This window comes from Heptranchias perlo, chromosome 11 (genome assembly GCF_035084215.1).
Source record: "Heptranchias perlo isolate sHepPer1 chromosome 11, sHepPer1.hap1, whole genome shotgun sequence".
NCBI classification, from domain to species: Eukaryota; Metazoa; Chordata; class Chondrichthyes; order Hexanchiformes; family Hexanchidae; genus Heptranchias; species Heptranchias perlo.
In genome coordinates, this window is record NC_090335.1 from 55,500,814 (window position 1) to 55,789,171 (window position 288,358).

At 46.0% G+C, this 288,358-nt stretch overlaps 4 protein-coding genes and 1 long non-coding RNA gene across 13 annotated transcripts; all 5 read right to left on the reverse strand.

The window, feature by feature from the left end:
* Positions 1-13,059: 13,059 nt before the first annotated feature.
* On the reverse strand, positions 13,060-15,700 carry LOC137326977 (uncharacterized). The gene is made up of 2 exons (XR_010964317.1): positions 15,656-15,700; positions 13,060-14,133 (listed from the first exon to the last, which is right to left on the reverse strand). It is a non-coding gene; the product is annotated as an uncharacterized lncRNA (long non-coding RNA).
* Positions 15,701-34,277: 18,577 nt separating this feature from the next.
* Positions 34,278-94,366, reverse strand: LOC137327361 (NXPE family member 3-like). Of its 5 annotated transcripts, XM_067993075.1 has the most exons (8): positions 94,279-94,366; positions 90,220-90,901; positions 61,109-61,289; positions 55,154-55,941; positions 52,917-52,990; positions 49,844-49,951; positions 46,787-46,996; positions 34,278-36,844 (listed from the first exon to the last, which is right to left on the reverse strand). In XM_067993075.1, the coding sequence occupies exons 3-8, from the start codon at positions 61,223-61,225 to the stop codon at positions 36,291-36,293; spliced, it is 1,851 nt and encodes a 616-aa protein (XP_067849176.1). In that variant the 5' UTR covers positions 61,226-61,289; positions 90,220-90,901; positions 94,279-94,366; the 3' UTR covers positions 34,278-36,290. The 5 variants fall into 5 exon arrangements, with proteins under 5 accessions (XP_067849176.1, XP_067849177.1, XP_067849175.1 ...); XM_067993076.1 differs by lacking the exons at positions 90,220-90,901; positions 94,279-94,366 and adding an exon at positions 67,649-67,772; XM_067993074.1 differs by lacking the exons at positions 90,220-90,901; positions 94,279-94,366 and adding an exon at positions 67,185-67,637.
* On the reverse strand, positions 94,292-130,892 carry LOC137327364 (NXPE family member 3-like). Of its 2 annotated transcripts, XM_067993083.1 has the most exons (4): positions 124,524-124,610; positions 122,310-122,431; positions 106,955-107,028; positions 94,292-94,930 (listed from the first exon to the last, which is right to left on the reverse strand). In XM_067993083.1, exons 1-4 carry the CDS (start codon positions 124,530-124,532, stop codon positions 94,377-94,379), a joined length of 759 nt encoding a protein of 252 aa, XP_067849184.1. In that variant the 5' UTR covers positions 124,533-124,610; the 3' UTR covers positions 94,292-94,376. The 2 variants fall into 2 exon arrangements, with proteins under 2 accessions (XP_067849184.1, XP_067849186.1); XM_067993085.1 differs by lacking the exons at positions 106,955-107,028; positions 122,310-122,431 and adding an exon at positions 130,814-130,892 and having other exon boundaries at positions 124,524-124,717.
* LOC137327362 (NXPE family member 3-like) lies at positions 130,096-175,959 on the reverse strand. Of its 4 annotated transcripts, none has more exons than XM_067993080.1 (8): positions 175,906-175,959; positions 152,600-152,621; positions 149,433-149,600; positions 147,089-147,876; positions 142,354-142,427; positions 137,997-138,206; positions 132,803-134,002; positions 130,096-131,022 (listed from the first exon to the last, which is right to left on the reverse strand). In XM_067993080.1, the coding sequence occupies exons 3-7, from the start codon at positions 149,547-149,549 to the stop codon at positions 133,449-133,451; spliced, it is 1,743 nt and encodes a 580-aa protein (XP_067849181.1). In that variant the 5' UTR covers positions 149,550-149,600; positions 152,600-152,621; positions 175,906-175,959; the 3' UTR covers positions 130,096-131,022; positions 132,803-133,448. The 4 variants fall into 4 exon arrangements, with proteins under 4 accessions (XP_067849181.1, XP_067849183.1, XP_067849180.1 ...); XM_067993082.1 differs by lacking the exon at positions 175,906-175,959 and having other exon boundaries at positions 132,803-133,140; positions 133,656-134,002; positions 152,600-152,734; XM_067993079.1 differs by lacking the exon at positions 175,906-175,959 and having other exon boundaries at positions 152,600-152,729.
* LOC137327360 (uncharacterized) lies at positions 165,363-175,999 on the reverse strand. The gene is made up of 2 exons (XM_067993073.1): positions 175,920-175,999; positions 165,363-167,712 (listed from the first exon to the last, which is right to left on the reverse strand). The coding sequence occupies exon 2, from the start codon at positions 167,603-167,605 to the stop codon at positions 165,641-165,643; it is 1,965 nt and encodes a 654-aa protein (XP_067849174.1). The 5' UTR covers positions 167,606-167,712; positions 175,920-175,999; the 3' UTR covers positions 165,363-165,640.
* Between the last annotated feature and the right edge of the window lie 112,359 nt (positions 176,000-288,358).

The following is a 288,358-nucleotide window of genomic DNA, read 5'->3' on the forward strand; positions in this document are numbered from 1 at the left end:
TAATGCACCCGCTACTTCACTGGAAAATCGAGCCCTGGGTCTCAATCAGGATGTCCCCATTCCTCTGGTGACAGTGTTTACTTCTGAAATTTCTATAACCAGTTTTGATTAATTAAAAATTCTTGACAGCAGGCCTTGTTACAATTATCCATTATTTTGTATATTTGTTCTGTCTGTTATACACCCTGAATGATGTTTTCTAAAAAGATGTTCTATTCAAAGTTGTGATTTTTTTTTACCATGCGCACACAGCCTTTCTGTCGGTGCACAAACCCAAATTCATTCCGCGCATGTTCGAAAAACTTAGAGGGAACATTGCCTACAACCCTTTGAGATCTCTGCGCTCTTCCAATTCTTGCCTCTTGCACATGCCCGATTTTAATCGCTACACCATTAGCGGCCGTGCCTTCAGCTGCCTAGGCCTTAAGCTCTGGAATTCCCTCCCTAAACCTCTTCACCTCTCTCTACCTCTCTTTCCTCCTTTTAAGATGCTCCTTAAAACCTATCTCTTTGACCAAGCTATTGGTCACCTGTCCTAATATCTCCTTATGTGGCTCGGTGTCAAATTTTGTTTGATAATCGCCCCGTGAAGTGACTTGAGACGTTTTACTACGTTAAAGGTGCTATATAAATGAAAGTTGTTGTTGTTGCTAGCATCACAGTGGCCCTCAGGTAAGGGGGTCCTGTTGGGGATGGGGGGGTGAGAGAAAGCGGGGCTCTGGCTCAGACTGAGGGTTTCAATTGGGTCAGGAGTTGCGGGGGTCGGGGAGCCTGGGAGGGAAATCGGGGCTCGGGACTGGTGGGGAGCGGACAGTTTGGAGATTGGGAGTAAGTCGCTGGAGGCCGGGGGTGTGGAAATTGTGTATTGAGGATCTCGGGGCCGTTGGGGTGGGGGAGCGATCGGGTCCTTTAATGCGGGGTCGGGAGGAGCACTCTTACTCCTCCAGGCTCCACATTCAGGTAAGTTACTCACCTTATCAGTTGGCAGGTGATCCCTAGGGCTGGTTTCCCTAAGTGCAGCCCACAATGGGGGCCTCAAGCAGACGTTAGGCCCCTTCTTTGCATATGCGAAGGGACAAATGCCTGCTTCAGGCATAGGTAACGGACGCCTCTTCTTACCACCCCGTCCCCAGTTAGATCCATCGGCCTTATGTCCTACCAAACCGTAAGAATTTCATGGCCATACAGTTTACCATATCACAGCACAGATCGCGGGGGGGACAGGGAGAGATCAGATCACGGGGGGGAGAGATCGGATTGCAGAGGGGGCAGGGAGAGATCGGATCGCGGAACGGGAGAGATCGGATCACGGAGGGGGAGAGATCGGATCGCGGGGGAAGAGATCGCGGGGAGAGATCAGATCGTGTGGGGGAGATCGGATCGCGGGGAGGGAGAGATCACGGTGGGGAGATTGGATTGCGGGGAGGGAGAGATCACGGTGGGGAGATTGGATTGCGGGGAGGGAGAGATCACGGTGGGGGAGATTGGATTGCGGGGAGGGAGAGATCACGGTGGGGAGATTGGATTGCGGGGAGGGAGAGATGACGGGGGGGGAGATCATGGCGGGGGAGATTGGATTGCGGGGAGGGAGAGATGACGGTGGGGGGGAGGGAGATTGGATTGCGGGGAGGGAGAGATCACGGTGGGGGGAGATTGGATTGCGGGGAGGGAGAGATGACGAGGTGGGGGGGAGATTGGATTGCGGGGAGGGAGAGATCATGGTGGGGGGAGATTGGATTGCAGGGAGGGAGAGATCACGGTGGGGGGAGATTGGATTGCGGGGAGGGAGAGATCACGGTGGGGGGAGATTGGATCGTGGGGAGGGAGAGATCACCGTGGGGGAGAGATCGGATCGTGGGGAGGGAGAGATCGGATCGTGGGGAGGGAGAGATTGTGGGGGGGAGAGATCGCTAGGGGGGAGATTGGATCACGGGGAGGGAGAGATCGGATCGTGGGGAGGGAGAGATCGGATCGTGGGGAGGGAGAGATTGCAGTGAGGGGTGATCAGATTGCAGGGAGGGAGAATTTGGATCGCAGGGAGGGAGAGATTGGATCGTGGGGAGGGAGAGATCGTGGGGAGGGAGAGATCGTGGGGAGGGAGAGATCGTGCGGGAGAGAGATCGCGGCAGGTTTGTTTGGGGGTCCGGGGATGAAGCAGCCCTGCTCCTCCTGGCCCACAGACAGTGCTGAGAAAGCAATTATCTGCTGGATCCAGCAGCTCCCGCCTCCCTATAGCTGCAGGGAAACCCATGCTGGAGGTGTTAAATTCAAATCGCTGACAAAATCTGAGGCACGGAGGCACGTTTAAACGTTCTAATCACTGACCAGCCTCTCCAGAGCGGGTTACTCGGCTGGGCCCAAGTCCGCCATGGTTAAACCGGAAGTAGGTGCATTCGGGTCAGGTTTCTGATTTTAACAATTTAACTCTCCCACCTTCCCCCCCCCCCCACCCATGACTGCCCATCCTGGGAGGGGGGGCTTAAAATATCCCCCCCCCGCCATAGTCTTGGAGTCAACTACACTACAAACAAACCTCACTTATACCTCTACAGTAATAACTATTATTTTGCATTTCAGATGCAAATATTAGGAATGAGTAAACTGGGCAGTAGCTAGTTCCAGCAACGTTTTCATGAGGATGTTACCTGCTGTACAGTGGCTACTGTTGCACTGTGTATAGATGACAAACAGATATAATGGCCCAGAAATTGCTCTGAGTGGCGAACCAACAGTACTATTGAGCTCACTGTTCTTTTGAAGGCAATTTCTGGCCCATTATTCAAATGCGTACATGTTCATAGAAGTGTAAATATAAGAACTGGTTCTAGACTGGGGTATACGTAATACTTAAAACAGATTAGACCACAATACCAAAGTACAAATGGCTGAGCCTAACCTGGCACAAATTGAGTCAAATATTCAAACCACTGGCGTATAGTGGAATCTCCAAAAATGTAAACTTTTTTCCCACGAAGACAGTCTGTAATACTTGCAGGAGTGTCAAAGTGCCGAATGTTACAGATTGTTGACACCCACTGGTCATTATAATAAAATCCAGATGGTGAAAGCAGAGACTTGCCAGGGACACAGTCTCCGAGACCTGTGCCTGATAATAAAAAGAACAGAGACTGAAAAGGAAGTCAGGTAGACATATTTCAATGCACTTTACCATTAGTATATGTCGTCAATACATTTTCCAATTGACTAATCATAATTTCCTTGACAATGACAAATCACATCTGTGCTTTTTATTGTTAGCGCCGAAAGTTTACATACACAAAAAGCAACATTGTGAATGATGGTACTGAGCCATACAAATATGTTCAATCCTTGGTCAAAGCTGAATAAACACAAGAATGTAAAGAACCAGAAAATAGAATTATAGTCCAATATGCCTGTCCCATACTCAGGCAAATGTCATACACCTTTGTCTCTTATAATTCATGATCACCTACTTTGTTCATAAGCAATCTCATCATAGCAATAGTAATAATCCATTCAGTCCATCAAACCTGTTCCATCATTCAATTTGATCACGGTTGATCTGTACCTCAACTCCATTTACCCATCCTGTTCACTATATCCCCTGATATCCTTACCTCACAAAAATCTATCGATTGCAACCATGAATATTTCAATTGACCTAGCTTCCACAGCCTTTTCGGGGCAGTGAGTTCCAGATTTCCATGACCTTTTAAGTGAAAATGTGCTTCCTGATTTCACTCCTAAATGGCCTAGCTCAAATTTTAAGATTATTCCTTCTTGTTCAGAATTGCCCACCAGAGAAAATAGTTTCTCTGCATCTACCCTATCGAAATCCCTTAATCATTTTAAATACCTCGATTAGATCACCTCTCAACCTTCTAAGCTCAAGGGAATACAAGCCAAGTCTCTGGTCCTCTATTTTAAACATGGAAAACAAACAACCTGCATTTTAATTTAGTTTACTATGGCTTTTAAAAAATATACCAGTTGATCTCTTGTGTTGGAAATGGAGGAAAGCTGAAAACAACATCGTCTCTCTCTTGTTGCAACTGTTTCTCTCATTCTATCCGACTTTCTAATTCTTTCCCTATCATACTTTGTGTCTTCCTCTGTCTTCCATGCTTTATTTTTCCTTTCCCCTGTATGGTTCACACATTTTTCTGATTATGGTATCTATCTTTCTATTTGTCTCCAACTTTTTCTCTTAATCTTTGTGTAAGTCTTTCCATCTCCATGTCCCCTCTCTTCTCTCACAAATGTTCCTTTACCAATGTACTCGATTTCTATCTTTGACCTTTTTTAAACCCAAGCTAGATAGTACAATAGTACCCAACACAAACTGGATTGGAGGTGGGTTCTAGTAGTTACTGCAGTACTTGTAGTTAAGAGGTTGGAGGCAGTGGGAGGGCAGGAGGAAATTTGGTGATGGAGGCATATGGGAGGCAGCATGTGGAGGGGGTTGAGGCCACTCCTGGTGGATGAGGTCTGGGCCTTGGAAGTATGCAGGGTTGGATGGGCTCTGGGAGCACCCTGAAGAATAGGAGTCTCAGACCATTCAGTAGGGTAAAGGTTGGAATGTGGGGTCTGAAAGTACTTAGACACAGGTGTCTGGGAGCATTGGGTAAGTGGATTTGGGAGCACTGGGGTTGGGGGAACAGTGAGTATTCAAGGAGCAGGGTCCTGTAAACAGTTAGGAAGCTGTGGCTTGGAAGCACCAAAGGGGAGCCAGGGCAAATCTAAATTGCCGGAGCAGAACAGCAACCAGGAGCAAAGTGTATGCACAGAGACCTGAAAGGTGATGCAAGTACATGGAGGAGCCATGGCCTCACGCGCTGGGAGAGGCTGCAGAGGGTTGTTGGGTTGTTGGGAGGTGAGAATTCTTGTATAGAAACCTGAATTAGAGTACAGGAAGAAGATGCTGCCAAAATCACAGTAATTGAAGAGGTAGTTGAGATACTGGATGGGCTAAAAATTGATAAAGAGGAGGTACTAGAAAGGCTGCGCTGTCCTGACTGCGTATCTGACATCAACCTGTCAATTAGAGTAACTAGGGAGAGAGTAGGGCCTCTCAAGGATCAACAAGGACATCTATGTGCGGAACCACAAGAGATGGGTGAGATCCTTAATGAATATTTCACATCGGTATTTACGGTTGAGAAAGGCATGGATGTTAGGGAACTTGGGGAAATAAATAGTGATGTCTTGAGGAGTGTACATATTACAGAGAGGGAGGTGCTGGAAGTCTTAACGCGCATCAAGGTAGATAAATCTCCGGGACCTGATGAAATGTATCCCAGGACGTTATGGGAGGTTAGGGAGGAAATTGCGGGTCCCCTAGCAGAGATATTTGAATCATCGACAGCTACAGGTGAGGTGCCTGAAGATTGGAGGGTAGCAAATGTTGTGCCTTTGTTTAAGAAGGGCGGCAGGGAAAAGCCTTGGAACTACAGACTGGTGAGCCTGACATCTGTAGTGGGTAAGTTGTTAGAGGGTATTCTGAGAGACAGGATCTACAGGCATTTGGAGAGGCAGGGACTGATTAGGAACAGTCAGCATGGTTTTGTGAGAGGAAAATCATGTCTCACGAATTTGATTGAGTTTTTTGAAGGGGTAACCAAGAAGATAGATGAGGGCTGTGCAGTAGACGTGGTCTACATGGACTTCAGCAAAGCTTTTGACAAGGTACCGCATGGTAGGCTGTTACGTAAGGTTAAATCTCATGGGATCCAAGGTGAGGTAGCCAATTGGATACAAAATTGGCTTGATGACAGAAGACAGAGGGTGGTTGTAGAGGGTTGTTTTTCAGACTGGAGGCCTGTGACCAGCGGTGTGCCTCAGGGATCGGTGCTGGGTCCGCTGTTATTTGTTATTTATATTAATGATTTGGATGAGAATTTAGGAGGCATGGTTAGTAAGTTTGCAGATGACACCAAGATTGGTGGCATTGTGGACAGTGAAGAAGGTTATCTAGGATTGCAACGGGATCTTGATAAATTGGGCCAGTGGGCCGATGAATGGCAGATGGAGTTTAATTTAGATAAATGTGAGGTGATGCATTTTGATAGATCGAATCAGACCAGGACCTACTCCGTTAATGGTGGGGCGTTGGGGAGAGATATAGAACAAAGAGATCTAGGAGTACAAGTTCATAGCTCCTTGAAAGTGGAGTCACAGGTGGATAGGGTGGTGAAGAAGGCATTCGGCATGCTTGGTTTCATTGGTCAGAACATTGAATACAGGAGTTGGGATGTCTTGTTGAAGTTGTACAAGACATTAGTAAGGCCACACTTGGAATACTGTGTACAGTTCTGGTCACCCTATTATAGAAAGGATATTATTAAACTAGAAAGAGTGCAGAAAAGATTTACTAGGATGCTACCGGGACTTGATGGTTTGACTTATAGGGAGAGGTTGGATAGACTGAGACTTTTTTCCCTGGAGAGTAGGAGGTTAAGGGGTGATCTTATAGAAGTCTATAAAATAATGAGGGGCATAGATAAGGTAGATAGTCAAAATCTTTTCCCAAAGGTAGGGGAGTCTATAACGAGGGGGCATAGATTTAAGGTGAGAGGGGAGAGATACGAAAGGGTCCAGAGGGGCAATTTTTTCACTCAAAGGGTGGTGAGTGTCTGGAACGAGCTGCTGGAGGCAGTAGTAGAGGCGGGTACAATTTTGTCTTTTAAAAAGCATTTGGACAGTTACATGGGTAAGATGGGTATAGAGGGATATGGGCCAAGTGCAGGCAACTGGGACTAGCTTAGTGGTATAAACTGGGCGACATGGACATGTTGGGCCGAAGGGCCTGTTTCCATGTTGTAAACTTCTATGATTCTATGATTCTAATTAGGCCAGAACTTCCTCCAGGAAATGATTGGTAAGAATTAAACCATTCTATTTGGTCCACATCAGAAACTCCACTATTCTACCAATTTTGCCAAATGTGGTAAATGTGTGATCAAAATTAAATAATGACAGCCTGCAATTACTGTCAGCGATGAATGTGCAACTCATACACATCAAATTTCTCTGTCCTCTCTTTTAAGAGGAGTTAGTCCAGTTATTTTAAATGGATTAACACTTTAGTTAAAATAGTGGAGAGAAGAATTTGACATAACACATTTGTGCAGTAATTTCCAAACTAATGTGCATGTTGGGTAACCCAAGGCTCAACATTGGCACTTACCGACATAGTGGTCAACAGCATTTGTGAACAACTGAAACTGTGGGAATACTTATCAATCAGCTTAATGCTCTGTTGGACTGTGCTTTGACAGTCAAGATCTGCACTAAGACTGATATATGTTCCTATGTTTCTATATGTAATATCTCACAAAGTGTCAACTGAGGAAAAAGGGATTTTTAAAAAATCATACTTTTGAAACCACAAAAAAAATGTGTTTAAATGGTTAAAAGGCACAAAAGTGCCCAAATCTCAAGTCTTGTGAGAAATGTCAAATGGTTTGTACAGAAACAATAGGTGGATTGTAACTGGATCAGTATTAATCACATGGATGTAAACTCATGAAAATACAAGTTTTGTTGGAGAAAGCTTACTTGTTTTAAGTACAAATACTGTTCTGAAAATGTTAATTAACTCAGTAAATAAATACATGAAACACTGGGCCAGAAATTCCCTGAATCGGTGATCCAACAGCACTTGCCGCTCCATAGATTCACTAATGTCCTTTCGGGAAGGAAACCTGCCGTCCTTACCCCTCTGGCCTATATGTGACTCCAGACCCACAGCAATGTGGTTGATTCTTAATTGCCCTCTGAAATGGCCTAGCAAGCCACTCAGTTGTAAAATCTCGCTACGAAAAGTCACAATAAGAATAAAACCGTACGGACCACCCAGGCATCGGACCATTAGGCACCGGACACGACAAAGGCAAACCAAGCTCAGAAGACCCTGCAAAGTCCTCCTCACTAGCATCTGGGGACTTGTGCCAAAATTGGAAGAGCTGTCCCACAGACTAGTCAAGCAACAGCCTGACATAGCCATACTCATAGAATCATACCTTTCAGCCAATGTTCCAGACTCTTCCATCACCATCCCTGGGTATGTCCTGTCCCACCGGCAGGACAGACCCACCAGAGGTGGCGGTACAGTGATATACAGTCAGGAAGGAGTGGCCCTAGGAGTCCTCAACATTGACTCTGGACCCCATGAAATCTCATGGCATCAGGTCAAACATGGGCAAGGAAACCTCCTGTTGATTATCACCTACCGCCCTCCCTCAGCTGATGAATCAGTCCTCCTCCATGTTGAGCACCACTTGGAGGAAGCACTGAGGGTAGCAAGGGCACAGAATTTACTCTGGGTGGGGGACTTCAATGTCCATGACCAAGAGTGGCTTGGTAGCACCACGACTGACTGAGCTGGCCGAATCCTGAAGGACATAGCTGCCAGACTGGGCCTGCGGCAGGTGGTGAGCGAACCAACACGAGGGAAAAACTTACTTGACCTCGTCCTCACCAATTTACCTGTCGCAAATGCATCTGTCCATGACAGTATTGGTAGGGGTGACCACCGCACAGTCCTCGTGGAGACGAAGTCCCATCTTCGTACTGAGGATACCATTCAACGTGTTGTGTGGCACTACCACTGTGCTAAATGGGATAGATTCAGAACAGATCTAGCAGCTCAAAACTGGGCATCCATGAGGCGCTGTGGGCCATCAGCAGCAGCAGAATTGTATTCCAGCACAATCTGTAACCTCATGGCCCGGCATATTCCTCACTCTACCATTACCAACAAGCCAGGGGATCAACCCTGGTTCAACGAGTAGTGTGGAAGAGCATGCCAAGAGCAGCACCAGGCGTACCTAAAAATGAGGTGCCAACCTGGTGAAGCTACAACTCAGGACTACATGCATGCTAAACAGCGGAAGCAACATGCTATAGACAGAGCTAAGCGATTCCACAACCAACGGATCAGATCAAAGCTCTGCAGTCCTGCCACATCCAGTCGTGAATGGTGGTGGACAATTAAACAACTAACGGGAGGAGGAGGCTCTGCAAACATCCCCATCCTCAATGATGGCAGAGCCCAGCACGTGAGTGCAAAAGTCAAGGCTGAAGCGTTTGCAACCATCTTCAGCCAGAAGTGCCGAGTGGATGATCCATCTCGGCCTCCTCGCGATATCCCCACCATCACAGAAGCCAGTCTTCAGCCAATTCGATTCACTCCACGTGATATCAAGAAATGGCTGATTGCACTGGATACAGCAAAGGCTATGGGCCCCGACAACATCCCGGCTGTAGTGCTGAAGGCTTGGGCTCCAGAACTAGCTGCGGCTCTAGCCAAGCTGTTCCAGTACAGCTACAACACTGGAATCTACCCGACAATGTGGAAAATTGCCCAGGTATGTCCTGCCCACAAAAAGCAGGACAAATCATATCCGGCCAATTACCGCCCCATCAGTCTACTCTCAATCATCAGTAAAGTGATGGAAGGTTTCATCCACAGTGCTATCAAGCGGCACTCACCAATAACCTGCACACCGATGCTCAGTTTGGGTTCCACCAGGACCACTCAGCTCTAGACCTCATTACAGCCTTGGTCCAAACATGGACAAAAGAGCTGAATTCCAGAAGTGAGGTGAGAGTGACAGCATTTGACCGAGTGTGGCACCAAGGAGCCCTAGTAAAATTGAAGTCAATGGGAATCAGGGGGAAAACTCTCCAGTGGCTGGAGTCATACCTAGCACAAAGGAAGATGGTAGTGGTTGTTGGAGGCCAATCATCTCAGCGTCAAGACATTGCTGCAGGAGTTCCTCAGGGCAGTGTCCTAGGTCCAACCATCTTCAGCTGCTTCATCAATGAACTTCCCTCCATCATAAGGTCAGAAATGGGGATGTTCGCTGATGATTGCACAGTGTTCAGTTCCATTCGCAACCCCTCAGATAATGAAGCAGTCCGAGCCCGCATGCAGCATGACCTGGACAACATCCAGGCTTGGGCTGATAAGTGGCAAGTAACATTTGCGCCAGACAAGTGCCAGGCAATGACCATCTCCAACAAGAGAGAGTCTAACCACCTCCCCTTGACATTCAACGGCATTACCATCGCCAAATCTCTCACCATCAACATCCTGGGGGTCACCATTGACCAGATCTTAACTGGACCAGCCATATGAATACTGTGGCTACAAGAGCAGGTCAGAGGCTGGGTATTCTGCGGCGAGTGACTCACCTCCTGATTCCCCGAAGCCTTTCCACCATCTACAAGGCACAAGGAGGGAAGGTCATTGATGAAGCAGCTGAAGAAGGTTTTGCATAGGACACTGCCCTGAGGAACTCCTGCAAACAATGTCCTGGGGCTGAGATGATTGGCCTCCAACAACCACTACCATCTTCCATTGTGCTAGGTATGACTCCAGCCACTGGAGAGTTTTCCCCCTGATTCCCATTGACTTCAATTTTACTAGGGCACCTTGGTGCCACACTAGGTCAAATGCTGCCTTGATGTCAAGGGCAGTCACTCTCACCTCACCTCTGGAATTCAGCTCTTTTGTCCATGTTTGGACCAAGGCTGTAATGAGGTCTGGAGCTGAGTGGTCCTGGCGGAACCCAAACTGAGCATCAGTGAGCAGGTTATTGGTGAGTAAGTGCCGCTTGACAGCACTGTCGACGACACCTTCCATCACTTTGCTGATGATTGAGAGTGGACTGATGGGGCAGTAATTGGCCGGATTGGATTTGTCCTGCTTTTTGTGGATGCCCTGGCAAACAAGCCATCCATGGCCTGTCATTTTCATTTATGTGCAGATGACTGAAGAGATCCTGGTGATGTCACCGGTGGCGCCCTGGAAGGATCCAGAGGTGAAGAAATTGAGGGCAGTGGCTACTTTGAGTGCGACAGGCAATGCGTGGACACCAGGCCCAGCCGGGAGCAGCTCTTCATGAAGGAGCGTGCAGATGTCTGCGACCAACTGCCGACTCAATCTGAGCCTGCGTAGGTACTGCTCCTCAGAGAGGTCCAGGAAGCTCAGCTTCTGCCTGTACACCCTCTCACGTGGGTAGTGCTTCCTACGAAGTCGGCCCCTCCGTTGGTCCCCTCTCTGCTCTTCTGCAGGTCCTTGTGGCGCACCTCTGTCTTGTGCATCTGCAGATCCCAGAACTGCACACGGTGCCTGGCGCGGATGCTGATGTGCCTCCTCCTCAGATGTAGTGCTGAATACATCCATTGCGCCCCCCCCATTCTGATGTTGTCAGTTTGAGGGGGTCCAAAATGTATGTGAATATGTCTGACCACAAGAATTCTGAGTGTGAACAAAGAAATCTCTGTCTAAACACAAAGAACTCCCAGTCAAAGGTTTGTCTGAGAGAGCTGAGTGCCCTGCTGCAAAAACTCATATTTTATTCACACGTTTCAATTATTGGTTTAAAGGTCAAATGAAGTTCGGCTGCAACTCACCTCCATTTCCATGGCGTGTTTCAGAGGCTACGGGAGATATGTTCAGGAGACGTTAAAATGGTTTGTGTAACTCAATACAGAACTCTAAAGACCTAAATTGACCCTTTAAATATCATCCCGCTCTGAAAACAGAGTATTTTTACTGCCCATCCACCCCCAACCTACCGTTCTTGGGAGTTAAAATTTACCCTCAGGTCTCAGTCTGAGGGTAAGGCCACACTGTCCTGTATGTCAGATTTAAATTATTCCCATTTAAAGTCATGCAGAGACTGGATTTCCACCTCTTAGATTATATAAGGCTAAAATTACATCCCACTGTATCTTTTGATGTTGTGACTCAAACTGTTCATTCGCATTGTTTTCAAATTTTATTCGGTGTTTGATTAAAATCATTTTGTTGAAATTCACCCTGTAATACAATTATCTGCCTGATTAAGATCACCAGGTTATTTGCAGAGATGATTGATTGTAAATCCATATTTTTAGAATTTTGTGCATTAAACATCTTAATCTGAATTTTCTGTCTGCCCCACTGATTTTTTGGTAGATCTGGGCTGGGTGAGGACGGAAAATTGCTCGGGAATGTACTCTGTCGCGCCCCACCTTGTCCTGCATCCTTCCCACCCATTTCCTGCTCTTGGGGCTCAGAGAACTACAATGCAGCCACAATTTGCTTGTTTCCAACACCGGATGCAAGGGACATCCATTAGTCCCAGATTCGCAGGATTGTAATGATGGTGAAGGGGATGGGAGGGGGGGTCAGAATTTTTTTTTGCTGCCAGTTGTTCACAGATTGATGGATTGCACAAGCTGAAAAGGAAACCTGAAATTTAAAAAAATGTGGCCCTTTCGCAGGCAGTACGGCAACAAAGCTCTGCCTCTAATCCAGCATGACTCCTTGGCATTCCCAGCAAGTGCCTCTTTATCCTGAAGTTGCAGCCATGCAGCACCTCTTCATTGACATCCAATTCTTACAGCTACCCTCAGTGCCGTTCCTACCTGAATGCTGTTGCTAATGGAAGGGATCCTATCACTGCATACTGTAGGCCTGTTCTTGCAAGAATACTGGCCTGCAGTGTGCTTTAGTTGGAACCAATTTCCTTACCATTAGAAGTGGTGCTGACACGCAGGCCAGGCCCTCTAAGTGCCTCCTGTCAGTGTAACATGGATGGTTGATATGTATGCAGATTGTCATATATGTATCTTGCAACCGGGAATGGGTTTGCCTGATACCCCTTCTGTATTTGCGAGCCTAAATCCACTGGGGCCTCCATGAGAAGACCTCTTTGGAAAGCAAAGCTGTGCCACATACAACACACCATCACTAAGCTTGAGGCCTTAGCTGGACTGTATTGCAGAGCACCCCTGGACTGATCCAGGTACCTGAATCGTGCCTTCAGAATGACAGCAGTGTGCTCTATGACTTTGCTAACAGCTTTATAGTAGCACTGACGTCCTGGGAAAGCACACAGGTGTCATGGACCATGACGATAGAGGGTAGCCCTGATCTCTCAGCAGCTACCAACACTCTTGCCTTTCTGGTGGAGAGTGGGCTGGAATACTGCCTTAAATGAAGTTGTTTGAAATATGTTATTATTAATGCTACCAAGGGTTGTTAATCCTTCTTAATAATAACTTCCACAATGATTCAGGCCCGAGTGTGACCAAACATGCAAGCTTTATTATAGACACAAGAACAACGTTCTAATGCGGTTATACCAAACAACAAGTATTTATATAACAACGTTCTAATACAGTTATATTAAATAAACAAGGATCGTACAACCTATCCCGAGGAAGTTTCAAGCTGATCAGGCCTGCTATTGTATGGTGTGTGGGCCTCCGCCGTCCCGAGAAACTGCTATTAACTTTAGTGGGACATCGTTCCAGTTTATATATCTTTCTGAAGCATATTTAAGGAATCTTACAACACCAGGTTATAGTCCAACAGTTTTATTTGAAAATCACAAGCTTTCGGAGTTTACCTCCTTCGACGAAGGAGGTAAACTCCGAAACTCCATATTCTCACAGACGCAAGGCCTACGCTTCGCTTTTCAGCCAAATGTCTGAAGCTTTGCAGGATGGGATACATGACTATGATTTGGTCTAGAAATCATATTTCTTACAGAAGTCATCACAGCAGCTGTCAGGAATGTGAGCATAATGTGGTCATAAACCATTCAGAGTGTGGAATCCTTTCCTGTTGATGTAGGTGATGGGATTAAGGGAGTATGTGCGACCATGTTGCTTCCATCCATGGCTCCTTATACTTTGGGGAATCTTGCACTGGCCTGTGATACTAACACTGGTTGTCCATGAATAACATAATGAAATGAGCAAACAATGCTTCTGTGACTAGTTTGATGCATCTGTACGCAGTTGATTGTCAATTATGTCTCCAGAGGCAACCCGGAATAATCCGCAACAATCCAACCTAGTGGTGACCTTCACAGCCTCTGGCAGTGTGGTCCCAATGTTGGAGGTGGGCTGCAGCTTAGATTGCAGTATGTGGCACAGTTCATTGGTGACTTCTTTTGTGAACCACAGTCTCTGCAACCACTGCTCCTGGGTCAGCTGGTAAAAGCTCCTCAGTCTGCCTCCCTTTGTTCCTCCTCTTTTCTTGATCCAAAAAACACAGAGACAGGAGTGTTCCCAAAGCAAAAAGCCATTGTGGCCTCTTTCGAATAGGGAAGGGGCAGAGCTGGTAAAGATAGATGTTGAAATAATAGTCTGCAGTGAAACACAAAAAAAAATGAAAATGGCTCAGGAGTAAAGGTTTAAGAAGTCTTTTTGCTATACTTGCTGTGCCCCTTTAAATTAACTTTCACCTTTAACATGGCAACACTTGACATCCATTTACATGGGCATGATTAATGGCCAGTGTAAATGAGGCAATAATGACAGAAAATGTGATGCATGGTTTCACCATGGGGTTGATTTTAACCCTGAGCGGGTTTCAGGCAAGTGAAGGGCGGTGAGAGTGTGAAAAGCATTCGCTGTCCTAAGTTTCAAGCCAGGGGTATTTTAACTCCCGGGCCTCATCTACATGCTGCTGGTCAGCTGCCCGACCGAAATGGGCGGAAAGCGGTGGCTGGCTGGTGGGTTTGAGAGGAAGGTCGAGTCTGCCAGCCGATACTGAGGGAAGGCTCGCCAGCAAGCAGGTCATTTCCGGGGATTGTCTTGCGGGAAGGAAGGCGGTGAGTCTAGGGCAGGAGAGGCTTCACCATTCCTTGTGGGGCCCGGAGGACCACTCCTGTTCCTCCTGGCCCCACCAAGGTAAGTATTATACTTACCTTGGAGGGCCACTTCAGTTTGCAGACCAGCCTCAGACTTGTTCAGCCTGGCAGGCAAGCTGAGGCGACTTCCCCGCTTAGGTCCCGGTTGAAATGCAATCGGGAACCTTCTGGTATAATAGGACTCAGATTTGCATAAATCCATGAGGCCCTTGCCTACTTTAGGCGAGGGCTTCATCCACCTGCAGAATCTTGGAGATTAAAATGGGGGAAATGGCCAATTTTCAAGTCGGTAAATGACCTACTCATTTTTAACTGCCCACTCATCCAGGATCCGCCAGGCAAGTAGGGTTAAAATCGACCTCCAGGGTCTTTTGCCGATAGTGTAAAACGGGGGATATTAGATCAGCCATCTGTTATACATTCATCCCGATTTTCATATCCATTGAAGCAGTATAATGGGCCTTTGAATGTGCAAATATGGGGCATTGTGCCTGTTTGATGTCCCCTGCCTGAAATTGGGTTGCCCTGAATGCAGGCGACACCGGGCTGGCTGTGTTCAGGATAACCACATCTATGTGAGGCCTAACCACCGGTCCTTAAAGGGACCTTAGAGGCAGCCACCAAATGGTAAGTTTAAAAAATGTTTTTACCTGAATGTGGCGTGCAAATGGAATTTCTAACAAGAGCTCTTGGCAAGTGAGGCCCCTCATGCATGTGCAAAGTTATTTACACCTCATGGGCTCGATTTTCAAATGGAAGTGTGGGTGCGTTGGGGGTGGGGGGGTGCAGAGCAAAAATCGGGATTTTTCTGGAGCGGGCGGGATTCTCGGCTCCAACCCGCTGAGGAATGTGCACGATCCAGAGTCATCTGGGTGTGTGCGGCGTTCCCGAACCTGGAAGTCCCGCCGGCAATTAAAGCCGGTGGGACGATATTTAAAGAAGCAAATGTACCTCATTGAGGTATTTAAGGTACTTTATTTCTGACATATTTGGTAGTTAAATGATTTTGAACTTACCTGGGCAGCTTTCCCACGGCTTCCGATTCACGCCTGGTGAAACCAAGGGGGAAGGGCCGGATCAGTAAAAAATAAACAAAATAAATTAAATAAAATTACATTTCAGAACATCAAAAATTAAATACACCTAACTTTCCAACGATGTCACCTGCACCCCCCTGCTCCGATGCCTCTTCTCCAATCTCTCGCCCCCGATGTCTCTTCTCCGATCTCTCACCCCCCCCCCCCCGATGTCTCACCCCCTGCGATGTCCAATGTCCCCCCCCCCGATCTTTGTCCACCCCCGTCCGATCTTTGCCCCCTTCCCCCTCCACCCCCTGTCCAATGCCGGATGACATTTCTCTCTCTCTCTCTTTCTCCCCATCCACCTCGGTGTTGCAGCTCCTGTCGGCAGACAGCCTGTCAATCAGGCTGGTTGCCGGGCGCGAAACCTGTAACCAAGATCAATGAGCATCAGCTAAGTTGCGATCGCGCGGGGAAAGGTAAGTTTTTTTTATTCGGTTTTGCCGCGCGCACCTTGACCCTCCCCCCTCTGCCATCCCGCCACCATTACAAAATTGAGGCCCATGTGTCAACTCAAGATGTATGTGCAAGCATATCAACCACCTACTTCAAAAATCACAGCAATAATATGATTGACAGCATAATGGTTAACTGAGCGATGCTGTGGGGCCAGAAAGACACAGCCAGAAAGCACACACAGTAATATAGTAATTGTGACTGGTTAAGAAACAACTAAGATTTTGGAATACTTTGATACCCTTACAATGTACCTCATTAAATTGAACGGCACACAAAGTTCCTGATTTACACAAAGTAACCCAAACAGCAAGATTAATTGCAGATAAAAAGATCAGGAACATTGTGAACCAGAACATTATGAATCTGTTTCAAGCTGCTAGTTCAGCAGTCATAATTTAGTCAAAAGTTGCTCACCATGGGCTTTGGTGGACTGTTACACTGCCTCGTTTAACAGTGAGTTATGCAATTCACCAAGTGGTGAGAAAATTTCCTCCTTACACCTTTGTATTGTTTTGGTGGATCCCTGAGACCTTAAGGTGTGAGCACAAAGTTGACTACTCACACAAGAAGAGGGGGAAGCACTTTTATTTTTCCATACAAAGTTGAGTGCTTAACATTTGACGTAGGTATTCTGCTCCTCTCTCTCTCGTTTTTTTAATTAGGCATGTGAGCCAGCTAACAATGGTTAAAACAACTGCCTTCATTGAGCCTACTCTGGTTGGAGGCATCCCTGGAGGTTTGATCATGTGACATTCTAACTACATGACACCTGACCATGTGACGCCTGATTATGTGACATTCAATCACGTGGCATTTGATCACGTGACTTCTACGAATGTTGTTGTATTTACCGTATAAAGGTTGAGTCCTCTGTAGTTGACTATCTTTGCTCATGGTTTCGCACCAGCAGCTGTTGTGCGACAGGTTCCAAAAACCAGGAGGCCACCCGTGAGCAGGCAAAGAGGGGAAACTGAGGAACCACCCCCATTTCAGAGGCCCCCATCTCAGAGACCCCGCCGATTGCCAAGACCCCCTGATTGCTGAGACCCCCCTGATTGCCGAGACTCCTCGATTCCTGACTCTTCAGCCCTCTCCCGACTCCACTTCACGCAGTTGCTGATCTCTGCGGGTGACGTCACCGAGCCGGAGGCTTTTCCAACAGCAGCCGATGACTGTTAGCCACTAACTAACTAATGGACCCCTGTTCAATCCTCTTTGAATGGGTGAGCTAAAATTTCTTACTTGGAAAATGGCTTTATTATTAGCATTACTTTCACAGAGTTTTTGAACTGAAGGTCTTAATTGTAGATCAACCTTATTTGATTGAGAGTAGTTAGGACGTATCGGTGTTTTTTTCAGTTTCACTTAAATCAGGAAATTGTTGTTCATTCATTTGCTCTACCACTGCATCAGTCAGGCAGTCACGGTAGGTTCCACTCTGCTGATGTTCAGAGCTCTCCATTTTTACGTTTACCCAAACTCTGGAATTCAGGAACTCAGACAGTTATTGCTGTTCATGAGGACCTTAGGTAATTCAGTGAATAAGCAATAAATAGGAAAATGGGCGGTACAGTGTATCCTTTGGTATTACAGTCTGGATTGTAGGATTCTACAGCCCAGGAAAAGGCCATTCGACTTGTTCCCAGGCCACTTCCTTGGCATGCCTTAGACATTATTCTATTTACAGTGTCTGTAAGGTAGCTCCATGGTATGCTCCTCACATATTTACCAAACAATACTGTATAAATTTATCAGATACACAAGATAATGTTTTTCATTGATCTGTTTGGCAGCGAGGGTTGGGCTGCTCAACTAGGGCCTTCGTCCTTCTAAATTAATTTGGATGGCTCCTACAAAGTGCTAAGGATTCCTGAATGAAGAAGAAAGAAAGATGGAAGCATCTTCTTAATTGTTTGAATGAGGCGTCTTTTGCATGCCAAAATTCTTCCAGGACTTGGTTTGTTCTGGGTTGGTTTATAACTTTAGGGACAAGTTGGCGGAGATTAGCTTCAGGTCAAAAATAAACTGATGTCATTGTGCAAGTTCCCAGACTTTATACAGGAGGAAAAAGTCATCTGTCCAACTTAGTAGTTGACTTTCCTAAAACCAATCAAACTTGACCAAGTTCCTGTGGTAAAAAGGATGTCTATCACTTGACGAATGAAGATATTGATTTTTAAATTTAGAATATTTTTTTTTGGCAGCATCAGATTATGTCAATGGTGCAAGTTTGACACATTAAACAGCAGGCCTCCTGTGTTGTTGCTCATGGCAAGTGAGCTATTATATAACAATAGAAGAGTGTTATCAACAAAGTGTGACAGGTAAAGCATGACGGTTAGAGGTGTCATGAATGAAATGGGGAGGTATGAAAGGAATGTGATAGAGGAAGTAAATGTGACAATCGCAGGAAGTGTGTGCCATACGCAAGGGGGTCAAAACTCTATGGATGAACAAGCCACTGACACCACCATAGTATCTGTGGCAGGGGAAGGTTCCCTAATCTGAATATAGTTGGTGGGCACCCGTGCCACTATGGGTGTTCTTTTGGGTGCCCACCATTCCAGGGAGGCCGCAAAATGCATTGCAGGCTGGCCGCTTATGGGGAGTTCTGCTGAAATTGGTCACCGATGAGTGGGGCAGGTGTTGGGCCTGGCCTGCTCAGGGACCTTCAGTGAAGTTGGTGGCTGCCAATGAAAGGTAAGTTTAAAACTTATTTTTTAAAAAAACATTCTTGTGGAGCCAGGAGGAGTAGGAGTGCTCCTCTCATTTAATAGGAATTGCGTTTGCCTCCTCCCTCACCCTCCCACCTCTCCTGGGATGTACCTGAGGGCCATTGCCAGCGAGGCAGGCGGCCCGATATTCATGTCTTCGCTTGGGCGAGCTGCCGGTGGAGGCACAACCAGCTTGTGCCGAGTATGTCGATGAGGCTCGAGGAACAATTTTCATCGATCCTCGGGCCGTTCGGTTCGGGTGAGTGCTGGTGGCGCAGTGCTGAGTCCGAGCCTGAAACGGGTCCAGACCAAAATCTGCCCCAAGGTTTTTAATAAGATATAGACAGGTAGATTCCTAAATAGATGAAGGATTAGCAGAGAAATCCAGCAAGATAATATACAAGCATATTCAGACTGAATATGGAGATTCAATGTACAGATTTTGGAAGTGCTCTGAAGGTTTTGTGGGAAAATGCATCACCCAGTGTGTTGTTCAGCTATACAGCCCATGAAGGTTCTAGGTTCAATCCTCAGACTGTTGCAGGGCCAGGGAAACTAGGGTATGTTATAATGCGTGTTCCCTCCGAACAACTTTGTCATATTTACAGCAAAAAGGCAATTTCCACAAGCTCCCCTATAAGCTGAAACTTGTTCTTTCCGCATGCTGTGAATGGGATACCCTCCATTCATTAGTCCCTTCTGGAACACATGTCACTTGTGTACCTACTTTGGGGATTTGTTCTGTGGATGTGATAGCTCTGCCATGTGTTTCTTGATCACTGACATTACCACTGTCCAGCCCTTGATCTACCTCAGTCTGTACCTCAGGAACCTCATCAAAAAAGTCATGAGCGTCGGAGGCACAAGGTGCCTCGTTTACTTCTATCAACTGAGCAGAGTCCGAGATTTTAATTCCAATTAATCATGAGGAATGAACCTTAACAGTTTGATTGCCATGTTGGACAATTGCTGTCTTACCATCACGGCCTATTACCTTACCAGGGCCTTTCCATTCCCTATGACCCTCTCTTTTATAGTATACCAAATCTCCTGAATTGAACTCTGTCTCAGATGGTCTAATACGATGCCTCAGTGCTCTATGAATTTTCTCTGATACCTCAGCCTTGATAAAAGCCTTTCTCCCTGCATGCATAGCATTTAAATGCTCAGAAAAAATGGCACTATTTGTAGTACCTTCTAGAGCAGGAGGATCATCACAAAGAGCAAAAGGTAATTTGGGATTGTGCCCATAGACTAGTTGGTAAGGACTGTATCCTCCAACCATCTGAAGAGAATTCTTTGCATGAACTGTTCATGCTAGGGTAGTTGACAATTTATATCCCTGTGGGATCAACCAAAATTTTATGCACCATTCTATCAATCACAGCATGATTCCTTTCACAAAGACCATTGCTAAAAGGGCTCTCAGCTGCCGTATTCATGAAAATTATATTCATATTCTCACACATATCTCTGAACTCCACGTTAGTGAATTCACCTCCTTTATCGGTCAAAAACTTTGCTGGTGTCCCAAGTCCAGTCCCTATCCATTTTTCCATAATTTTATCTAGAATAACCACCTTCTCCTTACTATATATTCATATAGAAATACTAAATCTCGTAGCCAGGTCAATAAAATGTAAGATAAAAACATTTCTGTCTTTGTCCCATACCTTTAGATCCATGGCAACTACCTCATTAAAGTCACGTGCTAATGGAACATTTACAATAGAACGTGAGGGTATCCGCCTATACTTCTTACAGATTTCACAGTTCTTACTAATCTCTTCTATGAGCCTTGTATATTCCTCATCAACTACCCCTGCATCTTTTAGCAGGATCTTTAAACGTTGGCCGGTAGGATGGGCAGATTGTCTATGTAGCTTTAAGACAATTTTTTTTTCTCACTTATCCTCATCGCCTGACACCATTAATATTTGCCTAACACGCTGATGAGAAACATTAGGTTTTATTAAGGGGATACAATAATGCCCTGACTGGGTAAACTGCAAATCAACCGATTTCCTAAAAATGATTGCCTCATCGTGTTCCATGTCAAGTTTCATTTTTGCCTTTTTCATGGAAGGTTTACCCAAAAGCATAGGTATCTCACTAGAGACTACATCCGTACTGACAAAATGGCTTACTCCAGCTATCTTACACGGAGTTACCACTCTCTTGAGTGACCTCAAGGTATTGTCATCTCCAAACCTAAAATATATAGAACCTTTATATTCCTTAACCTTGCATCGATCTGTCACAGCAGTAGTCCTCATTTGTTCCATGAAAGCTGAAGGGAATGATTGTTTCCCCAGGAATTTTTTTTAAGGCAGCAGACATTTGATCCAACAGAGTCTCCTTTTCCGAGAACTGGACGCCAGTTAGGACCAGTTGCCTGTCCATATGAGACACCTTAGCACAATCTAATAATTTAAACGCTAGTACAAATCCAGGGATTTCCAATTTGAACTTTGTCATTCCATTCAGCTTTCATGGAACAAATGAGGCCTATTGCTGTGAGAAAAGAATAGAGGATTTGATGGTTACCAGGTTTCATAATATTTCAGATATTAAACGTAGACACCAGACCAAGATTCAAATTTTGTACAATTTGTTAAAGTCCATGATATACTATTTCACTAAATGGCTGTTCGTTTTCCGAAATCTATTAAATGCTAACCAGGCCTCATAGGCACTTTACAGGTCATCTCTCTTATAGATTTGATCCAGAAGTTCTTTAGGCAGGTAAAACCTTCATCAGTATCCAAAAGATCTGCATCCATCTCAGAAAATACCTTACTTCTGATGTTACTTCATTCGGGAAGCGACAACACTAAGGCCATGCCTTGTTTTCCCTTTGGCAGATTAGTAACCTGTGTTGTACCTCGACGATTTAAACTTGCTTTCTGCCATTTTCCACAATGGCCACTAGGCTTTCAAGTTTTGTTTTAAATCCAAAAAAATCACAGTTTCCACCCTTCACCTTTAGGCAACCATTCTCTGCTACCATGTTAAAATTGGATAGCCATGTGGTGAAGGATAGAATACCAGAGCCTGGTCTTTAGTTGTTTCCAAGCCTTTATTCAGATAGATTCCCCTTACACGTGCAACACACCATAGATAAGCTCTCCTATAAAAAGGATACAGGAGAGTGCAAATTGATACCCACCTCCTGAATACAATTAACACTCATTGATATAAATGATACAATTAACAGGGGGTTGGGGGTCATCAGGGGGTCGGGGTCGAGAGTCATCGAGGTCATAGGGGGGTTGGGGTCGGGAGTCATAGGGGTGACGAGGATCATCGGGATGCTCAGTCATCGGGGGGCTCAGACATTGGGGGGTTGGAGGTTCAGTCATTGGGGGCTTAGTCATTGGGGGGCTCAGTCATCGGGGGTCATCAGAGTGCTCAGTCAATGGGGGACTGGATCATCAGGCAGCTGGGTGATCAGGAGACTCAGTCATCGGGGGGCTCAGTTCCAGGGGTGGGGGGGTTGGGGGGGTCAGTCATCAAGGATCATCGGGGGGGCCAGTCATTGGGGGGTGGTGGTGTGTGTCAGCTTCACCTCTGACTTCTGAGCGGTTCGAATCGCTCCCACTCCCTGGGTTCTAGACCTTGGACTTATTTGGGGGTTGTGACAAAGTGCAGCAGCCAACCGGTTTTGGTGCAAGAAACTTCGATCTTTATTCAAGAGAGAAAATACAACACAACAATCTTAACACTCTAATAAAATGGAGAACACTTCGGTACACACGAGGGAAATTACAGTAGGAAGATACCTCACCCTTCCCAATCCCACTTTGCTAGCTAAGTTGGACTCTAAAGGATCAGAGATAATGCTCACCAAACGAATCCTTGACAGTAATTCACCCAGAGGTAAGTCAGGAATAGATTGTAGAGTGGAAACTTTGCGGATCTTCGGTTTTCTCCCGAGTTGGTTTTCTTTGGTCATGGTGGCCCAATATTACCCGGTTGGTTGGTGACAATATTCGGTTGGTTGATTGGAAAACTGCTAATGTAACACCCTTATTTAAAAAGGGTAGTAGGCAGAAGGCTGGAAATTATAGACCAGTTAGCCTAACATCTGTGGTGGGTAAAATTTTGGAGTCTATTATTAAGGAGACAGTAGCGGAACATTTGGATAAACATAATTTAATAGGACAAAGTCAGCATGGCTTTACGAAGGGGAAGTCATGTCTGACAAATTTGCTTGAGTTCTTTGAGGATATAACGTACAGGGTGGATAAAGGGGAACCAGTGGATGTAGTGTATTTAGACTTCCAGAAGGCATTCGACAAGGTGCCACATAAAAGATTATTGCTCAAGATAAAGAATCACTGGATTGGAGGTAATATTCTGGCATGGGTGGAGGATTGGTTATCTGACAGGAAGCAGAGAGTTGGGATAAATGGTACATTCTCGGACTGGCAACCAGTAGCCAGTGGTGTTCCGCAGGGGTCGGTGCTGGGTCCCCAACTCTTTACAATCTATATTAACGATTTGGAGGAGGGGACCGAGTGTAACATATCAAAGTTTGCAGATGATACAAAGATGGGAGGGAAAGTAGAGAGTGAGGAGGACATAAAAAACCTACAGGGGGATATAGACAGGCTGGGTGAGTGGGCGGAGATTTGGCAGATGCAATACAATATTGGAAAATGTGAGGTTATGCACTTTGGCAGGAAAAATCGGAGAGCAAGTTATTATCTTAATGGCAAGAAACTGGAAAGTACTGCAGTACAAAGGGATCTGGGGGTCCTAGTGCAAGAAAATCAAAAGGTTAGTATGCAGGTGCAGCAGGTGATCAAGAAGGCCAACGGAATGTTGGCTTTTATTGCTAGGGGGATAGAACATAAAAACAGGGAGGTATTGCTGCAGTTATATAAGGTATTGGTGAGACCGCACCTGGAATACTGCATGCAGTTTTGGTCTCCATACTTAAGAAAAGACATACTTGCTCTCGAGGCAATACAAAGAAGGTTCACTCGGTTAATCCCGGGGATGAGGGGGCGGACATATGAGGAGAGGTTGAGTAGATTGGGACTCTACTCATTGGAGTTCAGAAGAATGAGAGGCGATCTTATTGAAACATATAAGATTGTGAAGGGGCTTGATCGGGTGGATGCGGTAAGGATGTTCCCAAGGATGGGTGAAACTAGAACGAGGGGGCATAATCTTAGAATAAGGGGCTGCTCTTTCAAAACTGAGATGAGGAGAAACTTCTTCACTCAGAGGGTAGAAGTAAAGGGAATTAGGGGTTACGGGGAGCGGGCAGGAAATTGGACATGAATTTAGATTTGAGGTTAGGATCAGATCAGCCATGATCTTATTGAATGGCGGAGCAGGCTCGAGGGGCCGATTGGCCTACTCCTGCTCCTATTTCTTATGTTCTTATGGTTGTTTCGTAAGGCCCTTGTTGCCGCGAGGTGTCTGTTGGTCACTGGGGCTGTTGCTCTGGTTTCTTCTTGTGTGTCAGTCTGCTTCTAGAGCTGCTGACCTTCTCTGTTGAACTGCTTTCCTGTTGCCCCCTCGCCTTGTTGAACTGTCGTCTCCCGAGCTGTCGAACCCCTGGCTGAACTGAACTGCTTTGCCCTTGCAGGTCTGGCTGACCGGTTCTCTCACGTAGGGTTCGTTGGTTTCAATGGAAGCTGCTCTCCTTCCAGAGACAGGCAGAACAAGAGAAGCAGAACACCAGAGCCAGAGAGAGAGAGAGAGAGAGGTTTCGAGTTTCCACTTCTATATCCCTCTCTTACAATGGTCTTCGTCACTTAATAAAAAAGCACTTCATGTCTGTTTAAACAGTTCTTACAAAGTCCTTAAGAATCTTTGATGGCTTTTGATGGTCCCTCATCATGTTTTTTTTTTATTCGTTCACGGGATGTGGGCGTCGCTGGCAAGGCCGGCATTTATTGCCCATCCCTAATTGCCCTCGAGAAGGTGGTGGTGAGCCGCCTTCTTGAACCGCTGCAGTCCGTGTGGTGACGGTTCTCCCACAGTGCTGTTAGGAAGGGAGTTCCAGGATTTTGACCCAGCGACAATGAAGGAATGGCGATATATTTCCAAGTCGGGATGGTGTGTGACTTGGAGGGGAACGTGCAGGTGGTGTTGTTCCCATGCGCCTGCTGCCCTTGTCCTTCTAGGTGGTAGAGGTCGCGGGTTTGGGAGGTGCTGTCGAAGAAGCCTTGGCGAGTTGCTGCAGTGCATCCTGTGGATGGTACACACTGCAGCCACAGTGCGCCGGTGGTGAAGGGAGTGAATGTTTAGGGTGGTGGATGGGGTGCCAATCAAGCGGGCTGCTTTATCTTGGATGGTGTCGAGCTTCTTGAGTGTTGTTGGAGCTGCACTCATCCAGGCAAGTGGAGAGTATTCCATCACACTCCTGACTTGTGCCTTGTAGATGGTGGAAAGGCTTTGGGGAGTCAGGAGGTGAGTCACTCGCCGCAGAATACCCAGCCTCTGACCTGCTCTCGTAGCCACAGTATTTATATGGCTGGTCAATGGTGACCCCCAGGATGTTGATGGTGGGGGATTCGGCGATGGTAATGCCGTTGAATGTCAAGGGGAGGTGGTTAGACTCTCTCTTGTTGGAGATGGTCATTGCCTGGCACTTATCTGGCGCGAATGTTACTTGCCACTTATCAGCCCAAGCTGGATGTTGTCCAGGTCTTGCTGCTTGCAGGCTTGGACTGCTTCATTATCTGAGGGGTTGCGAATGGAACTGAACACTGTGCAGTCATCAGCGAACATCCCCATTTCTGACCTTATGATGGAGGGAAGGTCATTGATGAAGCAGCTGAAGATGGTTGGGCCTAGGACACTGCCCTGAGGAACTCCTGCATCAATGCCCTGGGGCTGAGATGATTGGCCTCCAACAACCACTACCATCTTCCTTTGTGCTAGGTATGACTCCAGCCACTGGAGAGTTTTCCCCCTGATTCCCATTGACTTCAATTTTACTAGGGCTCCTTGGTGCCACACTCGGTCAAATGCTGCCTTGATGTCAAGGGCAGTCACTCTCACCTCACCTCTGGAATTCAGCTCTTTTGTCCATGTTTGGACTAAGGCTGTAATGAGGTCTGGAGCCGAGTGGTCCTGGCGGAACCCAAACTGAGCATCGGTGAGCAGGTTATTGGTGAGTAAGTGCCGCTTGATAGCACTGTCGACGACACCTTCCATCACTTTGCTGATGATTGAGAGTAGACTGATGGGGCGGTAATTGGCCGGATTGGATTTGTCCTGCTTTTTGTGGACAGGACATACCTGGGCAATTTTCCACATTGTCGGGTGGATGCCAGTGTTGTAGCTGTACTGGAACAGCTTGGCCTTGAGGCGCAGCTAGTTCTGGAGCACAAGTCTTCAGCACTACAGCTGGGATGTTGTCGGGGCCCATAGCCTTTGCTGTATCCAGTGCACTCAGCCGTTTCTTGATATCACGTGGAGTGAATCGAATTGGCCGAAGACTGGCTTCCGTGATGGTGGGGATATCGGGAGGAGGCTGAGATGGATTATCCACTTGGCACTTCTGGCTGAAGATGGTTGCAAACGCTTCAGCCTTGTCTTTTGCACTCACGTGCTGGACTCCGCCATCATTGAGAATGGGGATGTTTGCAGAGCCTCCTCCTCCCGTTAGTTGTTTAATTGTCCACCACCATTCACGACTGGATGTGGCAGGACTGCAGAGCTTTGATCTGATCCGTTGGTTGTGGAATCGCTTAGCTCTGTCTATAGCATGTTGCTTCCGCTGTTTAGCATGCATGTAATCCTGAGTTGTAGCTTCACCAGGTTGGCACCTCATTTTTCGGTACGCCTGGTGCTGCTCCTGGCATGCTCTTCTACACTCCTCATTGAACCAGGGTTGATCCCCTGGCTTGTTGGTAATGGTAGAGTGAGGAATATGCCGGGCCATGAGGTTACAGATTGTGCTGGAATACAATTCTGCTGCTGCTGATGGCCCACAGCGCCTCATGGATGCCCAGTTTTGAGCTGCTAGATCTGTTCTGAATCTATCCCATTTAGCACGGTGGTAGTGCCACACAACACGTTGGATGGTGTCCTCAGTGCGAAGACGGGATTTCATCTCCACGAGGACTGTGCGGTGGTCACTCCTACCAATACTGTCATGGACAGATGCATTTGCGACAGGTAGATTGGTGAGGACGAGGTCAAGTAAGTTTTTCCCTCGTGTTGGTTCGCTCACCACCTGCCGCAGGCCCAGTCTGGCAGCTATGTCCTTCAGGACTCGGCCAGCTCGGTCAGTAGTGGTGCTACCGAGCCACTCTTGGTGATGGACATTGAAGTCCCCCACCCAGAGTACATTTTGTGCCCTTGCTGCCCTCAGTGCTTCCTCCAAGTGGTGATCAACATGGAGGAGGACTGATTCATCAGCTGAGGGAGGACAGTAGGTGGTAATCAGCAGGAGGTTTCCTTGCCCATGTTTGACCTGATGCCATGAGATTTCATGGGGTCCAGAGTCAATGTTGAGGACTCCCAGGGCCACTCCCTCCTGACTGTATATCACTGTACCGCCACCTCTGGTGGGTCTGTCCTGCCGGTGGGACAGGACATACCCAGAGATGTTGCAATTGCTTCTCCCGATGGGTCATTGTTTTAATTCCGATTTGCTGATCACCTGGTATACAGGCTTCCTTTTGTATCCAACATCCTAGGTGTTGATCGGTTTTGCTTTAAAACAAAGACATGGCCCCACCATGTCTGGAGCAGTTGCCTCTTTCAATGACCTACTGCCTTTCGAATTAGTGCTGAGTGTTGACCACCTGCTGTAGGTTTTGCATTAAAACAGGGACATGTCTGAAGCAGTAATTCTCCCACATTCCACTGTGTGTGTTGTTGATTCGTCTGGTGACCTCTCACCTATCTTTCCATCTTAGGATTTTAGTCAATGGCCAAAGTTTTCCATACTCAGTAAAAAGGTGAATTCCCAGAATTCTTACAGTCGCCCCTATGAGGAAGCGAGTCCCTTAAAGGACGTGGATTCCTCGAAAAGTACTTTTCCCTGGTTGATGCTTCCTGGTGCGGCGCGTGTGTGAGTCGGCCCAATATTTCATCACCCTGAAATGGTTAGAAAAGAGTCCAAAGTCCTTTTCTTTAGGGTTTTTCTCTGAGTTCTGGGGGATCTGTGAATTTTGAGAATCTTATGCCAGTCATTGGGGGGTCGGGGCCGGGGGTCAACGTGGCGGTCATAGATCGTGGGGGGGGGGGTGTCGTAGATCATGGGTGGGGGTCCGCTGCAGATAGGCTTGTCGGGCCTGGGGAAAACACTCCTGCTCCTCCAGGCCCACAAGCTGTGCTCTAAAGGCACTTACCTGCTGTTTCGGGCCTTCTCGCCTCCTCTGACATGGCGTGAAGCAGAAGGCCCAGGAATCCCGGCCCCAAGGGATTAAAAACAAAAAATCTGTTAAAATGGAGGCCCGCAGCCTCCATGAAAGCTTTCACTGACTGACCCACCCCCTGAGAGCGGGTTGGTCGCCCGCCCATTATCTCGCCTCCATTAAAACCGGAACTGGGCGGGTTGGAGGCGGGTTTTAGATTTTAAAAATGTTTCCTGACCTCCCCTGGCCCCAACCCACCCTTTATTCCGAGTTAAAATCATGTCCCAAGTGTCTAAGCAGTAGTTAACAGTACAGAACAAGAATTATATTACCCATCCTGTTCTGGGTAGAGACCGTGTATGCTTTTCGCTTCCTCTCGCTCCTACTTCCGTTCTCTTCTCTACTTCTCTGAATTGATTCGGAGTTGCCTCCTTATACCCTGAACAGTCGCGATCTCTTTGTTCTCTCACACCCACTTCCTTCCCCCGTTTCTTTGGTTCATGATGAACGTTGTAGAACACCACCCCAGTACACACGACACTGACTAATAAAACATCTTTGTTGACAGCTTCCTGTCTCAGCATGTTTCCCTTCATGACCCACAAGATCTGATAACAGGATATGCTTCAGCACTATTTCCAGAGAGTTTCCCTAATTCTGAGGAGCATGTGCTTTACAGACCCATTCAGGATAGTCTGTTTAGATTTTAAAAATGTTTACTGACCTCCCCCGGCCCCAACCCACCCTTTTCTCCGAGTTAAAATCATGTCCCAAGTGTCTAAGCAGTAGTTAACAGTTTACCTGTGGTCTCGATGCTGGACCTCAGACACTCATGTTTAGGGGATTTTTCTTTATCACTGTTAACCCCTCGCTATCGTTGCACACAGCATTTTGGTCAAAGAGCAGTATATTTTACAGGAAAGCAGTTCCAACAGAAGTTTTAGCTATTTCATTCTTTTGAGTCTAACTCTTCTAAGTTTCCTCGAAACAATATTTCCTTACACCGCTGCCAGAATTTTGTCCCGTAGAAGTTCGATGCTGATATCTTTTCAGTTCTTGTGTACCTGTCAGTGCTTTTAAACAATAAACAACCTAAGGGTTCAGACATTAGAGATAAGGAACAAAAAAACAATTGCAGGTACAGGAAATCTGAAACAAAGCAGAAAATGCTGGAAGCACTCAGGGCTCGATTTTAAAACAGAGGTCTGGGTGCTTTGGGGGCGGACAGAAAATCATGTTTTTGAGGAGCGGGCAGAAATCCTGGCTCCAACATGCCAAAGAATGCGGCGTTCCCGAACCCGGAAGTTCCGCCGGCAATTAAAGCCAGCGTGACGATATTTAAAGCAGTAAATCACCTGTATAAAGTCGTTAAAAAATCCATAAATGCAATTAACTATGAAGGCAAGTGATTTCACGCTGCCTCAATGTGTTTCCCGTGCTGTGTGAAACACGCCATGGGAAACGAGTCATGTTTCAGCCAGCAGCCATTTAGACATTTAAATCCCTGTTTGACAGATGGGGATGAAAGGTGAGTTATTGCAGCAGGGGACTCAGTTCTCTCAGACAAACTTTTGGCTGTGACATCTTTGTGTTTAGACTGAAAATTCTTGGTTTCTATTCAGAATTGTTCTGTTTACACTTATTTACCAACTTTTCGGACCCCCTCAAACTGACACCATCAGGATGGGGGGCGCCATGGCTGCATTCACCACTTCTTCCGAGGATGAGCAACATCACCTGCCTCGCCAGGCACGGTGTGCACCTCCGCCACTTGTAGCTCCAAAACACAGTGCTGCACCACAGGCACCTGCAAAAGAGCACAGAGGGGAACAACAGAGAGAGTGACGTCGCAGGAGGCACTACCCTCGTCAGAGGGTCTACAGACCGAGGCTCAGCTTTCTGGACCTCACTGAGGAGCAGTGCAGACGGAGGCTGAGAGGGAGTGGCCAGGAGGTTGCAGACATCTGCGGCCTCCTTCACGCTGAGCTGCTCCCGGCTGGGCCTGGCAGCATCTCATTACCCATCACTGTTAAAGTGATCACTGCCCTCAACTTCTTCACCTCCAGATCATTCCAGGGTGCCATTCGTGACATCACCGGGGTATGCCCAAAAGTGCAAAAGGCAGGTCACTGACGGTTTGTTTTGCAGGGTCTCGCAGTACGTCAACGTCCCCGTGGACGACCTCAGCCAGACGGAGAGAGCAGTGGGATTCCACTCCGTGGCTGGCTTCCCAAGGGTACAGGGTGCAAAAGATTGCACGCTTATAGCAATCGGAGCACCTCCACGTGAGCCAGGACTGTTCATCAACAGAAAAGGTTATCACTCCATCAAAGCTCAGCTCGTTTGTGACCACCGCAAAAGATTTCTTCACGTGTGTGCAATATTCCCTGGCAGCTGCCATGATTTGTTCCTTCTGAGGGAATCCAACATCCCGGGCCTCTTCCATGCAACAAACAGCCTTAAGGGCTGGCTCCTTGGGGACAAGGGATACCCCCTGTACACGTGGATGATGACACCTCTGAGGAACCCCATCAGCGAGCAACAGCGTCGATACAACGACAGCCACATTGCCACCAGGTCTATAATTGAATGTGCGATAGGGCTGCTGAAGATGTGATTTCGGTGCCTCAATCATTCTGGGGGAGCAATTCAATATGGACCAGCGAGAGTGGGTCGTATTATAGTAGTGTGTTGCGTCCTGCACAACATGGCGCAACAGAGAGGGGTACCAGTTGATGAGGCCTCATGACTTCATCCAGCATCCACATCTGCAATGAACACTGAGAAGCAGCAGGAGGAGGAGGAAGAGGAGAGGAGGAGGAGGACGAACCCATGGGCAGAGCAGCGGCTCACCTGGCTGCTTGTGAGGCCAGGGAGTCACTCATATGTGAACGGTTCTTATAAGATCGCAAAGTGAGAATAGTCCAGTCTTCACGCCACCTGGAAAGAGCAGTGCCAACACCAGCCCCCAACCTCAACCCCCTGCACAAAACAGTTCTGCAACTACAAATACACCCACTGTAAAGTCACCCACTGGGTGGCATCAAGTGTAGCCTTTCATCATGAAGCATATGAAAGGGCGCTATTACAAAAGGCAGTCAAGAATGGGCAAGACGTGGCAGTAGTGGTAAGAATGATAATATTTAATGTGACTTTAACAAAAGCCAAATATAAATGAAAAACATGACAGTCTGTCAAACACCCTTGTGCTTACCCTTCGTGATCACAAATCCTTAGCCTTTCTTTTCCTACTACTTCTACGTGGTGCATCCCCTGTGGCTGCAGCAGAGGTAGTGGCAGGTTGCTCATGTCCATGCCCAGACTGCTTAGATGCTTTCGGCCTTCGCCCTCTGGGTTTTGGAGCCCGTGAGGGCCCCTCCAAAGAATGCTCCACCTGCTCCTATGCAGGGGCAGACTCGGCCACCTGGAGAGGAGGCAGCATTGTGGATACTGATTGAGAGGGGGGTGGCGGGTGAGACTCGGGAGCACTTTAAGTGGTGTCCCCACTTCCATGTCTCCCTTCACCACCATCCCTCTCCTGGACCAGGCTCACATCACTCCTACCGCCCTGCTGGAGAACAGTTTGGAGGACATGTATGATGCCTTGGAAGCCCAGTCGTAAAATTTCTGCCTGCCTGTTTAAGGTGGCAGAACGTTGTCCACCATGAGTCCGAACAGCCGTTGTCAGGGCCTGAATGGACTCATTTGTGAGCCGTGCTTGAAGCTCAATGGAGGCTAGCCTTCTCTCCATCGCAGACATTCCCGCACTTACCTGTGACACTATCACAGACATTTCAGCAGTTACGTGTGACACCATCCCAGAGATTCCCTCATGTCCCTGTGACATTATCTCAGAGATTCTCTCATGTACCTGTGCCACCATTCCACTAATGCAGGAGTTGGACTCCTCCATCCTCTGCGCTATTGTGGAGAATGTGCGTGGCACCTGTTCCAGCACCTTGCAAATGTGCTGCTGTCCCTCGATCATTCTCCTTTTAAAGAATGGCCCCCGGGGTTCAGCATCTGCGTCCAGCTGAGCAGAGCCTGGAGAGGAGTGCGCCCACCGCCGCGGACTCTCCGCAGCTGCGCCTGCCACCAGTGTCTGCTCGTGCTCACTTGTGTGTGGTGACTCACCAGGTGCCAACCAACTACTAGGACCCACCGAGGTGTGAGTATCTGCGCTGGTGGATGGCTCGCTAAGATGTGACGGTGTGCCCTCAGAGGCCGGGAACTCCTCTGAGGAATTGCCCTCTGCCGTCACTGCGGTCGTTGAACGGCCTGTAAGAGAACAGAGGCAATATTAATCATCATCACAGATGTGTCATGTTGCGACGATGATCATACTGAGGTGTTCAACATGCCAATTATTGTTAACATCAATTCATGGTGTGTGATAAATGTTAAAGTTGTGTCACCAGACATTGGTCAGGACATCCCCGACGGACAGGCACTCGAGAGTGCGGCAGATCTCGAGCGCCTCCTCCTCTACCTCTATGAGGACCACTATTTGTTGTGGCCCCCCTCGAGTCCTCACCCTCTCCTGTGCATTTTGCGCTCTTTTCTCCTAGAAGGGGAGAAAGTACAGACGTGTGAGTGAGTGATGGTGAAGTGGCCAACCGATGAATGCATTGCATTGGGTGAGGCTGACCGTGAAAGAGGTGCATCAGAGGGTGAGTATCCGACAGAGACATCACATTGGATCAGGTTTGGGGTGAGTGGTTGTGGTGGGGTCACAAATGGGGAGGTGAGGAAGTGCTCAGGAAGTGAAGGTAAGTTGAGGATGAGCCTTAAGTGGGTGTGAGGAGTGATGTGATGGAGTAGTCTTGGCAGTGCAGAATGATGTGAGGGAGGTGGGGATGATGTGCAACATGGAATGTAGGAGAATCAGTAAGTGTACTCACTTTGCTGACCCAGTTAGGTCATTGAAGCGCTTCCTGCACTGGACCCAAGTGCGGGATATGTTGCTCCTGCTGGTGACCTCCTCTGCCACCTCGAGCCAGGCCTTCTTAGTGGCAGAAGCAGGGCGCTTCCTCCTGTTGGCCGGGTAAAGTAGTTCCCTCCTCCTCACCCCAGCCAGCAGCACCTCAAGTGAGGCATCACTAAGTCTTGGAGCAACCATGCCCCTATGCTGCTCCATTGGGTCTTCTTGGTCTTTGCTCCAGCAAAATCCATTGGAGCAATGGCACTTTAAATCTAGACGCTGCAGCTGACAGCCCGTCATGTGGGTGTGCAGTCCGCCCACTGCGCAACTTTCGTACGGCAAACCCGGAAACAAGGTTAATGGCCACCAATTAAGTCGCGATTACATGGAGAACGTTAAGTTTTTATTATTTGCTTTTGCCGTGCACCCACTGACCGCCCCCCCCCCCACCGCTGCCTTCCTGCCGCCTTATTAAAATCGTGCACTCAGTATCTGTAGAGAGAACATATAAGTTAAAGTTTCAGAACCTGTGATGAATGATCTACGCCTGAAATGTTAACTTAGTCTCATCTCTCTACAGATGCTGAGTGCTTCCAGCATTTTCTGTTTCGTTGTTAGAGATAATGGGTATTAATTTCCGCAGGGATTCTCCTGTTTGTTTACTGTAACTGCAGCTGTATACATTGCTTTTCTGGGTTCTCCATGGCTCTACCACCAAAGTTGTGTTGGACGAGTGGGAGGACCCCCAAGGAGATTCATCCCAAATGTATTTTGTCTACTTCCTACAGTCTGCAAACAACATACTTTAACATCTCATAAAGCCTGACCCAAATATCACATGACATAAAAACAAAAAGAAAAACTGTTATATGTACAGCTGCACAAAGCCAGCTTTTAAAACACATCTACCCTGAATAGCCAAAGTCATACAAAAATTGATGTAAAGAAAATAAATTCCTTACTTGAAACACGCAGGAGCTCTGCTTCCATTATCTTTGCATTCCCAATTGTTCTTCAGTGACCTGTTCTGCAAAAAGCACCTGGGCATTTTGGATGAGGAACAGGATCAAGCTTGACTGTTGTGAGCTATCTATTTTACGGGTTTAGTCTTTAAGCAAAAAGGCTGCTCGGTGTCTTGTTCCAAAGTATAATAGTTTTATTAAGAAGTTATAATAAGTAACAATAATGTTAAAATACAAGAGTACAATTAAAGATGCTAGTAAGATGAATACAACCTGACAAAATTTATCACTGTATAAGACCTTGAAGTGCACTTTCGAAGGTCTTCATTAGCATCACTCCGAGAACAGTCTAATCAATACGAAGAGGTACCGAACTTTATATACCTTTTAGACACAATTAGCTGTAGATGGGCCTCCCATCAATCATCCTCTCTATCTCATGGGGCTGCTATCAGTCCTACTCCCTTATACACACAACATCTGACTTACCACCTCCCTCATCCGAGACGTCAAGAACTCTTATCTTTACCCAAAGCATAATAAAGCTAGAGACAACTCCCCTTTCCTAACTTATAAACAGGAGATGGGGGTGTCAGAAATGCTCATTACTTAGAGGCCTGCTCTTGCACAAGGTCATAAAAAGCTTGTTTTGGATAAACAGAAAGCCTTTGTTCACAGCAAAAATGACATAATGCTTTTCCCTAACAAAGTTAACAATATTGTAGAAAGCTTGTATAATGCTTTTGTTACAGCTGCGAAGATTTACATAGTTAAATACTCACCATCTAGGCTCACATACGCATAATGACCTCTAGGGTTCAGTCCCAGAGGGCAACTGTCACCAGTGGAACTGTATCCCAGCAAGGATTCAAGATGGTAGATGTTAATTTTCAGGCAGCAGGAGGCCCGAGCTATTTTGAAGCGGGGGCCACATTTCCAAGCCAGCAGTGAGCTGCACACATCCCAGACGGGTGTCCTACAACGGCTCACCGACTTTGGGACGGCATCCCACAGATAGGTCCATAGAGGGCGGGAGGTGAAGCGGAGGTGGGGAGGAGGGTGAACTTGTGTATGTTTGTGGAGCCCGAAGGAGCACTTCTACTCCTGCTGACTCCATAAAATTATAACTTCAAAAACGTTTTGGGGCCACCTTTGCAGCGGCCAGCAGCGGTCCCTTTACGGGCTGCTAGTTAGGCTGCTCAATGCCAGGACGCATGGGCAGACCACATATGATGTACATTCTACCCACACGTACCTTAAAATTTCAGTTGGGGTCTTAGCTGTGTCATAGGAGTCCGATTTGCACAGTAAAGAGCCTGAACTGCCTGAAACAGGCGGGCGCTCCAGCCGCCCATGGGAAAGACCCTAAATAAATATCCACAGCTGGAACATCAGCAGTAACAGGGCGGAAAGTTTACAAACTCCATTTTGAGGCTGTTACTGTACCATTAACGCCAATTTCAGCTAGTTAAAATGGGCCCCAATCATTCACAACAGGGGGATAAAGACAAAGGGGGTGATTTTGAACCCCAAGAACGGGTGGGAGTTGAAACTAGTGTTTTTTTGGGTTGCGACCGCAACCCGGCTTTATTTCCGGGTTTAATGTCGGCAGGTAAAAGTACAAGCTTCCCACTGGGAATGCAAAGTCCAAAAATTTTGCGGTTGTGACCCAAAAAAACCAACTATTTTCAACTCCCACCCGCCCCCAACCCACCCGTTCTTGGGGTGTAAAATCGCCCCCAAAATGTTAGTGGTAAGAATTTGCAAAAAAGTAAATACAACCACATGATATCCTTCCTCCCATCTTAACCGATCATTTGTATACAACAAAAGGCAGCAGCCTACACTTGGTTATGTCACAGTGGATATTCCCACACTTGAAGCATTTAAAAATGTTCACTTGTTTTAAAAACCTTTAAAGAATGTTGGGTTGTGTCTCCCCTCTAGTTGTGGTATTGCTCCAGGGCGGATCTTCCGCCGGCCCTTCCGACATTGCTGGGTCAGGATTCAGGGGATCCCTGCCACCAAGAGAGACCCCCTGTGGAAATAACTGATGCGCATATTAATTTAAGGCAGTTCCATAAACCTTAGAGTTCTGATAGCATTGTTAGTTTTTGTAGTATTTGAAATCATTTGGCATCTAACAATTGCCGAAAACTGGTTGGAACAGATCTAATATGGTATTTAACCGTTTTTCAAGGGACACACGTATGAGAGAAACACATCTACTTCGTTCTTTATAATGATTCGCTTGGGGTGTAGCTCATGTGGCAGGTAATGTGCTATTGTCATCTCCCATGCATCCACAAATGCCACATTGATGCCCTCAAACATCTTTCTGAGCACTAAATCAAGCTGATAGGAGTACCAGTCACTGTTGTAGAGACTGACCTCCCGTGGAAGGGCCTGGACATTGGCCGTCTTTATTACAATCACTGTATCCGGACTCCTGTCCAGCAATCGTAGAATTGACCTCCGGATGTTCTGTAGCCTTCGGATGTATGGTTCTACTGGAAAAGTGTTGAAATGGCACCATATGGTGAAGGCGATAACTGTGCTCTTTCCTCCTTTAATGTCATCCAGTTTATTTGCAATGAATGGCAGATGCTGACTCGAAATGGGTAAGATTCGAATTGGTTTGCCATGGGGATAATATTCCACCTTGATCTTGTTGTTCATATCCAAAGCGAGATGAGGGCCGGTATTTTTAGAATTGCCAAGATCAAACTTTCTGAGACCTAAAACAGAAGATGTCACATTATTTATGATACTGAGTCATATTTTTTGCAGATAATAATTAACAGGAACAAAGTAGGAAGACATATCGTTTGAAATCTCAGAACATCAAAATGGAGCCACATCTCCCATCCTACTGCACCCAAACCAAACCAGCTTCATACAGGATGGTGATGCCACACATCGTGCTATATGATTATATCAGCACAAACACACACACACCCTGGTGCTCTCGCTGGACACAGAAATGACTTTCCAGCGGGCAGAGTAGAACTTTCTACTCACCCTGCTCAAACAAATGACCTTTTGCGATACATTCATATGATGGAACAAAATCCTCTGCTCCTGTCCATCATCTCCAGTGAACAATAATGCCTTCATCTCCCCACATTTCCCCTTTACTGAGGGATTTAGCAGTGATGCGGTTCGACCTCAGTCTGTTCCCTAAAGGCATGCATATAACATCCTTTTTTAAAATGCCAATTTTATGCATTTAGTACAGCCTAAAGGAGAGATATTGGTTTCCATCGCTCCTGATTACCTGATTTAACATTGCCTATCAAGAACTCATCTCCACATTTATTTGTGATATACACAGGGTGAGCAATAGTCATCGTCCCTATTTTAACTTTAATCCAAACCATTCCATGTGGCTTTTGAGAGTTCTCTAAATAATCTATCACAAAGAAAGATTCTAAGATTCGTCTTATGATCAATGGCCTTGACCAATTTATCAAACATGCTCATAATTAAAATTACTTCTGAAGCTGTGTCCATTAAAGACTCACAATTATATCTTTTCTGTAAGTCAACTTTTACATAATACCTCTTACTGTGCATCTATTTTGGGAGGAAGAATGAGGAAAGGTAATATAAACTAAATGGTGCAATTTTAAAGAGGGTGGTTCACATACACAAATCTTTGAAGGTGATAGGACAAGTTGATAAAACTTTTAAAAAAGCATATGGGATTCTTGGCTTTATAAATAGAAGCATAGGATATAAAAGCAAGGAAGTTATGCTAAACTTTTATAAAACACTGGTTAGGCCTCAGCTAAAGTATTGTGACAATTCTGGGAACCACACTTTAGGAAGGATGTTCAGGCCTTGGAGAGGATGTAGAGGAGATTTACTTCAAGAGGATATAGGTGGAATGGGCGGACATATGGCAGATGAAATTTAACACAGAGAAGTGCGAAGTGATATATTTTGGCAGGAAGAATGAAGAGAGATAATATAAACTAAATGTTACAATTCTAAAGGAGGTGCAGGAACAGAGAGACCTGTGAGTATATGTGCACAAATCTTTGAAGGTGGCAGGACAGGTTGAGAAAGCAGTTACAAAAGCATATGGGATCCTGGGCTTTATAAATAGAAGCATAGAGGACAAAAGCAAGGAAGTTATGTTGAACCTTTATAAAACACTGGTTTAGCTACAACTGGAGTATTGTGTCCAATTCTAGGAACCACACTTTAGGAGGGATCTGAAGGCCTTAGGGAGGTGCAGAAAAGGTTTACTAGAATGGTTCCAGGGATGAGGGACTTCAGTTACGTGGATAGAATGGAGAAGCTGGAATTGTGAAGGTGAAGAGAAGATTTGATAGAAATGTTCAAAATCATGAGGGGTTTCACATCATGCAGGTTTCACATTAAGGTTTTCAAATCATACAGTAATCATGGGGGGCTTTAATCTACATATAGATTGGGCAAACCAAATTAGCACTAATACTGTGGAGGACGAATTCCTGGAATGTATACGAGATGGTTTTCTAGATCAGTATGTTGAGGAACCAACAAGGGAACAGGCTATTTCAGATCTAGTATTGTGCAATGAGAAAGGGTTAATTAATAATCTTGTTGTAAAGGAGCCCTTAGGGAAGAGTGACCATAATATGATAGAATTCTTCATTAAGTTTGAAAGTGATGTAGTTCAATCCGAAACTAAGGTCTTAAATCTAAACAAAGGAAACTACGAAGGTATGAGGTGCAAGTTGGCTGTGGTTGATTGGGGTACTACATTAAAAGATATGATGGTAGACAGGCAATGGCTAGCATTTAAAGAATCAATACATAATTTGAAACAAATATATATTCCTTTAAGGCACAAAAACCCATCAGAAAAAGTGGTCAAACCGTGGCTAACAATAGGAATTAAAGACAGTATTAAATCAAAGGAAGAGGCATATAAAGTTGCCAGAAAAAGCAGTAAGCCTGATTGGGAGCATTTTAGAATTCAGCAAAAGAGGACCAAGAAATTGATAAAAAAAGGGAAAATAGAATGAGAGTAAACTAGCGAGAAACATAAAAACAGACTGTAAAAGCTTCTATAGGTATGTAAAAAGGAAAAGAGTGGCGAAGGCAAATGTGGGTCCCTTACAGACAGAGACGGGAGAATTTATAATGGGGAATAAGGAAATAGCAGAGAAATTAAACAAATACTTTGGGGCCGATTTTCGGGTTACGGAGCGGGTGCGTTGGGGGCGGGGGTGCTCCGAAAATCGCTAAAATGCCGAGCGGGTTCAGAGCCTGGCTCCAACCGGCTGACTTCCGGATTCCCCAGTGACGCTTCCGGGAGCGCCGGCCTCCCGAATGCGGGAGTTTCACTGGCAATTAAAATCAGTGGGATGATAATTTGCATAGTTTCTCCGATAGTTGAGGTACTTGAACTACTTGATTGACTAGACATTTTGGCAGCGGTGCAATTTTGAAGGATCCTCAACGTGTTTCCCGTGCTGTGGGAAACACTCCCTGTTGCAACAGACGTGTTTCAGCCAGCAGCCAGTGGGAGATGCAAATGCTTATTTGACAGGTGGGGAGAAAACGTCATTTATTGCAGCAGGGCACTCTGTCACTTCAGACAAAGTTTTGGCTGCAAGACCTTTGTGTTACCACTCAAAATTCTTACTTTCCACCCAAAACTCTGCTGTGCAAACATATTTAACTACTTTGCAGACCCTCTCAAACTCACACTGTCAGGATGGTGGGGAGGGTCCATGGCTGCATTCACCATTTCATCCGAGGACGAGCAACATCACCAGTCTAGCCAGGCACGGCGTCCACCTCCGCCATGTGGAGCTCCACAACACAGTGCTGCGCCATAGGCACCTGCACAAGAGCACGGAGGGCAACAACAGAGAGAGCAACGTCGCAGGAGGCACTACCCTCGCAACAGGGTCTACAGACCAAGGCTCAGCTTCCTGGACCTCTCTGAGGAGCAGTGCGTACCGAGGCTCAGAGTGAATCGCCAGGTAATCACAGACATCTGCAGCCTCCTTCATGTGGAGTTGCTCCCGGCTGGACCGAGCAGCATCTCCTTACCTGTCGCTGTCAAAGCCACCACTGCCCTCAAATTCTTCGCCTCCGGATCATTTCAGGGTGCCACCGGGGACATCGCCGGGGTCTCTCAGTCGTCTGCACACAAGCGCATAAGGCAGGTCACCGACGGCTTGTTTCGCAGGGCCTCACACTACGTCAACTTCCCCATGGACAACCTCAGCCAGACGGAGAGGGCAGTGGGCCTCCACGCTGTGGCTGGCTTCCCACGGATGCAGGGTGTAATCGATTGCACCCATATAGCAATACGAGCACCTCCACACGAGCCAGGACTGTTCATCAACAGAAAGGGCTATTACTCCATCAACACTCAGCTCATTTGTGACCACCGCAAGAGATTCCTTCAAGTGTGTGCCAGATACCCTGGCAGCTGCCACGATTCCTTCATCCTCCGGGAGTCAAACATCCCGCCCCTCTTCCACGCACCAAACACCTGTAAGGGCTGGCTCCTCGGGGACAAGGGATACCCCCTGCAAACGTGGCCCATGACACCTCTGAGGAACCCCATCACTGAGCAACAGCGTCAATATAACGACAGCCACATCGCCACCGGGTCTACAATTGAGCAGGCTATAGGGCTGCTCAAGATGCGCTTCAGGTGCCTTGATCGTTCTGGGGGTGCCGCTTGAGGAGGCCCCATCCACATCCGCCACCCACATTGAGGAGGAGGAGGAGGAGGAGCAGGAGGAGCAACCCATGGGCAGAACAGCAGTTCACCTGGCTGCTCGTGAGGACAGGGAGTCACTATTATGTGAACGGTTCTCCTAACATCAGACAGTGAAGAGTAGAGTCCTCACACCACCTCGATAGAGCAGCGCCCACGCCAGCGCCCCCCCGCCCCGCCTACCTGCACAAAACAGTCCTGCAACTACACATACACCCACTGTAGAGTGACCCAATGGGTGGCATCAAGTGTCGGCGTTGATGGTGAACCTCATGAAAGGGCCTTATTACAGAGGCCAGTCAAGCATGGCCAAGATGTGGCAGTAGTGGTGACAATAATAATTTTTAATGTGAGTTTAACAAAAAGCAAATATAAATAAAAAACATGACCAGCCGTCAAATAATCTTGTGCATCCCCTTCGTGCTTACAAAACCTTCACCTTTCGCTTCCGACTACTTCTACGTGGTGCATCCCCTATGGCTGCAGCAGAGGTAGTGGTAGGTTGCTCTTGTTCATGCCCTGACCAATTAGATGCTTTGGACCTGTGCCCTCTGGGTTTTGGTGCCCGTGAGGGCCCCTCCATAGGCTGCTCCACTTGCACCTGTGCAGGGGCAGACTCGGCCACCTGGAGAGGAGGCAGCATTATGGGTACTGGTTGAGAGGGGGCAACGGGTGAGATGTGGGAGAGCTTTGAGTGGAGTCCCCACTTCCATGTCCCCTTTTGCCATCATCCCTCCCCTGGGCCAGGCCCACACCACTCCTACCACTCTGCTGGACGACCGTTTGGAGGACATGTATGAAGCCTTGTAAGGCCAGTGCTAGTGTATCTGCCTGCCTGTTTAAGACGAAAGAGTGTTGTTCACCCTGAATCCGAACTCCCAGAAATACTAGAGAACCAAGGGTCTGGCGAGAATGAGGAACTGAAAGAAATTAGTATCAATAAAAAAATAGTACTAGAGAAATTAATGGGACTGAAAGTCAATAAATCCCAAGGACCTGATGATCTACATCCCAGGGTTTTGAAAGAGGTGGCTATAGAGATAATGGATGCATTGGTTGTTATCTTCCAAAATTCTATAGATTCGGAACGGTTCCTGCAGATTGGAGGGTAGCAAATGTAACCCCACTATTTAAGAAAGGAGGAAGAGAGAAAACAGGGAAGTACAGACCTGTTAGCCTGACATCAGTAGTAGGGAAAATGCTAGAATCTATTATAAAGGATGTGAAAACAGGACACTTAGAAAATAATAATAGGATTTGGCAGAGTCAGCATGGATTTATGAAAGGGAAATCATGTTTGACAAACCTATCGGAGTTCTTTGAGGATGTAACTGGTAGAATAGATAAGGGGGAACCAGTGGGTGTGGTGTATTTAGATTTTCAGAAGGCTTTCGATAAGGTCCCCCACAGGAGCTTGGTGAACAAAATGAGAGCACATGGAATTGGGGGAAATATACTGGCATGGATTGAAAATTGGTTAACAGACAGAAAACAGAGAGTAGGAATAAACAGGTCTTTTTCAGGTTGGCAGACTGTGACTAGTGGGGTACCTCAGGGATTGGTGCTTGGGCCCCAGTTATTCACATTCTATATCAATGATTTGGATAAGGGGACCAAATGTAATAGTTCCAAGTTTGCTGATGACACAAAACTAGGCGGGAATGTGAGTTCTGAGAAGGATGCAAAGAGGCTTCAAGGGGATATAGGCAGGCTAAGTGAATGGGCAAGAAGATGGCAGATGGAATATATGGTGGGAAAAAGTGAAGTTATCCACTTTGGTAGGAAAAACAGAAATATAGAGTATTTTTTAAATGGTAAGAGATGGGGAAATGTTAATGTTCAAAGGGGCCTGGGTGTTCTTGTACACAAGTCACTGAAAGCTAACATGCAGGTGCAGCAAGCAATTAGGAAGGCAAATGGTATGTTGGCCTTTACTACAAGAAGATTTGAGTACAGGAGTAAAGATGAATTACTGCAATTATATAGGGCCTTGGTGAGACCACACCTGGAGTATTGTGTACAATTTTGGTCTCCTTACCTAAGAAAGGATATGCTTGCCATAGAAGGAGTGCAATGTAGGTTCACCAGACTGATTCCTGGATGGTGGGATTGTCGTATGGGGAGAGATTGAGTAGACTGGGCCTGTATTCTCTAGAGTTTAGAAGAATGAGAGGTAATCTCATTGAAACATACAAAATTCTTACAGGCTCGACAGGGTAGATGCAAGGAGGGATGTTTCCCCTGGCTGGGGAGTCTAGGACCAGGGGTCACAGTCTCAGAATAAGGGGTAGGCCATTTAGGACTGAGATGAGGAGAAACTTCTTCACTCAGAGTGTGGTGAATCTTTGGAATTCTCTACCCCAGAGGGCTGTAGAGGCTCAGTCACTGAGTACATTCAAAACAGAGATCGATAGATTTCTAGATATTAAAGGCATCAAGGGATATGGGGATAGTGCAGGAAAATGGCATTGAGGTAAAAGGTCAGCCATGATCTTGTTGAGTGGTGGAGCAGACTTGAGGGGGCAGATGGCCTACTCCTGCTCCTATTTCTTATGTTCTTATGTTCTTATGTTTAGATAAAGTAAATAAAGAGAAACTGTTCCATTGGCGGACGGGTCGAAAAGATTGGCAAAAGAACCAAAGGCGATATGAGGGAAAACATTTTTACGCAGCGAGTAGTTATGATCCTAGCCTTCATTGCAAGAGGATTTGAGTACAGGAGCAAGAATGTCTTACTGCAGTTATACAGGGGGCCCAGAATGAGGGGTCACAGATGAGGAGAAATTTCTTCACTCAGGCGGTGGTGAACCTGTGGAATGCTCTACCACAGAAGGCTGTGGAGACCAAGTCACTGAATATATTTAAGAAGGAGCTAGATAGATTTCTAGACACAAAAGGCATCAAGGGGTATGGGGAGAGCACGGGAATATGGTACTGAGATAGAGGATCAGCCATGATCATATTGAATGGCGGAGCAGGCTCGAAGGGTCGATTGGCCTACTCCTGCTCCTATTTTCTATGTTTCCATGTTTCTATGGAATGCGCTGCCTGAAAGGGTGGTGGAAGCAAATTCAAATGTGGCTTTCAAAAAGGAATTGGATAAATACTTGAAGGAAAAAAATTTGAAGGGCAATGGGGAAAGAGCAGGGGAATGGCACTAACAGGATTGCTCTTACAAAGAGCTGGCACAGGCTCGATGGGCAGAATGACCTCCTTCTGTGCTGTAGCATTCTATGACTGGAGAAGCTGGGATTATTCTCCTTCGAGCAGAGAGGTAAAGGGGTAATTTAGTAAAGGTGTTCAAAATTATGACCGGTTTTGATAGAGTAAATCGGGGGAAACGGTTTCCACTGGAAGGAGGGTCGGTAACCAAAGGACACAGATTAAAAATAATTGGCAAAAGAACCAACGGGGAGAAAAGGAGAATTTTTTTTTATGCAGCAAGTTGTTATGATCTAGAATGCACTGCCTGAAAGTATGGTGGAAGCGGAGTCAATAGTAACTTTCAAAAGTGAATTGGACATAAACTTGAAAACGAAAAAATTGCAGAACTATGAGGAAAGAGTGGGGGACTAATTGAATAGATCTTTCAAAGTACCGACACAGGCACGACAGGCCGAATGACCTCCTCCTGTGCTGTAAGATTCTATGATTCTCTGATAAAACTATGACAAAAAATCATGGCAACAGGAAGTGGTTTAGTCAGACAGGGAGTGCATACATACACAAGATCTTTATAAGATATTAGTTGACCTTCTGTGGCATTGCCAGTGGTAAACTGATGCGATCAAATCGGTCACCCGTTTTACATGCTGCCCGACTTCACTTTCCAGTGAAGTCAATTTCCCAGCCGGGTGGGCCATGTTAAAGTTATCCCTAATGTGTTGCCTTCAGGTAAAGCGGGGTTAGAAGGTGAGAGGGGTTAATTGGACCAGGCTGTGAAGAGCTAATTCCACCTCCATTTTAAAGTCCCAAAACCTACAGCATTTTGGGAAGCGTAGAAGCAGAGTTGTTGGAGCATAAGACTTTCTCGACAGTCCAGGATGAGTTGCTGAGAGATGCAAAACTAAGGCTCTACAGCAGCACTATTGGTCGGAGGGTGTAATTACAGCATGACAAGTTTACACAGTTTACATTGGAATAAGGGGGAAAACTCTCCAGTGGCTGGAGTCATACCTAGCACAAAGGAAGATGGTAGTGGCTGTTGGAGGCCAATCATCTCAGCCCCAGGACATTGCTGCAGGAGTTCCTCAGGGCAGTGTCCTAGGTCCAACCATCTTCAGCTGCTTCATCAATGACCTTCCCTCCATCATAAGATCAGAAATGGGGATGTTCGCTGATGATTGCACAGTGTTCAGTACCATTCACAACCCATCAGATAATGAAGCAGTCCGTGCCCGCATGCAGCAAGACCTGGACAACATTCAGGCTTGGGCTGATAAGTGGCAAGTAACATTCACGCCAGATAAGTGCCAGGCAATGACCATCTCCAACAAGAGAGAATCCAACCACCTCCCTTTGACATTCAACGGCATTACCATTGCTGAATCCCCCACCATCAACATCCTGGGGGTCACCATTGACCAGAAACTTAACTGGACCAGCCATATAAATACTGTAGCTACAAGAGCACGTCAGAGGCTCGGTATTCTGTGGCGAGTGACTCACCTCCTGACTCCCCAAAACCTTTTCACCATCTACAAGGCACAAGTCAGGAGTGTGATGGAATACTCTCCACTTGCCTGGATGAGTGCAGCTCCAACAACACTCAAGAAGCTCGACACCATCCAGGACAAAACAGCCCACTTGATTGGCACCCCATCCACCACCTTAAACATTCACTCCCTTCACCACTAGCGCACGGTGGCTGCAGTGTGTACCATCCACAGGATGCACTGCAGCAACTCGCCAAGGCTTCTTCGACAGCACCTCCCAAACCCACGACCTCTACCACCTAGAAAGACAAGGGCAGCAGGCACATGGGAACAACACCACCTGCACGTTCCCCTCCAAGTCACACATCGTCCTGACTTGGAAATATATTGCCGTTCCTTCATCGTCGCTGGTTCAAAATCCTGGAACTCCCTACCTAACAGCACTGTGGGAGAACCTTCACCACACGGCCTGCAGCAGTTCAAGAAGGCGGCTCACCACCACCTTCTCAAGGGCATTTAGGGATGGGCAATAAATGCTGGCCTTGCCAGCGATGCCCACATCCCATGAACGAATATTATAACTGTGAACATAGGAATTTATAATGGATAAAAGTTGACACAAAAGTGTAACAAAATGTAATAGCACGAAGTAAGGTTTTATAGACAGGAAGTGAACAGAGACTGTAAGATTTTTAATATATTATAGATAGTTGCAGATTCACAGAAACTTCAGCACAGAAGGATACCATTTCACCCATCATGCCAGTGCTAGCTCCACATCAAAAAGATCAACTCTAATCCCATTTCCCAGCATTTACTCTGTATCTTTACTATTTTCCTTTTCATACAATCATTGAAATGACGGCACAGAAGCAAGGCATTGTGCTGATCACATTTGTGCTGCTACTACCTCTTCAACTAGAGATACCTGTCAGAAATTTCCTCACGGATTCCCCAATTAAAGTCAATGGAAATAAAAATCGGGAGAGATGTACAATGGGCTGCTGATTCGTTATCAGCTGTTTTGCACTATCGCACAAAGTCAAAGTTAGCTCCATTGTGTTTAAACATTATTCTGCTTGACCCAAAAGCATTTTACTTGTACACAGCCTATTCACTAATTGTGGCACATGGATTCTGGCTGTCAAGATTCATAAATGTACAGTATATGTTCAAGCAAGCAGATACTGAATGAGCAGTTGATGAGAACTAGTTCTAGACTGAGATTTATTTAACACTTAAAGCAGATTAGAGCACAATACCAAAACGGATAAGAAATGGCTGAACCTAACCTGGCACAAATTCCGTCAAATATTCAAACCACTGGCGTATAGTGGAATCTCCAAAAATATAAATTTTTTTCCCACGAAAACAGTCTGTAATACTTGCAGGAGTGTCGAAGCGCTGAATGTTACAGGTTGTTGACATCCACTGGTCATTATAATAAAATCCAGATGGTGAATGCAGAGGCTTGCCAGGGACACATTCTCCGAGACCTGTGCCTGATAATAAGGAGAAGTCAAGGCTGAAAAGTAAACTAAATATGTAAACACTGAGGCAAAGTACCTTAAGTATATGTTAGTGCACAGAACATAGATACAGAAAAAGAGAAAAATGCAGCATTTAGGGGAAAAAAAATTAAATGGAAACTCTCTCATGTTTCACTATTGTACATTTAAAGTGATAACTACCAACTATTAATCAGCATTAATATGCTTTAAAAAGTGCGGGCATGAGCTTTCTAAACTCTTCCATGTTTTAATAAAAGCTCTAAGAAGGTTTAATCAATACAAAATAATCTTGGCCGTCTGGCATGAGGAGGCTTCACAGGGAAAATCAGAAGATTGGAATTGGACGGAGTAATTTTTGCTCACTTCTTAGGGACAGTTTGAATAAAACATATCAAGATGTACGTGCTAAAATGAATGCTTATTGGAAAATCAGGTATGCACTTCACACAAAGGGGCCAATTTTTTTGTGATTTCTTCACTCTTCTGCTTGACCTGCTGGCTCTGTCTTCAGTGGCTTGCCAACACCCACAGAGGGCACCCCAGCTGCACTGATACTGGTGTAGGCATATACCCATTGCAAGTAAATTGCCTGACTAAAGGAATTCCGATGGGATCAGGTGCATAATTGAGCAGCGTTGAAGAAGTCCTGGTCCCCCCTTGTTACATTGGCTGAGTGGGATCGTGGATTTTTGGCTTCATTGTGTTTTATATAAACAACAAAAACTTGCATTTGCATTGATATCATGAGTCCTCTCTGGTTAGCTCTGCACAAGCTTGTCCTCAGTGTCAGCAGGTGTAAGTAGGTGAGATTTTTGTAACTAGACAAGTACAATGTTGTACTGTTATGCATGCCTGCCCAAAATGAGGGCCACTGAACCTTTGAAGTAAATGTGGCCCTTATTACTGCAGACACCTACATTTTTAATTAGGTCATATTTGTGTGAGCTAATCACATTAATTCAGGATATTCTATTATTGTCTAGGCACAGGGTTGTTAATTGGGTTGTGCCTTGATAAACTACAACAACTTGCATTTATATAACACCTTCAACATAGGAAAATCTCCAAAGGTGCTTCACAGAAGCATAATCAGACAAAAACTGACACTAAGCCAAAGAAGGAGATATTAGGAGGGCTGATTAAAAGCTTGGTCAAAGAGATAGATTTTAAGGAGGATTTTAAAGAAAGAGAGAGAGGTAGAGGTGGAGATGTTTAGGGAGGAAATTCCAGAGTTTAGGGCCTAGATGGTTTAAGGCACCATCGCTAATGGTGGGGTGAAGGAAGAGGGGGATGCGTAAGAGGCCAGAGTTGGACAATCGCAGAGTTCTGGAGGGTTGTAAGGCTGGAGGAGATTACAGAGCTAAAGAGGGGTGAGGCCATGAAAGGAATTGAACACAAGGATGAGAATTTAAAATTGCAGAGCACAAGGGTGATGGGTGAACGGGACTTGGTTCAAGTTAAGATACAGGTAGCAGAGTTTTGGATGAGCCCAACCTTATGGAGTGCCAGAGGATGGGAGGTCGGCAAGGAGAGCATTTTAATATTCAAATGTGGAGGTGACAAAAGCATGAATGAGGGTTTCAGCAGCATATCAATTGAGGCAGGGGCGGAGATGGATGACCCGCATCCTACCTGCACACAGTGCAATTAGTGCAAGGACAGCTGAATAATTACTTAAACAAGTGGACTCTGGAAAATCCTGCGAGGTTTGCACTTGGGATGTGTGCGCATACTTCTAGTCCTGCCGCCATTGCGTCCCGACTGAACAATTAGCCCTTAGGAGTCAACATTACCCCCATCCTTCCATTTACTTTCTCTAATACGCCCTGCAAACAGGACACCACCACCCCATCACTAGTGCCTTTAAGAGTATATACAATGATCCATTAGCAATCAACAACAAACATAATACACAGTCATTACACAGCATCCACCACATTTCAAACTTTAGCAATGTATAAAAGAATTAAGAGCCATGAGAAAACATAATAAAGGTATTCAAATCACTGCTGTTCATTTTGCAAAAGCTGCTCAATAAACAGAGGACTAGATTTTCCATGTTAGTGAAATTGAGGCACATCTTTGGTATGGAAAGTCTTCCACCTGCTACAAAGATGCGCTCCTGACCCCAGCCAATCTTCTGGACTTGGGCCATTAAGGTGTGCTCCCTGATCTCTGCACAGGAGTTTGGACGGATTGGGGAGGGGGTTGGGGGGACGTTTTCCTGCAACAGGCATAACAGTGCTGGCAGCCTCCACCCTACCGTAAAAGCAGAATTTTATAAAATGGAATCCCTGTTCTTCTTCGAATAGCACTGTGAAATCTTTTACATCCATCTGAGAAGGCAGCTGGGGCCTCGGTTTAACATCATGTCTGAAAGATGGCACCTCCAACAGTGCAGCACTCCCTCAGTACTGCGCAGGAGTGTCAGCCTAGATTTTGTGCTCAAGTCTCTGAAGTGGGACTTGAACCCACAACCTCCTGACTCAGAGAGTGCTCCACTGAGCCACGGCTGACACCTAGAATCATTGTGACTTGCTGGCTCCTACATAATTTCGTTATGCAGAAAGGGTTGCTACTTCCTGAAGCTGAGGGTGTCACGAAAAGTTAGAAGAAGAAGAGGATCCTCCATCTCCACATCAAGAGGAGGGTGCACAGGAAGGAGAGGAGAGCCATCACCCTTGGCTAGGGAAAGGAGGAAGCAACGTATAGATGAGTGCTTTCAGTAAATAAAACTTGAGAAATAAAATAAAAGTTTCCCTCTGCCTGTTCCTCCCCCTATCTGTAAGAATATTGGAAATAGGGAAAAATTGACATATTTTTCTTAATGCTACTAACCATCATGCTCTGCAGGCTGTGCTGCGTATTTTGCTGAATTGTAATTTGTTAATCTTTGCCTGTTAATCTTTGACTGACCCGTGTCACCCTCCTTGCTAGACATGACAGCTGCGTGATAAAAGAGGAACAATGACCCAAAAAGCAGAACAATAATCCAAAGATAACAATGAGACCAGAACCATGAGACAATGCAATCAAACAAACTGGCCATCTTGAAAAGGACCTTGTGGTTAGATGAGTCATGTTAAAACAAGCTGCCGATCTTGAATTTTTTGAAAAACAACTTTGTTAATCTATAAGTGCCTTGTGAGTGTTGTTCCATATTTGGTGTGAGTTTCCTGCCGTGGGGACATAAAAATCCAATGTCTTTTGAGCTCAGGGCAGAGGAATCAACAAAGACCATCCAACTGTCGAAAGAACTCTTAGCTGTCTGAGGACAACACCGCAGTGTGAAGAACACCTGACTATCAGAAGACCACCTCACTGTTGGAAAATGTGAAACGACCATGTCGCCAACTTAATTACGACCTTTGCCCAGAGATCAAACGGGGTAAAATTGCTTTGATCTTTGATGTCTAAATATTTGATGCTTTTATATGTTTGATTTGATTATTAATAAATGAGACATTGATTACCAATTGATGTCACATCTGAATCTGTTACTATCCCCCTCTGCATGCATCTCGCACCATCCACAACTGCCTCACAAAGACCTGAATTCCCAAGGCTTCTGTACTTTGGTTGGATAATACAAAAGTCACAAACAGTGTGTTTGGAATTGACTGTAAGTATTGAGGAAAAAGGGAATTTCCTAAATCGTAATTTTCAAACCACAAAAGACGAATGGGTTTAAATGGTTAAAAACACACATTATTGCCCAAATCTCAAGTATTGTGTGTGATGTTGCATGGCTTTCACAGTAACAATAGACATATTGGCCCCAATATTAGCGGGGAGGTGGGAAATGGCAGCGGGGGTGGGGGGGGGGCAATTGGGCACGTGGCAAATCCGCATGAACCAAACTTACCATTTCCAACGCGATCGCACGTTGATTGATAGTGGTTAATGTCCTCTCCGGGTTTTGCGCCCGGCAGCTACCTGATTGACAGCTGGCTGCCATCAGGAGCTGCAACACGAGGTGGGGGGGGGGGGGGGCAAGAAAGAGAGGGAGCCAGACGTCATCTGGCGCTGGAACGGGAGACCAGGGTTGTGGGGGGGGGGAGAATGGAAGATCCGGCACTGGACTGGAAGACAGGGGTTGGGGGGGAGAATGGAAGATCCGGCACTGGACTAGAAGACAGGGGTTGGGGGGGAGAATGGAAGATCCGGCACTGGACTGGAAGACAGGGGGTGGGGGGGAGAATGGAAGATCCGGCGCTGGACTAGAAGACCGGGGGTGGAGAGGGGAAGATCGGTGGGGGGGAGAGGGGAAGATCGGGGGGAGAAGGGAAGATCGGGGGGAGAAGGGAAGATCGTGGGGACATCGGGGGAAGATCGGGGGGACATTGGGGGATGATCGGGAGGGTGAAGAGGGTGACATTGGGGGAAGATTGGGAGAGTGAAGAGGGGACATCAGGGGGACATCAGGTGGGTGAAGAGGGGGACGTCGGGGGAACATTGGGAAGGTGAAGAGGGTGACATCGGAGTGGGAGATATCAGACATCGGAGCAGGTTTCAAAGGTAGGTCCATTTAGTGTTTTCACTTCCTTGCATGGCTTTTTATTTAATTTATTTAGTTTCTTTTTCCCTGATCCGGCCCTTCACGCCTGGGCGTGAATCAGAAGCGGTGGGCAAGCCACCCAGGTAAGTTAAAAATCTTTCTAATTCCTTCATCTGTCACAGGTAAAGTGCCTTAAGTACCACAATGAGGCACATTTGGCTCTTTAACTGTCATCCGACCGGCTTCAATTGCCAGCGGGACTTCCGTTATCGGATCGTCCGCGCGCACGCAGGTGGGTACCCGGGAAACTCGGAAGTTGGCGGGTTGGAGCTGGCTTCCGAACCCGAACGGGATCTGCACAATTTTCAGAGCCCCCCGCCCCCAACGCACCTGCATTTGCCTCCTAAAATCACCCCCATTGTATTTGGATCGATATTAATAAATGTGAACTCGTAAAATTAGAAAGTTTTTGTTGTAGAGAAATCCTACTCATTCTAAACATGAATGCAGGGCAGAGTTTCCGCTTTGGGTGCAATCGGGTAATTGCGACCAAAATGCGTTCGAAATTGTACTGGTTAGGTGACAGTTCAAGTTTCTGATAAAATTCATTTCCATAATCACAAACATAAAATCTTCCATGAACCAGCGCAATCAGGCAGTGGAATAGAACATAATCGTTTGGTTTTTTTCCTTCCCATTAAAAAATATTCCTTGATGTATTTAAGAGTGGTAACTTGGTGCATTTTATTAATACAACTGTAAATATTTATCAGCAAAAATAAGCATTTTTAATAAGGGTGTCCAGTCCGCTACCTGTAAGCAATCTGATTTAAAATCACTGAAAATGACTTTAAAAAACTATACTGAACCATTTAATAGTTCCATTGGTGTACACCAGTTTCTTAGTAAATTAAATATTTCTTGATTTGAAAAAACTTTTAAAATGTGCCTGCTAGTGCCTGTGCGCCTAAGAAAATTAACGCAATTTGAAAAGCCTTCCCGAACCAGCGCAAATGGGCGGAATCTCGCAATGTCGACCGGGGGTGTGGCCAGTTTTGTGGGCAGGTCCTGATTTGGGCGAATTCAATCTTAAACCAGTGTAAAAGATCGCGGAAAACACCAACGTAAGTGGCTTTGGGCGTAACTCACTCACGTTTAAAATTCCCTGATCTTTAGCGCTGGTTCAGCAGATTTCACTGATATTACTAACAGAAACGAACGGAAACGAACAGAAACTCTACCCCGAAGACTGTACTCGAAATGTTATTATGTTCTGTAAATAACTAATAAGGCAATTAATTACACTTCATTCAAAAAACGAGTGTTGGCAGCATCAAAGAATTACTCCATACTCCCTCTAATATATGAAATCTCTAATCTACTAGTCATTGCAACAATTTGTATTTCTCTTACCTGTACGAGGTGAAGGCTCTACAGTTACATAACCCGGACCACTGGGTAATATGGGCTTCTTGATGTTGACTTCACTGAAAATGTATTATTATTGTTGCATGTTAAGTCACTGTATTGTTTTCATGGGAGGAGTGAATAGCTCATACAGTTGGAAGTTTAGAAGTACAATTTCACTTGTTCTATTCCTCAAGATTCTAATACCTAAAGCTTTGGTTTAAAGTTAATTCAGTAGAATGATTTTAGATATCACTCACATTCTTGCTGGTCAGCTGCAATAACAAGACTATCAAGCCGACAATTCCCATCCCTCCATTAGTTGGACGCATCTTCTTGGTAGGGTGTGGGGTGTGCCTTAGGCCCACCAAGGAGATGTGCCCTTGACCTTAGCTGACTTTCTCAGGGTCATTAGCACATTGGAGCTGGCTACCCAGTCTGTGGCAGGGAATCCTGCCAAAAAGATGAAGTTCTGGCACAGCAGGTCTCAGGTGCCCATAACATTGTGGGGTTGTAGGTAGCCTCTGTGCTGCCTGTAAAATGGGATTTTTTTCTTCAAAAATTGTGCTTTTCCTTCTTTGGCCTGTACCAGGTTGTGCTAATTTGGTGATTACAGTGCAGTAGCTGTCAGCTTTGGCTTGGTGGTAGCAATCTTGCCTCTGAATCAGGAAGTGGTGAGTTCTAAGCCCCACTCCAGGACTTGAGCACATATGTTAGGCTGAGATTGCTGCTTTTTAGATGAGACCTTAAACTGAGGTCCAACTACTCTCTCAAGTGAACTAAAAGATCCCATGGCACTATTCGAAGATGAGCAGGGGAGTTCTCCCTGTGCCCTGGCCAACATTTATCCCTCAATCAACATTACTAAAACATATTATCTGGTCATTTACCTCACTGTTGCTTGTGGAGCCTTGATGTGCCCATATTTGGCTACCACATTTCCCTACGTTACAACAGTGACTTAATTTCAAAAGTACTTCATTGGCTGTGAAGCTCTTTGGGATGTGCTGAGGATGTGAAAGGTGCTATATAAATACAAGTTCTTTTCTTTCTAGTGATTATGGTACTGGACTAGGAAGATTTGAGTTCAAACTCCATGACGGCAACTTGCAAAATTGCATTCAATAAATCTAGTGATTTATGAGATAGCCCCAGAAAAATGACTATGAGAGCTACTGATTCTTATAAAGACCCAACTGGTAGACTAATGCCCTTCGAGAGAAGGAAACCTGCTACTCCTGCCTCCACATGACACCATTCATACTCTTTGTGATTGATTCTTAATGCCTTCTGAAGTGCCCTAGCAAGCTAATCAGATGTTAACAAAACTATTGCTAGAAGAAGCCCTACAACTGCATTCTCAGGGCAACCAGGATGGATAATAAATGTGCCCTTGCCAGCATCACCCACATTCTGAGAACAAATAGATAAAAAGAACTGGGAGGAGGAGGAGAAGAATGTCAATGTGAACTGGGCCAGGAAGTTAGAGGGCAGAAGACTCTTTGAGTGGAGGAGGGAGATGGTTAGAGGGGAGAGTGCCTCTGTGAATTTGGGGAAGATGATTAGAAAGAGAAATGGATAAGCATTTTTGTTCAATTTTCATTGTGTGATCAACTCGGTGAAATGACTTCAGTGTCAAATAAAAGTTCTTTGTAATCACTGTTGTCTAACTCCTGCATCTAACCTTGTTAGAAGGAAAGGGACCATAAATGCTTAGACGGAATACATAATATACATTAGAATTGACCAGATTTGTACTGGACAGTCAAAGTGCTTTATCCTGTCTGTGACACATGACTTTGTATCTTCCTAGAAATGTATGCACTAGTGAGTATGTGTGCAGAGCAGGGGACACTATTTCGAAGAAGGGTGAAGAATTTTAAATTTGCTGCCAACGCATTGTTAGCAAAAAGGATTGGTTGCAAAACATGACTAAGGCTTGCAGGTGCAATTTTCTGATTCCCTCTCACCCATACTTCGCCTATGGATGTGTGAGAGTGGTCTATGGTGACTTGCCCATTGATATCCCTTCCCTCACTTTGAGGAAATACTTTCCTGTCTCTTAAATTAATGAAAGTTCCAATTGAATGCCATGAAAATGGTTCAAATACTCTAATATTCTAGGATTTCCCATGTTCAGATTTTTGAACTGATATTCCAGTCTCTAGTTCTACGTCTCATATAAAGATCACAATCTGCGGACAGAAAGGAAGATATAAATAAGAAAATGTTAAGTGACGTACCTTTGGAAATAATGACTTTCTTCTCCAATTAAGAGCTTCTGCTCATAACCTCCCATCTCATGGTTGATACGAGCAGAGCAGGGGAGCTTCTTTGGTTTATTACAGAACCAGGGCTCCCCAGTCCTGACATCAGTAAAGTTACAGAGCGGTTTCGTTTGAGGCAAACAAAGATTACACACAGTGGTCTCTGAAGCAGCCCCTAATTTGAAGGTACTTTTAAAATACACTCTATCTGGCCAATCTTCACGTAGCCTTTCAAGTACTTGGATCCCTTCACTGGGATGAACCAAGGAAACAGACACTTCAACTTTCCCTGGCCAAGATAAATTAAAATTGATATAGTAAAATCCATTTTGGTTATCTATGACAGTTCCTGCTGAACCAGCTTTTAAAGCTGGGGTGTGGATCCGGCCTTGGAGATAGTCACCCCCATATTGCTTTGGGTGTCCTTCAAAATCAAACATACGCAGCATCACTTGTAACTGATCTCCAACATAGAAAGTCTTTGCAGAATTTAAAATAACAAAGTGAACATGTGATGGGTCGCTGCTTTTCAGAAAGGGCACAGCAGGGTTGGGTGGCTTTGACCATTCAATCATTTTCATAAGGAATGTTCCCTCTAACCTCTCTTCAGGGGTGAAGCTCTGATTCTGGTAGCCACACTGCAACAGTCTGTGTGTCCATGGAATCCTCTCTGGCTCCATTTGCTGCTTCTTTGTGGAATAAAACTTTAGATCTGGGTAAATCTTCCAATTTATTTCTGTTCCATAGTTTGAATAGTTATTATACTGTGAAAAAGAACAACTTTTTTAATACAGTAAATATATTTTTCTATTTACAGTTCTTAGTGGCTACTTTTCAATATACCACGTCCTTCAGTCAAGAACCCCCCACCCCACCTTCAGCCAAGAAAGAAACAAGAAACAGTGCTTCAGAATAAAGATTTCCTCAGGGTTGAAGACAATTCCATTCCATGATTAAAAGGTGTACACTTAAATACAGCAGTCTGTATTTAAGGTGTTATATTCTCAATGGACAGAAAGTCATAGGTAGTGACCTCTGATTTTCTGATATTTGCTGCTGTTGTGGAAGTTCCCTGTCATCAGCACTGATTTGGAAGATCAACCCCACACTGTCCACCTCAATAGCCTTCCCTAGTATTTTACTTCACAAGTTTATCACCCTCTCATTCCACTTGACCCTCTTAGTTTTTATTTTAAAAATGCGTGCCCCTTCGTATTTGAACCCATAGTCATTGTGAACAATTTGCCCAGCACAACTTTTCAATTTTCTTCAGAATCTTAAAGGGCCTGAAATTATCTCATGGGATGGAAACATCTGAACACTTAATGTTTTTTTAAAAAACTTACTGCTGGAGCATAAAACCAGCATTGCAGATCAGCGCCCCTCATAGAAACCATCCAATTTTCCTTTCTATTCAAATAATTTCAAACAAATGCATTTGGTGATCATATTTTATATCCCATGGTGTAACATCAGGGCTGAAAACTTCAACTAGTAGAGCACTGTAAGGATCAAGGACTTTGCTGCCAGCACTGTGTGTTAACTCAGCCTACATCACCAGTACAGTTATTAGAAAAATTAAATAGAATTTTAAAATGTACGAGTAGGTGTGACTGAATAACAGCAATGTTATTGGCCCAGAATTTACACTGTAAATCAAGCTGTTTCATGCACCGATCTTCCTGTGATGAACTTACTCCAAAATTTCCTGAAAAAGTAAATTGAATGTGTGCAGTGAGCATAATGGTGACCTCAGAAACGGCGCAGCCAATAGCTACCCTATCAGCATCATTTAACCAGATCAATATTGGCATAATCTGAGTCATAGAATTCTGAATTTTAAATCCTTTTACTATAATGAACATGATCACTGTCAGAAAATTGTTTGAGTTTTGGACACACTCAACTGTTGTATTCAGTAGTCAGGAACATTGTAAGTTACAGATGTATTTTTTTTTACCATTTATTTAGAATATGACATTAGTAATTTAAGTTACCTAAAAAGTCTCTGATCGGACAAATGGGGGAGGGCAAAATTGGGCCTCATTTGGCAAGAAGGTCCAATTTGGCGGCTATGTCCCGTGCCCCAAGGACATCTGAAATTCGTCCAACGCCATATTGGCTCGGGCAATATTCACGCTTCCCTAGCGGTTTCCTTAAACGGGCGTTATGCCCCTTGTATATGGTTGTGAGGGGACAAACGCCTGTTTAAGGACACCTCTCTGAAATTGGTCAGAAACTGAGTGGACCATGCGCCAGCATGCTCTGCTCAGTTTTTTCAGTTCCTTATGCGGCCTAACCAGCGGTAATTAAAGGTAAGCTTTTTCTTTTTAACTTACCTCAATGTGGAGCCAGGAGGAGCAGGACCGCTCCTCCCAGGACCTACCCGGGGGCCACCGCCAGCATCACAATGGTCCAAATTGGTCCAGAGAAAACCGGTGAGCTGCCTCAGGAGACTCAACAGATGCTCACTGGAATTATTCCGATAACGTCCAAGGCCCAATTTCGACCGAGCCTTGGGCCTCTGGCTTCTGGTGTGCGCTGCCCGTCCAAAAATGAACCCAAAGAAATTTCTCCCCCCTATCACTTTTATTAATGGTATGAACACACTGGGCACACAATATACACTGAGCCTAACACACAATGAGGTGTTTTGATGGGTTTAGTTAAGAACTAAAAATATCAAGAAAGAGCGGAGATTTTAATTTACTTTAATCAATTATTTTGAACTCACAAAATTTAAATACATTCACCTGTGCTGTTATTTTTCAGTCTAAGTGGTTGTGGTGAGAAAACTGGTGTAAATCCAGGAAATTTGCATTCGCCACTGATTTAACTGGGGGACAGAGCTATGATAATCAATTTTGCACGGTTTCGGCCAGGGTATTGGTGGAACGGTGCAAAGTTCCAGGAAATTATGGCGCGGAGCAAATAATGGCGTAACTCACTTACACCATAATTTCCTGGGGCTTTTATGGCATAAAACAAACCCAGTGCCACAGATGCGCCATTCCAATGGCACAAGTCTCCAAGAAATTCTGGGCCATATGTAGTGCACTCATTGTAGCCAAAAACAGAAGGTGACAAGCAGACTGAAGGATTAGACCTTTGGTTGGCTATCCACATACAATGCGCATGTGTACATTACTGTTTAATTATATACTAGGAAATAAACTGGAAAGAACATTCACAATTCAAAAGGTTTCAATTTAGGTAGTTTTATCTTTTTTAACAAGCAGTTCAGTTGCTGTTTGAACTGCAACACTGAAGTAAATATAGATCGAGGGTAGTGAAGTGAAACTGCATGTGAGAACACTAGTAAGTGGTGCCACGAAGTGAGAGGACACAGATTCAAAACTCTGCTCAAATCCCAATCTAAACCTTACAGTGGTGCTAGCAGAGGCCGCAGAGCCTACTTGCAGAGCAGAATGCGAAAAGAAAACAGACAAATCAATAGAAAAGAAAATCGGGCGAGGTGTAAAACGGGCTGCCGACGCGCTATGAGCCCATTTCATGCTACTGGCAAAGACCAATTTCATCCCCAAGGTGCCCTTGTTCGACCACTATTGAGCATCACTTAACAATTGGCCAAAGTGGGCACTGGCAGAAATCTCTGCACACACTGCATTGCACATATGCAATAACAGGAAGAAAATATGACCCTCACTTAAAGAGACAAAAACATGGTTCCACTGATGTCTTAGCGTTAAATACATGGATGGGAATATTACCTCCTCCCACCCAGCCGGAACCAGGGAGTTAAAATGGATTGGGTGAAATAGCCTTTCCTGCTCGTCTGGAATTTCAATATCCCTGATTTTTCAAATGCAGGAGTCTAATACATTTATGAAAATCAGGGTCCTATTATGTCACTAGGACCCAGATGCCATTTCAAGTACGGTGCCCACAGCAGCTGCCCCGACAAATGACATCTGGTCAGAGGACTGAAGATGCCATTCCGGGTAAGTTTAAAACGTTCTTTTCTGGGGCCAGGAGGAGCAGGGTGCTTCTCCAGGCCACACAAGGAACGTGTAGACCTCCCCTGCCTGGATTCCCCGCCCCCCCCCACACCCCCTTTGTGAACTGCTGACTGCCCCAGAACCCTTGTCGCAATTACCCCGTATTTATTTTGGGCCCGGCGGGGGGGGGGGGCGGGGGGGCCTCCACGCTGCTCAATTTACTGCCTCCTCCCAACAAATTCCCAGCTGTTTTAGGTCAGTAAGTTGGCCAACAGCATGTCAATGAGGCGCAGTGTTTAAAATGGGCTGGGCCTTCCGCTGCCGCTCTAGGATCAGCTGGCCACTTATTGGGCTGCTTCCCCCATCCAGGAGTTAAAATTCCCACCACTGGCTCTGGAAATCCACAGCTGTTGCGGCACACTCTCACCATGGGGTCTGCGGGAAATAAGGCGGCAGGGCTGGCCTTAAGTTGGGACCTAATGTAGTATTGGCACAGGTATGTCTTGTCTCACCAGGTGTACCTTGCTGATATCTGGAAGAAGTAGGACCCACCAGGACTGGACCCCCGCAGATCAGGAGAAACAACTGTCTTTATTTTTAAAGCATTCCCCTGACGCAGGAGGCCAATGGGAGCAGGTTCATTGGTTGTCCATGGGGGTGGGGGGAGCGGTGGGGACCTGACACCCTGCGTCCAGGCCAGCAAGTTTCTGGCATTTTTGGATGACATGGTCCCACCAGATGCATGCCCTTTGAATATACCCTCCCATAGTTAAGTGGGTGTATTCTACATCCCCTGTCACATTCAATGGGATATACTGGAAGTGCTAAGGGAGATCAGGGAGCTGGTCGAACAGCTCCTGAAGAATCTCCCATTCTGGTCTGCCAGAGTTGTGGATGAGAGCCTGCATAACTGAAATGGTAAATCCTATGGACTGCATCTGAGACAACCCTCGTCATTACTTTTTATATCTCCAGACTTGATTTCTCCAGAGCCCTCCTCATTGCCCTCCTGAGTCTACCCTACACATACCCTCCAACTTGTTCAAAACTCTGCTGCCCACAACCTGTCCTGCAATAAGTGCTCTCACCCATTACTCCCTTCCTTGCCAGCCTCTGCTAACTTTCTGTCCCCATTACATTAAATTCAAAATCTTCATCCTTGTTTGCAAGTCCACTTTGACCTCTAACTCTGGCCTCCTATGCATTCTTTAGACCCTCCAACCACCATCAATGGCAGAACCATCAGCTCTCTGGAACTCTCTCCCTAAACTCCTCCACCTTGCTAATCCTCCCCTCACCTTTAAAAGCCTCATCAAAACGCATCTTTTCAACCTTGCCTCTGGTCATCTCTCCATACTCATTTGCTACTGCTTGCTCGTGTTTCTCCTCTATGAAGCACCTTGGGATGTTATCTATGTTAAAGGCACTACAAAAAATGTTGTTCACTTTTCAGTGTTTGCTGGATTCGTTGATTTCTTCCAGGGCAGCAGTTTTTCCAGGCTATGAAAGGAGAAAAGAAATCAGCCAGGCCTCCCACTCTTGATTGCTATGCAGTGAACGCTGTTGGAAGTGTATGGGTGGGATATCCAATGAGGAAAAGATCAGGTTCAGTTGTGATGCTCTACTCCCTTATTCCCTGTCAAATAGTTTGATGACAAACACTGTCAAGACTCACACATGGAAAACGGTCACTTGGGTAAGGCACTGGATGGAGACTGCTGCCCATGGAACAGGATCCCAGCAGAGGAAAGGAGGATAGAAAATTAGAGGAGAAAATTGAAGAGAAAATGAAAGGAAGAGGAGCATATACCAGGGGGAAAAAAACAAAAACAAAACATGAAGACCTTACTGATGCTTATCATTTGGAATGCATGTTCAGCGCACATATTACATTTTTAATCACTGCCACTTCACGCCTTGTTTGACATACTGGTTTCCTCTGAACACCACCCATAATTCTTACTCTACACACCTTTATGTGATGAATGACTATAATCAGCAACAGCAATGACATCAGCACCAACAGCACGAAAAGGAACAAGGGTATGGAGCAGGGAAGGAATGATTCTTTTGTGGGTTTTTCATCCATACTTGGAGCTCACAGTGCACCAGTATTATCAATCAGTTTGGTCAGCACTTTCTGCTTCATAATTCTGGAAAAAAAGCACAACCAAGAAAGTTAAGCACTGAATAAACCTGAGGGCATTCTTGCCATCTGATCTTCCATATTGTTTTATATTTTACTTATACAGCAACATGTCAGCAAGCAGCATTCAAGCAGCAATGTGTCCATTAATGTCAGGCTGCCAAAGCAAGAAATAGAGGAGATGGTGAGGGGAAAATTTCCTGAGAACATTGAAAGCAGAAAGTTTGACCATTTTTTGTAGTAAAGTAGTGGCCACAGTGAAGATGGGGGTAATCTGTATTTGTTCTCATGCATGACCGAGAAATTAAGAACATAAGAAATAGGTGCAGGAGTAGGCCATACGGTCCCTCGAGCCTGCTCCCCCATTCAATAAGATGATGGCTAATCTTCGACCTCAACTCCACTTTCCCGCCGGATCCCCATATCCCTTGATTCCCTTAGAGTGAAAAAATCTATGATTTTGAATATACTCAATGACTGGACATCCACAGCCCTCTGAGGTAGAGAATTCCAAAGATTCACAACCCTCTGAGTGAAGAAATTCCTCCTCATCTCAGTCTTAAATGGTCGACCCCTTATCCTGAGACTATGCCCCTAGTTCTAGACATTCCAGCCAGGGAAAACAGCCTCTCAGCATCTACCCTGTCAAGCCCTCTCAGAATCTTATATGTTTCAATGAGATCACCTCTCATTCTTCTAAACACCAGAGAGTATAAGCCCATTTTACCCAATCTCTCCTCATAGGACAACCCTCTCATCCCATGAATCAATCTAGAGAACCTATGTTGCACTGCCTCTAAGGCAAGTATATCCTTCCTTAGGTAAGGAGACCTACTGTACACAGTACTCCAGGTGTGGTCTCACCAAAGCCCTGTACAATTGCAGCAAAACTTCCTTACTCTTGTACTCCAACCGCCTTGCAATAAAGGCCAACATACAATTTGCCTTCCTAATTGCTTGCTGTATCTGCATGTTAACTTTCTGTGCTTCATGTACAAGGACACCCAAATCTCTCTGAACAAGAAGCGGCAAATCAGAAGCAAATGCAACAATGAACACTTCACACTATTCAAGAAGATTAAAAACAAATTAAATTGGTTAAAAGACAAATAAAAAGTCATTCTAACTGTGGAGTGTGCGAATGGTAGCATGATAGCCTTACATCCAAGTCACAAGACTAATTTCACTCATGAGGCCATGCAGATAATGGCCACATGCAATCGTTTCATACTTTGACCACCTAGTAAGGACACTGAGGGGTAGATCTTGACTTTATGCAATAGTGTAATATGGGTGATAGTGAATTGGCATCCCTTTTTACACCTCTCCCCATTTTTATTTCCGTTGAAGTCAATAGAAATAAAAATCAGGAGAGATGTAAAACCGGCTGCTGATTCGCTGTGTCCACAATGTACTGTGTCCACAATGTACTGCGCCCACAATGTACTGCGTCCACAATGTACTGCGTCCACAATGTACTGCGTCCACAATTACTGCGTCCACAATGTACTGCGTCCACAATGTACTGCGCCCACAATGTACTGCGCCCACAATGTACTGTGTCCACAATGTACTGGCTTTTGCCCCATTCAAATGGGTGCCCAGCTCAAAACTGGGCATCCATGAGGCGCTGTGGGCCATCAGCAGCAGCAGAATTGTATTCCAGCACAATCTGTAACCTCATGGCCCGGCATATTCCTCACTCTACCATTACCAACAAGCCAGGGGATCAACCCTGGTTCAATGAGGAGTGTAGAAGAGCATGCCAGGAGCAGCACCAGGCGTACCTAAAAATGAGGTGCCAACCTGGTGAAGCTACAACTCAGGACTACATGCATGCTAAACAGCGGAAGCAACATGCTATAGACAGAGCTAAGCGATTCCACAACCAACGGATCAGATCAAAGCTCTGCAGTCCTGCCACATCCAGTCGTGAATGGTGGTGGACAATTAAACAACTAACGGGAGGAGGAGGCTCTGCAAACATCCCCATTCTCAATGATGGCGGAGTCCAGCACGTGAGTGCAAAAGACAAGGCTGAAGCGTTTGCAACCATCTTCAGCCAGAAGTGCCGAGTGGATAATCCATCTCAGCCTCCTCCCGATATCCCCACCATCACGGAAGCCAGTCTTCGGCCAATTCGATTCACTCCACGTGATATCAAGAAACGGCTGAGTGCACTGGATACAGCAAAGGCTATGGGCCCCGACAACATCCCAGCTGTAGTGCTGAAGACTTGTGCTCCAGAACTAGCTGCGCCTCTAGCCAAGCTGTTCCAGTCCAGCTACAACACTGGCATCCAGCCGACAATGTGGAAAATTGCCCAGGTATGTCCTGTCCACAAAAAGCAGGACAAATCCAATCCGGCCAATTACCGCCCCATCAGTCTACTGTCAATCATCAGCAAAGTGATGGAAGGTGTCGTCGACAGTGCTATCAAGCGGCACTTACTCACCAATAACCTGCTCACCGATGCTCAGTTTGGGTTCCGCCAGGACCACTCGTCTCCAGACCTCATTACAGCCTTGGTCCAAACATGGACAAAAGAGCTGAATTCCAGAGGTGAGGTGAGAGTGACTGCCCTTGACATCAAGGCAGCATTTGACCGAGTGTGGCACCAAGGAGCCCTAGTAAAATTGAAGTCAATGGGAATCAGGGGGAAAACTCTCCAGTGGCTGGAGTCATACCTAGCACAAAGGAAGATGGTAGTGGTTGTTGGAGGCCAAGCATCTCAGCCCCAGGGCATTGCTGCAGGAGTTCCTCAGGGCAGTGTCCTAGGCCCAACCATCTTCAGCTGCTTCATCAATGACCTTCCCTCCATCATAAGGTCAGAAATGGGGATGTTCGCTGATGACTGCACAGTGTTCAGTTCCATTCGCAACCCCTCAGATAATGAAGCAGTCCGAGCCCGCATGCAGCAAGACCTGGACAACATCCAGGCTTGGGCTGATAAGTGGCAAGTAACATTCGCGCCAGATAAGTGCCAGGCAATGACCATCTCCAGCAAGAGAGAGTCTAACCACCTCCCCTTGACATTCAACGGCATTACCATCGCCGAATCCCCCACCATCAACATCCTGGGGGTCACCATTGACCAGAAACTTAACTGGACCAACCATATAAATACTGTGGCTACGAGAGCAGGTCAGAGGCTGGGTATTCTGCGGCGAGTGACTCACCTCCTGACTCCCCAAAGCCTTTCCACCATCTACAAGGCACAAGTCAGGAGTGTGATGGAATACTCTCCACTTGCCTGGATGAGTGCAGCTCAAACAACACTCAAGAAGCTCGACACCATCCAAGATAAAGCAGCCCGCTTGATTGGCACCCCATCCACCACCCTAAACATTCACTCCCTTCACCACCGGCGCACTGTGGCTGCAGTGTGCACCATCCACAGGATGCACTGCAGCAACTCGCCAAGGCTTCTTCGACAGCACCTCCCAAACCCGCGACCTCTACTACCTAGAAGGACAAGGGCAGCAGGGGCATGGGAACAACACCATCTGCACGTTCCCCTCCAAGTCACACACCATCCCGACTTGGAAATATATCGCCATTCCTTCATTGTCGCTGGGTCAAAATCCTGGAACTCCCTTCCTAACAGCACTGTGGGAGAACCGTCACCACACGGACTGCAGCGGTTCAAGAAGGCGGCTCACTACCACCTTCTCAAGGGCAATTAGGGATGGGCAATAAATGCCGGCCTTGCCAGCGACGCCCACATCCCGTGAACGAATAAAAAAAATAAAAAAAATTCAAATAGTAGCGAGTTTTCTGCCTGTTTCCCATCTGTCTTCTGGAGACTCTAGGGAGTGTGTCTGGGGGTGTTGCTTGGCTGGCCCAGGATTTGCAGCCAGTATGCCCTCCGAGAGGCCTAGGGAAACTCACACTTGCTTAGAGGGTTCCCTACTGGGCCTTAAGAAGGCCGCAAACAGCTGAGGGAGTGAAAGTAATTGATCCCAGAAGGGATTGATTAACTAATAATGGCCAGAATATTCCTGCTGTGGCCATAAAATATGTTTTTAAAAAGTTCCTTTTTAGCTTGTAAAGAGCATCTGCCTCCCCCAATCTAGCCGTCCAGCTCAAGTATGAAAATGACTCTGTCCCCGCAATTTGCGACAGGGTCTAGGGTGTTGGCTCCAGATGGACAAGACTGCCACTCATCACACTTCTGAAATCTTGGGGCCTCACAAAAAAAGGATAGTTGGCAACAATGTTATTGAACTTCATGTTTCACCAAAGAACAAAGCATACTCCCCCAATTTGAAATAAAATGATTCATATAAATAAATGAAACTCTGTACATCTTTGCTAGAAATAAATGTAGCACATCATAAGCTTTGAAGACAAAAGGGCTGGTTCTACTATTTACTATGAAAAGATGAAGCTATGGGCTCGATTTTAACTCCCGGGCGGGAATGTGGTATTGCAAACGGCATGCCCGTTTGGGAGACGCAGCGGTCGGGGCTCATTAGCAAGCCACTTGCTAACTTCCCTACCAAAACGGTGGGAAGTGGCTGCTCGGCCGTTAAAAATTGGACAGCAGGAAGCCGCCGCCAAATAGTATTTGTTTGATAAGGTTGCTCACATCTCTAATTATTAACCTTGTACAATATTTTGCAAAAAATATCTGCCCACAAATACCGTGCTGCTCTTATATCTCATTTTATTTCTGGAAGTAATTGTTGTAACTCTTCCTTCCTTTTTGCTGAAATTTACCGTTATTTCTTAAGAAGTCTTGTTTTCTTACCAATTTTATTTGTCCATTCTTCTGGGGTGCAGTTTCTGGCACAAAGTAAGTGAGGGGAATCCCAGTTGAGGGAGTAGGGAGGAAGCCCAGGGCAGGGGAGACCCATCACTGCTCCCCCACTTAGGCCTCGGGTTAAAATCGCAGATATGATGTTATCGGAGCCCGCTCTGCCTATTTAAAGAGGACCCAGCCAGCAAGGGGCAGGTGTCATTGCTGCCTGAAATTTAGAATTGCATTCGGCTGGATCGGGGCAAGAAAGCAATGGGTAGGTCCCTCTCTCCATTTTAACTCCCGCCCTGCCTTGTTTCTGCCCAATAGCTCGGCTCCTACCTGTTATTTATATTTGCAATACATATTTTGCAGACTTATGAAAAGAAAGTCTTTCTTAACTTGACCTATGCTCATCTCCATGCTTGCTTTTGCACCTCAGCTGCTGGCGATTGCAAGTCACCACTGAGTTTCTCATTAGGTATGGCTTTCTGGAGAAGAGAAAGCTCAGGCGACATATTATTCAATAGTTGAGATGCTTAAGGGAATAACTAAATTGAACTCCAATAATATGTTCAAGATTGCTACAAACTCTAGATTATGGGGACATAGGGTCAAGCTTAAAGAGGGATAGTTTGGTTGTGACTGTTTTACATAAAGGGTGCTCTAGGATCATAATTCAGTCTGGTTGATACTTTCTGCTTCTTAAATCTGCAGAAAAAAAAGCACAATAAAGAAATCTAAGCACAAAGTAAACCTAGGAACATCAGAGTTCACATACTTGTACAGCTTGTACAGCAACACGAAAGCAAATAAGCATTCAAGCAGCAAACTGTCTGTTTACGTCAAACTGTGACTATCTGCCGTCATATTTTTACCTTTTTAAACAGTGAATATCTTTACAAAAGATTTTAAAAATTGACATAACCATAACAGGACAAGATTTGACTCCAACTTATTCAGCCTTGTACTTTCATTCAACCATCACTAAAGCTGAAAACTTAAATAGTATTTGTTTGGTAAAGTTACTCACATCTCTAATTATTAACTTTGTACAATATTTTGCAAAAAATGTCTGCCCACAAACACCGTGCTGCTCTTATATCTCATTTTATTTTTGGAAGTAATTGTAACTCTTCCTTCCTTTTTACTGAAACTTACCGTTATTTCTTTCTTAAGAAGTCTTGTTTTCTTTCCAATTTTATTTGTCCATTCTCCTTTTGCACTCCTTCAAACTTCAGTGAATGAATGCCCCCAAATGGTTGATTTAAAATATTTGTTTCCTATTTCTGGGTCTTACAGGAGAAATATCTGGTTTCGTGTTTATTACGTTCAGTTAACTGTCACACTGCCCTCTGAGCTCTAAGTACTGCTATCAGTTTCCCCAAAACTTTCCATTACGGTGGCCTCGCTGGCTGTTTTATGGTTTACTGATACTTGAGCAAAACAAGTAAAGGAACTGGATATCATAACTTGTAGCAGTTAAAGATAAAAATAAAAGCATCTGAATTGACCTCAACATCAAAAGAATAGTAACACCAAGAAAGTTAATCTGTTAACTGAACAATCTTGCACACAAAGCCAGAAACCACATTCTCCTTGCGATGTGAACACTAAAACCTTACCCATTACAGTTCAAAATTGTAATATGCAGTATTGCCACCACTGACAGGATATTTCTAGCATCTTCATTCCAGGCCAAAGCTAGCCACAGGAAGAGGACCAGCATGAGCAGCATGCCAGTTATAATGAAACAGCAGTGCAGAAAGTTCGGGGGTAAGTCACTAACATCCTTGAAAAATGTGAATGTTTACAATCATGCGATCTTATCCATTTAAGGTCATTAACATCCCAGTTGAAATGGCTTCCACATTCCAGTTAGAATGAAGTATATGTGGTGCAACACTGCCAACCAGCTGGTGCAGTAGCATATAGCACACAAGGATCACAAGACAATAATCTCAGAATTAATAGGTTCAGAGAAAGCCATCTGATGTTGAGATGTGCTGTCTTTGAGATATATAAATATGCACTGTTTTCAGTAGTTTTAGGAAGGTGCACTCACACTTGTGCTTTCGAAGAAGTGACTGAGCAATAATAGGAGGACATACAATTAATCAGAATGTCTGAAGACTGTAACCACTCATACTACTGTAGATGATCCATCCCATTACAACTTCTTCATCTCCCACTGCTTTTCTGGTGTGCCTGCCCAAGAGTTGTAGAGCTTCCTCCTTGTGCCTACATAAGGGCCAGAGAGAGGTCATAGAGTCACAGACACATCAAACATGCTGGGGTCAATTTTCATCCCCTCCGCTGGGTTGGAATGGATGGTGGTACACTGAAGGTCACAGAATAGCTTACTGCCCCATTTCTGCCAATGTCTGAGCAATTATCAGTTTAGTGGGGCCATTCATATGAGCAGCCCAGGAGCCCATCGAAAACAAACAGGTGCCTCCTTAGCGTATGCAAATCAGGATCCTGTGGTGTACGTAGGACCCTTATGCAATTTTATAAGACCATAAGAAATAGAAGCAGGAGTTGGCCATACGGCCCCTCAGGCCTGCTCCGCCATTCAATCAGATCATGGTTAATCTTCAACCTCAACTCCACTTTCCTGCCCAATCCCCATATCCCTTGATTCCCTTCGAGTCCAAAAATCTATCTCAGCCGTGAATATACTCAACGACTCAGCTTCCACAGTCCTCTGGGGTAGAGAATTCCAAAGATTCACAACCCTCTGAGTGAAGAAATTCCTCCTCATCTCAGTCTTAAATGGCCGACCCCTATCCTGCAACTATGCCCTTTAGTTCTAGACTCTCCAGCCAGGGGAACAACCTCTCAGCATCTACCCTGTCAAGCCCCCTCAGAATCTTAGATGTTTCAATGAGATCACCTCTCATTCTTCTAAACTCCAGAGAGTATAGACCCATTCTCCTCATAGGATAACCCTCTCATCCCAGGAATTAATCTAGTGAACCTCTGTTGCACCACCTCTAAGGCAAGTATATCCTTCCTTAGATAAAGAGACCAAAACTGTACACTGTACTCCAGGTGAGGTAAATAGCTGAGGCCCAAGCACCAATCCTTGCGATACCCCAATAGTTACAGCCTTGCAACTTGAAAATGACCCATTTATCCCTTCTGTCTGTTTTCTGTCCGTTAACCAATCCTCTATCCATGCTAATATGTTACCCCCAATCCCATGAGCCCTTATCTTGCATATGTGGCACCTTATCAAAATATATAACATAAGAACATAAGAAATAGGAGCAGGAGTAGGCTGAGTCGGCTCTGCCATTCAATCAGATCATGGCAGATCTTCGACCTCAACTCCACTTTCCTGCTCGATCCCCATATCCCTTGATTCCCCTAGAGACCAGAAATCTGTCTATCTCAGCATCCACAGCCCTCTGGGGTAGAGAATTCCAAAGATTCACAAACCTCTGAGTGAAGAAATTCCTCCTCATCTCTGTCTTAAATGGTCGACCCCTTATCCTGAGACTATGCCCCTAGTTGTAGACTCTCCAGCCATGGGAAATAACCTCTCAGCATCTACCCTGTCAAGTCCCCTCAGTATATTATATGTTTCAATGAGATCACCTCTCATTCTTCTAAACTCCAGAGAGTTTAGGCCCATTCTCCTCAACCTCTTCTCATAGGACAACCCTCTCATCCCAGGAATTAATCTAGTGAACCTTCGCTGCACCGCCTCTAAGGCAAGTATATCCTTCCTTAGATAAGGAGACCAAAACTGTACACTGTACTCCAGGTGAGGTCTCACCAAAGCCCTGCACAATTGTAGTGAGACTCCCTTACTTTTGTACTCCAAACCCCTTACAATAAAGGCCAACATTCCATTTGCTTTCCTAATTGCTTGCTGTACCTGCATGCTGACTTTTTGTGTTTCTTGTACAAGGACACCCAAGTCTCTCTGGACACCAACATTTAATAGATTCTTATTATTTAAAAAATACTCTATTCTACATCCACTGGTTCCCCTTTATCTACCCTGCTAGTTACATAGAATCATAGAATCATAGAATCATAGAAGTTACAACATGGAAACAGGCCCTTCGGCCCAACATGTCCATGTCGCCCAGTTTATACCACTAAGCTAGTCCCAATTGCCTGCACTTGGCCCATATCCCTCTATACCCATCTTACCCATGTAACTGTCCAAATGCTTTTTAAAAGACAAAATTGTACCCGCCTCTACTACTGCCTCTGGCAGCTCGTTCCAGACACTCACCACCCTTTGAGTGAAAAAATTGCCCCTCTGGACCCTTTTGTATCTCTCCCCTCTCACCTTAAATCTATGCCCCCTCGTTATAGATTCCCCTACCTTTGGGAAAAGATTTTGACTATCTACCTTATCTATGCCCCTCATTATTTTATAGACTTCTATAAGATCACCCCTTAACCTCCTACTCTCCAGGGAAAAAAGTCCCAGTCTGTCTAACCTCTCCCTGTAAGTCAAACCATCAAGTCCTGGTAGCATCCTAGTAAATCTTTTCTGCACTCTTTCTAGTTTAATAATATCCTTTCTATAATAGGGTGACCAGAACTGTACACAGTACTCCAAGTGTGGCCTCACCAATGCCCTGTACAACTTCAACAATACATCCCAACTCCTGCATTCAATGTTCTGACCAATGAAACCAAGCATGCCGAATGCCTTCTTCACCACCCTATCCACCTGTGACTCCACTTTCAAGGAGCTATGAACCTGTACTCCTAGATCTCTTTGTTCTATAACTCTCCCCAACGCCCTACCATTAACGGAGTAGGTCCTGGCCCGATTCGATCTACCAAAATGCATCACCTCACATTTATCTAAATTAAACTCCATCTGCCATTCATCGGCCCACTGGCCCAATTTATCAAGATCCCGTTGCAATCCTAGATAACCTTCTTCACTGTCCACAATGCCACCAATCTTGGTGTCATCTGCAAACTTACTAACCATGCCTCCTAAATTCTCATCCAAATCATTAATATAAATAACAAATAACAGCGGACCCAGCACCGATCCCTGAGGCACACCGCTGGACACAGGCATCCAGTTTGAAAAACAACCCTCTACAACCACCCTCTGTCTTCTGTCGTCAAGCCAATTTTGTATCCAATTGGCTACCTCATCTTGGATCCCATGAGATTTAACCTTATGTAACAACCTACCATGCGGTACCTTGTCAAAGGCTTTGCTGAAGTCCATGTAGACCACGTCTACTGCACAGCCCTCATCTATCTTCTTGGTTACCCCTTCAAAAAACTCAATCAAATTCTTGAGACATGATTTTCCTCTCACAAAACCATGCTGACTGTTCCTAATTAGTCCCTGCCTCTCCAAATGCCTGTAGATCCTGTCCCTCAGAATACCCTCTAACAACTTACCCACTACAGATGTCAGGCTCACCGGTCTGTAGTTCCCAGGCTTTTCCCTGCCGCCCTTCTTAAACAAAGGCACAACATTTGCTACCCTCCAATCTTCAGGCACCTCACCTGTCGCGGTGGATGATTCAAATATCTCTGCTAGGGGACCCGCAATTTCCTCCCTAACCTCCCATAACGTCCTGGGATACATTTCATCAGGTCCCGGAGATTTATCTACCTTGATGCGCGTCAAAAAACTCTAATAAATTTGTCAAACACGATTTCCCTTTCATAAAACCATGTTGACTCTGCCTAATGGGCTTTCACTGGGTGGGAGTGCGTGCTGCACAAGCCAGGCCCCGTGGAACTATACATAGAGAGGCCTAACCAGTCGTCCTTAAAGGGATTGCTGGAGGCTGCTCTGAAAACTGTGAAGGTAAGGATTTTGAGTGATTTTTGTGGGACCATTCTAGCCCCAAAAAAATCATCCGCCTGCTGCTGGTCTCTCCTCCCCCGGCTATCATCTGCCTCCCATTAACAGAATTTAACCACTGGAGCGTGACACCCAGGAGACGGGAGATTTTAACTCCGGGGCCTTAATTTCATGCCCCGATACTAACTCACGAAGCCATTGGAAATTACGTCACCACCAGTGGGCAGGAGTCGAAATTAATGGAGGGGTCAGGCTGCTGCTGGCGACCCATGAAAACAGTCCCCGTCAAGATAAATCCGGAATGGTGGGAGAATTGGGAAAGTCCACGATCGAGGGTGGGGGGGGTGCCAAGGTACTTCTGCTCCTCCTGGCCTATGAAGAACCATTAAAAAGGCTTTTGAAAATTAACTTTCCTGAACGTCCTGTGGCCAGTATCCTGCCTACTGCCGGCTTTTGATGGCAGGTCCGACTCAGTCCAGAATGCAATGCCACGCAAACCTTCCCACCCCAGCCATCTAACCCCCCGCACTCACCATTCCCTCCAGGTGTGTGGTGGGGGAGGAATGGTTAGAATACCCCCAACACACTGGGAGACAGAAACAAAGAGAGTCCCATTGCACAAATGGCCCTGTTATCTGCTGCGGCTCAGCACTCCCACTGATCTGTGGGAGAACAGACTGTAGGGTATCCGTGTACCCAACTGAAGCCCCTCTCCATTCAGTTTTCCAACCTATCCAAGGGTATAGTTGGGCTCAGAGCCCAGGTGGCCCCAGTATGAGTGTCCCTGAGAGATGCTATTACTAGTGCCACAGACTCTTGCAAGGAGGGTCCAACTGCAGTGGCCTTTGATTGACTGCAGAAGGTTGATGCCATGCGTCGGAACCTCCCCACACAAATTGGTACTGATCGCCACACTCTCTAACATGTTGAAGTAGCTCTCTGGCGCGCAGTCCAATACTTTCAGTAATTACTGGTGCGCAGGAAGGATTTTTCTTTTGAAGGCTGGGCCCCTAAAATTTACATCTCTGTCCTCTTCAGCAGAGCTAGTGCCCAAGTTTGCCCTCAGGTGAGCCATTTCCTGGGCTGTCCTTTCCAATTGCATCTGCCACTTGTGCTCTGTGAATCATCTTGTGCAGACCCCTCTAGCTCAATAGATATACACCACCCAGGGTGTCAGTTTCTGTGCTGGTGCTTGGAAAGGTAAGAGTGAGTTGTGGAACATCTTCAGGAGGGTTGTCCCCTTCCATCTGTGTGGTTGCAGGTCCCAAGACATCTGAATAGCCTAGATAAAGGACAGAGGGACAAGGATAAGCATCATATTGGCAAGAATAAGCAGTAGCAGATGAGTGGCAGTGCAATGCAGCACCAGGCTGTCACGCTGTGTATGTGTATGTCTGTGTGTGTGTGAGCAAGAGAGTTAAGTAGAAAGAGAAAAGGAAGGAAAAATGCCAAAATACCCTGCTGTGCACGGCCTTCAGTGTCATCATCTCCAATGCTGATTGCCCTCTCTCTGCCAACAATGTTGATGGCCACATCCTCCATTGGAGTTAGAGTTTGCAACAATGAAGGGCCTCCTCCTGTTGTATGCTCAAAGTTGCTGAGTGGGAAATGGATCTGAGGGTTATAGAGCATGGCTCATTGAAGGTCCATTACTCGAGTTGCGAGGTCATTGTGAAAGTGAATGGGCAATCAATATAAAACAAAGAAGTACAGATCACATCTAGAATACTGTGTTCCCTTTTCGTTCTCTCGCATGGTCGGGTATAATGAGACCCTGGAAAAGGTACAGAGGAGAGCCACTAGTTTAAGCACACTTAGTTATCAGGACAAGCTTTTTTGAAAAAGCATAGATTTTGAGGAGATATGATTGAGATCTTTAAAATAATGAAAGAATTAGACTCCATCCATGTGCACAGGCTATTTGACCTAAATAGGTTAGGAAGGACCAGGGGATGTAATTATAAGTTACGAAAGCATAGAACTAGGTTAGACGCTAGGAGACATTTCTTTTCACAGAGGGTCACCAGATAAGTTGCCAGCACATGCCCTTTAATGTATGTTTGTATATGGCGTAGAAGCATTATGGGTGCTAAGCATCATATTGTTGGACTCAAAATGTGCTGTAAACCTTGTCGACATTCCATCAGGGATCCTTTCTAATTCTTCACTTTTTTTTCCTTACAAATGCTTCCCAAGATGATGATGGAAGACAAAGAGACATCACAGTCCTTGGCACAGTACAGCAGCTTGCATCAAACACTCCGCCTGTCCCAAGTTCCAGCACAGATCCTAGCAGCCTATGGAATCCCAAGTGAGATGGCAGAAGAGGAACAGGAAGGTACAGGAAAAGAGAATCTCTGAATGCTACGTACTCCACTGGAACTACCTTCAGATCAGGTTTAATGAAGGTGCAAAAAGGCTCCATGACATCCTGAGAGATTTAGGTAAATGCAGATCATCATGGAGCGAGTGGCGTCTTAACAGCCATCTGAAGGGGAGCCACAAAGTTCAGAGGGATCAGGCACAGACTCAATTTTTCTCACCAACGCTGTGACAACTCAGTGATTGGCACCTTTTGTATCCATTTAAAGGAGCCTATGACTGCTCAGTTTATATGGGTTGGGGGAAGAGCTTGGCAAAAGTGCGTCAAATTCACCTAAGATCATACTTAATATGATTATTCAATTTAAATGAGGCTTGCGCCTGTTTGAAGTGCAGGCTCTGAATTCCCTGCAAATCCCAAGGACACTAAATTCAGAACGGTGTAAATCGATCACATAAAGTCACATCCCGTGCCCACGTACTGGGCATGATTTTGGGAAGAGAGCGGGTGGCTAGATTTTCGGGTGGGAATGAGTGCGTCGGAATCTGCGATGGCAACCCAACTGAAGCCAATTATTTTTGCTTCTGGGTTTCCCGCACGACAGCCAGCCAGACTGACAGGCTAGCTGGCTGATGGGTGGCAAGTCCGGGGATCGGAGAGGAGGCTAGAAGGGAGAGATTGTGGGCCGTGGAGGGCGTCGGCGAGTGGTGGGGGGCCATGGAGGAGTTAACAACTGAAGTGTGGCTGCATCCCAGCATCTTCCATAGGTCTACTACTGTGTTCTATTTGTTCAAGTTTTGGCACCCTGCGTATCCTCAGCATTACTTACAGGTGTGCTGTGAGTAAATAGTTAAACTTTCTTTAATACGCAAGCCAAGGAACTTTCTGTGTTTCTAAGCAGAATAGTCCTAAACAAGGCATGGTTTTCTTTGCCTCACTTCCTGTAACACCTAAGCACAGGATACAAAATGTAGGCATTGCTTAATAGCGAAAGAATGGTTCATTTCTAACTCGGAGCTCTCCTCATCCATTCACTCATGTCCAGATGTCTGTTAAAGTTAGTGCGGAGAAGCACATGTGCACCATTGTTGTAGCCTGTGGGAAAATCTTTGTGCGTGAACATAGACCGCAACACGTTTTGGGCAAAATTCTATAATCATTTCATTTGTAAGTACAAATCACAAATGTCCGTGTTCTTATAGCATTCCTCAATTTCTACTCCTTGTTTTACCTTTGTGCATTAGTGGTATATAAATAGTGTGTGCTGGACTCCTTGTTTTTTTGTCTTATGCAGTGGGCCCACTCTGTAGGGCTGATAATGTGACAGCAAACACCCCTTATTATTGGACACAGTGGCTCGAGGCCCTTGATCTGTCTGAGGTGCTCAGCATACCCGATGCAGCCAGTCAGCATATAGTGCATTCAGTGCCTGCAGACCAACTGTGTGCAAGGCTCAATAAGGCGCCATGTAATCTGCATTTCAGATACACAGCGCCTGTGGGGCTGTGGATGACATCGGGGGGGGAACCATGGAGGAGATCACCAGCCGGAAAGTAATCGGGTTGGCAGAAGAGTCGGAGATCAGGAGGATAGTAGAAGAGTCGGAGATCAGGAGGATAGTAGAAGAGTCGGAGATCAGGAGGATAGTAGAAGAGTCAGAGATCAGGAGGATAGTAGAAGAGTCAGAGATCAGGAGGATAGTAGAAGAGTCGGAGATCAGGAGGATAGTAGAAGAGTCAGAGATCAGGAGGATAGTAGAAGAGTCGGAGATCAGGAGGATAGTAGAAGAGTCGGAGATCAGGAGGATAGTAGAAGAGTCGGAGATCAGGAGGATAGTAGAAGAGTCAGAGATCAGGAGGATAGTAGAAGAGTCGGAGATCAGGAGGATAGTAGAAGAGTCGGAGATCAGGAGGATAGTAGAAGAGTCAGAGATCAGGAGGATAGTAGAAGAGTCGGAGATCAGGAGGATAGTAGAAGAGTCGGAGATCAGGAGGATAGTAGAAGAGTCGGAGATCAGGAGGATAGTAGAAGAGTCGGAGATCAGGAGGATAGTAGAAGAGTCGGAGATCAGGAGGATAGTAGAAGAGTCGGAGATCAGGAGGATAGTAGAAGAGTCGGAGATCAGGAGGATAGTAGAAGAGTCGGAGATCAGGAGGATAGTAGAAGAGTCGGAGATCAGGAGGATAGTAGAAGAGTCAGAGATCAGGAGGATAGTAGAAGAGTCGGAGATCAGGAGGATAGTAGAAGAGTCGGAGATCGGCAGCACAGCAGAAGAGTACTCTGGTACTGTCCCCCTCCCCTTCAAATCCAGCTTCATCACACCCCTCCTCAAAATACCCACTCTTGACCCCTCTGTCCTTAAAAATTACCGCTCTAGCTCCAACCTCCCTTTCCTCTCCAAAGTCCTTAAAGTGTTGTCGCCTCCCAAATCTGTGCCCATCTTTCCTGCAGCTCCATGTTTGAATTCTTCCAATCAGGTCTCCGTTCCTGCCACAGTATGGAAACGGCACTTATGAAATGACATCCTATGTGACTGTGACTGTGGTAAACTATCCCTCCTCATCCTTCTCGACCTGTCTGCAGCCTTTGACACGGTTGACCACACTATCCTCCTCCAATTCCAAGACTATTCCAATGCTCTCCTGGCCGGCCTCCCATCTTCCACCCTCCATAAACTTGAGCTCATCCAAAACTCTGCTGCCCATATCCTAACTCACACCAAGTCCCATTCACTCATCACCCCTGTGCTCGCTGACCTACTTTGGCTCCTGGTTCGGGAACACCTCGATTTTAAAATTCTCATCCTTGTTTTCAAATCCCTCCATGGCCTCGTCCCTCCTTATCTCTGTGACCTCCTCCAGCCCTACAACCCTCCGGGATCTCTGCGCTCCTTCAATTCTTGCGTCTTACACATCCCCGATTTTAATCACTCCACCACTGGCGCCTGTGCCTTCAGCTGCCTAGGCCCTAAGATCTGGAATTCTCTCCCTAAACCTCTCCACCTCTCTACCTCTTTCTCCTCCTTTAAGGCGCTCCTTAAATCCTACTTTGACCTAGCTTTTGGTCACCTGTCCTAATATCTCCTTATGTGGCTCGGTGTCAAATTTTGGTTGAAAATCGCTCCTGTGAAGCAACTTGGTACGTTTTACTAGTTAAAGGTGCTATATAAATGCAAATTGTTGTTGTTGTTGGAACTAGTAGCCAAACAAGGCAGCAGACATTGCAACCAGGCACAGAAGAAGAATCCAGAATTTCGCAGACTCAGACCTGAAAGCCCTCCTCAAGGAAATTAAACAAAGGAGACCATAGGAACATAGCAATTGCTAGATGAAAATAGACCAAGGTCCATCTAGTTTTCCTTCTACCATCCTGGTAGTTGCATGATACAACAATAATGGTGCTGTTGACTAATCATAATGTTAGAAAACCTAAAATTTCCTTCACCCTGTGTTCTTATTTGTGCTTGTTTTCAGTTAATGTGGAAGATACATGTCAAATATTCTAATGGGTGAGAGTTGCCTGGATTCACAAAGTACAGATTCACAAAGCTATTATAAGAGAACAGATTCAGGGGCCCTCTCTTCAAATGATGAAAGAACTTTCAGGTAAAGCACAAAAAACATGTTCCATGCTGTAAGGAAAAGTACTTAAAACAAAAGATTTGACCAATAGTTTGTCATAACATAGGCCACTGATTTATGGTTTCCATGGAAAAAATTATTGGCATTCGTGCCTTCAGCTACCTAGGCTTTAAGCTCTGGAATTCCCTCCCTAAGCCTCTCCAGCTCCCTACCTCTCTCCTCCTTTAAGATCCCTCTTAAAACCTACCTCTTTGACCTGTCCTAATATCTCCTTATGTGGCTCGGTGTCAAATTTTGTTTGATAATTGCTCCTGTGAAGCGCCTTGGGACATTTTACTGTGTTAAAGGCACTATACAAGTGCAAGTTGTTGTTGTTGTAAATACAATGCCTCCAAAAATCCTGGTGTCCAAATAACCAAATAAAATTTAGTTCATTTTGCCACAATGACCTGCATTTATAAATGCTTTTAATGTAAACAAGCATTCAGCATTGCCCAAGAGTTAATAAAAAAAACTGCATAGCTAGAATTGGTGGTTAATGAATAACAAGCTCTGCACCATTTAACTAGTCAGTTCTACTCCATATCGGTACCAATGACATAGGTAAAAAGAGGGATGAGGTCCTGCAAGCAGAAATAAGTTAAAAAGCAGGACTTCAAAGGTAGTGATCTCAGGATTACTACCAGTGCCACGTGCTAGTGAGTATAGGAACAGGAGAATAGATCAGATGAATGCGTGGCTGGAGGATTGGTGCAGGAGGGAGGGATTTAGATTCCTGAGGAATTGGGACTGATTCTGGAGAAGGTGGGACCTGTACAAGCCGGACGGGTTGCACCTCAACAGATCCAGGACTAATATCCTTGCAGGGGGGTTTGCTACTGCTGTTGGGGAGGGTTTAAACTATAGTGGCAGGGGGTGAGAACCTGAGCGGGGAGTCAGAAGAGAGTAAAGTTGAGAGCAGCAAGAGAGGGGAGGACCCAGGGGAAATTTACAATACAAATAGTACAAATAGTTGTTTAAGAACAAGTGAAAGGGAAAAGCGTAGAGCAGCAGAAAGAAAGTGTACTTTAGGCACGAGAGATAAAGTGAAAACTAGAAGGTGTAAAGCGATTAACCCAGCATCAAAGCTGAAGGTCAGGCTATGGTGTGTGGCCCAACTAAGAGTTCTATATACAAATGCATGGAGTATAAGGAATTAATTAAATGAACTACAGGTTCAAATTCAAATTGGAGGGTATGACATGATAGCTATTACTGAGACATGGCTGCAGGATGGTCAGGATTGGGAACTAAATATACCGGGTTATAAGGTCTACAGGAGAGACAGGGAAAATGGAAGAGGGGGAGGAGTAGCCTTAGTGATTAGAGATGAAATCACTTCAATGATAAAGGAGGATATAACGAGTGGTAAGCAGCCAACAGAGACCTTATGGGTTGAATTGAGAAATAGGAAAGGATCTAAGAATATAGTGGGAGTTGTGTATAGGACCCCTGGCAGCAGCTCTGAAGTGCTAGATTGTATAAATGCAGAGATTAGACAAGCGTGTAAGAAATGCATAGTAGTCTTAATGGGGGACTTTAACCTTTACATAGATTGGGAAAAGCAGACTGGAAACTGTCAGAAAGGTAGTGAATTTCTTGAGTGTGCCCGGGATAGTTTTCTACAGCAGTATGTCCTAGAGGCAACAAGGGGGCAAGCCATACTAGATTTATTAATGAGTAATGAACCAGATTTAGTTAACAGCTTAACTGTGCGTGAACATCTATCCAATAGCGATCATAACATGATCGAGTTCAAGGTAGTGTTTGAAAGGGAAAAAAGTGAACCAGCTGCTAAGATTCTAGACTTGGGTAAGGCCGACTTCAATGGGATGAGACAGAGACTGTCCACAGTAAACTGGGCAAATCTGTTAATGGGTAAAACGCCTGATGATCAGTGGGAAATGTTTAAAGAAACATTTAACGTGATACAGAATCGGTTTATACCCCTGAGGGGCAAGAACTCTACTTGCCAAAAAAAACAGCCACTAAAGAGGTAAGGGACAGTATAAGTCATAAGGAAAGGGCATACAAAAAGGCAAAAAATGGCACAGATTCTGGCGAATGGGAAAGATACAAAGATCAACAAAGGGTCACAAAACAGATAGTAAGAGTTCCAAAAAGAGAGTATGAAAAGAAACTTGCAAGGGATATCAAAACCAATACGAAGAACTTTTATAGTTATATTAGGAAAAAGAGGGTGGTCAGGAGCAGTGTTGGCCCCTTAAAAACTGAAAGTGGGGATATTGTCATTGACAATGGAGAAATGGCGGACATGTTGAATAATTACTTTGCATCAGTATTTACAGTGGAAAAAGAGGATAGCATGCCGGAAATCCCAAGAAAACTAATATTGAATCGGGGACAGGGACTCAATAAAATTAACATAAGTAAAGCAACAGTAATGAAGAAAATAATAGCACTAAAGAGTGACAAATCCCCAGGACCAGATGGTTTCCATCCCAGGGTTTTAAAGGAAGTAGGTGAGCACATTGCAGATGCCCTATGATCTTTCAAAGTTCTCTAGATTCAGTAACTGTCCCTCTAGATTGGAAAATTGCACATGTCACTCCGGTTTTTAAGAAAGGAAAGGGAAACCAGGGAATTATAGACTTGTTAGCCTAACATCTGTTGTGGGGAAAATGCTGGAGTCTATAATTAAGGATAGGGTGACTGAACACCTCGAGAATTTTCAGTTAATCAGAGAGAGCCAGCATAGATTTGTGAAAGGTAGGTCGTGCCTGACAAACCTAATTGAATTTTTTGAAGAGGTGACTAAAGTAGTGGACAGTGTCAATGGATGTTATTTATATGGACTTCCAGAAGGCATTTGATAAGGTCCCACATAAGAGGCTGTTCGCTAAGATAGAAGCCCATGGAATCGAGGGAAAAGTACGGACTTGGTTAGGAAGTTGGCTGAGCGAAAGGCAACAGAGAGTAGGGATAATGGGTAGGTACTCACATTGGCAGGATGTGACTAGTGGAGTCCCGCAGGGATCTGTCTTGGGGCCTCAATTATTTACAATATTTATTAACGACTTAGATGAAGGCATAGAAAGTCTCATATCTAAGTTTGCCAATGACACAAAGATTGGTGGCATCGTAAGCAGTGTAGATGAAAACATAAAATTACAAAGCGATATTGATAGTTTAGGTGAATGGGCAAAACTGTGGCAAATGGAATTCAATGTAGACAAATGTGAGGTCATCCACTTTGGATCAAAAAAGGATAGAACAGTGTACTTTCTAAATGGTAAAAAGTTAAAAACAGTGGATGTCCAAAGGGACTTAGGGGTTCAGGTACATAGATCATTGAAGTGTCATGAACAAGTGCAGAAAATAATCAATCAGGCTAATGGAATGCTGGCCTTTATATCTAAAGGACTAGAGTACAAGGGGGCGGAAGTTATGCTGCAGCTATACAAAGTCCTGGTTAGACCGCACCTGGAGTACTGTGTGCAGTTCTGGGCACTGCACCTTCGGAAGGACATATTGGCCTTGGAGGGAGTGCAGCGTAGGTTTACTAGAATGATACCCGGACTTCAAGGGTTAAGTTACGAGGAGAGATTACACAAATTGGGGTTGTAATTTCTAGAGTTTAGAAGGTTAAGGGGTGATCTGATCGAAGTTTATAAGATATTAAGGGGAACAGATATGGTGGATAGAGAGAAACTATTTCCGCTGGTTGGGGATTTTAGGAGTAGGGGGCACAGTCTAAATATTAGAGCCAGACCTTTCAGGAGTGAGATTAGAAACATTTCTACACACAAAGGGTGGTAGAAGTTTGGAACTCTCTTCCGCAAATGGCAATTGATGCTAGCTCAATTGCTAAATTTAAATCTGAGATAGATAGCTTTTTGGCAACCAAAGGTATTAAGGGATATGGGCCAAAGGCAGGTACATGGAGTTAGATCACAGATCAGCCATGACCTTATCAAATGGCGGAGCAGGCTCGAGGGGCTAAATGGCCTACTCCTGTTCCTACATACCTATGTTCCTACTGTGCTGTTTAATCATTTATAAATCACTGGTCCTTGACGTGTATCATTTAATTTTTTCTCTCTTCTGTGTCCTTTCAATAGCTGCAATATCCCTTTTGTACTGCGGCATCTAGAATTGTACATAGTATTCTAAGCATGGTCACAACAATAAATTATAAAGCAGCAGAATTACCTCACTATTTTGGCTCGATATTGCCCTTTTAATATATCCCAATATCTGAGTTGTTTTACTCACTGCCACCGAGCATTGTTGTGGTAGCTTCAATTTATTGTTAATCAGGACCTCTTTCATTTTCCATGCACATTATTTTCTTTCCATTTAAATAATAGTGCCTTCCTGGATATTTTGTACCCTTGTGAAGCACTTTGTATTTCTCTACATTGAATTTTATCTGCCACCTGTCTGCCCAATTTTGAAATATGTTCAAATTCTCCTGTAGCGTATCCTGGTCAGCTTTGGAGTCAACAACAACTTGCATTTTTATAGCGCATTTAACGTAGTAAAACACTCAAGGTGCTTCACAGGAGCGTTATCAAACAAAATTTGACACCAAGCCACATAAGGAGATATTAGGACAGGTGACCAAAAGCTTGGTCAAAGAGATAGGTTTTAAGGAGCATCTTAAAGGAGGAAAGAGAGGTAGAGAGCTGGAGAAGTATAGGGAAGGAATTCCAGAGCTTAGAGCTTAGGCAGCTGAAGGCATGGCCGCCAATGGTGGAGCAATTAAAATCGGGGATGCGCAAGAGGCCAGAATTAGAGGAGCGGTGTGATCTCGGAGGGTTGTAAGGCTGGAGGACGTGACAGAGATAGGGAGGGGAGAGGCCATGGAGGGATTTGAAAACATGGATGAGAATTTTAAAATCGAGGCATTGCTTGACCAGGAGTCAATGTAGGTCAGCGAGCACAGGGGTGCTGGGTGAACGGGACTTGGTGCGAGTTAGGATATGGGCAACAGACCTCAGGAGGACATAGACATACTGGTGAAATGGGCAGACACATGGCACATGAAATTTAACGCAGAGAAGTGTGAAGTGATGCATTTTGGTAGGAAGAGTGAGGAGAGGCAATATAAACTAAATGATACAATTTTAAAGGGGGTGCAGGAACAGAGAGACCTGGGGGTGTACGTACACAAGTCTTTAAAGGTGGCAGGACAAGTTGAGAAGGCTGTTAAAGAGGTATATGGGATCCTTGGCTTTATAAATAAAGGCATAGAGTATAAAAGCAAGGAAGTTATGCTAAACCTTTATAAAACACTGGTTAAGCCTTAGCAGGAGTATTGTGGCCAATCTTGGGCACTACCACACATTAGGAAAGATGTCAAGGCCTTAGAGAGGGTGCAGAGGAGATTTACTAGAATGGTACGAGGAATGAGGGACTTCAGTTACGTGGAGAGACTAGAGAAACTGGGGTTGTTCTCCTTACAGCAGGGAAGGTTAATGGGAGATTTGATAGAGGTGTTCAAAATCATGAAGGGTTTTGATAGAGTAAATAAGGAGAAATTGTTTCCAGTGGCAGAAGGGTCGGTAACCAGAGGATACAGATTTAAGGTAATTGGCAAAAAAATGAGGCGACATGAGGAAGAAAGATTTTACGCAGCAAGTTGTTATGATCTGGAATACACTGCCTGAAAGATTCAATATTAACTGTCAAAAGGGAATTGGATAAATACTTTAAAGGAAAAAAATTACAGGGCTAGGGGGAAAGAGCAGGGGAGTGGGGCTAATTGGATAACTCTTTCAAAGAGCCAGCACAGGCACGATGGGATGAATGGCTTCCTTCCTTGCTGTATCATTCTATGATTCCATTATTCTATGATTTCTGCAGATGTACCATAACAACGGAGGCTCACAAGTAGGATACTAATTATGATAAGGAGCAGGAAGAACATCACAGACACAACTATGTCCTTGTCAACTATGTTGATGATGATGAGGAGGATGATGATGAAGAGGGCAATGAAGGCAGACTGAAGTTCATCCATGAGTTCCTGCACAGACGCCCACATGTTCCCCTACCCCAGCCCCCTGAAACCACATCCCTGCTTCCTCATTTCCAGGCACCAGCTGAGATACTTTCACCTGGGAGCAATTAGATAGTGTTAGTAACGATATGGTGATTCACAGAAACATAGAAACATAGAAAATAGGAGCAGGAGTAGGCCATTCGGTGCTTCGAGCCTGCTCTGCCATTCAATATCTTCATGGCTGATCCTCTATCTCAATACCATATTCCCGCTCTTTCCCCATACCCCTTGATGCCTTCTGTGTTTAGAAATCTATTTATCTCCTTCTTAAATATGTTCAGTGGCTTGGCCTCCAAGCCTTCTGTGGTAGAGAATTCCACAGGTTCACCACCCTCTGAGTGAAGAAATTTCTCCTAAATGTTCTACCCTCTATCCTTAGACTGTGACCCCTCGTTCTGGATCCCCCAGCCAGGGGAAACATCCTCCCTGCATCCAGTCTGCCTAGCCCTGTCAGAATTTTATACATTTCAATGAGATCCCCTCTCATTCTTCTAAACTCGAGAGGCAGGCCTAGTTGACCCAATCTCTCCTCATATGACAGTCCTATCATCCCAGGAATCAGTCTGGTGAACCTTCACTGCACTCCCTCAATGGCAAGTATAGCCTTTCTTAGGTAAGGAGACCAAAATTGCACACAATACTCCAGGTGTAGTCTCACCAAGGCCCTGTATAACTGTAGTAAGACATCCTTGCTCCTGTACTCAAATCCTCTTGCAATGAAGGCCAACATACCATTTGCCTTCCTAACTGCTTGCTGCACCTGCATGTTTGTTTTCAGTGACTGGTGTACAATGACATCCAGGTCTCTTTGTACATCAACATTTCCCAATCTATCACCATTTAAATAATACTCTGCCTTTCTGTTTTTTCTACCAAAGTGGATAACTTCACATTTATCCACATTATACTGCATCTGCCATATATTTGCCCACTCACAAAAACTTGTCTAAATCGCCTTGAAGCCTCTTTGCATCCTCCTCACAACTCACAATCCCACCTAGTTTTTGTCGTCAGCAAACTTGGAAATATTACATTTGGTTCCCTCATCCAATCATTGATATATATTGTGAATAGCTGGGGCCCAAGCACTGATCCCTGCGGAACCCCACTAGTCACTGCCTGCCACCCCGAAAAAGACCCATTTATTCCTACTCTGTTTCCTGTCTGTTAACCAATTTTTAATCCATGCCAGTTTATTACCACCAATCCCATGTGCTTTAATTTTGCACAGAGCCTGAAGAAGCTGAAGGAATGGGAAGTGGGTGAGGATGTGTCACCTTCGCAGCAAAGACTGAGGAGAAGACTACCTACAGCTGTGGAGTCATGGGACCCAGTAATCCTGGGTACTTGCCTGAAATGAAAAGCGTTCAAGAAACATCGTACCTACATGCAGGACCTCAGGTCAGTCTCAGAGGTTGTGCAGCAACTGACAGGTGTGCCTCTTGAGTCTACAGCTCTCATTTGCAGCAACATCCGGAAGCTTCATTGGAAACTGCAGCAGGCCCCCACCTAAGAATTGGCCAAGTTAAATATTCCAGGTTATAAGGTCTTGAGAAAGGATAAGGAAACTGGATGAGGAGGAGGGGTATCTTTATTGATTAAAGATACTATTTCAACATTAGTAAGAGAGGATATAGGTAAGGGAAAGCGATCAGCAGAGACTCTATTAAGGAATAACAGAGGACTTAAACCTGTAATGGGAGTTGCTACAGGCCTTCTGATAGTAGCAATGAAGTGGCAGAATGTATTAATTCAGAGATTAGAGAGGCTTGTAGCAAAAGCAGAGTTGTTTTAATGGGAGACTTTAATTTTCATATAGATTGGGAAAAGCAGAGTAGCTCAAGTCAGAAAGGTAGTGAATTTCTTAAGTGCATTCAAGATAGTTTTCTGGAGCACCATGTTCTAGAACCAACAAGAGGGCAGGCCAAACTAGATTTAATAATAAGTAATGTGCCAGATTTAGTTAATAATCTAACAGTAAGGGAACATTTATCAAACATTGATCACACTATTATTGAATTCAATGTTAGGTTTGAAAAGGAGAAACAGATTCTAAGATTCTAGATTTTGGTACGCTTAACTTTAATGGGATGAGACAGTGAGTGATGATGGTAAACTAGTCAAAACTGTTATTGGGTAAAACTACTGATGAACAGTGGGATGTTTTCAAAAAAGACTTTAGCTTGATATAGGACAAGTATATAACTGTAAGCAGCAACAGCTCTGTTTATCAAATAAAACAGCCATGGTTGACAAAAGAGGTGAGAGATAACATAAAACTGAAGGAAAGAGCAAACAAAAGTGCAAAGTATAATGTAGATCCAGGGGACTGGGAGAGATATAAAGAACAGCAAAGGAAGACAAAAAAGATAGGAATAGCTGCAAAAAGGAATACGAAAAAAACTCACGAGGGATATCAAGATTAACACAAAAAGTTTTTACAATCATATTAGAGGAACAAGGGTAGTCAAGGGTAATGTGAGCCCTTTAAAAACAAATGTGGATAATATTGCAAATGAAAATAAGGAAAAGGCAGATTTGTTGAATAATTACTTTTTGTCAGTCAGAGGATAATATACCTGACATTCCGGGGAAACTAATAATGAATCAAGGACTGGAACTCACTAAAGTTAACATAAACAAGAAAACAGTATTAGGAAAAATAATGGCACTAAAGACTGTCAAATCCCCAGGACCTGATGGTTTCCACCCCAGGGTTTTAAAGGAAGTAGGTGAGGAAATTGCAGATGCTTTAGCCATAATCCTCCAAAGCTCTCTCCAATCATGAATTGTCCCTTTAGATTGGAAAATTGCAAATGTAACTCCATTATTTAAGAAAGGCAAGGGAAACCAAGAAATTTTAGACCTGTTAGTCTAACATCTGTTGTGGGGAAGTTATTGGAATCTATAATTAAGGACAGGGTGACTGAGCACTTAGAGAAATTTGAGCTGATTCGAGTGAGCCAACGTGGATTTGTAAGGGGTAGGTCATGTCTAACAAACCTAATTGAATTTTTTGAGGAAGTAACTAAAGTAGTAGGCCGGGGTATGTATATGGATGTAGTTCATATGGACTTCCAGAAGGCATTCGATAGGGTTCTACATAAGAGACGGTTAGCTAAAATTAAAGTTCATGGAATTGAAGGCAAACTATTGACCTGGTTAGGAGATTGGTTAGGAGAAGACAGAGAGTAGGGACAATGGATATGTACTTACATTGGAAGGATGTGACTAATGGTGTCCCACAAGCATCTGTGCTGGGGCCTCAACTATGCACTATACTTATTAATGACTTGGATAACGCAACAGAGCCAAATATCCAAGTTTGCCGATGACATAAAGATTGGTGGCGTAGTAAGCAATGTACACGGGAGCATAAAATTACAAAGAGACATTGATCGATTAAGTGAGTGGGCAAAACTGTGGCAGATGGATTTCAACACAGGTAAGTGTGAGGTCATCCATTTTGGACCAAAAAAGGATAGATCTGAGTATTTTTTAAATGGTGAAAAGCTAGGAACAGTGGAGGTCCAAAAAAATTTACAGGTCTACGTACACAGATCATTAAAATGTAGCGGTCAGGTACAAAAAATAATCAAGAAGGCTAATGAAATGTTAGCCTTTATATCTAGAGGGCTAGAATGTAAAGGGGAGGAAGTTTTGCTGCAGCTATACAACACCCTGGTTAGACCACCTCTGAAGTACTGTGTACAGTTCTGGGCACCGCACCTTTGAAAGAATATACTGGCCTTGGAAGGAGTGCAGTGCAGATTCGCCAGAATGTTACCAGGGCTCCAAGGGTTAAATTATGAGGAGAGATTACATAAACTAGGCAAGTATTCCCTGGAATATAACAACAACTTACATTTATATAGTACCTTTAACGTAGTAAAACATCCAAGGCACTTCACAAGAGTGTTATCATACAAAATTTGACATTGAGCCACATAAGGAGAAATTAGGACAGGTAGGTTTTGAGGAGCCTCTTAAAGGAGGAGAGACACCTTGTGGGTGGTGAAGAGCTCTTTATTGAGGTGATCAAACCAAGCACAATTTAAAACAATTACAATGCTCAAGCCATAGTTAAAAGAACAGAACAACATTAACCTATTCTCTTCTGAGTAGAGATGCTCGATTTGCTCGGGTGTTTCCTTCTTCTTTGTAGCTTCTTCCTCTCCTACTGCCCTCTTACAATCACCTGTACTGATACTGGTCTTGTAACCGCTACTAATCTGATCCTTACACCCGGAGCCGCGAAATGTGAGATTATTTTTCCAACATAACAAGTCAGGGATGATAAGGTTGATTGATTATTGTCAGCTGGATGAGTTTAGACTGGAAGGAGATGAAGCCGTCAAGCCATGAGCGGCTTATCTCAACAGGCTAATTTCTTTAAGAGACAGGTATTGTCCAGAGCTGCAGTGATTAAGATAAGGCTGGTCGACCATGAGCAGCTCATCTTAATAAAGCATTCCTACTAAACTCTTCCAAAGATACTACCCAGGATCACTGTAGCCATGCCAAGCACAGGCCATTTCAGCATTTTAGTTTTAACTGCTTCATTGCCAGGCAGCGTACTTAAAATTATATGTACACCACATCTTCATGGGCTCTTGCTTGTATCTTCCTTGACCTGCCCATTCTTACAAGAGGGAGAGAGGCGGAAAGGTTTACGGAGGGAATTCCAGAGCTTAGGGCCTAGGCAGCTGAAGACACGGCCGCCAGTGGTGGAGCGATTAAAATCGGGGCTGCATAAGAGGAGCGCAGAGATCTCAGAGGGTTGTATGGCTGGAAGAGGTTACAGAGATAGGGAGGGTTAAGGGGTGGTTTGATTGAGGTTTTTAGGATTTTAAAAAGAATTGATAGGGTAGATAGAGAGAAACTTTTTCTGCTGGTGAGGGAGTCTAGGACAAGGGGACATAACCTTACAATCAGAGCCAGGCCATTCAGGAGAGAAGTTAGGAAACACTTCTTCACACAAAGGGTGGTAGAAGTGTGGAACTCTCTTCCACAAAAAGCAGTAGATGCGAGCTCAATTAATAATTTTAAATCTGAGGTCAATAAATTGGATAACCCCCGAAGCCGGTCGCGGGGGTCGCGTTGCGCGATTAACGCACGCCCAGTCGTGGAGATGCAGGCAGCATGTAACATTCGTGCTGCTTGGTCATTTACCTGACATCTGTGAGCAGCCAGGCCTAGCTGCGCTGTTGACTGGCTGCTCACCAGCAGGAGGCCCCGATATCGTGCGAGTGGATAGCATCACGTAAAGGCAGCCCGCACCTCTTAAAGGCAGCCTGCACCTCTTATTTGCAAAATATAAGATAGGGGTCCGCACGGAGTCTGATCGGAGATCAGACCTCGCACATGTAAAACACAGATGCAGGTCCCGTCCCTATGTTTACACTGTTGAGCTACATTAAAACATTGAATAAAGGTTGCGCACGACTAAATCCCACATCCTCCAATCTGCACGCCAGACCTCACCAATCTGCCAGTCTGTGTTTGTACCATGCCTGCGAGAGAGCATTCACCAAGGTTCTCTGCTGATGCACTAGAGGCTTTGGTCTAAGAGGTGGACAGAAGAAGGGGCATCCTATATCCACAGGAGGAGAAGAGGCCCTCCAGACATATGCTGAAGAGGCAGTGGGAGGCAGTAGGGTACGAAGTCAATGCCAGGTGCATAGCACTGCGAACATGGATGCAGTGCAGGAAGAAGTTCAGTGATTTGACACGAGTGGTCAACGTGAGTGAGGTCAATTGTCAAGTGGTATCTCCTACCAACTGCACCACTAGCCGCATCCACTGCTCCACTCACTACACCCCCATCACACACTTACCAACAAACTCTTTCAATCATTACTCAACTCTTCCAATCAGATGCTTCCTTTCACCCTCACACATTACCTTTGTTGCAAGCTGCATACCCACAACTCACAGGTCACACACACTCGCAGCTATTCAACTATGACAGGCACATCACCCAAACATCCAACAGGACACTCACCGACACACATCCCACTTTTTTGCAGGCAAAGGTGCCGCATAACAGGAGGCAGCTAGTGGTAGTGGCATTTAGCCCCTTGAGCCTGTTCCGCTATTCAATGAGATCATGATTGGTCTGTGACCTAACTCCATATACCCGCCTTAGCCCCATATCCCTTAATACCCTTGGTTAACAAAAATCTATCAATCTCAGATTTAAAATTCACAATTGAGCTAGCATCAACTGTCGTTTGCAGAAGAGCATTCCAAACTTTTACCACCCTTTGCGTGTAGAAGTGTTTCCTAACTTCAATCCTGCAAGTTCTGGCTCTAATTTTGAGGCGATGGCCCCAATCCTAGTATTCAAGTTTAGGAGACCTCCAAAAACAGGTACAAATGCATCAGCAGCTAGAAGCAATAATCCAGCAACTAACCTGTAAATCCTGCATGATCCTTCGAAATAGCGCTGGTGGGGGGTCCTCTATGCTGTTTACGACCTGTTCAGCTGTGCGAAGCGTTGGTTGAAGCTTTGAGTTCCAAAATCGCATCTGTCCCTTTAAATCAGCGTTGCACATACTTCTAATGCTTATTCTCATTACTTTACATGCTGCCGGCGTTCTTTATCTGCGCATGCGCAAACTCCTTTACCAAGCTGGCGTCCAGCGCATGTCTTGCTAGAAGCGTGCACATGCATTCCGGACGCCATTTCAGGTCCTTAGTAGGCCACGTACAACCTATACAATGGGTGCTACATGATCCAATTTATAGCCCATGAAGCCAAGGCGGGTAAATGGAGTTAGAATGCAGATCAGCCATGATCTCATTGAATGGCAGAACAGACTTGAGGGGTTGAATGACATACTCCTGTTCCTGTATTCCTATGTTCTACTGAAAAAGGGTAGCAATGACACCATACGGTGAAGGCGATAACTGTGCTCTTTCCTCCTTTAATGTCATCTAGTTTATTTGCAATGAATGGCAGGTTCTGACTCGAAATGGGTAAGATTCGAATTGGTTTGCCATGGGGATAATATTCCACCTTGATCTTGTTGTCCATATCCAAAGCGAGATGAGGGCCGGTATTTTTAGAATTGCCAAGATCAAACTTTCTGCGACCTAAAACAGAAGATGTCACATCATTTAACACGAAGCCGAGTCGTAATTTTGCAGATAATAATTAACAGGCATGAAATAGAAAGATATATCACTTAGAACCTCAGTACGTCAAACTAGAGCCACATCTCCCATCCTACTCCACCTAGACCAAATCAGCTTCATATAAAGGACGGGGTCTCATGGAGGTTAAGCTAGCAGCCAGGTAAGTAATTGGGACAAGCAAGTCAGCAGATGTGCTCAGGGCAAGCAAGCAGGCTGATGTGCTAGTGAGCTGGTAAGTAATTGGGGTGGGAGCAGCAGTTAAGCTAGGAAGCACTCAGATAAGTGAGTAAACAGAAGGGCTAAGGACCAAACAGACTGAATGGGTGTGTGACCTAGCATATTCGGAGGCACCCAGGACAGAACAATGCACTGGAAAGCACGTGGGGTGGGCAAGCATTTGGATACAGATGTGGGAGGCCCTCAAGATGGCTGGGGCAGTTTCTGCAGGTCCTTCTTTTGATTAGAGCCTCCAATCTCCCCAAACAAGGTTACCCACATCAGAGGGGGCATGGCCAGGGGAAGAAACTTTTTTTTTTAGATAAGTGAAAACAACAACTTGCATTTATATAGTGACTTAAACATACAAAAAACTTCCCAATGCACTTCACAGAAGCTTAATCAGGCAAAAATTACTGAGACAATGGAGATATTAGAGGGCTAACCAAATGTTTGGTCAAAGAGGTGGGTTTTAAAGAGAGTTTTAAAGGATGAGAGAGGGGTGGAGAGGCAGAGAGGTTCAGGGGGGACATTCCAGAACATAGTGCCTAAACGGCTGACGGCACTGCTGTCAATGGTGGGGTGAAAGGAGTGGGGATGCACAAGAAGCCAGAGTCAGAGCAATGCAGAATTCTCAGAGAGTTGTAGGTGTGGAAAAGGTTATAGAGATAGGGATGGGCAAGGCCGTGAAGGGAATTGAACACAAGGGAAAAGTAGAGGTGTGTGTCATCAGTGTACATGTGGAATCTGACCCCATGCCTTCAGATAATGTCTCCAAGGGACAACATGCAGATGATGAAGAGGAGGGGGTCAAGGATAGGGCTTTGGGGTCTATTGGAGGTAAATGTGTGTGGAGGGAAGAGTAGACATTGCTGGAGATGTTCTGGCTATGGTTTGATAGGTAAGAGTGGAAGCATGTAAGGATGGTCCCATGCAGCTGGACAATGGAGGAGAGGTGCTAAAGGAGGATGGTGTGGACACCAGTTTCAAAGGGTGTAGAGAGATTGAGAAGAATGAGGAGGGGTAATGCACCACAGTCATAGTCAGAGGATATCATTTGTGATTTTGATTAGAGCAGCTGGAACCAACTTCACAATTATTTAAACAATTGGATGCGTCACTTCATGCTAGTTGTCAGTTCAGAATTGGTGCCTTTAAAGCACCAATGATTCAATTGCTCAGCTTACTGCTGCATACACGAGCCTCATTTTTAGAATTATGGAATCATAGGGCTGGAAATTCTGTTGACTCTTTTGGGGGGTGAAAGTTTGGTGAGGCAGGACTTCCACCCCTTTCACGATACCCATTTGGCGTACCTGTTGGTGCCAATTCCCAGGAATTGAGTCACTTAATATTTAGGGTTGGTGGCCCGAGCCTATGGATTCACAATGGGGTCTCCTGCCCTGAAGAAGTGGCGGATAATCATAGTGGCATCCTCCCACTGTGAAATAGGGCACGCAAAACCCTGAAAGGGCTGATGAAAAATGTTGTGCAATTTCCCTCAGGGAGCAAAGGAAGAAGATAAAGAAAGAAGAAAAGAAAAAGGCAGAAAGAAAAAAAGAAAGAAGAAATAAATCTGGCTCCCCATCGCCATATTGTACTTAGATAATTAGTACTCTAGAAACAGCTGTGGTAGAGATAAAAAAGGGAGACTTGAAATAAAAACAAGTAATACTGAACATGTACATCAGATCAATCGGCAAAAGAAAGAAATTAGAACTTGTATTTGTAAGAATACAAGAACATTTATATAGCTACTTTCACGACCCTAACCCTAACCCTAATGCTTTACAGCCAATAAAGTCCTTTTTTTTGAAGCTCCATGCCAGGAGAGCTAACTTGGAAAATCTATTCCTGTATCGGTAGTACAAATTTAATATTTATGAAATGGAGGAATATTGGGAAAACCCAGCAAGAGTACTTTCAGGACTAAATCTGATGAATCCAGAGCTGCCCACCATCCCACCCCACTCCCAATGGTAGTTAGTAAGTGCTTTGCCCAGTGTGTCATTAAGCCATACAACCCAGGAAAGTCCCAGGATCTGTCCCCAATCTTTGTTGAGTTATCTGATTTCAGCCAAAATCTGTCAGGTGCTACAATTGGACACAACGCATCTGGGCTACAAGGGGGAGAAAACCATCTAGGATTTTTCCTTTTCATTTGCTACTGAGTGACTTGTACATGTGTGAACATTAGGGTTCAGAACAACATCAAGCTCAGCTGTGATCTCCTCCATGGTGGAATATCCTGCTGACATTCCGGTCCCAATAAGCTACAATCCCATGCTGCTGTCATAACAATAGCAGGCAGGACTTCCTTCTGCTATTCAGTTACGTCCCTAACCCCAGTGGAATTCCCAGGATCAGGTAATTTCCATAGAAAGGCACTCATGGCCTGTATCAGCACACTGTGGGGGAAGGAATTGAAATTTACAGTGTTGGCAAGCAGCTGTGTACCACTGCCAGCAGATTGGGCAGATGGAATGTCCAAGAAGAAAAAATTGGCCCTATTGCAGAAAGGCCATTTTCCAATCACATTGCAACCGACTGCTGCGATGAAAATTACCTTTAACAATCTATGGGCCCTACTTCAGCCTTTGGCAGTGCCAGAGGAAACATCAATGAGAATTCCAGTGGGCTAGTTCATCCTGCAAGTCCCATCTCTATCCATGATGGTTGGTTGCCAAGAGAGAGGATACCCACACCCTCCCCAGTAACCACTAGCATTTCTCAAAAAGGAGAGTTTGCTTAACTTGTCCCACCTAAAACATCTTAATTGTGTGCCTAATCCGCGTAAATCATTATGGAATTTCCAGTTTGACACATGTTTAAAGGTCACTTGGATGAGGTACTCTTGAGAATGGTTCCCATGGAAACATATACCAGCAAGGGATCACGCCTTCAAAAGAGTGAGGGTGATAAGAAAAAGAAAACAAAATACAAACACATAATGCATTCCTGAAGTTATCATAGCTTATTTGCAGACAATAAATAGCAACAATCTGCACATATCATAATGAATACTCCACACTTGGAGTATGACTAATTTTAAAAAACAGTACTGACTGTAGGGAGTGTACATTAAAAAAAAGCAGTACATTCATTTAAAAAGCACTTACACAAACCCTGGAATTCGGATTGCTAATCTTTTAATTCTTTCGTATTATATGAATCTCACGATTGCCAAAACTTGGTTGGAAGAGATTTAAAACAGCATTTAACCCTTTTTCAAAGGACACACAAATGAAAGAAACACATCTACTTCATTCTTTATAATGATTCGCTCGGGGTGTAGCTCATGTGGCAGGTAATGTGCTATTGTCATCTCCCATGCATCCACAAATGCCACATTGATGCCCTCAAACATCTTTCTCAGCACTAAATCAAGCTGATAGGAGTACCAGTCACTGTTGTAGAAATTGACATCCCGTGGAAGGGCCTGGACATTGGCCGTCTTTATTACAATCACTGTATCCGGACTCCTATTCAGCAATCGTAGAATTGACCTCCGGATGTTCTGTAGCCTTCGGATGTATGATTCTACTGGAAAAGTGTTGAAATGGCACCATATGGTGAAGGCTATAACTGTGCTCTTTCCTCCTTCAATGTCATCCTGTTTATTTGCAATGAATGGCAGGTCCTGACTCGAAATGGGTAAGATTTGAATTGGTTTGCCATGGGGATAATATTCCACCTTGATCTTATTGTCCATATCCAAAGCGAGATTAGGGCCAGTATTTTTAGAATTGCCAAGATCAAACTTTCTGAGACCTAAAATAGAAGATGACACATTATTTAACATGATGCTGAGTCATAATTTTGCAGATAATAATTAACAGGCATGAAATAGAAAGACATATCACTTAGAACCTCAGGGAGTCAAACGAGAGCCGCATCTCTCAACCAGTTTCATATAAGGATGGGGTCTCAAGGTGGGCAAGCTTGGTAAGTAATGAGGACAGGCAGGTCAGTAAGTGTCCTGGGAAGTACTCAGGGCAAGCAGGCAGGTTGCTAATGGACTGGTAAGTAATTGGGATGGGAGCCAGCAGTTAAGCTAGGAAACACTCAAATAAGTGGGTAAACAGCAGGGCTAAGAACCACTTGGGCTGCGAGAATGTCTGGCCAGCAAATTTGGAGGCACCCAGGGTGGAACAATGGGTGGGCAAGCAAGTGGGTACATGATGTGGGAGGCCCTCAAGATGGATGGGGCAGTTTCTGCAGCCTCCACCCTCCCCAAACAACATCACCCACATCAGAGGGGGCATGGCCAGGGGAAGAGACTTTTTCAGATAAGTGAAAACTACAACAATTTGCATTTATATAATGACTTTAACGTACAAAAAATCTTCCCAAGCCAAGAGGCAGAGAGGTTTAGAGAGGAAATTCCAGAACTTGGGTCCTAGCTGGCTGAAGGCACTACCGAGATAGGGATGTCACCAAGGGGAATCATGTAGAGGACAAAGAGAAGAGTGTCAAGGATAGGGCTTTGGGGTCTCCAGAGGTAAATGTGTGGGGTGGGAAGAGTACACATTGCTGGAGATGCTCTGGCTATGGTTCGATAGGTAGGAGTGGAACCAAGCAAGGGTTGACCTATGGAACTGGACAATGGTGGAGATGTGTCAGAGCAGGATGGCGTGGACATCGGTGTCAAAGAATGTAGAGAGATTGAGAAGAATGAGGAGGGATAATGCACCATAGTCACAGTCAAAGGATGTCATTTAAGACTTTGATTAGAGCAGCTGGAACCAACTTCACAAAATTATTTTAACAATTGGATTCGTCACTTCCTGCTAGTTGTCAGTTCAGAATTGGTGGCTTTCAAAAAAATGGAATGATTCAATTGCTCAGCTTTCTGCTGCATGCATGTGCCTCATTTTTAGAATTGTAGAATCACAGGGCTGGAAATTCTGCTGACCTTTGAGGGAGTGAAAGTGTGGTGAGGCAGGACTTCCACCCCTTTCACTATAGCCTTTTGGAGTACCTGTGCCAATTCCCAGGAACTGAGTCATTTAAATATTTGGGTTTGGTTCCCCATGCCCATGGATTCACAATGGAGTCTGCTGCCATGATAAATGGGGGATAATCATAATGGCATCCTCTCATTGTGAAAGAGGCCACCCAAAGCCCTGAAAGGGCCGATGAAAAAAATGTGTTGCAATTTCTACAATTTCCCTCAGGGAGCAAAGGACAAAGCCATTTGAAAGAAAAGAAAAAAAAAGAAATGAAAAGAAAAGAGAGAAAGACAGAGAAAAAGAAAGAGAGAGAGAAAGAGAGAAGGAATGAAAGGAAGAAAGAAAAAGGAAAGAAGGAAAGAAAGAAGACTAACATTTATTATAGCGCCTTTCACAATCTCAGGATGTCCCAAATTGCTTTAAAGTGAATTAAGTACTTTTTTTTTGAAGTAGTCACTGTTGTAATGTAGGTCATTGATTCCTCTAAGATCAATTACTTTTCTTTCCTGCATTCTTGGAACCTTCTTAAGACTCAGATTGGGACCTACTCCTGCTCCTATCAGGTGTAGGTTCTACTTGGTCTATCAGGTGACGAGCTGGATTGAATTCCCAGGGTATGGTGAAAGCACCCCCAGAACCAGGCACCAAAGTGATCGATCGATGTAATAGGGGCCAGCCTAAGAAGCACTTGTCCCCCTTGGATCATCTCAAATTGTGACCCTCTCTCCACGATCGCAACACGGTTCACCCTCCTCAGCACTTCGAATTTCAAGGCCATGGACTTTTGCAGCACAGAAGGAGGCCATTTGGCCCATCGCACCACTGTCAGTTTGCTGCAAAGTTTCTGGATCTCAGTAATAGAATGTCATAACCCTCACTGCAAAGAATTCCAGTCTTTACGTTTGACTAGTTTTACTCTGCCCATTTTTTAATTTTAGTAATTATCATGTTTGCTTGTTTGCCATGAAAATAAAATCCATGTGAAAGTTTTACTGGTAATAATCTTCTCAGAATACAAGGTATAAATATTAAGAAATGATAAAAATGCCCTTTACCTCCCTCCAGCAAAACTTTTACTCTGTGAAATTTTCCATTTTCCAGTAGCTTAAGGTGTGTTGTGTAGAAATGGTGACCCACATATTTTTGTTCAAGCAAGCATAAATTGCATGGGAAGTATACAAGAACTGGTTCTGGACTGGATTATCTGTAACACTTAAAGAAGATTAGACACAATACCAAAATACTTAAGAAATGGCTCAACCTAACCTGGCACAAATTCCGTCAAATATTTAAACCACTGGTATATAATGGAATCTCCAAAAATATAAACATTTTTTGCCACAAAGACAGTCTGTTGAAGTGCCAAATGTTACAGGTTGTTGACACCCACTGGTCCTTATAATAAAATCCAGATGGTGAAAGCAGATGCTTGCCAGGGACACATTCTCCAAGACCTTTGTCTTAAAATAAAGAGAAAGGAATTTAGATACACAAATACCAATGCACTGCCCCTTAGGTATATGTTACCTTAGGTCTGACAACACCGCGATTTTAAAATTATCATCCTTGTTTTCAAATCTCTCCAAGGCCTCGACCCTCCTTATCTCTGTAACCTCCTCCAGCCCTACAACCCTCCAAGATCTCTGCGCTCCTCCAATTCTGGCCTCTTGCGCATTACCGATTTTCATCACTCCATCTTTGCCAGCCGTGCCTTCAGCTGCCTAGGCCCTAAGCTCTGGTTCTCCCTCGCTAAACCTCTCTACCTCTCTTTCTTCCTTTAAGACACACCTTAAAACCTACCTCTTTGACCAAGCTTTTGGTCACTTGTCCTAACATCTCATTTATTGGCTTGGTGTCAAATTTTGTTTGATAACGCTCCTCTAAACTCGACACATAAATGCACGTTGTTGTTGATATTGTTGTTTTCCAAGGTTTTTTCAATTGGCTAAGCACAGTTTCTGGGACAATGGCAAATCCTAAAGGGCCTTCAATAGTTTCGAGAGAAAGTTAGACTTAAAAGAAAAGAGAAAATGGTTAATGACAATATTGTGAAAAATGTTCTGTCAATTCTGCATCCAGTTCTGGTCATCAAGGCATAAAGAAAACTACCAAGTCCGGGAAGTGATGCATAGAAGGGCCACAAGGTCTTGAGGACTATGTAATGATGAAAGGTTAGAAGAACATGGACTCATGTGCATTGAAAGGAAATAATTAAAAGGGGACATGTCAGCTGTGGCTCAGTGGTTAGCACTTTCACCTCTGAGTCAGAAGGTTGTGGGTTCAAAGTCCCACTCTAGAGATTTAAGCATAGAATTTAGGCTGATACTTCAGTACAGTCCTGAGGGAGTGCTGCACTGTCAGAGGTGCCATCTTTCAGATGAGATGTTAAACTGAGGCCCTGTCTGCACTCTCAGGTGGATGTAAAAGATCCCGTGGCACTATTTTGCAGGGGAGTTCTCCCCAGTGTCCTGGCCAATATTCATCCCTCAACCAACACACAAAAAACAGATTATCATATTGCTGTTTGTGGGACCTTGCTATGCGCAAATTGGCGGCCGCATTTCCTACATTTCAACAGTGACTACACTTCAAAAGTACTTCATTAGCTGTAAAGCGCTTTGGGATGTCCCAAGGTCATGAAAGGTGCTATATAAATGCAAGTCTTTCTTTTTCTTTGACAGTATAGAGGTATATAAGCTACTGTAAGGGATAGGAAAGGTTATTTTTTGCATTGCTGCAAGTTAAGTGACAACTGCAGGTCATGGGGAAGAAAATGGTAAGGGGAGTGTTACAAATTTGGGATTGCACTAGATATTTTCTTGGCTTCAATATCACTAATCACTTCCATAAATAGACCCTGCACCACCTAGAATCTGTAGAGCATCTTATTAGCCAATATCTAATTAAACAATAGCATAACCCATAGACCGTGACACAAAGACCCCCCCCACCACCACCATTGTATGAACTGGTTGTTGTGATTCATGTAAGGAACCCTCACATATGTTTCTCCTATTTTTCAGAAGGGTGACTAAAATACACTCTGGTGAGATGAGGCCAACTGTAAACCAAGTGGCTTATTTTTCACTTATCAACTGCCTCCGTGAACCCCTCACACCTGCTCCCTCCACCCTCACCTGCTGCAACAAGCTCATAGGTTTCTTTGTCACTAAGATTAAGACCATCCATTCAGCTGCCTCTGCTGACTCCCTCCCCTCAAAACGTTCATAATCACCCCCTCGTCAAAAAACCATCCCTTCACCCCTCGGCTGTTGCAAATTACTGCCCCATCTCCAACCTTCCTTTCCTCTCTTGTTCGTGAACGTGTTATCACTTCCCAAATCTGTGCCTACCTATCCTGCAACTCCATGTTTGAATCTCTCCAATCAGGTTTCCTCCACTGCTACAGCACTGAAACAGCTTAAATCAAAGTCACAACTGGTATCTTAAGTTACTGTGTATTATCCCTCCTCGTGTTCCTCGGTTCTCTGCAGCCTTTGACCCGGTCGATCACACCATCCTCCTCCAATGCCTCTCCTCCATTGTTCAGCTCAATAGGACTGCCCTTACATGATTCCACTTTTACCTATCCAAACATACCCAGAGCATCTCCACCAATGGCTTCTCTTCCCAGCTCCACACCATTACCTGTGGAGACCCCCAAGAATCTATCTCTGGTCTTCTCATCTTCCCTCATCTACATGCAGCCCCTTGGTTAGATCCAAAGACATGGGGTCAGGTTCCACATGTACGCTGACGACACCTAGCTCTACCACTCCATTACCTCTCTCGATCCCTCTGCTCTCACTGTGTTGTCAGAATGCTTGTCTGATATCCAGTCCTGGATGAGCCGCAATTTCCTCCAGTTAAACAGTGGGAATACGGAAGCCATCGTCTTTGACCCTGGCCACAAACTCTGCAGCCTTGCCATCATTTGCAACCCCTTCAGGTCAAACCAGACTATTCACAACCTTGGTGTCCTATTTCACCCAGAGCTGAACTTCTGATCCGTATCCTCTCCATCATAAAACTGCCTACTTCCACCTCTTTAACATTGTCCCTGCCTCAACCCATCTTCTGTCAAACCCTTATCCATGCCTTTGTTGCCTCCGGACTTGACTATTCCAAATGATCTCCTGGACAGCCTCCCATCCTCCAGCTTTCATAGACTTCAGCTCCTCCAAAACTACGCTTTCCACATCCTATCCCCTCACCAAGTTCCACTCACCCATCACCCACTGTGCTCACTGATCTGCATTGACTCCCGTTCTCCCAATCATAGAATTATAGAATCATAGAAAATTTACTGCACAGAAGGGGGCCATTCAGCCCATCATGTCTGCGGCGGCTGAGAAATGAGCCACCCAGCTTAATCCCACTTTCCTGCATTTGGTCCGTGGCCCTGCAGGTCACGGCTCTTCAGGTGCATATCCAGGTATTTTTTTAATGAGTTGAGGGTTTCTGCCTCTACCACCATCTCAGGCAGTGAGTTCCAGACCCCCACCACCCTCTGGGTGAAAACATTTTTCCTCATTTCCGCTCTAATCCTTCTACCAATCACTTTAAATCTATGCCCCCTGGTTATTGACCCCCCACCCCAACCCTGCTAAGGGAAATAGGTCCTTCCTATACACTCTATCTAGGCCCCTCATAATTTTGTACACTTCAATCAAATCACCCCTCAGCCTCCTCTGTTCCAAGGAAAACAACCCCAGCCTATCCAATCTGTCATCATAGCTAAAATTCTCCAGTCCTGGCAACATCCTCCTAAATCTCCTCTGCACCCCCTCTAGTGCAATTACATCTTTCCAGTAATGTGGTGACCAGAACTGTACGCAGTACTCAAGCAGTGGCCTAACTAGTGTTTTATACAGTTCCAGCATAACATCCCTGCTTTTATATTCTATGCCTCGGCTAATAAAGGAAAGCATTCCATTTGCCTTCTTAACGACCTTATCTACCTGCCTTGCTACCTTCGGGGATCTGTGGACGTGCACTCCAAGATCCCTCACTTCCTCTACGCCTCTCAGTATCCTTCCATTTATTGTGTATTCCCTTGCCTTGTTTGCTCTCCCCAAATTCATACTTCTCCGGATTGAACTCCATTTGCCACTTTTCTGCCCATCTGACCAGTCCATTGATATCTTCCTGCAGTCTACAGCTTCCCTCCTCACTATTAACCATACGGCCTATCTGTGTGTCATCCGCAAATTTCTTAATCATGCCCTCTACGTTTAAGTCCAAATCGTTAATGTAAACCACAAAAAGCAAAGGACCTAGTACTGAGCCCTGTGGCACCCCACTGGAAACAGCCTTCCAGTCACAAAAACACCCATCGACCATTACCCTTTGCTTCCTGCCACTGAGCCAATTTTGGATCCAATTTGCCACATTCCCTTGGATCCCATGGGCCTTTATTTTTTTGACTAATCTGCCATGTGAGAACTTGTCAAAAGCCTTGGTAAAATCCATGTAGACTACATCAATTGCGCTACCCTCATCGATCCTCCTTGTCACCTCCTCGAAAAATTCAATCAAGTTAGTCAGACACGACCTCCCCTTAACAAATCCGTGCTGACTGTCCTTGATTAGTCTGTGCCTTTCTAAGTGACAGTTTATCCTGTCCCTCAGAATTGATTCCAATAATTTGCCATCCACCGAGTTTAGGCTGACTGGCCTGTAATTACTCAATCTATCCTTCGCTCCCTTTTTAAACAACGGTACAACGTTAGCAGTCCTCCAATCCTCTGGCACTACGCCTGTATCCAGTGAAGTTTGGAAAATAACCGTTAAAGCCTCTGCTATTTCCTCCCTGGCTTCTTTTAACAGCCTGAGATATATTTCATCTGGCCCTGGTGATTTATCCACTTTCAAAGATGCTTAACCCCTTAATACCTCCTCTCTCACTATGTTTATCCCATCCAATATTTCACACTCCTCCTCCTTAACTCCAAACCCTGCATCATCCCTCTCCTTTGTGAATACAGATGCAAAATATTCATTAAGAACCATACCCACATCTTCTTCCTCCACGCATAGTTTACCTTTTTGGTCTCTAATAGGCCCTACTCTTTCCTTAGTTATCCTCTTGCTCTTAATGTATTTATAAAACATCTTTGGGTTTTCTTTGATTTTACCTGCTAATATTTTTTCATGCCCTCTCTTTGCTTTCCTAATTTCCTTTTTAACTTCACTCCTGCACTTTGTATACTCCTCTAAGCTTTCCGTAGTATTGAGTTCCCGGTGTCTATCCTAGGCTTTCTTTTTCTGCCTTATCTTATCCTGAATCTTACTCTCGACATCCAGGGAGCTCTAGATTTGGCAGCCCCTCCCTTTTTCTTTGTGGGAACATGTTTACCCTGAACCTCTTGAATCACCCAATTCCTCAAATTTAAAATTCTCATCCTCATGCTCAATTTCCTTTATGACCTCACCCGTTGCTATCTCTGTAACCTTCTCCAGCCCTACAACCCTCCAAGAACTCAGTTCCTCCAGCTCTGGCCGTTTGTGTATCCCGAAATCCCTTCATCCACCATTGGCGACAGTGCTTTCAATCATCTAGGTCCTAAGCTCTGGAATTCCCTTGTGAAACTTCTCCATCTCCCTCTTTGAGACCCTCCTTAAAGTCCATGGGCTATAAATTCGGTTGCATAGTGCCTGTGTTTTTAGGTGCCAGGCGGCCTCCTAAGGTCCAGTGTGACATGCGCCAAACGCCATCTTGGTAAAGGCATTGGCGCATGTGCAGATAACGAATGCCGGTACCATGTAAAGTAAGGAGAATATGCGTTAAGGGATAGATACCATTTTGGAATTCAACGCTCCAGCCAACACCATGGGCGCATTTTAGCACCCGCTATCAGGTGCGTTCCTGGCGGGAGGGCTCCGAAAATCGGAGAATCCCGGCGCGGTACCGGAGCCTGCCCCGAACCTGCGCACTTCCGGGTTCCCCGCTGACGCGCCGGCGTGCGCGCGCAACCCCCGCTGGTGGGAATCCCACAGGCAATTAAAGCCAGCGGGGTTCCACTTGAAGGTATTTATTTAGGTATTTCAGGTCATTAACTGACCTGATTAAAGGATTATGTGGGATTTTAGAGCAAACTGGGACTGTTTCCCACACTGGGGGAAACACTCCCAGATCAAATGGACGTGTTGCAGCTGTCAGCCTGTGGCAGCTGGAAAGGTCCATTTGACAGGTGGTGGGGGGGGGGGGAGACCCTCACCCATTGCAGGAGGCCACTCTGTCATTTGGGACAAAGTTTGGCCTCCACCACCCTCCTCCTGACAGTCAAAGTCACCAACCTGCACACTTACCCCGGGGTCCAGAGACATGTACCTACCTAGTGGACCCCCTCAGATGTACATCTTGCGGATGGGGGCCGCCGTAGCTGCAGTCATGACCTCCTCGGAGGGCGAACAGCATCACCAGCCTCACCAGCCTCGCCATCCACCTCTGACACGTGGAGCTCCACAACAGAGTGCTGTGACACATCCACCTGTACAGCAGGAGGGAGGGCTACCGCAGAGAGAGATGCGTCGCAGAGGGCACTACCCTTGCCACAGGGTCCACAGACCGAGGCTCAGCTTCCTGGACCTCTCTGAGCAGCAGTGCACACGGAGGCTCAGAGTCACTCGACATGTAGTCGTGGACATCTGCAGCCTCTTTCATGCCGAGCTGCTCCTGGCTGGCCCAAGCACCATCTTCTTACCTGTCGCTGTCAAAGTCACCACTGCCCTCAACAACTTCTCCTCCACATCCTTCCAGGGTGCAACCGGGGACATCGCCGATGTCTCTCAGTCGTCTGCGCAAAAGAGCCCTGCAAATACACCTACACCCACTCTGCAGTGACACAATGGGTGGCATCAGTTGTGGGTCTTCATTGTGATCCTCAGGAGAGGGCATTATTGCACAAACCAGACAGGATTCGCGAAGACATGGCAGTAGTGGTGCCAATATAATATGTAATGTGAGTTGGTCAGAAATTCAATATAAGTAACACCCATGACAAACCCTCAGACACCCTTGTGCATCCCCTTCATGCTCACGACACATTTGCCTTATGCTGCCTACTGCACATATGTGATGCATGCTCTGTGGCTGCAGCACAGGTAGTGGCAGGTTGAGTGAGGCTGGCCGTGAAAGAGATGCACGAGAGGGTGAGTATGGGAGAGAGCCATGAGATTGTATGAGGATTGGGTTGAGTGGTAGTGGTGGGATGAGTACTGGCGAGGTGGGTAGGTGCAGGTCAGATGAGGATGAGGTTTGAGTGGGTATGAGGGGTGATGTGACAGAGTTGTGTTGGCATTGCTGAAGGAGATGTGGGGTGGGGGCAGTGATGTGGCAGACGGAGTGTAGGGGAAAGACTACGCGTACTCACTTTGGCTGACCTACTGAGGTCATTGGAGCGCCTCCTGCACTGTATGCAGGAGGGCGATATGTTGGTTGCGCTGGTGACCACCTCTGCCACCTCGAGCCAGGCCTTCCTGGTGGCAGAGGCAGGCCGCTTCCTCCCGCCCGCCGGGAGGAAGATCTCTGTCCTCCCCCTCCTCCTCACCCCATGTATTGATACCTGGAGTGAGGTATCATTAAACTGGGAGCAGCCTTCCCCCTGGGCTGTTCCATGCTGAATTTTTGCTATTTGTTGCAGCATCTGTCAGTGGAGGACTGCCCCTTTAAATAGAGCTCCTCCAGCTGACAGATCTTACTGTGCATGCGCAGCCCGCCCGACACGCAGATCAGCAGTGGGGAACCCGGAGGAGCAGGTAAGTGGATCCAATTAGTGGATTGGATGCTACGATCGCACGGGAAACTGACTCATTTCACCGGGCGGGTTACCCACGCGCCCGATAGCCCCCCCGCCGAGAACCCGCAGCCCTGCTAACATCGGGCCCCATGTCTTAACCACGAATAGCTGAACATGTTTTAGGCGGCCTGGTGGACCCCCCACCAGTGCTATTTAAAGGGACCATGCAGGATTTCAAGGTTAATTGCTGGATTATTGCTTCTGGCTGCTGATGCATTTGTACCTGTTTTTGGAGGTTTTTCTCCTATACTTGAAAACTAGGACTGGGAGAGATATTCTAAAATTTAGAGCCAGGACTTGCAGGAGTGAAGTTAGGAAATGCTTCTACATGCAAAGGGTGGAAGAAGTTTGGAATGCTCTTCTGCAAATGACAGTTGATGCTAGCTCAATTGTGAATTTTAAATCTGAAATTGATAGATTTTTGTTAACCAAATGTATTGTGGGATATGGTGCTAAGGCGGGTAAATGGAGTTAGGTCACAGATCAATCATGATCTCACTGAATGGCGGAACAGGCACGAGGCGCTAAATGCCACTACCACTTGCTGCCTCCTGTTATGCGGCACCTTCACCTGCAAAAAAGTGGGATGTGTGTCGGTGAGTGTCCTGCAGGATGTTTGGGTCATGTACCTGTCATGGTTGAATAGCTGTGAGTGTGTGTGACCTGTGAGTTGTGGGTGTGCAGTTTGCAACAGTGGTAATGTGTGAGGGTGAAAGGAAGCATCTGATTGGAAGAGTTGAGTAATGATTGAAAGAGTTTGTTGGTAGATGGATGATGAGGGGTGTAGTGTGTGGAGCAGTGGATGAGGCTAGTGGTGCAGTTGGTAGGAGATGCCACTTGACAGTTGACCTCACTCACTTTGACCACTTGTGTTAAAGCAATGAACCTCTTCCTGCACTGCATCCATGTTTGTGGTATTATGCAACCTGGCATTGACTTCATCCCCTAATGCCTCCCGCTGCCTCTTGAGCATATGTCTGGAAGGCCTCTTGCACCCCCCCCCCCGGCAGATATAGGATGCTCCTCCTTCTGTCCACCTCTTGCACCAAGGCCTCTAGTGCATCAATAGAGAACCTTGGTGCATGCTCTCTCGCAGGCCTGGTATAAACTCAGATCAGCAGATTGGTGAGGTCTGGCATGCAGATTGGAGGATGTGGGATTTAGTAGTGCGCAACCTTTATTCAATGTTTTAACATAACTCAACAATTTGTAAACATTGGAACGGAACCTGCATCTGTGTTTTACGTGTGCGATGTCTGATCTCCGTTCAGACTCCGTATGGACCCATATCTTATTTTTTCCAAATAAGAGGTGGAGGCTGCCTTTAAGAGGTGCAGGCTGCCTTTAAGAGGTGCGAGCTACTCATGCGATATCTGGGCCCCCCTTGCTGGTGAGAAGTCACCGCACAATGCAGCTGGGCCTGGCTGCTCGCTCTGGAATCAGGTATATGACCAGGCAGCATGAATGTTACAAATAGTTCACTGTTCTAACACTGTTACAGCTTCCCTTTTTATAGTAAGCTGAAGCTTTAAGACCCGATGCCTTTCCAGGGTTTTTCACCAGCCTCGCCTCCCCCTCCCCACCTCCAAAGGCCAAGGTAAAGCTATCTGGGAAAGCTATTAATGTGCCAGTAACTTATTCAAATGAGGGCGAGGGACTCACATCACAAAATTTATGCAGCCTACCCTCTGAACTTCCAGCACTCTGAGCTGTCAACACTGTTTTTTTTATTCCTTCATGGGATGTGGGCGTCGCTGGCGGGGCTGGCATTTATTGCCCATCCCTAATTGCCCTGTGACAAGCACAACCCCATTTTTACCTGACATGCCCAAAAATAAATCATACTTGGGAGCAATCTTTTATTTAGTTCAAGATGTTACTTAACTGAATAAACAACTACATGAAATATTAAATGACATTCAGAGTATAATAAACTATTTGCAGCACCAAAGAATTACTCCAACATTCTTCTTACTTGAACTCCCTCCAATATACGAAACCTCGAATCTGCTGGTCATTGCAATAATTTATATTTCTCTTACCTGTACGAGGTGAAGGCTCTACAGTTACATAACCCGGACCATTGGGTAATATGGGCTTCTTGATGTTGACCCCACTGAAAATATATTATTATTTTATGTTAAGCCATTGCATCCATGAATTGTAACAAGTGAGAATTTCATCTGGTAGCAAGCTCAGAAACACAATGGGGTATTTTATCATTTGGGCACATGGTTGGTGGAAAGTCATTCGCAAGGCCCTCCCAGACCTCCTCCCTGTGACTTACCCGTGTGCCGAGGACCAGTTCTTTCATCCGAAATTACGCTCTTAGCCGCCGATCAACTGCCTCTTCCCACCAGTTTCAGGTAGTTGACTGACTGTAGCCATGCAGAGCTGCCTCAGCCCCCGTCCATCTGACCATCGCCCTGAGTTATAATTGGGGCATTTTTCTCACCGAAAGGAGGAATTTTAACTCCCTCAGCCCGAAGGACACCGGACGGAATGGGAGTTGAAATCCATGCAACTCATTTCCCACCCCGCTGCTATTTAACGGCGTAATTCTCATAGGCGGTTGAAGCACACGCCTGCCTCAGGCAGGAGCCTCGAATATATGCAAATTGGGATCTTATCACTTAGGTAGGACCCCAATGCAGTTTTAACTGCCTAATGAGCAGAGTGTCCACCGCAGATGACCCACTCAGTAAAACCTGGCGGACACCCTTGGAAGGCAAGCGTTCAATTAATTTTTGTGGGGGCCAGGAGGAGTAGGAGTCCTCTCCAAGTTCCACAAATAAAGTTTGGGATACTGCCACCCCAGGCTTCCCCCTTTTGCCACCTGTAAGGCCCTCCCGAATCCACCCCCCACCGACTTACCTGAGCGCTGTCCTCTGGGCCGTCCAATCTTCCTCGGCACAATGGGGGTGAGCTGGGCTCGTCCAATGGGATGTTAATGAGGCCTGCCCATTAAAATGGACAGGGCCTCCCACTGCAGCTCATGGGCAGGCAGCCCACGCACCACAGGCTACCAACTCAGGAGTTAAAATTCCCCCTTATCTTTCAGCTTAGCTGAGTAGTAGCACTCTCACATCTAAGGTAGGACATTGGGATCAAACCATACCCCCAAACCTAACCATATGATCTTGGCTGACACTTCAGTACAGTACTGATGGAGTACTGCTGTTCTCTTATGGATGAGATATTAAACCAAAGTCCTGTCTGCTTGTTCAGGTGCATATAAAAGATCCCATTGGGCGATTTAACAAAAAGCAATGGAGCTCCCCCAGTGTCCTGGCCAGTATTTATCCCTCAATCGACAACACTGGCAAAAAAAAAGATTAACTTGCTATTTATCTCATCTGCTGTGCACAAGTTGGCTGCCTTGATTCCCTACAGGACAACAATGACTATATTCCAGTAATTAATTTGTTGTGAAGAGCTTTGGGATATCCTGAGGATATCCTTCTTTCTCTTTTACCATTCCTGTAAGACTCGACTTCCCTCTAGTCTTTTCAGTCTTGTTCATCAGACTTTAATACTGCATTATATGTTGAAATTATTGAGACAATACTTGTAAGTAGTGTAGCAAACTTCTGTATGTTTAAAAAAATCTCTGAATGGCTCTAATGCATGTTGCTTTGGTGATGTATTAGATTGCTATGTCTTACCTTTGACAAAACCCCATGGTACACAAGATGGTAGCCAACATGTTCCAGATTGGAGATGGGTATCAGGATAGGCTGTCTGGAGTGGTGCAATATGTGCTGGTGAGAGCAAAACTGTGGTCTTGGGGCTCTGGGCTGAAGCAAGGAGGAGTGTAGAAGTTGGGAATTTGGTTTATGTCTGGTATAGGATGGGTGGAGGCAGCAGGGGATTTGGGTGCAGAACAGATTGTCTGCGGCATGGAAACAGTGGGGTGCTGAGGTAGCTTTCGATAAAAGTCTGAGAGTGTTTGGGGTGGAGGTGGTAAACCCTGGGAGGTTCTGCAGTATGGAGGTTGAGGTCTAGTAACATGGGACAATCTGGATTCTGGCAATAGGGAAAGGCGGGGGGGGGGGGGGCGGGAGGGTAAGTCTTGTGCTTGACATGGGGAGATCTGGGGTCTGACAGTAAACAGGGCAGGCTGGGAGCTGGCAGTATTTGGAAGGAGTTCTGAGGTCTGGCAGCACTGATGGAGATTTAAGGGGTTGGCAGCACTCGAGGTGGAGTCTGGGAACTGACAGTAGTCAGGAAACGGTGGCTGTGAGGATTAAAATGAGCCGAGTCCAGGCACAGGGAATCATTTTAAAGTCCAAGCGCAGGATGGACCAGCAGTCCACACCTCTGATGAGTGCTAATTCCACGTTGCATTGTCTGTCTAAAGCATTTCTTGCCTGGAGCTTCTCGTTGTTACAATGGTTGGTAAGGACTTGAGTGTTATTTAGACAATCTGTGTCATTTGTTCTGTTAAACTCCATCTCTTGTTTCTGAAGACCTTTGAGGTTTATTTCAATCTTTGACTTGTTTGAGAGACCTGGTGGTACATTACAATTGAGGGAAGCCCAGGTTCTAGCTCCTGATTACTATCCAATGGCCAGTGCAGGAAAGTGTGCAAATTGGATGAGTTTAAGAATTTAATCAGCTTGAATGTTTCCTAAGATTGAATAGCCTGTTGATACTCAGGGGGAAAAATTTGATAGGGCCCGTTTTTGGGTGTAGGTAGCGTCATGTGCTATTACCCCACGCCCAATGGCCCCTGCGCAGGCAGGACGCAAGTTTGGACCCACCCAAGGACTTAACTGCAATCAGCGTTCCTTTCTGGGCCTTGCATGTGGAATCAATGCAATATGCATTTTCCACCACCAGAGGGAGCTCAATCTCTTAAAGAGAGGCTGTTTCTTAGAAATCTCTTAAAGGTAGCAGGTACCTGTATTTTGCTGAAAATAACCGTCTACTGTCTGCACAGAGTCTGAACGGAGATCAGACATCGCACATGTAAAGCATGGATGCAGCTCCCCTCCCTATGTTTACACACTAATGAGTTATGTTAAAACATTGAATAAAGGTTGCGAACTACTAAATCCCACATCCTCCAATCTGCACACCAGACCTCAATAATCTGCCGATCTGAGTTGGTACCAGGCCTGCGAGAGTGCATGCACCAAGGTTCTCTGCTGATGCACTAGAGACCTTGGTGCAATAGATGGACAGAAGGAGGGACATCTTGTATCCGCAGGGGGCGGGCACGAGGCCCTCCAGACATATATCCAAAAGGGAGTGGGAGGCAGCAGGGGACGAGGTCAATGCCAGGCGCACAGCATCATGAACATGGATGCAGTGCAGGAAGAAGTTCAATGCTTTGACATGAATGGTCAAGGTGAATGAGATCAACTTCAAGTGATGTCTCCTACCAACTGCACCACGCAGCACACCCCCCATCCCCCACATACCAACAAACTCTTTCCATCAGTACTCAACTCTTCCAATCAGATGCTTCCTCTCACCCTTCGACATTACCACTGTTTCAAGCCGCCCACCCACAACTCACAGGCCACATACACTGGCAGCTATTCAACCATGACACGCACATCACCCAGGCACACGTCCCGCTTTCTTGCAGGAGAAAGTGGCGCGTATCAAGAGGCAGCAAATGTCAGTGACATTTAGCCCGTCGGGCCTGTTCCGCCATTCAATGAGATCATGGTGGACCTGTGACCCAACTCCAAATATGCACCTTCGCTCCATATCCCTTAATACCTTTGGTTCACAGAAAGCTATCAGTCTCAGATTTAACTTTCACATGTGAGTTAGCATCAACTGCCGTCTGCAGAAGAGCGTTCCAAATGTCTCCCACCCTTTGTGAGTAGAAGCATTTCCTAACTTCACTCCTGCACATCCTGGCTCTAAATGTTAGGTTATGTCCCCGCATCCTAGTATTCAAGTGTAGGAGACCTCCGAAAACAGTTACAAATGTCTCGGCAGCCAGAAGCAATAATCCGGCCACTAACCTATAAATCCTGCATGATCCCTTTTAATAGCGCCGATGGGGGGTCCTCCATACACTCTAAGACTCGGTCAGATGGCCAGGGTAAGACTGTGCGTTGAGTTGAGCGTTAAGTCCCAAAATGGTGTCAATCACTTTAAATCGTTGCGCACTGATTGAAGTCATTTTTTCCCTACTTTACATGATTCCAGCGTTCGTTATCTGCACCTGCGCTAACTCCTATACCAAGATGGCGTCTGGCGCACGTCACGCAGGAAACGTGCACGCGCATCCAAGATGCCATCTTGGATGTCGGAGAGACCGTGTAGCGCCGAAACAACGGGCCCTACACGGCCCAATTTAGTGCCCTCAGTGTCTAGGCTGACATGTGAAGGATGGGTCCTTGGGCGAGGTACCAGGTTAATGACAACCATTTTGCAACTGCTGCCCAGCACGAGAACTACATAGAATGTGCAGCACGGAAACAGGCATTCGGCCCAACTGGTCCATGCTGGTGTTTATGCTCCATACGAGTCTCCTCCCACCCCTCTATCAGTATAACCTTCAGGTGGAAACATCTTCCCAACGTCTACCCTATCGAACCTTTTCATAATCTTAAAGCCATCTATCGGGTCATCCCTCAACCTCCTCGTTTCTCGGAAAGGAATCAAATGACTCACTTTACAATTCTTGCGAATGCCAAAATATCTGATTGTTGACATGGAGATGGCAGAAATGCTGAACAAATATTTTGTTTCAGTCTTTACGGTAGAGGACACTAAGAATATCCCAACACTGGACAAACAGGGGGCTCTGGGGGGGAGGAGCTAAATACGATTAAAATCACTAAGGAATTGGTACTCAGTAAATTAATGGGACTCAAGGCGGATAAATCCCCTGGACCTGATGGCTTACATCCTAGGGTCTTGAGGGAAGTGGCAGTAGGGATTGTGGATGCTTTGGTAATAATTTTCCAAAATTCTCTGGACTCGGCAAAGGTCCCGGTAGATTGGAAAACTGCTAATGTAACACCCTTATTTAAAAAGGGTAGTAGGCAGAAGGCTGAAAATTATAGACCAGTTAGCCTAACATCTGTGGTGGGTAAAATTTTGGAGTCAATTATTAAGGAGACAGTAGCAGAACATTTGGATAAACATAATTTAATAGGACAAAGTCAGCATGGCTTTACGAAGGGGAAGTCATGTCTGACAAATTTGCTTGAGTTCTTTGAGGACATAACATACAGGGTGGATAAAGGGGAACCAGTGGACGTAGTGTATTTAGACTTCCAGAAGGCATTCGACAAGGTGCCACATAAAAGATTATTGCTCAAGATAAAGAATCACTGGATTGAGGGTAATATTCTGGCATGGGTGGAGGATTAGTTATCTAACAGGAAGCAAAGAGTTGGGATAAATGGTTCATTCTCGGACTGGCAACCAGTAGCCAGTGGTGTTCCGCAGGGGTCGGTGCTGGGTCCCCAACTCTTTACAATCTATATTAACGATTTGGAGGAGGGGAGTGAGTGTAACATATCAAAGTTTGCAGATGATACAAAGATGGGAGGGAAAGTGGAGAGTGAGGAGAACATAAAAACCTACAAGGGGATATAGACAGGCTGGGTGAGTGGGCGGAGATTTGGCAGATGCAATACAATATTGGAAAATGTGAGGTTATGCACTTTGGCAGGAAAAATCAGAGAGCAAGTTATTATCTTAATGGCGTGAAACTGGAAAGTACTGCAGTACAAAGGGATCTGGGGGTCCTAATGCAAGAAAATCAAAAAGTTAGTATGCAGGTGCAGCAGGTGATCAAGAAGGCCAACGAAATGTTGGCTTTTATTGCTAGGGGGATAGAATATAAAAACAGGGAGGTATTGCTGCAGTTATATAAGGTATTGGTGAGACCGCACCTGGAATACTGCATGCAGTTTTGGTCTCCATACTTAAGAAAAGACATACTTGCTCTCGAGGCAGTACAAAGAAGGCTCACTCGGTTAATCCTGGGGATGAGGAGGCGGACATATGAGGAGAGGTTGAGTAGATTGGGACTCTACTCATTGGAGTTCAGAAGAATGAGAGGCGATCTTATTGAAACATATAAGATTGTGAAGGGGCTTGATCGGGTGGATGTGGTAAGGATGTTCCCAAGGATGGGTGAAACTAGAACGAGGGGGCATAATCTTAGAATAAGGGGCTGCTCTTTCAAAACTGAGATGAGGAGAAACTTCTTCACTCAGAGGGTAGTAGGTCTGTGGAATTTGCTGCCCCAGGAAGCTGTGGAAGCTACATCATTAAATAAATTTAAAACAGAAATAGACAGTTTCCTAGAAGTAAAGGGAATTAGGGGTTACAGGGAGCGGGCAGGAAATTGGACATGAATTTAGATTTGAGGTTAGGATCAGATCAGCCATGATCTTATTGAATGGCAGAGCAGGCTCGAGGGGCCGATTGGCCCACTCCTGCTTCTATTTCTTATGTTCTTATGTTCTTATTATATGAAGACAATTTGGCTGCCTTCTTAGTTTAAAATACAAAAAGAGCTCTGTGATGGCTTGTGAGTAGTCGAGTCATATAGACCAAGTCCCAGATTCATTCCCATAGTGTGTTGTGTTAGTTGATCTGAACTGGAGTGGTGGTAATGGTGCTAGGACTAGCCTCAGCACTCTTGGGCTAGATAAGTTAGAGTCAGTCAGGATTCTTGGTCCTGATCACTATCCAGTGACTCTTGCTTGAAGTGCACATATGTGGAAGCTGGATAAAGACAGATTTGGATGTTAAGGCTCAGACATGATCAAGGGCCACTTAAGGATTGTACTAGTGGGTGACCGTCACCTATAGGGCCATATCCCAGCAAAGAGTCAACAACTTCAGGTGAGCAGGAGAGAAGAGAAAGGTGGTGGAGAATAATGTGCAAAAAAACTACTTAACTGGGGTAGAGGAGAAAAGAGTTCCAGGGGTAGATACACAAATCACTAAAAGTAGCTATGCAGGTTAACAAGGCCATAAAAAAAGCAAACAAAGCAATGGGGTCCATTTCTAGAGGGATAGAATTGAATAGCAGAGATGTTATGTTAGACTTGTATCGAAAATTGGTTAGGCCACACTTAGAGTACTGTGGACAGTTCTGGTCTCCATATTCTAAAAAGGATATAGGGGTACTGGAGAGGGTGCAGAAAAGATTCACAAAGAAAATACCAGAATTGAGAGGTTACACCTATCATGAAAGACTGAACAGGCTGGGGCTCTTTTCTATAGAAAACTGAAAGCTGAGGGGTGACCTGCTAAAGGATTTTAAGATTATGAAGGGGTTTGACAGGGTAGATGGAGGGAAGATATTTCCACTTGAGGGGGAGTCCAAAACTAGAGGCCATAAATATAAGATATAAATTCAATAGGGGATTCAAGAATGTAAGAAGATGGCTTAAAACAAGCATGGAAAATACTGGTTCACATAGTGCCGTGCATCTTAGCAAGAGGGCGGGGCGGGTGTACGTAGGAGGACAAAGGTTCACATCTCTGTGAGGAAAATAACTTACAGAAACCCAAGAGGTCATTGAAAGAGTGCTGAGGCATTATCATAGTGAAAAACAGTAAGATTCACGAGACAGGATGTCCTAACCTCGTATAGACATATTAAGATCTGATAATGGTGAAAGGCTACATAAACACTATGGCCCCGATATTAGTGGGGAGGCGGGATGGCAGCGGCGGGGGGGAGGGGGTGGGGGGCGATCGGGCGCGTGGGTAACCTGCCCAATAAAATCTGTCCGTTCCCCACGCGATCGCGGGTAAATTGGAGCCACTTAACGTGGCTTCCATGTTTGCCGTCGGAAAGCTGTGCAGCGGGCGGACTGTGCACCCCCATCACAAGCTGTCAGCCGGAGGAGCTCTACTTAAAGGGGCAGTCCTCCAATGGCTGCTCCTGGAGCAAAAACCCAAACAGCACAATGGAGCAGCCCAGGGAAAAGGCTGCTCCTAGATTTAGTGATGCCTCACTCCAGCTGCTACCGGATGGGGTGAGGAGGAGGAGGGACATGTTCTCCCCGGCGGACGGGAGGAAGTGGCCTGCCTCTTCCGCCTAGAAGGCCTGGCTCGAGGTGGCAGAGGAGGTCACCAGCAGCAGTAACATATCCCGCACCTGGATACAGTGCAGGAAGCGCTTCAATGACCTAACTAGGTCAGCAAAAGTGAGTACACTTACTCATTCTCCTACATTCCGTTTTCCACATCACCACCCCCTCCCCCCAACTCATTCTGCACTGCCAACACTACTCTATCACATCACTCCTCACACCCACTCAAAGCTCATCCTCGATTTACCTGCACTTCCTCACCACTTCCTCACCTCCCCATTACTCACCCCACCACTATCACTCAACCCAATCCTCATACAATGTCATGGCTCTTTCTCATACTCATCCTCTGATGCATCTCTTTCACGGTCAGCCGCACCCAAAACAATGCATTCAGCGGTTGGCCACATCACCATCCCTCACACACGCGTCTGTACTTTCTCCCCTTATAGGAGAAGAGAGCCCAAAATGCACGGGAGAGGGCGAGGACCGGAGGGGGTCTGCAAAAGATAGTCGTCCTCACAGACGAGGAGCAGGAGACACTAGAGCTGAGCCGCATCCTCGAGACGGGGACGCTGAGACTGGCACCTGACAAACATCTCGTGACAGAACTTTAACATTCAGCACACACAATATCAATTGATGTTAACATGCCTTGCCATCTTCAGCACCTCAACATCTGTCATCATGCTTAATATTGTATTCTGTTCTCTTATAGGGCCTTCAGCGACCGCAGTGACGGCGGAGGGCGATTCCTCAGAAGACCTGCTGGTGGGTCCCAGTCCGCAGTTAGTTGGGGTCGCACATGGTGAGTTACCACACACACGTGAGCACGAGCAGACGCTGGTGGCAGGGGCAGCTGTGGAGAGTCCGCGTCGGTGGGCGTAATCCTCTCCAGGCTCTGCTCAGCTGGACACAGATGCTGAACCCTGGGGGCCATCCTTTAAAAGGAGAATGATCGAGGGGCAGCAGCACATTTGGGAGGTGCTGGGACAGGTGCCACGCGCACTCTCCACAATCGCACAGAGGATGGAGGAGTCCAACTCCTGCATTAGTGGAATGGTGGCACAGGTACAGGAGGGAATCTCTGAGATACTGTCACAGGAACGTGAGGGCATCTCTGAGATAGTGTCGCAGGTAAGTGCGGAAATGTCTGCAATGGAGGGAAGGCTAGCCTTCATGGAGTTTCAAGCACGGCTCACAAATGAGTTCATTCAGGCCCTGACAACGGCCGTTTGGACTCAGGGTGATCAACGTTCTACCACCTTAAACAGGCAGGCAGATCCACTAGCACTGGCCTTACAAGGCTTCACACATGTCCTCCAAACTGCCGTCCAGCAGAGTGGTAGGAGTGGTGTGGGCCTTGCCCGGGGAGGGATGATGGCGAAAGGGGACATGGATGTGGGGACTCCACTCAAAGTGCTCCCATGTCTCACCTGTTGCCCCCCTCTCAACCAGTACCCGCAATGCTGCCTCCTCTCCAGGTGCCAAGTCTGCCCCTGCACAGGTGCAGGTGGAGCAGTCTTTGGAGGGGCCCTCACAGGCACCAAAACCCAGAGGGCATAGGCCCAAAGCATCTAATCGGTCAGGGCATGAACAAGAGCAACCTGCCACTACCTCTGCTGCAGCCACAGGGTAGGCACCACGTAGAAGTAGTCAGAAGGGAAAGGCGAAGGTTTTGTGAGCACAAAGGGGATGCACAAGGGTGTTTGATGTTTGTTCATGTTTTTTATTTATATTTGCTTTTTGTTAAACGCACATTAAATATTATTATTGTCACCACTACTGCCACGTCTTGGCCATTCTTGACTGGCTTGTGTAATAAGTCCCTTTCATAAGGTTCACCATGAACGCCCACAATTGATGCCACCCACTGGGTCACTCTTGAGTGAAAACACAAAGGTGCTGCAGCCAAAACTTTGTCTGAAGTGACAGAGTGCCCTGCTGCAATAAATGAGGTTTTCCCCCAACCGTCAAATAATCATTTGCATCTCCCACTGGCTGCTATAATTATGAGTAAAACAGTCTGTTGCAACAGGAGTGTTTCCCACAGCATGGGAAAATGTCTACTCAAACAAGTATTTCAAGTACTTTAACTATCTGTCAAACTATGTAAATGATCATCCCGTCGGCTTTAATTGCCGGTGGGACTTCCGCATTCGGGAGGTGCACGCGCACCCAAACGTGTCAGCGATTTTCAAAGCCCCCCCTCCCCAACCTCTGTCATCCGAAAATCGGCCCCTAAGACATTAAACAATCCTTGGTGATTTTTGGAGAGTCAGCACAGTAGGATGGTTTATGACCATGAGATATGACCAGCAGTGCTTATGTACAGAACAATGCAGCCAAAGATAGAGCATGCTCCCTCCCAAAAGTTACAGCTCTTAAGAGGGGACGGTTGGAATCCATTGCCACAGGCAGTCCACAAAGGTCAGGTCTCATCTACCTGGATTTGCAGACAGGTCAGGTTGATTGTTTGTCATTAATGTAATCCATAGACAGTTGTGTTATAACTATAATACTGTTGAATGTAAGGTTGAAGACAGCAGTAGTGCAACTCTGTTGTAAGTCAATCTATTAAACTTGCTATTTTATAACCACTCGGGCTAGAATCAAGCGGAAGTCATTGTTTATGGATTAACAACCCATAGTTGCGACAGTAACAGGAGAAAGCTGCTAACAAGGAGAAATTTCTTTACCCAGAGAGTGGTTAGAATGTGGAACTCGTTATCACAAAGAGTAGTTGAGGCGAATAGCATAGATGCATTCAAAGGGAAGCTAGATAAACACGAGGGAGAAAGGAATAGAAGGCAATGATGCCAGTGTTAGATGAAGAGGAATTGAAGGAGGATCATATGAAGCATAAACACCGGAATGGACATGTTAGGGGTTAAATTCGATAACCCCCGAATCTGGGCGCAGGGGTCGCAGCGCGCCATTAACCCACATCCGGTTGTTCTGATGCAGGCAGCATAGGAACATACGAATTAAGAGCACAAAGAGGCCTTCGAGCTTGCTCTGCCTTTTGATAAGATCATGGCTGATCTGATTGTGACCTCAACCCTACTCTCCCGTCTACCTACTATAACCTTGGACTCCTTGTTAATCAGGAATCTATCTAACTCAGCCTTAAAAATATTCAATGACCCTGCCTCCACCGCTCTCTGGGGAAGGGAGTTCCACAGACTCACGACCCTCTGAGTGAAAAGATTTCTCCTCATCTCTGTCTTAAATGGGAGACCCCTTATTATTAAACTGTGTCCCCTAGTTCTAGTCTTTCCCACAAGGGGAAACATCCTCCCAGCATCTACCCCTTCAAGTCCCCTCGGGATCTTATATGTTTCAATAAGATCACCTGATTCCTCTAAACTCCAGTGTATACAGGCCCAACTTGTCCAACCCTTCCTCATAAGATAACTCCCTCATCCCAGGAATCAGTCAAGTGAACCTTCTCTGAACCGCCTCTAAAGCAATTATGTCCTTTCTTAAATAAGGAGACCAAAACTGCACACAGTATTCTAGATGTGGTCTCACCAATGCCCTGTACAACTGTAGCAAAACATCTCTACTTTTATATTCCATTCCCCTTGCAATAAATGACAACATTCCATTTGCCTTCCTAATCACTTGCTGTACCTACATACTAACTTTTTGTGCTTCATGTACTAGGACACCCAGATCACTCTGTACCTCAGAGTTCTGCAATCTCTCTCCACTTAAATAATATACTGCTTTTCTATTCCTCCTGCCAAAGTGGACAAGTTCACATTTTCCCACATTATACTCAATCTGCCAAATTTTTGCCCACTCACTTAACCTATCTATATCCCTTTGCAGACTCTATGGGCACTAAATTGTGCTGTGTAGCGCACATTGTTTCGCGCTACACGGCCTCTCTGACATCCAAGATGGCGTCTTGGATGCGCAAGCATGTTTCCTGCGTGACGGTGCACCAGACGCCATCTTGGTATAGGAGTTAGCGCAGGCGCAGCTAACGAATGCTGGAATCATGTAAAGCAGGGAGAAAATGGCTTCAATCAGTGTGCAACGCTGATTTAAAGTGATACACACTATTTTGGGACTTAACGCTCAATTCAACACACAGTCTTAACCCCAACCATCTGAACATGTCTTAGAGTGCCTGGAGAACCCCCCACCAGCGCTATTTAAAGGGACCATGCAGGATTTACAGATTAGTGGCTGGATTATTGTTTCTGGCTGCCAAGACATTTGTAACTGTTTTTGGAGGTCTCCCAGACTTGAATACTAGGACACGGGGACATAGCCTAAAATTTAGAGCCAGGACGTGCAGGAGTGAAGTTAGGAAATGCTTCAACCTGCAAAGTGTGGGAGACATTTGGAATGATCTTCTGCAGATGGCAGTTGATGCTAGCTCACTTGTGAATGTTAAATCTGAGATTGATAGATTTCTGTGAACCAAGGGTATTAAGGGATATGGGGCTAAGACGGGTATATGGAGTTAGGTCACAGGTCCACCATGATCTTACTGAATGACGGAACAGGCTCAACGGGCTAAATGCCACTGCCACTTGCTGCCTCTTGATATGCGCCACCTTCTCCTGCAAGAAAGCTGGACGTGTGTCTGGGTGATGTGCCTGTCATGGTTGAATAGCTGCCAGTGTATGTGGCCTGTGAGTTGTGGGTGGGCGGCTTGAAACAGTGGTAATGTCGAAGGGTGAGAGGAAGCATCTGATTGGAAGAGTTGAGTACTGATGGAAAGAGTTTGTTGGTATGTGGGGGATGGGGGGGTGTAGTGCGTGGTGCAGTTGGTAGGAGACATCACTTGAAGTTGACCTCATTCACCTTGACCTCTCATGTCAAAGCACTGAACTTCTTCCTGCACTGCATCCATGTTAATGATGCTGTGCGCCTGGAATTGACTTTGTCTGCCGCTGCCTCCCACTGCCTTTTGAGTATATGTCCATAGGGCCTTTTGCCCCCCACCCCCCCTGCGGATATAGGATGTCCCTCCTTCTGTCCACCTCTTGCACCCAAGGTCTCTAGTGCATCAGCAGAGAACCTTGGTGCACATTCTCTCGCAGGCCTCGTACAAACTCAGATCGGCAGTTTGGTGGGGTCTGGCGTGCAGATTGGAGGATGTGGGATTTAGTAGTGCGCAACCTTTATTCAATGTTTTAACATAACTCATCAGTGTGTAAACATAGGGATGGGACCTGCATCTGTGTTTTACGTGTGCGATGTCTGATCTCCGTGTAGACACTAGACAGTTATTTTCAACAAATAACAGGTACCAGCTAACCTGGCACCCCATCCACCACCCTAAACATTCAATCCCTTCACCACCGACGCACTGTGGCTGCAGTGTGTACCATCCACAGGATGCACTGCAGCAACTCGCTAAGGCTTCTTCGACAGCACCTCCCAAACCCACGACCTCTACCACCTAGAAGGACAAGGGCAGCAGACACATGAGAACAACACCACCTGCACGTTCCCCTCCAAGTCACACACCATCCTGACTTGGAAATATATCGCCGTTCCTTCATCGTCGCTGTGTCAAAATCCTGGAACTCCATTCCTAACAGCACTGTGGGAGAACCCTCACCACATGGACTGCAGCGGTTCAAGAAGGCGGCTCACCACCACCCTCTCAAGGGCAATTAGGGTGGGCAATAAGTACACCACATCCACAGGATCCCCTTTATCCACGTTACTTGTTACTTCCTCAAAGAGTATGTGAGATTCGTGCTGCCTGGTCACTTACGTGATTCCGGCGAGCAGCCAGGCCTAGCTGCGTTATTGAATGGTTTCTCAACAATAGGGGATCTCACGTAAGTGGCTTGCACCCTCTCAAAGGCAGCCTGCACCTCTTATTTGCAAAATATAAGGTACGGATCTGCACGGAGTCTGAACGGAGATCAGACATCACACATGTAAAACACAGATGCAGGTCCCGTCCCTATGTTTACAAACTGTTAATTTATGTTAAAACATTGAATAAAGGTTGTGCACTATTTTCAGATTTAAAATTCACAATTGAGCTAGTAACAACTGCTGTTTGCAGAAAAGCGTTCCAAACTTCTACCACCCTTTGCGTGTAGAAGCGTTTCCTAACTTTACTCCTGTAAGTCCTGGCTCTAAATTTTAGGCTATGTCCCCTCGTCCTAGTATTGAAGTCAAGGAGACCTCCAAAAACAGGTACAAATGCTTCGGCAGCCAGAAGCAATAATCCAGGAACGAACCTGCATGGTCCCTTTAAATAGCACTGGTGGGGGGGGGGTCCTCCAGGCCATCTACGACATGTTCAGCTGTTCGGGGTTAAGACAGGGCATTGGCTGGAGCGTTGAGTTCCAAAATGGTATCCGTCCCTTTAAATCAGCGTCACACACTGGTCAAAAGTATAATTTCCTTACTTTACATGGTTTGTTATCTGCATGTGCGCATTCGCCTTTACCAAGATGGCATCCGGCGCACGTCATGCTAGAAGCATGCGCATACATTCCAGACTTTTCTTTTTCATTCATGGGATGTGGGCGTCGCTGGCAAGACCAGCATTTATTGCCCATCCCTAATTTTGGGACCTTAGCAGGCCGCGTAGTGCCTAAGAAAACGGGTACTACACGGCCGAATTTATAGCCCTTTGGGTCAAACGGCCTCTTTCTGTGCTCTAAATTCTACATAATTCTAAGTAAACTGAAGGCAAGCGAATTTTTGACACTAAGTTATCACTCAAGAGTTTTAAGGATAGATTAATTTCAATAGTTGGAAAATTGTTGGCATTGGGATTCAGGTACCTCACCATGGGTGAAGAACAAAAAATCTGCCCCATTAAGCTACAACCTGAAAAAAAATTCACACTTTTAGGATTTTCTTGATTTTAGCTCTCTCCTTCTGTACCACCCTGTCTGGGAAGCAGGAAGATGACCAATTATAAGGCATCTGTTAATGTTGCCCTTCAGACAGAAGAGTACGAGGCTCAGGATTACTTGCCCTTTGAATTTTCCTCCCTCACTGTATAATTTCTAAATCAACAGCCACTTGCCTCCCACTCAGCAGCTACTTGTCTCCAACTTAATGATATGAAAAGTGCCCGGAGGTTTTCCACGTTCAAGTTTTTAAACTGACATTCCTGCAATGACGGGTCCAGTTCTATAAAGTGAATTCATCAATCCCACGCTCTCAGCAGGGGGCCATGCTCAAAAGGAGTTTGGGTCAGAGATAAGGCCACAATACTGTAGTGCTGAATTTCTGACCCATCATCCTTTCAGGTGCACTGGAACATGGGTTGGTGAATTTACCCTTGTCTCATATCATAATCTGAGATCGAGGATGGGAAGAAAGAAGAAAACCAAACTATAAATGAGAATGTTCAGTGATGTACCTTTGGAAATAACGATCTTCTTCTCCAATTAAGAGCTTCAGCTCATAACCTCCCATCTCATGGTTGATACGAGCAGAGCAGGGGAGGGTCTTTGGTTTGTAACAGAACCACGGCTCCCAGTCCTGACATCAGTAAAGTTACAGAGCGGTTTAGTTTGAGGTAAACAAAGATTACTCACAGTGGTCTCTGAAGTACCCCCTAATTTGAAGGTACTTTTAAAATACACCCTATCTGGCCATTCCTCGAGTAGTGCTTGGATCCCTTCACTGGGATGAACCAAGGAAACAGACACTTCAACTTTCCCTGGCCAAGATAAATTAAAATTGATATAGTAAAATCCATTTTGGTTATCTATGACAGTTCCTGCTGAACCTGCTTTTAAAGCTGGGGTGTGGATACGACCTTGGAGATAGTCACCCCCATATTGCTTTGGGTGTCCTTCAAAATCAAACATACGCAGCATCACTTGTAACTGATCTCCAAAATAGAAAGTCTTTGCAGAATTTAAAATAACAAAGTGAACATGTGATGGGTTGCTGCTTTTCAGAAAGGGCACAGTAGGGTTGGGTGGTTTTGGCCATTCAATCATTTTCATAAGGAATGTTCCCTCTGACCTCTCTTCAGGGGTGAGGGTCCGATTCTGCTCGGCAATTCGTAATCGACGCAAGAAGGATCGATTGCCGTTTCTAAAAGGGCACCTTGTAATTTTTTTAAATTCCTGACCTCTTTGTCTTCGGCCCAATCTAAACCTCTTGCTCCCCCTCTTGTAGCGGTAGGGTGCCGCTCCGAGATCTGCTGTCGCACGGGACAGGTATCTCTGCTGTGCTGCTATGGGTTCAGGTGACTCCCAAATTTATGTAAATGATCCTATCCCCTGGATTTAGGATGAGATCAGTGGCAAGTCAGCAGGCAGAAGGTCCTCCCCTCCGCACTTCTGCAGGCATGAAGCTGCCACAGAACTTCTTCCCCAATATCTCTAAACAATGCAGACCAGGAACATAAGAACATAAGAAATAGGAGCAGGAGTAGGCCAATCGGCCCCTCGAGCCTGCTCCGACATTCAATAAGATCATGGCTGATCTGATCCTAACCTCAAATCTAAATTCATGTCCAATTTCCTGCCCGCTCCCCGTAACCCCTAATTCCCTTTACTTCTAGGAAACTGTCTATTTCTGTTTTAAATTTATTTAATGATGTAGCTTCCACAGCTTCCTGGGGCAGCAAATTCCACAGACCTACTACCCTCTGAGTGAAGAAGTTTCTCCTCATCTCAGTTTTGAAAGAGCAGCCCCTTATTCTAAGATTATGCCCCCTAGTTCTAGTTTCACCCATCCTTGGGAACATCCTTACCGCATCCACCCGATCAAGCCCCTTCACAATCTTACATGTTTCAATGATGTGGAGATGCCGGTGATGGACTGGGGTTGACAATTGTAAACAATTTTACAACACCAAGTTATAGTCCAGCAATTTTATTTTAAATTCACAAGCTTTCGGAGGCTACCTCCTTCCTCAGGTGAACGATGTGGAAGGAGGTAGCCTCCGAAAGCTTGAGAATTTAAAATAAAATTGCTGGACTATAACTTGGTGTTGTAAAATTGTTTACAAATGTTTCAATGAGATCGCCTCTCATTCTTCTGAACTCCAATGAGTAGAGTCCCAATCTACTCAACCTCTCCGCATATGTCCGCCCCCTCATCCCCGGGATTAACCGAGTGAACCAAGTTCAATTTCTGGTTAGTGCTGAATTAGCTGATCTCAGCTGGGCAGCAGTAAGAATGCTGCAATTGGTCTCAGCACCTGTGGGTTAAGAAAGGAAAATAATCAGCCCGGGTGTCCCATCCTGATCGCTGGGAGTGCTCTTGTATGCACATCAGGTACGGACAGGCATGGTCTTGACTTTGGTTGAATAGCTTGCTAACACTTACTGTCAAGGCTCAAACATGAACAATAGCTATTTGGATGAGGTACTAGAGGACAAAAGCAGCCAGTGGAACTATATTGCTGCATGAGAGTCAATGGCATCAGGAGAGGAAAAACGGGGAGATAATGAGAGGAGAAAGTTGGTGAGAAAAAGAATTTTAAAAAATTACAAAAAAAACCTCAAACATCATGTTGCTTTCTATTTATAGCCCACAGTCAGCATACACACACATACACACACATCACATTTTTATACACTGCTACTTCAAGCCTTGTTTGACATTGGCTTACCATGAACATGTTGTTTTATGTGATGAATGTTTAGAATCATCATCAGCAATGTCATCAGCGTCAACAGCATGAAAAGGAACAGGGATATGGAGCAGGAAAGGAATGATTCTTTTGTGGGTAGTTCATTCATACTTGGAGCTCACAGTGCAGCAGTATTATCAATCAGTCTGATCAGCACTTCATGCTTCTTAAATCTGCAAAAATAGAAATAAAGAGCTTGCATTTATATAGCACCTTTCACGACCTCAGGACATCCCAAAGCACTTTACAGCCAATGAAGTACTTTTGAACTGTAGTCACTGTTGTAATGTAGGAAACGCAACAGCCAATTTGTGCCCAGCAAGTTCCTACAAACAGTAATGTGATAATGACCAGATAATCTGTTTTAGTTATGTTGGTTGAGGGTTAAATATTGGCCAGGACACCAGAGAGAACTCCCCAGTTCTTCCTCAAAATAGTGCCATGGGATCTTTTACTCCTTCAGTACTACACTGGAGTGTCAGCCTAGATTTTGTGCTCCAGTCTCTACAGTGGGACTTGAACCCTTGACCTTCTGACTCTGAGTCAATAATGCTACCACTGAGCCATGGCGGACACCAGAAAACAGCAGAGTAAAGAAAATTAATTACTAAAAAAAAGCTGATAATATTCTTGTCATCGTAGATCACACAAAGTTTTTCATCTTACTTGTACAGCAACACATTAGCAAACAAACATTCATAAGAATATGAGAAACAGGAGCAGGATTAGGCCAAATGGTCCCTCAAGCCTGCTCCGCCATTCAATCAGATCATGGCTGATCCACTACCTCAACTCCACTTTCCCGCCCTATCCCCTGATTTCCTTAGTGTCCAAAAATCCATCAATCTCAGTTTTGAATATACTCAACGACTGAGCATCCACAGCCCTCTGGGGTAGAGAATTCCAAAGATTCACAACCTTCTGAGTGAAGAAATTTTTCCTCATCTCAGTCCTAAATAGTTGACCCCTTATCTTGAGACCATGGGCACTAAATTGCTTTTCTATTCTTCCTACCAAAGTGGTTAATTTCACATTTCCCCACATTATACTCCAGCTCCCACCTTTTTGCCCACTCACTTAACCTGTCTATATCCCTTTGCAACCTCTTTGCGTCCTCCTCACAGCTTACTTTCCCACCTAGCTTTGTATCATCAACAAATTTGGATACATTACACTCGGCCACCTCATCTAAGTTATTGGCCTAATTTGTAACCTGGAGCCGGGAAGAGGGCGAGGGAGGAGGGATGGGGAATTTCTGAGGGGAAACCCGGGTTTCTCGGACGTCCTTACTTCTTTGAGGTAAGGACGTCTTTTATTTTTTTTTTGTCAGTTTCCCACCGACAGGCTGGCCGTCAGTCGGACGGGAGAAGAGGCAGGAAGCGGATGTGAGCAGGTAAGTCTTAGATAAGGGAGGGGGTCAGTCATTGACGGGGGTCAGGGTCAGGGGTCACCAGGGGGGGGTCCGGAGTCATCGGGAGGAGTCGGGGATCATGGGGGGGTGGGGTGGTCGGAGATCGTGGGGGATGGGAGGTAGATCGGCCAGGGGTTGGGTGGGGGGGGGGGTGTCTCACAAGCCTATCAGGTCAGAGCCCTATTATAATTAGTAGTTGCTTTGGCAGGAAACCCTCCAGGCATCTACTGAGGAGGCAGTGGGAAGAGATGCCCTGAGCATTACACCAAGAACACGAACACAAAGAAGAAAAACATTCTGTAAGAATATAGATCTGTTTTACATTACTTTTATACAGAATAGGATAGGCACAAATGGATTATTAACTAAATAAGCTAAGTGGATAATATGGAGCTAAAAGGGTTGTTAGGATTAAAACACATAGGGGGCTAAATTGGATATACCCCAAAAACAGCTGCACCACTAGAATCACCCACTGCTCAATTCACTACACCCCCATCACCCACCTACCAACAATCTCTATTAATCAGTACTCAACACTTCAATTCATATGCTTCACCTCACCCTCACACACTTACCACTGTTGCAAGCCACACACACACAACTCACAGCTTACACACACACACTGGCAGCTATTCAACCATGACAGCCACATCACCCAAACACCTTGCAGGACACTCACTGACACACTTCCCTCTTTCTTGCAGGAGAAGGTGGTGCAGGACAGGAAGCAGCAGCAAGTAACTGGAGGAGGAGCAGTGCGCCTACACGTTCTGACTCCCATGGAGGAGACAGTGCTGGCCATCATGGGAAGTGGCATCGCTGAGGCTGTAGTCATTGGCGGCGCTGAAGGGGTCGATGATCAGGGTATCTGCATACTTAATCCTCCATCTCTTTTCCCACTTCTCCCTCATCGCACAATCTCTTCTGACTCACATGCTGCAGATGGTGTAAGCACGCACTTCTTACTTTCTCCTTTCTCCTCACCACAACGCAACTCTTGGTCTCAACCCTTTTTTATTTCAGGTACCCAAGAATTGGAACCTTTCCAGTCAGAGGACGATGAAGAAGACAACGATGATGAAGAGACACCGTCACTTGATCTTACACTCGCACGTGGTGACACACTGGGTACAAGTGCACAGAAGCCAGGACGGGGCGGGGTGGGGTGGTGGTGGGGGGATGACACCATAGGTGCCAGCTTGCCTGCACACAATATCATGGAGCATGGAGGAGTCCACCTCCAACTTGGCACAGGGCTTTTCACAGAGCTTGGAGCCCAAACTTTTCAACATGGAACATTTGGTCACCTCCATCAACATACCTGTGGAACCCGCCATGATGCAGCATATGGTGACTGGTGTCACCCCTTCCATTTCAGCACAAACAGCTTCCATTGAAGCTCTGACAGCTGCCTTGGAAGCTCAGACTGCTGTCACGTGGCTCTGGATACCACTGTTGAAAGGGGCTTCTAGGGCTTCAAAGCAATCCAGCAATCTGTTTTCCAACAGATCACCAGGACTGCTGAGGCGCCATCCTGGGAAAGTGGCAGTGCCTCCTTGGAACAGGAACCTGCTGTCCTCCCTCAGGATGACAGCATTTTTTTTTCAAATTAAAATTTTATTGTCCTCGTTCAGGATGCATTCCAGCCCCTGCGGTGCCCACCGGTCGCGGAAAGCCTCAAGCGTACCGGCAGACACCGCGTGCTCCCTCTCCAGGGCCACCCGGGTGCGGAGCGACCCGCGAAAGAGAGGCAGACAGGCCGAGCGACCGCCCCCACGGACCGCGAGCATCCTGGACCTGTGGATAGCCACCTTGGACAGGCCCAGGAGCAGGCCCACGAGGACGTCCACCGACCTGCCCGCCCCCCTCCTCACTGGGCGCCCAAAGATCAGGAGCGTGGGACTGAAATGCAGCCAGAACTTGAGGAGCAGCCCCTCCAAATAGTAAAACAGGGGCTGCAGTCTTGCACACCCAGTGTACATGTGGAATACGGACTCCTCCAGGCCGCAGAAAATGCAAGCGGCCTGGGTGTCCGTAAAATGGCGTAAACGCCAATTGCACAGGACTGCTCCGTGCACTACCCTCCACCCCAGATCCCCAAAGTAACGCGGGAGGACCCCTGAATAGAGAGCCTCCCACTGGGGACCCCCGTCTCCGCCGGACGGCAGGATGGCACGCCAGGGCGTGTCCGGGCGAGAGACGAGGGCGAGGAAGTGGATAGTGTGCAGGAGCAGCCCGTACAGAAAATCCCTCCGCGCGGTGTGAAACGGCATGGAGGGAATTTCCGAGAGACGGCTCAAGTTGTGAGGCGCGGCCCTCCGAGGGAGGATCCGGGGTTTGGCGCCGAGGAGGAATTCCGTCCGAACGGGGGTCAGGTCGGACGGGATGGCTCCGCACGCTTGAGCCGCCTCCACACCCCGAGTGGAGTCAGGGCCGAGCGCCGATTTCAACGCCTGGATGGCGGCGGCCGTGTCCCCGGCACGCCACGAGGAAATGCGAGCGGCGAGCGCCCACGGCTCGAGCCAACCCGACCCTCCGCCATCCAGGACGTCCCTGACTCTGGTCACCCGACCGGCCACAGCCCTCCGCTCCGTCAGCCACGAGCGGCCGAAGCCGACATCGCGGAGGAACGGATTCCCGAGCAGCGGCTCCTGCAGGACGGCCGCTACCCCCGACGGGCGAGAGCTCCGGCTGGAGGCGACCATGGTCCAGACCCTGAGCAGATCCTGGTAAGGATGACAGCATTCCTGAGTTAATCATATTCATGTGACATATCAATTAGTGTTAATTGTTTTCAGGTGGTGTGTATCAATTGGGGCTCTCTTGTATCCATATATAAGAGATGGCACACCAATTGATTGCTCGATATTGTTCCATGTGGCAGCATGGCACTTATTGTAAGCCTGCTCTGCAGCTGTGCACAGGCTTCTGACTGGAGTCATGAACCATGTCTGGAGGGGATATCCCTTGTTGCTCAATAGCCAGCCTGTAACTTTTTGGCCTGGTTAGAATAAAGGCAGCAGAAAAACTGGCGCAGGCTGAAAGTGTCATGACTGCTACCAGGATAACGGGCACAGACCTGCACAATTCACTGCCTGTGGTCGCAAACCAGCTGAACGTTGATTGATAAATATTTCAGGCTGCTGATGCGGAGCATGCAAGGCAATGTGTGTGCAGTCAATGGCACCCTGAACCCAGGGGAAGCCTGCCATGCATGTGAAACCTAGTGATCTCTCCATCTTCGCTCTATCAATAGAGAAGGAGATGTAGGTGCTTGTCCTGGTGTAGAGCCTTGGTGACCGCCCTGACACATTGACGTACTGCAAACTGTGAGGTATTGCTGACGTCACCTGTTGCAGCCTGAAAGGAGCCCGTGGCATAAAAGTTGAGTGTGACGGTGACCATGACAGCCACAGGTAGTGCTGCCTATGCTCTGGTTGAGGCTGGAGTTGTGGTTGTGGCAGGTAACATGGCTCATTGACAGCCTCTTTGGTAAAGCAAAGGCACCTCATTGTTCCTCAGTAACGCTGATGTAGAAGAAGTGCTTCCTGAAGACCCTTGGTGGATATGGCCTCCTGTGCTGTGCCCTCTTCCTCCTCCTCCTCCCAATGCTGGCAGCTACTCCTGCTCTGTGGTGTCTTCCTTGCTGCTCCCTCTCATCCTCCAGCCCCAAAAGCAGCCCTATGGAGATCACCCATGTCTGCAGCCAGACTATTTGTGACGCAAAGGGGAACAACAGTGCAAGACCAGCAAAATCTCTCTGTGCAGACAAAGTGAATTTTCCAGAGTGATACAACACAGCATAAATACACCTAGAAGTCAAGCAGTAGCCAGAAATTCAAAATAGCGCTGGTAAGGGGGCTTTCCTGCTGGTTAGCACCACGATATGCTGTACGAGGCCAACTCGTAGCGAATGAAGCACTGGGGCAATGTAAAATTGAAAACGGGTCCGGCATGAAGCATAGGACCCTAATTTAGATAGATTGTTCTTCACATAGAATGCTACTGGTGTGAGCTCCTGTACCAATGGGCGCCACGTGGCCGCATCCTAGGCCATGATATCTTTGGCACATATCCTTCCATATTCTCCTCCAATCTTTTCAAAGGTGGACCAAAGTCAGTCTAGGTAAGGCCAGATTAATGAATCATTAATTGCTTTATTTCACAGTATGATGAATGTACAGAGCAATTATTATGAACAGATTCACTTCATTAGTATAACATTTCTTCCCGTAATGATACAAAATAAATTATACACCACACTACCACACATCAGTCAGTTATCTTATTTCATTTAAGCTGGAGGTCTTCTAATTTTCTTCAGAATTTCTAACCTTTTTGCCTCAGTGAAGGCCCTTGCAGCTTTCAGTTTAACAAATCTTTCCGCCCTTGTAGTCTTCCTGTTTCAAAACCCTCCCTCACAGCTTCTTTTCACAGACAAAGAGATCAAAGAGTTTTCCAACACCATGCAAGGGGTGTAGGGAGAGAGCAGGAATATGGTATCGAGATAGAGGATCAGCCATGATCATACTGAATGGCGAAGCAGGCTCGAAGGGCCGAATGGCCTACTCCTGCTCCTATTTTCTATGCATGGGATCGATTTTAACTCGCGATGGGAACGCAGCAAAGCAAGCAGCCTGCCTGTCCGGGCGCGGCAGCGGGCAGGCTTGGCCGATTTTAATAGCCAAGCCTCATTAGCAGGCCGCTTGCCAACCAAAATCGCCGTGAAGTTGGCAGGAAGTGGCTGCTGGATGCTAAAATCGGGTGGTTGGAGATCAGCACAGGATTGGTGGGGGAGGGAGCAGTCCTGCTTCTCTTGGCCCACAAGGAACCAAATAAAATTTTAAAAACTTACCTTGCAGGGCCTCTTCTGGCCCTGGCTGTGGTTCCTGGCAGATTTGCCTGGCCTGGCAGCTATAACTGCTCCCCTACTCAGGCCAAAATAGCAGACTGTGCCCCAATGATGTAATCAGAACCCTGGCGGGGGAGTTAAAAATCGAGCCCCATGGGTGTTAGATATTTTTCAATAATCCAGACAAGTTGATGAGTTGCTTATTGTTTAGTCTGTGGGGGAGAAACAACTTTGTTTAGCAGAGACCTTTCATCCTAGTGCCTTTTTTAAACTTATATCAATACACGTTGCTGTTTAAAAAAAAAACAATGAAAGTAACTCTTTTTCCAAACCTTTGTGAAAAAATGGTCTATAAATCCTGCAACGTGACAACAGGCAATTGACTACTGGTAAAATGCAGCTGCAGCAAAAAGGAACAAAAATTGAGGCCTCAACAATTATACAAGTGCAGCAACACAGAAAAGCTCAGTCCACCCAAAGTGCCAAAATACATCAGTTACTATGTAAATACAACCTCGCTTTAGGAACAGGGATAGAACAGACCAGTCCATTTCCCGAGGAAACACTCACCTGACGAAGGAGAAAGCCTCCGAAAGCTTGTGATTTTCAAATAAAACTGTTGGACTATAACCTGGTGTTGTAAGATTCCTTACATCTGTTTATACAGGCATGGAACAGACTGTGAGAGGGCCCTACCCAACGTGGAGACATTTGATATGAAAGTTGGGCACAGTAAGAATGCAGCGTGCAAGGTCAGAGACCCAATTTCTTGATCCGTGCCTGCCGCCAGTGACCCTGTGCCAGTGGAAGGGCCTTGGAAAAAATCAAGATTAAAATGCAATTACAAACCCAAGGGAGGTTATCAAGACCACAAGAAATGGCATTATAATGTATTGGAGGTGGAGGGGAAAGAGTACTTGCTCTTCTCAGGCTACAGTAGGATTGCTAAATGATTGTCCTGATTTTATTGTATATAAATAAAAATCCAACCAATATCTCAAAGGGAAAGTGATTCTATCTAAGTTTGTTATAGAGAGAATAGATCTCAGTTTCTGGTCCACGATTGGAAAGGATGCTCAATTCCAGTTCAGAATACAATTTTTTAGCAGCAAAATAGAAATTATAAAAGCAGATTTTATAATTTAGTGCCTTTGGTACAGTACTTTCCAGAACAGGATTGCATATCGAGATTGAGCATGTAGGCCAACTTCCTCCATATATTGAACAGAAAATCCCACATGACATCCCAACCTCCACGATATACATTCCTGGCAGAGAAGCTTTGTACCAAGAGAGCTAACTTGGAAAATCTATTCCTATATCGGTAGTGCAAATTTAATATTTATTAAATGGAGGAATATTGGGAAAACCCAGCAAGAGTACTTTCAGGACCAATTTTGACTAAATCTGACAAATCCAGAGCTGCCCACCATCCCACCCCACTCCCAATGGCTGGTTGGTAAGTGCATTGCCCATTGTGTCATTAAGCCATACAACCCAGGAAAGTCCCAGGATCTGTCCCCAATCCTTGTCGAATTATCTGATTTCAGCCAAAATGTGTCAGGTGCTACAATTGGACACAACGCATCTGGACTACAAGGGGGAGAAAACCGTCTAGGATTTCTCCTTTTCAATTGCTAATGAGTGAACATTGGGTTCAGAGCTAAGCTATGATATTCCCCATGTTGTAATATCCTGCTGATACTATGGTCCCAATAAGCTACAATCCCATGCTGCTGTCATAACAATAGCAGGCAGGACTTCCTTCTGCTGTTCAGTTGCATGCTTAACCCCAGTGGAATTCCCAGGATCAGGTAATTTCCATAGAAAGGCACTCATGGCCTGTATCAGCACACTGTGGGGGAAGGAATTGAAATTTACAGTACTACTGCCAGCAGATCGGGCAGATGGAATATCCAAGAAAAAATTGGCCCTACTGCAGAAAGGCCATTTTCTAATCACTTTGCAACCGACTGCTGTAATGAAAATTACCTTTAACAATCTGGGGGCCCCACTTCAGTCTTTAGCAGTGCCAGAGGAAGCATCGATGAGAATTCCAGTGGGTTAGATCATTCTGCTCATCCCAGCTCTATCCATGATGGTTGGTTGTCAAGGCAGAAGACATCAACACCCTCCCCAGTAACCTCCAGCATTTCTCAAACATGTTGGAGAGCTTGCGTATCTGGTCCCACTCCAAAATCCGCTGTCACCCATCTTAATTGTGTATCTAATCCACCTAAAACATTGTGGATTTTCTAGGTTCACATGTCTAAAGGTCACTTGATTGAGGTACTGGAGACATGGTACCCATGGAACCAAGGAGGTCATACCTTCAGGAGAGGAAGGGCATTAAGAGAAAGAAAACAAAATAAAATCACATAATACCCTTCCTGCAGTCATCATGGCTCAGTGCACAACAAAAAGCAACAATCTGCATTTGTCACAATGCAAACTCCCACTATTGACTTGCTTAACAGGTATGACTATTTTTTAAAACTTTTAAAAACTGTTGGGGGTCTACATTCAAAAACAGTACATTCATTTAGTAAACATTTACACAAGTCTTAGAATTCAGATCGCGTAATTATATGAATCTCATGATTGCCAAAACTTGGTTGGAACAGATCTAAAACAAGATTTAACACTTTTTCAACGGACACACATATGAAAGAAACACATCTACTTCATTCTTTATAATGATTCGCTTGGGGTGTAGCTCATGTGGCAGGTAATGTGCTATTGTCATCTCCCATGCATCCACAAATGCCACATTGATGCCCTCAAACATCTTTCTGAGCACTAAATCAAGCTGATAGGAGTACCAGTCACTGTTGTAGAGACTGACCTCCCGTGGAAGGGCCTGGACATTGGCCGTCTTTATTACAATCACTGTATCCGGACTCCTGTCCAGCAATCGTAGAATTGACCTCCGGATGTTCTGTAGCCTTCGGATGTATGGTTCTACTGGAAAAGTGTTGAAATGGCACCATATGGTGAAGGCTATAACTGTGCTCTTTCCTCCTTTAATGTCATCCAGTTTATTTGCAATGAATGGCAGGTTCTGAGTTGAAATGGGTAAGATTCGAATTGGTTTGCCATGGGGATAATATTCCACCTTGATCTTGTTGTCCATATCCAAAGCAAGATGAGGGCCGGTATTTTTAGAATTGCCAAGATCAAACTTTCTGAGACCTAAAACAGAAGATGTCACATTATTTAACATGATGCCGAGTCATAATTTTGCAGATAATAATTAACAGGCATAAAATAGACATACCATTTAGAACCTCAGTTCATCAAACTAGAGCCACATCTCCCATCCTACTCCATCTAGGCCAAATCAGCTTCATGTCAGGGTCTCAAGGAGGGCAAGATAGCAGCCAGGTAAGTCATTGGGACAGGCAGGTCAGTAGATGTCAGGGAAGCACTCAGAGCAAGCAAGCAGGCAGATGTGCTAGTGAGCTGGTAAGTATTTGGGGTGGGAGCCAGCAGTTAAGCTAGGAAGCACTCAGATAAGTGGGTAAACAGAAGGGCTAAGAACCATTCGGAAAGAGTGAGTGTGTGCCTGGCCAGGAGAACATTGGAATAGTAGAGTCTGGAGGTGACAAAGGCATGGATGAGGGTTTCGGCAGCAGATGGGGTAAAGCAGTGGTGATATTACGGAGGTAGAAGTAGGCTGTCTTTGTGATGGGGAAGATTTGTGGTTGGGAGCTCAGTTCTGGGGCAGGTAGGGTGCGAACAGTCTGGTTCAACCCAAGACCGTGGTCGGGCAGGGGGATGGAATTGATGGCAAGAGTTCAGAGATTGTGGCAGGGGCTGAAGAAAATGGCTTGAGTCTTAGAAACATAGAAAATAGGAGCAGGAGTAGGCCACTCAGCCCATCAAGCCTGCTCTGCCATTCAATATGATCATGGCTGATCATCTATCTCAATACCATATTCCCGCTCTCTCCCCATACCCTTTGATGCCTTTTGTGTCTAGAAATCTATCCAGCTACTTCTTAAATATATTCAGTGACTTGGTCTCCACAGCCTTCTGTGGTAGAGAATTCCACAGGTTCACCACCCTGAGTGAAGAAATTTCTCCTCATCTCAGTCCTAAATGTCCTACCCCGTATCCTGAGACTGTGACCCCTCATTCTGGACCCCCCCAGCCAGGGGAAACATCCTCCCTGCATCCAGTCTGTCTAGCCCTGTCAGAATTTTATATGTTTCAACGAGATCCCCTCTCATTCTTCTAAACTCGAGTGAATGCAGGCTGAGTCGACCCAATCTCTCCTCATACGACAGTTCTGCCATCCCAGGAATCAGTTTGGTGAACCTTCGCTGCACTCCCTCTATGGTAAGTATATCATTTCTTAGGTAAGGAGGCCAAAACTGCACACAATACTCCAGGTGTGGTCTCACCAAGGCCCTGTATAACTGCAGTAACTGTCTTGAAATAACTGTCTTCCCAATGTTTAACTGGGATGAAATGCAACTCATCCAGGACTGATGTCAGATAAGCAATCAGAGGCAATGGAGAAGTTGAAAGAGCTGGTGGAGAGGTAGAGCTGGGTGTCATCAACGTACATGTGGAATATGACTATGTCGTCAGATGATGTCCCCAAAGGTCATCATGTAGATGATGAAGATGAGGCGGCCAAGGACAGGGACTTGGGGAACTCCAGGAGGTAAATGTGTGGGGTGGGAAGAGTAGACATTTCTGGAGATGCTATGTTTAGATAGGCAAGAGTGGAACCAAGTAACATTGGTCCCATGGAGCTGGACAACAGAGGAGGTATGTTAGAGGAGGATGGAGTGGACATCGGTGTCAAAGGGTGTAGAGAGATTGAGAAGAATGAGGAGGGATAATGCACCATAGTCACAGTCAAAGGATGTCATTTGTGACTTTGATTAGAGCAGCTGGAACCAACTTCACAATTATTTTAACAATTGGATTCGTCACTTCCTGCTAGTTGTCAGTTCAGAATTGGTGGCTTTCAAAAAAATGCAATGATTCAATTGCTCAGCTTTCAGCTGCATGCATGTGCCTCATTTTTAGTATTAGAGAATCATAGGGCTGGAAATTCTGTTGACTCTTTTGAGGGAGTAAAAGTTTGGTGAGGCAGGACTTCCATCGCTTTCACTATAGTCTGTTGGCGTACCTGTGCCAATTCCCAGGAACTGAGTCATTTAAATATTTGTGGTTGGTACCCCAAGCCTGTGGAGTCACAATAGGGTCTCCTGCCCTGATAAAGTGGCATATAATCATAGTGGTATCCTCTCACTTTGAAAGAGGCCACCCAAAACCCTGAAAGGATCCAGTGAAAAAAATGTTGTGCAATTTCTACAATTTCCCTCAAGGCGCAAAGGAGGAAACCGAGAGACAGTCATACAGATAGAATTCCATTTATTATAGTGCCTTTCATCTCAAGATTTTTAAAAATTCATTCATGGGATGTGGGCTTTGCTGGCAAGGCCAGCATTTATTGCCCATCCCTAATTGCCCTTGAGAAGGTGGTGGTGAGCCGCCTTCTTGAACCGCTGCAGTCCGTGTGGTGAAGGTTCTCCCACAGTGCTGTTAGGAAGGGAGTTCCAGGATTTTGACCCAGCAACGATGAAGGAACGGCGATATATTTCCAAGTCGGGATGGTGTGTGACTTGGAGGGGAACGTGCAGGTGGTGTTGTTCCCATGTGCCTGCTGCTCTTGTCCTTCTAGGTGGTAGAGGTCACAGGTTTGGGAGGTGCTGTCTAAGAAGCCTTGGCGAGTTGCTGCAGTGCATCCTGTGGATGGTACACACTGCAGCCACAGTGCGCCGGTGGTGAAGGGAGTGAATGTTTAGGGTGGTGGATGGGGTGCCAATCAAGCGGGCTGCTTTGTCCTGGATGGTGTCGAGCTTCTTGAGTGTTGTTGGAGCTGCACTCATCCAGGCAAGTGAAGAGTATTCCATCACACTCCTGACTTGTGCCTTGTAGAAGGTAGAAAGGCTTTGGGGAGTCAGGAGGTGAGTCACTCGCCGCAGAATACCCAGCCTCTGACCTGCTCTTGTGGCCACAGTATTTATATGGCTGGTCCAGTTAAGTTTCTGGTAAATGGTGACCCCCAGGATGTTGACGGTGGGGGATTCGGCGATGGTAATGCCGTTGAATGTCAAGGGGAGGTGGTTAGACTCTCTCTTGTTGGAGATGGTCATTGCCTGGCACTTGTCTGGCACGAATCTTACTTGCCACTTGTGAGCCCAAGCCTGGATGTTGTCCAGGTCTTACTGCGTGCGGGCATGGACTGCTTCATTATTTGAGGGGTTGCGAATGGAACTGAACACTGTGCAATCAGCGAACATCCCCATTTCTGACCTTATTCTGACTGGATGTCCCAAAACGCTTCACAGCCAATTAAGTACTTTTTTTTTAAGTAGTCACTGTTGTAATGTAGGTCATTGATCCCTCTAAGGTCAATTACTTTTCTTTCTGGAATTCTTGGAACCTTCTTAAGACTCAGATTGGGACCTACTCCTGCTCCTAGCCGGTGTAGGTTCTACTTGGTCTATCAGGTGGCGAATTGGATGGAATTTCCAGGGTTTCCTGAAAGCACCCCCAGAACCCGGCCCCAAATCGATGTAATCGGGCCCGGCCTAAAAAGCACTTGCACCCCTGGAGCACCTCAAATCGCCGCCCTCTCCCCAGGATCGCAACACAGTTCATCCTCCTCAGCACTTGAAATTTCAAGTCCATGGACTTTTGCAGCATAGAAGGAGGCCATTTGGCCCATCGCACCACTGTCAGTTTGCTGCAAAGTTTCTGGATCCCAGTGATGGAATGCTGTAACCCTCATTGCAAAGAAATCCAGTCTGTATGTTTGACTAACTTTAAGCTGCCTATTTTTATTTTAGTTATCACTTTTGCTTGTTTGCCATGAAAATAAAACCCATTTAAAAGTTTTACTGGTAATAATCTTCTCAGAATACACGGGCAGGAATATGAAGAATGGGCAATAACGCCCTTTAGCTCCCTCCAGCAAATCTTTTACCCTGTGGAATTTTCCAGTAGCTTCTGTGTAGAAATGGTGACCTATATATTCACGTTCAAGCAAGCATAAATTACATGGGAAGAATACAAGAACTGGTCTGGTTCTGGACTGAGGTATCCGTAATACTTAAAGCAGATTAGACCACAATACATAATATGAGAAATGGCTGAACCCAACCTGGCACAAATTCCGTCAAATATTCAAACCACTGGCGTATAGTGGAATCTCCAAAAATATAAACTTTTTTCCCACGAAGACAGCCTGTAATACTTGCAGGAGTGTCGAAGCGCTGAATGTTACAGGTTGTTGACATCCACTGGTCATTATAATAAAATCCAGATGGTGAAAGCAGATGCTTGCCAGGGACACATTCTCCCAGACCTTTGCCTTAAAATAAAGAGAAAAGACATTACATAAACAAATACCAATGCACTGTGCCTTAGATATATATTATCCAAGGTTTTTTTCAATTAGCTAATCACAGTTTCAGGGGCAATGACAAATCCCAAAAGGGCCTTCAGTAGTTAAGAGAAAGTTAGACAGAAAAAAAAAGTTAATGACAATATTGTGAAAAATGTTCTGTCAATTCTGCATCCAGTTCTGGTCACCACGGCATAAGGAAAACTACCAAGCCCGGGGAGTGGTGCACAGAAGGGCCACAAGGCCAATCCCTGGTATCAGAGGGCTACGTAAATCAGGAAAGGTTAGAAAAACATGGACTGATGAGCCTTGAAAAGAAATGATTAAAAGGGGACCTTACAGAGGTATGTAAGCTATTAAAGACTTGAGCACAAATCTAGGCTGACACTCCAGTGCAGTACTGAGGGAATGCTGCACTGTAGGAAGTGCCATCTTTCGGATGAGATGTTAAACCGAGGCCCCATCTGAGTTCTTAGGTGGACATAAAAGATCCCACGTTACTATTTCGAAGAAGAGCAAGGGAGTTCTCCCCGGTGTCCTGGCCAATATTTATCCCTCAACCAACATCACTAAAACAGATTATCTGGTCATTATCACATTGCTGTTTATAGGACTTTGCTATGTACAAATTGACTGCTGTGTTTCCCCACATTGCAGCTGTGACTACACTTCAAAAGTACTTCATTGGCTGTAAAGCGTTTTGGGACATCCTGAGGTCGTGAAAGGTGCTATATAAATGCAAGTCTTTCTTTCTTTCTTTTTAAATGGAATAGGAAAGGTTAATTTTGTGCAGTATTGCAAGTTAAATGACAACCAAAGAACATTGGCACATAGGTGCAATCTGGCAAAAGGCAACTTCAGGACTAAAGACAGGAATCACTTCCACACAAAGTGATTAAAGGTCTTCTAGGTAGGATCTTGGGGGCAAAATCTCTGGATTCATTGAAAAATTTGTCGGCTGCTGTGATAGGGGATCATAGGTTTCAATGGAAGGATAAGCTAGATGGGTCAAATGGCATTTCTCATTTTTGTGACTTATTCGGAATGGCTTGATGCAATATTGATCCAAACAAATCAGAAATATACCATATTCCATTATGCAGAGGTGGCCAATCTTAGCCAGGACTAAGGACATAGAAAATTATAAATGAGTCAACCAAAGATTTCACTCCTAATAGATATCCAGTGATCACTAATGACAATTGCTCTTATATCAACAGCAGCTAAGACTAAGATGACACCGCAGTCAAAAAGCTTGCTAAGCCCTAGTCTCACGTTCAAAACACGGGCTATTGTGCGACTGAGTATTTCTGTCATCTGTGCAATAATATTCCAGCATAAGTCACCATCTTTAGGTGAAGAAAAAGAAAAGGGGAGTGTTACAAATTCAGGTTTGCACTAGATATTTTCTTGGTTTCAATATCACCAATCACTTCCATAAGTGGGCCCTGCCCCAACTATAATCTGCAGAGTATCTTTATTACCCAATACCTAGTTAAACAGTAGCGTGCCCCTCAGCCCATGACACTAAGAAACCCCCCCCCTCCCCATTGTGTGTACTGGGTGTTGTGATTCTTGCAAGGAACACTCACACGTTTCTTCTATTTTTCAGAAGGCAGACTGAAAAGCACTCTAATGAGATGAAGCCATCCGTAAACCAACTAAATGGCTGATTTTCCATTAACAACCACCTCAGTGACCATCTCACACCTGCTCCCTCCACCTTCACCAAGATCATAAACTTCCTCGTCACTAAGATTAAGACCATCCATTTAGCTAAGTGTAGGCATTCCAGGTAAAATAGCCATATTGAGCTTTTAACATATACATCCATATATTAGTACTCATTCTGCAATGAGTATATAAGACTTTAAATGCTACAGAAAACTAATAAGCACTCATGAAATGTCCGAAGTGCAATAAACAACCCAAGACATTAAAGGCATGCACAACAACCGGTGGGAGCTAACCTTACCACTATACGAGTTTATATATCAACAGAATACACACAGAACATGACGACATATGGGACCCACATTTGTCCTACATAATTAAACCTATAAAAGGTACGACACATTGGAGCTCCTGGGGAACTTCAGTCTAGTCTTGCTGAGGCTAGCGTGAGCAGTCAAGACAACGCACTTGCGATCTCCTGAGGAATCCTTGGTATGTGAGTTTTGTTACTTATATCTCATGTAAGAGGTTGTGTTTTCTTAATTTGATTTAATAAAGAATATTAATCAAATGTTTTCTGCGTTTTCAAGTCCTCAAACTTGTATTAGAGCTAAAGGATGCATGACTATATCCTAAAATACCTCCACATCAAGGCAATAGGGATATAGTGTCAATTTTTGTCTTAGTGTGCTTCCATGAAGCACCTTGGGACATTTTTCTTTGTTAAAAGAACTATATAAATGGAAGTTGTTTTTGCTGATGTTGATGAGAATTCTCATGATCCAGATGAGGGACACAAGTTCAGGAGCGGATGACAAATACAGGTGCAATGACACCTGTGGCACTTTCTCTGCATCAGTCACTACCCAGGACACATTTATAGTCTGCTCCATGTATATGCATATGTCAGCAAATACCCATCTTTGCTGCCTCCACTTCATGAGAAACACAGTTACAAAGGCATGCCATCTGCTGCAGGATGACCTGCAGACAAAATCAGGAAGAGGGACACTTTTCCCTTAGAAGTGAAAGTTATGTTTGCAAGGAGGCAATATTTTCATCACTTTCTCTATGGAAAGGAGGTATCAGCTGGACAAGACACAGAACTTTCAACAAGTGGCAGCTTCCTCAAATGCAAAGCACTGTAGATAGCACCCATGTGGGCAACAGAGCTCCTCATATCAACCTGATTGTTTACATGACCAGAAAGGATTTGCAAATAATGTTTGGGTGGTATCTGACCACAAAAACATCAAAGCACATTAATAGCAGAAAGATCAAATGGTTGAAGGGATGTTTCGAAGGGGAAGCCAAAATGATTTTTTATATAATTATAAGGCACATCAGGAATAAAGTACTGGAGTTAGAATTATATGCAACATTAATGGCTGTCATCCAGGAAACAGCCAAGATGCCTTTATTATGCAGCAGTCCATGATGTCTGCGTCATTTGAAGAAAAAGAAACACTGGTTGGATGGCTATTGATAGACCAGGGCTAATCCCACTGGGAAATGTCCTAACAGCAAACTTGTAGCCTAAGCAGCATCTGTTTCCTGTGCCTCAGTCATCACCTCCATTTACAAAAAAAGTGTGGTGTCCAGCCTTGGCACAATGAAACAATGCATACAAAAAGAATGATTATTGTGTATAGTGTTTTAAATGGTACCTCAGAGGTCATACTCCAAGTTGGTGCCATGGGGCGTGGATGCCACATGAGGTGCGTGCAAAAGTGAGGAGCACACTTACCTTTACTTCTTCCTGATACCAGCAAATCTCTTCCATATTTTCAGCCAGGTACAAGGGATCTGGGTGACTGCATTGACTTGGTTGGCAATTGCCCTCCATGCAACTTACACCTTTACTTTTACTGGAGTTCTAAATAGAGCCGCCCTCCTGCAGTATGCCTCCAAATCCAAAAGGAACCCACTTGTTGCCACTGAGAACAAATAGTTCACTGTTCTAACACTGTTACAGCTTCCCTTTTTATAGCGAGCTGAAGCTTTAAGACCCGATGCCTTTCCAGGGTTTTTCACCAGCCTCGCCTCCCCCAAAGGCCAAGGTAAAGCTATCTGGGAAAGCTATTAATGTGCCAGTAACTTATTCAAATTAGGGTGAGAGACTCACATCACAAAATTTATGCAGCCTACCCTCTGAACTTCCAGCACTCTGAGCTGTCAACACTGGTGAACCTGTGACAAGCACAACCCCATTTTTACCTGACATGCCCAAAAATAAATCATACTTGGGATCAATCTTTTATTTAGTTCAAGATGTTACTTAACTCAATGAACAATTACATGAAATATTAAATGACATTCAGAGTATAATAAACTATCTGCAGCACCAAAGAATTACTCCAACATTCTTCTTACTTGAACTCCCTCCAATATACTAAAACTCGAATCTGCTGGTCATTGCAATAATTTATATTTCTCTTACCTGTACGAGGTGAAGGCTCTACAGTTACATAACCCGGACCATTGGGTAATATGGGCTTCTTGATGTTGACCCCACTGAAAATATATTATTATTTTATGTTAAGCCATTGCATCCATGAATTGTAACAAGTGAGAATTTCATCTGGTAGCAAGCTCAGAAACATAATGGGGTATTTTATCATTTGGGCGCACGGTCAGTGGAAAGCCTTGGAAGGCCCTCCCAGACCCACTCCCCTTGACTTACCCGTGTGCCGAGGACCATCCTTTTTGCCAGAGATTAGGCTCCCACCCACCGGTCAATTGCCTCTACCCACCATTTTTGGGAGGTAGACTGACTGTAGCTATGGAGAACAGCCTCAGCCCCCGTCCGTCCGACCCCTACCCTGAGTTATAATTGGGGCATTTTTCTCACCAAAAGCAGGAATTTTAACTCCCTCAGCCCGATGGACACCGGACGGTTGGGAATTGAAATCCAAGCAACACACTTACCGCTCATTTCCCACCCTGCAGCTATTTAACGTCATAATTCTCATGGGCGGTTGAAGCACCCGCCTGACTCAGGCAGGAGCCTCAAATATATGCAAATTGGGATCCTATCACTTAGGTAGGACCCCGATGCAGTTTTAACTGCCTAATGAGCAGAGCGTCCACCGCAGCTGACCCACTCAGTAAAACCTGGCGGTTGCTGAGGGAAGTAAGGGTGGAAATTGCAGAGGTACTGGCCATAATCTTCCAAAGATCCTTAGATACGGGGGTGGTGCCAGACGACTAGAAAATTGCAAATGTTGCACCCTTGTTCAAAAAAAGTGTAAGGATAAACCCAGCAACTACAGGCCAGTCAGTTTAACCTCGGTGGTGGGGAAACATTTACAAATGACAATCTGGGATAGAATTAACAGTTACTTGGACAAGTGTGGATTGATTAGGGAAAGCCAGCATGGATAAAGGCAAATCGTGTTTAACTAACTTGATAAGAGTTTTTTGATGAGGTAACCGAGAGGGTCGATGAGGGCAATGCAGTTGCTGTGCTGTATATGGACTTTCAAAAGGTGTTTGATAAAGTGCCGCATCAACATCAAGATTGAAGCCCATGAAATAAAATGGACAGTAGCAGCACAGATATAGAATTGGCTCAATAACAGGAAGCAGAGAGTAGTGGTGAACGGTTGTTTTGCGGACTGGAGGAAGGTGCACAGAGGTGTTCCCCAGGGGTCGGTACTAGGACCACTGCTTTTCTTGACATATATTAATGACTTGGACTTGGTTGTACAAGGCACAATTTCAAAATTTGCAAATGACACAAAACTCAGAAGTGTAGTGAACAGTGAGGAGGATAGTGATAGACTTCAAGAGGACACAGACAGGCTGGTGGAATGGGCGGACACGTGGCAAATGAAATTTAACGCAGAAAAATGCGAAGTGATACATTTCAGTAGGATGAATGAGGAGAGGCAATATAAACTAAAGGGCACATTTCTAAAAGGGGCAGGAACAGAGAGATCTGGGGGTATACGTACGCAAATCGTTGAAGATGGCAGGGCAGGTTGAGAAAGCGGTTAAAAAAGCAAACGGGATTCTGGACTTTATAAATAGAGGCATAGCGTGCAAAAGCAACAAAGTCATGATGAACCTTTATAAAACACTGGTTCGGCCACAACTGGAGTATTGTGTCCAGTTCTGGGCATCGCACCTTAGGAAAGATATGAAGGCCTTAGAGAGGGTGCTGAATAGATTTACTAGAATGATTCCAAGGATGAGGGGCTTTAGTTACGTGAATAGACTGGAGAAGCTGGGGTTGTTCTCCTTGGAACAGAGAAGATTGAGGGGAGATTTGATAGAGGTATTCAAAATCATGAAGGGTCTAGACAGGGTAGATAGAGAGAAACTGTTCCCATTGGCAGAAGGGTCAAGAACCAGAGGGCATAGATTTAAGGTGATTGGCAAAAGAACCAAAGGTGAAATGAGGAAAAACTTTTTTTTAACACAGTGAATGGTTAGGATCTGGAATGCACGGCCAGAGGGGGTGGTGGAGGCAGATTCATTTGTGGCTTTCAAAAGGGAACTGGATAAGTTCTTGAAAGGAAAAAATCTGCATGGCTACGGGAATAGGGCGGGGGAATGGGACTAACTGGATTGCTCTTGCATAGAGCCGGCACGGACTCGATAGGCCGAATGGCCTCCTTCTGTGCTGTAACCTTTCTATGATCCTGAGGATATCCTTTTTCTATCACCATTCCAGTAAGTCTGTACTTCCCTCTAGTCTTTTTCACCAGACTTTATATGATTACATTGAGACAATACTTGTAAGTAGTGTAGAAAATTGTTCTGTATGTTTAAAAGAAAAATCTCTAAATGGCTCTCATGCATGTTGCTTTGCTGATGTATTAGATTGCTATGTCTTACCTTTGACAAAACCCCATGTTACACAAGATGGTAGCCAACATGTTCCAGAATGGAGATGGGTATCAGGATAGGCTGTCTGGAGTGGTGCAATATGTGCTGGTGAAAGCAAAACTGGGGTCTTGGGGCTCTGGGCTGAAGCAAGGAGGAGTGTAGAAGTTGGAGGTTATGGTTTATGTCTGGTATAGGGTGGGTGGAGGCAGCAGGGGATTTGGGTGCAGAACAGATTGTCTGCGGCATGGAAACAGTGGGGTGCTGAGATAGCTTTCGATAAAAGTCTGAGAGTGTTTGGGGTGGAGGTGGTAAACCCTGGGAGGTTCTGCAGTATGGAGGTTGAGGTCTAGTAACATGGGACAATCTGGATTCTGGCAATAGGGAAAGGCGGGGGGGGGGGGGCGGGAGGGTAAGTCTTGTGCTTGACATGGGGAGATCTGGGGTCTGACAGTAAACAGGGCAGGCTGGGAGCTGGCAGTATTTGGAAGGAGTTCTGAGGTCTGGCAGCACTGATGGAGATTTAAGGGGTTGGCAGCACTCAAGGTGGAGTCTGGGAACTGACAGTAGTCAGGAAACGGTGGCTGTGAGGATTAAAATGAGCCGAGTCCAGGCACAGGGAATCATTTTAAAGTCCAAGTGCAGGATGGACCAGCAGTCCACACCTCTGATGAGTGCTAATTCCACGTTGCATTGTCTGTCTAAAGCATTGACTCTTGCCTGGAGCTTCTCGTTGTTACAATGGTTGGTAAGGACTTGAGTGTTATTTAGACAATCTGTGTCATTTGTTCTGTTAAACTCCATCTCCTCTTGTTTCTGAAGACCCTCTAAGTTTATTTCAATCTTTGACTTGTTTGAGAGACCTGGTGGTACATTACAATTAAGGGAAGCCAAGGTTCCAGCTCCTGATTACTATCCAATGGCCAGCGGAGGAAAGTGTGCAAATTGGATGAGTTTAAGAATTTAATCAGCTCGAATGTTTCCTAAGATTGAATAGCCTGTTGATACTCAGTGTCTAGGCTGACACGTTAAGGATGGGTCCTTGGGCGAGGTACCAGGATACTGACAATAATTTTGCAACTGCTTCCCAGCACGAGTTACCATTCCAGGAGAGGAGGGAGAGAAAATTGTAAAATAACCACACTTAATGTTGAAGTGACACAGAATATTGTCACATATTTTCTAAATAGTATCAAAGGAATTTTTTTTTTACAATTCTTAAGAATGCCAAAATATCTGATTGTTGACATTATTATATGAAGACAATTTAGCTGCCTCCTCAGCTTAAAAAAAAGCTCTGATGGCCCTGTGAGTAGCTGAGCCATATAGACCAAGTCCCAGATTCAATCCACAGTGTGTGTTGTGTTAGCTGGAGTGGTGGTAATGGTGCTAGGACTAGCCTCAGCACTCTTGGGCTAGATAAGTTAGAGTCAGTCAGGATTCTTGGTCCTGATCACTACCTAGTGACTCTTGCTGGAAGTGCACATATGTGGAAGCTGCATAAAGACAGATTTGGATGTTAAGGCTCAGACATGATCAAGGGCCACTTATGGACTGTACTAGTGGGTGATCGGCACATATAGGGCCATATCCCAGCAAAGAGTCAACAACTTCAGGAGAGCAGGAGAGAAGAGAAATTGGTGTGAGAAAATGACTTAACCGAAGGCTTTTTTTCGATACAAAGTTAAGTTATCGCTCATGAGTTTTAAGGATAGACTAATATAAACAGTTGGAAAATTGTGGGCAGTGCGAGTCAGGTACCTCACCATGGGCAAGGAACAAAAAAACTACCCCATTAAGTCACATGATTTTCTTGAGTTTCAGCTCTCTCCTTTTCTACCACATACCATTCCCTGTCTGGGAAGCAGGAAGATGACCAATTATAAGGCATCTGTTAATGTTGCCCTTCAGACAGCTCTTAAAAGTGTACGAGGGAGGCTCAGGATTACTTGCCCTTTGAATTTTCCTCCCTCACTGTATAATTTCTAAATCAACAGCCACTTGCCTCCCACTCAGCAGCTACTTGTCTCCAACTTAATGATATGAAAAGTGCCCGGAGGTTTTCCACGTTCAAGTTTTTAAACTGACATTCCTGCAATGACGGGTCCAGTTCTATAAAGTGAATTCATCAATCCCACGCTCTCAGCAGGGGGCCATGCTCAAAAGGAGTTTGGGTCAGAGATAAGGCCACAATACTGTAGTGCTGAATTTCTGACCCATCATCCTTTCTGGTGCACTGGAACATGGGGTTGGTGAATTTACCCTTGTCTCATATCATAATCTGAGATCGAGGATGGGAAGAAAGAAGAAAACCAAAATATAAATGAGAATGTTAAGTGATGTACCTTTGGAAATAACGACCTTCTTCTCCAATTAAGAGCTTCTGCTCATAACCTCCCATCTCATGGTTGATACGAGCGGAGCAGGGGAGGGTCTTTGGTTTGTAACAGAACCAGGGCTCCCCAGTCCTGACATCAGTAAAGTTACAGAGCGGTTTCGTTTGAGGCAAACAAAGATTACACACAGTGGTCTCTGAAATACCCCCTAATTTGAAGGTACTTTTAAAATACACCCGATCTGGCCAATCCTCACGTAGCCTTTCAAGTGCTTGGATCCCTTCACTGGGATGAACCAAGGAAACAGACACTTCAACTTTCCCTGGCCAAGATAAATTAAAATTGATATAGTAAAATCCATTTTGGTTATCTATGACAGTTCCTGCTGAACCTGCTTTTAAAGCTGGAGTGTGGATCCGACCTTGGAGATAGTCACCCCCATATTGCTTTGGGTGTCCTTCAAAATCAAACATACGCAGCATCACTTGTAATTGATCTCCAACATAGAAAGTTTTTGCAGAATTTAAAATTACAAAGTGAACATGTGATGGGTCGCTGCTTTTCAGAAAGGGCACAACAGGGTTGGGTGGTTTTGGCCATTCAATCATTTTCATAAGGAATGTCCCCTCTGACCTCTCTTCAGGGGTGAAGGTCCGATTCTGGTAACCACACTGCAACAATTTGTCTGTCCAAAAAGCCCCACTATTCTCCTTTATTTGTTCCATTATGCGATAAAACTTCATAGCTGGGTAAGGCTTCCAATTTGCCTCTAATCCAGAGACTGGATGTTTATCATCCTGTGGAAAGGAACAACTTTTTAAAATAAATATACTTTTACTTCAATTCCTACAGGCCACTTTCCAAAACACACCCACTTCCAGCCAAGAAAGAAACAGGCAAGCGTCATGTAGGGGTGGAAGGAGGCGAGACCAGCACTCAGACATGAGGGTAGGGACATATAAACTCCCAGGCTTCATTTAAGTACACCATGCCCATCTCCCACCCGAACCCGGCATCAGTGACACGAGGCAGTCGCACAGGAGCAAGGTGAGTGTGGCAGGAGGCCACTGCCAGAGACCCATGTGTACGATTCCTGGTAAGTGGATGGAGATGGGGGGAAACAGAGACAATCACGGTCAGGTGATAGGAGGAGATTCTTGGGTCAGGGGAGTCCCAAAGTTCCTCGAGGGGTCCAGAGGAGTATTCCTGCTCCTCCCGGCCTACAAGGAAACCTGAAAAAAACACCTCGCCTTTTCAGCCCTTCTCTGGGCCTTCCGCTCGTTGGCTGCGGGTTTCCCTGGCAACGTCGATGTCCCTATTACATTGCTCTAGCACTTTGGGGGCGGCTCCAGGACTTCCCTGGGAATTCTGACCAAAGGATCCCGATAGGCCCAGTGCAACCAGTGACCTATATCTGCCGAGAGCAGGCAACAATCCTCTTGTAGCCTAAAAACAGGGGCCTGTTGTTGCAAAGATAATTCGCAATTGATGCAAGAAGTATCAACTGCCATTTCTAAAAGGGCCCCTCGAAATTTAAAAACAATTCCTGACCCCTTTGTCTTCAGCCCAATCTGGACCTCCGGCTCCCCCTCTCGTAGCGGTAGGGTGCTGCTCCGAGATCTGCTCTGTGCACGGGACAGGTATCTCTGCTGTGCCACTATGGGTTCAGGTGCCTCCCGCATTTATGTAAATGATCCTATCCCCTGGATTTAGGATGAGATCAGTGACAAGTCAGCAGGCAGAAGGTCCTCCCCTCTGCACTTCTGCAGGCATGAAGCTGCCACAAAATTTCTTCCCCAATATCTCTAAACAATGCAGACCAGGAAGAAGCCAAGTTCAATTTCTGGTTAGTGCTGAATTAGCTGATCTCAGCTGGGCAGCAGCAAGAATGCTGCAATTGGTCTCAGCATCTGTGGGTTATGAAAGGAAAATAATCAGCCCGAGTGTCCCATCCTGATCGCTATCCAGCAAGTCTTGCTGGAAGTGCTCTTGTATGCACATCAGGTACGGACAGGCATGGTCTTGACTTTGGTTGAATAGCTTGCTAACACTTACTGTCAAGGTTCAAACATGAACAATAGCTATTTGGATGAGGTACTTGAGGACAAAAGCAGCCAGTGGGGCTAAAATGCTGCATGAGAGTCAATGGCATCAGGAGAGGAAAAACAGGGAGATATTGAGAGGAAAAAGTTGGTGAGAAAAATAAATTTTTAAAAACCTCAAACATCATGTTGCTTTCTATTTATAGCCCACAGTCAGCATACACACACACATCACATTTTGATACACTGCTACTTCAAACCTTGTTTGACATTGGCTTACCATGAACATGTTTTTTTATTATTCTACACACCTTTATGTTTTGAATGTTTAGAATCATCATCAGCAATGTCATCAGCATCAACAGCATGAAAAGGAACAAGGATATGGAGCAGGAATGGGATGGTTCTTTTGTGGGTCGTTCATCCATACTTGGAGCTCACAGTGCACCAGTATGATCAGCACTTCCTGCTTCTTAAATCTTCAAAAATAGTACAAAAGAAAATTAATTACTACAAAAAAAGAACATAAGAAATAGGAGCAGGAGTAGGCCATACGGCCCCTCGAGCCTGCTCCGCCATTCAATAAGATCATGGCTGATCTTCAACTCAACTCCACTTTCCTGCCGGATACCATATCCCTTGATTCCCCTAGAGTCCAAAAATCTATCTATCTCAATCTTGAACATATTGAACAACTCAGCATCCACAACCCTCTGGGGTAGAGAATTCCAAAGATTCACAACCCTCTGTGTGAAGAAATTCCTTCTCATCTCAGGCTTAAACAGCTGACCCCTTATCCTGCGAATTTGCCCCCTGGTTCTAGAACATTTTTGTCATCATAGTTCACACAATTTCTCATCTTACTTGTACAGCAACACATTATCAAACATTCAAGCAGCAATGAATCTGTTATAGGCAAACCTAGGAAGAAATATGAGACAGCTAGATAAGAACACGAGGGAGAAAGGAATAGAAGGTTATGCTGATAGGCTTAGAGGGAGGGAAGAGGCTCATGTGGAGCATAAACACCAGCACAGACCAGTTGGGCTGAAAGGCCTGTTTCTGTGCTGTAAATTCTATGTAATTCCATGTAATTAAATTGTTTTGAGAAGCATTAATAGTTGCATCATTGATAAATTCAAGAAACCTGTGTTTTGCCATTTTGGAGAAAGTGCCAAATGAAGTCCCTGCCAAACAGATTGGAAGCCATTTTGAGTAATCCCAGTTTCATTATGTCTTAATTCAACATTAATCTCCATAAACAAGTTCATTTCATGGTTATACTTTTCAAGCGCTGTAGGAGTGTATTTACAAAGCAACAATTACAGTAGAATACAGCCAAAATGGACAAGGGCAGCAGGCACATGGGAACACCACCACCTGCACGTTCCCCTCCAAGTCACACACCATCCCGACATGGAAATATATCACCATTCCTTCATTGTCGCTGGGTCAAAGTCCTGGCACTCCCTACCTAACAGCACTGTGGGAGAACCTTCACCACACGGACTGCAGCGGTTCAAGAAGGCGGCTCACCACCACCTTCTCAAGGGCAATTAGGGATGGGCAATAAATGCTGGTCTTGCCAGTGACGCCCACATCGCATAAACGAATAAAAAATCTGGTTCCAGGGCTTAGCACTGACTCGAAACTAGTTGTGTAAATGCCAGTTTTATGGAAAACAAAATAGCCTGCAGCTAACATTCAGCTTTTTAAAACAATGACTTCTGTAGTCAAGCCTATCTGGTCAAAAGAAATTGTAATTGCTCTAGCAACATTTAGTCTGAACTAAAACAAATACTCACTGATCTCACCCAGAATAGGGTTGTCAAAACCTACTGGACTGCCCTGGAATCTCCAGGAATTAAGGATTCATCTCCAGGACAATGCTGCCTGCAAAGCAGGAGAAAAATCATAGGGACATTAAAAAAGTGTGTATTTTTCATTTTTGTATATTAGTTATAAAAATATTGGAGAAGGATTTTAAAAAATGGGTGTTTAGCTGGTGGGGCAGTTGGAGGGAGGGGTCAGGTGATGAAACTTCCAGGAATACGTCCAACCAGTGTTGGCAACCCCATCCCAGAAGTAACAATGAGCTTGAAATTCAGGAACAGCTCTGGCAAAATTTGATACTATTATTCAAATCTTGTAATTTCAATCCAGATCTCCAAAACTTCCCGGAGAAGGTCCAGCTGTAACGCACTGCGTTAGAAACACGCCAGAAAGATAATTATACAACTATAAATGATCGGTTAAAGTTCACCTTGGAAGCGTCAATCTTTGTCACTTAAAAACGCCAAGTCTCACTTTCACTGACCCCCCCCCCCCAATCCTAGAAGTGTTTGATTGCTGCGGTCAGGGGTTAGCTTTTTCACACACGATTCCCAGCAATTTAGCAACTGGGTGGAAGTGGAGCTCAATTAAGGTAGATCTCATTCTCGGACCTAACGATAGTTCCACGCTGATCGCGAAAGTGAATATCACGGCGGGACAAAAAAAAAACCTAGTCTTAAAACTTCAAAACTTTTTTTTTTGATCTCAGCACAATGGATCCAAGGAACAGTTACCGCTTCAACATGTAACAGAGGCAGAAGGCGCTCCTAATATTATTAGGGATGCCACTCGGCCGTTTTCTTGATCGGCCTGACCAGCCTGGGTTTTAGAAATTGCCAAAGGATGAAACTGCCAAGAGTTATGTTTCTGCAACCACCCCGTCTTCTTTATTCGTTAGTTTGTGAAGTGCCTCCACTTGATACGCAGTTCGAAACTTATATACAGTTTTACCTTCCTAATTGTACTGTGTAATGAAAGTCTGTTCTCCCTTTTCATAGTTTAAACAATGAAACTTTTTAACTTTGGTAAGATTTTAAAATTGTATACAATCACAACTGGGTAAGATTGCCGTTCTTATCACCGATTTATTTAGTCTCCTCCCCCCAAATTGACCACGAGATTTCTTTCATAATTCGCTCCACCACTTAATCTAAAAATGTAAACTTTTTTTTGTGAGTGCATTTACCTCTCTTAAAATATTTTGCATGTGTAGATCAATCCAAAATGTTGTACGTTATCAGCCAACCTAAGAGTTTTGTTCCTGCTTGATGCAGGTGCTCCTGCCTCACCAGCACTGACATTAATTCAAAAATGTCTGCCCCCAAACTACGTGCTGTTTTATTTTAAACGACTGATTTTTGTTGTTTTTTGCACTCGAGGATCAGCATGGCACTAAATTATCAATTTCAGTTAGAGAGGCCACGGGACGGGGGAATGTGAGAAACGCCAGCTATCTCATGGCAAATTCATCATGTGGAGGACTCCCCTTCAGACCTAATTCCTGTTTAACCTATTTTTGTACATCTGTATCTCTTTCTGCCTTCCTGGTTCACCGAGAGCAGAGGTACAGTTGACCACCCACGAGAAAATAAGAAACCAGACATCTGACCCGTTAGAAATGGGAGGGGAGGAAAAAAGTACTTACTTTAAATCAACGATTCTTCCCCCTTGCATTGGCCAATGTTTGGATGGGAGAAAAGAAGTCCGAGGAAGAAAATTGGCAACAAAAAAAAAAGTTTTGCAATGAGTAACAGCGAAATCCGACAAGTAGGGAGAGAGAGCTGCAATAACCACGCCCCATTACCTTTTTAAACAGTGCAAACTAACTACTTCAGGGTCAGAGATCCGCAGGCAGAAACTACTCATCATAATGTGTGTTTATACAGTGTATCCCAGAGCAGATTTAACTAACTAACCAACATTTTAGGTCATTCTGGGTTCGAATTTGTGAGCGCAAAGTTCACGCACGAGCACTCAATGCACTTGAACTACATTGCGGGGTATGTGCAGATATAAATGTTTATTTTAAATGGGATAGTGCCTGCGATAAATTGGTGCGTCAGACCTAGTGTATGCACTTGGACTTGACTGATTGGAATTTTTTTTTCTCTATCCCTTTGGTATCTGTTAAATTACAATGTATCTCATCAAATTAAACGTCACACAACGTTTCTGACTGAAGTGACTCAAACAGCAAACAGTAAGATGGGTTATTTAAAAACAGGAAAACCACTGTGACCTATAACTTGACACTTTCAAATTGAAGCCTTATAAACATACGGTTCAACGTTCTGTTTGTGCGACGTGTCTATTGACACCAGTGTCAGCCAATAAATTGGAGGCACGTCGGGACTTAAGGTAGAACTTACAGCAAAGTTTATTTATTCAACAAACACAGAATCATAGAAAGGTTACAGTACAGAAGGAGGCCATTCGGCCCATTGAGTCCACGTCAGCTCTATGCACAAGCAATCCAGCTAGTCCCACTTCCCCACCCTATCCCTGTAGCCCTGCACATTTTTTCATTTCAAGTACTTATCCAGTTCCCTTTTGAAGGCCATGATTGAATCTGCCTCCACCACCCCCTCGGGCAGTGCATTCTAACCACTCGCTGTGTAAAAAAAGTTTTTCCCGATGTCACCTTTGGTTCTTTTGCCAATCACCTTAAATCTATGTCCTCTGGTCCTTCCGCCAATGGGAACAGTTTCTCTCTATCTATACTGTCTAGACCCTTCATGATTTTGAATACCTCTATCAAATCTCCTCTCAACCTTCTCTGTTCCAAGGAGAACAACCCCAGCTTCTCCAGTCTATCTACATAAATTAAGTCCCTTTAACATAGTCCAAATAGTGCTGTCAGGGACTTACTGGTGTGTGGGCAGTTGATCGAGCATTTGTCATATGGGGAAAACAATTCCTTCTCTTCACATCTTTGTATTGGAGTATGGGGTGTTAGAGCCTGAGTTTTCCCCAACACAGATAGAGTTGGCAGTCCTCTCGGAATCAGGAATTGATCTTCCGGGTGCTGCCTCTACACACCCGGGAGATCATCGCACTTTAAATTTCCTGCCCCAGCAGCGCGCTCCCACCCCGCTCGTCACCAGCCCACCGAGCAGAGAGCAGAGAACGAGGAGCTTAAGAATCAGGGGCGGCGGGGGCTTTGGGGATGGGGGGAGACTACCCTGTGCAGTAAGCCAAGACCCTATGTGGGGAGTCGGCGCCCCCTACAGAAAGTCAAACCCTGTGCAGAAAGTTAATATCTTGTATAGAAAATTGAACCGTAATAAATTGTCTAATATTTAACAAAATATTTTCCCTATATGACTTTGAAATTAAAATCCTGCGCAGAAAGTTAAGACCTTGTACAAAAGAGCCCTGAGCAGAAAGTTTAGACTGTGAGCAGAGAGTTAAGACCCTGTGCCGAAAGTTGAAATGTAGTAGTAATTGTCAATAACTGTGGATAAATTGTTCAGTAGGTAATAATGAATGTGATGTGGAGATGCCGGTGATGGACTGGGGTTGACAAATGTAAGGAATCTTACAACACCGGGTTATAGTCCAACAATTTTATTTGAAAATCACCATTAAAAAAATGGGGAGAGAGGGAGGCTGGGGGGATGGGGAGAGAGGGAGGCTGGGGGTATGGGGAGAGAGGGAGGCTGGGGGGCATGGGGAGAGAGGGAGGCTGGGGGGCATGGGGAGAGAGGGAGGCTGGGGAGGATGGGGCAAGAGGGAGGCTGGGGGAGGATGGGGAGAGAGGGAGGCTGGGGGGGATGGGGCGAGAGGGAGGCTGGGGGCGATGGGGCGAGAGGGAGACTGGGGGCGATGGGGCGAGAGGGAGACTGGGGGGATGGGGAGAGAGGGAGGATGGGGCGAGAGGGAGGCTGGGGGAGGATGGGGCGAAAGGGAGGCTGGGGGAGGATGGGGCGAAAGGGAGGCTGGGGGAGGATGGGGCGAGAGGGAGGCTGGGGGGAATGGAAGAAAGAGAGATGGGGGGGAAATGGAGAGAGGGGGGATGGGGAGAGAGGGTGACCAGGGGGATGGGGAGAGAGGGAGACTGGGGGAATGGAAGAAAGGGAGATGGGGGGAAAGGGAGAGAGGGAGTCTGGGGGGATAGGGAGAGAGGGAGTCTGGGCGGATGGGGAGAGAAGGAGTCTGGGGGAATAGGGAGAGAGGGAGTCTGGGGGGATGGGGAGAGAGGGTGACCGGGGGGATGGGGAGAGAGGGTGACCGGGGGGATGGGGAGAGAGGCAGTCTGGGCGGATGGGGAGACAGGGTGACTGGGGGGATGGGGAGAGAGGGTGACTGGGGGGATGGGGAGAGAGGGTGACTGGGGCGATGGGGAGAGAGGGTGACTGGGGGGATGGGGAGAGAGGGTGACTGGGGGGATGGGGAGAGAGGGTGACTGGGGGGATGGGGAGAGAGGGAGACCGGGGGGATGGGGAGAGAGGGTGACCGGGGGGATGGGGAGAGAGGGAGACCGGGGGGATGGGGAGAGAGGGTGACCGGGGGGATGGGGATAGAGGGAGCCTGGGGGGATGGGGAGAGAGGGAGCCTGGGGGGATGGGGAGAGAGGGAGCCTGGAGGGATGGGGAGAGAGGGAGACTGGGGGATTGGGAGAAGAAGACTGATGGGGAGAGAAGGAGACTGGGGAATAGGGGTTGGGAGAGATATGTATTGGGGATTAAGGGACGAGGAAAGAGGAAGACTGGGGAATGGGGGTCGGGGATGGGGACAATGGGGAATGGTGGCTTGGGGAGAGAGGGATATTGGGGGCTCTGGGGGGGACAGAGGGAGACGGCATAAGGGAGAGGGAGACTTGGGAATGGATGTTCTGGGGGGGAGAGAGTGGGAATGGGGGCTCGGAGAGGAAGATGGGGGGAATGGGGGCTCGGGTGGAGAGTGAGGGAGCCTGGGGTTGGTATGTGCGAGAGAGGGAGACGGGGGGATAGGGAAACTTGGGTCAAGGGATGGGGAAAGTGAGTTGGGGGGGGGAGACAGGGAGATTGGGGAATAGGGACTGGGGAGAAAAGTAGATAGTAAGAGGGGCTGGCGGTGAGCAAGGAAGACTGGGGAATGGGGAGAGAGGTAGACTGGGGAATGAGGGGGAGAGTGGGGAATGGGGAGAGAGGGATGCTGTGGAATAGGCGATGGGGTGACGGTGGAATGGGGCTCGGGGAAATAGGGAGACTGGGCGATGGGGAATAGGAGATGGGAAGATAGGTAGACTGGGGATGGGGAGAGAGGAAGACGGGATTGGGGATGGGGAGAGAAGGACACAGGAACGGGGGCTTGGGGATAGATGGAACAGCACGTGCGAACAGCACGGTGTGTGGACAACACAGTGTGAACTGCTGAGAGTTTGGTACGTGTGGGAGTTCGGTGAAGTGGGGGAAGGAGGTGCTGCTTTGCCTTGCTTTTCCTAACTTTTTCCCCAGTGCGGCAGCGGACCTGAGAGTAGAAGACTGAGATTGTGGAATAAAAACAGCAGCAGACCTGCAAAAAGAGACAACTACTGTGCGACGTCATAGGTGAGGCAGGAGAGTCCGAGAGGTGAGCAGAGTATAAAAGGAGAGACCTGGAGCAGGAGGAGAGTCTGAGAGTCGAAGGCAAGTCATGGCAGCACAGCTTGCACCCGTGATATGCTCCTCCTGCACTATGTGGGAAGTCATCGACACTACCAGTGTCCCTGGTGACCATGTGTGCAGGAAGTGTGTCCAGCTGCAGACAATGGCTAACCGTCTTTCGGAGCTGGAGCTGCGGGTGGATTCACTGTGGAGCATCCGCGATGCTGAGACTATCGTGGATAGCACGTTCAGTGAGGTGGTCACACTGCAGGTAAAGATTACGCAGGCAGAAAGGAAATGGGTGACCGCCAGGCAGAGTAAAAGGACTAGGCAGGTAGAGCAGGAGTCCCCTGGGGCCATCTCCCTCTCAAACAGATATTCTGCTTTAGATACTGCTGGGGGAGATGGCTTATCAGGGGAAAGCAGCAAGAGCCAGGTTCAGGGCACCACGGGTGGCTCTGCTGCACAGGAGGGGAGGAAGAAGAGTGGCAGGGCTATAGTGATAGGGGATTCAATTGTAAGGGGAACAGATAGGCGTTTCTGCGGCCGCAAACGTGACTCCAGGATGGTATGTTGCCTCCCTGGTGCTAGGGTCAAGGATGTAATGGAGCGGCTGCAGGGCATTCTGGAAGGGGAGAGTGAACAGCCAGTAGTCGTGGTCCATATTGGTACCAACGACATAGGTGAGAAAAGGGATGGGGTCCTGCAAGGTGAATTTAAGGAGTTAGGAGATAAATTAAAAAGCAGGACTTCAAAGGTAGTGATCTCAGGATTACTATCGGTGCCACGTGCTAGTGAGTATAGGAACAGGAGAATAGACAGGATGAATGCGTGGCTGCAGGGATGGTGTAGGAGGGAGGGATTTAGATTCCTGGGACATTGGGACCGGTTCTGGGGAAGGTGGGACCTGTACAAGCGTGACAGGTTACACCCGAGCAGGACCGGGACCAATGTCCTCGCTGGGGTATTTGCTAGTGCTGTTGGGGAAGGTTTAAACTAGAGTGGCAGGGAGATGGGAACCTGAGCGGGGAGTCAGAAGGGAATAAAGTTGAGAGCAGCAAGAGAGGGGAAGACCCAGGGGAAATCTACAATACAAATAGTACAAACAGTTGTTCAAGAACAAGTGAAAGGGAAAAGTGTAGAGCAGCGGAAAGAAAGTGTACTTTAGGTACTTTAGGCACGACAGATAAAATAAAAACTAGAAGGCATAAGGCGATTAACCCAGCATCAAAGCTGTGGCAGGGGGTTGGGAACCTGAGCAGGGAGACAGAGGAGAGCGTATCAGGAAGGGACAGAAGGTATGGAGTAAAAGGTAAAGTGTTAAAAAAGGAAAAAGCAGGAACTAAGTGTCACAAAACATATTTGAAAGTTTTTCATCTGAATGCATGTAGCATTCGTAACAAAATGGACGAGTTCACGGCACAAATAACTACGTATGGGTATGATCTTGTGGCCATTACAGAAACATGGCTGCAGGGTGACAACGACTGGGAATTAAATATGCCAGGGTATTTAACAATCAGGAAGGACAGGCAGGAAGGAAGGGGAGGTGGGGTGGCTATGTTAATAAAGGAAGGAATCACTGTAACACAGAGAAATGATATTGGGACAAAGGATCAGGATAATGAAACAGTTTGGGTAGAGATAAGGAATAATAAGGGGCAAAAAACACTTGTGGGCGTAGTATATAGGCCTCCTAATAGTTGCAATTCTGCTGGAAGAAGTATTAATCAGGAAATAGTCGGGGCATGTAATAAGGGAACAGCTATAATTATGGGGGATTTTAACTATCATATTAACTGGACAAATCAAATTGGGTTGAGCAGCCTTGAGGAAGAGTTTATTGAGTGTATTAGGGATGGATTTCTTGAGCAGTATGTAACTGATCCTACAAGGGGGCAAGCAACCTTGGACCTGGTCCTGTGTAATGAGCCTGGATTAATTAATAATGTCCTAGTTAAGGATCCTCTTGGAATGAGTGACCATAACATGGTTACATTCCATATCCAATTAGAGGGTGAGAAGGTTGGTTCTCAAACAAGCGTACTGCGCTTGAATAAAGGAGACTATGATGGTATGAGAGCGGAATTGATTAAAGTGGACTGGAAAAATAGATTAAAGGGTAAGACGGTACATGAGCAGTGGTGTTCATTTAAGGAGTTATTTTACAACTTTCAAAAAATATATATTCCACTGAGGAAAAAAGGGTGTAAAAGAAATGACAGCCATCCGTGGCTAAGTAAAGAAATTAAGGATAGTATCTGACTGAAAACAAGGACATATGAGGTAGCCAAACTTAGTGGGAGGATAGAAGATTGGGAAGTCTTCAAAAGACAGCAAAAAGTAACTAAAGGAATGATTAAGAAAGGGAAGATAGATTATGAAAATAAATTAGCAAAAAATATAAAAACAGATAGCAAGAGTTTCTACAGTTATATAAAAAGAAAAAGGGTGGCTAAGGCAAACGTAGGTCCCTTAGAGGATGAGACCGGGAAATTAATGGTGGGAAACATGGAGATGGCAAAAATGCTGAACAAATATTTTGTTTCAGTCTTTACGGTAGAGAACACGAAGAATATCCCAACACTGGACAAACAGGGGGCTCTAGGGGGGGAGGAGCTAAATACGATTAAAATCACTAAGGAATTGAAACTCAGTAAATTAATGGGACTCAAGGCGGATAAATCCCCTGGACCTGATGGCTTACATCCTAGGGTCTTGAGGGAAGTGGCAGTAGGGATTGTGGATGCTTTGGTAATAATTTTCCAAAATTCTCTGGACTCAGCAAAGGTCCTGGCAGATTGGAAAACTGCTAATGTAACACCCTTATTTAAAAAGGAAATTATAGACCAGTTAGCCTGACATATGTGGTGGGTAAAATTTTGGAGTCTATTATTAAGGAGACAGTAGCAGAACATTTGGATAAACATAATTTAATAGGACAAAGTCAGCATGGCTTTATGAAGGGGAAGTCATGTCTGACAAATTTGCTTGAGTTCTTTGAGGACATAACGTACAGGGTGGATAAAGGGGAACCAGTGGACGTACTGTATTTAGACTTCCAGAAGGCATTCGACAAGGTGCCACATAAAAGATTATTGCTCAAGATAAAGAATCACTGGATTGAGGGTAATATTCTGGCATGGGTGGAGGATTGGTTATCTAACAGGAAGCAGAGAGTTGGGATAAATGGTTCATTCTCGGACTGGCAACCAGTAGTCAGTGGTGTTCCGCAGGGGTCGGTGCTGGGTCCCCAACTCTTTACAATCTATACTAACGATTTGGAGGAGGGGACCGAGTGTAGCATATCAAAGTATGCAGATGATGCAAAGATGGGAGGGAAAGTAGAGAGTGAGGAGGACATAAAAAACCTACAAGGGGATATAGACAGGCTGGGTGAGTGGGCGGAGATTTGGCAGATGCAATATGATATTGGAAAATGTGAGGTTATGCACTTTGGCAGGAAAAATCAGAGAGCAAGTTATTATCTTAATGGCAAGAAACTGGAAAGTACTGCAGTACAAAGGGATCTGGGGATCCTAGTGCAAGAAAATCAAAAGGTTAGTATTCAGGTGCAGCAGGTGATCATGAAGGCCAATGGAATGTTGGCATTTATTGCTAGGGGGATAGAATATAAAAACAGGGAGCTATTGCTGCAGTTATATAAGGTATTGGTGAGACCGCACCTGGAATACTGCATGCAGTTTTGGTCTCCATACTTAAGAAAAGACATACTTGCTCTCGAGGCAGTACAAAGAAGGTTCACTCGGTTAATCCCGGGGATGAGGGGGCAGACATATGAGGAGAGGTTGAGTAGATTGGGACTCTACTCATTGGAGTTCAGAAGAATGAGAGGCGATCTTATTGAAACATATAAGATTGTGAAGGGGCTTGATCGGGTGGATGCGGTAAGGATGTTCCCAAGGATAGGTGAAACTAGAACTCGGGGGCATAATCTTAGAATAAGGGGCTGCTCTTTCAAAACTGAGATGAGGAGAAACTTCTTCACTCAGAGGGTAGTAGGTCTGTGGAATTTGCTGCCCCAGGAAGCTGTGGAAGCTACATCATTAAATAAATTTAAAACAGAAATTGACAGTTTCCTAGAAGTAAAGGGAATTAGGGGTTACGGGGAGCGGGCAGGAAATTGGACATGAATTTAGATTTGAGGTTAGGATCAGATCAGCCATGATCTTATTGAATGTCGGAGCAGGCTCGAGGGGCCGATTAGCCTACTCCTGCTCCTATTTCTTATGTTCTTATGAGATCAGGCAATGGGGGGAGAGAGGGGGAATGGGGGATGGGGAGCGAGGGAGACCGGGGAACAGGGGTTGGGGAGAGGGAGACTGGAGATGGGGATGAAGAGATGATGTTCAATAGTGAGAAGGGGACTGGGAATGGGGGTATTGGTGCTCGGCTGGCAGTGAGCGAGGAAGATTGTGTGTCAGGGGGATTGGGGTGAGAGGAAGACTGGGGAATGGGGTGGGCATAGGGACCAGCATTTCCTGCAGAGCCAGGTGCAGCACCGAGAGAGGAGCAGCCAGTAAATGGTCAGTAAAACCTGGGCACTTTACTGTGGGTGAAAGATCATTTCCACTGGTGGCCGAATGGGGAATGAGATAATTATTTGAAAAGGAGGAATATAAAAGGATCCCGGGGAAATGGGGCTACAGGAGAGAGTGTCAGCACTGGCATACACTCCATGGGCTGATTGGCCTCCTCCTGTACTGTAATTTCTATCATTCTATGAAAACTCTCCTTTATTGAGTCCGAGCCCAGGGAGTGGTTTAGAAATGTTGGTGCTGAGCAGAGTTTTGGATGATGTGGCCAATGAGAACACCAAGCTCACTGTCCTTTGTGTGATCTCTCGGTTTCATTCAGGTTGGTCTGTACCGGTGGTTTTGACATGTGACGTCCAAGAAACAGATCAGCTCTGACTAAGGTTCCCAGTTCAGAGTTATAAGCTTCACACAGAACATGAGTTCAAACCAGAGACCAAGGAGTCTGGGAGAGAGATTGGATCTATTCAAAATAGCCTTGACTGAGGAGCCTGACTGCACTTTGTGCAGTGCAGAGAGATTCTAGCTATAATTTCAGGGTGAATATCAGCGGGTTATAGGATTACTACTAGTTACAGGTATAGTATTGGGGCGTTACACCTATCACTACCAATTACATAGACTATCAGTGAGTTAGTGTATTACTATTGGCTCTGAGGGGAATCTATGTGCTTCCAGTATTACTATTAGTTACCAGTGTAGGTTCTGAATTTCCATTAGTTACTGGTGGAATCAAATTTCCTCCCGCCTCTGGTTTCCCCTCTGCGAATCCCTCCTACACCTTTTGGTTTCCCCTCTTCCCCGTCCTCGGTTTCCCTTCTTCACCTTTTACGGGTCGCCTCCTGGTTCTTGGAATTTATCGCACAACAGCTGCTGGCGCAAAACCACGAGCAAAAATACTCAACAGCAGGGGACCCATCCTTTATAAGGTAAATGCAATAACATCTGCATCACGCAATCAGACGCCACGTGATCAGCGCATTATATGATCAAGCCTCCAGGAATGCCTCCAACCAGAGTTGGCTACCCTACTGCCAGAAGTGTGGTGAGGCAGGACTTCTGACTGCACCAGCGCTGATCACACCATATTTTCAGGGGTCAGCTTAATTAGCATACTGTAGCCAAGCTCCAGGCATTTGGCATGTTTCACGTTTGGAGACTGGAAACAATGTGCTGTAGCAGTTTAAAGAGCCAAGCACCATCAGAAAACTTATCAGAAATCAAATGGCTAATTTTCAGTTCCCCAGATGCAAAGGTCAGGAAAAAGGATTGAAGACTGTCATAAAAATTCATCTGATAAACAAAAGCCTGAAACTAAATTGGCTTCAGCATGTCTGAAGGAAAAGGACTCCTAAAAAGGTGGGAGGACAGTTAAAAGCATTATTAATTGATGTGGAGATGCCGGTGATGGACTGGGGTTGACAATTGTAAACAATTTTACAACACCAAGTTATAGTCCAGCAATTTTATTTTAAATTCACAAGGAGGAAGTCTCCGAAAGCTTGTGAATTTAAAATAAAATTGCTGGACTATAACTTGGTGTTGTAAAATTGTTTACAAAAAAAAAACAGAGATAGAGAGGTAGAAACATAGAAAAGACAGCAACTGACCCGTTATATTAAAAACAGATAACATTTGTTCACTGGTGGGGTAACGTGTAGCGTGACATGAACCCAAGATCCCGGTTGAGGCCGTCCTCATGGGTGCGGAACTTGGCTATCAATTTCTGCTCGACGATTTTGCGTTGTCGTGTGTCTCGAAGGCTGCCAAGTTCCGCACCCATGAGGACGGCCTCAACCGGGATCTTGGGTTCATGTCACGCTACACGTTACCCCACCAGTGAACAAATGTTATCTGTTTTTAATATAACGGGTCAGTTGCTGTCTTTTCTATGTTTCTACCTCTCTATCTCTGTTTTTTTTGTTTGTTGTTTTTTTTTTGGTGATTTGTATATTCTGAGACCTGGCAGGTAACACCTGTCTGTCTGCACACTGATTGCCTTGGCAACAGGCAGTTGAAAAAACTGTCTGCACTCACCAAGCATTGTTCTGTGAATTATAAATGCGATTTCATTTCGAGGTTTTCATTTTCACATCGTTCACCTGACGAAGGAGGAAGCCTCCGAAAGCTTGTGAATTTAAAATAAAATTGCTGGACTATAACTTGGTGTTGTAAAATTGTTTACAATTATTAATTGACACATTGTAAAAGAGCACACAGCAGAGGATAATTCACCATAGCAACAAGAACGATTCCAGGTTAGCTGGAGGTCATTTGAACACCTGCCTACTTAACTTGGTTACGTTGTGGACACTGGGAGAAAACAAGTGAAGTGTCAAACAATCGTGGGTTGTTGACAAGCCACTGCCCCAGAGGTGTGGTTCTATGTTGAAAAGGTCTTTTAAAGCTAGGCAGAAGTTAGAGTGGGGAGAGACACATCTGCACCGCGACTGCACCAACCTCGCCTTTCACTTCCGGGTGGCGCTACCTCACCTGGAATCTTCATGACTGCTCGCTACCTCACAGCTTGAAGCCTTGATGCAGGCTTACAGATTACCTATGAAGCAGATGACCTGGCTTCAAGAGAAAGCCGTGCTAAAAACTATAACAGTATCCATCAAAATACCTAGAATCTTCCTGACAAGCTTGAGCCAACCATGAGTACATAACTTTCATTATGAGGTTAGTCTAAGATAGACATTTGATTTCCAAAAAGGTTATGCATATACAGCAATACGAGCCCAATATCCCAATTTAGATCCTCCCTTAATTTGAATGGGCTCCCTGCACATGGAAAACATGCACAGGGCTTCAAGGCAGGAGGCTAGTTGGCTATGAATTGGAAAATTGTGCTAACTGGCTGCTCTTATAAGGCTACTGTTTGCCCTTCAAAGGGAATCAAAAAACGCTACACCTAGGTGAAGGTGGAGGTGCAGCTGATATTTTCAGATGTGTGTAATGATAGTGATAGGGAAGTCTGCCGCTTTCACCTAAGGACGCCTTGGAGGTTCTTTTACAGGAGGTTTAGTGAAGGAGGGTTCTTCTTTTTGGATTTGAAGACCATCTGACACTTGAGACAGAGGCCATGCCACCTGGGAGGAGGCCATGGAGCAAGTAAATGCAGTCTTACAGGTTCACCAGGCCTGGGAGCAAATAAAGAAGTTCAGTGGCAGAAAATGAAGTGTCAGTGTAAGTGTAGACATATTCATACTATTCCACCATAAAAGATAGGAGCAGGAGTAGGCCATTTGGCCCTATGAGCCTGTGCTGCCATTCAGTGAGATCATGGCTGATCTGATTCTGGCCTCAACTCCACTTTCCTGCCTTTTCCCCATATCCTTTGACTCCCTTGCTGATCAAAAATTTGTCTAACTCAGCCTTGAATATATTCAATGACTCAGCCTCCACTGCTGTTTGGGGCAAAGAATTCCAAAGGTTCACAACCCTCTGAGAGAAGAAATTTCTCCTCATCTCCGTCTTAAATGGGCGACCCCTTATTCTGAGATTATGCCCCCTAGTTCTAGATTCCCCTATGAGGGGAAATATCCTCTCAGCATTTACCCTGTCAAGCCCCCTCAGAATTTTATATGTTTCAATAAGATCTCTTCTCATTCTTTTAAACTCCACTGAGTATAGGCCCAACCCGCTCAATCTTTCCTCATAAGAAAACCCTTCCATACCCAGAATCAACCTAGTGAACCTTCTCTGAACCACCTCCAATGCAAGTATATCCTTCCTTAAATAAGGGGACCAAAACTGTACGCAATACTCTAGGTGTGATCTCACCAACACCCTGTACAGTTGTAGCAAGACTTCCCTGCTTTTATACTCCATCCCCCTAGAAATAAAGGCCAATGTTCCATTTGCCTTCCCACCTGTATGCTAACTTTTGTGTTTCATGTACTAGGACACCCAAATCCCTCTGTACTGCAGCATTCTGTAGTTTTTCTCCATTTATATAATATTTTGCTTTTTTATTCTTTCTACCAAAGTGGATGACTTCACATTTTCCCACATTACATCCATCTGCCAATTTTTTTCCCACTCGCTTAACCTGTCAATATCCCTTTGCAGACACTTTGTATCCTCCTCACAACTTACTTTTCCACCTATCTTTGTATCATCAGCAAATTTGGCCACAGTACACCTGCTTCCTTCATCCAAGTCATTGATATAGATTGTAAATGATGTGGAGATGCCGGTGATGGACTGGGGTTGACAATTGTAAACAATTTTACAACACCAAGTTATAGTCCAGCAATTTTATTTTAAATTCACAAGCTTTCGGAGATTTTCTCCTTCCTCAGGCAAATGTTTCAAGATCTCCTTGAAGCCTACGCATTTATACATATTGAACAATAATACATGGTGTTTACAGACTGCCCCTGCAACTGCCCGTTGCCAAGGCAATCACCGTGTTCAGACAGAGAGGTGTTACCTGCAGAACCTCCGAATACACATTCAACAAAAAAACAAACAGGGAAAAAAAACAGAGAAAAAAAAAACACAGAGAGAGGCAGAAACATCCGGAAGGCAGAGAGAGCCAGCAAATGACCCATTATATTAAAAACAGATAACATTTGTTCGCTGGTGGGGTAACGTGTAGCGTGACATGAACCCAAGATCCCGGTTGAGGCCGTCCTCATGGGTGCGGAACTTGGCTATCAATTTCTGCTCGACGATTTTGCGTTGTCGTGTGTCTCGAAGGCCGCCTTGGAGTACGCTTACCCGAAGGTCGGTGGATGAATGTCCATGACTGCTGAAGTGTTCCCCGACTGGGAGGGAACCCTCCTGTTTGGCGATTGTTGCGCGGTGTCCGTTCATCCGTTGTCGCAGCGTCTGCATGGTCTCGCCAATGTACCATGCTCTGGGGCATCCTTTCCTGCAACGTATGAGGTAGACAACGTTGGCTGAGTCACAGGAGTATGAACCATGCACCTGGTGGGTGGTGTCATCTCGTGTGATGGTGGTATCTGTGTCGATGATCTGGCATGTCTTGCAGAGGTTACCGTGGCAGGGTTGTGTGGCGTCGTGGACGCTGTTCTCTTGAAAGCTAGGTAATTTGCTGCGAACGATGGTCTGTTTGAGGTTGGGTGGCTGTTTAAAGGCGAGTAGTGGAGGTGTGGGGATGGCCATAGCGAGGTGTTTGTCCTCATTGATGACATGTTGAAGGCTGCGGAGAACATGGCGTAGTTTCTCCGCTCCGGGGAAGTACTGGACGACAAAGGGTACTCTGTTGGTTGCGTCCCGTGTTAGTCTCCTGAGGAGGTCTATGCGATTTTTTGCTGTGGCCCGTCGGAACTGTCGATCGATGAGTCGAGCGTCATATCCCGTTCTTACTAGGGCGTCTTTCAGCGTCTGTAGGTGTCCATCGCGTTCCTCCTCGTCTGAGCAGACCCTGTGTATTCGCAGGGCCTGTCCATAGGGGATGGCCTCTTTGACGTGGTTAGGGTGGAAGCTGGAAAAGTGGAGCATCGTGAGGTTGTCCGTGGGCTTGCGGTAGAGTGAGGTGCTGAGGTGCCCGTCTTTGATGGAGATTCGTGTGTCCAAGAAAGAAACTGATTCTGAGGAGTAGTCCATGGTGAGCTTGATGGTGGGATGGAACTTGTTGATGTTATCGTGCAGTCTCTTTAGTGATTCCTTGCCGTGGGTCCATAGAAAGAAAATGTCGTCGATGTATCTGGTGTATAGTGTTGGTTGGAGGTCTTGTGCAGTGAAGAAGTCCTGCTCGAACTTGTGCATGAAAATGTTGGCGTATTGGGGTGCGAATTTGGTCCCCATGGCTGTTCCGTGTGTTTGGGTAAAGAACTGGTTATCGAAGGTGAAGACATTGTGATCCAGGATGAAGCGGATGAGTTGTAGGATGGCTTCCGGAGATTGGCTGTTGTTGGTGTTGAGTATTGATGCTGTCGCAGCGATGCCGTCATCGTGGGGGATACTGGTGTATAGTGCCGAGACGTCCATCGTGGTGAGAAGTGTTCCTGGTTCAACTGGTCCGTGGGTACTGAGTTTTTGTAGGAAGTCTGTAGTGTCACGACAGAAGCTGGGGGTTCCCTGTACGATGGGTTTCAGGATGCCCTCGATGTATCCAGAGAGGTTCTCACACAGGGTTCCGTTGCCTGATACGATGGGACGTCCGGGTGTGTTGGCTTTGTGTATCTTTGGGAGGCAGTAGAAGTCTCCCACGCGGGGATTACGTGGGATGAGAATGCGTAGGATGCTTTGAAGGTCTGGATCGAAGGTCTTGATCAGTTTGTTGAGCTGGTGGGTGTGTTCTTTGGTCGGATCTGCGGGTAACCGTCTGTAGTGTTCCTGGTTGTCCAGTTGTCGGTATGCTTCTTTGCAATAGTCTGTTCTGTTCTGTATGACTATGGCTCCTCCTTTGTCCGCTGGTTTGATGACGATGTTGCGGTTGGTCTTGAGAGCGTTGATGGCGTTGCGTTGTGCTCGGGTGACATTCTGGACTGTCTTCTGAGTGCGGCTGATGAATCTGGCATTGACGCATTTCCTGACAGCTTGAGCATACATGTCCAGCTGAGGGCAGCGACCCTCCGGAGGAGTCCAGTTTGACTCTTTCCTCTTAGATTGACTCTTTCCTCTTAGATTGTAAATAGTTGAGGCCCCAACACTGATCCCTGCAGCATACCACTAGTTACAGATTGCCATCCTGAAAATGACCCCTTTATCCCGACTCTCTGTTTTCTGTTAGATAGCCAATCCTCTATCCATGCTAATATATTACCCCCAACACCATGAGCTCTTACCTTGTGCAGTAACCTTTTATGTGGCACCTTATCGAATGCCTTTTGGAAATCCAAATACACTACATCTACTGGTTCCCCTTTATCCACCCTGCTCGTTACTTCCTCAAAGAACTCTATTAAATTTGTCAAACACGATTTCCCTTTCATAAAACCATGTTGACTCTCCTTGATTTTATTTTGAGTCTCTAAATATCCTGCTACGACTTCCTTAATAATCGATTCGAGCATTTTCCCGGTGACAGATGTTAGGCTAATTGGCCTATAGTTACCTGCTTTCTTTCTCCCTCCTTTCTTGAATAAGGGTGTTACATTTTCAGTTTTCCAATCCGCTGGGACCTTTCCAGAAACTAGTGAATTTTGGAAGATTACAACCAATGCATCCATTATCTCTGCAGCCACTTCTTTTAAGACCCTCGGATGCAAGCCATCGAGTACAAGGGACTTGTCAGCCTGTAGACCCATTAGTTTACCTAGTATTTTTTCTCTAGTGATAGTGATTGTTTTTAGACCCTCCCTCCCCTTTGCCCCTCGATTATCTACTATTATTAGTATGCTTTTAGTGTCTTCTACTGTGAAGACAGATACAAAATATCTGTTCAATGTCTCTGCCATTTCCTTGTTTTCCATTATTATTTCCCCAGTCTCATCTTCTAAGGGAACTCTACTTACTTTAGCTGCTCTCTTCCTTTTTATATACTGTAAAAAAACTCTTACTGTCAGTTTTTATATTTCTTGCCCATTTACTCTCATAATCTATTTTCTCCCTCTTCATTATTTTTTTTAGTCCTCCTTCGCTGGTTTCTAAAGTTTTCCCAAATGTGGAAAACCATAAAGAAATGCCTGACCAAATTAACTTTCTAATACACCTAAACCATAAAGACCACATTAATGTAGAAATACGTGAACAGTTACTTGACCATAAAAGAAGAAATGCATGATGGATAAGTTGACCATGTTAGCTGACCAGCTGAATATAATAGAAAGCTTATGTTTTAGTTCTCACCAAAGACACACAGAAGAGCTATTGTCTGCTTATGGGATAACTGTCTGACTATCAGAAATGAATGACCATATAGCCTTGAGACTAGGTACAGACCCACTGATAAGAAAAACTGTTACTAAGGAAACGTGCTTTCCCAGACAATGTTTAAAAGAATCACGAGGCAGTCATGAGGAACCAGAGGGTGGGTTCCCTATTTTGATTGACTAAACACTTGAACTAATAAAGAATGTACATGTACGCCCATATTCTATGATAGACAGACATTACTAATTAAACTGTATAAATGTGAACTGTTTTCCTATGTACAGTGAAGAGGTTGTTCTAACCATTGTTTAGAGCACTCTTCCCTTGAGCTCAAGTTTCTTTTAATTAAAATTCTTACTTGTCTGAAAATAAGTGTTTGGAGTTAATGCATTGTATATAAGAGGTAATTAAGTCTTCGACACAATCTTCGGGCTTACCAGTAATCTTTGCCACATTGTATGCCTTTTCTTTTAACTTGATACCATCCTTAACTTTCTTAGTTTACTATGGTTGGTGCACCCGTCTCGTGGAGTCTTTCCTCCTTACTAGGATATATTTTTGTTGACAGTCATAAAATATCTTTTTAAATGTCTGCCACTGCTTATGCACCATCATACCTTCTAATCTGTTTTCCCAGTCCACTTTAGCCAACTCTGTCCTCATGTCATTGTAATTTCCCTTATTTAGGTTTAATACAGTAGTTTAAGATCCAAGATCCTCATTCTCAAACTGGATGTGAAATTCTATCATATTATGTTCACTCTTTCCGAAGGGATCCTTCACTTTAAGGTCATTAATTAATCCTGAAACATTACCCATTACCAGATCTAAAATGGCCTGTTCCCTGGTTGGTTCCACAATGTATTGTTCTAAGAAACAGTCCTGAATACACTCCATGAACTCATCCTCAGGGTTACTTTTGCCAATTTGATATGTCTAATCTATATGAGAGTTAAAATCACCCATGATTATTGCATAACCCTTTTTTACAAGCCTCCATTATTTCTTGATTTATATTTTGCCCTACTGTGTCGCTACAGTTAGGGGGCCTATAGACTACTCCCACCAGTGATAGAAACATAGAAAATAGGAGCAGGAGTAAGCCATTCAGCCCTTCGAGCCTGCTCCGCCATTCAGTATGATCATGGCCGATCCTCTATCTCAATACCATATTCCCGCTCTCTCCCCGTACCCTTTGATGCCTTCTGTGTCCAGAAATCTATCTATCTCCTTCTTAAATATATTCAGTGACTTGGCCTCTGTAGCCACAGGTTCACCACCCTCTGAGTGAAGATATTTCTCCTCATCTCAGTCCTAAATGTCCTACCCTGTATCCTGAGACTGTGACCCCTCGTTCTAGACCCCCCCAGCCAGGGGAAACATCCTCCCTGCATCCAGTCTGTCTAGCCCTGTCAGAATTTTATATGTTTCAATGAGATCCCCTCTCATTCTTCTAACCTCTAGTGAATACAGGCCTAGTCGACCCAATATCTCCTCATACGACAGTCCTGCCATCCCAGGAATCAGTCTGGTAATCCTTCGCTGCACTCCCTCTATGGCAAGTATATCCTTTCTTAGGTAAGAAGACCAAAACTGCACACAATACTCCTGGTGTGGTCTCACCAAGGCCCTGTATAACTGCAGTAAGACATCCTTGCTCCTGTACTCAATTCCTCTTGCAATGAAGGCCAACATACCATTGGCCTTCCGAATGGTGTTGGACAATTAAAAAACTAACGGTAGGAGGGGGCTCTGTATACATCACCATCCTCAATGATGGCAGAGTCCAGCACGTGAGTTCAAAAGACAAGGTTGCAGCGTTTGCAACCGTCTTCAGCCAGAAATGCTGAGTGGATGATCCATCTCGGCCTCCTCCTGATATCCCCACCATCACAGAAGCCAGTCTTCAGCCAATTCGATTCATTCCACGTGATATCAAGAAACGGCTGAGTGCACTGGATACAGCAAAGGCTATGGGCCCCGACAACATCCTGGCTGCAGTGCTGAAGACTTGTGCTCCAGAACTAGCTGCGCCTCTAGCCAAACTGTTCCTGGACAGCTACAACCCTGCATCTACCCAACAATGTGGAAAATTGCCCCGGTATGTCCTGTCCACAAAAAGCAGGAGAAATCCAATCCAGCCAATTACCGCCCCATCACTCAACTCTCAATCATTAGCAAAGTGATGGAAGGTGTCGTCGACAGTGCTATCAAGCGGCACTTACTCACCAATAACCTGCTCACTGATGCTCAGTTTGGGTTCCGCCAGGACCACTCGGTTCCAGACCTCATTACAGCCTTGGTCCAAACATGGACAAAAGAGCTGAATTCCAGAGGTGAGGTGGGAGTGACTGCCCTTGACATCAAGGCAGCATTTGACCGAGTGTGGCACCAAGGAGCCCTAGTAAAATTGAAGTCAATTGGAATTAGGGGGAAAACTCTCCAGTGGCTGGAGTCATACCTAGCACAAAGGAAGATGGTAGTGGTTGTTGGAGGCCAATCATCTCAGCCCCAGTACATTGCTGCAGGAGTTCCTCAGGGCAGTGTCCTAGGCCCAACCATCTTCAGCTGCTTCATCATTGATCTTCCCTCCATCATAAGGTCAGAAATGTGGATGTTCACTGATGATTGCACAGTGTTCAGTTCCATTCGCAACCCCTCAGATAATGAAGCTGTCCGTGCCCGCATGCAGCAAGACCTGGACAACATCCAGGCTTGGGCTCACAAGTGGCAAGTAACATTCGCGCCAGACAAGTGCCAGGCAATGACCATCTCCAACAAGAGAGAGTCTAACCATCTCCCCTTGACATTCAACGGCATTACCATCGCCGAATCCCCCACCATCAACATCCTGGGGGTCACTATTGACCAGAAACTTAATTGTACAAGCCATATAAATACTGTGGCTACAAGAGCAGGTCAGAGGCTGGGTATTCTGCGGTGAGTGACTCACCTCCCGACTCCCCAAAGCCTTTCCACCATCTACAAGGTACAAGTCAGGAGTGTGATGGAATACTCTCCACTTGCTTGCAGCTCCAACAACACTCAAGAAGCTCGACACCATCCAAGATAAAGTAGCCCGCTTGATTGGCACCCCATCCACCACCCTAAACATTCACTCCCTTCACCACCGGCGCACAGTGGCTGCAGTGTGTACCATCCACAGGATGCATTGCAGCAACTTGCCAAGGCTTCTTCGACAGCACCTCCCAAACCTGCGACCTCTACCACCTAGAAGGACAAGAGCAGCAGGCACATGGGAACAACACCACCTGCATGTTCCCCTCCAAGTCACACACCATCCCGACTTGGAAATATATCGCCGTTCCTTCATCGCCACTGAGTCAAAATCCTGGAACTCCCTTCCTAACAGCACAGTGGGAGAACCGTCACCACACGGACTGCAGCAGTTCAAGAAGACGGCTCACCACCACCTTCTCAAGGGCAATTAGGGATGGGCAATAAATGCCGGCCTCGCCAGCGATGCCCACATCCCATGAACGAATAAAAAAAAAACTGCTTACTGCACCTGCATATTTGCTTTCAGTGACTGGTATACAAGGACACCCAGATCCCTTTGTACATCAACATTTCCCAATCTATCACCATTTAAATAATACTCTGCCTTTCTGTTTTTCCTTCCGAAATGGATAACTTCATATTTATCCATGTTATACTGCATCTGCCATATATTTGCCCACTCACTCAACTTGTCTAAATCACCTTGAAGCCTCTTTGCATCCTCCTCACAACTCACAATCCCACCTAGTTTTGTGTCGTCAGCAAACTTGGAAATATTACATTTGGTTCCCTCATCCAATCATTGATATATATTGTGACTAGTTGGGGCCCAAGCACTGATCCCTACAGTACCCCACTAGTCACTGCCTGCCATCCCGAAAAAGATCCATTTATTCCTATTCTCTGTTTCCTGTCTGTTAACCAATTTTCAATCCATGCCAGTATATTCCCCCCAATCCCATGTGCTTTAATTTTGCACACTAACCTCTTATGTGGGACTTTATCAAAGGCCTTCTGAAAATCCAAATACACCACGTTCACTGGTTCTCCCCTATCTATTCTACTAGTTACATCCTCAACAAACTCCAGTAGGTTTGTCAAACATGATTTCTCTTTCATAAATGCATGTTGACTTTGTCTAATCCTATTGATATTTTCTAAGTTTTCTGTTATCACATTGTTTATAATAGACTAGCATTTTCCTATTACTGATGTTAGGCTAACCGGTCTGTAGTTCCCTGTTTTCTCTCTTCCTCCTAATTTTAAATAGTGGGGTTACATTTGCCGCCCCCCAATCTGCAGGAACTGTTCCATAATCTATAGAATTTTGGACGATGGCAACCAATGCTTCCACTATTTCCATGGCTACCTCTTTTAGTACTCTGGGATTCAGATTATCAGGCCCTGGGGATTTATCGGCTTTCAGTCCCATTAATTTCTCCAGCACTATTTTTTTACTAATACTAATTTCCTTTAATTCCTCCTTCTCACTAGACCCTTGGTTCCCTAGCATTTCTGGGAAATTATTTGTGTCCTCTTCCATGAAGACAGAACCAAAGTATTTGCTCTGCTAGTTTAATTGCTCTGCAATTTCCTTGTTCCCCATTATAAATTCTCTCGGTTTTGACTGTAAGGGACCTACATTTGTCTTCACTAATCTTTTCCTTTTTACATACTTGTAGAAGCTTTTACAGTCTGCTTTTATGTTCCTTGCAAGTTTACTCTCATACTCTATTTTTCCCCTCTTAATCAATCTCTTGGTCCTTTTTTGCTGAATTCTAAACTGCTCCCAATCCTCAGGTTTGCTACTTTTTCTGACAACTTTATATGACTTCTCTTTGGATCTAATACTATCCTCAATTTCTTTTGTTAGCCATGGATGGGCCGTTTTTCCTTTTGTCTTTTTGCGCCAGAGAGGAATGTATAACTGTTGCAATTCATGCATTCGTTTCTTAAATGTTAGCCATTGCCTATCCACCATCATGCCTTTTAAAGAAGCTCCCAATCTATCATAGCCACCTCAGTCCTCATACCTTCGTAGTTCCTTCGTTTAGATTTAGGACCCTAGTTTTGGATAGGACTACTTCACTTTCTATCTTAATGAAGAACTCTATCATGTTATGGTCACTCTTCCCTAAAGGACCCCGCACAACAAGATTATTAATTAACCCCTTCTCATTGCACAATACCCAATCTAGGATAGCCTGTTCCCTTGTTGGCTCATCAATGTACTGGTCTAAAAAACCATCTCGTACATACTCCAGGAATTCATCCTCCACAGTATTATTGCTAATTTGGTTTGGCCAATCTATATGTAGATTAAAGTCACCATGTAGTACCCTTGTTACATGCATCTCTAATTTCCTGATTGATACTGTCCCCTACATTACAACTGCTGTTTGGATTGTATAAACAACTCCCACCAGTGTTTTCTGTCCCTAGGTGCTTCTTAACTCCACCCAGACTGATTCTACATCTTGATTTTCTGAGCCAATATCCTTTCTCACTATTGCTCTGATTTCATCCTTTATTAACAAAGCTACCCCACCACCTTTTCCTTTCTTCCTATCCTTCTGAAATGTCAGATACCCCTGAATATTCAGTTCCCAATCTTGGTCACCTTGTAATCACATCTCTGTAATGGCAAGAAGATCATACCCATTTGTTTCTATTTGTGCCATCAATTCATCTATCAGATGCTGCCGCATTCAGATAAAGAACCTTTAATTTTGTCTTTTTACCATTTTTTCCTACTCTGACCCCATTTGCTGGTGCACGCTTATGTTTGTTCGCTCTGTCCCTTCCTGTCACACTCTGGTTATCATTACCCCTATCACTTCCCTGTACTACTTCCTTGTCCTTTCTCTTCAACAGTCTACATTTTGCCCCACCTGAACCCTTCCCCCCCTCCCATTTAGTTTAAAGCCCTATCTACAGCCCTGGTTATTCGATTCGCCAGACGGAACAGCTCCCTCTTTCCCCAGTACTGGTGCCAGTGCCCCATGAATCGAAACCCACTTCTCCCACACCAATCTTTGAGCCACGCATTCATCTCTCTGACCTTATTTACCCTGTGCCAATTTGCACGTGGCTCAGGTAATAATCCAGAGATTATTACCTTTGTGGTTCTGCTTTTTAATTTAGTCCCTAGCTGCTCATTCGCTCTCAGCAGAACCTCTTTCTTAGTCTTACCTATGTCGTTGGTACCTACGTGGACCACGACAACTGGATCCTCCCCCTCCCACTCCGAGTTCCTCTCCAGCCCAGAGGAGATGTCCTTAACCCTGGCACCGGGTAGGCAACACAGCCTTTGGGACTCACGCTCTTGGCTGCAGAGAACAGTATCTATCCCCCTAACTATACTGTCGCCTACTACTGCCACCTTCCTTTTTACTCCCCCCACTTGAATGGCCTCCTGTACCACGGTGCCATGGTCAGTTTTCTCATCCTCCCTGCAGTCCTTGCTCTCGTCCACATAGCTTGCAAGAACCTCGTAACTGTTCGACAAGTTCAAGGGCTGAGGCTCCTGCAGTGCTACCTCCTGGATCCCCGTACCTGCCTCACTCGCAGTCACACTCTCCTGTCCCCGACCACGGGCCAAATCCTAAATATTAATCTAAGGGGGTGTGACTGCCTTCTGGAACAAAGTGTCGAGGGGTAACTTTCTCCCTCCCTGATGTATCGCAAAGTTTGCAGCTCGGACTCCAGCTCCTCAACTCTGAGCCGAAGTTCCTCGAGCTGCAGACACTTACTGCAGATGTGATCGCCCTAGACAGGACTGTCCAGTAGCTCCCGCTTTGTGCAGCTGCAACACAGCTCCTACCCTGCCATATCTATACTATTTATTTAATTAATTACGTCACTGTCAATCAAATTATTTATAATTTTGATCCAAGTACTAACCTCGTTTAATTTATTTAATTAAATTTAGTTAATTAGTTAATTATAAATTTAGTCACATGCTATATGGTTTTACTGTAACTTAGCCCACAGTCCTAAGAAAAAGAAATACTCACCACCAATCACCCACCTGCTTTGATTTTTAACAGAACGCAGTCGGTCGGCTCTCGCTCTGGTGAACTCTTGCTTTCACTCCGTGCTGTTTTTATCCCCGCTCCAATCTCACTATTTTCTGCTGCTCTGGTGAACTCTTGCTCTTGTTCCGCGCTGTTTTTATCCTGCTCTGCTCTCACTGTTTTCCGCCGCTCTGGTGAACTCGGCACTCTCGTTCCGTGCTGTTTTTATCCCCACTCTGCTCTCACTGTTTCCCACCGCTCTGGTGAACTCTCGCTCTCGCTCTGCATTGTTTTTATCCCCGCTCCACTCTCACTATTTTCTGCTGCTCTGGTGAACTCTTGCTCTCGCTCTGCGCTGTTCTTATCCCCGCTCTGCTCCCACTGTTTCCCACCGCTCTGGTGAACTCTCGCTCTCGCTCTGCGCTGTTCTTATCCCCGCTCTGCTCTCACTGTTTCCCACCGCTCTGGTGAACTCTTGCTCTCGCTCTGCGCTGTTCTTATCCCCGCTCTGCTCTCACTGTTTCCCACCGCTCTGGTGAACTCTTGCTCTCGCCCTGAGCTGTTTTTATCCTGCTCCGCTCTCACTATTTCCCGCTGCTCTGGTAAACTCTCGCCCTCGTTCTGCACTGTTTTTATCCCCTCTCCGCTCTCACTGTTTCCCGCTGCTCTGGTGAATTCTCGCTCTGCGCTGTTTTTATCCCCACTCTGCGATCTCTATTTACCACTGCTCTGGTGAACTCTCGCTCTCGTTCTGTGCTGTTTTTATCCCCGCTCTGCTACCTCTGTTTCCCACTGCTCTGGTGAGCTCTCGCCCTGCGCTGTTTTTATCCCCGCTCTGCTCTCTCTGTTTCCCACCGCTCTGATTAACATGCAAATGTCTAAGCAGTAGTTATCAGAACAGAACAAGAATTATTTAACCCATTCCATTCTGGTTAGAAGGTGTGTCCACTTCTTGCTCCTCTGGCTTCTACACTAACAAAGCCTCAGACCCCTCCAGTTATACCCCAAAAGAACGGAACTGCGGCAAAATACATCCAATGAGCTAGTTCCCCAATAGGCCCCTTAATTTACCCAATCATATGGACAAAACGTACTTGTCCAGAAGAGACAGTGCTTTGTTGGCCCCCCTTATCTCTCCTTAGTCTTAGCCCCCGCAGTTGATGAGTCACCCTACAGGCCTTGAAGATAATGGGAGTTCTACCCAGTTTCAGCATTCCAGTACATCTGAAGGAGTAGAGATACCGTTATGGTGCCTCCCTTATTTTGCAATGGCAGGATGCTCATAGCTGTTAGGCATCCTGTAGCTGCAGTAAGTTAATTCAAAAGCAGTCTATTTGACTATTTAACACTTTCGAGCCTGGTTCCCCATATCTTCCAAATCTATATTTCCTTAGACATGTATCCAGTGTTGGGCAATAGATCCATGCATATAAGCCTGGACAGGTAAAGCACAAATACGTCATGCCAGGAAAACCACACTGTGAACTCCTGGATGTAGCCAGGGCCAGGGAAGGAAATGGTTAGGGTAAAGCGGTGCTGTTTCACCTGCTCTCCCATTTGCTAATATATTGCTAACACCTTTATGAATGTGCTCTGCTCAAAGACCAAGGTTGCCCATAGCCACGTGGAATGAACCTGGATAGGTGTTAGACCAGCCTTACTGAAGCAACACACTGCGTTTAAGGAGGTGGCACTCAACCTATTTGAATAGGGAATTGTAGAGGGCATTAGAGTCATGGTCCTGCCACCTAATAATTATCCTTTATTTACTTTGATCCATCACATTAAGGGGTAGATTTTCCCTGGAGCAGAATTCGGGCAGCCAACGGGCAGAGTGCTCCGATAGTTTTGGTGGGAGGCACAGTCCATTTTGAGAGCCGGGCACCATTAGCATTCGTCTGGGAGCTGTGGGAGGAAAGCAAATACCAGGGGACAGCCCTCCGGCTCCAGGTCATCGCAATGTTGGGCAGCCCAGCCAGCCTCCAGGCTGGAAGAAGGTAGATCCGTGGGGGGGGGTTCCGATCACGGGAGGGGGTACCTGGTGCAGCAGATGTCAAACTATTTACAGTTCCTGAAGGACGGTAGAGGGTGAAAATTAGCAGCAGGAAGTAGGCTCTGCATGCAAGGGGGGCACCCTGCTCTCTCGTGTACCTACGCTTCCTTCCTCTTGCACCTGTATGAACCCGTGTGTCACGTGAAAGGCCTCTGAGTCCCCCAAGTTGGTTGGGATCAGGGAGTTGGGAAGTGAGCAGTTCCTGATGCTGCTCTGAGGGGAACTAGCCGCGCCTCTAGCCAAGCTGTTCCAGTACAGCTACAACACTGGCATCTACCCAACAATGTGGAAAATTGCCCAGGTATCTCCTGTCCATAAAAAGCAGGACAAATCCAATCCAGACAATTACCGCCCCATCAGTCTACTCTCAATCATCAGCAAAGTGATGGAAGGTGTCGTTGACAGTGTTATCAAGTGGCACTCACCAATAACCTGCTCACCGATGCTCAGTTTGGGTTCTGCCAGGACCACTCGGCTCCAGACCTCATTACAGCCTTGCTCCAAACATGGACAAAAGAGCTGAATTCCAGAGGTGAGGTGAGAGTGATTGCCCTTGACATCAAGGCAGCATTTGACCGAGCGTGGCACCAAGGAGCCCTAGTAAAATTGAAGTCAATGGGAATCAGGGGGAAAGCTCTCCAGTGGCTGGAGTCATACCTGGCACAAAGGAAGATGGTAGTGGTTGTTGGAGGCCAATCATCTCAGCCCCAGGACTGAGGATTGCTGCAGGAGTTCCTCAGAGCAGTGTCCTAGGCCCAACCTCCTTCAGCTGCTTCATCAATGACCTTCCATCCATCATAAGGTCAGAAATGGGGATGTTCACTGATGATTGCACAGTATTCAGTTCCATTCGCAACCCCTCAAATAATGAAGCAGTCCGTGCCCGCATGCAGCAAGACCTGGACAACATCCAGGCTTGGGCTCATAAGTGGCAAGTAACATTCGCGCCAGACAAGTGCCAGGCAATGACCATCTCCAACAAGAGAGAGTCTAACCATCTCCCCTTGACATTCAACGGCGTTACCATTGCCGAATTCCCCACCATCAACATCCTGGGGGTCACCATTGACCAGAAACTTAACTGGACCAGCCATATAAATACTGTGGCTACAAGAGCAGTTCAGAGGCTGGGTATTCTGCGGCGAGTGACTCACCTCCTGACTCCCCAAAGCCTTTCCACCATCTACATGGCACGAGTCAGGAGTGTGATGGAATACTCTCCACTTGCCTGGATGAGTGCAGCTCCAACAACACTCAAGAAGCTCAACACCATCCAGGATAAAGCAGCCTGCTTGATTGGCACCCCATCCACCACCCTAAATATTCACTCCCTTCACCACCGGCGCACAGTGGCTGCAGTGTGTACCATCCACAGGATGCACTGCAGCAACTCGCCAAGGCTTCTTCGACAGCACCTCCCAAACCCGCGACCTCAACCGTCTAGAAGGCACATGGGAACAACACCACCTGCACGTTCCCCTCCAAGTCACACACCATCCCGCCTTGGAAATATATCGCCGTTCCTTCACCGTCGCTGGGTCCAAATCCTGGAACTCCCTACCTGACAGCACTGTGGGAGAAGCTTCACCACACGGACTGCCAGCGGTTCAAGAAGGCGGCTCACCACCACCTTCTCAAGGGCAATTAGGGGTGGGCATTAAATGCTGGCCTCGCCAGCGACGCCCACATCCCATGAACGAATAAAAAAAAACACGGGGAACAGGGGTGATATCACCTCTGGCAGCTGCTTCCTTTGATGGGGAAACTGCTGGCTGCATCATTAGAGGGTGATCCTCAGCAGCCAGGTCCCACAAGGCCTGTGCGTCTGGGACATCGCCTGGGGGTGGAAGGACGCAGCTCTGGGAAGTGCTGCCATCCTGCTGGTCGGCAGCATATCCCTCGGGGATTGCAACTGTCACCGCAGCGCTAGGTGCTGCAAGGGCGGACGCGAGCGTCAGCCGCAGGACGGCTGTGGGCACCTCCGCCATCAGTTCAGCTCCCGGCTCAATGCCCTGGCAGAGGTTATCCAGCTTCTGCCCAGTCATGTCCAGCCTGTCACGGAAGAGCAATATCTGGGCACCGATGGACCAGGGATGTTGCAGATAACTGCGATGCTCCTGCATCAACCTCCTCCGCAGCCGTCGGGACCCGGGCCGCAGGTTTTGTCTCCCGTCTCACAGGCCCTGCGATGGCGGTTGCAGCTTCGCGGCTGCATGTACGAGGGAAGTCAGGTAGCGCCTGGTGCAGAGTGGGAGGGGCCGGGGGTCGGTGAGGAGGCGTCACTCCCGGAGGTGCGAGGAAAGTGGCCGTGGTCACGCACCCCCCTCCACATCAACACCTTCAAGGTACAGCGTGGAGATAGAAGTGGCCGCAGCACTTCTCTCACCTCATTGCCTCCCCCCAACCCCACCAGGAGCTCAGCCTCCTCACCCTTCCTCCTCCTCCCGCTTAGTCTCCGCCTCAGTGCCCTCTGCCTTTATGTCGGTGCAGAGCTGTGGGAAGGAAGAATTAAAGCTTACAGTGGTGCAGCATGTTCTTTCCTCAGATTACATAGTCAGCTTTACATTCAATGCACAACATGGAAAAAGTCAGTTCAACCCAAGCTGTCTATGCCGGTGTTCATATGCTGCACAATCATTCTCCTACTTCAATATCCTCTTCCCACCCTGCACCCATGAGTATAAACAGTTTTTCCACATCCAGTCTATCAAACCCTTGCATAATTTCAAAAACCTCCATCGTCCCTCTGTGAGATAGTGTATAATACAATAGGTTAACAGCCGGGCATAGATAAAAGAGCAGCATGGGCTAATTAGAATAGGGGGCTGTAGTAAATGTGCAGACAAGCGAGAGAGAGTGAAAGAGAGAGAGGATCTGAGATATTTCTGTGCAAAACAGATTGCCTGAGCAAGATAAGGGATGAATGCAGGGTTAAATCCAGCTGAGTAGATGCAGTCAACTATTCCTATAGACATGGGTTTAGATAATAGAATCTTAGATGAAACTTTCAAACATGACTTCAGTCAAAATAGTTAAGAGGGTGTGGGGCTAACATGGAACAGAAAAGTCGTAGTGGAAAAGTACTCAGATAGAAACTCAATCAGAACATTGTAAGAAAAACAAGAGGTTGTGAGAGATAAGAGTTAGGCCTCATGTCTGATGATTTAAATTACCCAAGTGATTTACTGCAGAACTAAACAAATCTGGTTTGAATCTGTTTTAAGACAAAGGGATAGCACATGATGCTGGGTTACAGCATGTCTTATGACCAAAAGTAGACGTGTTATGATAAAGATATGAATGTAGAATTCATTAGGTGGAATACTTCTGATTAAGAACAGCCTGGATTGGTGATGCTCTTGGTCCCCAATAGGTATTCTACTTGTAAACGTAATAGACGTATTCGCTTTCTTGTAATCAAGTACATGTTCAATAAATCTTGAAAGGTAACTTGTCTCTGGAGTCCAAGTCTTTCTTGGGACTGGAGTGGAAGTCTATACAGTTGCTCTTAGTCTCATCCTTGGTGGACCGCTGCCCAGGAGACAAAGCAAGAGGCTGTGAAACTCACCTGGAGGCACCAATATGGTACGATCCTCGGCCTGACCCACGGGCACAGTACCATGGAATCCCTGTAGCTGCAGTGTCCTGTCCTCATGAGGAGTGAGCTGTCTTAAGAAGAGGATTCCGACACCACTTTGTGCATGCCTATCACTCCTGAAATAACACTGGCGAGCAAAATAAAGGAAAATCCTAAGATGTTTTATAAGTATATTAAGGGTAAGAGGATGACTAGGGAAAAAATAGGGCCCATTAGGGACAAAAATGGCAATCTGTGTGTGGAGCCGGCAGATGTAGGAGGGGTTCTAAATGAATTTTTTGCATCTGTTTTCACTATGGAGAAGGATGATGTAGACATAGAAATACGGCAGGGGGACTGTGATATACTCGAACATATTAACATCGAGCGGGAGGAGGTATTGGCGGTTTTAGCAGGCCTAAAAATGGATAAATCCCCAGGCCCGGACGAAATGTATCCCAGGCTACTGTGTGAGGCAAAGGAGGAGATTGCGGGGGCTCTAACACATATATTCAGAACCTCTCTGGCCACAGGGGATGTGCCAGAGGACTGGAGAACCGCTAATGTAATACCATTATTCAAGAAGGGGAGTAGGGAAAAACCGGGGAACTACAGGCCAGTGAGCCTAACATCAGTGGTAGGAAAATTATTGGAAAAAATTCTGAAGGACAAAATTAGTCTCCACTTGGAGAAGCAAGGATTAATCAGGGATAGTCAACATGGCTTTGTCAAGGGAAGATCATGTCTGACTAATTTGATTGAATTTTTTGAGGGGGTGACTAGGCGTGTGGATGAGGGTAACGCAGTGGATGTGGTATACATGGATTTCAGTAAGGCCTTCGATAAAGTCCCCCACAGGAGACTGGTCAAGAAGGTACGAGCCCATGGAGTCCAGGGTGCCTTGGCACTTTGGATACAAAACTGGCTTAGTGGCAGAAGGCAGAGGGTGATGGTCGAAGGTTGTTCTTGTGACTGGAAGCCTGTGGCCAGTGGGGTACCACAGGGATCGGTGCTGGGTCCCTTGCTGTTTGTGGTCTACATTAATGACTTGGATATGAATGTAAAAGGTATGATCAGTAAGTTCGCTGATGATACAAAAATTGGTAGGGTGGTAAATAGCGAGGAGGATAGCCTCAGTCTGCAGGACGATATAGATGGGTTGGTCAGATGGGCGGAACAGTGGCAAATGGAATTTAACCCGGAAAAGTGCGAGGTGACGCACTTTGGAGGGACCAACAAGGCAAGGGAATACACAATGAATGGGAGGACCCTAGGCAAGACAGAGGGTCAGAGGGATCTTGGTGTGCAAGTTCACAGATCCCTGAAGGCGGCGGAACAGGTAGATAAGGTGGTAAAGAAGGCATATGGGATACTTGCCTTTATTAGCCGAGGCGTAGAATATAAGAGCAAGGAGGTTATGATGGAGCTGTATAAAACACTGGTTAGGCCACAGCTGGAGTACTGTGTGCAGTTCTGGTCGCCACACTACAGGAAGGATGTGATCGCTTTGGAGAGGGTGCAGAGGAGATTCACCAGGATGTTACCAGGGCTGGAGCGCTTCAGCTATGAAGAGAGACTGGGAAGATTGGGTTTGTTTTCCTTGGAGCAGAGGAGGCTGAGGGGGGACATGATTGAGGTGTACAAAATTATGAGGGGCACAGATAGGATGGATACTAAGGAGCTTTTTCCCTTCGTTGAGGGTACTATAACAAGGGGACATAGATTCAAGGTAAAAGGCGGGAGGTTAAGAGGGGATTTGAGAAAGAACTTTTTCACCCAGAGGGTGGTTGGAGTCTGGAACTCACTGCCTGAAAGGGTTGTGGAGGCAGGAACCCTCACAACATTCAAGAAGCATTTGGATGAGCACTTGAAATGCCATAGCATACAAGGCTACGGACCAAATGCTGGAATATGGGATTAGAATAGACAGGGCTGATGGCCGGCGCGGACACGATGGGCCGAAGGGCCTCTATCCGTGCTGTATGACTCTATGACTCTATGACTGTGCTCGCAGACCTATATTGGCTCTCAGTTCAACAACGCCTCAAAATTAAAAGTCTCATCCTTGTTATCAAATCCCTCCATGGGCTCGCCCCTCCCTATCTCTGTAATCTCCTCCAGCCCTACAACCCTCCAAGATCTCTGTGCTCCTCCAATTCTGGTCTCTTGCGCATCCCCAATTTTCATCGCTCCACCATTCCCAGCCGTGTTTTCAGCTGCCCACGCCATAAGCTCTGGAATTCCCTCCCTAAACGTCTCCTCCTGCTCTCTACCTTTCTCTCCTCCTTTAAGACGCTCCTTAAAACCTACCTCTTTGACCAAGCTTTTGTCACCTGTCCTAATATCTCCTTCTGTGGCTCGGTGTCAAATTTTGTCTGATAACACTCCAGTGAAGTGCCTTGGAACGTTTTACGACGTTAAAGGCACTATATAAATGCAAGTTGTTGTTGTTGTTGATTTGCCTTGCGCGGAGAAAACAGAAAAAGTTAAGTGGGTTGATTTACATGAGGTGCAGGTGTCAAACTGACAGGGTTCATTTCAGGCATTGAAATCTTAGCACAAAAAGCTGTCATGTTTATCGACTGCCCATTTTGAAAAGGCCAGCTCCCATACAAACAGATCTTTAGCATTTACTTACCTTTGGGTTCTGCCTGGAGCAAATAAACAGATCTCACCTTGATAGCACCTACCTTCCCCAATCTACAAACAGTGAATTCGAAGGGCAATGCCTTTCTAGCTAAAGCCATTCTTAAATAAAATTGTTAGAGACAGACAACTTTTTGTAGAATTGTAGAACCGTACAGCACAAAAGGAGGACAATCAGCCCATCGTGCCTCTGCTGGCTCTTTGAAAGAACTGTCCAATAAGTCCCACTCCCCTGCTCTTCCCCCATAGCCCTGCAATTTATTCCCCTTCAAGTATTTATCCAATTCGTTTTCAAACGTTACTATTGAATCTGCTTCCACCACCCTTTCAGGCAGTGGATCCCAGATCATAACAGCTCACTGAGTAAAAACATCTCTCCTCATCTCCCTTCTGGTTCTTTTGCCAATTACCTTAAAACGGTGTCTTCTAGTTACTGATACTCCTGCCAGTGGAAACAGTTTCTCCCTATTTACTCTGTCAAAGCTCTCATAATTTTGAACGCCTCCATTAAATCTCCTCTTAACCTTCTCTGCTCTAACTTTTGATTAGCTATTACTTATAATAGAATTATGAGTTCCAAATTGAAGCCCAAAGAATGCTTACCTTGCCTTGCCTGGTCAGCTCGTTGATTTTTTTCCGGCATTCTGTAGGGTACTTGCCCTTTCCCAATGATCAGCGTGACTCCAGTATGGTACAATGTGTGCCTAAGCAGTAGTTTAAAGTAGAGAATGAGAACTATATCACCCATTCCATGCTAGGTAGAGTTCGTGCCCACTTTGTAGGAGTCTTGAAGGAAGCTTCCACCCTGCCTGGGGTCTCTTCTGTCTGTTGGCCTTACCCCGCCTGGGATTTCCTCTGTTCAGATCCGGATCCTCTCCTCATTTGGCTGCTGCTGCCTGGTTCCTCTCCAGGGTCAGCTCTTGCTCCTGTCCTGGTCTCTACAGTCTAACTCTTGCAAGGGGTATCTCTTTTATGCCAATTTTGAGGGCGGGCACAGGGGCTGGTACTGACACAGGTGTTTACCCTATAGGGGTCTTTCCAAAGGACGAGGTGACCAGTAAGATGTCGTGTATCTTCCTAACAAAGGGAGAAGAGTCGGCCTACTCCTTATCTCTACCTTTCATGGGCAGAATATGATTGAGTGGCCCTCAAAATGCCATACCCCTTAGTTGACCAATCATCGGTTTATAACACTAAAAGGGGGCTGCTTTCCCAACTTATTTTGTTATGCTTCTCTCAAGGCCGAAGTCAGCAACTTTGGGCCTGTTATCTCACATTCTATGTCTATTCTCAAGCTAACAATTCTAAGGCCCCATTGTCACGTTTAAGGTTGACCTTTGGCAGTTTGGACAACTATCTCAGCTTGTGGCTAGAACTACATCTTGTAAGTGCGGCTACAGCTACTGCCATGTAAGCAATTTCACAATTCTGTTCATTATATTAGAATCAAAATGCTTTGTTTCTCGTATACATTCAATGGCTTTGTAAAACTTACAAAACACACTTGAAAACACACTTGTATAAGTTAACTACTATATGTTGTCTGATTAATACAAAAGGCGATCATATAAAAACAGTAAAGGTTGCAAATCAAAGATACATGTGGTACATTAGGTCAAAATATGCTAACAGTCATTTATGCTTGATTAATAAAAGGGTAACTTCACAAAATACACATATGATACAGGTTTGACATGTAGCGGTATAGTCTTTCACCACTTCCTGAGAGTGGGTTGGTCACCCGCCCCTGTGACCGGCCTCCGTTAAAACTGGAAGTGAGCGAGTTGGAGGCAGGTTGGGGTCGGGTTTTATATTTTTACAATTTTTACCTTCCCACCCATCCTTAGGGGTTAAAATTACCTCCAACATCTCTATATTGAAAATGACGGTGTCGTGCAAACGCATTAAATAGGATGAAAGAGGGGTGAGGATGGTGTACAAACCCAATATAAGAATAACCAAAGAACCCAGTTAGTTATACTGCTCAAAACTCCGTGACGTGGGTGCTGATAGGAGGAAGACTGATCTCCTTCTCCTAGCACCTACACCATTAAGGTTGTATGTTTAGGCAAACCTACGTATGTCTTATATCATTGCTTGTATTGTTTTAAACCTGTGTATTGCTTTAAACCTATGTATGTCTTATATCATTGCTTGTATTGTTTTAAACCTGTGTATTGCTTTAAACCTATGTATGCCTTATATCATTCCTAGTAAAGTGTAGGTGGATTTATGTTTAATTAGGTGAATAAAACTATCTCTTTCGAGTTCAGTGGCCCGGACTATTTATTTAAGCAATAACAAGTAGGATTTAAACAACTCTTACAGTTTAACAATACTCACACTGATAAAAAAATGAGGAGTGATGAAAAATAAAACAGATTAATTTGCCGGGATAACAGAGTATCAGCAACAAAAAAGTGTGACAAGTTAAAAAGTGTGAGAAAAGTTACCCAAATAAGGAATAAAAACAGAAAATGCTGGAAAACATGCAGGTCAGGCAGCATCTGTGGAGAGAGAAACAGAGTTAATGTTTCAGGTAGATGACCTTTCATCAGAACTGGAAGATGTTAGTGATGAACAGCTTTTAAGCAAGTGCAGAGTCAGGGAAAAGGGAGCAGGAAAAGAACAAAAGGGAGAGGTCTGTGATAGGGTGGAGAGCAGGAGTGAATAAGTGACAAAAGTGATCAACTTATTGAATTTAATATAATTTTTTTAATGGTAATGGAGAAAATAATGGGACTTAAGATAGATACATTTCCAGGGCCAGATAGTTTAGTTATAATTTTCCAAAGCTCTCTTGATTTGGGAATTGTGCTGTTGATTTGGAAAATTGCAAATGTCACTCCATTATTTAAGAAAGGAGGGAGAGAGAAACCAGGTATCTACTGACCTGTCAGTTAAATGTCAGTTGTGGAAAAGTTACTGAAATCTGTCATCAAAGACAGAGTGACTGAGCACTTGGACAAGTATGACCTGATCAGAGAGAATCAGCATGGATTTGTGAAGGGTAAATCATGTCTGACTGATCTAGTTCAATTTTTTGAGGAGATCACTAACATGGTGGATAAGGGAGTGTCTATGGATGTTATCAATATGGACTTACAGGAGACATTTGATAAGGTTCTGCATAAGGGATTATTAGCAAAAACAAAAACACATAAAATTGGGGGCAACCTTGCAACGCAGGTTGGAAATTGATTGGGTGGTAGGACACATATAGTAGGGATAAAGTGAATGTACTCTGAGTGATGGGATGTGACAAATGGTGTTCTCCAGGGATCTGTACTGTAGCCATAGCCTTTCACCATATATATTCTTAATGAATATTTTGCATCTGTCTTCACAAAAGAGGGGGTTGATGCAGAGATTGTAGCTAAGGAGGAGGAGAAGTGTGAAATATTAGATGGCATAAACATAGTGAGAGTGGAAGTATTAAGGGTATTAGCATCGTTGAAAGTAGATAAATTGCCAGGCCTGGATGAAATGTATCCCAGGCTGTTACGAGAAGCAATGGAGGAAATAACGGAGGCCCTGACCATCATTTTCCAATCCTCCCTGGCTACAGGCGTGGTGCTGGAGGATTGGAGGACTGCTAATGTTGTACCATTGTTTAAAAAGGGAGACAGAGATAGACCAAGTAATTATAGACCAGTCAGTCTAACCTCGGTGGTGGGCAAATTGTTGGAATCGATTCTGAGCGACAGCATAAATCGTCATTTAGAAAGGCACGGGTTAATCAAGGACAGTCAGCATGGATTTGTTAAGGGAAGGTCATGTCTGACTAACTTGATTGAATTTTTTGAGGCGGTAACAAGGAGGGTCGATGAGGGTAGTGCATTTGATGTGGTGTACTTGGATTTTAGCAAGGCTTTTGTCACGGTCCCATATGGCAGACTGGTCAAAAAGTAAAAGCTCATGGAATGCAAGGGAAAGTGGTTAGTTGGATCTAAAATTGGCTCAGTGGCAGGAAGCAAAGGGTAATGGTTGACGGGTGTTTTTGCAACTGGAAGGCTGTTTCCCATGGGGTCCCGCAAGGCTCAGTACTAGATCTCTTGCTTTTTGTGGTATATACTAATGATTTGGTTTTGAATGTGGGGGGCTTGATTAAGAAGTTTGCAGATGATACAAAAAATGGCTGTGTGGTTGATAGTGAGGAGGAAAGCTGTAGATTGCAGGAAGATATCAATGGACTGATCAGGTGGGCAGAAAAGTGGCAAATGGAATTCAATCCAGAGAAGTGTGAGATAATGAATTTGGGGAGGGCAAACAAGGCAAGGGAGTACCCAATAAATGGGAGGATACAGAGAGGTGTAGAGGAAGTGAGGGACCTTGGAATGCATGTCCACAGATCCCTGAAGGTAGCAGAACAGGTAGATAAGGTGGTTAAAAAGGCATACGGGATATTTTCCTTTATTAGCCAAGGCATAGAATATAGGAGCAGGGAGGTTTTGCTAGAACTGTATAAGACATTGGTTAGGCCACAGCTTGAGTACCGCGTCCAGTTCTGGTCAGCACATTACAGGAAAGATGTGATTGCACTAGAGAGGGTACAGAGGAGATTTACGAGGATGTTGCCAGGGCGGGAAAATTTTAGCTATGAGGAAAGATTGGATAGGCTGGGGTTGTTTTCTTTGGAAGAAAGGAGGCTGAGGAGAAGTTTAATTGAGGTATATAAAATTACGACGGGACTAGATAGAGTGGATAGGGTCACTGACCCCTCTGCTATTAACCTTAGCAGAGGGGTCAGTGACCAGGTAGCATAGATTTAATGTAATTGATAGAAGGATTAGAGGGGAGCTGAGGAGAAATTTTTTCACCCAGAGGGTGGTGGGGGTCTGGAAGTCACTGCCTGAAAGGGTGGAAGAGGCAGAAACCCTCAACTCATTTAAAAAGTACTTGGATGAGCATTTGAAGTCCCGTAACCTACAGGGCTATGGACAAAGTGCTGGAAAGTGGGATTAAGTTGGATAGCTCTTTTTCGGCCGTCATGAACACGATGGGCCAAATGGCCTCCTTCTGTGCCGTAACTTTCTATATCAATGACTTAGATGAAGGAATAGAGAGGTATATAGCCAAGGTTGCGGATGACACTAAGTTGGGAGGCGCAATAAGTTATGCAGATGACAACAGGATGTTACAAAGGAACATAGATAGATTAAGTAGTAGACGTGGAGAAGATGTTTCCATTTGCAGGGGAGACCAGAACTAGGGGCCATAAGTATAAGATAGTCACTAATAAATCCAAGTTAGAATTCATTAGAAACTTCTTCATCCAGAGAGTGGTTACAATGTGGAACTCGTTACCACAAGGAGTATTTGAGGTGACTAGCATTGATGCATTCAAGTGGAATCTAGATAAACATGAAGGAGAAAGGAATAGAAGGATAGGCTGATAGAGTTAGATGAAATAGGGAGGGAGGAGGTTCATGTGGAGAATAAACATTGGCATGGACTTGTTGGGCTGAATGGTAATGTGGGGAAGTGTGAGGTCATCCACTTTGGATCCAAGAAAGACAAATCGGGAGTATTATTATAATGGCGAGAGATTAGAAACTGTGGAGTAGCAAAGAGATTTGGGTGTCCATATACATAGAGTCATAGAGTCATAGAGTTATACAGCACGGATAGAGGCCCTTCGGCCCATCGTGTCCGCGCCGGCCATCAGCCCTGTCTACTCTAATCCCATATTCCAGCATTTGGTCCGTAGCCTTGTATGCTATGGCATTTCAAGTGCTCATCCAAATGCTTCTTGAATGTTGTGAGGGTTCCTGCCTCCACAACCCTTTCAGGCAGTGAGTTCCAGACTCCAACCACCCTCTGGGTGAAAAAGTTCTTTCTCAAGTCCCCTCTAAACCTCCCGCCTTTTACCTTGAATCTATGTCCCCTTGTTATAGAACCCTCAACGAAGGGAAAAAGCTCCTTAGTATCCATCCTATCTGTGCCCCTCATAATTTTGTACACCTCAATCATGTCCCCCCTCAGCCTCCTCTGCTCCAAGGAAAACAAACCCAATCTTCCCAGTCTCTCTTCATAGCTGAAGCGCTCCAGCCCTGGTAACATCCTGGTGAATCTCCTCTGCACCCTCTCCAAAGCGATCACATCCTTCCTGTAGTGTGGCGACCAGAACTGCACACAGTACTCCAGCTGTGGCCTAACCAGTGTTTTATACAGCTCCATCATAACCTCCTTGCTCTTATATTCTATGCCTCGGCTAATAAAGGCAAGTATCCCATATGCCTTCTTTACCACCTTATCTACCTGTTCCGCCGCCTTCAGGGATCTGTGAACTTGCACACCAAGATCCCTCTGACCCTCTGTCTTGCCTAGGGTCCTCCCATTCATTGTGTATTCCCTTGCCTTGTTAGTCCCTCCAAAGTGCATCACCTCGCACTTTTCCGGGTTAAATTCCATTTGCCACTGTTCCGCCCATCTGACCAACCCATCTATATCGTCCTGCAGACTGAGGCTATCCTCCTCGCTATTTACCACCCTACCAATCTTTGTATCATCAGCGAACTTACTGATCATACCTTTTACATTCATGTCCAAGTCATTAATGTAGACCACAAACAGCAAGGGACCCAGCACCGATCCCTGTGGTACCCCACTGGCCACAGGCTTCCAGTCACAAAAACAACCTTCGACCATCACCCTCTGCCTTCTGCCACTAAGCCAGTTTTGTATCCAAAGTGCCAAGGCACCCTGGATTCCATGGGCTCGTACCTTCTTGACCAGTCTCCTGTGGGGGACTTTATCGAAGGCCTTACTGAAATCCATGTATACCACATCCACTGCGTTACCCTCATCCACACGCCTAGTCACCCCCTCAAAAAATTCAATCAAATTAGTCAGACATGATCTTCCCTTGACAAAGCCATGTTGACTATCCCTGATTAATCCTTGCTTCTCCAAGTGGAGACTAATTTTGTCCTTCAGAATTTTTTCCAATAATTTTCCTACCACTGACGTTAGGCTCACTGGCCTGTAGTTCCCCGGTTTTTCCCTACTCCCCTTCTTGAATAATGGTATTACATTAACGGTTCTCCAGTCCTCTGGCACATCCCCTGTGGCCAGAGAGGTTCTGAATATATGTGTCAGAGCCCCCACAATCTCCTCCTTTGCCTCACACAGTAGCCTGGGATACATTTCGTCCGGGCCTGGGGATTTATCCATTTTTAGGCCTGCTAAAACCGCCAATACCTCCTCCCGCTCGATGTTAATATGTTCGAGTATATCACAGTCCCCCTGCCGTATTTCTATGTCTACATCGTCCTTCTCCATAGTGAAAACAGATGCAAAAAATTCATTTAGAACCCCTCCTACATCTGCCGGCTCCACACACAGATTGCCATTTTTGTCCCTAATGGGCCCTATTTTTTCCCTAGTCATCCTGTTACCCTTAATATACTTATAAAACATCTTAGGATTTTCCTTTATTTTGCTCGCCAGTGTTATTTCATGGCCCCTCCTTGATCTCCTAATTTCTTTTTTAAGTATCCCCCTGCTATCTATTCCCGTGATTATTGAATCCCGTATAACTACTATGTTTCATATCCCTCGATACCCTTACCTAACAAAAATCTATAGATCTCAGTGCTGAAAATTTCAACTGGCCCAGCATCCACTGCCTTTTTGGGGAGAGAGTTCCAGATTTCTACTACTCTTGTGTGTGAAAAAATGCTTCCTGTTTTCACTTTGGAATGGCCTAGCTCTAATTTTAAGATTGTGCCTTCTTGTTCTGGATTCACCTACCAGAGGAACTGATATCATCCCTGTGAATCTTTTTTGCACCCTCTCGAAGGCCTCCATATCCTTTCTATAAATATATTTTACTACCATGCAGGATAATCTTTAAAGAAAATCAGAAGTATTAAGGATCCCATTGCAGCCAAGAGTGAACAAGAACAGATTCTGAGGCTGTGACTGAATTACGTATAGCCAGAAGATTAGCATTCCAACAAATGAAAACCCAGAATGGAGTGTGATTTATATTAGTGGTAGTCATTGCTGAGGGATGGCCTGGAAATGGAATGAGGTTGCAGGGTGCCAGAAGCTGTCTATTGAGGTCTTTCTGCATAGGATTTACAGCACAAAAACAGGCCATTCAGACACCAGTCTATGCTAGTGTTTGTGCTCTACACTAGCCTCCGCCCACTCTATTTATTTCATCTCACCCTATCAACATTCCTTTCTCCCTCATTGTGCATTCATGTGAAGTTTCGTTTAATGTTAAAAAATAGCAATTAGTGTGAGAGAGCAGAAGTGTAATTATTTGTTATATGTATCCTATTAAAAATCAGGTATCTGCACACATTTCCTATCCACAAAACATTGCTGCTTGTCACTCTTTTCATCACACTTTTGTGTCAGCTTGTTTCATTATAATTTCCTACGTCTACATTTGTAATGCAAATTTGTTATGTAAACTCATTATAAAAATAAGGACAAAATGTTTGACTTTATAATGGAGACGCAATTATATCCGTGTGGCACTCATCCAATTACCCCGCCCTCTAATTCAGCTTCACCTGAAGACTATACTACATCTTGAGTCATTGTAGGACTTAATTTCCAATTTTCAGGTGCAATTGGGCTGATTGTGCGCTGCACACACTGCCCATATGTACCAGGAGGTAAGTGACCAAACTAGCAGTCCTTAAAGGTGGCCATTCAAAACAAGACAGCTTCACCAATTTTGCACCCATTTTGGGCGAAAGTCAAAAGTCCTTCCCCCCCCCCTGACTACCCATCCTACAACATAACAACACATCAGCCCTCTTTGCCCCTAAATGAGCATGCTAATAATCATCACCTAAGTGAATAAGTCAACACCAAATAAGTGCACCCTTTCCTGTATGGCTCTAAACCCCATGAATAACAAAGTGCAATGTCAAGCCAGATTCTATTTTCTTACAAAATAGTCCAAAATGAACATAAGCCAACTTACTCTTTCCTGACACCATCCTTCCCCTGCCTTTCTTTCACCTATTTTAGTTCTTCTTCTAGGTGCAACATCAAGGCCAGTATTGTGAAAGGTGGTTGGATGCTCGTGCGCTACAAATGGGCCCTGGGTCTTAGGTAGCCCTCGTTTGCTGTCTGCATCTCTAGAGCTTGTTCCCAGGCAGCCTTGTGTTGCCTCTTATGTTCCACTGTGCCCTGACTGGCCTGGCATGTGCTGCTGTCCTCAGAGGCGAAGAGTGCGCTGGTTCTCAGGCTGTCCAAGGAAGAAAAGGGAGAGTGTTACCTAGCCTGCTCTGGTGAAGTCATTGAACTTCTTGAAGCACTGGTCTGCAATCCTGGGAATGAGAAAGTTGGCACTCAGTGCCAGTGCCACATCCTCCAGGTAGCAGAATTGATATTTCTGGCAGGTTTGCTTCCACGGACAACCAGCAGTCTGATATCAATTTTTTCAAGGAGGTCTTGCAGGTCAGAGTCTGAAATTGTGGCATCTTCTTCTCTGTCCGTGTGTCATGCCCTGCTGCCTTGTTTGGCTGTGTGTGCTAGCTGCTCCTATAATAGACAAGTGGCAGAAAAAATTTTATGAGATATGGAGGTTGAATTTCCGCCAGGGGTCTTCCCACTCATCCTCTGTATTTTGGTGGAAGATCTGAAGAAATCATGGAGAAATGGCGCAAACAAAGTTATGATGGACAACCTGTGGAAGTTCAACCAAATGTAGTCAATTTAGCTGACGGTCAAGTGAATGAGCCAAGTATTGTCCTTTTTTTTACTTGCTTGTTTCTCAGTCTGCTGCTGCAGTGTCTTTTTAAAGACTTCACTCTAATTACCATTAATCTGCCCAGCAGATTACACCAGTTTTACATGGGATTTATGCCAATCACTAATCCAATGAATATACAAATGCACTATCCCAGGAAGGTCTCGTGCAAATACCTCTCCATACCATCAGAAGGCACAAATCTTTTTCCATTTGCGTAAAAGTTATGCAATTCACTGCATCGAAATCCTAGGCCTGCATATTTTATCCTTAGTTCTAATGCCGGTGATTTGTGTGTGTCATTAACTCCTAAACATTTCCTCCGTGGAAGGAGTGAGTGTGCTGGCTTGTTGAGAGGTTTCAGGCAATGCTATTTAAGATTCTAGTTGCCCTGTACCTTCCTAATCTGTTTCTTGTCATGGCTCCGCAACAGATTCAGCCACATCCACTTCTGCTGTGGCTATCTGGTGCTGCCTATTTTTTGGCACATCAACGGTTACCTGCACAGGGATGCTGGATTGGTCAGATGGCACCAGCGCCAGGATTAGCCTTGTGGGGGCCCCGGGCAGAGGCTAAGACATGGGTATCCCCGTTTTCCACTACTCTATAAATATGACCTTGCTCCCCACCCACCCCCCTCCCCCGCCATGGCCATGGGCAATTGTCCTGGTTGCTTGCCCTAAAGCTGGTACCGCTGGGCACTCCTTCAGCATGTCCATTGACTTATGTGGGAGCAGAACTGTGGGTAGCAATGAGCTCTGTGATTTCCTGCCTGAAAGTTCTCTCAATCTGATTTCCAAGCATGTAGAAGGTGAACAAGAGAGCCTATTTTAGAGTTGATCCCAAGTCTCTCGAGCAGCAATCTGACAATTGATGAGAGATGCTTCCACTGAGCTTAGGACCTGTGCCACTGAGGGGTCTGCTCCAGTGGTTGACTGCAGAACCCTTCACCCACGACTGCGCAGGTTAGTTAGTGGATTTTATACCCCTTGCCAGAACGGGAAGCGTATTTTGGTTCCTGTAGACAATCTTGCTCAGAAAATCATCTAATTGTATAAACAGGCCCTGTGAGATAACAATCCCTAGGCCCTGCATTGGAAACACTGCAGGCCGCAGGTGCATCCTTTTCAGCCGCCTCTACCACCTGTTCCTTCTCGTCTGTGCATCGTGACTTACCCAGTGCTACTTCCTCAAATTCACCATCTGAATTTTCTGAGATATGTATAGCTGTGCTGGTTCTTGGAAAATATAGCAAGAGTGACACGGGTGCTAAGAGAATTGGCTTACTATCTTACATAGAAAGAAAGAAAGAACTTGCATTTATTTTTTTTATTCGTTCATGGGATGTGGGCGTCGCTGGCAAGGCCAGCATTTATTGCCCATCCCTAATTGCCCTTGAGAAGGTGGTGGTGAGCCGCCTTCTTGAACCGCTGCAGTCCGTGTGGTGACGGTTCTCCCACAGTGCTGTTAGGTAGGGAGTTCCAGGATTTTGACCCAGTGACGATGAAGGAACGGCGATATATTTCCAAGTCGGGATGGTATGTGACTTGGAGGGGAACGTGCAGGTGGTGTTGTTCCCATGCGCCTGCTGCCCTTGTCCTTCTAGGTGGTAGAAGTCGCGGGTTTGGGAGGTGCTGTCGAAGAAGCCTTGGCGAGTTGCTGCAGTGCATCCTGTGGATGGTATACACTGCAGCCACAGTGCGCTGGTGGTGAAGGGAGTGAATGTTCAGGGTGGTGGATGGGGTGCCATTCAAGAGGGCTGCTTTGTCCTGTATGGTGTCGAGCTTCTTGAGTGTTGTTGGAGCTGCACTCATCCAGGCAAGTGGAGAGTATTCCATCACACTCCTGACTTGTGCCTTGTAGATGGTGGAAAGGTTTTGGGGAGTCAGGAGGTGCAGAATACCCAGCCTCTGACCTGCTCTTGTAGCCACAGTATTTATATGGCTGGTCCAGTTAAGTTTCTGGTCAATGGTGACCCCCAGGATGCTGATGGTGGGGGATTTGGCGATGGTAATGCCTTTGAATGTCATGGGGAGATGGTTAGACTCTCTCTTGTTGGAGATGGTCATTGCCTGGCACTTGTCTGGCGCAAATGTTACTTGCCACTTATGAGCCCAAGCCTGGATGTTGTCCAGGTCTTGCTGCATGCGGGCTCGGAATGCTTCATTATTTGAGGGGTTGCGAATGGAACTGAACACTGTGCAATCATCAGCGAACATCCCCATTTCTGACTTTATGATGGAGGGAAGGTCATTGATGAAGCAGCTGAAGATGGTTGGGCCTAGGACACTGCCCTGAGGAACTCCTGCAGCAATGTCCTGGGGCTGAGATGATTGGCCTCCAACAACCACTACCATTTTCCTTTGTGCTAGGTATGACTCCAGCCACTGGAGAGTTTTCCCCCTGATTCCCATTGACTTCAATTTTACCAGGGCTCCTTGGTGCATCATTCATGACCTCAGAATGCCCCAAAATGCTTTACAGCCAATTAAGTACTTTTGAAGTGCAGTCACTGTTGTAATGTAGGAAACACGGCAGTCAATTTGTGCACAACCATTCATGAAAAAGATGTTATTGGAATTGCTCTTCATCCACATCAGAACCTGATTGGAACCTACAGTGAAGATGGACTCATTAAACACTGGAAACCTTGAAGGATTATACTAATGTTTTTTTAAAAAAAAACCCTGAGTATAACTAGATCATCCAAAAGACAGAACCTCCACCAGTGCAGCACTCCCTCAGTACTGCACTGAAGTGACAGCCTATGCTCAAGTCTCTGGAGTGGGGCTTGAATCTACAACCTTCTGACTCAGGGACGAGAGTGCTACCTCTGAGTGAAGGAGTTGAGGGCAGTGGTGACTTTAACTGCAACGGGCAATGCATGGCCACCTGCCCCAGTCGGAAACAGCTCTGCACGAAGGAGCCTGCAAATGTCTGCAACCACCTGGCCACTCAATCTTAGCCTTCAAGGACCTGCTCCTCAGACTGGTCCAGGAAGCTCAGCCTCTGCCTGCCTGCTCACGAGGGTAGTGCCTCCTGTGACATCGGGCCCTCCGTTATTCCCCTCTCTGCTCTTCTGCAGGTCCTTGTGGTGTACCTCTGTCTTGTGGAGCTGCAACTCCCAGAACTGCACGTCATGCCTGCCGCGGATGGTGATGTGCCTCCTCCTCAGATGTAGTGCTGAATACATCCATTGTGCCCTCCATCCTGATGGTATCAGTTTGATGGGTATCCAAAATGTAGGTAAATATGACTGAACAGAAGAATTCTGAATGTGAACAAAGAAATCTGAGTCTAAACACTAAGAACTCGAAGCCAAATGTTTGTCTGAGAGAACTGTTTGCTCCGCTGCAAAAACTCACCTTTAATCCCCATTTGTCAATCACTGGTTTAAATGTCCAAATGGCTGCCGGCTGCAACTCGCCTCCATTTCCATGATGTGTTTCAGAGGCCACGGGAGACACATTCAGGCAGAGTTAAAATTGTTTCTCTGCCTCAATCCTCACAAATTTAATTGATTGAAGTACTTCAACGATGTTAATTGCCACTTTAAATGTCATCCCGCCGGTTTTAATTGCCGGCGGGACTTCTAGGTTTCCAAAGCGCGCGCGCACCCAGATGTGTCTGGGTGAAACTCATTTCTCGGTGCGTTGGAGCCGGGACTCATTCCCGCTCCAAACTTTTTTTTAAATTTCTACCCCCCCCCCCCCCCCCCCCCCAACCCAATCATGCCCCTGGTTTCTCTCTCTCACCTTTCTTAAATAATGGAGTTACATTTGTAATTTTTCAATCTATAGGGACAATTCATGACTGGAGAGAGTTTTGGAGGATTATGGCTAAAGCATCTGCAATTTCCTCACCTACTTCCTTTAAAAACCTGGGGATTTGTCAGTCTTTAGTGCCATTATTTTTTTCTACTGCTGTTTTCTTGCTTACGTTAACTTTAGTGAGTTCCAGTCCTTGATTCATTATTAGTTTCCCTGGAACGTCAGGTATATTATCCTCTTCCTCTACTGTGAAGACTGACACAAAGTAATTATGCAACAAGTCTGCCTTTTCCTTATTTTCATTTGCAATAATACCCGCATCTGTTTTTAAAGCGCCCACATTACCCTTGATTACCCTTTCTCTTCTAACATAATTGTAAAAACTTTTTGTGTTAATCTTGATATCCCTCTCAAGTTTCTTTTTGTATTCATTTTTCGCAGCTCTTCCAATCTTTTTTTGTCTTCCTTTGCTGTTCTTTATATCTCTCCCAGTCCCCTGGAACTACACTATTCTTTGCACTTTTGTATGCTCTTTCCTTTAGCTTTATGTTATCTCTCACCTCTTTTGTCGACCATGACTGTTTTATTTGATAAGTAGAGCTGTTGCCCCTTACAGTTATACACTTGTCCTATATCAAACTAAATTCTTTTTTGAACGCATCCCACTGTTCATCTGTAGTTTTATCCGATAACAGTTTTGAACAGTTTGCTGTTGTCAGTCACAGTCTCATCCCGTTAAAGTTAGCCATACCAAAATTTAGAATCTTAGTAACTGTGTTAGGTTTCTCCTTTTCAAACCTAACATTGAATTCAATCATATTATGATCACTGTTAGATAAATGTTCCCTTACTGTTAGATTATTAACTAAGTCTGCCTCATTACTCATTACTAAATCCAGTCTGACCTGCCCTCTTGTTGGTTCTAGAACATATTACTCCAGAAAACTATCTTGAATGCACTCAAGAAATTCACTACCTTTCTGACTTGAGCTACTCTGCTCTTTGCAATCTATATGAAGATTAAAGTCTCCCATTAAAACAACTCTGCTGTTGCTACAAGCCTCTCTAATCTCTGAATTAATACATTCTGCCACTTCACTGCTGCTATCAGGAGGCCTGTAGACAACTCCCATTACAGGTTTAAAACCTCTCTTATTCTTCAGTTCGAACCATAGTCTCTGCTGATTGCTTTCCCTTACCTATATCCTCTCTTACTAATGTTGTAATGGTATCTTTCATCAATAAGGATACCCCTCCTCCTCGCCCCATTTCCCTATCCTTTCTAAAGATCTTATAACTTGGAATATTTAACTCCTAATCATGATTAGCTTGTAGCCATGTCTCAGTAATGGCCACCCTCTAAGCTGTATTAGAGCCTCTAATTCATTCAATTTATTTCTTATAGTCTGTGTGTTCATATATAAAACTTTAGGGAAGGAAACCTGCCGTCCTTACCTGGTCTGGCCTATATGTGACTCCAGACCCACAGCAATGTGGTTGATTCTTAATTGCCCTCTGAAATGGCCTAGCAAGCCACTCAGTTGTAAAATCTCGCTACGAAAAGTCATAATAAGAATAAAACCGGACGGACCACCCGGCATCGGACCACTAGGCACCGGACACGACAACGGCAAACCAAGCCCAGTCGACCCTGCAAAGTCCTCCTCACTAACATCTGGGGACTTGTGCCAAAATTAGGAGAGCTGTCCCACAGACTAGTCAAGCAACAGCCTGACATAGCCATACTCACAGAATCATACCTTTCAGCCAACGTCCCAGATTCTTCCATCACCATCCCTGGGTATGTCCTGTCCCACCGGCAGGACAGACCGACCAGAGGTGGCGGTACAGTGATATACAGTCAGGAGGGAGTGGCCCTGGGAGTCCTCAACATTGACTCTGGACCCCATGAAATCTCATGGCATCAGGTCAAACATGGGCAAGGAAAACTCCTGCTGATTACCACCTACCGCCCTCCCTCAGCTGATGAATCAGTCCTCCTCCATGTTGGACACCACTTGGAGGAAGCACTGAGGGTAGCAAGGGCACAGAATGTACTCTGGGTGGGGGACTTCAATGTCCATCACCAAGTGTGGCTCGGTAGCACCACTACTGACCGAGCTGGCTGAGTCCTGAAGGACATAGCTGCCAGACTGGGCCTGCAGCAGGTGGTGAGCGAACCAACACGAGGGAAAAACGCACTTGACCTCATCCTCACCAATCTACCTGTCGCAAATGAATCTGTCCATGACAGTGTTGGTAGGAGTGACCACCGCACAGTGCTCGTGGAGATGAAGTCCCGTCTTTGCACTAAGAACACCATCCAACGTGTTGTGTGGCACGACCACCATGCTAAATGGGATAGATTCAGAACAGATCTAGCAGCTCAAAACTGGGCATCCATGAGGTGCTGTGGGCCATCAGCAGCAGCAGAATTGTATTCCAGCACAATCTGTAACCTCATGGCCCGGCATATTCCTCACTCCACCATTACCAACAAGCCAGGGGATCAACCCTGGTTCAATGAAGAGTGTAGGAGAGCATGCCAGGAGTAGCACCAGGCGTACTGAAAAATGAGGTGCCAACCTGGTGAAGCTACAACTCAGGACTACATGCATGCTAAACAGAGGAAGCAACATGCTATAGACAGAGTTAAGCAATTCCACAACCAACGGATCAGATCAAAGCTCTGCAGTCCTGCCACATCCAGTCGTGAATGGTGGTGGACAATCAAACAACTAACGGGAGGAGGAGGCTCTGCAAACATAGCCATCCTCAATGATAGCGGAGTCCAGCACCTGAGTGCAAAAGACAAGGCTGAAGCGTTTGCAACCATCTTCAGCCAGAAGTGCCGAGTGGACGATCCATCTCGGCCTCTTCCCGATATCCCCACCATCACAGAAGCCAGTCTTCAGCCAATTCGATTCACCCCACGTGATATCAAGAGACGGCTGAGTGCACTGGATACAGCAAAGGCTATGGGCTTCGACAACATCCCAGCTGTAGTGCTGAAGACTTTTGCTCCAGATCTAGCTGCGCCTCCAGCCAAGCTGTTCCAGTACAGCTACAACACTGGCAACTACCCGACAATGTGGAAAATTGCCCAGGTATGTCCTGTCCACAAAAAGCAGGACAAATCCAATCCGGCCAATTACAGCCCCATCAGTCTACTCTCCATCATTAGCAAAGTGATGGAAGCTGTCGTCGATAGTGCTATCAAGCGGCACTTACTCACCAATAACCTGCTCACTGATGCTCAGTTTGGGTTACGCCAGGACCACTCGGCTCCAGACCTCATTACAGCCTTGGTCCAAACATGGACAAAAGAGCTGAATTCCAGAGGTGAGGTGAGAGTGACTGCCCTTGACATCAAGGCAGCATTTGACTGAGTGTGGCACCAAGGAGCCCTAGTAAAAATGAAGTCAATGGGGATCAGGGGGAAAACTCTCCAGTGGCTGGAGTCATACCTAGCACAAAGGAAGATGATAGTGGTTGTTGGAGGCCAAACATCTCAGCCCCAGGGCATTACTGCAGGAGTTCCTCAGGGCAGTGTCCTAGGCCCAACCATCTTCAGCTGCTTCATCAATGACCTTCCCTCCATCATAAGGTCAGATATGGGGATGCTCGCTGATGATTGCACAGTGTTCAGTTCCATTCGCAAACCCTCAAATAATGAAGCAGTCCGAGCCCGCATGCAGCAAGACCTGGACAACATCCAAGCTTGGGCTGATAAGTGGCAAGTAACATTCGCGGCAGACAAATCAAGCAATGACCATCTCCAACAAGAGAGAGTCTAACCACCTCCCCTTGACGTTCAACGGCATTACCATCGCCGAATCCCCCAACATCAACAACCTGGGGGTGACCATTGACTAGAAACTTAACTGGACCAGCCACATAAATACTGTGACTACAAGAGCAGGTCAGAGGCTGGGTATTCTGCAGCGAGTGACTCACCTCCAGACTCCCCAAAGCCTTTCCACCATCTACAAGGCACAAGTCAGGAGTGTGATGGAATACTCTCCACTTGCCTGGATGAGTGCAGCTCAAACAACACTCAAGAAGCTCGACACCATCCAGGACAAAGCAGCCCGCTTGATTGGCACCCCATCCACCACCCTAAACATTCACTCCCTTCACCACCGGCGCACTGTGGCTGCAGTGTGTACCTTCTGCAGGATGCACTGCAGCAAATCGCCAAGACTTCTTCGACAGCACCTCCCAAACCCGCGACCTCTACCACCTAGAAGGACAAGAGCAGCAGGTACATGGGAACAGCACCACCTGCACGTTCCCCTCCAAGTCACACACCATCCCGACTTGGAAATATATCGCTGTTCCTTCATCGTCGCTGGGTCAAAATCCTAGAACTCCCTTCCAAACAGCACTGTGGGAGAACCTTTACCACACGGACTGCAGCGGTTCAAGAAGGCAGCTCACCACCACCTTCTCAAGGGCAATTAGGGATGGGCAATAAATGCCGGCCTCGCCAGCAACGCCCACATCCCATGAACGCATGTAAAAAAAGACCCTAACCTGTCCTTCTGCCCAGATGCTGTCCTTCTCACACCATTTAACTTAACACGTTTCTTATTTGTCATTCCTGCTGTAACTACTTTAGTTATTTTAGTATTCTCTTCATCCTGGAGTATCTATATCACTGTTTGTGACCTGAACTCTGCTCTTACCCTTTTTTTGAATCTTTAAGCTATCATTTTTACTATTGCTTCAGACTGAGCCCTCCCCTAACTATAATAATTTTCCAAAGTTCTGGCAATTCAGGAACCGTTCCTTTAGATTGGAAAATTGCATATGTCACTTCGCTATTTAAGAAAGGTGAGAGAGGGAAATCAGGGACCGATAGACCAGTTAACCTAACAACTGTTGTTAGGAAATTACTAGAGTCTGTAAGTGAGGATAGAGCGACTGAACATCTTGAAAATTTTTAGCTGATCAAAGAGAGCTAGCATGGATTTGTAAAGGGTGGGTCATGCCTGACGAACCTGATTGAATTTTTTGAAGAGGTGACTAAAGTAGTGGTCAGAGGAATGTCTAGGGATGTTGTTTATATGGGCTTCCAGAAGGCATTCGATAAAGTCCCTCAATTGAGACTGTTAGCTGAAGTTGAAGCTCATTGAATTGAGAGCAAATTATGGACCTGGTTCGGAAATTGGCTGAGTGGCTGGAGACAGAGAGTAGGGATAATGGGCAGGTACTCAAATTGGTAGGATGTGACTAGTGGTGTCCCACAGGCATCTGTTTTGGACGCCTCAACTATTCATTGTATTTATTAACGACTTAGATGAGGGGATAGAGAGCCCATATCCAAGTTTGTCAATGTCACAAAAATAGGCAGCATTGTAAGCAGTGTAGATGGAAGCATAAAATCACAGAGAGCTGTTAATAGATTAAGTGAATGGGCGAAACTGTAGCAAATGGATTTCAATGTAAGCAAGTGTGAGGTCATTCACTTTGGTCCTAAAAAGGATAGATCAGAGCACTTTCTAAATGGTGTAAAGCTCAAAACAGTGGAGGTCCAAAGAGACTTAGGGGTCCATGTATATAGATCATTAAAATATCATGGACGGGTACAGAAAATAATCAAACAGGCTAATAGAATGCTGGCCTTTATATCCAGAGAACTAGAATACAAGGGGGTAGAAGTTATGCTACAGTTTTACAAAGCCCTAGTCAGATCACACTTGGAGTACTGTGTTCAGTTCAGGGCACCGCACCTTAGGAAGGATTTATTGGCCTTGGAGGGAGTGCAGCGTAGATTTACTGGAATGCTACCTGGACTCCAAGGGTTAAATTATGAGGAGAGTTTACACAAACTATGGTTGTATTCCCTGGAATTTAGAAGATTAAGGGGTGATTTGATTGAAGTTTTCAAGATATTAATGGGAACTGATAGGGTAGATAGAGAGAAACTGTTTCCGCTGGTTGGGGAGTCTAGGATTAGGGGACAGAGCCTAGGACTTTCGGGATTGAAGTTAGGAAACACTTCTTCACGTAAAGGGTGGTCGAAGTTTGGAACTCTCTTCCGCAAACAGCAGTTGATGCTAGCTCAATTGTTAATTTTAAATCTGAGATTGATAGATTTTTGCTAACCAAAGGTATTAAGGGAAATGGGACTAAGGCGGGTTAGGTCAGAGATCAGCCATGATCACATTGAATGGCGAAACAGGCTCGAGGGGCTAAATGGCCTATTCCTGTTTCTGTGTTCCTACGCTCCCCCTGTTTATTAGTTTAAAGTCCTTTTTACCACTCTATTTATCCTTTCCGCTAGGACCTTGGTCCCAGTCTGGTTCAGGTGCAACCCTCTTGTTCCAGTACTGGTGCCAGTGTCCCATGAAATGTAACCCCCCTTCCCGCACCATTCCTTTAGCCACGTGTTCACCTTTCTGATCTGTTTGTCCCTATGAGGAGGAAAGCTGTAGACTGCAAGAAGATATCAATGGACTGGTCAGGTGGGCAGAAAAGTGGCAAATGGAATTCAATCCAGAGAAGTGTGAGGTAAAGCATTTCGGGAGGTCAAACAAGGCAAAGGAATACACAATAAATGGGAGGATACTGAGAGGTGTAGAGGAAGAGAGGGACCTTGGAGTGCATGTACACGGATCCCTGAAAGTAGCAGGACAGGTAGATGCGGGTGGTTAAGGAGGCATACAGGATACTTTCCTTTATTAGCCAAGGCATAGAATATAAGAGTAGGGAGGTTATGCTAGAACTGTATAAAACACTAGTTAGGCCGCAGCTCGAGCACTGCGTACAGTTCTGGTCACCACATTACAGGAAAGATGTGATTGCACTAGAGAGGGTACAAAGAAAATTTACGAGGATGTTGCCAGGACTGGAGAATTTTAGCTATGAGGAAAGATTGGATAGACTGGGGTTGTTTTCTTTGGAACAGAGGAGGTTGAGGGGTGATTTAATTGAGGTGTATAAAAACTATGAGGGGCCAAGATAGAGTGGACAGGAAGGACCTATTTCCCTTCGGAGAGAGGTCAATAACTAGGGCGCATAGATTTAAATTAATTGGTAGAGGGATTAGAGGGGAGCTGAGGAAAATATTTTTTCATCCAAAGGGTAGTGAGGTCTGGAACTCACTGCCTGAAAGGGTGGTAGAGGCAGAAACCCTCATCACATTTAAAAAGTATTTGGATATGCACTTGAAGTCCATAACCTACAAGACTACGGACCAAATGCTGGAAAGTGGGATTAGACTGAATAGCTCTTTTTCGACTGGCACAGACACGATGGGCTGAATGGCCTCCTTCTATGTTTCTACACCATTCGCATGTAGCTCGGGAAATAATCCTGAAATTACCACCCTTAAGGTCCTGCTTTTTAGTTTAGCTCCTAACTCCTGATATTCCCTCAGCAGGACCTCCTCCCTTTACTTCACGGTATATCACGGGGTTCTGGGCTTGGTCTGGGGTTTGGGGCTTGGGGCTTGGTCTAGGTCTGGGTCTGGGTCTGGGGTTTCGGGGCTGGGGTGACTCCGCTGACTGAAATAGTTTTTTGTTGTCTATACCTGTCATTAGTTCTGACATGGACCACGACAATTGGATTTTCCCTCTCCCTTTTCAAATTCCTTTCCAGCCACCCTGAGATATCCCTTACCCCAGCACCAGGTAGGCAACACACCCTTCGGAACTCTCGATCATGGCTGCAGAGGATACTATCTATCCCCCTGATTATTGAATCTCCAATAACTAATACATTTCTATTCCACTCCTCCCCACTTTGGACAGCCCTCTGCTCCATGGTGCCTAGGTGGCTGTCCTCCCCGCAGTCCTTCTCCTTATCCTCACAGGTATCAGGTACAAGTCTGGGTGACCTCCTCCTCTATCTCCCCTTGGTTTCCCCTACCCTGCTTACTGACAGTCTCCCCTTCCTGCACGTGAGTGCAAAAGACAAGGCTGAAGTGTTTGCAACCATCTTCAGCCAGAAGTGCCAAGTGGACGATTCATCTCGGCATCCTCCCGATATCCCCATCATCACTGAATCCAGTCTTCAGCCAATTCGATTCACTCCACGTGATGTCAAGAAACGGCTGAGTGCACAGGGTACAGCAAAGGCCATGGGCCCCGACAACATCCCGGCAGTAGTGCTGAAGACTTTTGCTCCAGAACTAGCTGCGCCTCTAGCCAAACTGTTCCAGTGCAGCTACAACACTGGCCTCTACCCAACAATGTGGAAAATTGCCCAGGTATGTCCTGTCTAACAAAAAGCAGGACAAATCCAATCCAACCAATTACTGCCCCATCAGCCTACTCTCAATCATCAGCAAAGTGATGGAAGGTATCGTCGACAATGCTATCAAGCGGCACTTACTCACCAATAACCTGCTCACCGATGCTCAGTTTGGGTTCCGCCAGGACCACTCGGCTCCAGACCTCATTACAGCCTTGGTCCAAACATGGACAAAAGAGCTGAATTCCAGAGGTGAGGTGAGAGTGACTGCCCTTGACATCAAGGCAGCATTTGACCGAGTGTGGCACCAAGGAGCCCTAGTAAAATTGAAGTCAATGGGAATCAGGGGGAAAACTCTCCAGTGGCTGGAGTCATACCTAGCACAAAGGAAGATGGTAGTGGTTGTTGGAGGCCAAGCATCTCAGCCCCAGGGCATTGCTGCTGGAGTTCCTCAGGGCAGTGTCCTAGGCCCAACCATCTTCAGCTGCTTCATCAATGACCTTCCCTCCATCATAAGGTCAGAAATGGGGATGTTCGCTGATGACTGCACAGTGTTCAGTTCCATTCGCAACCCCTCAGATAATGAAGCAGTCCGAGCCCGCATGCAGCAAGACCTGGACAACATCCAGGCTTGGGCTGATAAGTGGCAAGTAACATTCGCGCCAGATAAGTGCCAGGCAATGACCATCTCCAACAAGAGAGAGTCTAACCACCTCCCCTTGACGTTCAACATCGCCGAATCCCCCACCATCAACATCCTGGGTGTCACCATTGACCAGAAACTTAACTGGACCAGCCACATAAATACTGTGGCTACAAGAGCAGGTCAGAGGCTGGGTATTCAGCGACGAGTGACTCACCAATCAGGAGTGTGATGGAATACTCTCCACTTGCCTGGATGAGTGCAGCTCCAACAACACTCAAGAAGCTTGACACCATCCAGGACAAAACAGCCCGCTTGATTGGCACCCCATCCACCACCCTAAACATTCACTTCCTTGATAGCACTGTCGACGACACCTTCCATCACTTTGCTGATGATTGAGAGTAGACTGATGGGGCGGTAATTGGCCGGATTGGATTTGTCCTGCTTTTTGTGGACAGGACATACCTGGGCAATTTTCCACATTGTCGGGTGGATGCCAGTGTTGTAGCTGTACTGGAACAGCTTGGCTAGAGGCGCAGCTAGTTCTGGAGCACAAGTCTTCAGCACTACAGCTGGGATGTTGTCGGGGCCCATAGCCTTTGCTGTATCCAGTACACTCAGCCGTTTCTTGATATCACGTGGAGTGAATCGAATTGGCCGAAGACTGGCTTCCGTGATGGTGGGGATATCGGGAGGAGGCTGAGATGGATTATCCACTCGGCACTTCTGGCTGAAGATGGTTGCAAACGCTTCAGCCTTGTCTTTTGCACTCACGTGCTGGACTCCGCCATCATTGAGAATGGGGATGTTTGCAGAGCCTCCTCCTCCCGTTAGTTGTTTAATTGTCCACCACCATTCACGACTGGATGTGGCAGGACTGCAGAGCTTTGATCTGATCCGTTGGTTGTGGAATCGCTTAGCTCTGTCTATAGCATGTTGCTTCCGCTGTTTAGCATGCATGTAGTCCTGAGTTGTAGCTTCACCAGGTTGGCAGCTCATTTTTCGGTACGCCTGGTGCTGCTCCTGGCATGCTCTTCTACACTCCTCATTGAACCAGGGTTGATCCCCTGGCTTGTTGGTAATGGTAGAGTGAGGAATATGCCGGGCCATGAGGTTACAGATTGTGCTGGAATACAATTCTGCTGCTGCTGATGGCCCACAGCGCCTCATGGATGCCCAGTTTTGAGCTGCTAGATCTGTTCTGAATCTATCCCATTTAGCACGGTGGTCGTGCCACACAACACGTTGGATGGTGTCCTCAGTGCAAAGACGGGATTTCATCTCCACGAGGACTGTGTGGTGGTCACTCCTACCAATACTGTCATGGACAGATGCATTTGCGACAGGTAGATTGGTGAGGACGAGGTCAAGTAAGTTTTTCCCTCGTGTTGGTTCGCTCACCACCTGCCGCAGGCCCAGTCTGGCAGCTATGTCCTTCAGGACTCGGCCAGCTCGGTCCGTAGTGGTGCTACCGAGCCACACTTGGTGATGGACATTGAAGTCCCCCACCCAGAGTACATTTTGTGCCCTTGCTACCCTCAGTGCTTCCTCCAAGTGGTGCTCAACATGGAGGAGGACTGATTCATCAGCTGAGGGAGGGCGGTAGGTGGTAATCAGCAGGAGGTTTCCTTGCCCATGTTTGACCTGATGCCATGAGATTTCATGGGGTCCAGAGTCAATGTTCCTGGAAGGGTAGAATATTGTCGGGATGGTAGACTGTTGCAGGATAAATGAATCGTGACAACAACCTGGGTACCTTGCACAAACTTGAATGATCCTGTTTCTGTAATCGGACACCACCGAATTAATGGAGTGGTCGCCTTTTCTATTCAGGAATGCTGCTGGCTGGTGTTCTGGTGCCCTGATGTCACCATGGATGCAGTAAAGGTCGCCCCGGACACCAGGAAATCTAGCCACTGCTACAAATCCCCAAGCTCTCTCCTGCTAATTGTTGAGGTCAATGGGGAAGGCGATGTACTGCTCTGCCCAGGCGAACAGGGCATCGGTGACCTGTTTAATGCAGCTCTGTACTGCAGTCTGAGAGATGTGGAAGATATCGCCTGCAGTAGACTGCGAGGAGACAGTGGCAAAGAAATTAAGGGCCGTGGTGACTTTGACAGCCACTGGCAAAGCATGGCCACCTCACCACCCCCCCCCCGCCCCCTCTGGTCCAGCAGGCAGCAGGTCTTGTTGCAGGAGGCTGCAGAGGTCAGCAACAGCCTGCCTAGAGAAGCACTGCTCCTCGGATAGATCCAGGAACGTGACTCTGGGCCTGTACTGCTAGTGCGCTGGGTATAGCCTCCTACGAGCAGCCCCCTTCATCTGCTGTCTTCTAATTGATGCAGCTGTTGCTGGCGCTGGTTGCTGAGGCTGCTGCTCCTCTCCCTTCAACTGTTCATCCAAATGAAACTGGCAATAATAACATCAATAATAAGCAAGCAAAGCTCACTGAGGGTAAATAAGGCAACAAATCTCAGAGTAGCGATCTGAAAGCTGGAAACTCTCCTGGAAATACAAATAGCACAAAGATCCTCTGATCCACTTACCTGCGACTGAGTGCTCCTTTAAGTACTGCTTCAGTGGCTCTGAGAGACCAACCCCGCTAAGCTTTTACTGCCAGGTTGGGCACTTGGTGGGACTTCCGCAATTTTGCGTAAAACTGGCACCAGGGTACTAATTGCATCATAGGACACCAATTTATATGTATCCACATGGCATGTGAATTGGGCGTTTTGGCCAACTCACAAAACTGTGCGGTTAAGATGGCAGCGGGCAGCAGTGCATCAGGAATGCAGCAGTAAGTACTCTACTGCCAATTTAACCACCCACCTGTTCCATTCCTGTTGGACTGGCAGTGTTAAAATCCACTTAGAATCGTAGAATCATTACAGCACAGAAGGAGGCCATTCGGCCCTTCAAGCCCGTGCCAGCTCTTTGTACGAGCAATTCAGTTAGTCCCATTCCACCGCTTTTTCCCCATAACCCTGCACCTTTCTTCCCTTCAAATATTTATCTAATTCCTTTTTGAAAGCCACGATTGAATCTGCTTCCACCACCCTCTCAGGCAGCGCATTCCAGATCATAACTACTTGCTGCGTAAAAAAGTTTTTCCTCACATTGCCTTTTGTTCTTTTGCCAATCATCTTAAATCTGTGTCCTCTGGTTCTTGACCCTTCTACCAATTTCTCTTTATTTGCTTTATCTAAACCCTTCATGATTCTGGACACTTCTATCGAAACTCCCCGTAACCTTCTCTGCTCTAGGGAGAACAACCCCAGCTTCTCCAGTCTATCCATGTAACTGAAGTCCCTCATCCCTGGAACCATTCTAGTAAATCTTTTCTGCACCCTCACTAAGGCCTTCACATCCTTTCTAAATTGCGGTGCCCAGAATTGGACACAAGACTCCAGTTGTGGCTGAACCAGTGTTTTGTAAAGGTTCAACATAACATCCTTGCTTTTGCACTCTATGGCCCCAATATTACCAGGGAGGCGGGATAGCAGCGGGGTGGGCGACTTGGCACATGGGTAATCCGCCCAGTAAAATCCGTCCATTTCCCACGCGATCGCAGGGATATTGAAGCCACTTACCATGGCTTCCGGGTTTCCCGTCGTCAACCTGCGCAGCGGGCAGACTGTGCACCCACATCACAGGCTGTCAGCTGGAGGATCCCTATTTAAAGGGGCAGTCCTCCAATGCTGCTCCTGGAGCAAACAGCCAAAATTATAGAATGGAGCAGACCAGGGGAAAGGCTGCTCCCAGATTTACTGATGCCTCACTCCAGGTCCTACTGAATGGGGTGAGGAGGAGGGGGGATATATTCTACCCGGCGGACAGGAGGAAGTGGCCTGCCTCAGCCACCAATAAGGCATGGCTCGAGGTGGCAGAGGAGGTCACCAGCAGCAGTAATGTCTCCCGCACCTGGATACAGTGCAGGAAGCACTTTAATGACCTAACTAGATCAGCCGAAGTGAGTACACTTACTTATTCTCCTACACTCCGTCTTCCACATCACCACCCCCACTCCACAACTCCTTCTGCACTGCCAATACTACTCTATCACATCACTCCTCACACCCACTCAAAGCTCATCCTCAACTTACCTGCACTTACTCATCACTTCCTCACCTCCCCAGTACTCATTCCACCATTACCACTCAACCCAATCCTCATACAATGTCATGGCAGTGTCTCATACCAACCCGCTGATGCATCTCTTTCACGGTCAGCCTCACCCAAACCAATGCATTCAGCGGTTGGCCACATCACCATCCCTCACTCACGCCGTTCTACTTTCTCCCCTTATAGGAGAAGAGAGCCCAGAATGCACGGGAGAGGGCGAGGACCGGAGGGGGTCTGCATCATGTAGTCGTCCTCACAGACGCAGAGCAGGAGGCTCTGAAACTGAGCCGCACCCTCGAGTGCCTGTCCTTCGGGGATGCCAAGACTGGCACCCGAAAAACAGCTGGTGACAGAACTTTAACATTCAGCACACACAATATCAATTGATGTTAACATGCCTTGCCATCTTAAGCACCTCAATATCTGTCATCATGCTTAATATTGCCTTCTGTTCTCTTACAGGGCCTTCAGTGACCGCCATGACGGCGGAGGGCGATTCCTCAAAGGACCTGCCGGCCCCTGAGGGGGCACCGTCACATCTGAGCCAGCCATCCACCAGCATAGATACACACACCTCGGAGGGTCCCCGTCCTCACTTAGTTGGGGTCACACATGGTAAGTCACCACATACGTGAGCCTGAGCAGACACTGGTGGCAGGGGCAGCTGTGGAGAGTCCGCTTCAGTGGGAGCACTCTTCTCCAGGCTCTGCTCAGTTGGGCACAGACGCTGAACCCTGGGGGCCATCCATGAAAAGGAGAATGATTGAGGGGCAGCAGCACATCTGCGAGGTGCTGGAACAGGTGCCACGCGCACTCTCCACAATCGCGCAGAGAATGGAGGAGTCCAACTCCTGCATGAGTGGAATGGTGGCACAGGTAAAGGAGGGCATCTCTGAGATACTGTCACAGGGACGTGAGGGCATCTCTGAGATAGTGTCACGGGTAAGTGCGGGAATGTCTGCGATGGAGGGAAGGCTAGCCTCCATGGAGCTTCAAGCACGGCTCACAAATGAGTCCACTGAGGCCCTGACAACGGCTCTTTGGATTGAGGGTGAACAACATTCTGCCGCCTTAAACAGGCAGGCAGATACTTTGGCACTGGCCTTACAAGGCTTCACACATGTCCTCCAAACTGTCGTCCAGCAGAGTGGTAGGAGTGATGTGGGCCTGGCCCAGGAGAGGGATGATGGCGAAAGGGGACATGGAAGTGGGGACGCCACTCAAAGCGCCCCCACGTCTCACCCGTTTCACCCCTCTCAACCAGCACCCACAATGCTGCCTCCTCTCCAGGTGGTCAAGTCTGCCCCCGCACAGCTGCAGGTGGAGCAGTCTTTGGAGGGGACCTCGTGGGCACCGAAACCCAGAGGGCGTAGGCCCAAAGTATCTAATTGGTCAGGATATGAACAAGAGCAACCTGCCACTACCTCTGCTGCAGCCACAGGGTAGGCACCACACAGGAGTAGTCGTAAGCGTAAGGCGAAGGTTTTGTGAGCACAAAGGGGATGCACAAGGGTGTTTGACGGTTTGTCATGTTTTTTATTTATATTTGATTTTTGTTAAACGCGCATTAAATATTATTATTGTCACCACTACTGCCACGTCTTGGCCATTCTTGACTGGCTTGTGTAACAAGGCCCTTTCATGAGGTTCACCATGAATGCCCACACTTGATGCCACCCATTGGGTCACCCTACAATGGGTGTACATGTAGCTGAAGGACTGTTTTGTGCAAGGGGCGGGTAGTGGAGGGGGCTGGCGTGGGCGCTGCTCTGTCCAGGTGGTGAGGACTGGACTCTTCACACTGTCTGATGTTAGGAGAACCGTTCACATATCAGTGATTCCCTGGCCTCACGAGCAGCCAGGTGAGCCGCTGTTCTGTCCATGGGTTGCTTCTCCTCCTCTGCCTCCTCCTCCTCCTCCTCCTCCTTAATATGGGTGGCAAATGTGGATGGGGCCTCCTCAAGCAGCACCCCTCTCTGTTGTGCCCTGTTGTGCAGGGCACAACACACGACTATAATGCGTCCCACTCTGTCTGGCGTGTATTGAAGCACTCACCCAGAATGATCAAGGCACCTGAAGCGCATCTTGAGCAGCCCTATAGCCTGCTCAATTGTAGACCCAGTAGCGATGTGGCTGTCGTTATATCGATGCTGTTGCTTGGTGGTGGGGTTCCTCAGAGGTGTCATGAGCCACGTGTGCAGGGGATATCCCTTGTCCCCGAGGAGCTAGCCTGTGCGGGTGTTGGGTGCGTGGAAGAGGGGCAGGATGTTGGATTCCCGGAGGATGAAGGAATCGTGGCAGCTGCCAGGGTATCTGGCGCAAACGTGAAGGAATCTCTTGTGGTGGTCACAAACGAGCTGAGTGTTGATGAAGTGATAGCCCTTCCTGTTGATGAACAGTCCTGGCTCTTGTGGAGGTTCTCGTATTGCTATATGGGTGCAATCGATTACACCCTGCACCTGTGGGAAGCCAGCCACAGCATGGAATCCCATTGCCCTTTCTGTCTGGCTGAGGTCATCCATGGGGAAGTTGACGTGGTGCGAGGCCCTGCGAAACAAGCCGTCAGTGACCTGCCTTATGCACTTGTGTGCAGACAACTGAGAGAGCCCGGTGGCACCCTGGAACAATCCGGAGATGAAGAAGTTGAGGGCAATGGTGACTTTGGCAGCAACAGGTAAGGAAATGCTGCTCGGGCCAGCCGGGAGGAGCTCGGCATGAAGGAGGCTGCAGATGTCCACAACTATCTGGCGACTGATTCTGAGCCTCAGTATGCACTGCTCCTCAGAGAGGTCCAGGAAGCTGAGCCTCGGTCTGTAGACCCTGTTGCGAGGGTAGTGCCTCCTGCGACATCGCTCTCTCTGTTGTTGCCCTCTGTGCTGTTGTGCAGGTGCCAGTGGTGCAGCACTGTGTGGCGGAGCTCAACGTGGCGGAGGTGGATGGCGTGCCTGGCGAGGCTGGTGATGTTGTTCGTCCTCGGATGAAGTGATGAATGCAGCTGTGGCGCCCCTCCATCCTGATGGTGTGAGTTTGAGGGGGTCCGCAAAGTAGATAAATGTGTTTGCACAGCAGAGTTTTGGGTATAAATTAAGAATTTTGAGTGGAAAGACAAAGGTGTTGCAGCCAAAACATTGTCTGAAGTGACAGAGTTCCCTGCTGTAATAAGTGAGGTTTCCCCCCCAACTGTCAAATAATCCTTTGCATCTCCCAATGGCTGCCGGCTGAAACACATCTGCTCCAACAGGGAGTGTTTCCCACAGCACGGGAAACATGCTGAGGATCCTCCAAAATTGCATCCCTGCCAATATCTCGACTCAATGAAATCTCTCAAGTACCTCAACTATCTATCTAACTATCTCAAGCAGCATCCCACCGGCATTAATTGCCGATGGGCATCTCGCATTCAGGAACAGTGCGCGCACCCAAACACGTCACTGGGGAACCCAGTAGTCAGTGGGTTGGAGCCGTGCTCCGAACCTGCTCCGAGATTCCGCCATTTTAGTAGCCCCCCCGCCCCCCAATGCATCCGCTCCGCCATCTGAAAATCAGCCTCAATGCCTCCATTTATAAAGCCCAGGATCCCGAATGCTTTTTTAACCGCTTTCTCAACCTGTCCTGCCACCTTCATAGATTTGTGCACATACTTAAATTAGTTGGACAAGTTCCTTTCTGGATAAATTATTGTTTCAGGTCCGTAGCAATAAGTATAAAACATAAGTAAGAATATGTGGAGTAGCAGAAGCATTGACCTAACATAGACATGAGTAAGCAAGCATTGAGAAATGCCAGTGAAGGATGGGTCAATAATCTGCTCCAGGATCAGATTACTGTTTACCTTAGTTTGAAATCTTATGTTGATACAAGGACAAACTTTATGAGAACAAGGATTTAAACTGTCTGATGAGGAAAAAGTGTTGCTTGTTCTTTTACAGGTTGTACAGGCATAAAAAGGGGACCAATATCCTCGCGGGGGCATTTGCTAGTTCTGTTGGGGAGGGTTTAAACTAGTATGGCAGGGGGATGGGAACCAAAGGACAGGTACAGATAGGTCAAATTCAGACCAGGAAACAGGAAGTACAAAAGCAGTCAGTGACGTAGTTAGCGACTCAGAATGGCAAAAGAAGCAAAGTTAAATAGTGTTCAGCACAGGAGTTTGATGGGGTTAAAGGGTATATACTTCAATGCAAGGAGTATTACAAACAAAGCAGATGAGCTAAGGGCACAGATAGACACATGGCAGCGGGAGGAGGAGGCTGTGCAAACATCCCCATCCTCAATGATGGCGGAGTCCAGCACGTGAGTGCAAAAGACAAGGCTGAAGCGTTTGCAACCATCTTCAGCCAGAAGTGCCGAGTGGATGAACCATCTCGGCCTCCACCCGATATCCCCACCATCACGGAAGCCAGTCTTCGGCCAATTCGATTCACTCCACGTGATATCAAGAAACGGCTGAGTGCACTGGATATAGCAAAGGCTATGGGCTCCGACAACATCCCAGCTGTAGTGCTGAAGACTTGTGCTCCAGAACTAGCTGCGCATCTAGCCAAGCTATTCCAGTACAGCGACAACACTGGCATCTACCCGACAATGTGGAAAATTGCCCAGGTATGTCCTGTCCACAAAAAGCAGGACAAATCCAATCCGGCCAATTACCTCCCCATCAGTCTACTCTCAATCATCAGCAAAGTGATGGAAGGTGTCATCGACAGTGCTATCAAGCAGCACTTACTCACCAATAACATGCTCACCGATGCTCAGTTTGGGTTCCGCGAGGACCACTCAGCTCCAGACCTCATTATGGCCTTGGTCCAAACATGGACAAAAGAGCTGAATTCCAGAGGTGAGGTGAGAGTGACTGCCCGTGACATCAAGGCAGCATTTGACCTAGTGTGGCACCAAGGTGCCCCAGTAAAATTGAAGTCAATGGGAATCAGGGGGAAAACTCTCCAGTGGCTGGAGTCATACCTAGCACAAAGGAAGATGGTAGTGGTTGTTGGAGGCCAATCATCTCAGCCCCAGGACATTGCTGCAGGAGTTCCTCAGGGCAGTGTCCTCGGCCCAACCATCTTCAGCTGCTTCATCAATGACCTTCCCTCCATCATAAGGTCAGAAATGGGGATGTTCGCTGATGACTGCACAGTGTTCAGTTCCATTTGCAACCCCTCAAATAATGAAGCAGTCCGAGCCCGCATGCAGCAAGACCTGGACAACATCCAGGCTTGGACTCATAAGTGGCAAGTAACATTCGCGCCAGATAATTGCCAGGCAATGACCATCTCCAACAAGAGAGAGTCTAACCACCTCCCCTTGACATTTTCACATCGTTCACCTGACGAAGGAGGAAGCCTCTGAAAGCTTGTGAATTTAAAATAAAATTGCTGGACTATAACTTGGTGTTGTAAAATTGTTTACAATTGACATTCAACGGCATTACCATCGCCGAATCCCCCACCATCAACATCGTGGGGGTCACCATTGACCAGAAACTAAACTGGATCAGCCATATAAATACTGTGGCTACAAGAGCACGTCAGAGGCTGGGTATTCTGCGGCGAGTGACTCACCTCCTGACTCCACAAAGCCTTTCCACCATCGACAAGGCACAAGTCAGGAGTGTGATGGAATATTCTCCACTTGCTTGAATGAGTGCAGCTCCAACAACACTCAAGAAGCTCGACACCATCCAAGATAAAGCAGCCCGCTTGATTGGCACCCCATCCACCACCCTAAACATTCACTCCCTCCACCACCGGCGCACTGTGGCTGCAGTGTGCACCATCCACAGGATGCACTGCAGCAACTCGCCAAGGCTTCTTCGACAGCACCTCCCAAATCCACGATCTCTACCACCTAGAAGGACAAGAGCAGCAGGCACATGGGAACAACACCACCTGCACGTTCCCCTCCAAGTCACACACCATCCCGACTTGGAAATATATTGCCGTTCCTTCATTGTCGCTGGGTCATAATCCTGGAACTCCCTTCCTAACAGCACTGTGGGAGAACCGTCACCACACGGACTGCAGCGGTTCAAGAAGGCGGCTCACTACCACCTTCTTGAGGGCAATTAGGGCTGAGCAATAAATGCCGGCCTTGCCAGCGACGCCCACATCCCGTGAACGAATGAAAAAAAAACAAAGCAGATGAGCTAAGGGCTCAGAGAGACACATGGCAGCATGATATCATTGCTATAACGGCAACCTGGATTAAAGAGGGGGATAATTGGCAGCTCAATATCCCTGGATATAGAGTTTTCAGGCAGGATAGAGTGGGTGATAAAAAAGGAGGGGGGGGTAGCATTATTGGTTAAAGAATCAATTACAGTTGTGAGAGGGGATGATATGCTCAATGGATCATCAATCGGGGCCATATGGGTTGAGCTAAGAAATAAAATGGGGCAGTCACACTACTTGGAGTGTACTATAGACCCCCGAATAGCGAAAGGGAGATAGAAGAACAAATATGTAGGCAAATTTCTGAGTCCAAAAATAAGAGGGCAATAATAGTAGGGGACTTCAACTACCCTAACATCAACTGGGATTCAAACAGTGTGAGGGGCACAGAGGGCGCAGAATTCTTGATCGGTGTCCAGGAGAACATTTTTAGCCAGCACGTGACAAGCCCAACAAGAGGGGATGCAATTCTAGGTTTAGTCCTGGGAAATGAAGATGGACAAATGGGTGAAGTGACAGTGGGTGACCATATTGGGGATAGTGACCACAATTCAGTTAGTTTTAGCATTATTATGGAAAAGGACAGAGTTAAATCAGGAGTAAACGTTTTAAATTGGGGGAAGGCAAATTTTACAGAACTAAGAGGTGATTTGGCAGAAGTGGACTGGACACAACTACTTGAGGAGAAATCAGTGGCAAGCCAGTGGGAGGCACTAAAAAGTGAAATTCTACGGGTACAATGCAGACATGTCCCCTCAAAGAAAAAGGGTGGCACTGCCAAATTTAGAGCCTCCTGGTTGTCTAGAAGTATACGGGGCAAGATAATGCAGAAAATGAAAGCTTATGATTGTCACAGAAAACAAAATACTGCAGAAAGCCTAGAGGAGTATAGAAAGTACAGGGATGACGTAAAAAAGGAAATAAGGAAAGCAAAGAGAGGGCATGAAAAGATATTAGCTAGTAAGATTAAAGAAAACCCAAAGATGTTTTATCAGTACACTAAGAACAAGAGGATAGCGAAGGAAAAGTTGGGACCTATCAGGGATGTTAAGGGTAACTTGTGTATAGAAGCAGAGGATGTGGGTAGGATTTTAAATGAATATTTTGTCTCCATATTCACAAGGGAAAGGGATGATCCAGATGTAGTGGTTAAAGAGGAGAGGTGTGAAATATTGGATAAGGTAAACATTACAAGAGAGGAAGTACTAGAGGGACTGGAATCCTTGAAAGTTGATATTCACCAGGACTGGATGGATTGTTTCCTGGGCTATTGAAGGAAGCCAGCGAGGAAATAGCGGATGCTCTGAGGATCATTTTCCAATCCTCACTAGATACAGGGGAGGTATCGGAGGACTGGAAGACTGCAAACGTAGTACCATTGTTTAAAAAGGGTACGAGGGAAAGGCCAAACAATTATAGGCCGGTCAGTCTTACCTCGGTGGTGGGTAAACTATTAGAATCAATACTGAGCGATAGGATAAACTGTCACATGGAAAGGCATGGTTTAATCAGGGATAGTCAGCATGAATTTGTTCAGGGAAGGTCATGCCTTACAAATCTGATTGAATTCTTCGAGGAAGTGACAAGGAGGATTGAAGAGGGTAGTGTAGTGGATGTTGTCTACATGGATTTTAGTAAGGCATTTGACAAGGTCCCACATGGCAGACTGGTCAGAAAGGTAAAAGCCCATGGGATACAGGGAAATGTGGTGAATTGGATCCAAAATTGGCTCAGTAACAGGAAACAAAGGGTAAAAGCCGATGGATGTCTTTGCGAATGGAAATCCGTTTCCAGTGGTGTGCCACAGGGCTCAGTGTTTGGCCCCTTGCTGTTTGTGGTATATATTAAGGATTTGGACTTGAATGAAGGGGGCATGATTGGCAAATTTGCAGACGACCCAAAAATTGGCCGTGTAGTTGATAGTGAAGAGGATAGCTGTAGATTCCAAAAAGATATCAATGGGTTGGTGGAGTGGATGGAAAAGTGGCAAATGGAGTTCAACCCGGAGAAGTGTGAGGTAATGCACTTGGGGAGGGCAAACAGTAAAAGGGAATACACAGTAAACGGGAATATATTGAGAGGGGTAGAGGAGGTGAGAGACCTTGGAGTGCATGTGCACAGGTCCTCAAAGGTGGCAGTACAGGTAGATAAGGTTGTGAAGAAGGCATACGGAATGCTCTCTGTTATTAGCCGAGGTATAGAATACAAAAGCAGGGATGTAATGATGGAACTTTATAAAACGCTGTTAAGGCCACAGCTGGAGTATTGTGCGCAGTTCTGGTCACCACATTACAGGAGGGACATAATTGCTGTGGAGAGAGTGCAGAGAAGATTTACAAGAATGTTGCCAGGGCTTGAAAATTGCAGCTACGATAAGAGATTGGATAGGCTGGGGTTGTTTTCCTTGGAGCAGAGGAGGCTGAAGGGAGTCTTGATTGAGGTGTACAAAATTATGAGGGGCCCAGATAGAGTAGACCGGAAGTACCTGTTTCCCCTAGCGGAGAGTTCAAGAATTAGAGGACATAGATTTAAGCTGATTGGCGGAAGGATTAGAGGGGACATGAGGAAAAACTTTTTTACCCAGAGGGTGGTGGGTGTATGGAATTCGCTGCCTGAATTGGTGGTAGAGGCAGGGACCCTCAACTCTTATAAAAAGTACCTGGACCTGCACCTAAAGTGCTGTAAGCTGCAGGACTACGGACCGGGTGCTGGAAGGTGGGATTAGAATGGGCACCTGGTTGTTCTTCGAGCCAGCGCGGACACGATTGGCCAAATGGCCCCCTTCTGTGCTGTATCTTTTCTATGGTTCTTTGGTTCTAAAAAGGTCAAACAGAGGATTGCTGGGTATGGTCCAGCGTGGATCTGATCATTTTGAAAGAGGAGTATTGGGATTGCTGCTGCAGGTCCGATTGCAAAACATTTTGCACAATTCAAAAGTTTATAGGACAGGCAGATGGTAAAACACATAGGTATAACTGGATTCATGTTTGGAATTCAAAGTTCCATTTTTTCCCTCCGTAATCATAAGGCTAGAAATTTGCAATCTTTTTCTCCAGCAGGGGGTAGTTGGGATTTGACTGAGAAAGTCCAGTTTCACCCCTTCTATAATGCCTAATAGGAGTGGGCGGCACGAGCACCCTTCTCCAAAGTGGCAAATGTTAACCATTAAAAATTCCGTCATTTCCACCAATATTGCACCTGGCTTGATTTATATGCATATAAAGTAAAGATACATCCCGTCCAGAATGGAGATGACAATCACGCCTGGAGACCGCATTGCTGTAAGTGACTGGGGTTGGTTTTACACACGTGAGTTCTGTTAGTTGTAGTTCGTAGAGACTCTTTTTAAATAGACTGTGAATAGACTTTGTGTGCTTTGCTGTTTGCTTTGAAATGCACTGTTTTCCTGCAAATCCTGCCGGTCGTAAGTCCCAACTCATTGGCTGACACAATAGTGTCAATAGACACTCCTCACCACTCAGCATACCTGGGTCCCAGTCGTGTATCCGGCTCCCAGCCGACTACTACAAAAATTATAATGGGAGTCTGCCAGAACAGCCGAGGAACTTCAACCCTGCTTGTCCTGTGCAACATTGCCTTCAAACTTCCTCTTGTACACCATGGATGCATCTATATTACGAGGAATGGTGATTTCTCTATTGGTGCTTTATGGACATTCTTTAATAGGAGGAAACAAAATTTCCCTAAAGTTGCTTTAAGAATGTTCAGTTATTCAGAGAGATAGAAATTTCCCTAAAGGGAACCAGGCTTCTAAACCTTCTCTCCAACACCCACTTTACCCTCTGTCCAGAGGAACGTCACCATAGCCCTCATTTTCTATGTGACAGGATCTTTCAGGCTACAACTGATGACTTCAATATTACTTTGCAGCCCATTGCTGCATACGTCAAGTTACTGAGGCTCAATTTGTAAACTTTGGAACGTCAGTCAAGGAAAGAAATCAGGGGGCTTTAAACTTTCATCACTTTCAGGGTGTAAAAGACTAGTCGATACCCATGTCACAATACAGGCTCCACCTCAGAACTCCTGAACTTTCTAAATTACAATGAATTCCACTGCCTCAATGTGCAAATAAGATCTTGCACATTAATTCCAGATTTTTCAGGTAGCTACCACAATGCCTTCTGTAAGGGGTTTTTACTGTTTCTCGGGCTTATTATAGGTCAGCCAGTTATGTTTTCCTGAGCTGCCCTGCCCGCTGTGCGGTTGCGAATCGCTTTCCCCTTCCTGATTCTGAGCTGAGGACTTATCGGGCGGTAACAAGGACAAACAAACAGACCAGTAGATTGGTACAAGGAAAACCAATGTTTATTAATAAGAAAACTAAAACTACAAGGTAAACAGTATTATACAGAAGATAAAAAGAAATCGCTATGGATGCAATACAGTCTTACACTTAACGGGGTGGAAGAAATGGACACATCGAGGGAAAATTCTAAAATCACAATTTTAGCAATACCCCTTTAACTCCCACCCTTACACCTAGCTTGGTTGTCTTGTGGCGGCCAGAAAATTAAAGCTCACCGGTGAAACAGATGAAAAGGCCTGGCCCCTGTGCCCTGCTGCTGCCGTCGACATGTGGTTGCGAGGTTTACTGGATGGCCTTCCTTCTTAGTTGCTAGCAGGCAGACAGGACACCGGGCCAAGAGGCGAGGAGAAGAGAGAGAGAGATACTGGGAAGCCCCAGTTATATCCTCCCGGTAACAGGTTTCTTTCGTGCCTCATCAGCTTGCTCCATTGTTCGATTTGGGCTGAAAATGTAAGACAAAAGGGGTCCCAATCTTGGCCCATTTACATTAATGGCCGGTACCTGTACTGATCTGTTCCATGACTGTTTTCCATTGTTCCGAATGTTCCTTGATGGGCTATCTTTTGTCCTGGGATTTCTCCTGCTCGAATTTTGATGTGTAGGCCGACAATGTTGATGGCTTGCCTCAGGGCGTGAATGCAACTGCATTGTTCAAAGAGAATCCAATTTCAAATGCGGCAGACCTTTGGCCATGTGTCTGACCGCAGCCATTTTGAGAGACCCTGGATTTTTTAAAACACAGTCACACCAGGGTTTCTTTAATAACTCCAATAAATCTTCGGAGGGGGGGGAGGAACATGTGAAATTTTGCGAATCCCTTCACTCCTCCCTGTGGATACTTAAACTTGCTTGAAGTGTCCATGCAAGGTGAGCAAAATTTCTGACCGTCGCAAACAACCCTCCCCTTTATTTACCTATCCCTAATCCCTCGGCACATACATTCCCTTACTTGGAGAGAACCCCAGTGTATGGCAGGCATTCGGATAGAAAACAAGGTTGAATTACAACAATCCCAGCACGGAGGGGTCCAAATACCCCTGCACCACTTGGGATGAAACCGTATTTCGCATACTATACAACACAACGATGAACAATCTTTATTCAAAACAACATCGAAACGAAAACTTACTTTATTGAAAACAAAAACGGAAGGGACCATCTTTATTAAAATAATGAAACAGGCTGCCATCACTTGCAAGGGATGCGTCCCCGAACTCACACGGGTGTTTCGTCTACCCGAGCATACTGGTCCTTCCATACCCTTTGTGTTCTAACTACTACCTCGAGACCCCTATTCCTACACTGGACGCAAACCAGGTAGAGGACGATCCCGAGCTGACAGATTACTAGCACGTGTGATGCCAGACGAATCCAGGAGGGGACCTCTATATTCTCAAAGACGTCCCACCAGGGTGGGGTCATAATACTCAGAATATCGGCCCCTATCTGGACAGTCTTCTGTTCCAGCGTGTAAAAGTGTTTTTGGGACACCCCTACAGCTTTTAATAATTTAACGAGGTGTTCTGGGAGAGGGGGGATCTGGTAGCCGAAGTGGGCTACATACTTTTGGAGGTGGGTGAAATTCTCTTTCACAGTGAGGTGAACAGTGGATGGTTCAGGGATGGGGACAATTCGTATCTGTGCCACTTGAACTTCTGCCTCAGGTTTAAAGCAGAAACTGCTGTCAGTGAGACGCTGCTGTGGTGACGCAATATGTCCCACCTCCCAAATACGCCACCTGTGGGGGAACATGGCCTTGTGCCATGGCTTCCATGGTGCAGTTCATAGGCTTCGCGTCAGCAGCTCTGAACCCGCATTGCGGTTTTGAATAGGTGTTCAAGTGCTGGGGACACCAGATTATGTGTGATCCCCGGCTCTGGCACCCCGAGAGGTCAGTACCCGTCATAGCATGCTCCCACTTTATGACGTAGGGCGGGACTGCTGTGAAACGAACGTGTGCACCCCCCTGAATGACACCAATGTTCTCCGCCCTGTACACCGGCGCGGGTCGGGCCGTCCCGCCCATGACTGGCATCCTTACAACTATCCCTATGATGGTGTGGTTGGAACGCCCACTGTCCACTGGGACTGGGTCGGCCTCAGAAGCTAGGCGGAGCTGGCACGGACTTAATGTATTCTCAAAAGGGTGGAGGGCTGCGAGATGTTTGTTGCTGATCCAGGAGGGGACTAAACCTTGCTTCAAATCCTCCAGATTGCTGCGGGCCTCGCCCAGTGTAAGGGGTTTTATTACTGTTTCTCGGGCTTATAATAGGTCAGCCAGTTATGTTTTCCTGAGCTGCCCTGCCCGCTGTGCGGTTGCGAATCGCTTACCCCTTCCTGATTCTGAGCTGAGGACTTATCGGGCGGTAACAAAGACAGACTAACAGACCAGTGGATTGGTACAAGGAAAACCAATGTTTATTAATAAGAAAACTAAAAACTACAAGGTAAACAGTATTATACAGAAGATAAAGAAATCGCTATAGATACAATACAGTCTTACACTTAACGGGTTGGAAGAAACGGACACATCGAGGGAAGAATCTAAAATCACAATTTTAGCAATTCCCCTTTAACCCCCACCTTTATACCTAACTAGGTCGTCTTGTGGCGGCCAGAAAATTAATGCTCACCGGTGAAACAGATGAAAAGGCCTGGCCCCTGTGCCTGCTGCTGCCGTCGACATGTGGTTGCGAGGTTTTTGGATGGCCTTCCTTCTTAGCTGCTAGCCGGCAGACAGGACAGGGCCAAGAGGCGGAGAAAGAAGAGAGAGAGAGATACTGGGAAGCCCAGTTATACCCTCTTGGTAACAGGTTTTTTTCGTACCTCATCAGCTTGCTTCATTGTTTGATTTAAGCACGAAACGTAAGACAAAGGACCCCTGGCCAGGATCTCTGGCCCATTTACATTAATGGCCGGTTCCTGTATTGCTGAGTTCCATAACTGCTTTAAGACAAAGGACCTCATTTCTGGCCCATTTACATAATGGCCGGTTCCTGTATCGATCTGTTCCATAACTGCTTTACCATTGTTCCGAATGTACCTTGATGGTTTACCTTTTGTCCTGCAATCACTTCCTGCTCGAATTTTGATGTGTTGGCCGGCCATGTTGATGGCTTGCCTCAGGGCTTGAATGCACCTGCATTGTGCAAGGAAACCTGTCTGAGACACGAAGCCTGCCAAGTTGTTAGAGAATGCAATTTCAAATCTGCCAGTCCTCGGCCATGTGTCTGACCGCAGCCATTTTGAGAGACCCTGGATTTTTAAAACAGTCACACCAGGGTTTCTTTAATAACTCTAATAAATCTTCGGGGTGGGGGGAACGTGTGAAATTTTGCGAATCCCTTCACTCCCCCCTGTGGATACTTAAACTTGCTTGAAGTGTCCATGCAAGGTGAGCAAAGATTTCTGATCGTCGCAAACAACCTTCCCCTATACTTACCTATCCCTAATCCCTCGACACATACATTCCCTTCCTTGGAGAGAACCCCAGTGTATGGCAGGCATTCGGATAGAAAACAAGGCTGAATTACAACAATCCCAGCACGGAGGGGTCCAAATACCCCTGCTACACTTGGGATGAAACAGTATTTCGCATACTATACAACACAACGATGAACAATCTTTATTCAAAACAACATCAAAACGAAAACTTACTTTATTGAAAACAACAAACGGAAGGGACCATCTTTATTAAAATAATGAAACAGGCTGCCATCACTCGCAAGGGATGCGTCCCCGAACTCACACGGGTGTTTCGTCTACCCGAGCATACTGGTCCTTCCATACCCTTTGTGTTCTAACTACTACCTCGAGACCCCTATTCCTACATTGGACACAAACCAGGTAGAGGACGATCCCGAGCTGACAGATTACTAGCACGTGTGATGCCAGACGAATCCAGGAGGGGACCTCTATATTCTCAAAGATGTTCCACCAGGGTGGGGTCATAATACTCAGAATATCGGCCCCTATCTGGACAGTCTTCTGTTCCAGCGTGTAAAAGTGTTTTTGGGACACCCCTACTGCTTTTAATAATTTAACGAGGTGTTCTGGGAGAGGGGGGATCTGGTAGCCGAAGTGGGCTACATACTTTTAGAGGTTGGTGAAATTCTCTTTCACAGTGAGGTGAACAGTGGATGGTTCAGGGATGGGGACAATTCGTATCTGTGCCACTTGAACTTCTGCCTCAGGTTTAAAGCAGAAACTGTTGTCACTCACCGCGCACCAGCTGTGCTGACCATGCTGGTAGTGAGACGCTGCTGTGGTGACGCAATATGTCCCACCTCCTATATATGCCACCTGTGGGGGAACATGGCCTTGTGCCATGGCTTCCATGGTGCAGTTTATAGGCTTCGCGTCAGCAGCTCTGAACCCGCACTGCGGTTTTGAATAGGCATTCAAGTGCTGGGGACACAGGATTATGTGTGATCCCCGGCTCTGGCACCCCGAGAGGTCAGTACCCGTCATACCATGCTCCCACTTTATGACGTAGGGCGGGACTGCTGTGAAACGAAAGTGTGCACCCCCCTGAATGACACCAATGTTCTCCACCCTTTACACCGGCTTAAATTGCGTTTTTAAACCATTAATCTGGGTCTGCAGCTCGATGCCATCTCAGCTGTTGATGACAGAAGACCCCGTGTTAAAACCAGTTAAGACATTGTTAAAAACACCCCTTCTTTGTCTCCCAATCCCGTCCAAAAGCTCGTGGGTATATAGTCTGGTTCTGTCACCATCTGAAAAATCAAACTGATAAAATTTAACATCTGGCCGGGCCCCATATAGGCTGCCTGGCTCGGGTGAAGTGTGAGCGGGTCCCTCGACCTCGGTTCACGTGGAACATACTGGAACGGTTCCATCTTAAAATTACATTACGGTTCCACACCTTATAATAAACCTATACATCTTAACTTAAAACTACAACTTAACTGCTAAAGTTATATACATCCACCGCCCGTCTCCGAGCGGCCAGCTCAAATTCTGTCAGGACTGCTGCAGGCTGCTTCCTGCGGCGTGGCTGTACTGACTTTTACTTCCGCTCCCTCACAGCCCGCGACTGCTGGCTGAGGACCTTTGTCTTTCGACTTAACTTTAACGCGGGAGGTAGCCCTTTTAAACTGGGGAGCCGGCGACCATGTCTTCCTAGGCTGGGGTGTCCGAGGGGGCCTCCTAGGAAGTGCTGTTGGTGGGGCTACCCTGGCGAGCGGACCCTTGCTGTGGGTCGCAGTCCTCGCTGGCTGGGGGCTTTTCCCCTGCGGCTCCTCCCTTCCCAAGTCTGAGCTGGGGACAGGCAACCCCTCGCTGCCTGTTGCCGGTGGCTGAGAGTCTTCCTCTCCAGGTTCAAAACCTGGGTCGGGGGCGGGGCTACCTGCCTCGGGCTCCTCCTCCTCCCCACCTGAGTCCCAGAAGAGAGGGGGAGTGGTTTGGACAGGGGTCTGGGTGACTCCTCCCCTGATGCATGCGACTGCACCTGCAGGTGCTGCCTGTGAGCTGGGAGCTGCTGGGAGCTGGAGATTTCTGACCTCGGGTTGGATCCCAGCTGCCTGCTTTTTCGCCTCCGATCTAAACAGCTTACATTGGTTTATATGAAACCATTTCGTCCGCCGGGGCAATTTTACAGCGTAAACCATGGGGCTGGCTTTATCTACTATGCTATAGGGTCCCATGTACAGTGGCTCCAAACTCCCCACTCAGGCATAGTTCCTCACCATTACCTGGTCCCCTTTCTCCCACTGATGACTTTTGTTAGGCTCGAGCAGCAATCGGTTATTCCGATGCTGCTTCCCCATACTACCTGCTGCCTGTTCGTAAATCTGCTTCAGGCACTCGAGGAGTGTTCGGGTGAATTTATCCTGGTTTACCTCCCGAAGCTGCCCTTCAGTAAGAACTGGGGCTAGGACATGGGTGGGGGTTCTCATGACCCTACCGGTCATGAGCTCGTGCGGGGAATACCCCGTACTCTTTGACTGACTGGCCCGGATCCCCATGAGGACTAGAGGCAGGACCTCTGTCCATTTTTGGGGTGAGTCCGCTGTCTCCTTCCTCAGCCTTTCTTTGACGGTGCGGTTCATGCATTCCACAATCCCTGAGGACTGTGGATTGTGGGCTACGTGCCACTTCCCCTGAATACCGAGCAGCATAAGTGTATTCTGTATGACCTGGCCGGTGAAGTGGCTTCCCTGGTCGGACTCCACAAACTGGGGTAGTCCCCACCGCGAGAACACCTCCCGTACCAAGATCCTTGCAGTCCCTAATGCTGTGGCTTTTCTACAGGGGAAGGCCTCGACCCACTTGGAAAACACGTCCACCAGGACGAGGCAGTATTTGTAGCCTCCCTGGGCGGTGGGTAGGGGCCCGATGTAGTCGATCTGGATCGACTGCCATGGTCCCTCTACCCTCCTAACGTGACCCATAGGCACCTTCCTTCTGTGGGGGTTGGGGTTATTTGCAGCGCACACAAGACAGCTAGCACAGAACTCGCAGACATCTTCCCGGAGTCCTGGCCACCATCCCGCCTGTTCCACCCGCTGCCAGGTGGCCTCAGGCCCGGGGTGTCCTGCTCCCGGCCCTTCATGGGCCAGTTGAAGGAACTCCCTCCGGTGCTGCTGGGGTACTACCCACTGTCCTTCCTTGAACAGCATGCCCTCTCTTATGGAGAGGGCTGCCGCGCCGTAAGGGCCTTCTATCCTCCTACCCTCGCTCACTGCGCTAGTGACGGTTTTCAGGACAGGGTCCTGGGCTTGGACTGTTTTAAGATCCGGGGCTAATGCTACCCCTAAGCTCCTCTGGGTCCCACCCCTGCCTCTAACTGCCGCCACGGGCCCGGACCCATAGGGATCCCAGAAAATGCCGGTGCGGGCACCCTCCTTGGCCAGCGTGTCGGCTTGCTGGTTGCCCTGGCTGCGGGGTTCTGTGGAGGAGTGGGCCTTCACTTTGTGGATGAAGACCTCGCCTTCCTCCCCCACGGCTGCCAGGATTTTCTCCAGCAGGGGTTTTACTGTTAAGGGCCTCCCGTCGGCGGAGGTATATCCGCGACGGGACCAGATGGCCAGGTATTCCGTGCACGAGTTGCAAGTGAACACACTGTCCGAGCAAATCGTGTATGGGGTGGGGAAGATTTCGGGGTAGGTAACCACGTACACCACCGCGGACAGTTCAGCCTGCTGGGCGCTCATGGTGCTGGGGAGCTTGATCGCCAAGGCAATGTTAGCCGATGGGTCATAGACTCCACATCCTGTGAGACGTTCACCAGCGGATACCATGCTGGAACCGTCTACATAGATCTCACGGCCTGTGGGATGTATCCCGGCCCGTAGACCAATGTTCGCCTCCCACACCCCTTCTATGGAACACTGATGGGCTGTTCCAGGATATACCATGTTAGCCGCGAGCTTTGGCTCGCAAAGGCCCCTCACCCTCAGATCCATCTGGGAAAGGAGGAGGGTCCAGCGCGCAATGCGGGCACTGCTGACTGTCCCATCTTTGATCCTCCCGTCCAGAAGCATCTGGAGCAGCACAGCACTGAGATTATCCCCGCTGGCCTCTACCTCCAGAAAGAACTGTCTCCCTCCATCTATCGCTCCCAGGGCTGGTGCGGTCTGCAGGTCCCTCTTGAGCTGGACAAATGCTGCCTGGCACCCCTCATCCCAAGACCACTCCACTCCCTTGCGTAGGAGTTGGAGCAGAGGGGCTGCCTTGGCCGCATAATCCTCAATAAAATCTCTGCAGTAGCCCGTTAGCCCTAAGAACGACCTCACACCCCTCACAGTACTGGGGACCGGTAGCTCTTGGACCGCTTCCCTCCTAGCCTTATCTATGGCTCGTTCCCCTGCGCGGACGGTCAGGCCCAGGAATTTAACTTCCCGGCGGCCGATCTGCACCTTCTTCGGGTTGACCTTGAACCCTTTACTCTGCAGCAGCTCCAGCAATTCGGCCAGTAGCGGGCCATGCTCCCCGTCTGAGTCGGTAAACAAGAGCAGGTCGTCTACATACTGCACCAATTGGGTGGGCTGGCTAAATTCCTTTAAACTACTCGCCATGCACTGGTGAAAGATGCTGGGGTTGTTATGAAAACCTTGCGGCAAACAGTTCCAAGTATACTGTTGCCCTTTAAAAGTAAAAGCGAACTTATACTGGTCTTCCCTCCTTAAGGGGATCGACCAAAACCCATTCGAAATATCCAGCACCGTGAACGTAGTCGCGGATGCTGGAATGCTTCCGATGAGATCGGCAACTGCTGTCACTGTGGGGGCACACGCAGGTATATTGCTGTTGAGCACCCGATAGTCCACCGTGGCTCTCCATGAATTGTCCGGTTTCTTGACCGGCCAAAGCGGAGAATTAACATGGGTGGCTATGGGCCTCAGCACTCCCTGCTGCACCAACGAGGATATGGCCATCTCCATATCGGGCTCTGCTTCTCTAGGAAAGTTATACTGCTTCTGGGGCCGGGCCATGGGGTCTCTGTCTACCCTGACCTCAAACCCGGTGACCCTCCCGCAGTCGTGTTTGTGCGTGGCGAACGCAGCCATGCGAGCCTGCACGACTGCTTTAAATTCCTCCGGGACACCCTCTACCATGAGCCCGAGGTCATAACCTCCTTTCGGCTTCACAGTACACAGGGTTCCCTTCCCTTCTTTTCCTGGGATAACTACCACACCATTCTCCTCACCCATGTCGGCTCCCCAAAGGCAATGGTTGCGGAGATCCACGAGGATCCCGTGGCCCACGATGAAGTCGGCCCCTAGGATCCCCTTTCCTCCCTCCCCTTCCCACCTCGCCAGGATACACGTCCACTTGGTTTGGAGTGGGCCCAGGCGGACTGAGAGCAACTTGGAGAATGCTCCCGCCTGTTCCTTGCCGGTGAACCCTGATAGAACGTATGGAACTCCGCTAGACAGAGGTGAGGTGGTGGGATTAGCTGCGTGGATCACGGTGCATGATGCCCCCGTATCCAGCAGATACGTCCCTTTAACCTTCTCTACCTCCATCTGCACGAGCGGTCTCTTCCATCCATCATACCTGAGAGCACACAGGTCGACAGGCTGTGCGGGCTCTAGTCATAGCGGGGCATCGTCAGAGGGGGCTGAGGGAGCTACCACACCGGTAGTGGCTGCTATTTTTCCCTGGCTGGCCATAAAAGATCGCATGGCCTCAAAAAATGACTCCATGGCAGCGGGGGCAATTCCTGTCTCTGCCTCCCCCGTCGCTGCCTTTTGGGCTGGGGCGGTGGGATTCTTTCCCTTGGTATCCTTCCAGGGGTTTTTACAATCTTTGCGCCATTGGCCATCCTTCCCGCACCCATAGCAGTTTAACTTAGCCTGGGCGGGACGATTCCCTTCCTGGTGCCATTCCCTTTTATGCTGGGCCCCTGATTTAACCTCGTGGACTTTCCCCTTGGGTTGGGGCGTCTCGATACCCCTGATATTTTTAAATGCTATCGTGAGCTGGCGGATCGCCGTTTCCTCGGTGGTCTGGGGGTTACGGGGGTCAAACCAGGCCGCAGCTCGAGTTCGAATTTGGGGCAGGCAGTTTGCCATGAGACAGCGGAGCCAGTGGGCCGATTGATCTCTGTCCAGGAATGCCCGCCCTGGCATTCCCGGGCATGCGCTCCGGTAGACTGGCCACAGCCTGTCTGTGAAAGCCTGTGGGGACTCCCCGGGAAGCTATACCGTTTTTTCCACCCGGCGAATGGACTCCCGTCATTGAGTCCCATGGCCTCCAATATCTCATCCTTTAACTCCTCGTAATCTTTCTGCCCCCTTTTGCACTCATCTGATAAGGTTTGGAGGAGGTCACCACCCAGAGAAAACAGCAGCATTTTTGCTTGTTCTGCTTCATCGCAGTCATTAAAACACGCTGCCTGCTCTATCTCACGGAAGTGTAGAGAGGGGTCTCCCATCACTGTAAGCTTAGGGGTATGGCTAACCATGGCCCTGAGCTGTTGGGTGCCATGCGGCACTACAAACTGGTTCTGGATGGCCCCTAGGTCCTCGCCATCGGCGGGCAGGCCGTACCTCCGTTGTCGGAGGGGGTACACTGGTCCCGGTCTTGGTCTATCTACCAGGGCTTGCTGGGTCTCCCCTAATGCTTCATCCTCCACCCCCCCTTTGCTGCCAGACCTCCTGAAAACTCGGGGCTATGGGTGGTGGCCGTGAAGCCTCTGGTTCCCTAACCAGTGTCGTTCTGGGAGCTGCCTGTGGGACTTTCCTGCTTGGGTTGCCGGTAAAATCCAACTGGCCCGCCTTCGGGCTAAGGAGGCATACCATGCCCTTCGCCCTCGCTAAGGCCATGCCCAAACGTTCTATTTCTTGCCTGCAGGGGCCATGATCTGCGTCTTCAAACCCCTGGGCGCAGGCCAGCTTATATGCTGCCTTTACCTCGCCTACTTTCTCCTCCTGCTCTTTTAGTTCTTGCATGAGGCTGTGGATCTTATCCATTAACCTAACCTCACTGCCTCTCGCCTCTCTGACCTGGTATTCCAGTTGGTCCATTCTACCTCTAGCGCTACTTTTGAGCTCAGCGATCTGGTATTCCAGGCGCTCTATCTTTGCCTGGTGGTCCCTTGCCATCTGCGCCCTTTCTTGGCTTATTGCCTGGAGCGCCGCTACCCCTTTCTCTTCCGCTGCTGTCTTTTCCTGCAGCTCTCGGGTCAACTGCTTAATCTTGGCTGCTCGCGCTGCTACAGCACGGTCTAGTACTAAGACCTGCTTTTTAAAACACAAGAGCCAGACCGCCTTCTCAATACCTTTCTTATACTGTTTACTTGCTGTCCACTGGATGGCTGCATCTATGGGACGCTCGGCCTTTAACATATCGCCCACCCATTTTTTCGCGATATTTACCTTGCCGCACACATAGGCAGACAACCTTTCCTCCATTGCGGATTCTTCCTCCGCACCACTGTCTGCCTTGTTACACACTTTCGCCTCAGCTCCTGCCTGACTCGCCATTTCTGTAAGGGGTTTTTACTGTTTCTCGGGCTTATTATAGGTCAGCCAGTTATGTTTTTCCTGAGCTGCCCTGCCCGCTGTGTGGTTGCGAATCGCTTTCCCCTTCCTGATTCTGAGCTGAGGACTTATCGGGCGGTAACAAGGACAGATGAACAGACCAGTGGATTGGTACAAGGAAAACCAATGTTTATTAATAAGAAAACTAAAACTACAAGGTAAACAGTATTATACAGAAGATAAAAAGAAATCGCTATGGATGCAATACAGTCTTACACTTAACGGGGTGGAAGAAACGGACACATCGAGGGAAAATTCTAAAATCACAATTTTAGCAATACCCCTTTAACTCCCACCCTTACACCTAGCTTGGTTGTCTTGTGGCAGCCAGAAAATTAAAGCTCACCGGTGAAACAGATGAAAAGGCCTGGCCCCTGTGCCCTGCTGCTTCCGTCAACATGTGGTTGCGAGGTTTACTGGATGGCCTTCCTTCTTAGTTGCTAGCAGGCAGAAAGGACACCGGGCCAAGAGGCGAGGAGAAGAGAGAGAGAGAGATACTGGGAAGCCCCAGTTATATCCTCCCAGTAACAGGTCTTTTTCATGCCTCATCAGCTTGCTCCATTGTTCGATTTGGGCTGAAAATGTAAGACAAAAGGGGTCCCAATCTTGGCCCATTTACATTAATGGCCGGTACCCGTACTGATCTGTTCCATGACTGTTTTCCATTGTTCCGAATGTTCCTTGATGGGCTATCTTTTGTCCTGGGATTTCTCCTGCTCGAATTTTGATGTGTAGGCCGACAATGTTGATGGCTTGCCTCAGGGCGTGAATGCAACTGCATTGTTCAAAGAGAATCCAATTTCAAATGCGGCAGGCCTTTGGCCATGTGTCTGACCGCAGCCATTTTGAGAGACCCTGGATTTTTTAAAACACAGTCACACCAGGGTTTCTTTAATAACTCCAATAAATCTTCGGTTGGGGGGAACATGTGAAATTTTGCGAATCCCTTCACTTCATCCTGAGAGACTCCAGCATTCATGTTTTGTTCCAGCGAGAAGAAAATGGATTGGATGGATTCTTAGTGACAGGGGCAATTCCATGCTACCCTGGCTAATGACTTCTGTCCATACCCCATCTATTGATGCAGACGAATAGTATAATGAGGCCCATGCAATGTCTTGTGTCATTGTAGAAGCACACCATAGGCATTCTGAAGGTGTGCTTCTGCTGTCTGCATAGATCAAGGGTGCATTGCAGCAAAAACCAGCCAGGATCTCCAGAATAGTTATGGCATGCTGTCTCCTGCATACATTTTTCCTGATTACGATCTTCCAATAGAGATCCCAGAAGCGGAAGGGGAGAAGCAGTGAGAGCTCAGCAACCTCTTGATCACCAATGGCAAGAGGAAGAAGCACAGGGTTGAGATCTGGAGGAAGACAAACTGGACAACATTTGATAAACACTGCCTTCTCCAGCCAGTAAAGAGGTTGTCCTGTCTTACAGCCCTTATATTGACATGAACATCCTTGCCTTTAATACCAACACAACGCCTGCCTTTTTCCTCCACTATTTTTCAAGCAGAGAATCATAGGAACAGGAGTAGGCCATTCAGCCCCTCGAGCCTGTTCCACCATTCAATCAGATTATAGTCAATCTGTACCTCAACTCCATTTACCCACCTTTGTTCATATCCCTTGATACCCTTACCTAACAAAAATCTATCAATCTCAGTCTTGAAAATTTCAATTGACTCGGCATAACGTCCTCATTTTTGAATTCTAACCCCCTGAGATAAAGCCCGACATTCCATTAGCCTTTTTAATTACTTCGTGTACCTGTGCATTAGCTTTTAGTGATTTATGTACATGGACACACAAATCCCTTTGCTCCTCTATAGCTCCTAGTCACTCACCGTTAAGAAAATATTCTGATTTATCATTCTTCTCATCTCACTTTTCCTTGTCGGTCCTCTCTAAATGAAATCATCCATGTGCACTGTGTTTTTGCTGTGCACATTTCTATTTATAACAACTGCTTCCTTTTTGATTCTGGACATATATATTTACAACAAATGCTTTCCTTTCTCACCATGTTTCCCCCTGGTGCCTCTCTGTGCTCTTCTTAAACCTATTCTGGTTCTTCATCTGCGTGCAACTTGAGGGCCAGGAATGCCACAGGTTTTGGCTGCACTGTGATATCATGATTTTCTTGGGACCAAGTTAGCCCTTGTATCAGGGCTTCTGAGTCCTCGTAGGACTCTTCTGCAGGCTGCATTGCCATTGAGGGTGCATGGATGCCCTGGTCCTATATCCTGTCACCAACATGAACAGGCACCTGAGGTAGTTGCTGTCTTCTCTTGGAGAAAAGTGTGAGGCAGTGGAAGGATTTGCAGACTAATTAACAGTCTGACAAGCTCTTTCCAGGGCTCAGCCAATCCTATATGACTGAAGGGTTTTAAGGGCTCCTACAACTCATACGATGAGGTGGTGGGGGGGTGGTGCGGGGGTGGACAGGGACACAACCCATGCTCTGGGTTGCGAGTATCCTGCTGTATGTTAAAACAAAATTTGCAGCAGGAGCTCTGGCCTCCACTTGCCGGGACTGCCTGGAGTCAGTTAGAACCTTGCATTTTCTGACTCAGAGGCAGGAATGCTACTCTTAAGTCAAAGGCTCGCTAATTGGCATCAGAGGTGGCAGTCTAATAAGTTCACATGAGCTGTCATCAGGAGGGAGGACAGCATCATGAGTGCACACTCTTACCACATGGCTCGTGCTGGGTCCTGCACTTGCCTGTCCTCTCATCAGTGGGAGGGCAGACCTGATGGTAACATTTAGATCATGCAGCCTCTGAAAGAAATGCTCCCCCAAAGACCTCCATGTGGGAAGTACTGACCGGTCTGAATGAGTCTCCGTTAAAGAGCCTTAAAGTAAGTATAATGCTCATCCAGCATATTTTTGCATACTTCCTTTTAGAACCGAACTGTTGAGTTTCTGGGCTATAGACAGGCCTTCAGGTGCACAATCGTCCCCAGCTGACAGTGTCAACAGCTATAACTGAGTTATGGGGCCAGATTTTGCCGGAGCAGAGCATCTCGTGGCGTGCCCCATTAGTTAGACTTATTTGCGCACGTTTAGGTTTTAAAATTTTTCGCCCACAAAGTTGCTGGATGTGCGAGCTGATAACAGTGGAGCGAGGGCAACAGGTCACCTGGGACCCGAGTGAACGACAGGACCAACAGCCTATCGCCTTAACCAATGAGATTAAAGGATTGAGAAATAAACAGGAAGGACTGAGAAGGGGGGTGAATTAGAATGGGTGAATTCAATGTCAAATTTGACATTTTTTAAATCTCCTAAAACAATTCACAACCTGAAGGAATGAAATTTATAATTGTTTACTTTCTGGGCAAGAGAGGTTGATTGGCAGTCATTAATAATTATCACGTTGTTATGCTGTTAATTACAAGACAACTTTCTGCGGTGAGTTTAATGGGCAATTAATGTGCAAATGCAGCAACTTCATGAAAATCATGGGCAGGTTAAGAGCGAGATGCCGTTTTATCGAAGCTAACGGCAGAGTGGGGCAAATCGGCCAGCAACTTGTGGCGATTCGTAATTCACGGGGTATCTCTTCCTCACTACAAGTTGCTGGCCGATTTGCGCATTAATAACGGTGTCCGTCGTTCAGACACCGTTATTTTTTCAGCAAAATCTGGCCCATTAAATTATTTAGGTTTTGGCAGAAGAGGTGACTTTGTCAATGTACAATTTGGTGTATTTATATTGCTGGTCTCAACAGTTTTACAAAGGTCAATCTCAGGAACTTTGGAACAAGAAGCAAAGTTCAGTGATGTAAGCACAAAATCCATGTGCAGAAGCCTTGGGACAAAGACCAAGGAGCAAATTTTAACCCCAAGAACTGGTGGATTGGGGCGGGTGGGAAGGTAAAAATTGTAAAAATGTAAAACCCAACTCCAACCCACCTACTTCTGGTTTTAACGGAGGAGGATCAAGGGGCGGGCGACCAACCCGCTCTCAGGAAGCGGGTCGGTCAGTAAAACCTTTTAAGGAGGCTGCGGGCCTCCATTTTAATAGGTTTTTTATTTTTAACTCCTGGGGGCCAGGAGTCCCGGGCCTTTTGCTTCACGTCATGTAAGAGGAGGTGAGAAAGCCCGAAACAGCAAGTAAGTGCCTTTATTGCACTGCTTGTGGGCCCGGAGGAGCAGGACCTGTTTCCTCCAGGACCAACAAGCAATCCCACGCACGCGATCTCCGACCCCCTCCCCACGATCTCCGACTCCCCCAACAATCTCCGACCCCCCCACACGATCTCCAACCCCCCCAATGATCTCCGACCCCCCCACATGATCTCCGGCCCCCTCCTCCAATCTCCGACCTGCCCCACGATCTCCGACCCCCTCCAAGATCCCCAACCCCCCTCCATGATCCCCGACCCCCCCACGATCACCGACCCCCCCCTCCAAGATCTCTGACCTGCCCCACGATCTTCGACGCGCCCCATGATCTCTGACCCACCCCACAATCTCTGACACCCCCCACCCCTCCAGGAGCTCCGACCCCCCTGATATCTGAACCCCGATGTCCGACCTCACTGAAGAGCAATCCCCCGATGAGCGATCCCCCCAATGACCGACGACCCCGATAACCAACAACATTGATGAGTGACGCCCCGATGAGTGAAGATCCCGATGACTGACCACCCCCCCACCCGATGATTGACCCCCCCCCCCGATGAGTGACGACCCCAATGACTGATTCCCCCCCCACACCCTTTTACCTACTGGCATCCGCTCCCTGGCTGCTCTCCCGTCCAACTGATAGCCAGCCTGTCAATCTGGCTGGCTGTCGTGCGGGAAACCTACAGAAAAAAATTGAAAGATGTCCTTACGTCAAAATTGTAAAGAGGTCCGGGAAACCCATACTGTTAAATCCTCCCCCACCCCACCCTCCCACTCCACTCTCCTCCCCGCTCGCCATAAAATTTACCCCCAAAGGTCTTTGATGTAAGTACACGCCAACTGATATTGAAATTGTGTGCTTTTTCTGCGGCAAAATGTTCAGTTATTTGAACAGAGCAGACTGTAAAAGGATACAATTCACCTTTCATTATCAAGGATGTTGTAATTTTCCCATCCCAGGCTACTTATACAGCCTGAGTACGCTCCAGGCACAGGCCTGCCCCTGGCTGGATCTGACCACCTAGGTATTTGGGAGGACACAGAAGAAGCCTGAAGCTGCATTTCTGGTTACTGCTATCCAGATCTGCATCAGAACAGCAGCCAGGAGGCCTAGAGACTTTTAGATATTCCTGGGTGGGAGAGTCACAAAAATATTATTAAACTTGCCTGAAACATCTTTGCTCTGCCCCTGGGACACTGCAGACCCATCCTTGCTCTTGCTTCTGACAAGCACCCCTACACTGGGGTGCCCAATGACCGTTCTCACAGGAAACTGAGGCGGGAAGCCAGAATTGCAGCTCCGGCCTTGCCTCTCCCTCTGCGAGCTGGCATTGGCTGCCAAAGCCCTTACACGGCACTAACTTAATGCTGAGGACCATTCCTTTGGAACCCAGGCAGCCTAAGGCTCCCAAACTGATTCCCCGCTCCCACCTGCCAGCCCTGACGTCAGTCCTGCCAGTTCTGAGAGACTGTCCTGCAATATTTAAATGAGGCTCGGGAGTTAAAATCCCTCTCAATAATTTAATTACTGAGTAAAGATGACAAGATGCAGTTTGATATAAGCTTTGTCTTCGTGAAAAGTTATTTGACAAACTGTTCTTCTTCTTTGGGAGATTGAAAAAAAGCAAGAGCCCAGAATTATTTTTATCATAGTAAATCTACATACAAGTCATGTGATGTCGTGGTTTGGTGGGATTTTACATGCGATGAGTTTGTAAACAAAGAGGTGATGCTTTTTAAAGCTCATGAAACACCATCTAAGCCACTGTCTGAAATGTAGACAGTTCTGTGTAGATAGGGAGATAAATCAAAGCCCCTTTTGCTGATTTTTTTTTACCACTAGTTTGATGTGAAGATATATCAGATTTTATGGCAGAGAGCAGAACAAAAGAGCTCCCAGGTCCTGACCAATCCTTTACCAAAGTGTTCCTGTGCTTTAGACATTTTCCTGTGCGTTGTCAAAAGCTAAGGGCAGCCTAAAAAGCACAGACGTTTTGCAATTGTGACACTGTTTTTCTGAATAATAAATAAATATTGTCTGTTTTTATTTTTCACAGCTAATTGATAATCAAAAAGTGCCACCTATCCAGGTTTTGTGCAGTCCATTTCTCCCAAAGTCAGAGTGTCCACGTCCACCAGGAGGAGTGTATCCGTAGACCAAATTTTAAATGGACCAATCAGTACCAATTCTTATTGGAATTCCCCTAACACGTTTCAGGTGAAAGTGTTTTTGAATCCAGGCGAGGGCAGTAGAGTAGAATTAGAATCATAGCAACCATGGTCAAGATTTTATTCCGTTTTGTATTGTTATTTTCACATATATCGGGCCAAAATTTGCTGCAAAAATAACGGTGAGTTTAATGCGCATGCTGTTATTAATGCGTGAAAAACCCAGCAATTTGTGGCGAGGAAGAGATACGCCGTGAGTTGCAAGTGGCCACAAATTGCTGGACGATTTGCGCTGCGCAGCCGTTAGCCTTGTAAAAACCGGAGCTCACCGTCAACCTCCCCGTGAGTGTCAAGAAATTGTTGCATTTGCGCCATAAAATCAGATTAAACTCACTGCAAAAAGATAGGGCTGCTATTTCATAGCGTAAGGACCCTGATAACGGGGTAATTTATGTTTCCAATGGCCTTCCACTTTGAAAGCAGTTAGCAAGTAATGATAATTAATGTGGCACATGCCACATAAAGCATGCAACCAGGATGCAAGTTAAACTTCACAGGGAAAAAAATGCATTAGGGAATACAACTGAGCTGAAAGGAAACAAAGAGAGCACAGATTGGAAAATGCCTTACTGGACGCAAGTGTCCGTGATTGAGAATACGCGGGCTAGTAACTGGCTGACAAAGCAAGAAATGTTTTTGACCAGCAGGGAGGAAAATCATCAAATTTGATTTGTTATTAATTGCTGTAAAATATACAGCTTTCGTGTGTAGGCAGCAGTTGTCTTCGGATTTCATGAATTAAAAATCAATCTGAACCCTGGGCAGGAGGATGTCTTATTTTATTTGTTTATGTGTCATGTTCCATAGGCAAAAAAACTCAGAAGCACACATTTTCCTGCATATAATTTGGTGATATTTTAATAAACTTTGTTTAAATAATCAGATGTTGAAGATGCCACTTCAGAGCTTTGCTAACCATTCAAAATCCATAAATTGAATTGGTTAAGGAGGTAGACTATTGATCCCAGATGCCACGTGTACCTCCATTATCAATTTGCACTTCCAGCAATTTGCACCATAAAATTAATTGGAGCTGAAGGGTGGGGAAAAAAATCCAACTCATGCCGTTCACCGTGAGATGCCCAGCTCAAGCAAATTCTGGGCCGTTGCTGCACCAGCACATTCAAATCAACACCAATAAAGATAACCAGAGCTGACGTACTTGAAGCACTATAATGCTGTTGTAGCTCTAGATAAAGCACGTACCCTGACCTGATTTGTGGTACTCCTCGGTCAAGCACTGGTAGTGGTGTGAAAGTGGGCCACAAAAATGATCGAGCCAGATTTTGCTGGGGAAGGGTACATTGCGGCCTACCCCGTTAGTTAGACTTGTTCGTGCACGTTTAGGTTTTAAAAAATTTTTGCCCACGAAGTTGCTGGATGTGCGAGTTGATAATGCCGTAGCGAGAGCAACAGGGCATCTGGGACCTTGATGAACAATGGGACAAACAATGTATCTCCTTAATCATTGAGAATGAAGGATTGAGAAATAAACAGAGGAAGGACTGAGAAGGAGGGTGAAGTAAAGTGGGTGAATACAATGTCAAATCAGGTACAGAAAGAGAGGGAAAGAAAGATTGAATTAAGAGAGAGAGAAAATAAAAGAGAAGGAAAGGAAAAGTAAGAAAAAAAATTTAAAATTTGACATTTTTTAAATCTCCTAAAACAATTCACAACCTGAAGGAATGAGACTCCACACTTAGAATTGTTTACTTCCTGGGCAAGAGAGGTTGATTGGTAGTCGTTAACAATTATCACATCATTAAAAGGATACATATCTTATTAATTACTAGACTTAACTTTCTGTGGTGTGTTTAATGAGCAATTAATGTGCAAATGCAGCAACTTCATGAAAATAATGGGCAGGTTAAGCGCGAGATGCCGTTTGCCCAAAGATTATGACGAAGCGGCGCAAATCGGCCAGCAACTTGTGGCGTTTCGCAATTCACGGGGTATCTCTTCCTCACTACAAGTCACTGGCCAATTTGCACATTAATAACGGTGTCCGTCGTTCAGACGCCGTTATTTTTCAGCAAAATCTGTCCTATTGACATTTTACTGTTTATTCAGAAACTCTAAATTCCACTTCACTTTTGAGTAATGTGCATCTTTAGCATTGGAACATTATGAATTGCTACTTAAATTGGCTCTAGATAAAAATACCACCCCATATTTCTATGATTTGAAGCACTGACTTATTTCCAAAGTGGCTACCCAAAAAAATGCGTGTCTTAAATGACATAATTTTCATTAAAGTTTCTTTATTCCCAGTTTTCTCCCTTTCTGTCCTGAAGCTGTTGATTCTTGCTAGAGTAATGTTCCCGAAGCACCAACAACCCTGCAGTACTCAATGAATATGGTGTGTTGAAAGGCTATTTGACATAGAAGGCAGCATGGGTCACTGGACAGTGATCAAGAGCAAGAACTCTGGCTGATTTTTCTTCACTTTAACCCAGGGATGCTCAGGCCTCTAAGTCATGAAATTAGCTACTCAATGCAGGGATCAAACAGAGGACCCACTAATCTGTTTGCTTTTGCGCTACACCATGCTGTGTATTTACCCATTCATGCAATGGGGAAGCTCTAGTCTTGTCTTATCCAATGTCTTTGTTTCCCATCCCCCCACCTCCAATTTTCTCCTCTCCCCACCTCTTGAAAGCAGTTATTCATGTTTGGTTTGATTGCATGGGGAGTTAAACGCTCTTTACAACCTCATTCAAATAGTTGCACTGCATGTGTAAATCTAGAAAATTATTTTTAGCGTGTTATTCAACTGTGGAAGGCATCACCCAAGAGCTTGACCCTGTGCTCACTTGATGCCCATGCACGCTACATATACTTTCCAGCAGGATCCCGGATAAGCATCAGGAACAAGAGGTTTGGCTGAATTCCTCTCCCCCTCCCCCTTTAACCTCGAGGCACTAAAGCCACTTTCAGTGCTGCCGCTACTCAGGCTGAGTTGAACCACCTCAGCATAGACCAGAGATCAGGGCCTTCTTGATCCACTCTGAGCAATGCACTTATTAACTGAACAGTCATAGGAGATAGACTTATCTAATTTCTATAGAACTTGGTTTAAGTTTTATTTAAAGCAGCTTCAGCCTACAGTAATATCATAACGCTGGAAATTAATGCTGCCAACAGTAGTGGACAAAAAGTTAACAAGTTCTGATGACATTCCTTTAGGGTTAACACCGCTCTTAAAATAATGGTAAAAGGAATGTCATATGAGCACTTTAAAAGCATTCTCAAAATACTTTTCAACCAGGCTTTCAGTCACCTCTCCAAGCCCTCCTGTAAATGCTCAGCAACATTCCTTTTCTCCTCTGCTTGGGGCATTTATTTTTACATTATAAATTGTTATAAATGCAAATTGCTGCTATGTTGACTTATATTGCAATAGTGGCTTTATTTCAAAGTAATTTGTTGTTGTGCAAAGTGCTTTGGGCAGTTTCTGACATAAGCGGTAAGGTATTCATTATTTAAAACTAGTCAGTCCAGTGTGACAGGTGTTTCCACAGACTTACCAGCAGCATCAAAAAGTTTCAAGTCATAATTCTACGTGTCATGCTGTGTACGTAGGGGAGGAATTAGAACTATTTTAGAACTAAAAAAAAGTATAAGAAGACATGTAAATAACAACTTATTGATAATATGGTAGCATAATAAGAACTTACTGATAGTGGAATGAAGTTTATTTGAAAAGCAAAGCTATTACTAGGACACCACGCCCTGCTCTAACTACATAGTGTTGCTAAAAATATTTGAACTGTTTCTCTGTTTAAATGATCAAAAAGGAAATGAGTAATTCCAAGTTGATAAGGCTGTTAAAAAAGTACACGGGATCCTTGGCTTTATAAATAGAGGTATGGGGGGGATTTTAATCCCCCACGGTGGGTGGGAGAGGGGCCGGGGTGTTTACATTTCAAAAATGGGAAACCCAGCTCGCCTCCAACGTGCCCACTTCCGGTTTTAAAGGCGGACTGGGGGGGCGGGAGACTAACATGTTCTCCTGAGGCGGGCCCGTCATTTAAATATGCTAATGAGGCTGCGTGCCTCAAATTTTAGGACAGTTTTAAATTTAACGACTGTGGGCTGGGTTTCCCAGGGCTCGGGAAACCAAGCAGCTGAAGGAAGGCGAGAACAGCCAGATCCAGCCAGTAATTGCTTTTCCAGCATTGCTTGTTGGCCAGGAGGAGCATGACTGATTATGAGCATGAGTGAGCATGACTGAAATTAAGAGTAATTTAAAGGAGTAAACTTCTTAAAGGGAGTAACTAACGAGCTTAATCTAAGGCAAGTCATGGCAGCAGAGCTCGCACCCATGATATGCTCCTCCTGCGCTATGTGGGAAGTCATGGACACTACCGGTGTCCCTGGCGACCATGTGTGCAGGAAGTGTGTCCAGCTGCACCGACTGGCTAACCGTCTTTCGGAGCTGGAGCTGCGGGTGGATTCACTGTGGAGCATCCGCAATGCTGAGATTATCGTGGATAGCACGTTCAGTGAGGTGGTCACACCGCAGGTAAACATTACACAGGCAGAAAGGAAAAGGGTGACTGCCAGGCAGAGTAAAAGGACTAGGCAGGTAGAGCAGGAGTCCCCTGGAGCCATCTCCCTCTCAAACAGATATTCCGCTTTGGATATTGTTGGGGGAGATGGCTTATCAGGGGAATGCAGCAAGAACCAAGACCATGGCACCAAGAGTGACTCAGCTGCACAGGAGGGGAGGAAAAAGAATGGGAGAGCAATAGTGATAGGGGATTCCATCATAAGGGGAACAGATAGGTGTTTCTGCGGCCGCAGACGTGACTCCAGGATGGTATGTTGCCTCCCTGGTGCTAGGGTAATGGATGTAACGGAGCGGCTGCAGGACATTCTGAAGGAGGAGGGTGAACAGCCAGAGGTCTTGGTCCATATCGGTACCAACGACATTGGTAAAAAAAGGGATGAGGTCCTGGAAGCAGAATATAGGGAGTTAGGAAATAAATAAAAAAGCAGGACCTCTAAGGTAGTAATCTCAGGATTATTCCCAGTGCCACATGGTAGTGAGAGCAGAAATAGGAGAATAGACTAGATGACTGCGTGGCTTGAGAGATGGTGTAGGAGGGAGGGGGTTAAATTCCTGAGGCATTGGGACCGATTCTAGGAAAGGCGGGACCTGTACAAGCTGGACGGGTTGCACCCATGTCGAACCGGGACCAATATCCTCGCGGGGGCATTTGCTAGTTCTGTTGGGGAGGGTTTAAACTAGTATGGCAGGGGGATGGGAACCAAAGGACAGGTACAGATAGGACAAATTTAGACCAGGAAACGGGAAGTAGAAAAGCAGTCAGTGACGTAGTTAGCGACTCAAAAAGGCAAAAGAAGCAAAGGTTAAATAGTGTTCAGCACAGGAATTTGATGGGGTTAAAGGGTATATACTTCAATGCAAGGGGTATTACAAACAAAACAGATGAGCTAAGGGCTCAGAGAGACACATGGCAGCATGATATCATTGCTATAACGGAAACCTGGCTTAAAGAGGGGGATGATTGGCAGCTCAATATCCCTGGATATAGAGTTTTCAGGCAGGATAGAGTGGGTGATAAAAAAGGAGGGGGGGTAGCATTATTGGTTAAAGAATCAATTACAGTTGTGAGAAGGGATGATATGCTCAATGGATCATCAATCGGGGCCATATGGGTTGAGCTAAGAAATAAAAAAGGGGCAGTCACACTATTAGGAGTGTACTATAGACCCCCGAATAGCGAAAGGGAAATAGAAGAACAAATATGTAGGCAAATTTCTGAGTCCAAAAATAAGAGGGCAATAATAGTAGGGGACTTCAACTACCCTAACATCAACTGGGATTCAAACAGTGTGAGGGGCACAGAGGGTGCAGAATTCTTGATCGGTGTCCAGGAGAACTTTTTTAGCCAGCACGTGACAAGCCCAACAAGAGGGGATGCAATTCTAGGTTTAGTCCTGGGAAATGAAGATGAGCAAGTGGGTGAAGTGACAGTGGGTGACCATATTGGGGATAGTGACCACAATTCAGTTAGTTTTAGCATTATTATGGAAAAGGACAGAATTAAATCAGGAGTAAATGTTTTAAATTGGGGGAAGGCAAATTTTACAGAACTAAGAGGTGATTTGGCAGAAGTGGACTGGACACAACTACTTGAGGAGAAATCAGTGGCAAGCCAGTGGGAGGCACTAAAAAGTGAAATTCTATGGGTACAATGCAGACACGTCCCCTCAAAGAAAAAGGGTGGCACTGCCAAATTTAGAGCCTCCTGGTTGTCTAGAAGTATACGGGGCAAGATAAAGCAGAAAATGAAAGCTTATGATTGTCACAGAAAACAAAATACTGCAGAAAGCCTGGAGGAGTATAGAAAGTATAGGGATGACGTAAAAAAGGAAATAAGGAAAGCAAAGAGAGGGCATGAAAAGATATTAGCTAGTAAGATTAAAGAAAACCCAAAGATGTTTTATCAGTACACTAAGAACAAGAGGATAGCGAAGGAAAAGTTGGGACCTATCAGGGATGATAAGGGTAACTTGTGTATAGAAGCAGAGGATGTGGGTAGAGTTTTAAATGAATATTTTGTCTCCGTATTCACAAAGGAAAGGGATGATCCAGATGTAGTGGTTAAAGAGGAGAGGTGTGAAATATTGGATAAGGTAAACATTACAAGAGAGGAAGTACTAGAGGGACTGGAATCCTTGAAAGTTGATATTCACCAGGACTGGATGGATTGTTTCCTAGGCTATTGAAGGAAGCCAGCAAGGAAATAGCGGATGTTCTGAGGATCATTTTCAAATCCTCACTAGATATGGGGGAGGTACCGAAGGACTGGAAGACTGCAAACGTAGTATCATTGTTCAAAAAGGGTACGAGGGAAAGGCCGAACAATTATAGGCCGGTCAGTCTTACCTCGGTGGTGGGTAAACTATTAGAATCAATACTGAGCGATAGGATAAACTGTCACTTGGAAAGGCATGGTTTAATCAGGGATAGTCAGCATGGATTTGTTCAGGGAAGGTCATGCCTTACAAATCTGATTGAATTCTTTGAGGAAGTGACAAGGAGGATTGATGAGGGTAGTGCAGTGGATGTTGTCTACATGGATTTTAGTGAGGCATTTGACAAGGTCCCAGATGGCAGACTGGTCAGAAAGATAAAAGCCCATGGGAAACAGGGAAATGTAGTGAATTGGATCCAAAATTGGCTCAGTAACAGGAAACAAAGGGTAAAAGTTGATGGATGTCTTTGCGAATGGAAATCCGTTTCCAGTGGTGTGCCATAGGGCTCAGTGTTGGGTCCCTTGCTGTTTGTGGTATATATTAAGGATTTGGACTTGAATGAAGGGGGCATGATTGGCAAATTTGCAGACACACAAAAATTGGCCATGTTGTTGATAGTGAAGAGGATAGCTGAAGACTCCAAGAAGATATCAATGGGTTGGTGGAGTGGACGGAAAAGTGGCAAATGGAGTTCAACCCGGAGAAGTGTGAGGTAATGCACTTGGGGAGGGCAAACAGTAAAAGGGAATACACAGTAAATGGGAATATAGTGAGAGGGGTAGAGGAAGTGAGAGACCTTGGAGTGCATGTGCACAGGTCCCTGAAGGTAGCAGTACAGGTGGATAAGGTTGTGAAGAAGGCATACGGAATGCTCTCTGTTATTAGCCGAGGTATAGAATACAAAAGCAGGGATGTAATGGTGGAACTTTATAAAACGCTGTTAAGGCCACAGCTGGAGTATTGTGCGCAGTTCTGGTCACCACATTACAGGAAGGATGTAATTGCTGTGGAGAGAGTGCAGAGAAGATTTACAAGAGTGTTGCCAGGGTTTGAAAATTGCAGCTACGAAGGAGAGATTGGATAGGCTGGGGTTGTTTTCCTTGGAGCAGAGGAGGCTGAGGGGAGACTTGATTGAGGTGTACAAAATTATGAGTGGCCTAGATAGAGTAGACAGTACGCATCTGTTTCCCCTAGCGGAGAGTTCAAGAACTAGAGGACATAGATTTAAGCTGATTGGCGGAAGGATTAGAGGGGACATGAGGAAAAACGTTTTTACCCAGAGGGTGGTGGGTGAATGGAATTCGCTGCCCGAATTTGTGGTAGAGGCAGGGACCCTCAACTTTTTTAAAAAGTACCTGGACCTGCACCTAAAGTGCTGTAAGCTGCAGGACTACGGACCGGGTGCTGGAAGGTGGGATTAGAATGGGCACCTGGTTGTTCTTCAAGCCGGCGCGGACACGATGGGCTGAATAGACCCCTTCTATGCTGTATCTTTTCTGTGGTTCTCTGGTTCTATGGACTGCTTCCCACCGGCCCCCCAAGCTAACCTGCTCTCCCTCCCACCAAACCCCCCTTCCTCCATGTGATCGGACAACCCCCCCCCAACCCCGATCTACTCGCGGCCCGCGATGTCCGCTCTGCAACCCCCCCCCCCCATCTACTCGTGGCCCATGATCCCCTCTTCCCCCCCCCCCCCCCCCAACCCTGGTCTATTCCTGTGGTGTCTTCTCTGCCACTCCCCCCATCCCCCTCCCACCAATGTCCTCCTCAGCCCTACACGATGTCCCCCCCTGAATCACGATCTCTCCCTCCCTCCCTCCCTCCCTCCTTCCTCACCGCTTCCCGGCTGCAGCCTGGTGCCACAGGCCTTCTCACCAACAGCCAACCAGCTTCTCAATCTGACCTGGCTGCCAGCCAGGAAACAGAGTCATTTAAATTTGGCTTGTGCTCCAGGAAACCCACATTTCCGTTTTCCCTGCCATGCCACCTATCCCCCTGCTCTCTCCCCGCCTCCCTGTAAATATCGGGGCCATATGTAGAAAAGCCAGGATGTTATGCTAAACCTTTATAAATCACTGGTAAGACCTCAGCTCTGGAGTATCGCCCTCGATATTAAGGGGGAGCGGAGAACCCCGGCAAGGCCAGGAAGGCCCTGCTGTTGTTAAGAGCAAGGCCTCATTTAAATAATCTTCTACAGACTCCCGCCCCACAGCCGTCCAAATTGACAGCTCTCCCTCTTTTTCTCTAAGTCTACCAGAGGAAGCCAAGACAAGCCATACTGATCCTGGGCCTGCCAGCAAAATGTCTAGATTATTAAAAACTACTGCATTCCTGACCAAACAGCTGACACTCCACCTGACCTCTCCCTGCGCCTGAGGACAACGAGCAGGGAACGTGCTTAAATGATTTAAATTCGATAGATAATCTTGCAAATCTGGTGAGGTCTACATAGTGCACACATTTTTTCCTTGTGAGTAGGAAATCAGCCGCAGCAACTAAAAATGGCCTCACCACAGAACTTTATTAGTGACAGCTTTACTTTGACTGGAAAGTTTCAGTAAATTATCTCCTGGCAACTGAGCAGCATTCTTACTGGAATATTAGGGGATTTTTAGATATGGTCAATCCAGTGAGTACAGAATCCCTGGAAATCCCAACAATTTAAAGGTCAAATGTTACTTCAAATTGCCTTTGGTTGCATCCTTTTTAGTTCTCAAAGAAGTGGTGGAAAATAATGACTAATTTGACACCTTTCCAAGTTTAATTAAGCATTTATCTACTTTGTGCAGTAATACAACACCCTCAAGTTGCCACTCCTGAGCAAATAGGGCCAAACATTTGCACAGGTAACTATATCCTGCCCAAAGTGTTTACTTCAATATTACCATCTCAAAGGTAATTTTTAAAGGATGCATTACAATAACTGAGAAAGCAATAAGGAGAAAACGAGATGAATGGAAAAAGAAAATGTAAGAAAGAATCCAAAAAAGATAGCGATTAAACAGAAGTGTTGGAATCACAGAAACACTGACATAAATCTTAGATCATTTATTGGCAACACCATAGGACTCTTAAATCGCACGCATCAAGGGTGAGGTAAGTTTTTCCTGTCACTCAGTTTCTGCAATTTTCCATCTGCTTTCTGTTAGAATTATAAATTAATGCAAGATGGAGCAAACACAAACATAATACAGTGTAGCAACTGTTTGGTGTCTTTTGCCACTGCCCACCGATTAGCACTTAAATAATAACAAATGATTGCCTGTACTTTACTAGAAGAGTTAACCCTTACAATGCCAACAACTTCGAGCAATTCCAGCAACTTAGGTTGACTAGGTTTTGAAAACTTCAGCTCACACATCATGATACTGCAATGTTCCAGAATGGACAGTATATTCCAGTAATCATGTCATTCATAAGAACATAAGAAATAGGAGTAGGAGTAGGCATACAGCCACATGAGCCTGCTCCGCCATTCAATCAGATCCTGGTTGATCTTTAACCTCAATTCCACTTTCCTGCCTGATCCCCATATTCCTTGATTCCTCCAGGGTCCAAAAATCCATCTACCTCAGCCTTGAATACACTCAACGACTCAGCATCCACAGTCCTCTGCGGTAGAGAATTCCAAAGTTTCACAACCCTCTGAGTGAAGAAATTCCTCCTCATCTCAGTCTTAAATGGCCGACCCCTTATCCTGCGACTATGCTCTCTAGTTCTAGACTCTCCAGCCATGGGAAACAACCTCTCAGCCTCTATCGTGTCAAGCTCCCTCAGTATCTTATATGTTTCAATGAGATCACCTCTCATTATTCTAAACTCCAGACAGTATAGGCCCATTCTACTCAACCTCACCTCATAGGACAACCCTCTCATCCCAGGAATTAATCTAGTGAACCTTCATTGCACCATCTCTAAGGCAAGTATATCCTTCCTTAGATAAGGAGACCAAAACTGTACACAGTACTCCAGGTGAGGTCTCACCAAAGCCGTATACAATTGTAGCAAGGCTTCCTTACTCTTGTACTCAAACCCCCTTGCAATAAAGGCCAACAGGCCATTTGCCTTCCTAATTGCTTGCTGTACCTGCATGCTAACTTCTTGCGTTTCTTGTACCAGTACACCCAAGTCTCTCTGGACACCAACATTTAATAGTTTCTCACCATTTAAAAAATATTCTGTTTTCTATTCTTCCTACCAAAGTGAATAACCTCACATTTCCCCACATTATACTCCATCTGCCACCTTCTTGCCCACTCGCTTAACCTGTCTATATCCCTTTGCAGACTCTTTGGGCGCTAAATTGGGCCGTGTAGCGCCTGTTGTTTCAGCGCTACATGGCCTCTCCAACATCCAATATAGCGTCTTGGATGCGCACGCACGTTTCCTGTGTGACGTCTGCCAGACACCATCTTGATATAGGAGTTAGCGCATGCGCTAATACCAGACGCTGGAAGCATGTAAAGTAGGGAGAAAATGGCTGCAATCAGTGTTCAATGCTGATTTAAAGTGATACACCCAATTTTGGACCTTAACACTCAACTCAACGCACAGTCTTATCCCCAACCATCTAAACGTTTCTTAGAGTGCCTGAAGGACCCCCCACCAGCGCTATTTAAAGGGCCATGCAGGTGTTGCAGGTTAGTTGCTGGATTATTGCTTCTGGCTGCTGGAGGAGTAGGAAGTGTTTTTTGAAGCTCCCTATTCTTATTCAGAGTTCCTACACTACTTTTGAGAGAGCTTTGGCAGGTATTGCCTTATGGGTCAGTAAGTTACAACCCTGGTGGAACAACGTTCCTGCCAAACATGGGTGGTCTGCTAGGGCTCCCTTTGGGCATTGACCATGACTGGGAGCATGCAGAGAGGCCACGCCCAGCAGGTCAAGCTGTGAGGAGACGGAGGACAAGGAGACGCAGGGCACTGAGCAGGAGGCCCTACCCAATGAGGGCCTTCCGGGATCAATTCTCTTACCTCAACATGACCGAGGAGGATTGCATCCGATGCCTGAGATTCATCTAGGAAGCTGTGACTGAGATCTGTCAACTGGTGCGGCCACAACTGCAGCCTCAGAGCAGGGCAAGGACAGCATTGCCTGCGGCTGTGAAGGTCACCGTGGCGCTGAATTTCTACAGCTCAGGAGCATTTCAGGCCTCTGCTGGCAACATGTGCAACATCTCACAGTATGCAGTGCACTGCTGCATAAGGGAGGTCACAGATGCACTGTACCAGATGAGGAACAGATTGATCACCTTTCCTCTCAACAGAGACAATCAGAACGAGTGAGCACAGGGGTTCGCCCGCATTGCTGGCTTCCCCATGGTGCAGGGTGCCATGGACTGCGCACATATTGCCCCGCGTGCCCTGCACATCAACTCGGCTCTCTTCGTCAACCGATAGGGCTTCCACTCCCTCAACGTGCAGCTGGTGTGCAACCACATGCATCACATCTTGGAGCTCAATGCCCGCTACCCTGGGAGTTGTCACGACGCCTTCGTCATGCGGCAGTCCAACGTGCCAGCTATTTTTCATCTGACTCAGCAAGTCAAAGGCTGGCTACTGGGCGACAAGGGCTATCCCCTCACGACATGGCTCATGACACCGGTCAGGAATCCAAGCACACGTGCACTGCAGGCCTATAATGAGAGCCATGCTGCAATATGCAACATTGTGGAGCACATCATAGGTCTCCTCAAACAACACTTCCGCTGCCTAGACCGGTCTGGAGGAGCCCTGCAGTACTGCCCTGAGCAGGTGGGCAGATTTGTGGTGGTCTGCTGCATGCTGCACAACCTCACCATCATGAGGGACCAGCTTTTGCCACCAATAACTGCAGAAGATCTTGAGCCAGAGGTGGAGGAGGAGGAGGCTGATGATGAGAATCCCTACGTGGTCAGTTTTCGGTAAAATATTAAAATGCCTACGTGGCAAAGAAGCAGAATGCAAAATGGTTAGAAAGGGTTAATTAGTTAGTAACTGAGATTGATACAGGTGGCCTGGCCTCCTGCTGGGCCATATGTTTGCTTAGTCAGCAGGCCTGCATTGTCTTATCAATGATAGGTCTTTGATGTGAGTCAAGGACTGGTCTGAATGTCTCCATGTTTATGGCAGATCAATATAGGTAACGAGCTTAGCCAAAGTTGAAAGACATTCCAGGTTGGGAGATAAGGAACAGAAGGAACAGGGAAGAACATTCTAAGTTGGAAGATGAGGAAGTATCCCCTTTGATGTCTAACAGCAACATGATCAGCACATGGACGATTTATGATTGGCCGAAAATAATGTAACCTCGCATGGCAACCTATGCCCGGCTTATGATTGGTGTTGACCCTCGTTAAGTATGTTCCAACCCTATTGATTTGTATAAAAACGTGTGGATTTCTGTATGTTGTTGTTCTTGCTCTGCCAGCATAGAGGGACTCTATCAGGAGTCCAAATCAATGCTGCAGACTAAGAACCCTGCTATTAAAGTTGTGCTGAACTTTAAAATGTATTCGACTTCAGTTTTTACTGAACCAGACTGAGGGGAAAGAATCCAGATCGTCAATGAGGAAGAGGCAGAGGAGTAGGAGGAGGAAGAGGCTGAGGAGGAGCAGGAGGAGAGGGTGGAGCTGGAAGAGGAGGTGGAGGAAGACACAAGGGTTCAGCAGGAACCACGCGCCTTGTCTGCGAGGGCTCTGTGTGCTCGCCTGATCCATGCCCGGTATCAATAATTGGAATTACATCCCCCAACTCACCAACAGTCCTACATTTCCCACCTTTCCCCTCCCACAAGACAATCAAATCGCCCTCCATCAGATTACACATTGGTGTCCCTCTCAGCTCATTGCATGAATAAAAACCACCACCAAATGCAAAATCAAACTCTCATTTATGGATTAATAAATGAAATTATGCAAACATAATGGAACTATTCACTCTTGTGCATTCCCTTAGTGCCTGTTCTTCGTGTGCCTTTACCTATCCTAGTGCTCCTACATGGTGCTTCCCCAATGGCTGGAGGAAGGCTGCTGGTCTTCAATAGAGGAACGTCCAGATGGCCTTGGAGGACGACCACGAGCAGCTGTGTTCTGTAGCCTGGCCCATTGAAGTCCTCATCTGACTCCTCAGCAGCAGAACTAGTGAGTGACCTCGCCCTCCAGCGAGCTGGCACCTGTGGTATCCGTTCCCCCCGCCCCGGCTCCTGTGCACTTGTGCTCGGTGTCTCACCACGTGCAGATCCCTCCTCTGACCTAACCTCTAAAGGATGCGCAGTGTCAGTCTCTGAGTTGGTGGAAGCAAGTGTCAGATCAAGTGACGGTGTGGCTTCAGTGTCCTCCTCCTCCTCCGGTGCCGTCTCGTGTTCTTGGGTATCTGCAATGACACAGGGAAACAGGTTGAGTTGTGGAGTGGGGAGAAGAACAAGTGAGAGGTGTGTGCTGACAGCATGTGCAGCACATGATTCAGAAAAGATCATGGGAGGAGAGAGATGTGGAAAAGGAGAAGGATCATTAGATATGCAGAGATCCCTTGACTGGGACCTCCAGTGCAGCACATTGTGACGGCTGCAGCGACGGCCCGCCCAATGATCTGCAGCACCGTCTCCTCTAGGGGGGGTGAGGACGTGATGACGTGCCCGTCCAGCCTCAGGTCCCTGCTGCTGCTGGGTGTTATACTCCACCTTCTCCTACAAGACAGAGGACAGTGTGTCAGTGACTGTCCTGCAAGGTGTGTGGGTGATGTGCCTGTCATGGCCGAATAGCTGCCAGTTTGTGTGACTTGTGAGTGGTGGTTATGTGGCCTGCAAGTGTGGTACTGTGTGGGTGAGATGCAGCATTGCATGTGGATGGGCAGTGTTTGTTGGTGGGTGGGTTGGTGACAGGAGGTGTTGTGCATGGAGTATTGGTGTAGTTGGTAGGATGTGCCACTTGACACTTGCATTCACTCACCTTGACCACTCGTGTCAAATCATTAAATTTCTTCCAGCACTGCACCCACGTGCGTGGTGCAATGCTCCTAGCAATCACCCCCTGCGCCACAGCCTGCCAATGTCTACACAACTGTAGTCTGGAGGGTCTCCGGTCACCCTGCGGGTACATGCTTGCCCTCCTTTGGTCCATGCCTTCCACCAGGGCCTCCAGCGCATCGTCCGAGAATCGTGGAGCCTGTTCTCTTGCTGGTGCAGCTACTCGCGATGCCATTCTCCCTTCTCCTACTTGGCTGTGTATCTGCCATTGGAAATGTGCCTGCACCTTTAAGTAGTGCAGGCTGCTGATGACGTGCGCTGTGCACACCCCATTTCCAACTTCCTCATTCTCCGTGCAGCCTCTCAGCTGCGAGGGCTGCGCTTGCTGCATGGAGGTTTCATGGTAAGTATCAGGCAGCACAAAGTTCATGTGCTGCCTGCGTAGGGTCCGTCGGGCATGGGGTGGTATCGAGTTACCATCGCCCAGAACGGACTCTTATCCAATTTTTCCCCCTTAGTGTCCTCCTCACAGCTTACTTTCCCACCTAGCTTTGCATCGTCAGCAAACTTGGATACATTACACTCGGTCCCTTCATCTAAGTCATTAATATAGATTGTAAATAGCTGAGGCCCAAGCACTGATCCTTGCGGTGCCCCAATAGTTACAGCCTGCCAACCTGAAAATAACCCGTTTATCCCTACTCTCTGTTTTCTGTCTATTAACCAATCCTCAATCCATGCTAATATATTACGCCCAACCCCATGAGCCCTTATCTTGTGTAACAACCTTTTATGTGGCACCTTATCGAAAGCCTTTTGAAAATCCAAATATACTACATCCACTGGTTCCCCCTTATCTACCCTGCTAGTTACATCCTCAAAAAACTCTAATAAATTTGTCAAACAGCAGGAATAGTTTTATTCTTGTAAAATTTTTACTAAAAGTTAGATTCATTGTTGAAATCAACATTGATGTGGGCGTAAAACAGGCTGTAGCAGATCGGCCGCCTGTTATACAACCCGCTGAATTTTCCTTTCTACTGACTGTCTCAAAGCACTTTACAACCAATGCATTACTTTTAAAGTGTTCTTAGTGTTGTTTTGTAGAAATGAATGATAAGTTAATTTGTTTATGGTGATGTTTGTCAAGGGATGATTGTTGACCAGGACAGTGGGAGAACTCTCTGCTCTTCTTCAAAATAGTGTCACGGGAGCAGATTTAATGTCTCATCTGAAAAAAGGCAGCTATGGGAATATTACACTCTTTCTGTACCTTTTTCAGAAGTATCTGCCGAGATTAAACACTCATGTCCTGAGGTGGAACATGAGCCCGTCAAGGTAAGAGTAAGAGTGCTACCAACTGAGCAAAGTTGAAAGAAGACGCACTTAAAACATGTTCAAACAAAACATTTTAAACATTTTACATCTTCTCTCCATCTTTCCTTTCCCCATTCCTCCTTCTTCCCACTCTCCTCCCCTATTTTTACTATCACATTTGTCCATTTTGGATCTGAGACCCAAATTGTCAAAGATTAACCCAGGCTTACTGAACACATGCTCCAAAGATTGCTTTCTCAGCCAATAAGGATTAGCGTATTAACGATTGACCTGGTCATGACACTGAAATAACCAGATATACCTTTTGACATTTTATTCAGCTTGGCATCAGTGTTCCATTCACTTGAGAAGCTGAACAAAGCAGAGAATGGGCTCGATTTTAGGGTCGGGTTACCTGCGGGTTCCCAGCGGGGTGGCCCCGAAAATCCCGATATCCGGTCACGTGACCGGATCGCGACGAAATCCCAGCCACTTCCGGGTACCGCGCTGACGTGCGGGGCTGCGCGCGCAAGCCCCGCTGGTGGGAATCCCGCAGGCAATTAAAGCCAGCGGGGTTCCACTTGAGAGTACTTACCTTGCTCGTTGTGGTCAGTTAATGAGCTGAAGCAGCTGTCAAAAGAGGAAGTGTGGGATTTTCGGTTCAAGGCAGTGAGTTTCCCACACTGGGGGAAACAGTCCCTCCTCAACCAGGCATGTTGCAGCCAGCAGCTTGTGGCAGGTGCCAAGGTGCGCTCCACGGGGGAGAGCCCTCACCCACGCAGGAGGCCACCGCGTCACATAGGGCAACCCCTGCCCTCCACCACCCCCCGCCAAGCCAGAGGACAGACCAACACGAAACCGCAGCCCCAGTCCGAGGAACCACCCACCTACCCTGCACAACCCCTCAGACCAACACCTGCCAGATGGGTGGTGTGTGGACACCCTCGGAGGACGAAGAGCATGACCAGCCCCAGCAGCCTCGCAGTCCACGCCGTCCGCCGCAGAGACGTGGATCCCCCCAACACGGTGTTGTTGCACGCCCACCTGCACAGCAGGAGGGAGGGCTACCGCAGAGAGAGACGCATCGCAGAGGGCACTACCCTCGCCACAGGGTCCACAGACCGAGGCGCAGCTCCCCGGACCTCTCCGAGCAGCAGTGCACAGGGAGGCGCAGATTCGCTCAACATGTAGTCGTGGAGATCTGCAGCCTCTTTCATGCCGAGCTGCTCCTGGCTGGCCCCAGCACCAACTGCTTACCTGTCGCTGTCAAAGTCACCACTGCCCTCCACACCTTCTCCTCCGCATCCTTCCAGGGTGCAGCCGGCTACACCGCCGATGTCTCTCAGTCGTCTGCGCGGACGAGCCCTGCAAATACACCTGCACCTACTCTGCAGTAACACGATGGGTGGCATCAGTGGTGGGTGTTCATAGTGATACCCAGGAGCGGCCATTATTGGACACAACGGACAGGATTCGCAGAGACATGGCAGTGGTGGTGTCAATATAATGTGTGCTGTTTGTTGCTCTGAAATTCAATATAGGTAACACCCATGACAAACCCTCAGACACCCTTGTGCACCCCCTTCATGCTGACGACACGTTTGCCTTACGCTGCCTACTGCACATATGTGATGCATGCCCTGTGGCTGCAGCACAGGTGGTGGCAGGTTGAGTGAGGCTGGCCGTGAGGGAGATGCACGGGAGGGTGAGTATGGGATGGAGCAATGAGATTGTATGAGGATTGGGTTGCGTGTTAGTGGCAGGATGAGTACTGGCGAGGTGAGTAGGTGGAGGTAAGATGAGGATGGGGTTTGAGTGGGTATGAAGGGTGATGTGACAGAATAGTGTTGGCGGTGCCGAAGGAGATGTGGGGTGAGGGCAGTGTTGTGGCAGACGGAGTGTAGGGGAAAGACTTCATGTTCTCACTGCGGCTGACCTACTGCGGTCATTGCAGCGCCTCCTGCACTGTATGCAGGTGGGCCATATGTTGGTGGCGCAGGTGACCCCCTCTGCCACCTCGAGCCAGGCCTTCTTGGTGGCAGAGGCAGGCCGCTTCCTCCCGCCCGCCGGGGGGAAGATCTGTGTCCTCCCCCTCCTCCTCACCCCATCTGATGGTACCTGGGGTGAGGCATCATTAAACTAGGAGCAGCCTTCCCCCTGCGCTGCTCCATGCTGCAATTTGTTCCATTGGTTGCAGCATCTGTCAGTGGAGGACTGCCCCTTTAACTAGAGAGCCTCCAGCTGACAGATCGTACTGCGCATGCGCAGCCCGACCGACGCGCAGGCCAGCGCCGTGGACCCCGGAGGAGCAGGTAATTGATTCCTATTAGTGGGTTGCCTGCTACGATCGCGTGGGCAACCCACTAATTTCGCCGAGCGTGTTGACCACGCTCCCGGAGGACCACCCGCTGGGAACCCGCAGGCCTGCTAAATTCGAGCCCAATGAGTTTTCCCGTCAACAGTAGACTAGGGTTTAATAAGGTAGTTCATCTGCCGGTCAAGATATAGGAATATAACAAAGTCCTATTTACAAAAATAAGATAAATCTAACCTGGCTAATTACCAGCCTGCTCCCACTCATCCAGTGGATGTAGTATATTTGAATTTTCAAAAGGCATTCGATAAGGTGCCACAAAAGAGATTGTTACACAAGATTAGGGCTCATGGGATTGGGGGTAATATATTAGCATGGATTGAGTATTGGTTAATGGTCAGAAAACAGAGAGTAGGAATGAGCAGGTCATTTATGGGTTGGCAGGTTGTAACTAGTGGGATGCCACAAGGATCAGTGCTTGGGCCTCAGCTGTTTACAACATATATCAGTGATTTAGATGAGGGGACCAAGTGTAATTTTTCCAAATTTGCTGACGATACAAAGCCAGGTGGGAAAGTAAGCTGTGAGGAGGGCGCAAAGGGATATAGACAGGTTAAGTGAGTGGGAGAGAAGGTGGTAGATGGAGTAAAATGTGTGAAATTATCCACTTTGGTAGGAAGAATAGAAAAGCAGAATATTTTTTAAAAGGTGAGAAACTAAGAAATATTGGTAGTCAGTTGGATTTGGGTGTCCTTGTACATGAATCACAGAAAGTTAACATGCAGGCAAAACAAGCAATTAGGAAGGCAAATGGTATGTTAGGGCATTTATTGCAAGGGGGTGGAGTATAAGAGTAAGGAGTTTTTGCTGCAATTATATAGGGTGCTGGTGAGACCACACCTGGAGTACTGTGTACAGCTTTGGTCTCCTTACCTAAGGAAGGATATACTTGCCTGAGAGGGGCTGCAACAAAGGTTCATTAGATTGATTCCTGGGATGAGAGGGTTGTCCTATGAGGAGAGATCGAGTAAAATGGGCCTATATTCTCTGGAGTTTAGAATAAGAGAGGTGATCTCAGTGAAACGTATAAGATTCTTAGAGGGCTTGACAGGGTAGATGCTGAGAGTCTGTTTGGCCTGGCTGGAGAGTCTAAAACTAGGGGTCATAGTCTCAAGATAAGGGGTTAGCCATTTAGGATCAAAATGAGGAAAAATTTCTTCACTCATAGGGTTGTAAATCTTTGGAATTCTCTACCCCAAAGGGCTGTGGATGCTCAGTCATTGATTATTTTCAAGATTGAGATCGATAGATTTTTGGACACTAAAGGAATCAAGGGATATGGGATAGGGCAGGAAAGTGGAATTCAGGTAGAAGATCAGCCGTGATCCTATTGAATGGTGGAGCAGGCTCGAGGGAACGTATGGCCTACTCCTGCTCCTATTTCTTATGTTCCTCTCAGTAAAGTGATGGAAGGAGTCATCAATAATGTCATCAAGCGACACCTATTCATCAATAACCTGCTCACTGACATTCAACTTGGGTTCTGCTAGAACCACTCAACACCAGACCTCATCACAGCCTTGATCTGGACATGGATGTTAGAGCTGATTGGCAGAGGAGAGGTGAAAGTAACTGCCCTTGACTTCATGGCAGCACTCTATCGAGTATGGCATCAAGGAACCCTAGCAAAACTAAAGTCAACAGGGGTCAAAAGGAAAATGCTTCAGTGGCTGGAGTCATACTCGACACAAAGGAAGAATGGAGGCCAATCTTCAAAGTCCAGGACATAGCTACAGGAGTTCTTTAGGGAAGTGTCTTCGATCTAACCCTCTTCAACTGCTTCATCAATAACCTTCCCTCCATCATAAAGTCAGGAGTGGGGCTGCTCACTGATGATTCCACACTGTTCTGCTCCTTCACAACTCCCCCAATAATGAAGCAGTCCATGCCAGCCTACAGCAAGGCCTGGATAACATCCAGACTTGGGCTGACAAGTGGCAGGTAATTACCATCTTGAACCAGAGAAAGCCCAGCAAACTCCTCTTGAACAGCACCACCATTGACAAGTACCCCACCATCAACATTTGGGGTGGGGTGGGGGTGGAATCATTATCCAGAAGCTTAACCAGACCAGCTATATCAACACTGGCTATAAGAGCAGTGCAAAAGTTGGGTACTCTGCAATGAATGGCCCACCTCCTGACCCCTCAAAGCCTTTCCTCCATCTACAAGTGTGATGAATTACTCACTACTCGCCTGTTTGGGTGCAGCCGCAACAGCAGTGAAAAGCTCAACGCCATTCAGGACAGAGCAGTTTGCTTGATTGACGCTCCTGCCTGTGAATTCAATCTCCACCCCACTCCATCATCGGCGCACTGTGGCTGCAGTATCCTGATCTACATGATGCACTGCAGAAACTTACCAATGTTAGTTCAACAGCACCTCCCTCCCCTGCAACCTCTACCACCAAGAAGGACCAGAGCAGCAGTGCTGTGAGAACACCATCACCTCCAAGTTCCCCTCTAAGTCACACTCCATCCTGCCTTGGATAGATATCATCATTCCTTCTTCATTGCTGGAATTACCCACCCAACACCATCCTGGGGTCACCATCAGCACAGGGTCTGCAGCAGTTCAAGAAGAAGGCCCACCACCGCCATTTTCTCAGGACAATTAGAGATGGGCAATAAATGTGGCCTTTCCAGCGTCGCCCCATCCCAAGAACAAATTTTCAAAAATCTTTCAGGGTTCCTCTATCCCTGAGTTTTTTGGAGGCTGAAGACAAGGATAAAAGAGGGGGTGCCAGCAAGGCTTGCCTGCACCAGTGGCAGTTTGGCCACACCTACCCTTATCCACTGAGCCATGTTTTCAGGCTAAGGCACAACTACATGAGATTTTCAAAAGAGAACTGCTTTTGCAGGCTAAAGTTCACTGGGGGACAGTGATAGAATTGTGTCATGTGTTGCTAGCTGACCTGCACCACCATCATAGCACAGGGTCACAACCATACTCAATGTCTGTGCCTCTGCGTCCTTCTAGACTACCACAGGGAATATGTGCAGCATCAGTCAATTTACAGTGCACAGATGCATCAAGTAGGTTGCAGATGCTTTGTTCACCAGGGCAAACACCTTTATTACTTTCCTCATGGAAAAACAACAGCAAAATGACAGGGTAGTGCAATTCATCACAGGATTCTCCAAAGTCCAGAGGGATATTGTTTTCATCCATTTGGCCATCTTGGCTCATAGACGCAATGCCACGGTGTTCATAAACTAGAAAGGCTTCCACTCCATCAATCTCCAGTTGGTCAGTGACAAGATTGTACAAGTCAATGCCCTCTTCCCAGGTAGCCTGGGAATAAAAGACTTTTATTTTAAGGCAATCCTTCATTTACAGCATTTCCCTGTAACAATCTTTCCAGATTCACCTCCTCCAAAGAACACAAGAGGGTGAGGGGCCAGGGCAAGGACTCCCAATAATATACCAAATTGAAGGGAGAGGAGGACACTATAAGGCGTCTCTCCCTCCCTTGGAAAACCTCGGGGCCTTTACTGCCACTTCCTAGGGCCTACAGCCACCTTCCACATGGCAGCCCCAGGAAGCAGTGGGAAGTGGGACGGACGGGAAGGAAAACTCGCTGGGGCCCTGGACCTTGTATCACCGCCACTACCTTCATGCAGTGGATAGGAAAGGAGTGGCCATTGGCGGACCCAGCAGGGGCAGGAGAAAGGCAAATCCTGGTCGGGGGTGAGGTGGCAGTCAGCCGCACTGCTCAAATTTTTCCTCATTATCCGCCGCGATCCCGCCCAATTTCAGGCAGGATCATGGAAGAAAACTCAGCCCCAGTGCTTAGTAACAAGCAGAATATTGCATTCACTGAATGATCATCCATCGAGAGCACAAAGATTTAGGGATTTTGATTGGTTGGAAACCAGCTTTTAAAGGTGATTTTCAGGAAATAAAAGCCCAATTCTTTGAACTGCTTTGAACGAGCCTCAAAATGGACAGTGGCAGCAAGGTAGCAGGAAACAGGTAAGTAAAAGATTGTCACATTTATTTTTAAAATTGGAAAAAAAAGTTAGATTTGAGTAGATAATAGTTAAATTAGAATAATATAAACAGGAGATACACAGAATTGGGAAGAAGATAAAATGGTGGAAATGAAGGACAGAGCAAAAGGGGAAGCTAGATTTAAAGGGAAGCTACATAAACACCGGAGGGAGAAAGGAACAGAAGGATATGCTGATAGGGTTAGATGAAGTAGGAAAGGAGGAGGCTCGTGTGGAGCATAAACACCAGCAGGGACCCGTTGGGTCGAATGACCTGTTTCTGTGCTGTATATTCATAGAATCATAGAAATTTACAGCACAGAAGGAGGCCATTCAGCTCATCATGTCTGTGCTGGCCGAAAAATAGCTGTCCAACCTTCTCCTACTTTCCAGCTCTTGGTCCGTAGCCTTGTAGGTTATGGCACTTCAAGTGCATATCCAAGTACTTTTTAAATGCGATGAAGGTTTCTGCCTGTACCACCCTTTCAGGCAGTGAGTTCCAGAACCCCATCGCCCTCTGGGTGAAAAAATTTCTCCTCAACTCCCCTCTAATCCTTCTACCAATTACTTTAGATCTATGCCCCCTGGTTATTGACCTCTCTGCTAAGGGGAATAAGTCCTTCCTATCCACTATATCCAGGCCCCTCATAATTTTTTACACCTCAATTAAATTTCCCCTCAACCCCCTCTGTTCCAAAGAAATCAACCCCAGCCTATCCAATCTTTCCTCATAGCTAAAATTCTCCAGTCCTGGCAACATCCTCGTAAATCTCCTCTGTACCCCCTCTAGTGCAATCACATCTTTCCTGTACTGTGGTGACCAGAACTGTATGCAGTACTTTAGCTGTGGCCTAACTAGTATTTTATACAGTTTTCTAGCATAACCTCCCTCCTCTTAAATTCTATGCTTTGACTAATAAAGGAAAGTATCTCGTATGCCTTCTTAACCACCATATCTACCTGTCTTGCTACTTTCAGGGATCCGTGGACATGCACTCCAAGGTCACTCTGTTCCTCTACACTTCTCAATATCCTACTATTTATTGTGTAATCCCTTGCCTTGTTTGCCCTCCCCAAATGCATTACCTCACACTTCTCCAGATTGAATTCCATTTGCCACTTTTCTGCCCATCTGACCAGTCCATTGATATCTTCCTGCACTCTACAACTTTCTTCCTCACTATCAACCACAGGGCCAATTTTTGTAATTACATTCTATGTAATTCTGTGTAAAATTATCGTAAAATTTTAATTTTGATTCAAAACAAAATTCAACAAAGATTTAATTAAAAAAGACATCTATCACAAAACATGCAAGCACACAACCACCCTCATAGTAAACAGATTGTCTCACTGCTAACAGTGAGCTTTTATCTTTGCCAAAGGCTGTCAGTGGGTCTTTCCTACTTTTCACAATTTTACCACAATTCACTGCCACTTCCGACGAGGCTGCCTCTATTTAAAAAGTATCCCTGTACAACAGTTTTCCAACTTTTCCAACAAGTTTTCCTTGAGGTTTTCCATCTATGCATTCAAATACTGGTCAGATTTGGAAAGATAAATCACGATACAAATTAACATTTTTTACATAGACTGTTGAAACCCAGAACAAATTTATCAAGTCCATTTATCAAATTGTTCCACTAAGGAAAACCCACCACTGTTGATATTTTCTTTCTACTTTCCGCCCCCACCCCCCCTATTTTCCTCCTCACCTTTCCAGAAGGCACTGATTCTTGCTGAGCACTAGTCTCCCTTCAATACCTTGCATAAATGGCCTAGACAGTGAATGCTGGCAGGCTAGTCAACCACAGAGGGCATCAGAGCCAAGGCTGTTCCTGTCATCAACCAACATCCACACATTTTCCAGCAAGAGTCACTGGGTACTTTTATTTTCTTCATTAATCATAAGCCGCAAAGTCTGGGTAATGTAACACTGGTTCTTGAAAAATACAAATCAATATCCTGCATGCAATGTCCATGATAAAATCTATCAGAAAATGGCAATAAAAGCTATGAAAGAAATTAGCTATTAATTCTTACATTTTATCAATGCAAATATACAAGCATCTGTTCATTATCAATAAATCTTATCGCACTATTTAATAGAATTTTTTTCAAAATGGAAGCAAATAAACCACCCTCTGCAGTTGTTTAAATGTTTAGAGAATATAGCTAAAAATAGTTGGGTAGCCAGGTCATTGAACAACTTTTCACATAATATAAAGTGAACCCAGAAAAGTGGTCATCAAACAGAGACCCTCAAGTTGTTTCTTCCCACCATTCTTCATAAGGAAAGGCCAGAGATGCACAGTTTCTATCACTAAAAGTGAGGGAATTGGACAGCACTTTTAGTTTTAACTGAAGGCCTAAGTGCAGCTCCTGATACCTTAGATGCTGTCAGGTCTCTGGAGGTCATTTATATCAAAGACTGCTGATAATTGTGGGAATAACACACATCTGCAGTCAACAACACACTGTTAATGTAAAGGTACTTTTAGCGAAACATATTTTGTAAATACAGGGGTTAGGCTATTTACATAACACAGCTGGATAGTGATGTATCTGCCTTTGACAAGTGTATGTCTGCACAAACAAACAACTTACTCGAAATAGTCCAACAGCTTTATTTGAAATCACAAGCTTTCAGAGCTTTGCTCCTTCGTCAGGTGAGCTTTGCTCCTTCGTCAGGTGAGCTTTGCTCCTTTGTCACCTGACGAAGGAGCAAAGCTCCGAAAGCTTGTGATTTCAAATAAAGCTGGTGGACTATAACCTGGTGTTGTGCAACTCCTTACATTTGTCCACCCCAGTCCATCACCGGCATCTCCACATCATCACTACTCTAAATAGCACCTTTAATGTAATGAACCATCCTAAATTGCTTCACGATGGAGCGAGAATGAGACAAGGTTAGGGGAGATGAGCAAAAAAGTATCAAAGAAAAGAAAGAAAGACTTGCATTTATGTAGTGCCTTTCAGGACATTCCAAAGTGCTTTACAGCCAATGCAGTAGTTTTGAAGTGTGGTCACTGTTGTAATGTAAGAAATGCGCAGACAATTTGCACACAGCAAGGTCACACAAACTAATGACAGATAATCTGTTTGAGTGAGTTATTTTGAGGGATAAATATTGGGCAGGACACCAGGGAGAACTCCCTTGCTCTACTTCGAAATAGTACCATGGGATCTTTTACATCCACCCGAGAGGGCAGGCGGGGCCTCGGTTTAATGTCTCATCCGAAAGACAGCACCTCCAACAGTGCAGCACTCCCTCAGTACTGCATTGGAATGTCAGCTTGTGCTCAATTCCCTGGAATGAGACTTGAACCCACAACCTTCTGACTCATAGGTGAGAATGCTACCACTGAGCAATGGCCAACACCTAAAGTAGTAAGGTTTGAGGAGGCTTTTTGAAGTTGGGTAAAAATGAAAGAAAAAGCAGCCACACAGGACATTTATTTGTAATTGTATGCAAATTGTCTACTCTCTTTTCCAAGTGAAGGAGAAAGAAAAAGTGATATACAAATATCATTATTACAATTCAAGTTCTCTCTCAACACTCATTACTCATGCTCACAATAAAACCAGCTTTTACAAGCACCTCTTATGGACTAAAAATTAACCTTGTGCATGTAGTGAATAGGATGCAGCGCTCGTTACCGCTGGGTCATACCAAATATAAGGGAGAATTTTTCTGACTTTGCACTCCTGCTGGGATCGTTATCCTCCGGCAGCACTTAGCAGAAACTTGTGTGCATGCTGCTCATGACTTTTCTGACCATTTAAATTAATGATTGCAAAATTGTACGTAGCATGCACCCAAATTTCCAGCATGCACTGCCAGTAGGTAAGGCTCTCTGTCAGAAGCACAGTCGGAAAATTGCCCAACGTATACCCCAGGGCAGAATTTTCAACTTCGGCAGAGGTGTAAAGCGAGCGAGATTGGAACAGCTACCCGTTACACACCCTGCCCGATTTTCAATGGAAGTCAAAGTTCCGGTATTTATCTCTCCAATCGGTAGAAAAACATCACACTAGCAAACCAAATATTTTAAATGAAACCAAGAATTATTAAGTATGGGAAAGAGTTGGAAGAAGTCTAATCTGTAAAATAACAATATTGTCCCTAACTTTCACAGGTACATTAAACTGTATCAAAGCAAAAGTTCTGAAACGTAGAAGTTCTATTCAGTAACTTTTGAATGAGTCTGTGATGAAGCTCCCAGCTCCCGACATATATAGTGGCATTGCAAAATAGGAAAGTGAAAAAGATGGGACATCAGCCTAGTTATAGGCCTTTCCTTTCTTCAATGTCTAAACTAGCACACACCAAAGTATCCTTCACAATTAATCAAAGATGCCCCACTTGCTGCAATGACATATCAGAGACAAAGGGCTCAATTTTACGGAGAAATTGCAGATGCGTTTGGGACGGGGGGGCTCCGAAAATCTCTGAAATCCCATTCGGGTTCGGAAGCTGGCTCTAGCCCGCCGACTTCCGAGTTTCCCAAGGACGCACCTGTGTGCGCGTGGGCGTCCTGAAACCGGAAGTCCCACTGGCAATTGAGAGTTAAGGAGCCAAATGTACCTCATTGAGGTACTTAAGACACTTTACTTGTGACAGATTACTTGATTATAACAATTTTTAACTTACCTAGGCAGCTTGCCCACCGCTTCTGATTCACGCCTGGTGAAGAGCTGGATCAGGGAAAAAGAAAATAAATAAAGTACACCAAAAACCATTGAAGGAAATTAAAACACAAAATCAACCTACCTTTCCACCCTGCTCCGATGTCCAATGTCTCCCTCTCCGATGTCCACCTCTTCACCCTCCCCAAGTCCTCCCGATGTTCCCTTCTTCACCCCCCTGATGTCCCCCCAATCTTCCCCTCTTCACCCCTCCGATGTTCCCCAACCTTCCCCTCTCCCCCGATCTTCCAGTCTCCCTCCCAACCTTCCCCTCTCCCCTCCGATCTTCCCCCCCCCCCAATCTTCCACTCTCCCCCACCCCGATCTCACGTTCCAGCACTGGATAACGTCTCGCTCATGATGTTGCAGCTCATGACGGCAGTCAGCCTGTCAATCAGGCTGGCTGCTGGGAGTGAAACCCGGAGAGACGTTAGTCATCAGCAATCACCATGCGATCATGTCAGAAATGATAAGGTTTGTTTATATGGGTTTGCCACGCGCACCTTCACCCCCCCCACCGCTGCCAACCTGCCACCATTTCAAAATTGAGCCCAAAGGAATTCACAGATGTAAAAATGTCAATAAACAACGAGCCTAACCAAACAAGATTTTGACTTAATCAGATTTGGATCTCAGTTACATAGAATCACATAGAATTTTACGGCACAGAAACAGGCCATTCAACCCAATCGGTCTATGCTGGTGTTTATGTTCCACACGAGCCTCCTCCCACTTCAATTCATCTAACCCTATCAGCATATCCTCCTAATCCTTTCTCCCTCATGTATTTATCAAGCTTCCTATTAAATGAATCTATGCTAATCACCTCAGCCACTCCACGTGGTAGCGAGTTCCACATTCTAACCAGTCTCTGAATAAAGAAGATTCTCCTGAATTCCCTATTTGATTTATTAGCCACTATCTTATATTTATGGCCCCTAGTTTTGGACTCCCCAAAAGTGGAAACATCTCTACGTCTACCCTATCGAACCCCTTCATAATTTTAAAGACCTCTATCAGGTCATCTCTCAATCTTCTCTTTTCTAGAGAAAAGAACCCCAGCCTCTTCAATCTTTCCTGATGGTTGTACCCTCTCAGTTCTGGTATCATCCTTGTAAATCTTTCTTGCACTTTCTCCAGTGCTTCTATATCCTTTTTGTAATTTGGAGACCAGAACTGTGCACAGTATTCTAAGTGTGGTCTAATCAAGGTTCTATATAAGTTTAACATAACTTCTCTGCTTTTGAATTCTATTCCTCTAGAAATGAACCCCACTGCTTTTTTTGCACTTTTTATGCCTTTGTTAACCTGTGTTGCTACTTTTAGTGATTTGTAAATCTAAATCCCGAGATCCCTTTTCTCCTCTACCCCATTTAGATTCTTATTTTCCAAGGAGTAGGTAGCCTCCTTATTCCTCCTACCAAAATGCACCACATCACACTTATCTATATTGAAAGTCACTTGCCAATTTCACACCCATTTTGAAAGTTGTTAATGTCTTCTTGTATTTTGTTAATCTCTTCTTGTATTTGGCATAGTGAAACCGGTCCCATCAAACACTGCATTAATTTAAGTTGAAGCTTAAACCTGCATTAGACCACAAATCCAGTTACATACTGAACCGGTTTCTAAAGGCCACAATTACATACATATCTCAATGGATAAGAATTGCTTTTGAAAACCCTGATAAAACTGCATTCAGTTGTACTGTTAACTCAAAATTCCATTGTGTAATGTCCCCTTATTATTCAGAAACCAATAATTTCTTTAATTAAATGCATTTAGTTGACATAGCTCCATTTTAATATCCTAATGTCTTGGCCTAACTAAAGATGTATATGAAAAGATAAAATGTTGCCATATGTTCTGCATTCCCATCTCACAGGATGAATATATACTCAGGGGCTCATTAAGAGAAGAAACAAGCCAGGTCACTTGCTGCATTCCTTTCCTGTTGAAATAACAATGAAAAATATTTGTTAATGGACATACGGGTATGACAACCTTTAGATGTTTATTATCTTTACGGAACAAGACACCTATTTATAGCTAGCAAGTATTAGGTGGAGGCTCTGCCCCAACAGGCAATCATGAATACTTCCATGCAAAGTCAGGACCCTCACTTCTGGCTGTTCCAACGGACTCCCGCCAAAGGTACAGTAGGAGTATGCCAAAATGATCTTTGAGGCCACAATCTTTACTGATTCTCCTCCTCTCAAACCACAGCACCCTGGCAGACACCTAATAAGCAAAAACAAAGATGATGTCCTGGGATAAAGATTTAAGTTTGCCTTTGCCCAGAGATAAAACTATATTCGCTCCTAGGCAAATAGTGCTTGCCCCATAGGAGAACAGGGGAAAATTGAGTCTTTAATGTCCAGGGCATCAACTTTAGAGATCTCAGGCTATTCAGTAGCTGCTCACCTGTCGGTCCGCAGATTGATGAGCATCTGCGACCGTTTCGAACTGGCCTCGGGGGCCAGAGTAAATCGTAGCAAGAGCGAGGCCATGTTCTTTGGGAACTGGACCGACCGATCCTTTGTCCCCTTCACCGTCAGGTCGGATTACCTGAAGGTGCTGGGGATCTGGTTCGGGGGGGCCGGGGCGTGCACCAAAAACTGGGAGGAGCGTATCTCCAAGGTTAAGCAGAAACTGGGACTGTGGGATCAACGATCCCTCTCGATCGTGGGCAAGAACCTGGTCATCAGGTGCGAGGTGCTCTCGGTGTTGCTGTACGTGGCGCAGGTCTGGCCCATACCTCGCTCCTGCGCCGCGACAGTCACCCGAGCCATCTTCCACTTTGTCTGGAGATCAAAAATGGACCGTGTCCGCAGGGTCACGATGTACAAATCTCCAGAGAAAGGGGGGAAAGGCGTGCCCAACATGGCCCTCATCCTGATGGCCACCTTTGTGTGCGGCTGCATCAAGCTGTGCATAGACCCTCAGTACGCAAACACAAAGTGTCACTACGTGCTGAGGTTCTACCTGTCCCCGGTGTTGAGAAGGATGGGCCTGGCCACGCTGCCACGGAACGCTCCGTCCAGTTGGACCGTTCCGCCCCACCTGTCCTGCGTGGAAAGGTTTGTGCAGGAAAACACCTTTGACCACAAGGCGATCAGCAAGTGGTCCGCACGTAACGTCCTCGAGACCCTGCGGGAAAAGGAGATGGTGGATCCTGTCGGTTGGTTCCCCGAGCAGACTGTCAATGTCATTTGGCAGAACGCCTCATCGGCAGAGCTCTCAAACAAGCACCAAGACCTAGCTTGGCTGGTGGTGAGGAGGGCCCTTCCCGTCAGATCCTTCATGCACTCCCGGACTCTCAGCGCCACCGCGTGCTGTCCCAGAGGAGGCTGCAGTGGAGACGAGACCGTCACCCATCTCCTTATGGAATGTGCCTTTGCAAAGAAGTTCTGCAGAGAGATGCAGTGGTATCTGTCCAGGTTCGTCCCGAGCAGTTCCGTAACACAGGTTTCTGTGCTCTACGGGCTGTTCCCGGGGACGCACACTGAGACGGACATCGGCTGCTGTTGGAAGACCATCAACTCGGTGAAAGACGCCCTTTGGTCTGCCCGAAACTTGCTGGTCTTCCAGCACAAGGAGCTGTCCTCGACCGAGTGTTGCAGACTGGCACATTCCAAGGTCCAGGACTACGTGCTGAGGGACGCACTGAGGATGGGTGCGGCCGCCGCAAAGGCTCTGTGGGGAAAGGCAACCGTTTAGAGCCTTCCCGCCATTGTAAACCGAGGGGCTGCAATCAGGGAAAAACCCCCTCGGGCAGAAAGTAAAATTCAAATTGCTGTAATGATCCTGTAATGAATCTGAAATGAATCTGTAAGCAATAATCTGTGTTGAGCATGATGCAATGAGACACCCTAGAGTGTCATAAACTGTAATTATGTCCAATGTGTTCATTGAACTGTACTTGACGTAACCTGCAAATTCTATAATCTGTATTGTGTACTTTTGGAAAGTGATATGACAACTGTATTGTATGTACTGCTGCAAATTTTATGAATAAAGTATATTTTTTGAAAAAAAAAAGCTGCTCACCTGTTCAGATATAAATGAGAATTGAGTTGTATAGAGGTGTTTTTACATTAACAATGTACAATCAGTGACAGGAGCATGATACCATGATACTCTCAACACTGCCTCCCAACAATGTAAAAGAGGCAAACTGAGTGCCTTCAACTACATCCGGGTCCCAACTTCTCCAGGATCCTGAATTCAGTCTTTGAAAGTAACAAGACACCAAGCTCTTCCTTATTGGCTTTTCAACAGGCCCACAATCATGGGCAGGGCACTACTATGAAATAGGGGAATACTGTCTTCTGCTTCCGTCCAGGCAAATTCATCAAAACATAATCTCAGTACAGTGTAGAAAGTTGAACTGGGTCCAATTGCCACCACAATCCTAGATTTTAATATTGGTTAAAGGATAAGACTGAAATTGAAATCTATAATTTATGTCAGATATATGTTTTCACAATTAGACTTAGCCATTTTCCTTGTATGGTGTATATCTTGTAGCTTTCATAGATGTTACAGCTTCAATTATTTACCAAATGAGGATGTAATGTTTGTCTAATAATTGTCTATATTTAGACTTGTTAGCTAATAAAAATTCAGTGTGCTGAAAGTACCTTTTCCCTTAAGTCTTAAATACTTTGGCCCAGAATAACCTCGAGGTGAGTTAAGCCATTGTTATCCCTTTAAAAAATAAATTGCACCTGCAGGTGGTCTGTAGAGGGAGTTACACACAGGTTTTCCATGTCTGCTCATTTGATTTCTCATTGGTGCAGCCATTGGTGTAAAACAGGTGTGAGCAGCTGAATTGCCTGGAAACTTCTTTGCAGCCTTTAAGAAATATAGTTCAGCCTGCAATCTTTAGCAGCAGACTGGGGGGTGGGGTGCAAACATCTCAGCTCTTGGGCGCAGACCTTCCAAGGAATCAGCACGCATAGGTCCATTTACTTATACTTCAGCAAAATGTCTTTCTGATATGAATTTCACTGCAAATTAATTCTTGCCGCAACACAAATTGAATAAAATGTTGACCTTTGTCTCTATAAAGTGTGTTTATCAGTGCAATGGTCAGGCATTTGGCATACTGTGCACGGAATCCTTTAGAAAATGTCTGACTGTGCAGCGAAGTTCACTGAGATTTTGATCACTTACTTCAATCCCTTGTGCTCAAAGCCACCAACTGTTTGAGAAAGTAAATTTTACTATTGCAAAATCCAAATAGCAATAGGACCTGGATTTTCCTCCACTATCCTGCCTCAAATTGGGAACGATGGGAAAATGGGGCTGTGAGGCCCACCACCGGCTCACCGCCCCAACCTTAATTTTCCTCCCCTGTCCCTGCTGGATTGACTGCCCCTTGCCCATCTGCTACATGTAAATAATGACGGGGAGGCGGGTCCCAGCAAGCTGCCTAAATTCCCTGCCATCTGTCCATTCCACCCTCACCCCAGGGACCGCCAGGAGGGGGCTGGCGATAGTTGCTGGGGCACCAGCAGAAGGCCCCCCCCCCCCCCAGTTCCGCCGGATGCCCATTTTGGAGGGGGGGGGGGGGAAGGTCCAGAAGTGGGCACCTCTCCCTCTCACCAAGTCCCAAAGTCTAACATTACGATTGTCCTCTATTCTTCTGTCCCATCTTTCCCCTTTAAGCTGGGCTTCACCTATTTGGGTGCTACAGCAGCATTCTCCCAGTTGGCGGTCTCCCACTTGCTGACAGGGAGCCCATCAGCAATCTCTCCTGCGTACATAAGTACCCCCAACCCAGGAAAATCAGCTGGAGTCAAGGCAGTGGGTGAAAGTCCTGCCTCAACCCTCTTGGGAAGGGAAAAGGAGACTCCAGTTCATGGAGGAAGAAGGGTGGGTGAAGGTTTTTTATTATTGTTAAAGTTTAGATTCTGTGCAGATGTTTCCATGCATTGCACAATTTCACCAGAGTTCTTTTGCAGCAGCATTTTTTAAATTTAAGTTTTGAGAATGAAGAATTTTGTTTTAAAAGAAGAAATCCAGTTACAGATTTTACAGCAGATTTTTCTTTACAGAGCGAGGTTCAATTTGTGTACCTTGAGATTGTGTTCACTCCATAAAACAGACTAATTCGACTGAAAGGATTTTAAAGAAAAGGCCGACGTGGCTCACAAGCTGGCAGCTTGACAGCTATTGAGGTCAGAGAGAGTGGGGAATTCCACAGTCCTTTGCAGGTCATGTGAAAAAGTGCCAAGAATGCAAACTCACATATAATTAATCCAATACTTATTCTCTTAAAAACAAGTTTAGAAAAAATATTTTCAAACAGAAGCATGGAATATTTTGCACCAGTTTGTTTTTGCTGTGTGAGACCTCAGTTAATCCTAAACTCACCTAACTATGTATTTACAACCCCAATCTTTATTGTTTACAGCAGTGTTAAAGATTACATTCTGTGTGGCAGCTCATACGAGAAACTGCGTGGTATTACATAACAATGCTGGGATCCTGCACTCTGCACCGTCACCTGGGGTAGAACTTTCTAGATACATTTTGCGATGCAGGAAGTAGCAGTTCTAAATAATTTCAAGAGCTTCAAGCTCACAGGATAAGATTTCCTCTGTATACAAGGTGATCCTAAAGGAACATAAGAACATAAGAAATAGGAGCAGGAGTAGACCATATGGCCCCTCGAGCCTGCTCCGCCATTCAATAAGATCATGGCTGATCTTCGACCTTGACACCACGTTCCTGCCCGATCCTCATATCCCTTGATTCCCCTAGAGTCCAAAAATCAATCAATCTCAGCCTCGAACATACTCAACTACTCAGCATCCACAGCCCTCTGGAGTAGAGAATTCCAAAGATTCACAAACCTCTGAGTGAAGAAATTCCTCCTCATTGTCTTAAATGGCCGACCCCTTACCCTGAGACTATGCCCTCTAGTTCTAGACTCTCCAGCCAGAGGAAACAACATCTCAGCATCTACCCTGTCAAGCCCCCTCAGAATCTTGTATGTTTCAATGAGATCACCTCTCATTATTCTAAACTCCAGACGGTATAGGCCCATTCTATTCAACCTCACCTCATAGGACAACCCTGTCATCCCAGGAATCAATCTAGTGAACCTTCTTTGCACCACCTCTAAGGCAGGTATATCTTTCCTTGGATAAGGAGACCAAAACTGTACACAGTACTCCAGGTGAGGTCTCACCAAAGCCCTGTACAATTGCAGCAAGATTTCCTTACTCTTGTACTCCAAACCCCTTGCAATAAAGGCCAACATACCATTTGCCTTCCTAATTGCTTGCTGTACCTGAATGCTAACTTTTTGTGTTTCTTGTACGAGGACACCCAAATCTCTCCGAACACCAACATTTAATAGTTCCTCACCATTTAAAAAAAATCTGTTTTTTCTATTCTTCCTACCAAAGTGAATAACTTCACATTTCCTGATATTATACTCCATCTGCCACTTCTTGCCCACTCACTTAACATGTCTATATCCCTTTGCAGACACTTTGTATCCTCCTCAAAACTTACTTTCCCACCTAGCTGTGTATTGTCAGCAACGTGGATACATTACATTCAGTCCCTTCATCTAAGTCATTAATATAGATTGTAAATAGCTGAGGCCCAAGCACTGATCCTTGCAGCACTCCACGTGTTACAGCCTGCCAACCTGAAAATGACCCATTAATCTCGACTCTCTTTTCTGTCCATTAACAATCCTCTATCCATGCTAATATATTACCCCAACCCCATGTGCCCTTATCTTGTGTAGCAACCTTTTTTGTGGCTTATTCTTATCGAATGCCTTTTGAAAATCCAAACATACTACATCCACTGATTCGCCTTTATCTACCTTGCGAGTTACATCCTCAAAAAACTCTAATAAATTTGTTAAACACGCTTTCCCTTTCATAAAACCATGCTGACTCTGCCTAATCATACTATGATTTTCTAAGTGCCCTGTCACCACTTCCTTAATAATGGATTCCAGCATTTTCCCGACATTGTTGGTAACGCAAACAAGAGCTACACTACACAACATTGTGTTAAACATTAAAACAGGAAGGTGTAGAAATTCATCTGGGACCGTTTTCAGACCCAGGTTCAATGCTGCAAAGGCAGTGCACACCTGAATCAAGAGACTCAAGGCCGGCCTGAAATTGGGCCTCTGGTTTCATTAGCTTTTAACGCGTGAGCTGCCGGCACCTATCGTGACTCCACAGCCAGCTCGCACATTACAGGTCACCAATGTCGAGCCACTTACCTTGCTGGCAGCGGCCCAAATGGGGTTTGGTGCGGGCTATGGTGGGGCGACAATCATGACAAATGTGGAGATGGGGGAGCGCTCTTGCTCCTCCTGATTCCACAGAAAGGTTGTTTGTTAAAATAAAAAATCACTTTTAGTTGGAGGCCACAGGGCTCACTGAAGAATGGGGATCAGGGGGAAAACTCTCCAGTGGCTGGAGTCATACCTAGCACAAAGGAAGATGGTAGTGGTTGTTGGAGGCCAATCATCTCAGCCCCAGGACATTGCTGCAGGGGTTCCTCAGGGCAGTGTCCTAGGCCCAACCATCTTCAGCTGCTTCATCAATGACCTTCTCTCCATCATGAGGTCAGAAATGGGGATGTTCGCTGATGATTGCACAGTGTTTAGTTCCATTCGCAACCCCTCAGATAATGAAGCAGTCCGAGCCCACATGCAGCAAGACCTGGACAACATCCAGGCTTGGGCTGATAAGTGGCAAGTAACATTCGCGCCAGACAAGTGCCAGGCAATGACCATCTCCAACAACAGAGAGTCTAACCACCTCCCCTTGACATTCAACGGCATTACCATCGCCAAATCCCCCACCATCAACATCCTGGGGGTCACCATTGACCAGAAACTTAACTGGACCAGCCATATAAATACTGTGGCTACAACAGCAGGTCAGAAGCTGGGTATTCTGCGGCGAGTGACTCACCTCCTGACTCCCCAAAGACTTTCCACCATCCACAAGGCAAAAGTCAGGAGTGTGATGGAATACTCTCCACTTGCCTGGATGAGTGCAGCTCCAACAACACTCAAGAAGCCGACACCATCCAGGACAAAGCAGCCCGGTTGACTGGCACCCCATCCACCACCCTAAACATTCACTCCCTTCACCACCGGCGCACAGTGGCTGCAGTGTGTACCATCCACAGGATGCACTGCAGCAACTCGCCAAGGCTTCTTCGACAGCACCTCCCAAACCCGCGACCTCTACCACCTAGAAGGACAAGAGCAGCAGGCACATGGGAACAACACCATCTGCACGTTCCCCTCCAAGTCACACACCATCCCAACTTGGAAATATATCGCCGTTCCTTCATCGTTGCTGGGTCAAAATCCTGGAACTCCCTACCTAACAGCACTGTGGGAGAACCTTCACCACACTGACTGCAGCAGTTCAAGAAAGCGGCTCACCACCACCATCTCAAGGGCAATTAGTGATGGGCAATAAATGCTGGCCTCGCTAGCGACGCCCACATCCCATGAACGAATAAAAAAAAATCTTGAGTGGACCAGGCCCAATGCCTGCCCCGCTCATCATAAACAAATTGTGCAGAGAGAGCCTTCAATGTTAGGCTCCTAATTAACATATGGAAGGGGCCTAACACCCGTTTTAGGTGGCTGCCTGGGCTGCCTAGTAAATGGGCCCAATAAATTTAGCAGTGGGCCAAACGCCATCACAGATTGGCGCAGGCCATCCCACTGCTTCCGTTTCACAATACACCTAAAAAAACAGGTGCAACGCATTCCAATTTCTATCCCAAAGACAGGAAAGGAATTTTGTTTACAATGGGACAAGAATAATTTAAGAAAATTGGGCCTATTTTCTCATTCTGCATAATACTGAATAAAAATCTTGCCTTTTGTAGGTTGCCGAAAAACCTGATATTATAACAACTGTGCTGAGAAAGGACAGGCACTGATATTGTAACTACTTATGAATGTCACGACTCAGCCAGGTGTTAGTGTACAGCAGTAGAAACAATTCATGCATCAGTGCTATGTGTACTGTACATTATTGTTGATGTATAGTCATCTTTGTGGCCACCATTAGCAACATGCTAGAGATCAGAAACATGTAGGACCCCCCTTCAAGTGAGAGTCATCTCAATTCATTTGATTGTCATCATGTTTTAAACATTTTCACTTTTCCCCTACTGAAAATAAAACAAAAACAAAAGATATTGGGACCATTCCCTGGATTTGGCCCAGCATACATGGTTTCAATCAGTTGCCCAGTTTTTGTTTTTATAAATCCGATCCTTTTTGCCTCACTATGTACCTATAAATCGTGAAATTGCAAAACTGTTCTGGCCACATTGGGCTTCACCTTGAGTGAGCACAGGTGGAGTGCATACCACGCAGGTTCTCGTACATTTTGACAGCTTATGAATTCAGGGTCACTTGGCATGTGTTCTTGGAATTCGTCACAAATTAATGGTATGTTAGTCATTATGTTATTCATTATGGTGGTCATGGCACTGCAGTCAGACACAATATTTGTTTTTGTTTTGTTGAATTTGGGTCTCTCTGATAGTTAACTTCCAGTATGACTCATCCTCCTCACAAGACACTTACAGCAGGGACTTTCTATTCCCACTTCTCATTTATTTAAACACCACAGGATGTCGATTTTTTTTTGAAACCACGGTGACATTAGTGGTTAATTTCTTACGTAGTAAGTGACATGCCACAATTCAGTTCTCCCAGGTTAATGGACAGGAAGTGAGGTACGAGTTTTATTCATAAAAACACTCTTGCCCCACGATAGCCTTTGATAAAACACACATCCAGACAAACTATAAATCTTTATCTTGTCACCAAAGTTGGGAAGTTTGCCGGTGCCCAATTATTCACCAATTCCTCCTGTTTATCTGGCGGATGTCTCTTGCAATGGCCTGGAAGAATCCTGTGAGATAGAAACGTGCGCCGGGAAACAGCAGGAATTTCTGTGGATCGCTGTGTTAATCAGAGTGCTAAAGGGGGGCTCCGGTTGTTACGGCGCTGCTGTCAGACACAACATATGGCGAGAATTTTCACGGGGGTTCTCCTGATGCGGCAGAAACCCCCGTTCACCCGTCCATCCCGGGGTTTCCGCGGATCTTCTGCCTACGTTACGACGCCTGATCAGGAGGACCCTGGAGGGAATTCCAGGCAAGAGGCATGACAGCTAGAGGAAGACCAGTTTCAGTTCTTGATCATGTCTGTACATCAACCTGCAGTAGCTGGGAGCACTCAATCACTGGCTCTGCAGTGAAACAGAGATGCTGCAGTGGAGGAGAGGAATGGGGGGGGGGGGGGTCTCATCTGACATGCCCTGCTAGGACCGGCACAGTCTGTGTACACAGGTCCTGGTGTAGGGGTGGGAGTGCACAGAGGGCATTCAGATCATGCAACAGTCTGGGAGTTGGCACAGCAAGTCCTTTCCTTACAACCTTCCCAGTTGCTACTTAGATTGCTCCAGATAACTGCCACTTTAAATGTGAATGCACCATATAACCCCCAAATAATTATGAAATGATCAACCCGCAACCTTCAAAATGCTCTCAGGGAAAAGATAGATTTGAAGATTCAGCCAAAAAGCCCCCCCAAACAAACTAGCTTTGAGGAACGGCCCTTGCCTACTGTATCACTGCTGCATTCAGTTTTTATAGGCGACAGTTTAGCTTTTGGCAGCGCCTCACCCAAACCTGTGAAATTTGTCATGGTACCTGATTTCCTTTATTAGCATATTAATATGAGGCCTGCAAATGCTGGTCTGCACAGTCTCAGCAAACTCCACCAAATCATGCTTTGCAAATCTGGTATGCGAGGTTGCCCATCCAATTTTATGACCCATGCCCACTGACTGCTGGTGGAATAGGACCTCAGAAAATTGGGGCTGGTAAGTCCAGTTGCAGGTATTTTTGGTAAAAAAAACAGAAAAGTATAAGTTAGTTCAATATTCTCTTAAGTTTCGGGATTTTGGTTCTTATTATAAAAACCCACCCTCTAGTCTAATGCTGCCTGCTTATTCAATAATTGTAGGGAGGCCCTGCTATATTAACTCTCTCTGCAATTTGTATTAATTTTGTTCAGAAAATTGTATTTTGAATCTGCAGTCATGCAAGAAACATGGAAGGAATGGTAATGCAGATTATTTAATATCTGTGACTTTTAGTTTGCTGAGAAAATGTCTATATTGAATAATTGTACTGGCTGACTCCATGAAATCACTTCATTGCCAAATAAAAGTGTATGAGTGCTGCATCCAGTTCTAGTCGCCTAAATAAAAGAGAGACATTAAAGCATTAGAGGGAGTGCAGAGAAGAGCCACAAGGCTGATCCCTAATATCAAAGATCTGGGTTATGAGCAAAGGCTGGAGAAAGATAGAATTTTCATCCTCAATAGGAAGCATCTGGGAGATGATCACATCAAGGTGTATATGATGGTTAAGGGGTTGGAAAAGATAAATCTGGAATTTCACTTTAACTTAAATTTCTAGCGTAAGGCAACAGGATATAGATTCAAACAAATATAAGGTAAATTTCATACTGACGTCAGGAAATTCTTCTTCACACAGAGTGATCAATTTATGGAATAGACTTCCAGAAAGAGTACTGGAGACAAAAACCCTAGAATCTTTTAAGAAATACATGGATTCTGAAATGGAAAGACTTCAGGATCTGTTTACATGTGTGATACTAAACTGTGCCCCTGTGGGGCTGGGTTACCTTGTTTTATCAAGGCAATGCCTCGATTTTAAAATTTGCATCCTTGTTTTCAAATCCCACCATGGCCTAGCCCCTCCTTATCTCTGTGACCTCCTCTAGCCCTACAACCCTCCGAGATCTCTGCTTTCTTCTAATTTTGACCTCTTGCACATCCCCGATTTTAATCACTCCATATTGCACATTGGCGGCCATGCCTTGAGCTGCCTAGGCTCTAAGCTCTGGAATTCCCTCCCTAAACCTCTCTGCCTCTCTACCTCTCTCCTCCATTAAGATGCTTCTTAAAACCTACTTCTTTGACCAAGCTTTTGGTCACCTGTCCTAATATCTCTTTATATAGCTCGGTGTCAAATTGTGTTTGATAACGCTCCTGTGAAGCGATTTACTAAGTTAATGCTGCTATATGAATGCAAGTTGTTGTTTTTGCTACATTCCTAATAGCCTACTTAAAATAAGATCCTTTCATAATCTACACATTTTATATTTCCTCTTCCAACATGCATTACCTCATATTTTGCTATATGAAAATCCATCTACCTTTCCTTAGACCATCACTTAATTGTCCCATGTCTCTTTCAATGCTGTTCAGCTCTCTTATGCTCATTGGATCACTACATAGGTTAGTGCCAACAGCAAATTTTATACCATTACTAATAACCTCCTCTTTATAATTTATGAAACATGTGAAGATCAGGAGACCTGGGAATGTTTCTCTGATTCTTTACTGGCCAAAGTTGGAAATTTACTCACCTCATATTTAACTGGAGAGTGGACTATTCTAATTCTAAATGTGGGACACCACCAAATATCATGACATATTTACACCATCACAAAGAAAATACAAGGAAGCGACACTGACTGTATTTATGAGTAAATATTGTTAATCGCCCAGGTGCTTCTGATCTAATTTGATGTAGACTTGCTAGTTAATTCAGTGCTTCCTATACAGAAATATTAGAGTGTCATTAAGGAGTTCATTTCCTGATGATATGAGAACAGGCACCACCAATATTATGAATATATTCAATTTTTCTTAACCTAAGTGAAATGCAGTTTGAACTGTTGAAACCACATCCTCTTTAGACAAGTAAGATGTGCTAAGTGAAGAATTGGCCTTGTAGTATTATGGTATCTTGACATACAAGCAATGTGGCATCATGACACGCACACACACGATGACACATTACTCATGTGACCTCTGCAACGCCAGCAATTGTTGTTCTTCCTTTATACTGACTTCTTATTGCTGCTCAGACAATTTACAACTCTCTCCTATCTGAATGGACTGAGGCATTTTGAGGTGATCCAAGTCCTTGGCTCAGAACAGGCTGTCCAAATCCAGTGTATGTAAAGTGGACTTCATTAATTTTCTGGATTTTAATCAGCAGCTAAATGAGAAAGGCCCTTAAATGTTGTGACGGCATAACGTAGGATAAGGGCCTCCTTGTTTTTGAACAGGCTGCTTATTAATAGCATAAGTTCTTTTTCTCAAAAATCATCAGTTCTACCCCAAAGATATAGGGGGTTAAATTGGTTAACCCCCGAAAACAGGCACAGGGATCGCGGTGCGCGATTAACCTGCGCCTGGTTGTTGAGATGCAGGCAGCACATAACATTCGTGCTGCCTACAAATCTGCATGATTGCTGCATTCAGCCAGCACTACCTGCGCTGTGAGTGGCTACACGCACAAGCAGGGGGCCCTGATATCGGGAGTGGCTAGCATTACTTAAAGGCAGTCTGCACCTCTTAAAGGGGAGGTGCTGCAGGAAGTGGTGTAAAGTGATTCCTGGACTGGAAGGTATTGAGGAATGGCTGTGCCTGCGAGAGAGCGTGCATCAAGATTATCAGACGGGGCATTGGAGGCCTTGGTGGAAGAGTTGGACAGACAGAGGGCCATCCTATATCCGCAGAGGGGCAGGAGACCCTCCAGACACATCCTCAAGAGGCAGTGGGAAGCTGTGGTGCACAAGGTCAATGCCAGGAGCATTACTCCATGCATGTGGATGCAGTGCAGGAAGAAGTTCAATGATTTGACACGAGTTGTCAAGGTGAGTGAGTTCAACTGTCACGTAGCATATCTCCAACTGCAGCACTAGCCTCATCCACTGCTCCACGCACAACACCCCCTGTCATCCGCCTACCAACAAACTCTTTCAATCAGTATGCAACCCTGCGAATCAGATGCTGCACCTCACCCTCACACATTACCACTTGCAAGACACACACCCACAACTCACAGGTTACACACACTGGCAGGTAATCAACCATGACAGCCACAACAGCCAAACATCCTGCAGGACACTCACTGACACACTTCCCTCTTTCTTGCAGGAGAAGGTGGCGCATAACACTAGGCAGCAGGAAAGACCTTGGGGAAGGACAGACGCACCTACACGTCCTCATCCACATGGAGGACACCATGCTGGCGGTCATTGGGCGGTCTGTCACTGCTGCTGTGGCCACTGGCGGTGTTGGAGGGATCGCTGATGAGGGTCTCTGCATACCTAATCCTCCTTCTCGCTTCCCACTTCTCCTTCAGCCCACAATTTTTTCTGACTCATGTGCTGCAGGTGATGTCAGCGCGCACGTCTTACTTTCTCCTCTCCCCTCGCCACAACTCAACCTGTGTCCCTTTGTCATTTCGGATACCCAAGAACTGGAATCGGCACCGCCAGAGGAGGCCGAGGAAGATGACTGTGATGATGCAGACACACCGTCACTCGATCTTACACTCGCAGCCACCAGCTCAGATACTGACACTGCTCGTACTTTAGAGGCTAGGTTAGAGGGAGGGATCTGCACGTGGTGAGACACCGGGCACAAGTGCGCAGGAGCCTGGCCGGGGGAATGGATACCACAGGTGCCAGCTCGCCGGAGGACGAGGTTGCACAGTTGTTCTGTTGCCGAGGAGTCAGATGATGACTTCAATGGGCCAAGCTACAGAAGAAGGCTGATGGGTGCCAAATCACACAGCCAAATACTTGATGCACTGGAAAGTCTGCCAGAAAGCCTGCACACAATGTCAAGGGGCATGGGGGTGTCCAGCTCCAACTTGGCACAGGACTTTGCGCAGAGCTTGGAGCCCATCCTTTCCCACATGGAACGGGTCGGCACCTCCATCAGCACACCTGTGGAACCCAACATGATGCAGTATCTGATGATCAATGTCTCAGCTTCCGTTGCAGCACAAACAGCTGCCATCCAAGGTCTGCATGCTTCATTTGGGAGCTCAGACTGCTGCTTTGGAAGCTCAGACTGCTGCGTAACAGGCTCAAACTGCTGCTATCGTAACTCTGGGTTCCACTGTTGAACAGGGCTTCCAGGGCCTCACAGCACTCCAGCAACCTGTTCTCCAGCAGATCACCAGGATTGCTGAGGCGCCGCCCTGTGCGAGTGGCAGTGGCTCCATGGGAGACAAACCTGCTGTCCTCTCTCAGGATGACAGCATTCCTGCTCCCACCCCTGCCACTCCACCAGTGCCCTTGCCATTGCCTGTCAGCCAGCCAGGCCAGACTGCAGCAGCCCAGGCTGTACCAACAGCCAGAATAACTAATCCAGCAACTAACCAGTAACTTCTGCATGATCCCTTTAAATTGTGCTGGTGGGGGGGGGGGTCCTTCATGCCCTTTAACTACTGTTCAGTTGTGTGAGGTTAGGACAGTGCATTGGCTGGAGCGGGGAGTTCGAAAATGGCTGCTTCAAATCAGCATTGCACACTGATTAACCTCATGATCTCCCTGCTTTACATGTTAACGGCGATCGTTGGGTGCGCGTGTGCAGCCCCTTTTACCAAGATGGCATCCTGCGCACGTCAAGTCGGAAGTGTGCATGCGTTTCGCAGATCCATTTTCGGGGCTTAGGAGTCCACGTAGCGCCTACACAACGGGCGCTACACGGCCCAATTTAGCCCCCGTAACATTTCATTTGGTAGCTTAGGCTATAATTTCCTCTGTTCACTAATTTTTAACAAAAAAGCGACTGTTAATTTATAACAGAATGTTGCACTTCATACTCATCTCCGCTTTTTACTAAAGTTTATGAATGGAAGAAAATATAACCCCTGATTGCAGTAATCCTTTCTCATTTGGAGTTCTTTGTGAAAATGGGACCCTTTTCATAAATAAAGGTGGCCCTTCAAAGTTTTCTTTCCCCCACAGATTTTCAGATTAGAATCCACGAGATTGAATTTTAATCTGCGGTTTTCAGCAGGCCTGTGCGACACCCATTGGAAGGCAGCCAGTCCTGCTTTAAGGCACTTTTGCCCTGGGGCCTGAGCAGGGAAGCAGTGGTGCCATACCCGCCAGGCCAAACCTGCCGGGAAGCTGCATCAAGGGCCGGAAGAGGCCCAGCAAGGTAAGTAGTTTTAAAATTTTAAATCAATTTAAGTTTGTAAATTAATTTTTAAAGTGCTCATGTTTTGCATGTCATTAAGTTATCCTATGTAACACAGTGTACTCCACTAGATTTAAAACATCGAAAATTTGATCAGAAATAAAAAGACAAATGTGTCTGTCGGAAATTTGGAACAAATCCAGAAAATGCTGGAAATATTGTTCAAACTGCAACTCACTCAGGCTAAGGAAAATTGATTAATTTCCGTTTTTGGTATTTATATACTTGCTGTGCATTTCCAACATTATCTGGTGTTATTTAAAAGTTTAATCATCTTCTTGAAATAACAAATAAGATGAATGACAGAACAGTGCTCAAAATAAATGTTCCCGTTACTTGAAAAAGCACGGAAGCTTTCGCTAAATTACAAACAATATTATGAAATCTTACTGATCTCAGCAAAGTGTTTACAGATATCTCTAATAATAGCAGAAAACTGTGATATTAGTAGTGTTAAGTTCCTTGTGTAAAATTCACAAGTTTGCTTTTTTTTAACAAGTCTCACAGATTTAGTAATGTGGTTGTAAGTTGTAATAAAATATCCGAAAATAGCAGAATGAAGTAACTAAAAACATTACAACAGCACATACATTATGGGAAACTCAAAAAAAAAGGAAGGACAACTGACATCAAGCACTTTTTTGCACATTTAAAATAGAGTTTGCAGATACAGCTTTGGATGCCCTGATCCGGACTGTCAACAAGAGGAAGGGGATCCTGTTCTTCCCGGGGGTGGGCAGAAAGCCCACCTGGCAACACCACCGCCGCCAGTAGGAAGAGGTCGCTGAGGAGGTCAGTGAAAGCTCCCAGAACATGGCTGCAATGCCAGAAAAAATTCAATGACCTCACCAAATTTGTCAAGGTAAGAATCTTACCTCTCACATCACTTACTCTCTCATCACAGCTGCTCCACCTGCAGCCACACTACTCATTGCACTCACCTCCCCCATAACCCTTCACTCTCCTATAATCACTGCACCACATTTCATTCCACCTTTCTCCCTTCTATCATTACTGAGCCGGCCGATCGAGAGGGTCCGATCGTGGGGTGGTTTACAGGTTACCTTGGTGGGCCAAGGGGATGCACTTCTTGCTCCTCCTGGCCCACAGCAGTGCTGGAAAAGCACTTACCTGTTCAATCCAGCCATTGTCGCCTTGCTTCAGCTGCCGGAAACCAGCCAGCCAGCTTTAAATCAGGAACAGAGATAAAATCTTAGGCACGCAGCCTGGAACAGAGATAAAATCTTAGGCACGCAGCCTCGTTAAAGTATTTTAACGGTAGGCCCGCCTCTGGAGAGCAGGTTAGTCATCACCCCCCAACCTGCCTCCATTAAAACCGGAAGTGGGCGCGTTGGGGTCGGATTTCCCATTTTTTTTAGCCCCCCCATCCATCTCAACCCTGCCCATTGTGGGAGGTTAAAATTATCTCTAGTATTTCAGCCAAGTCTTGAACATATTTTTTCCTGGCAATTTGATTTTCTTGGTATTTTGTCGGTAGTAAGGAGATATTAACAACAACAAACTTCCATTTATAAAGCGCCTTTAATGTAGAGAAACGGCCAAAATGCTTCTTAGAAGTGTAATCTGAAATAAATGGACACTGAGCCAAAGAAGGAGATATTAAGAAGGGCTTTGGTCAAAGAGGTGGGTTTTAAAGTGGGTTTAAAAGAGGAGAGTAAAGTGGAGAGACAGAGGGGTTTAGGCAGAGAATTCCAGAGCATGGGGCCTAGACAGCTGAAGGAATGGCAGCCAATGGTGGAGTCATAGGAGGGGAGATGCACAAAGGGCCAGAGTCAGAGCAGCAGAGAGTTCTGGGGAGAATGGAGGACTGCAGTAGGTTACAGAGATAAAGAGGGGCAAAACCACAAGATATTTAAACATAAGGATGCAAACTTTGAGGACCAGGACCCAATGTAGGTCAGCAACGACAGGGGTGATAGATCAGTGTACATGTGGAAGGTGATTCCATGTCTGTGGATGATGTCATCAAAGAGCAGCATCTAAATGAGGAAGAGAAGGGAGACAAGCATTCATCCTTAAGGCATTCCAAGGTAACAGTGCAAGGAGGGGATAGAAGCCATTGCTGGAGATGCTCTGGCTACGATCAGATACATAAGAGTGGAACCAAGCAAGGGCAATCCTACTGAGCTGGGCAATGGAGGAGAGGCATTGCAGGATGATGGTGTGGTTGACCTTGTCAAAGGCTGCAGAGAGGTTGAGGAGGATGTTTAAATATCTCATGGTTTTGCCCCTCTATCTCTGTAACTTCCTGCAGTCCTCCATTCTCCCCAGAACTCTCTGCTGCTCCGACTCTGGCCCTTTGTGCATCTCCCCTCCTATGACTCTGTGGTCGACCTTGTCAAAGGCTGGAGAGAGGTTGAGGAGGATGAGGAGGGTTTCAGTCACAGAGGATGTCAATTGTGACTTTGGTTAGGGCCATTTCGGTGTTATAGCAGGGCTGGAAACTTGATTGGAAATTGTCAAATAAGTTGTTGCGGGAAAAATGGGCACAGATTTGGGAAGTACTTTGGAGAGGAAAGGGAGGTTGGAAATGGGGAGAGTAGTTTGCAAGGGCAGAGGGGTTGAGGGTAGATTTATTGAGGGGGGATGATGACAGTGATTTTAAAATGGAGGAAGACAGTACTTGAGGAGACAGAACCATGGTAAAGAAAACGTTACAAAAGATATGCCAGCAAGCATATAATTGCTAGCATTAATGCTTTTCCTACCAATGGAAGTATTATTAGCACTGGAACAACAACATTAGCATGCATTGTTTTGAAATTAATATATTCTTAACTTTAAGGTTTATTCTTTACAGTGGTAATTGCCAAAAAAGTTTTGGTTTCCGAACATTCAGAAATCAACCAGGTCTAATAGTATATACAAATGCTAATTATGTAATTTACTTCCAACATTATCACTGGGAGAAGTTTATGTTAAAAAAATCAGAAGTTTTTATTTAAATATCTACACATTTTGCGCAAACATAAGACTCCTGCGATTATACCAAACATACTGCGCCCACCAGCGCCACTCTGCAACAGTCCAAATGTCAGCAGTGATCACAGTCGTGTTAATTCAGCAAATTTGCGATCGGCATTGATTTTAATGGGGGGGCGGGGCTATGATAATTAACGGTTCAACTGTATCGGCAAGGGAAATGGCGGTGCAGCACAAAAGTCTCAGGAAGTTATGGTGTGGTGTAAGTCAAGACCTATGTCCCTGATGCCATAATTTCCTGGGACTTTTCGCCGTGAAGCAGGACCTGCAATACAGATGCATGGCGCAGGTCTCCAGAAAATTCTGGGCCATTGTGCCTTCATAAACAAAATGCGCTAAGATGTACTGCAGAGAAAGCTACTTCAGAAATGATAACATTCTCATGCCAATATGTGTGAGGTGTGTGAGGTTTGATTAAATTATTGTAGGGGGTCACTGTGAATTTATTCAGCACTGATCAGTGTCTTAATCATGAGAAATTATTCAGTGTTAAAACAAGTGACCCATAAAGCAATCCAGTAGCTTGTGAAGTGAAGCGCACTTTGATAGACCCCATCGTGACATTTGGCCATGTGAGCATAAGTGGGCACCTTGTCCAAAATTTGCATTTTTGGAAAAAAAAATTATATTTAAATAACATTAAAGCTCACATTTGAAATGGCCACTTCAACCACTTATTCCATTCTGAAAATGTCAGTGGGTCACGGGAGTCCTGTGGGAGCAGGAGCGTAAGACGTCCGTTATGATGAGCGGTTTAAGATCTGCTGACAGTACTCTGTGCCATTCTGCTTCACGACAAGTTGCTTGTTTCCAACCCTCTGACGTCCTGCTTCAAGTCTTCATGTGGGCGACTCAGGCCTGGGCTGAAAGAAGCCACCCACGCTTCTTTCAATACACACCACCAGAGAGAATTAATTTCACCCTGGGCTCAGAGCAGGAGAGCTACTGATTGTAAATAATGTTCCACTGCTACTGCTGCTGCTTCCCCCACTGCCTACCACAACAGAATAAACTTAAATGTCGGGCCAGAATCGATACTGATTATAAGCTCAAGCCTGTTGCTGACTGTAAAAGATGCTCCTTTGCTGCTGCCCCCACTCTTTCCTGCCTGCTGCTGGAGAATATACATGTTACTAAATGATGTGGGAAGATTATGGTTAGGTGATAGTGCATCTTTTCTATTCCATTTCTTCTTGAGTGGCTTGTTTTGAGGCTTTTCTTGAAGTCACCTCCCCTTCTTCCATCTTCCTCCCCCATGTTCCTAAAATTTCTAACTGCCTGAGTAATCAGGCCAGAAAGGCTGAACACTGGGCCAGAAAGAAGCCTTCATAAGCAAGGGATGAAGTGGACAGATCTGCTCTTCACCATACCTCGTTCTCTTAGTCTGTGTTTTGCCAAGAACGCAACATAGCAATTTGTGTCCATGAGAAATGTTTGAATGGGACCTGCACCTGTGTCTAAAAACACAAAAAGATAATATTCCATTTCAATTTACTGTATCTAAAACACTGTCTCAATTATAGCTGTATTTTCAGCATCAAAAACTTTTGTTTAATAATAATTAAATCGGGTGTCAATCAGACACAGTGGCAGAGAGAACCATAGATACACACAGGGACAAAAAGAATTAACTGGTAACACTCTATCCTCCCATACATCACCTTTTCTTCCCTCCTTCAAAAGGAACTTAGTGCACCTTAAAAAATATTTTATCTGAAAAAGATGAGATTTACTAAAATATATTTAACCTGAACAAATGCAGGATAACTCACAGATCTCTGTGATATATTTATACAAATCCATGACCTGACTGGGTATATTTGTTGCTTGTATGGTACGTGCATGGTTCATATTATTCTATAAATATGGGGGCCACTTCCACTTAAGGATTTCACTCCAATCATGTGCAAGCTCCGACCTTTTCTTGCCAAATTCAAATTGAGTACTACCCAGTAGAAAATAAAACAAAACCAACTATTGAGATACATGAAGTAGATTATCACTTAGTGTGACCAGGCCATAAGCCATCCCTTGCATCATACAGGCCTGCCATTTGGAAAAAATTACAATGATACACAAAATCAAGAGGATGAAACTCAATGTTGATGGGGGTAAGTAAGTGGAAAGAAAAATCGGGCATGGTGTTGAATGGGCAGCTGATCTGCTACTGGCAGTTTTGCACCACTGGCAAAGTTGAATTTCACCCAAGTCTTTCCAGTAGACGTCATACAGTTAAAAGAAGCAATTTAGCTCTTCCGTTCACTCAGCTGATTACAAAAGTGAGATGCTGAGCTGCACAGATCGGAAAGGTCCAAGGTTCATTACCCAAACTCTACTGAGTTAGCTGACCACAGCCGATCAGGGCTAAGAGTGCTCAAATCAGCCTCTAACCAGATGACAGAGAGGAAAATTAGTCAGTGTTTCCACTCCTGATCACTATTCAATAACCACTGTTGGAAGCCCACATTTGTGGACTTTGGACCAAGCTTGGCTATCATGTCACCGACAGTCAAATTTGCCTTCGCACACTTACTGCAAAGGCTCACTTACAAATAATGGCCATTTATGCACAGGTACCAAGGGGCACCCAGCACTTGT

Coding starts and splice junctions, on each gene's coding strand:
- LOC137327361 (XM_067993075.1), bottom strand. CDS start 61,225: ATGGATGAAAAACCCACAAAAGAATCATTCCTTCCCTGCTCCATACCC. Junction 55,942..61,108: donor TAGTCATTCATCACATAAAG/GTGTGTAGAGTA, acceptor TCTTTTTCACAG/TATAATAACTATTCAAACTA. Junction 49,952..52,916: donor AGAGCCTTCACCTCGTACAG/GTAAGAGAAATA, acceptor TTTATCACGCAG/CTGTCATGTCTAGCAAGGAG.
- LOC137327364 (XM_067993083.1), bottom strand. Junction 107,029..122,309: donor GAAGATCGTTATTTCCAAAG/GTACATCACTGA, acceptor ATATATTTTCAG/TGGGGTCAACATCAAGAAGC. Junction 94,931..106,954: donor AGAGCCTTCACCTCGTACAG/GTAAGAGAAATA, acceptor CTTCTATTTTAG/GTCTCAGAAAGTTTGATCTT.
- LOC137327362 (XM_067993080.1), bottom strand. CDS start 149,549: ATGGATGAACGACCCACAAAAGAACCATCCCATTCCTGCTCCATATCC. Junction 147,877..149,432: donor TAAACATTCAAAACATAAAG/GTGTGTAGAATA, acceptor TCCTTTCCACAG/GATGATAAACATCCAGTCTC. Junction 142,428..147,088: donor GAAGGTCGTTATTTCCAAAG/GTACATCACTTA, acceptor ATATATTTTCAG/TGGGGTCAACATCAAGAAGC.
- LOC137327360 (XM_067993073.1), bottom strand. CDS start 167,605: ATGTATGCTCAAGCTGTCAGGAAATGCGTCAATGCCAGATTCATCAGC.